The sequence below is a fragment of the Oryza sativa genome, chromosome 5, assembly GCF_034140825.1.
Source record: "Oryza sativa Japonica Group chromosome 5, ASM3414082v1".
Lineage (NCBI taxonomy): Eukaryota > Viridiplantae > Streptophyta > Magnoliopsida > Poales > Poaceae > Oryza > Oryza sativa.
In genome coordinates this window covers 28,980,559-29,255,425 of record NC_089039.1, presented here as the reverse complement: position 1 = coordinate 29,255,425, position 274,867 = coordinate 28,980,559, and the positions used below count along the sequence as shown (strand labels likewise).

At 44.9% G+C, this 274,867-nt stretch overlaps 37 protein-coding genes, 6 long non-coding RNA genes, 2 other non-coding genes and 2 pseudogenes across 102 annotated transcripts in view; 16 read left to right on the top strand and 31 right to left on the bottom strand.

Moving 5' to 3' along the window:
* The window catches only part of LOC4339745 (late embryogenesis abundant protein Lea14-A), an 833-nt gene extending 290 nt beyond the window's left edge, over nucleotides 1-543 (top strand). The window contains exon 2 of the mRNA XM_015781988.2: nucleotides 89-543. Coding sequence (XP_015637474.1) covers nucleotides 89-338 — 250 coding nt within the window. The 3' untranslated portion in view covers nucleotides 339-543. The remainder of the gene's footprint in view (nucleotides 1-88) is intronic.
* Nucleotides 544-3,780: 3,237 nt separating this feature from the next.
* Nucleotides 3,781-5,397, bottom strand: LOC9267508 (WRKY transcription factor 22-like). Its single transcript, XM_015783322.3, has 3 exons — nucleotides 4,894-5,397; nucleotides 4,652-4,774; nucleotides 3,781-4,539 (listed from the first exon to the last, which is right to left on the bottom strand). Exons 1-3 carry the CDS (start codon nucleotides 5,349-5,351, stop codon nucleotides 4,131-4,133), a joined length of 990 nt encoding a protein of 329 aa, XP_015638808.1. The 5' UTR covers nucleotides 5,352-5,397; the 3' UTR covers nucleotides 3,781-4,130.
* Nucleotides 5,398-7,668: 2,271 nt separating this feature from the next.
* Nucleotides 7,669-9,984, top strand: LOC9271831 (pentatricopeptide repeat-containing protein At4g11690). The gene has a single exon (XM_015782766.3). It carries the CDS (start codon nucleotides 7,711-7,713, stop codon nucleotides 8,941-8,943), a length of 1,233 nt encoding a protein of 410 aa, XP_015638252.1. The 5' UTR covers nucleotides 7,669-7,710; the 3' UTR covers nucleotides 8,944-9,984.
* Nucleotides 9,985-14,389: 4,405 nt separating this feature from the next.
* Nucleotides 14,390-15,816, top strand: LOC136356734 (uncharacterized). Its single transcript, XR_010741668.1, has 2 exons — nucleotides 14,390-14,717; nucleotides 15,526-15,816. It is a non-coding gene; the product is annotated as an uncharacterized lncRNA (long non-coding RNA).
* A 1,694-nt stretch (nucleotides 15,817-17,510) lies between these two features.
* Nucleotides 17,511-18,989, bottom strand: LOC9269429 (transcription repressor OFP8-like). The gene has a single exon (XM_066310307.1). The coding sequence runs from the start codon at nucleotides 18,579-18,581 to the stop codon at nucleotides 17,646-17,648; it is 936 nt and encodes a 311-aa protein (XP_066166404.1). The 5' UTR covers nucleotides 18,582-18,989; the 3' UTR covers nucleotides 17,511-17,645.
* A 4,644-nt stretch (nucleotides 18,990-23,633) lies between these two features.
* Nucleotides 23,634-31,373, bottom strand: LOC4339743 (probable GPI-anchored adhesin-like protein PGA55). Its single transcript, XM_015784913.3, has 15 exons — nucleotides 31,107-31,373; nucleotides 29,923-30,328; nucleotides 29,647-29,824; nucleotides 29,067-29,206; nucleotides 27,746-28,991; nucleotides 27,568-27,668; nucleotides 27,306-27,450; nucleotides 26,797-26,865; nucleotides 26,665-26,710; nucleotides 26,198-26,571; nucleotides 25,919-25,998; nucleotides 25,672-25,807; nucleotides 25,262-25,421; nucleotides 24,956-25,038; nucleotides 23,634-24,203 (listed from the first exon to the last, which is right to left on the bottom strand). Exons 1-15 carry the CDS (start codon nucleotides 31,222-31,224, stop codon nucleotides 24,075-24,077), a joined length of 3,411 nt encoding a protein of 1,136 aa, XP_015640399.1. The 5' UTR covers nucleotides 31,225-31,373; the 3' UTR covers nucleotides 23,634-24,074.
* Nucleotides 31,374-33,875: 2,502 nt separating this feature from the next.
* Nucleotides 33,876-34,518, bottom strand: LOC4339742 (mitochondrial import receptor subunit TOM7-1). Its single transcript, XM_015782434.3, has one exon. The coding sequence runs from the start codon at nucleotides 34,424-34,426 to the stop codon at nucleotides 34,169-34,171; it is 258 nt and encodes an 85-aa protein (XP_015637920.1). The 5' UTR covers nucleotides 34,427-34,518; the 3' UTR covers nucleotides 33,876-34,168.
* Nucleotides 34,519-37,170: 2,652 nt separating this feature from the next.
* Nucleotides 37,171-41,080, bottom strand: LOC4339741 (zinc finger BED domain-containing protein RICESLEEPER 3-like). Of its 2 annotated transcripts, none has more exons than XM_015782247.3 (2): nucleotides 40,766-41,080; nucleotides 37,171-39,683 (listed from the first exon to the last, which is right to left on the bottom strand). In XM_015782247.3, exon 2 carries the CDS (start codon nucleotides 39,666-39,668, stop codon nucleotides 37,410-37,412), a length of 2,259 nt encoding a protein of 752 aa, XP_015637733.1. In that variant the 5' UTR covers nucleotides 39,669-39,683; nucleotides 40,766-41,080; the 3' UTR covers nucleotides 37,171-37,409. The 2 variants fall into 2 exon arrangements, with proteins under 2 accessions (XP_015637733.1, NP_001407846.1); NM_001420917.1 differs by having other exon boundaries at nucleotides 37,174-39,701; nucleotides 40,766-41,079.
* A 2,127-nt stretch (nucleotides 41,081-43,207) lies between these two features.
* Nucleotides 43,208-44,046, bottom strand: LOC107278707 (uncharacterized). Its single transcript, XR_003242266.2, has 2 exons — nucleotides 43,879-44,046; nucleotides 43,208-43,795 (listed from the first exon to the last, which is right to left on the bottom strand). It is a non-coding gene; the product is annotated as an uncharacterized protein (transcript).
* A 2,243-nt stretch (nucleotides 44,047-46,289) lies between these two features.
* Nucleotides 46,290-50,383, bottom strand: LOC4339740 (zinc finger BED domain-containing protein RICESLEEPER 2-like). Of its 2 annotated transcripts, none has more exons than XM_015784380.2 (2): nucleotides 50,224-50,383; nucleotides 46,290-48,812 (listed from the first exon to the last, which is right to left on the bottom strand). In XM_015784380.2, exon 2 carries the CDS (start codon nucleotides 48,778-48,780, stop codon nucleotides 46,612-46,614), a length of 2,169 nt encoding a protein of 722 aa, XP_015639866.1. In that variant the 5' UTR covers nucleotides 48,781-48,812; nucleotides 50,224-50,383; the 3' UTR covers nucleotides 46,290-46,611. The 2 variants fall into 2 exon arrangements, with proteins under 2 accessions (XP_015639866.1, XP_015639867.1); XM_015784381.3 differs by lacking the exon at nucleotides 50,224-50,383 and adding an exon at nucleotides 49,503-49,885.
* A 6,309-nt stretch (nucleotides 50,384-56,692) lies between these two features.
* Nucleotides 56,693-58,955, top strand: LOC136351041 (WRKY transcription factor 23-like). Its single transcript, XM_015782223.2, has 3 exons — nucleotides 56,693-57,419; nucleotides 57,906-58,055; nucleotides 58,313-58,955. Exons 1-3 carry the CDS (start codon nucleotides 56,947-56,949, stop codon nucleotides 58,701-58,703), a joined length of 1,014 nt encoding a protein of 337 aa, XP_015637709.1. The 5' UTR covers nucleotides 56,693-56,946; the 3' UTR covers nucleotides 58,704-58,955.
* A 90-nt stretch (nucleotides 58,956-59,045) lies between these two features.
* Nucleotides 59,046-60,644, top strand: LOC4339739 (uncharacterized; the record flags this gene model as incomplete). Its single annotated transcript, XM_015782222.2, has 4 exons — nucleotides 59,046-59,360; nucleotides 59,792-59,950; nucleotides 60,126-60,167; nucleotides 60,507-60,644. Coding segments are annotated over 4 exons (654 nt in total), but the record flags the coding sequence as incomplete, so codon positions are not given.
* A 3,454-nt stretch (nucleotides 60,645-64,098) lies between these two features.
* Nucleotides 64,099-65,786, bottom strand: LOC4339738 (serine carboxypeptidase-like 50). Its single transcript, XM_015781938.3, has one exon. It carries the CDS (start codon nucleotides 65,750-65,752, stop codon nucleotides 64,424-64,426), a length of 1,329 nt encoding a protein of 442 aa, XP_015637424.1. The 5' UTR covers nucleotides 65,753-65,786; the 3' UTR covers nucleotides 64,099-64,423.
* A 2,472-nt stretch (nucleotides 65,787-68,258) lies between these two features.
* On the bottom strand, nucleotides 68,259-69,731 carry LOC4339737 (serine carboxypeptidase-like 50). Its single transcript, XM_015782698.3, has one exon. The coding sequence runs from the start codon at nucleotides 69,684-69,686 to the stop codon at nucleotides 68,331-68,333; it is 1,356 nt and encodes a 451-aa protein (XP_015638184.1). The 5' UTR covers nucleotides 69,687-69,731; the 3' UTR covers nucleotides 68,259-68,330.
* A 2,482-nt stretch (nucleotides 69,732-72,213) lies between these two features.
* On the bottom strand, nucleotides 72,214-73,973 carry LOC4339736 (serine carboxypeptidase-like 50). Its single transcript, XM_015784092.3, has one exon. The coding sequence runs from the start codon at nucleotides 73,849-73,851 to the stop codon at nucleotides 72,511-72,513; it is 1,341 nt and encodes a 446-aa protein (XP_015639578.1). The 5' UTR covers nucleotides 73,852-73,973; the 3' UTR covers nucleotides 72,214-72,510.
* Nucleotides 73,974-74,285: 312 nt separating this feature from the next.
* On the bottom strand, nucleotides 74,286-80,158 carry LOC125078106 (mitogen-activated protein kinase 9). Of its 3 annotated transcripts, NM_001404785.1 has the most exons (11): nucleotides 79,765-80,158; nucleotides 79,354-79,406; nucleotides 78,542-78,947; nucleotides 77,436-77,563; nucleotides 77,288-77,347; nucleotides 76,657-76,806; nucleotides 76,403-76,558; nucleotides 76,048-76,259; nucleotides 75,824-75,922; nucleotides 75,108-75,277; nucleotides 74,291-75,028 (listed from the first exon to the last, which is right to left on the bottom strand). In NM_001404785.1, the coding sequence occupies exons 3-11, from the start codon at nucleotides 78,702-78,704 to the stop codon at nucleotides 74,580-74,582; spliced, it is 1,587 nt and encodes a 528-aa protein (NP_001391714.1). In that variant the 5' UTR covers nucleotides 78,705-78,947; nucleotides 79,354-79,406; nucleotides 79,765-80,158; the 3' UTR covers nucleotides 74,291-74,579. The 3 variants fall into 3 exon arrangements, with proteins under 3 accessions (XP_066166309.1, NP_001391714.1, NP_001391712.1); XM_066310212.1 differs by having other exon boundaries at nucleotides 74,286-75,028; nucleotides 79,044-80,158; NM_001404783.1 differs by lacking the exon at nucleotides 79,354-79,406.
* Nucleotides 80,159-81,934: 1,776 nt separating this feature from the next.
* LOC9267741 (solanesyl-diphosphate synthase 2, chloroplastic) lies at nucleotides 81,935-85,340 on the bottom strand. Its single transcript, NM_001404774.1, has 6 exons — nucleotides 84,889-85,340; nucleotides 84,658-84,797; nucleotides 83,469-83,596; nucleotides 83,278-83,381; nucleotides 82,924-83,051; nucleotides 81,935-82,842 (listed from the first exon to the last, which is right to left on the bottom strand). The coding sequence occupies exons 1-6, from the start codon at nucleotides 85,049-85,051 to the stop codon at nucleotides 82,294-82,296; spliced, it is 1,212 nt and encodes a 403-aa protein (NP_001391703.1). The 5' UTR covers nucleotides 85,052-85,340; the 3' UTR covers nucleotides 81,935-82,293.
* Nucleotides 85,341-90,262: 4,922 nt separating this feature from the next.
* Nucleotides 90,263-90,924, bottom strand: LOC107281010 (uncharacterized; annotated as a pseudogene).
* Nucleotides 90,925-104,000: 13,076 nt separating this feature from the next.
* Nucleotides 104,001-109,719, top strand: LOC4339732 (protein REDUCED WALL ACETYLATION 3). The gene is made up of 16 exons (XM_015785264.3): nucleotides 104,001-104,402; nucleotides 105,062-105,153; nucleotides 105,379-105,507; nucleotides 105,598-105,654; nucleotides 105,730-105,802; nucleotides 106,344-106,502; nucleotides 106,878-107,027; nucleotides 107,122-107,377; nucleotides 107,460-107,581; nucleotides 107,757-107,843; nucleotides 108,001-108,089; nucleotides 108,207-108,269; nucleotides 108,350-108,406; nucleotides 108,873-108,969; nucleotides 109,050-109,208; nucleotides 109,305-109,719. Exons 1-15 carry the CDS (start codon nucleotides 104,370-104,372, stop codon nucleotides 109,206-109,208), a joined length of 1,623 nt encoding a protein of 540 aa, XP_015640750.1. The 5' UTR covers nucleotides 104,001-104,369; the 3' UTR covers nucleotides 109,305-109,719.
* A 1,420-nt stretch (nucleotides 109,720-111,139) lies between these two features.
* Nucleotides 111,140-112,452, top strand: LOC4339731 (uncharacterized). Its single transcript, XM_015782878.3, has one exon. It carries the CDS (start codon nucleotides 111,296-111,298, stop codon nucleotides 112,187-112,189), a length of 894 nt encoding a protein of 297 aa, XP_015638364.1. The 5' UTR covers nucleotides 111,140-111,295; the 3' UTR covers nucleotides 112,190-112,452.
* A 4,581-nt stretch (nucleotides 112,453-117,033) lies between these two features.
* Nucleotides 117,034-119,111, top strand: LOC4339730 (carbohydrate-binding X8 domain-containing protein). 8 transcript variants are annotated; one of them, XM_015782633.3, is made up of 4 exons: nucleotides 117,034-117,364; nucleotides 117,704-118,198; nucleotides 118,444-118,474; nucleotides 118,590-119,111. In XM_015782633.3, exons 1-4 carry the CDS (start codon nucleotides 117,304-117,306, stop codon nucleotides 118,816-118,818), a joined length of 816 nt encoding a protein of 271 aa, XP_015638119.1. In that variant the 5' UTR covers nucleotides 117,034-117,303; the 3' UTR covers nucleotides 118,819-119,111. The 8 variants fall into 8 exon arrangements, with proteins under 8 accessions (XP_015638119.1, XP_066166538.1, XP_015638117.1 ...); XM_066310441.1 differs by having other exon boundaries at nucleotides 117,095-117,364; nucleotides 117,713-118,198; XM_015782631.3 differs by having other exon boundaries at nucleotides 117,129-117,364; nucleotides 117,713-118,198; nucleotides 118,414-118,474.
* Nucleotides 119,112-121,563: 2,452 nt separating this feature from the next.
* Nucleotides 121,564-129,815, bottom strand: LOC4339729 (uncharacterized). 2 transcript variants are annotated; one of them, XM_015784318.3, is made up of 10 exons: nucleotides 129,402-129,815; nucleotides 128,167-128,210; nucleotides 127,032-127,101; nucleotides 126,806-126,929; nucleotides 125,562-126,202; nucleotides 124,258-124,528; nucleotides 123,909-124,188; nucleotides 123,413-123,580; nucleotides 122,264-122,755; nucleotides 121,564-122,190 (listed from the first exon to the last, which is right to left on the bottom strand). In XM_015784318.3, exons 1-10 carry the CDS (start codon nucleotides 129,640-129,642, stop codon nucleotides 121,933-121,935), a joined length of 2,589 nt encoding a protein of 862 aa, XP_015639804.1. In that variant the 5' UTR covers nucleotides 129,643-129,815; the 3' UTR covers nucleotides 121,564-121,932. The 2 variants fall into 2 exon arrangements, with proteins under 2 accessions (XP_015639804.1, XP_015639805.1); XM_015784319.3 differs by having other exon boundaries at nucleotides 124,258-124,522.
* Nucleotides 129,816-135,571: 5,756 nt separating this feature from the next.
* Nucleotides 135,572-136,718, bottom strand: LOC4339728 (uncharacterized). The gene has a single exon (XM_015782716.3). The coding sequence runs from the start codon at nucleotides 136,486-136,488 to the stop codon at nucleotides 135,658-135,660; it is 831 nt and encodes a 276-aa protein (XP_015638202.1). The 5' UTR covers nucleotides 136,489-136,718; the 3' UTR covers nucleotides 135,572-135,657.
* A 4,874-nt stretch (nucleotides 136,719-141,592) lies between these two features.
* Nucleotides 141,593-141,665, bottom strand: TRNAR-CCU (transfer RNA arginine (anticodon CCU)). Its single transcript has one exon. It is a non-coding gene; the product is annotated as a tRNA-Arg (tRNA).
* A 1,357-nt stretch (nucleotides 141,666-143,022) lies between these two features.
* LOC4339725 (putative pentatricopeptide repeat-containing protein At3g47840) lies at nucleotides 143,023-146,023 on the bottom strand. Its single transcript, XM_015782637.3, has one exon. The coding sequence runs from the start codon at nucleotides 145,974-145,976 to the stop codon at nucleotides 143,919-143,921; it is 2,058 nt and encodes a 685-aa protein (XP_015638123.2). The 5' UTR covers nucleotides 145,977-146,023; the 3' UTR covers nucleotides 143,023-143,918.
* Nucleotides 146,024-148,546: 2,523 nt separating this feature from the next.
* On the top strand, nucleotides 148,547-150,131 carry LOC107277474 (uncharacterized). The gene is made up of 4 exons (XR_001545898.3): nucleotides 148,547-148,807; nucleotides 149,548-149,669; nucleotides 149,757-149,863; nucleotides 149,945-150,131. It is a non-coding gene; the product is annotated as an uncharacterized lncRNA (long non-coding RNA).
* Nucleotides 150,132-150,952: 821 nt separating this feature from the next.
* Nucleotides 150,953-152,375, bottom strand: LOC136356701 (uncharacterized; annotated as a pseudogene).
* On the bottom strand, nucleotides 152,256-157,498 carry LOC9271594 (uncharacterized). 40 transcript variants are annotated; one of them, XM_066310426.1, is made up of 6 exons: nucleotides 156,935-157,489; nucleotides 156,013-156,173; nucleotides 155,740-155,915; nucleotides 153,200-153,485; nucleotides 152,898-152,983; nucleotides 152,256-152,608 (listed from the first exon to the last, which is right to left on the bottom strand). In XM_066310426.1, the coding sequence occupies exons 1-2, from the start codon at nucleotides 157,313-157,315 to the stop codon at nucleotides 156,156-156,158; spliced, it is 399 nt and encodes a 132-aa protein (XP_066166523.1). In that variant the 5' UTR covers nucleotides 157,316-157,489; the 3' UTR covers nucleotides 152,256-152,608; nucleotides 152,898-152,983; nucleotides 153,200-153,485; nucleotides 155,740-155,915; nucleotides 156,013-156,155. The 40 variants fall into 40 exon arrangements, with proteins under 40 accessions (XP_066166523.1, XP_066166524.1, XP_066166521.1 ...); XM_066310427.1 differs by having other exon boundaries at nucleotides 153,230-153,485; XM_066310424.1 differs by having other exon boundaries at nucleotides 153,200-153,474.
* A 592-nt stretch (nucleotides 157,499-158,090) lies between these two features.
* Nucleotides 158,091-172,514, top strand: LOC4339723 (uncharacterized). The gene is given in 6 exon segments (XM_066310400.1): nucleotides 158,091-158,154; nucleotides 158,244-158,327; nucleotides 164,106-164,173; nucleotides 171,404-171,733; nucleotides 171,821-171,841; nucleotides 171,843-172,514. Coding segments are annotated over 4 exon segments (873 nt in total). The 5' UTR covers nucleotides 158,091-158,154; nucleotides 158,244-158,327; nucleotides 164,106-164,140; the 3' UTR covers nucleotides 172,332-172,514.
* LOC107281087 (uncharacterized) lies at nucleotides 166,421-169,295 on the bottom strand. The gene is made up of 4 exons (XR_010741327.1): nucleotides 168,166-169,295; nucleotides 167,947-168,074; nucleotides 167,118-167,211; nucleotides 166,421-166,812 (listed from the first exon to the last, which is right to left on the bottom strand). It is a non-coding gene; the product is annotated as an uncharacterized lncRNA (long non-coding RNA).
* Nucleotides 172,515-173,008: 494 nt separating the features above from the next.
* Nucleotides 173,009-180,410, bottom strand: LOC4339720 (sister chromatid cohesion 1 protein 1). 4 transcript variants are annotated; one of them, XM_015782607.3, is made up of 21 exons: nucleotides 180,223-180,410; nucleotides 179,964-180,032; nucleotides 179,807-179,865; nucleotides 179,667-179,711; nucleotides 179,561-179,580; nucleotides 179,376-179,452; nucleotides 178,082-178,178; nucleotides 177,843-177,924; nucleotides 177,685-177,763; nucleotides 177,412-177,575; nucleotides 176,684-176,727; nucleotides 176,448-176,603; nucleotides 176,183-176,351; nucleotides 176,000-176,067; nucleotides 175,741-175,888; nucleotides 175,590-175,677; nucleotides 174,465-174,592; nucleotides 174,281-174,365; nucleotides 174,085-174,197; nucleotides 173,488-173,621; nucleotides 173,009-173,369 (listed from the first exon to the last, which is right to left on the bottom strand). In XM_015782607.3, exons 1-20 carry the CDS (start codon nucleotides 180,273-180,275, stop codon nucleotides 173,605-173,607), a joined length of 1,761 nt encoding a protein of 586 aa, XP_015638093.1. In that variant the 5' UTR covers nucleotides 180,276-180,410; the 3' UTR covers nucleotides 173,009-173,369; nucleotides 173,488-173,604. The 4 variants fall into 4 exon arrangements, with proteins under 4 accessions (XP_015638093.1, XP_015638092.1, XP_066166495.1 ...); XM_015782606.3 differs by lacking the exon at nucleotides 173,488-173,621; XM_066310398.1 differs by lacking the exon at nucleotides 173,488-173,621 and having other exon boundaries at nucleotides 177,685-177,754.
* Nucleotides 180,411-191,440: 11,030 nt separating this feature from the next.
* On the bottom strand, nucleotides 191,441-192,879 carry LOC136356549 (uncharacterized). The gene is made up of 2 exons (XR_010741415.1): nucleotides 192,642-192,879; nucleotides 191,441-191,923 (listed from the first exon to the last, which is right to left on the bottom strand). It is a non-coding gene; the product is annotated as an uncharacterized lncRNA (long non-coding RNA).
* On the top strand, nucleotides 192,678-198,139 carry LOC4339718 (glucose-1-phosphate adenylyltransferase large subunit 3, chloroplastic/amyloplastic-like). 2 transcript variants are annotated; one of them, XM_015784986.1, is made up of 16 exons: nucleotides 192,678-193,071; nucleotides 194,418-194,643; nucleotides 194,753-194,872; nucleotides 195,276-195,446; nucleotides 195,560-195,649; nucleotides 195,759-195,845; nucleotides 195,936-195,991; nucleotides 196,092-196,185; nucleotides 196,269-196,381; nucleotides 196,469-196,541; nucleotides 196,730-196,810; nucleotides 196,982-197,068; nucleotides 197,151-197,255; nucleotides 197,354-197,460; nucleotides 197,563-197,623; nucleotides 197,716-198,139. In XM_015784986.1, the coding sequence occupies exons 2-16, from the start codon at nucleotides 194,431-194,433 to the stop codon at nucleotides 197,815-197,817; spliced, it is 1,560 nt and encodes a 519-aa protein (XP_015640472.1). In that variant the 5' UTR covers nucleotides 192,678-193,071; nucleotides 194,418-194,430; the 3' UTR covers nucleotides 197,818-198,139. The 2 variants fall into 2 exon arrangements, with proteins under 2 accessions (XP_015640472.1, XP_066166682.1); XM_066310585.1 differs by lacking the exon at nucleotides 192,678-193,071 and adding an exon at nucleotides 193,758-193,911.
* Nucleotides 198,140-198,894: 755 nt separating this feature from the next.
* Nucleotides 198,895-205,913, bottom strand: LOC4339717 (auxilin-like protein 1). Its single transcript, XM_015784526.3, has 8 exons — nucleotides 205,314-205,913; nucleotides 200,674-203,980; nucleotides 200,480-200,555; nucleotides 200,198-200,268; nucleotides 200,035-200,100; nucleotides 199,858-199,947; nucleotides 199,574-199,750; nucleotides 198,895-199,111 (listed from the first exon to the last, which is right to left on the bottom strand). Exons 1-8 carry the CDS (start codon nucleotides 205,760-205,762, stop codon nucleotides 199,076-199,078), a joined length of 4,272 nt encoding a protein of 1,423 aa, XP_015640012.1. The 5' UTR covers nucleotides 205,763-205,913; the 3' UTR covers nucleotides 198,895-199,075.
* Nucleotides 205,914-212,134: 6,221 nt separating this feature from the next.
* Nucleotides 212,135-215,146, bottom strand: LOC4339716 (anaphase-promoting complex subunit 10). Its single transcript, XM_015782713.3, has 6 exons — nucleotides 214,890-215,146; nucleotides 214,724-214,784; nucleotides 214,537-214,629; nucleotides 214,049-214,119; nucleotides 213,296-213,400; nucleotides 212,135-212,560 (listed from the first exon to the last, which is right to left on the bottom strand). The coding sequence occupies exons 1-6, from the start codon at nucleotides 215,093-215,095 to the stop codon at nucleotides 212,491-212,493; spliced, it is 606 nt and encodes a 201-aa protein (XP_015638199.1). The 5' UTR covers nucleotides 215,096-215,146; the 3' UTR covers nucleotides 212,135-212,490.
* A 4,271-nt stretch (nucleotides 215,147-219,417) lies between these two features.
* Nucleotides 219,418-221,903, top strand: LOC107277648 (protein RADIALIS-like 3). The gene is made up of 2 exons (XM_015783542.3): nucleotides 219,418-219,919; nucleotides 221,436-221,903. Exons 1-2 carry the CDS (start codon nucleotides 219,609-219,611, stop codon nucleotides 221,458-221,460), a joined length of 336 nt encoding a protein of 111 aa, XP_015639028.1. The 5' UTR covers nucleotides 219,418-219,608; the 3' UTR covers nucleotides 221,461-221,903.
* Nucleotides 221,904-223,550: 1,647 nt separating this feature from the next.
* Nucleotides 223,551-224,845, top strand: LOC4339715 (protein RADIALIS-like 3). The gene is made up of 2 exons (XM_015783329.3): nucleotides 223,551-224,151; nucleotides 224,485-224,845. Exons 1-2 carry the CDS (start codon nucleotides 223,901-223,903, stop codon nucleotides 224,504-224,506), a joined length of 273 nt encoding a protein of 90 aa, XP_015638815.1. The 5' UTR covers nucleotides 223,551-223,900; the 3' UTR covers nucleotides 224,507-224,845.
* A 258-nt stretch (nucleotides 224,846-225,103) lies between these two features.
* LOC136356548 (uncharacterized) lies at nucleotides 225,104-230,729 on the top strand. Its single transcript, XR_010741414.1, has 4 exons — nucleotides 225,104-225,475; nucleotides 227,354-227,529; nucleotides 227,613-227,723; nucleotides 230,295-230,729. It is a non-coding gene; the product is annotated as an uncharacterized lncRNA (long non-coding RNA).
* LOC4339714 (uncharacterized) lies at nucleotides 229,287-231,616 on the bottom strand. 2 transcript variants are annotated; one of them, XM_015784072.3, is made up of 3 exons: nucleotides 231,452-231,616; nucleotides 230,950-231,241; nucleotides 229,287-229,540 (listed from the first exon to the last, which is right to left on the bottom strand). In XM_015784072.3, exons 1-3 carry the CDS (start codon nucleotides 231,511-231,513, stop codon nucleotides 229,529-229,531), a joined length of 366 nt encoding a protein of 121 aa, XP_015639558.1. In that variant the 5' UTR covers nucleotides 231,514-231,616; the 3' UTR covers nucleotides 229,287-229,528. The 2 variants fall into 2 exon arrangements, with proteins under 2 accessions (XP_015639558.1, XP_025881066.1); XM_026025281.2 differs by lacking the exon at nucleotides 229,287-229,540 and having other exon boundaries at nucleotides 230,827-231,241.
* Nucleotides 231,617-232,977: 1,361 nt separating this feature from the next.
* Nucleotides 232,978-234,232, bottom strand: LOC4339713 (zinc-finger homeodomain protein 6). Its single transcript, NM_001420910.1, has one exon. The coding sequence runs from the start codon at nucleotides 234,141-234,143 to the stop codon at nucleotides 233,376-233,378; it is 768 nt and encodes a 255-aa protein (NP_001407839.1). The 5' UTR covers nucleotides 234,144-234,232; the 3' UTR covers nucleotides 232,978-233,375.
* Nucleotides 234,233-237,878: 3,646 nt separating this feature from the next.
* Nucleotides 237,879-240,231, bottom strand: LOC4339712 (putative fatty-acid--CoA ligase fadD25). Its single transcript, NM_001420911.1, has one exon. The coding sequence runs from the start codon at nucleotides 239,978-239,980 to the stop codon at nucleotides 238,031-238,033; it is 1,950 nt and encodes a 649-aa protein (NP_001407840.1). The 5' UTR covers nucleotides 239,981-240,231; the 3' UTR covers nucleotides 237,879-238,030.
* A 1,787-nt stretch (nucleotides 240,232-242,018) lies between these two features.
* LOC4339711 (alkylbase DNA glycosidase-like protein mag2) lies at nucleotides 242,019-243,431 on the bottom strand. Its single transcript, XM_015784070.2, has one exon. The coding sequence runs from the start codon at nucleotides 243,366-243,368 to the stop codon at nucleotides 242,364-242,366; it is 1,005 nt and encodes a 334-aa protein (XP_015639556.1). The 5' UTR covers nucleotides 243,369-243,431; the 3' UTR covers nucleotides 242,019-242,363.
* Nucleotides 243,432-245,685: 2,254 nt separating this feature from the next.
* On the top strand, nucleotides 245,686-250,565 carry LOC4339710 (sugar transporter ERD6-like 4). Its single transcript, XM_015784069.3, has 17 exons — nucleotides 245,686-246,087; nucleotides 246,192-246,281; nucleotides 246,540-246,599; nucleotides 246,688-246,753; nucleotides 247,506-247,571; nucleotides 247,664-247,739; nucleotides 247,890-247,954; nucleotides 248,035-248,127; nucleotides 248,319-248,399; nucleotides 248,479-248,563; nucleotides 249,064-249,110; nucleotides 249,210-249,272; nucleotides 249,352-249,411; nucleotides 249,565-249,630; nucleotides 249,709-249,768; nucleotides 249,882-249,996; nucleotides 250,117-250,565. Exons 1-17 carry the CDS (start codon nucleotides 245,788-245,790, stop codon nucleotides 250,227-250,229), a joined length of 1,506 nt encoding a protein of 501 aa, XP_015639555.1. The 5' UTR covers nucleotides 245,686-245,787; the 3' UTR covers nucleotides 250,230-250,565.
* Nucleotides 250,566-251,135: 570 nt separating this feature from the next.
* Nucleotides 251,136-252,401, bottom strand: GATA15 (GATA transcription factor 15-like). Its single transcript, NM_001402640.1, has 2 exons — nucleotides 251,836-252,401; nucleotides 251,136-251,715 (listed from the first exon to the last, which is right to left on the bottom strand). Exons 1-2 carry the CDS (start codon nucleotides 252,352-252,354, stop codon nucleotides 251,395-251,397), a joined length of 840 nt encoding a protein of 279 aa, NP_001389569.1. The 5' UTR covers nucleotides 252,355-252,401; the 3' UTR covers nucleotides 251,136-251,394.
* Nucleotides 252,402-259,084: 6,683 nt separating this feature from the next.
* Nucleotides 259,085-263,798, bottom strand: LOC107281149 (uncharacterized). 2 transcript variants are annotated; one of them, XR_003242429.2, is made up of 7 exons: nucleotides 263,650-263,798; nucleotides 262,811-262,881; nucleotides 262,546-262,637; nucleotides 262,148-262,407; nucleotides 261,753-261,839; nucleotides 261,323-261,454; nucleotides 259,085-259,660 (listed from the first exon to the last, which is right to left on the bottom strand). It is a non-coding gene; the product is annotated as an uncharacterized lncRNA (long non-coding RNA). The 2 variants fall into 2 exon arrangements; XR_010741413.1 differs by having other exon boundaries at nucleotides 259,130-259,801.
* On the top strand, nucleotides 263,471-267,736 carry LOC4339708 (polygalacturonase At1g48100). Its single transcript, XM_015785272.3, has 7 exons — nucleotides 263,471-264,076; nucleotides 265,157-265,288; nucleotides 265,717-265,899; nucleotides 265,987-266,028; nucleotides 266,121-266,328; nucleotides 266,852-267,042; nucleotides 267,129-267,736. Exons 1-7 carry the CDS (start codon nucleotides 263,624-263,626, stop codon nucleotides 267,522-267,524), a joined length of 1,605 nt encoding a protein of 534 aa, XP_015640758.1. The 5' UTR covers nucleotides 263,471-263,623; the 3' UTR covers nucleotides 267,525-267,736.
* A 1,035-nt stretch (nucleotides 267,737-268,771) lies between these two features.
* LOC4339707 (cinnamoyl-CoA reductase-like SNL6) lies at nucleotides 268,772-274,541 on the bottom strand. Its single transcript, XM_015785273.3, has 5 exons — nucleotides 274,130-274,541; nucleotides 272,160-272,335; nucleotides 269,640-269,843; nucleotides 269,351-269,504; nucleotides 268,772-269,247 (listed from the first exon to the last, which is right to left on the bottom strand). The coding sequence occupies exons 1-5, from the start codon at nucleotides 274,386-274,388 to the stop codon at nucleotides 268,901-268,903; spliced, it is 1,140 nt and encodes a 379-aa protein (XP_015640759.1). The 5' UTR covers nucleotides 274,389-274,541; the 3' UTR covers nucleotides 268,772-268,900.
* Between the last annotated feature and the right edge of the window lie 326 nt (nucleotides 274,542-274,867).

Below are 274,867 nucleotides of genomic sequence, written 5' to 3'. Positions count from 1 at the left end.
TTGTCCGATCGATGATCCATCCATCTCACGCTCGATCGAATTGTGCTAATTGTGTATTGGTCGATTTGGATTGATTGGTCATCATCAGCGTTGTGGCGTCCGGCACGATGCCCGATCCGGGGTGGATCGCGGCGAGCGACACGACGAAGCTGGAGATACCGGCCAAGATCCCCTACGACTTCCTCATCTCGCTGGTGAAGGACGTGGGCCGGGACTGGGACATCGACTACCAGCTCGACGTCGGCCTCACCATCGACCTCCCCATCGTCGGCAACTTCACCATCCCGCTCTCCACCAGCGGCGAGATGAAGCTCCCCACACTCAAGGACATGTTCTAATTATCTTATCTCTAATCTCATCAACCAACTCCGATCGATCGAACTCTCTGTATGTGTGATGTGTCTCGCGAATAATGGCAGCTGCTCTGCACCTGTGTTCTTCTTGCCCTGCATAGTATAGCATGGCTGTATGAGCGGCTGAAAAATTACCTCTATTCCTAATGGTTGCAATAATAAGCTAGAGAACTGAACTTTTGCTTGTTTATGTGCTATGTGGGATTGCTTGTGATTGGCATGGCCGAATTGTTCAGTGAACGTTGGGGAAAATGGTACCCGTTTTGTGCCAGGTTATGTCGTGTCCCTATCCTACCTTAATCATGTAGGCGATGCATTTTAATTCGTGAGTGCACCCGTCTCGCGATCAAAATGACTCAATTGTAGCGCATTGGCACGATTTATTCAGCGAAAACACACCACTATTAAGAACTGTTTGCGTCTACATGTTAGCGGTTGCATTTGGCTAGCTCAGGAAGTCAGAATGCATCGGCCAATCGATTGCAAGTCGCAACGTTACGCCGCCGTTGGTTGGTGACTTGGTTCCAACACGAAGAACAGGACGCGCTGACGAGATGAGTTGGCTCTTTCCGATAAGCAGCACGGAGCTTGGTACATGGGCCAAGCCCAGGGCCCTAGCTGGTCATATAGCCCAGGGAATAAGTCTGTTATACGTCCCTCAACTCATGTCCCTAGTTGAATGACATCCCTCAACTGAAAAAGGGGATATAACCATTGCAAATAGATTCCCCGAGCGGTTTCATACTTTCGTAGGTGGTTTCGTTTGGCATGGCAGTTGACTCACTGAGTCATAGGTAGGACCCGCTTGCCAGCAGGCCTCCACCTCATCTCTCATCTTCCATTAGCATAGAGGACGCCGCCGGCCATGCCATGTGTAGGGAGGATCTCGCCGGCCAGCCGCGCCATGCGCAGGGTTGGAACTTGCCCTCCGCCGGCCGTGCGTGGGGGAGGACCATGCCGGCCGGCCGCACCACGCACGGGGCAGGACCTCGACCTCGCCGGCCGACGGCCGCACGCGGGGGAGGATCTTGCTGGCTGGGCCGCAAGTGGAGGAACATATTATACCCGGTTTTGCGTTTGAGGGATGCGATTTAACATAAGTTGACGGAGGCAAATAGACTTATTCCTATAGCCCAGCCTCCATACCTTGCTTGGCCCATGCAGATGCCTTGGCAGATTTTTCCTTTTTCTGAGCTTCCAGCCTGCCGTGAAAGGAGGGGCGGAGCTAGTATATGTGCCTGGAACCCGGTCAAGAAAATTTTTTAGCTATACGTTATCTATTTTCACCATATATGTACCCCCCTCAATACAAACTTAGACACCCGTATCAGCTTAAACTTGATTTAAAGTAGAATAAATTAAACAAGTAGCATCACCCTCTGTTTCGCTCTAGCTCCGCCAAAGGAAATTGAACTGTCCCACCGTCCCACAAGCCGCGCCGGTTTTCATTGTTGGGAATTGAACTGTGTATATCAGCCATCCGATCCCCCAAGATGCACCCATAACCATGGATGCCTAGACTAACCATGCGCACCGGACCAGAGGAAGAAAGCATATCTAAACTGGTACGTCATTATTGGAGATTTATGGCATTTTTTTTGCGATCCATTGCATATGTCGATTCACTTCGCTGTATTTGAGTGTTTCACTCCCTGTTTATTGGACGTTGCACGTAACTGCACAACCTTGTCGTATGAGTAATGTTAGATTTTGTGTCGAATCTGTGTACGTAGTTGGTTACAGTTTAGGACTTGGAGTTGTACTATGTGTAGGACTAGAGTAAGAGTCGGACTCTATCCTAGGATCTCTCATAAATAGAGGGATGTGCCTGTTGTAACCGCATGACGACTTAGCATAGCGAGAGGGAGCGGCTGCCGGCGGCCACCGGTCGTGAGCCGTTGTAACTCTGATACGCTGTAATATGCTGGATCGGGGAGGAGCGCCCGTAATCAGTGCCCCGGAGATGTAGGCCTCGGCTGAACTCCGTTATCAAATATCGTGCCTCGCTGTCGTCATCATGTTTGGATCTCCTATGGCGTTTTCTTCCGCGTTTGGTTTCCGATGTGATTTTGGGGCCGGTTTTATAACAAGTGGTATCAGAGCCCAAGATTTGGAACCCGGAACAATTTCCATGGGTCACATGGTGGAGAGGGCCCGGTAACAAGTTTTCGGGGTCACATGGGTTGATGTGACGGGGGAGATTGTTGGGCCTGAGGCCAGGTAACAAATCATCGGGATCACATGGGTTGATGTGACGGGGAAGATTGTCGGGCCCGGGGGAGATTGTTGGGTTTAGTTCTACATCGGTAATTGATGATAGGGGAGCACGACTTAAAAGGTGGGGGCGGTCCTCACCCATCAGACTAGTCTTTTGGGTTGTGTAGGCCCAGGACCTAAAGTTGTGGTTTCGGTTAGGCCTGTGGTGGAGCAGGTCCAATGTGACATGGGTGGCCCACGGTTGTGGGCTGGGCTGCGCACTCTAACAAGTTGTTAGAGTTTGTGTCGAATATGTGTACGTAGTCGGTTACAGTTTAGGACTTGGAGTTGTACTAGGTGTAGGACTAGAGTAAGAGTCGGACTCTGTCCTAGGATCTCTCGTAAATAGAGGGGCGTGCCTGTTGTAACCGCATGACGACTTAGCATATCGAGAGGGAGCGGTTGCTGGCGGCCCGTAATCAGTGCCCCGGAGATGTAGGCCTCGGTTGAACTCCTAGGATCTCTCATAAATAGAGGGGCATGCCTATTGAAACCGCATGACGACTTAGCATAGCAAGAGGGAGCAACTACCGGTGGCCCGTAATCAGTGCCCCGGAGATGTAGGCCTCGGTTGAACTCCTAAGATCTCTCATAAATAGAGGGGCGTGCCTATTGAAACCGCATGACGACTTAGCATAGCGAGAGGGAGCGGCTGCCGGCGGCCCGTAATCAGTGCCCCGAAGATGTAGGCCTCGGTTGAACTCCGTTATCAAATATCGTGCCTCTGTATCGTCATCATGTTTGGATACGTTTTCTTTCGCGTTTGGTTTTCGATGTGATTTTGGGGCCGGTTTTATAACAAGTAACCGTCTAGAAAGTGCCGGGAAAAAAAACTGTTCTGTTCATGTTGCAGTTGGCTTTCTTGGATATTGCACATATTTAATTTGTTTCTTAGTGTTGCATCCATTATTTTTTAAATGTTGTATCTCTTAATTCAGTTTATAAACAAGTAAAGTGAAACATTTAACCAAGAGATCAGACATTCTTTTCAAGTGATAAATATATATATATATATATATATATATATATATATATATATATATATATATATATATATATATATATATATATATATATATATATATATATATATATATATATATATATATATATATATATATATATATATATATATATATATATATATCATTCGATATATATTCTGGCTAGATTCAGATGACCGATCCTTAGTTGCGCCCTTCTTTTATTTTGGGAACACCTCCTACAATTGTTAGCTATCCTGGCATCCGAATTCGGAAGGTATCAAATGTGACAGATCTTGACCGACCACCTAATAATAAGCACAAGCTTATAAAAAATCATCAGTGCAAAGATCGTGCAAAACCGAGCAAAAATGCTGTACAGTACAGAACATAGATTTTGATCATTCTACGGGCAACACGTGTGACCTGACCAGTGTATATCTTACTAGCTATCTTCCATTCTTCCTCAATACTGTATAATGGAAGAGAAGAACATGACAGTTCATGTGTGTAGTCAATTAGCGCTCCAGGCCACCAACTAGAGCGACAGCCGGCGTCCAAGAACGGCGTCGTCATCCAAAAAGTGGTCGAGATCATCGTCGAAGGGGCCAAAGAAATCGTTCATATCCATCTCCACCGGCGCCCAGAGGTCGTTCTCGTCGTCCGCCATGGAGCACGTAGTGTCGGCGCTGTCCTCCGTCTTGGCCGCCGCCGCCGCCGCCTCGTCCGTCGACGCGCCGCCGGGAGACGGCTGCTGCTGCTGCTGCTGGTCAGGGGACGCCGGCTTGTTGTTGCGCGTGGTGCCGGCCAGCGAGTTGAGCTGCGTGGGCACGGCGTGGCAGTGCTCGGCGATGTAGGTGATGACCAGCACCCCGGGCTTCTCCGGCGACCGCTCCACCATCTTCCTCGCCATGCACGCCTTGAGGCTACTGCACTTGTAGTATCCCCTGTTCAAGAGGAACACGCATGCATATACACGATGCAATCAATCAACTGAACTCAAACGCTAATGGCAATTGGCAGTGGCACTGCTGGTAATGCGACTAGCTAGTTAATTACCGAGGATACGGCGAGCCCTTGATAGGTTTCTGGCCATACTTGCGCCATGCCCAAAGGTCGGTGGAGACGCCGCCGTCGGCAACCGGCACCTCGCACACCACTTTCTTCAGCTGGCTCTTCTTGCTGCATCGATCGAGCATGTAAATTAACCACAGCTGTTAGTGCTAATAATCTCATCAAATAAACAATGAAATATATTCATTTTTCTCAGTGCAGCATGGGCTGTGTATATATATTTGTACCTTCTTTTGGGCCTGGCAGTACGAACGCCCGGTTTCCGGCCAGGCTGCTTCCTACCCTGCCCGGACGTCGAGGCAATCGCCGGGAAGGAGATGAGCACCTCATGCTCGCCGCCCTCCCCACGCTCGCGGCTCGTCGACGGCGCCGTCACCAAGAACGGCGCCCGAGGCCGCTCGTGGTACAGGTCCAAGTACTCCAAGTCGTAAAACGATGCCGCCGACGACCTCACCGGTTGCCCAACGAACTCCGGCACCCCACCAGCACGGCCAACGAAGACGGTTTCGGCTTCAGCCCGCCGCGTCGTCGACGGCGCCGCCGGCGGCTCCGGCTCCGAGTCGGCGACGGCCGTGCCACAGCTCCTGACCAGTGCCTGGAGATCCCAATCGTTGGAGTACTCCATGATCAGCTTCTTGAGGAGCGGGTGAAAGCGAGAAAGAGAGCTAGCGTGTGTGATGGTCATGAGAAGAGGAGGAGGGGGTTGACTTTGCGACGAGCAGCGGGATACTTATAGCGGCGAGATGAAGGGAAGTCGTAGCCTAGCCAGCTAGAAAGTCAAACACAACGGCGCTTTTTTGTGCGCAAGTGGTGGGCACGAAAAGCGGCGGCGATTGATCGACGGACGATGGATGGATCGATCAGTAGTGCATGCACTGGCCGTTGAGGATAACCAAGCTAGCGAGAATGCTAGGTAGATCGCGTCAGGATCTGCACGTAACCAGCAGTCTTAAGCTTTCTAAGCCTAATTTTATCCCGTTTTCACGTGTTGTATTTAGTATTAGTAGGCGGGCGCCTGACATGTTTATGAGGCCGGGGTGTGTGCGCTTGCCACTGGCCACCACTTTCTTATTGTTCTTTATCTGACTTTCATCCAAATGTCAAAGGAGAGAGAGAGAGAGAGAAAACCGGATGTGCAAAACCGAGCTGTGGTGAGGAACAGAGAAACCATCTGGCACACCTGGCGCAGCTACATGAAGTACGGAATAAACCTGGAATTATGCCATACGCTGGTGAGTTTTTTAACAAGCGCAAAAATGTCAACATTGACATCAAGCTCGATTATCCCATTTGTTATTGGATTGACTTCCGTTAATGTCAAACGAGAGAGAGAGCGCGCAGAACCGTAATAAGGTGCAAACAAGTAAACAACGTCGATCGATCCTATCGTAAGCTTTTTTTAATAAATAAAGATACTAGCATATACCCTTGTGAGACATGTCCCTGTCTCGATCGGAATCTTTGCGACTTGGTTATTGGCCAATTTTTTTTTAGTATTATGGAGGAGGAGTTCCAAAAGTGGCTGGGAACCCGCAGCGATGGGAGGTAGTAGTGGTGCGCTCTCGGCTTTGGCTCTTCCGTGCGCTGCATGCGTCGGCGCGTGGTTGCTTGCTACAGGCGAACGCGCGTGCGTGTGCGTGTCCGCGTGGTGGTGGGAGTTGGGTTGGGTTGGGGCGCCTCGAGCTGTCGATTCGGGGGGATTTTGGCGATGCATGCACGCACCCATCGTGCGATCGATCCGACGCGTAGACGGAGGATCTCGTCGCCGATACGATCGATCCTCCTCTGCCGTTTTGGCAACTCTTTCCCTTTACCGGCTTACCCACCGTATCTGCATGCCGACACGCGCCTGTAAAAAAAAGTTTTTTTTTGTAGTACTACACGAGAGACACAAGCAACCGGGCTTTGCTAGCTGCAGAGTCAAATTAAAGGAAACAGTTTCCAGTTTGAGTTTTTGACGCACTGTTTGTTTATAGGAAAAGACAGTGAATTGAATTTTGACAGCGAATGGGGATACAGCGAAGTTACTGTGGATGGGATGCCGATGGTTAGTTCGCTCTAAAGGTCAGTTTTGGCACGCCGGCTTTTGTGAACGCAAGATCGGGTCAACCCGCGAGCTAAAAAAAATCGCGGTGATACGTACAGATGCAACACGCGTGACACCAATGAGCGAATCGGAGCGTAGCATATATAGGATGGCGCCGTCGCGTTCCTTCTCATCAGTTTGGCTAAGATTTGGGACCGACCGAGAGAGAGACTTGCGACGGGTCGCTGCTAGCTCGAGTGAGATGTGCGTGCCGTGTCTGTCTGTACGCGCGTGCAACTTGGATTTTGCCCGACTCGCACGGCGGCTATTTTGCGATAAAATTTGGCTTTAATCGATTTTGAAAACGTCTAGCAACGACGCGTCGTCCCAGGCCGCTGCCGATTTATATTCGCGAGAGATTTTTATACATGGTTTGTGTTTTTCTCACTTTGGGTTGGGGACGTCGGTTTCTGATCGGAACAGGGCCGATCGAGAGTGCGAGTACTATCGTCACTTGACATGCGCATGGCTTCAACTGAGTTCGTGACACTGTAGTGTCGTTCTTGTCAAACACTGCTCCGGTCAATGGATCGATACGCTTCCATTATTAAAGGCGTCAGGCTTTGACTTAATATAACCACCACATTTGCCTTTTGACTTTTCAACCGCAAGTCCGCAACCGAAATTTTCAATTTTGAAACATAAGGTTACGGTTAATTTTTAAGGGGTTTTCACTTGTTTAATTCCCGATATTGGCCTTTAAATCATAACAATGCGTATATATAAATTTTAGATAAATTATTTTTATCTTCATTTTTTTTTACTGTTTATCAGCTGTAAAGGCAAATGATGACTCGTTTCAGATTCTTCACAAATAAATCAGCCAGTAGGCGTGATGTCCGAGATAAATGGGCCTAAATGAGGCCGTGCCATACAATGGTCCATTTATTACGGCCTACTAGCTTCGGCCCTCCCCATCCCGCGTAACCGCCGCCGCCGCCGACCTCCCTCAACTCCGATGTGGGGAACCACGGCCGCAGCCGTGCGCCGGCTCTGCGCGGCCGGCGATGTCCGCTCGGCGCTCGCGATGCTCGCCCGCGGGACCAAGTCGGGCGATGCGGCGCTGGACGTCACCGCGTGCACGGCGCTCGTCAACGGCTGCTGCAAGGGCGGCGATGTGGCGGAGGCCCGGAGGGTGTTCGATGAAATGCCGCTCCTGGGGCTTGCACCTAACGAGGTCACTTACACTGCTCTGATGCATGGCTACTTCACTCATGGCCAAAGGGAGAAGGGTTTCGCCTTGTTTGAGGAGATGAGGAGGGGTGGAGTCGAGCCAAATCTCTACACCTACAACTGCTTGATTGGGGAGTGGTGCAGGACAGGGGAGTTCGAGCGCGCTCGTAGCTTGTTCGACGAAATGCCTGTGAGGGGCATTGTGCGCAATGTTGTCAGCTATAACACCCTCATTGCCGGCCTATGTAGGCATGGCAAGTTGTGGGATGCTGCCAAGCTGTTGGATATGATGCGCACGGAGGGTACCCGTCCGAGCATCATTACATTTAATCTTCTTGTTGATGGATACGGCAAAGCTGGCAAGATGTCCAATGCTTTGCCTTTCTTCAACCAGATGAAAGCGGCTGGTTTCCAGCCAAGTGCAGTGACATACAACATGCTTATTGCTGGCTTCTGTCGTGCTAGAGATATGACCCGGGCAAACAGGGCTTTATCTGACATGAAGGAACGAGGCTTGGAACCGACCAAAGTGACATACACGATACTAATTGATTCATTTGCTAGAGAAAATCACATGGGTAAGGCTTTTGAGATTCTCGCAGGGATGGAAAAGGCAGGTCTAGAGGTGGATGCACACACTTATGGTGTTCTGGTCCGTGCACTCTGCATGGAAGGGAATATGAAGGATGCTAGAAAGCTGTTTCAGTCAATGGGAGAGAAAGGTGTTGAGCCAAGCAATGTGATCTATGACATGATGATTTATGGCTATGGGAGAGAAGGGAGCTCATACAAGGCTCTGAAGTTAATCATGGAGATGAGGCAGAAGGGTTTGATTCCAAATTCTGCAAGTTACGGCTTGACAATCCGTGTTCTTTGCAAGGATGATAAATGTCAGGAAGCTGAGGCTCTGCTTGATGACATGGTGCGTGCTGGTTTGCAAACAAGTGAGTCGATCTGCCAGGCATTATTGGATGCCAAGGCAAGATTGAGAGGTTCTGCTAATGTTTCTTTTGTGTAGGTAGCAAGGCATGCCTTAGTGAAATTATATCTATCTTGACTCTTGAGAATTTCGAAAGATGGTGCACAAGGAAACACATCTTCAAATGGATGTATGCTGATATCTATGTATTGAATTGCAACATAGGAAACTATACGGTCATTTGCTGGGCACCATCAGAACTTCATTGCAAGCAAAAGTGATAGTCAGCAAAAAGACGAAGATAAATGCACAGAGCACTTTCTGCAAAATAAAGGTCGGTGCTTATTGGCATCCTGTGCCTTTATGCTACTGAACATTTCAGAAATGTTCAGCTATTTTTACAAAGTTATTTGTCGACATGAAAGCAGCTGGCCAGGGAAATCTCTTACTATCGAAATCCGTGCAAATTATCGAGCAATTAGCGATGCCACGTGGCACAGCGTGGTTCGTGCGTGCGCTCCCACACTTGAGAAGGACTAAAATATAAAAAACAATCTTACGTTGGAGTAAAATCAAAAAGTGCAAAGCCACCTGATGTTTCCGGAAGGGTCACGACTCTTGGTCTTCTATAATCTTGATTCACTCTTCATCTTCTATAATCGTTCCTCTTTTCTCTTGTCATTGTTTCACATTCATTCTCCATCTTGTCTGATCCACCGGGAGAAAGAGGTAGCGACCTCCGGCCGGTACCTCTGCGGCAAGCATGTCCTGCACAGAGACAACACCACGAGGAGGAGGCGGTGGCCTTCGGCCGGTATCTCTGCGGCGAGCACGTCCTGCACCGCGAGGACGACGTTCGCGAGTTCAGTGAATGGCAATCACATGTATTAGTGATATAAATATTGCAGATTTTTCATTCTTAAAAAAAACCAGCTAGATCTGTTACTTCACTGATATATATTAGACTATTTGTTATAGTATAAGTTATTGGGAATGGAAGCATTCGGAAAGAAGTTTTACTGTCCCTTTGTTATTGTAAACGCATAATGAGGACCATCTTCATTAAGAAGATAGAACCCTTGTAGAATATATTTTGTTTAGTGATGCTGGTACTACTCCTACTCTACCAAGTTCCAATATCATGAGGTTTTCTGTTTTTGTTTGACAATTTCGCCAATGATTAATTATAACATTTGAATTTTATTTGTTAAGTCTTTGCTTAGCTCCAGCTTTGGGGCTTGTATTGACTAGGAGACTACCCATGCATAAGAAGTTTCAGACTTTCAGTTGGTTAACTTAATTTAATTCCTCGAATATTTATTCCTGTGATTATCTGGTGGTTAAATTTCTCTGTTCTGCCACTATAGTGAAAAATTGACACACTTAATTTAGTGAGAACCACCCCAAGATATTCAGAGCATGGAAGCTGAGCCATGTAATTTAGAGACAAGCAGTTTGTCAGGCAAAAGAGCTTATGAAGATCCGAACAGTAATGATCAGGTAAACAATTGCTCATATTTAAAATCATTTGTTTTTCAATCATATAATTAACCTACTACTGTACTGTGCATAAGCTTGGCACCATTTCAAGCAAGTGTATTACCTTATATGGCTGCTTCAATTTCACGGTTACCTACCAGATACCCTGTTTACATGTAGTATTCACATATATACCTGACACTACATAGAAACCTCATACTTGCCCAACCTAGCTACTGCATTGTGTTAAGTACTGCATGAGAAAGAATTGCTGGTTCCTCAGTAACATACTTTGACAAGGATTCTAATTATTGTTTTTTTTTGGGAAAATAATGAAGAAGAAAACACTGACTTTTGCTATTTATAGCCCAAGCTGGATACTTTTGTTATCCTCTCATCTACCAGCCAATTTATTTTTGATGTATTTAGCACTCACCAAGAACCTACACTCATCTACTTTCCAGTTACTCTAATACAAAATTGATAGGGAGCTTTATTAAAATCTTCCATTATTTAAGTTCCAGATCAAATGTCTATAATATGTCACATACTCATACCCCGCGGCGTTGCTGCGGAAAATTAAGTTGCATAATATGTACAAAACTAAAAACAATTTGATACAATTTTGAGCCTAAAAGTAATTGAGATTGCATGTTTTTAAGAGAGAAGAAAGAAGAAACAATTTAGACCATAGATCTATCATCCAAAGGCTAGAAATAATTAGGGTGATGTGGGTTAATGAGAAGAGAGAAATAGCATTAACTACACTTAGTGGAGATGAACTATATAAGTATATAGGATAACTATTGTGTTTTGTTCAGATTATACAGTCTATATCACATTATATGCCATAGATTAATTTTTAAAATTTAATACTCTGCTGTAGTAATCATGATTGTGCAATATAGTATTTTGCTACAACTTGCATTGTTGTTAAACTGATCATTCTGTCTCAATACGGCCAAATAGTGTGGCCCATCGAGTGTTGCACGCGGCAACGTCGCGTGTTTTTTTCTAGTAGAATCTAATCTGGCAAGGAAAAGATAGTCTGAGCGCCCTCTGGTCGAGCAGACTCGTCCTGCACAGCCAGAGGCTCTGCTATGTGAAACTTGGTTTGAGCAAAACCCTTGCTCAGGTTTACTATCTCTCTCCATACTACCAATTTCCAAGCCACTAACTTCACATGAAACATCTGTAGTTGATGGTTCTGCTGTTACTTTAGTGGGGCAAGCTCTGGAAAGTGATTCTATCCGTGACAAGGGCTTGGAAATTGTTTCTGTTCATGACAAAGGTCTTGAGGTTAACTCGGCACCTGAACCTACGGACCAAGTAGAAGCTGCAGTGCTGCACAAGCCAAAGGTGAACAAGAATTATCTTTGAAGAATGAGGCACGCTCTACCCTTGTTCAAAAATGAAAGAAAAAAAACTTGGTGGACATTTGTGTTCAATTGGAAAATTTAACCAAGAATTTTGCGTGTACGACCAATTTGGATGCAACCAAATCTTGAAGGTGCAGGTATGCTGTTTTGAAAATTAAAACCCCAGCCTTGCGATTGAAAAGGCATTTCATAGTGCAAAGTTTACTTGGTTTACATGGTCCATATTGGTAGTGTTGGGTCCTTTTAACTGAGTTAACATGAAACACATGTGCATAATTGTTTTACTCATTCCCTTGTAGGAACTGGCAGCAATCTTATGTAGTAGGACAGATGAGCTGGAGTGTCTTTCTGAGCCGACGAGTTCTTTCTCAAAGGCCTGGTTTAGTTCCCAATTTTTTCTTCGAACTTTCAACTTTTCCATCACATCAAAACTTTCCTACATACACAAACTTTCAACTTTTCCGTCACATCGTTCCAATTTCAACCAAACTTCCAATTTTGGCTTGAACTAAACACACCCTTTAGTATCACATTGAACCACAACAAAATCAAACACAACCAGTGGAGAAGAATCCAAGATTTGAAATGTTGGCCGTTTCCAAGGAGGAATAAGTCCACTTTGACTCCCTGAAAAGTGACCCAAATCTAATTCATGACCCTAAACCGCAAAACCGGATATCTCGACCCCCGAACTATTGAAACCGGTGCAATTTGACTCCCTTGATGGTTTTATAGAGCAGTTTTGCTGACGTGGCGCTGACGTAGCAGTATTGACCAGTCTATGGGGTTGACGTGGCGCTTAGGTGGCATTTGAATTAAAAACATATATGCGGGACCCGTTAGTCATTCTCACACATTAAAAAAAATTGTGGGGCCCATTGACATATGGGCCCCACATGTCATCTCTCTCTTTCTTCTTCCTCCCCTCTTCCTCCCTTCTCTCTTTCTTTCTCTCTCTCCCCTTCGGGCATGGGCCGGAGTGGTGGCGGCGGGCGGTGGCGGGAGCTGACACAGGAGCTAGCTGGAGCGGCGGTCCCCGGAGTGGAGGAGTCGACGATGGCGAGGCAACACTCGGCGAGATAGGGTCGGCGTCGTGGAGGAAGTCGACCGACGGGGGTTGTCTTTGGTGAACGACGGCCGGCGCGCGCCGGCGGACCGCGGCTTCGGCCTCCACCTCAATGGTGGCCACCTCACGGCGCCGGGGACGGCGGCCACCTGGGAGAGATGGAGCTCGCCGGAGCTCCTCCGCTACCGCCTAAATCTGACTGAGGCCTGCCGTTGCCGCTGAATTCTCTGATCTCAATCTCTACTCCCCTCAATTCTCTGATCCTCAAACAAAAAAAAAAGTCTGAATCTCTACTACTCACTATGCAGCACGAATGAGGAATACGTACAAGAATCAAGAACGGACGCATCGGCTAGTCAGAAAAGTGGAAAAAATTCGTTGAAAAATTTGGTTAGGTCATGTGTACGGAGGACCCATTAGAGATAAACGAGAATACGGCTAAGCCATGCGAGAATGCGGTGGTGGAGTCCGAGTCTTGTAGAGAGTCCTCATGGTGTTCGAGTGTTCGTGAGGAGGGGATTGAATTCACAGCAAATGAAAGGGAAGGAGAAAACATTGATGTTCACACTCCACAGCCGGACGATTTTCTTTTTTTTTTTATAAAAAAAAGTCAAGTTTTCCCAAAAGGAATAATTGCTGCACACCAAGAAGTGTGAACGGCGGAATCAAGTTTCCCCAAAAGGAATCAAGTTTTCCCTTTCATTTGCTGCACACCCAGAAGGGACCTTGGCGGTCGGAGTGGTCGGGAATGGTGGTGCGGTGGTGGGCGGTGCCCTGAGGGTTGAGGTAGCGAAACCACGCGAGGTCGGCCGCACAACGGCGGTGACGGTTGTGGTTGCATTGCTGGGAATGGAGAAGGACGAGACGGAATCGCGGTAAGGCACGGTCATGGCAGTGCTCATCCAGTGGCACAAATGGCTGTGGTTGCCGCTTGCCGAATGGGGAGGGAGAGAGAGAGATAAGGGAGAGAGGGGGGGAGGATGAGGAAGGGATAGACTGACATGTGGCTCCACAAATTTTTCTTCCGTGCGAATGACAAATGGGTCCCACATGTATATCTTTAATTCTAATGCCACCTAAGCGCCACGTCAACAGCAGACCAGGTCAACACTGCCACGTAGACGCCACGTCAGCAAAACCGCTTTTCAAAACCGCTGAGGGAGTCAATTTGCACCGGTTTTAGCAGTTTAGGGGGTTAAAATATCTGGTTTTGTGGTTTAGGGTCATGGATTAGATTCGAGTCATTTTTAAGGGAGTCAAAGTGGACTTACTCCTTCCGATGATAGAGAGAAGGGGAGAGATCGTTTGCAAGGTCCCATGGCCCATGCGGCCTATCTAAATTGGACTTGAAGCCCAACTTCCAAGCAAGACCCTTGCTTTTACTTTGGCCCCGTTTGGCACAGCTCCAGCTCCCAACTCCAATTTACCTAGAGCTAGAGTTGTGCCAAACGGTCTAGATTCACCCAAAAATGGAGCGGAGCGGGATGAATCGCTCCTAAAAATTGTACTACCGAGATGGAGTGGCAAAAACGTCGCTCCGCAGCTCCACTCCAAAATTAATTACAGAGCTACCCATCCCCTTTCGTCAAAATTACAAGAAAATGCCACTGGCCTACCCCCGACCCACCCGAACCGCACCGCCCATTCCCTCCACCCCCAGAGTCGCAGCCCCTTCTCTCGAGAGAGCGATAGGGGAGGCGATACCGTGAGAGGAGACGGCGGAAGCGCACAACGGCGGCGGCGGTGGTGCACGGCGGTGGCGTAGGCGCACGGTGACGGAGGCCTCCCTCGTCCTCTCGACGCGGCGGTTGGAGTGGTGCACGGCGGCGGCGTGCTGCGGCTTTCGGCATTGTTACAGCTCACAGCAGCGGGGTGATGCAGCACGGCGATGGGCGGAATCAGAGCACGGGGACGGCGGTGGCTTAAAAGGTTCCAGATTTGTGTGCAAGGTATTTTCCAAACCCTAGTGAGTTGGTTCATTACTATGTGGATTGATTGTTCATATTTGCAAGGTTTTCACATCGGTGTGCATGTTTCCAAATCTGTGTGCAAGGTGTCCAGATCTGTATGGTAGAAAATGAAACAAGAAAATTAACTATGGATGCATATATGGATGTTTGGATGTACTTAATCTTACGATAACTATGGATGTATATATGGATGCATACAGTTGTCTAAAGTTCATTGTGATGCATATATGGATGTAACCATGCGTGCTGCATATATATAAGCACAAGTGTGATGTGAGTGTCTGAATGTATCATATGAGAACTAGTAACCTCTATTCAGAATGTATTTGCGTTTCAGTTTCAAAACATATTTCAATTTCAGTTCTGATTGAAAATGACAAATGTGTTGCCTTTCAGTTTTGGATCTGTGATATGCCATATGTTATGCTTGCAATGAACCTCTATTATAGATCTCTAGCATGAGATTGACCAATAAAAGGTTGTCAAATGTCAGATAGATCTCTAGGATGAATTGATTGAAGTCTGAATTTGGTTGGACTGTTTATATGTTCACAAGTAAAACATATGCAGTCAGGTCAGAAAAAACGCAAGTTATGAGTTGTTTGCCACTAGAATGTCTTCAAAAGTTTAGAGAATATTTGAGCTCCACTTGATGGCTAGTCATTCTACTCCCCTGCTTTCATCCCAGACCAATACATGTATTTGTATTTTAGTTTGACACCGCAGGTTCTTTTTTCTATTGGATTCATTCACCACTGATTCAGAGTGTTGCTTGTTTTTCATGCAGCAAAGTCATGCCAATTGCCAGGACAACAGAAAAGAATTTATGTCAATCCTCTATCTGGAAGAACCTTTTGTTGCCTAAAGATACCCAGCTGGTAGCTAATTGTATGTTGTGAACTGATTGTATGTTGTGAACAAAAGACCTCTCAATGCTTTGCTGCTAAAATATTAAGGGATCATGACAGAGCATATTATTAATGTTAGATCTATACCATCGAGCGAGTTATGTACTGGACCTTTGTTTTATGTTTTGATGACAACCCTACTATTATTAATGTACTGAACATTTGTATTATTTGCTAATTATGCCAACTATTTTATCAATTATCATTTAACTTGAAATTTTGTTGAAATTCTAAAGAAAATAAACAATTATCAGTTATATACCACAAAAACAGCAAAAATCACAAGGGTACTATTGTCAACCTCCCTCCTATACTCTCTTTCAGGAGTTCTAGAGTTGACAAAGCTAGCCAAACACTTTTCAGCTCGCTCCAGCTCCCACTAGAGCTAGCTCCCACTGGAGTTAGAGTTTGGAGCCCTACCAAATGGGGCCTGCCTCTGAGCAAACTCCATTTCTGGTACCCCTCCATTCCCCTTTTCTTGACTATACTATTCATCCACAAACTTTGACCACTTGCCTTTTTTTAAAAAAAAAAAGAGTACAAATATGTTATACTACTCAAGTACTTTACATCTTAAATATAACTATACTACTTGTGTTCACCAAGGTGTTGTAATTTTTTAAAAAACATTAGTGGTTAATGATAAGATCACACTGATCAACAGTGTCAATTGAAAAGGAACGGAGGGAGTAGCTTTTTTCTTGATGAAAACTTAGGGTGCGGTTAACACTTGACACCAAGGAGTAGAATTTCACGACAAGAAAAAAAAAAGAATAGCTACTAGTACAATTTAGTTAGCCAAACAATCTAGCATTAGCATCCTCCACTTAGAAGACGACGAACCATTCGCCGTAACACCTACGAAATCCAGTTTATTTAACAAAGAAAGTAAACGTAGGGGCAGTAGGTTAGCTAGCTGCTCAGCTCGCACATGAGTGTGAGATCGAGAGAAGAGAGAGGGTAGCGTTCAATGCAGGGGAGAATCTGCTCTGCAATGTGCTCTCTCCACGTACGGACAAGCCCAGCGTCGTTTTGTGCTTGTTCTACTAGTGCAACTAATCACTGACTAAACTCCGTATTAAAATGTCGTGCTCGTCGGAGATTGCTGGGAGAAACTTCCATCAGCTCGCCGCCAACTTGGCCCTTAAAACCTCTTCATCTCCAGCTGCCCATGTCTACCTAGTTGCCTACACTGAATCTATGTTCTTTTTTAAAAAACAGCTCCGGTGATCGTTTGTACTTCGAATCGTCGCTAAATTGGTTTAAAACTTATCCCAAGTTCTGTTTTTTTTTTAAAAAAAAAAGTCTGTTTCTTCATTTGATTTTTTCTGATTTTTTTTCATGGCTCTCAAATGGGAAGTGAAGAAATTCCTGAAGTGAAGTTTAGTGAGTGTTGTCTATGTGCAACTGCAAAGGACTAGGAAGGCAGGGTGTGCGCACGAATTTGGTCATGACAACAATGATGGTGTCCGAGAGGAGGACAAGAGATGATAGGTGTATCCAGTTATCCACTAGGCATCCTGCCCGTCTTGATGCTAATTAAGTGTAGAGGCCCTACGTACAAATGGTCCAATGCAATCACCAGGTGTACGGCTTAACTTGATTCTAACCACACTATACTGCATATAACATAGTAGAACAGAGTTCCCAAGTTTGGTTAAGTGTCCTTCTCATCAGAACAGAGATATTTCATGCGTGCACAAGATTACTGTACATGGAAAGATCAACGATTTCTCTGTACTGGAGTGCATACTATGTATCTTGCAACAACTCTATCAGGATTCAAGTGATGGATTGATGGATGGATACTTGTTAGTGTTCATCACTTGAGAGAACTGATCTGGATGAAAGTGAAACAATGATATAAGGATAAATAAATTCTTAAGCGGCTACTAATAATAAATTAAGTTACATGTTCCGGAGAACAATCGATGCTTGGAAGAACAAGCTGTACATTGCATTTGTTACAAGGATGGAGATCGATCGATCGATCGATCGATCAGGGCGTGGCGAAGACGGCTTCCCAGACGTCCTCGAAGGCGGCGAGGATGGCCGGGTGGTGGCGCCTTGAGTTGAGCGACAGGTACGACATCAGGAGGTCGCCCATGGCGTCGGCGCCACAGATGCGCCGCTCCACCACCATCTCCACCATCGAGCTCCGGAAGTCGGCGTACGGGTTGTGCGACCGCTTCACCACCGCCATGCTGCCCGCCGCGGCCACGCCGACGACGCCGCCGCCGTGCTTGTCGTCGGCTTTCTTCGCGCCGCCCTTGTTGTCTTCGTGCGGCTTCGCGTCGCCGGCATTGGCGCCTCTCGGCGGCGCGCGGCGAGGCACGCGGCGAGGTGGGTTCTTGTGGTGGCGCTTTGACCCGCCGCCGGTGCTGTTGTAGAAATCGGAGGTGGAGTCGGAGGAGATGCTGAGGGAGGAGAAGAGCGTCGACGACCTCGTCTCCGCCCCCTCGCCGCCCTCCCCGTCGCTGCTGCTGAACGGCGGGAGCTCGTCGTCGGTGACGGTGGAGGACGAGCAGCTGTACGACGGCGACCGCGGCCTCCCACCGCGAGCCTTGCTCCTGATGACAGCCTTCACGTCCTTGGCCGGCGCCACCGGAGATGGCATGACCGCGGCGCCGACAGAGCGGGCGCTGGTGGGGCCGGAGCAGTCGATGGAGATGTGAACAAGAGCCCGCGCGCTGCGCCGGCGCCGACGCCGGACACTGCCATCGATCTTGGGCCTCGGCTGATGGGCGTCGTTGGCGGCGGCGGGAGGCGGTGCTTGGCGCGCCGCGGCGGCGTTCCCGGCCGCCACGGCGACATTGGTGACGAATGCCGTGGCCGATGTGGTGGTGCAGGAAGAGTGGAGTAGGATCTGCGACAGCCGCTGCCTCAGCCGGACGCCGACGCCGACGCCATGGCGCCTGGCCTTGCTCATGTCCATGACGGACACAATGCACAAGTGTGCCTACTAGCTCTGGATTCCTCTCGTTGTGCTTGCAGATGGTTGTAGTAGCAGCTGGTGTCGCTCAAGTTGCATGTAGTGGCTGGGCTTAAAATACTACTCCAGTTGGGCGACGAGAGATGGCGAGCGATCGTCTGATGATGTGGCAGCCAGATAGGTACAGATATGTTGGTGTCGTGGAGCAACAGTTGGCTTTTGCAACGGGACGTACGCCACCTCATACATGCATGATGGGAGCAAATCCTCCGGATAAATAATAATGGCACGGCATACTATTCTTACCGTAACGGGGAATGCCAGCGGACGGAATCCTGTCCTCGCATTGATACGGTATGCTTCGGTGTTAGTACTCAACATCCGGGTGACCTCGCACTCGCTTTTAGAAATCTTCAGATCGGATCAGAAAGCCCCCAAAACAAAACCAAACACTACCTATACATCTTCTTTCTTCTCCCATTTATCTCGTGTTTCTTTTCATCTCTAAAAAGGCGACCCATAGCGAGAGAGAAAAAGAGAGATCGAGCGTACAGGAGGACGAAGAATCAAAGGAAGATGTCGGTGGTTAGCGACGATGAGACGACACCTTTCTGTCTTTCTCGGTGATGCCTTGACCCTCGTCTTCGTATGTAACATCCTCATCCTGCATTTTCTTCCTCTTTCTCCACCCGATCGATCAATTAGGTGGAAAAAGCTTCAGTTTTTTTAATCAAAATTGAGGCACCTCGAAGACACAATTGAAGGCTATGACGACTTCGCCACCACCTTCACCGCGTGTCACTACGCCTCTATGACCTTAAGTTCATCACCAACAAGAACTTAAAAAAAAAAGAGATATATCTTATTCTCTTAGTACCTACTCTCCCCGTCCCAAAATATAATAACTTTTAGCCCTCAGGATTTGTCCCAAAATATAACTTCTTCACCAGCATTTTCTTTCCAACTAATCACAAGTTCACAACCATCCACCATTCACTTCTACCTATTTTCTTAATAACCAACCTCCACCATTCACTTCTACATACTTTCTTAATATTCATCCTCCACCATTCACTTCTACCTACTTTTTTAATAATCGTGTCCAACTCTAAAACTTCTTATATTCTAAGACGGGGTGGCATCTATTTATTAGACCTGGTATTATGTATGAGACATGTTATTCTATAGAGATCGGGCATAATATCTTATAGATTACATGCAATACCAAATCTAATATCATACTGGAGAGGTGGTGACGATGGCAAGAAAATGGTAGTGTCTTTTTTTTTTTTGGAGGGGGGGGGGGGGAGGTAATGGTTTTAATCGAACTAAGTGATCGAACTATTTAGAGAAGTAAAAGTAGTGTACGTACACTGATGGAGCATTGATTATTCGGTGGCAGATTAGAGACTCGATAACAGTGTGGTGACTTAAATGAGTTCCTCTTGTTTATTCGTAGTTAGAACATCTATTCTGCGCTAACAAAATCAGTCCCCAGCATTCTTACATCCATGATGACGATGAGCAATGATCAGGTCCTACTCGACCATGTACCCATAATAAACTCAATATGATTGGTGAGGTGACCGAGGTTGATCATCTAACTAATGATCATAAATTATTGATCGCAACCTATCTCTGCATTTCAAGGGTTACAGTACCAATACTACTAGCCTGAATGTATGAGCTCGTCAGTGACAGGAAGCTCAGCTGAATCCACACTGTGATATGATCGTGCAACTGCAAACCATATATCCACACTGCTCTTCGCTGCACCGTGACACATACACTGATACACGTCGAAGTGCAGCTGCTGCTAAGCTCTGCTCATGCCTCATGGCACTCGCTTCGCTTGTGACGCGGAAACCGATGATTTCTCCGTGCTCTTGGCTGCCTTCCTTTTGCTGCCGCCCGCTGCATGCATGCACGCATGCGCGCGATGCCGGAATGTGCGATCTGGTTGAGTGGTTCGCTGATCGCCACCTCCAATTGTTGCAGGCAGCAAGCGGCGGCCCATGGAGCAGGTGACACCGGCCACCACCATTACACGCGCGTTTCAGGTTTCATCGGTACCACCCTGAGAAATTCCGAAACCTCGAGAAAACATCCTCTCGATCGTTTTATGCAATGGTTATAGAAAATATATTAAAAAAGGACAAGATAATGAGTTGCTTGTATAACAGTGTTTATGGTGTGTATCTTTTGTCTATCAATGAAATGAGGCAGCAGGGACTTGGAGCACAAGGAAACGGCGGCCCCCCAACCTTATGGCAAAAATAAAGGAAGAGGCAAGAACCTGGATAATGGCAGGCGCAATGTGACTTGGAGAATTCTTACCAACTTAATCATAGCGCTTATATAATTTTGTACAGCTCTTTTTTTTTTTGCCCCTAGGGGTTGTATTTTTTTACGCCTATATCTAATGAAATAGCACAGTCTCGTGCTGATTCCTTTCAAAAAAAAATGAGGCAGCAGGTTTGTTTGTTTTTTCTTTTGGAAAGTTTACAATTCTTGAAAAGGTATCAAGATATTACAATTTTTTAGTGTAAAACTTGATACCTCTAGATACTAGGTATTTCGAGGTAACAAAATTTTTAGTGTAAAATATTGGTCCTCCAGATATTTTTTAAAGGACCGTAGAATTAGTATCTTTTTTTTTATCGGTGTGTATCTTTTCTTTATCAATGAAATGACGTAGGAGTAGAACTTTTATATTTTATTTTAAGTTCAATATATCACTCAAATGTAAGTTATACCTTATCAATTTGTTTTCTAAATTTTTTTATAACTATTCAGATAACAAACAAAAAGGCATCGAGACTTAGAATCCATTCCCAGTATCACCATCCTGATTGGATGACGCCGTCATCAACGCCCCCATCATTCTGCTGTTTACCGCTGCAGCTAACGCAAGTAGCAGCCGGTAGTACCAGGAATCCAAGATGCTAGGTGGATGGTCCAATCTCCATCCAGGCTCCAGCACATGGAAAGAAGAGATCGAATTGGACAAAGAAAAGTTCAAGAGCAGCATCGAGTGAGAACAGAGTGCAAGACAAGCGTATCTCTTCAACTTCAATGGCTGAAATCAAAGGTGCCGGCCGGCCGGCCGGCCGTCTGGGAGGATGCTTGCACATGATGGTACAAAGCTGGTTGTTACACCATAAAAACATGTTTAAGCTTCTGCAAGCAGAGCACTAAATAAACTTCACTGACCATACACCCAACCGGTTGGTGAGCTTTGACATATGTGCAAAGAGAGACCCCTTTCTGTCTCCAGATTCTCAGGTTTTTAACTAGCAACTGTTCTGTCACGGGAGGCACAGGCGTGTATACCTGAATAATCTGAATAATCCTCGTCGCCGCATTAGTCCCAGATGATCTCCCTCTGATTGAGTAACACCCTCTGACCTAAAATTGTTTCATATTTAGCAGTTAGCAGGGAAGATCACATCAAACACAAGCAGACATTCACATACCTACATCTATCACCTATCTGATTGTTCCCCGTATCATCTCCCTCGCTTTGATTTCAAACATAACCTTTTTTTAAAGATCGACATCGAACAAAAGTGAGCAATTAATTCAGGAAGAGTGAACAAACAAACAAACCCAACGGCCCCAATTTTCACTCAGCTGTCAAGGCAACTTTTGTAACCTTCACACAGCAGCTTGTAACCACATGATATATCAGGGGTAGGATACATGATACATCACAGTTCAATGTTGAAAGCCTCCAAATTCCAATGCAGTAGGAGGAGGGCATGATTGATTTTACTGCATTATTAGCGCATCGTTTCAGTGAGTGTCTTCTGCACTGATGTCCCGCGATTACAGGCCAAAAAACCATGCATGATCAGAGCTAAGTCCAAGGACACGAATAGTTACAGTCTTACATAAAGAAAGAAACGGCCAACAAGTAAGCCTACATCTCACCGGAAGAAAAGATTAATCTAATGTCGAATTCAAATGTAGTACCAGCAGTATACGTACTTGGAGCCAATGTACATGCCAATCAGTGTCCAAGAACCGAGGACAATGTGACGCAGGCAAGCGTCAGCAGAGTCCATCACGAGGATTGTTGCCTTGGATCAGCCGCGTGCGACTAGCAACGGCGAATCATGAGCAGCAGCTACTACTCCTACCAGTGTTATAGCTGGACGAAGAATGGCACAATGGCAGCTGCTGGCTGTTGTCGTCGCTGCAATGGCTTCGCTTCACAGCCTCACAAGCTCACAGGACCAGTTCGATCAGGAGCCTAGCTTCTTCCATGAACCTGTCAATACCACGACAAGAGTTGCCAAAGGGAGATGGCTACTGTGAGGTCCGTGCCTCTGCACGAATGTACCTGGGCGAGAGGCAACAATATGCTTCGGCTGGTTCAGACAGGCAGGGTGTCCGTGATGTCATCAGCTTTGCAAGCACAGCCAAAGCGTCCTCTCCAAACAGGGGAGGTTCAGAGAACAATCCCGGTGATCGTCCTGGCGTTTAGCCATGAACAGTACCTATTTACGACGGAGTACGACTAGACGCCGGCGGGCGGGGCCGGCCACGAGCCGCGGCGTTTTGGACACGCGCGGGGTGGCCGTGCTGTGATACGGTTGGTTGCCGGCTAGCTGGAGATCTCCGGCCTCATTCGGTGCACTTGCGCATACCGCTCTCGCCCGTCCACGGTTTTCTTCTACAGAATGCAGTGAAGTGCAGGTGATGCAGCGTGTCGGCCGCCCGGTGTTGCGTTCCCTTCCCTGTGCCGGATCACGGCCATCCCAATTCCCGAGGCGCAGCCTGGTTGTGAATGTTTGAATGGAAACATATTTGTGTACTGTTGCCAGAGTTCTATACAGATACACTCTTCAGGGGGGGAAAAAACAAGAGACTGACAAACAAGCTGCTGCAGCGAGCTGAACTGTAAGCTCAAAGTGTTCATAGAGAAGATGATGATAGCATGACTCTTATAACGAGAGCACATGGAAAGGATCCAGCAAAGGGCAAGAGGTTTAACGAGCCAACGACAATCAAGGACGACTCAGATAGAGCCCTTAGAACTAACAACCAGCGAAGGAGGAATTCCTGGATCACTTCTTTATTTCATTCAACGTAATGCGGAGTTACAAAATTTGGTAACACCCACAGGGGACAAAAAACAGACGCTAACAAAAAGTACATCAACCCTACACCTACAGTAAAAAAATACTGTGTGACCTCTTTCTTTCAAGCTGCATTATGTATACCAAACTCTATGATTCTATGAGAAAAAAAAAGAGAGACCAGTCTGTCGAACAAAAAAACGGCCTACTGGTCCATGGGGGAGAAGGGACCGTTCTCACAAACTGCTAACTAATCATATTCACACTGCACGAAGTCGCCTCCATTTAAACAGAAATGTCAAAACAGCACTGATTTCGGGATTCCCTTATTTACACTGGAATGGATCTGCACTCTGCATCAAGCATACGTGTTTGATCTGACCCTGCGGAATAATTCGTTCACCATGAAAAATTATTCCAGGGCGTACAACTGCTGTTTGTCTTCATGCCACTTCTTCACAATGTCATCCAACTCTGGAAATGCAGCTAGTACAAGGAGCTCTAGGACTTCAAATGCTAGCTGCTTCAAACAAACTGGAGACTGTACAGAAAATAAACTCCAAACATCAGTCAAGGATCATATAGTTACTGATGCTACTGTATTTGACCTTAAGGTTGTTTCCTAAGAATTTTCTTTTCACAAATACATGTTTTTTAGTTTAAGAGAGACACAGAGAGAGACATCAATATTTATAGCCGTGTCCCATGCGTATGTTACAAAAACTTTATGATTTATAATAATATCACGAAATCATCTTTTACAATCAACCTGTCCATATACTCTGGCCAAATCTACATACCTTTAGGCAGTTTAGGTCAAAGTGAGTACGTGCATGCCACAAGGACATACATTTGTGGAAAAGGTATCCCAGTTTCGTATAAATATTATTGCTTCAACAAACTCCCAAATTGGTTCAGAGAAGTTTAATCAAGTCACATTATTAGATATACATTTACTTTTCAAAAACATTACTACTCTACACAGGTAGATGCTGATTGAGCTTGTTATTGAAGGTCTCTATGAATTTCTGTGAGATACACTAGTACCCTAACTTCTACAAAAACATGGTTAAACTCACAACACCCCCAACATGAGGCATGTGATGTTAAGACTGCCTACCTTAGCTGCTTAAAAAAAAATAATGATTTCAGTGTTTCTTTTGAAGAAAGTTGTGAGTTCTAATGGTAATATCATGCAGAATGCTCAGAAAATGGTAAATTTGCATCCAGTATGATCTACTTTTTTTCCTCGCAAAAAAAAAGGTATGACCTGAATCCTCTGGGCATATTTACCTGAAGAAAGAAGTAGACGTCCTGAGCACATCTTTCGTACTCCTTTCGACCAACCAGACTCACTAACGCAGATGGTGCTTTCTCTGTGCAGATAAAACAGTAAGATGGTAGTGTTAAAACAACATGCGGACTTTAAAGACTAAAAGCAGTTATGAAGCATTCAAATTCAGGCAACAAGTCTGTTATTAGAAGGGAATCATTACATCTCTACAACTACGGAAGCAAACTAAGAGGGAAAACAATATATTTTAACAAAATAAAGTGGTGTAGCATCACCCATAGAATAATATTACGTATGAAGTTCACCTATCATTAGTTCATGGACAAAATTTGCACGATGAGCATCCTCTAGTCGTTGTTCATCAGTCAGATAGTTGGCCATGCCGTTACTCTGGGAACCAGGTGGAGGTGTTGCTGCTTTTCTCTTAGGATGTTTTGTCAGGAAAATTCCATCTGGCCAGAGTATCTGCACAGAGTGAAATTAGAAAATTATGCAATTCAGACCAAAGACTTATAAGACTTTCTAGCATTACCCACATTCATATATATGTTAATGAATCTAGACATATGTGTGTCTAGATTCATTAACATCTATATGAATTTGGGTAATGCTAGAAAGTCTTATAATATGATTTATTTAGCTGCATCAAAGAAAACAGTTCCCTTTCACTCTGCTGGCACCTTGGCACCTGCATTGCTAAGGATTTGACACTTACTTGTTCAACCCGCTTAACTGCAAAAGCAACAATCCTCCCCTTCCTAAGTAACTGGATTTTCTCAACAAGCCAGTCATCAAATGTGTCTCCCATTCCCAGTTGCAGTATTTGCTTCACTACCCAAAATGCTTGCCTCCTAAAAATAAAAAGAAGAACGACAGTAGGAACTATTTTACTTGGGGGTTTATTCTACAAGTGCAAATACTAAAGTTAGATACGCTAAAAGTTAGAAATTATAATGATGTACCTGATCCAGCCACCATCTTGGAGCTGAAAAACCACATCAACCAAATGAAATAAGGGCACACTAAGATTTGGAGCCATCCACTGCATTATAGTAGTTTTGAAGTTATTAGTCAGGCAGGTTAGCTGGTGCACCATGTGCAATTAATTTTGAAGTTATAAGGCAGGCAGCTGGTGCACCACGTACAATTAAAGTAAAAGAACAAAAATGGAGGAACAAAAGACTGCTCAAATGCAAGAACGATAACAAAATGTGGCAGTAGAACTAATTACTATAACTTACATCATTAGGAGCTACTGAGTATCCATCAGACTCCAAACTTTGAGGCGGGTAGTCAGTTTCACTTGACAGTGTCTTTTTAGAATTTCCCGAATTTATTATAAATGAATGCTCGTTCTGTTCAGGGTCACTTCCAGAGAGGTCTTCATGAAGATTGGCATTTGTGTTGCCAACACCAATTCCTAAATTCTGTTCCGTGTTCCTCTTCCTTGATCTCAAACCATCAACAGCATCAAAGTCTTTATCCTTCTCCTTCGGCATGGTATCATCTTTATGTACATGCAAAGATTGGCTAGCAGAGACCAAATTCCCATTCAAAGCTTGGGAAGAATTGAATGATTTTGTATTCTTCTCTTTTGATCTTTCATCTAAATTGACTGTGTGATATCACAGAATGGGCATTAAATAGCATGAAAACGCAAACGGTTTAAAAAATAGATTAGCTACTCAACTAAAAGGGGATTATTCACCTGACAACGTCTGGATAACTGAGAGAGTGTCAGTGAAGATGTATGTCTGCAGCGAGGACATTTGACAAGTTATTGAATTATAATATACCAGTTTCAACGGGTGAGTGCAACAAGATTAAAGAAAACACTAACCTGTGAATCAACACTTAGAAAATCCCAGACCTCTATACAGCTTGAAACAGTGGGAATCTGAAGAAGCTTCTGTAGAACAAATAATCATGTGATTAGAAGTGTGTTTTGTTTAAATGAGCATTCAAATTTCATAAGCATGCATTATGTTCAGACAACGAAACACTTGAAGCAAAACATGGAAAAAAAATAAAGTTACCATATAGCAACAGGAGAACAGAAAACAAAGCTCACAGATGTTTACTAAATATATAACAAGCCAACAAACTAACATCGATGAAGATGTAATTAGCTGCACATGCATGCTTGCAAGTCTATTCATACGTCTGAAGAATTCTAAGAAGCACACTATCTGGTATACCTCCGAAGAAAATAGCAAGAAAACTCTCTGCTGCTTGCGATATGTTTGCATCGTTTTAGGCCTCATGAAAGTTGGTCTTAAGTTCGAATTATAAGGTATGGAGCGATTGAAAAAATGAACTTGGAATCTTCAAACAGCACAAGAAAAACACCTTTAGATATATGTCAAGCAACTTGCATCTCTCTCGAACAACAGGGACCTCTAGCCCTGACGAAAGGAAGTGCTTTGGAGGCAAGTGAAGATTGTACTGAGAATATTCTTTCAAACGCCGATGTAGCTCTTCGAAATGGCGAAATCTGATAAGGTCAAAAAATAGTGCAAGTCCAGTTAAAAAGAAGTATCACCACGTTTGAATAATCATAGGTGCAATATCTGTTACAGCTCACGTGAATACAAAACTAGAATATAATCACCTCCTCTTGATGGACCAACTATTACCATTGGCATCAGTCACAGAAACAGAATATACAGCAAACATGCCAGATCCACTTTTCACAATGCTAGCTCCTACCACCTGAATAAGAAATTGAATAAATATATGTGCCATCTATAGTTATCAGGACCAGGATAACTAAAAGGAGAATGTAATACCTCACATTTCAACTTCAAATAAGAGTCTTCTAGCACATTAGTGGTGGAATAATTTGATGAATATGAAGAGTCAGTTGATGCCAATGACAAAGATGAAGCATTCGCACCACTAAACATCCTTGACATACTTTCCACCTCAGTATCATCATACAGTCCATCCGTCCTTGAATCATCTGCCGATGTATTCAGTATATTTAAATCATCCCCCACCAATAAAGATGATCTCTCCACCTCTTGCCAGACAGGAGGCTTTTGAGAATTTGACCTTGACCTTTTTCTTCCTGAAGTTTTTGTCATTTTCAACTTGCCAATATGACTTCTGTTCTTCTTTGCTTTATGGAAACCTGGAGATTCAAGTGGATGGTGTATATGTGATGAGGTGGCATTTCCTTTACTTTTGCTGTCCCAAACTCTCGTTACTGGAGAGTCAAGCCCAGTCACATTGTTATTCTCATCCTCCTCAGTGGCATATGAACTCTCACTGTCCACTCCAAAGTCTTCTTGGCTGGCATGATCTGCACTTTCTCTGGATAAAGCCATCCTCAGATGATTGGTGCCATTTAAGTATGCAGCAGTAGTTGAGTGTTTAATCAAATGTTGGTCATCAGAACGAGACATAGTTGTCTGCCTTTGTGGAGCACTAGGATAATGACCAACAGAAGTGCTGTAAGGAGCTGACTGCTGCACTGGAGAAGTGCCTAGAGAAGAAGATTTGGAAGGTACTCTCGCAACATGTTTTACATTTTCTGATTTGTAATTCTTCCCTTTAGTCCACATGTTCTCAAGGTGCTCAGGTGCTAGGGCTTGACTTTTTTGCTGGGAGCTGATATCCATGGTCTGTGCCCATTCTCCCTCATAACATTCTGCAGTTGTCCTGCCACTACTTTGGGAATGCAATGACATACTGGAATTCGAATGACCATGGGTAGTGGAAGATAAAATGCTAGACTCAAGTGGATGTGAACTATTGGTCAAAGAAGTACTAGAGGAATTTGGTTTGAGGTTAGATGGATGTCTAGTATTACTGAGTTGCGTATCTGGTGCAGCTTTGGACTGATCCTGACTAAATCGCACAAGTTCAACCCCTGAACTCGTGGGATCTATTAGTGCAGCAAGTTCATCAACAGTTGGCATAGGAGGTTCCCTTTGCTTAACCATTGTAGCATGCTCCAATGATTCTGCAACTCCTCTTTCTGCCTTGTTGGCATGAGAAAGAGCCAACAATTCAATTCTTTCATTTATAAACCTGCAAATTTACATCTCAAAATGATGACAACAGAAAAAAACAGAATCAAGTAGAGCAGGAGCAGTGGCTCACTACCTTGGGTTTGCTAAATTCACGACAGGTCTCATGACTGCACATGCAAGAAGTTCTCGTGCAGTACATCGGAAGAAGTAACACTGCAGATCCTGAGGTTTTGCTGTTACTGATATCAACCCATCAGCAAGACTTTGTAGGATCTGCAAGGAAAAATAAACATATACTATGTTATCATATGATCTTTGATGCTTAAACAGATAAACAATGGGAATACAATTTAATATGTCATACCTCCCAAACAGTTTACACAAGAGATCACCAGGAATGCATATGATTAATCTACCGGATTTTTAAATATGTATTAACCTAGCAACACTCAGCTTATACCGTGCGCAGATTCAACACCATGGGCAGCTGGGTAATATACAGGTATATATGAAATTCAAGAAATAATCATAATCGATTATCGATGTGAAGAAGCAGGAGTGTTATGGTGCATATTGTTATCATCCGTGGTACTTGTGAAACATAATCAAAATTCCAGCCCTAGCGGTCCATCAAATTTCCGATCACATTGAGATCTGAAAACACAATAACTTACTACAAGAAACTGGAAGCTTCATGATCCATTCGGTCTTACCTTGTGCTCAGCACTGGCTGAAAATAAAGCTGGATGCAACTTGTTTTCGGTTATAAGGGTCAGTTTTAGTTCAGCATCACGACGCTCCGTCGAGAGATTAACAAACTTCTCTTTTCCAATCTTGGCTTGGCATAAATGATAAAGCTCCAAATTTTTGCATATAAGATCAATCAGATCCCTGAAAAAGGTAGAGAAGATTTTACTGTAAGACATCCATTGTTCTTAAATTTTGCACTGTTTCATGTACTTCATGTGACAGATCAGACTTTTCACAACCTGGTTAGCAGAGCGATAAGGTTAACGTTTCTTGCCCGGACTGATATCTCTCCCAGGACATTATTAACTATATTGATGAGTTCCTCTGGACCTTCCTTGTCAGGTGTTACACGGGAGTACCATAGATCTGTTACCCACTCTGTGACAAGGTGCCTTGTGAACTGTTCAATTGCAGCTTCAACTGGAGGGGAATTCACCTTGCTCTTCCAATCTGACTTTCCATCCTTTTGAATAGAGGGGATTTTATTTGGTTCAATACTTTTTGTTTTGGTAAGTGCGCGACTGGCATCGTTATCTGTGGTAGTTGTGCTCTTTCTACGGAAATCATAGTCAAGTGATATGTAGCGAAATAAAACAATCAAAGCTGTGGCAAATGGCAAGTTAATCCAAACTGAGGAGCTTGTCACTGCAATGGACAAAATTAGTCATTACATTAGTTCAGTAGAATACTGGGTTAAACAAACATGGATCTTAGCTTTTCTTCGAAATGTAGCACTTTTTTTCAACTTCCACAGAGGTATGCTTTATGATCCCTGGCATAGGCAAAGCCACAAGGCCAAAATTGAACTGACATACTTAGTGCTTATCTCGCTTGTCTCTACACTCAATCATGCAGTCTAACATATAATTAGTGTTGTATGCAACATTATACATTAAACAAATTTACAACTACCAACATGCCACCACAGGCATGAACCCATAGAATGGACAATCAGCAACAAAATTTCTGATGTCTCTAAGAAGTAACACATCATATAACACGAAAAATGATCCGCTCGGACACCAAGTGTACCCCAAATTTACCAACTGCTCAATGCAGCAATTTACAGCACCTGTGGGACAAACTAATCTCTCTACTCGAAAAACAACAATGAACAGAAAATGAAGAGCTCAACGCAACAACCGCTGGAACAAACGCCCTAACAACAGCGAGTAGAAACGATGGTGAAACAAAAATCAGTAGTACATCACTACCGCCGTTACCGCATCTAGGGAGGATGATTACCCGAGAAACACGGTTCAAATCAGATGCATCGGAACGAGCAACCAACATAAACCCTAATCACGGAACTGGTGACCGAACAAATGCATCGGCAAACAAAAATCACCGTCCCCTCCCTACCTATCGGAGAGCTCGAAGCTACCAGCAGACAAGCGCTATCTTAGGGTTTGGGAGAACTCACGGGACATGAGGAAGGCGAGGCCGAAGGCGAAGACGAGGAGCAGCACGGCCCGCTTCTTCCCCTCCTCCGCGAGGTCGCGGACCGTGTGCGCCCTCCCCGGGCCGCCTGCCGTCGCCATCGCCGGCAGCTCCGCCGCGCGGCTGCCGGCGGCGGGGGTGCGGGAGAGGAGGAGGAAGGGGAGGTGGCGGTGGCGGTGGCGGTGGCCGGCCGGCTGTTGATTTTGGGTTTGTGGGGAGGGAACGGCGGCCGGCGAGGCGATCCTTTTCCGGGGACTTTCTGTTTTGCGGGGACTCGATTTTTATGTTTTTTTTTCTCATTTGTTGTTGTTGCGGTTTTATTTCCATTTCTTTTGCTTCGATTTCTAAGTTGTACTGTATATTCGAATTTCGAAACGAATCCAGGTCACTGCATCATGGGACCCATCAAAAATGGTGAGTTGGTTGTGTATGTTCACTTTACTACTACAGTTCTGTGCCAGGTAACACTTCAACAATGTGCCAGATTTTTTTTCAACTTAGACCAATACAGGCAATACTTCCATTAATCGGTAGAAAGAACGGTCACGTTTAACAATATATTAAAAGAAAATTGAGAATTTGGTTTAATCAGGTACAGTAGTTTACCAAAAAAATTATTAACTGGAGTCGAACGGTTTCATAAAATAGTTGGCGTGAAATAGAGGTGGACCGACAAATGGGTCAAGACTCGCTAGCCATCCTATTTTAGTTTAGACCAAATTTGTGCTAGTATGGTAGAATATTACTGGATTTTTGATATTTTAGCTCTTTTGAAAGATGTATTTTAGAAAAAACCTCTTGTAAAAATCTTATCCTCAAATACAGACTTCTACCTCGGCGTCAGTGAGATTGACACTGAGATGGTATGTCTTAGCGCCAAATACGTTGGCATGAATGGTAAGATTTAGGCGTCACTCACTCAGTTTGGCGACCTCACCATCTAGGCTTTACCTCAAGGACTAAAATACATATAAAAAAAGGAATATTTGGGAGTACTTACTCTATTCCAAAATAAGCCAACCCCGTACTCACATCCTAGTACAAGGTTGGTATATTTTAGGACGGATGGAGTACTGTTTTGTTCAATGTTCTATGTCGTTGCTCAAAGCCTAGGTCTGCCCCTAACGTTGAAGGTAATAATTGTATTTCGCAAGATTTTGTTAATAAAAAATGGCACTTTCATTAATTACCAAGCTGACATTTTAAAATATAGGTGTCTTTGAAACGTACTCCCTCCGTTTCACAATGTAAGTCATTCTAGCATTTTCCATATTCACATAGTTGTTAATGAATCTAGATAAATACGTCTAGATTCATTAACAACTATATGAATGTGGGAAATGCTAGAATGAATTACATTGTGAAACGGAGGAAGTATAAGAAGTTTGGTGCGATTTTACGAAGAACTAGTTCGATCTCAAGAAAAATCCCCTAACTTTTTTATATTTCAAGGGACGCCAGTGAGCCACCAAATTGGCCTCTCAGGATTTACATCAAAGATGCAACAAAAGGTCGAAAACTTGGCCGTCCGTCTCTATAGTCGTACAATTTGCAAGAACCGTATGGTGGGAGTTGAACTGTTTTATCTAAATACTAGTCTGTGAAATCCCAATGCTCCAAATAGCCTGGGAGAGATGAAACTGAGGCATTTGGAAGGCAGCTCATGAACCTAAGGTGGATCAACATACATGAATAATCTACCCGCCCCTGTCGTTGTCGTTTCTCCCATGAAAACAGTCGTGCACCACCCTCCTAGGACATAGTAATTGTTCCAGACAGTTAGGGCCTGTTCAGATTATAGCAAAAACAAACCTTACCAAATTTTAGCATTTTGGTAAGATTTCTTATATATTTACCAAATTTGACAACAAACTAAACGTAAACATTTTTTTTGGCAAATTTTAAAAAAAATGATATAGTTGAAAATGGCATCAAAGTGAACAGGCCCTTAAAATACACGAACACTGGTACAACCCCGCTGGTGCCTCATTCATAATTGTTCCAGATCTATCCCGCCCATGTTACAATCAGTGGAGTGGATATTCTAATTGTACCCCAATTTCCATGGAAAAATCTTAAGGAAGATCACCGTTAGTAGTACTAGTAAAGAAAACTCACCAAATTCCTGTAACCACACAGTAACAGGATATCCTTGCAGAAACACCAGTAAACTCGACATTGGATGAACAGAATTACAGCAATATGCATCAATCACCCAAATTTCGAATAGCATCAGATATAAGCTTCAAGCAGTGTGTAAATATGTGAAACTCTGATCTATGAACCAATCCGGTAGTATCCATTGAGATCGGCATAAGACGAGAGCATCAAACAAACTCAAATTCATGTATAAGACAGCAACAAGTTGTCCTAGAAACTCCAGTAAATTTAAACACCATGTGGATGAACAGCAATGCAGCGATATGCCAGTAATCACTCACATTTCGAAAAACAACAGATATAAGATATAACATTTCAAACGCTGTAAACTCTGAATTATGGAACCAGTGCAGGAGCATCCATTGAGACAGGCGTTGAACAAACAGCAACAAGATCAAATGAAACGACAGTAGAACTGTAGAAGCATGCATCATTGCCAACAAGAACTGGAATTCAAGATACAGTAAAGAAAACAGGTATTCATCTTTGGAATTTCCAGCCTAAACAGGCACCCAGAAGAAGACTGAAACTCCCTTGAATTGCTCAAAGCTATTGGCCAAAAACACTCTCCTGAACAAGGTCCACACAATAATAGATCAAGAGGCATCTCGCAAGGCAAGCACCGAACCATGGTATTCGACATGCCTGGCACGCATCAGAATCAAACGCAGGCATCACCAAATTCATCACAAAGGTTACATGACGATCGATGCAAGTACTAACTTCCCAGTTCCCAGCAAATTAACAGTGCAGAATATTGCTAACACATAGCGAATATACTAGTAGCAAAATAGTACTAATTGCAGATCAACTACGCAGTAAGTACGATCATGTAGCAGAGCCCAAGAAAAGCGGAGGCAGAGTCGAGTGGGGGTCGAAGCGGAATCACAGCGGGGAGAGGAGCTGTCCGATGGAGGGCTTGGGGTCGGAGTTCATGCCGATGACGATGACGAGGGGGATGAAGCCGTAGTACGCCGCCACCTTCGCCGTCTTCATCGTCCACGTGCTCCACTTCCGCACCGAGCGCCTCGCCGCCGCCGCCGCCGCCCGGGACGGATCCTCCGCGGCGGGCGGCGGAGCGCCGCCCCTCCTCCCCGCGGGCTTCGTCCTCGCTCTCAGAGGCCCCTGCGCTGGGTTCGCCATGGCGTGGGGTGGTGGTGGTGGTGGTGGCGCCGCTCCTTCCTCCTCTTCGTCGCCGTGCGGGAAAAGGTAAAGTGAAAACTAAACAAAACCCTACTGGAGCACTCGGCGAGAGCGAGGGAAGAGAGCTGCTCTTGTGGGCCTTCGGACGTAAGCGGGCTGGTCCGGTGGAGAATACCTGGGCGCGTGGAGATAGGCGCTTTGCGGGAAAAAGTGCACCCAAGGTCCCTCAACTTGTCATCGAATTACAAAATTGTCCCCCAACCACAAAACCGGATATCCGGCGTCCCCCAACTAACCACAACTGGTCATAGTCCCTCGGCGGTTTTAACCCCGGTTTCGTCCTATGTGGCGGCTGACTCAGCGTGGGACCCACGTGGGCCCCACATGTCAGGCTGCCACATCAGCCTTCTCTCTTCCCCCTCCTCTCTCCCTTCCTCATCTCTCTCTCTCCCTTCTCTAACTCAGCCAGCGGGAGGAGGAGGGCGGCGGCAGCCGGCGACAGGCGACGTGGGGGGAGGAGCGGCGCGCGGGCTCCTCCGCCGGCCGCCGCCCACGAGGCCCACGAGGCGGAGGGACGGCGGAGGGTGACACGGCGGCGACGGCACGGCATCGGCCTCGTCGGAGGCGAGCGCGGCGGCCCCACCCTCCTCGACCGCGCGGCGCGCGCGGCCGCTGAGGCGCGCAAAGAGGGCCCCCGCCGTGGCGTCGAAGTCGGGCGTGGAGACGGCGAGGTGGGCGGCGGCGGCGGCAACGGCGGGGGTGGGGATGGGAACGGCAGTCGGCGAGGGAAGGGGAGGGGAGCAAATCGAGGGTGGCGTGGGAGACCGGGACGGGAAGCGGAGCGCCGCCGATGGCTGCCGTCACGCGGGGAGGACCGTGGTGGTCATCTGCCTTCCCTCCTCCCCCACGTGCCGTGCGCGGCCATTGCCATGACCGTGCGTCATCGTCGGGGTGAGGCGGCTGGCGGCTGGTGGCTGGCGAGGGAGGAGCGCGGCGAAGAGGAGGGCAGATGCGGTGGCGGCGGCGTCACCGATGCGGCAGGGAAGAGGGACGGTGCGGCCGACGGGGAAGGAGAGACGGAGAGGAGGAGGAGCGGCGAAGAGGGTCGGCGCGGCCGACGGGGAATGAGCGGCGGGGAAGGGGAGGGCAGCGGCAGGGCAAGGCAGCGTCGGCGGGTGTTCGCGGTGGCGGAGAGGCAGCGGCCGCAGCAGCAGCAGGCGAGCACGGCTGCGGATGGGGAGCGGCGGCGCCGACGACTCCGTGCCGCCCGGCCTCATCGTCGTCGGCGGCTTCGGGAGGGGGCGCCACGCCGCCGGCTTCTTGTCGCTTGTCCGCTAGGCCGCGGCCGGACCGGAGTGGCGAGCGTGGACGACGACGAGGCATGCGAACTGGTGAGCGGCGTGGACCTCTTCATCGGTGGCGACATCGACGACGAGGGCAAGGGCGTCCGTGCATACCTCCTCCGCCTCCCCTGCCGGCCGCAGCTGCGCGCCGCCATCGCCGACGCCCGACGGCAGCGACTTGATGGCGGCGTTGTCGAGTCGATCTCCGCATGATGGCCGCAGCCGCACGCTGCCATCGCCGACCGCACTAGGGGGACGGGGAGGCCGGCGAGCCCGCGCGCCGCCAATCGGGAGCCACCGTCGCCGGCCGCGCGCGTTGCCGCTTGTGCGAGAGCAGAGAGCGAGGGGGAGGAAGGAAGGAGAGAACACAGAGAGAGAAGAGGGGGAAATAGAGTATGTGCTGATGTGGCAGCCTGACATGTGGGGCCCATGTGGGTCCCACGCTGAGTCAACCGCCACATAGGACAAAACCGGGATTAAAACCGCCGAGGGACCTATTATAACTGGTTTTGGTTTGTTGGGGGACGCCGGATATCCGGTTTTGTGGTTGGGGGACGATTTTGTAATTCGATGACAAGTTGAGGGACCTTGGGTGCACTTTTTCTGCGCTTTGCGGCTTGGGAGAGTAAGTCCATCTTTACTCCCTCAACTATAGCCCCAATCTAATTGATATGATCATATCCCTAAACTACAATACTGGATATCTTGACCCTCCCAACTATTAAAACCAGTGTAATTTGATTCCTTTAACAGTTTTGGAGGCGGTTTCGATGACATGGCACTTTGACCTAGTCTATCCCGCTGAGTCATCTTGTGAGACACACGTCATTCTTCCTCTTCCCCTTCGGCCCCTCCTCCCCTGGCTCCCCTCCGCCGCCTGACGCGGCCTTCCTTTGCCGGTGCCACTATTGTCACTTTATTTTTTTAATTTATTTGATGACTTGGATGTCACAGAATGCCACTACTGTCACTTTATTTTTTAATTTATTTGATGAATTGGATGTCACATTTTTAATTTATTTGATGAATCGGATGTGCCTGACGCGGCCTTCCTTTGCCGGTGCCACTACTGTCACTTTATTTTTAAATTTATTTGATGAATTGGATGTCATATTTTTAATTTATTTGATGAATTGGATGTCACAGAATGCCACATCAGCGAAACCACCTTGCACCAATTTAAATAGTTAGAGGTCGAGATATCCAGTATCGTGGTTTAGGGATACGAATCAAATTTAGCCACTAGTTAAGAGAGACAAAGTGGACTTAAATTTGGCTCATCATGAAGTAAAAACATCATGAATAACAACAAGCACAACTAACCCAAACACTATAACAAGAATACTGTGAAAGAACAATAAGAAAGCACCAGCGAAATCAAGTGAATCCATCCTGTTCACATGCCTCTAATTGCCTAACTTTATTGAAGATGGCTCCTAATATCCTTTATAACTTCGAACTCTCAGTCACATGGCTTAAGATTATCTAGTAATATAACATATGGTGCAAAGTAATCTGAGGGGTAGCTAGAACGGAATCTGAGTCACATTCTATGTTCTAAACCACTCACACAGCCAAAAAACCACATGCAAATTAAACACCACCTAAATGCAAATATTTAACTAATACTAAGTTATAACTTAGTTCTCCATCTTCACCAACGCTGTGCTTGGAGCTTCAGTGGTAGCCGGTGGGTACTGCAGCCAGTCCTTCGCACAGAAAAGAGCCTCCACAGTTTCAGGACGCAGGGAGCTTCTGTAGTCATCAAGCATCTGGCTTCCCGTTGCCGTCGCCGAAAATATAGAGCTACCACTGCTCACCATGGACATGGGGATGGCCAATACATCACGAGCCATCTTGGAGAGTGTTGGGAACTTAATGGTGTTAAGCTTCCACCACTCCAAAATTTCAAAGTCTTGGATGCGGGGCATGAGGGCTTCTTCCAGGTATTGCTCCAGCTCAGATATTGAGGGCTGGCTCGTCGCAATTTCTGAAAGATAGATATCGAAGTCTAAGAGTTCATCGCCATTGGGTGGAGTCACTGCAGCACTATTGTCCGTTACATGGGCATCTCTGTTAGCTTCCCCCTGCGTGGCATACTCGCTGTAAAGCTCATGGATAGCATCATCCACCACCTTGACATACTTCGCGGCCTCGACACTATGAATTTTTGAGTAGCTGAACTCAACAAGCTTCATCTTGAAGCGTGGATCCATGACAACAGCAATGGCTAGCACGAGGTTGCAGTCCTTCCAGTACTTGTCGAACCTTTCATGCATGATTTTGGCAGTGCTCCTGAAAATTGGGTCTTCATGGGCAATGGCATTTGAAAGCTCTGACTGAAGCTTCCATGCCTCATGGAAGAAGATATTTGAAGTTGGATTTGGTGCAGCCATGATGTTGTGTGCAGAATCATAGAGCAGACTAAGATAACTGCATGCCGCCTCGACCTTCTTCCAGTCCTCTGTGGATGGTGCTTCATTGTAGTCACCATCACACGTCTCTAATGATGCAAATACCTGCTGATAATCCAATGCAGCCAGAAGCATAAGATAAGTTGTATTCCACTGGGTTGTAACATCGAGACAAAGGGTCTTTGCACTGGGGATCTCCAACTGCAGAGCAATTTCCGCAAACTTATCCTCGTGGACAGAAGAAGCTTTTATGAACTTTATACTTTCACGGATATGATAGATCACACTATGAACAGAAGCAATGACATCTTGTGCGACTGTGTTCAGTATATGTGCATAACATCTCACAACAAACAACTGGCCCTTGATCATGATGTTGTCCTTCTTGTTGGAGAGATAGTTTATCATGTTTGCACTGTAGATATCATGTGACGAGGGATCATTATCCAATGTGATGGTGAATAGCTTGTCCTTCATGTTCCAGTCTGAGAGGCTTGTACTGATAGCTTCACTAAGTGAATTCTCTGAATGAGGCGAAGAGACCATCATGAAGTTAACCATTCTTCGATGCACTCTCCATTCAGTGTCAATAAATTGTGCTGCAAGTGAAATATATCCAAGAGTCTGACTAGTTGCCCACAATCTTACAGTGAGGCTGATTCTTCCAGGCACAGTGCTGAACACATGCATCAGGTTTTCCCTTTCTTTCTGATAAACAGAATGCACCTGTCCTTCAATTGTATCAACATCTATCACCCTGAAACGAGGCTGCAAACTCCCAATAAATGCAGTGAAGCCTCGCTGTTCGACAATGTGAAGTGGGTAGTCATGCAAAATTATCATCTTAGCCAGATTCGAGCAGGTGCGGTCTTGATCAAACATAGCATTTGCATAGCCAGTAGATCTGTAATGCCTTTTAGCAACACGTTCTGCACAACCCTCACCATCATTGTTAGTTACTGTCGCTAAAGGCAATGAAAGTTTCATATCCTCATTTTTCAACATGGGACATGAAGCCAGGGTGATATGCCTCTTGAGATGGCTAGTACCTGAAATTTTTGAGCCGCAACTGTATGCGAAGGTTTGCTTGCATAGATTGCAGGATGCTCGTGAAACTCCCCCAGGCATTTCTTCAATCGTGAAGTGCTCCCAGACAACTGACTTTTTTCTCCGGCGTCTTGATGCGGTTGGCGTGGTCAACTCAACACCGACCAACTCATGACCATGGGCCATCTTATCACCATTGACCATCTCGTTGACTTGTATCATGTCATTAACTTGAATGATTTCATTATTATGGACCATCTCACTTCCTTGAACCATCTCACCACTCCCATGGACCATGACGTTCTCTTGAACCATCTCGTTACCATCGATCATCACACTGTCATGAACTACCATCTCATTGCCGTGGATCATCTCATCACCATCAACCATCTCACTGGCATGCACCATTGCATCATCACTGCCACTTGGTTCACACATCCTAAGAAAGACCAGCTGGTGGAACCCAAAAACCTGTTGGTGTTAGTACAAATAAAATCAAGCCATGTCCAATGTAATCAACATCTTAAATTAATCAGACCCAGAAATAAAATTAAGAACAGAACAGAAGTAGTTGGTAAAAAAAAATATCGACAGAGTTGGTGGGGTGGCAAATTAACTGCCTCCACCACCACTATTTTGTTCTTTAAAAAGAGTATAGATAACCAATTTGCCAATATAATTATCAAAGCATAATAAAGAGTATAGATAACTAATTTGTCAATATAATTACTAAAGCATAATAAGATCTCAAACAGGTCACAGCATAAGTAGAAGTAGACACCATAAATCTTCGCATGATCTTAGCAGTTAGCATAACGAAGAGTATAGATAATCAATTTCTCGATTTAATTATCAAAGTGTAATAAGATAGAATGTCAAGATAAGACCTCAAACAGGTCACAGCATAAGTACAAGTAGACATCATAAATCTTTACTGACACGATCTTAGCAGTTAGCACAATGAAATGACACAGTTGCTTCGCCAAACAGCTCAACGAAACAAATGACTGATTTCCCCGACGAGATTCAGAAATCACTACTTCAAACTGAACTTTGACAGACTAACAGTAGATCTTTTGGAGAGAGAACAAAAAACTTTTCAGCACAACAAATCGCACAGTGAACACGTAGCAAGAGGTAAACAAAATCATCAATGGAGGCTGGGCAGATCCAAGAAAAAATAATAGTGGGGGCTGAACAAATTAGGCCAGCATAAATCGAAACATGTCTCACGTATAAATTGGCTACATGTCATAGTTCAAAGTAGACATACACCTAACTAATGATATGTAGGATCGCTGGTATTTGTGTTGCTGGGACACTAGAATAATGCGTAATACGTGAGCAGTGTTCTTTTTTGACATGTTGACAATCTAAAAATGTATAGAAACCAATTATAAATTTGAATCACTACCTCACTGAACATGAACCATTGAGACACTATTTTAGACTGTCTATGCGTATTAGTATTTTAGACTGTCTATGCGTATTAGTATTAGAGGTTTGCGTATTACTATTAGAGGTTAGCAGGTTACCGATTTCAATTTCAATTCCAATCACCGGGTTGCTGATACACGCTGCGTCGTTGCCGGCCACTGAAGTGCTGCGCCGCTGCCTGCCCACCTTGCGTCCTCGCTGGCTCACGGCTCGCGACCTCCCCACCCGTGCGGCGGCGCTGGACCGCCGCCTGGCCCGCCCGCTCACGTCTCTCCGGACGCCGCCGCCTGCTTGCGGCACGCACACGGGCCACGCGCTGCCGGCCGTCTCGCCGCCGGTCCACGGCCGTCGCCCGCGCCTGTAGGTTAGGGGTTAGGGGTTAGGGAGAGGGGAGGTGGCGAATTGGGGAACGCAGTCAGCCGACTGGGCCGGGGCCGGCTGATGTGAGCTGACACCGTGGGCCCTTTGCTCGGAGTGGACCGGACCAAATTTTGAAGACTGAGCGGTCGTGGGCTGCTCTTCGTAGCCGGCCCAAATCGCGAAATCCTTCTTCATCTTCAACCTTCAGCCTCCCCTCCATCCGATCTGTAGAACCTCCAGCCCTCACATCCCATGGATCCATGGAAGAAACTTTTAGTGGATCATCAGCCCTCTACCAATGGCGGCGGCGGCACAACGGACGGATGGAGGAGCAGGACGATGCCGGTGCCAGCCTAATCTCGAGGATAAGCTTCCATAGGGAGTTTAGGTCGGTGTTCCAGCTCAGCCATAGCAATGACCTTGTGCTGGTGCCCACGAGTAAATATAAAAAAAAAAACTCAAAAAACATCGACGGATATGATACTGATACCACCTCAATCACAACATTCACAGATCGGCAAAGATCAAACGCAGATACAGTTACAATGCAGACACCAAGCATAATAATTAAGAGCGACGCTCCGGTGCTTTCTACTTGTAGTATTATACTACAAGTAGAATTGATCTGAATCGTCGGTTCACAAGGGCATATTAGTACATTACTACTTAGTGCTTAGGGGTAATGGTGGTATTTGGGATTTTATCTATTCATCTCGCTAGGCACTCGGCGACTGGACGACGCTTCCATTCGCTGCGGCAAATCCTCCCACCACCGTCGATCTCCTCCTGACGGTAGCCATCTCCACTGCTCGGCAAATCCTCGCGCCGCCGGCAGTCTACTCCGGCGGCCATTCTTTCCCCACTCATTCTCCATTTGTCTCCCCATTTTGCCGCGTGCAAGGGCACCATCCGATACATTCCGGCGGCGGCGGCGCCGACGGCCGTCTCGCCAGTACTTCTTTGTTCACCGGTGCTTGCCTGTTTAGATGTTTTTGCAGCTTCTAGTCAGAGTCTTGCCTGTAATCCTTTTCTATCTGTATTCATTAAGTGCATCCTGGACTGTATAACTTATATATACTAGTTCTAATGCTGCAAAAATAACTTATATGTACTAGTTCTAATGCTGCAAAAATATTGTTCGAGGCAACAGGTGTGCCCATGTCCAATTTTTTTTTCTGGTTGTTAAATCAACATGCTGGTCCAAATCAGATTTTCGCCGTGTTTAGTTCCTAACTTTTACTTGAAACTTCCAACTTTTCTATTACATTAAAACTTTTCTATACACACAAACTTTCAACTTTTCCGTCACATAGTTCCAATTTCAACCAAACTTCTAATTTTGGTGTGAACTAAACAGAGCCTCTATGAGCTCATGAATTGGTGGGGCCTTTTTGAAGTCTGAAGTCTGAACTTGAGCAGTAGCAGTAGCAGTAGCAATAGTATGCTTAGGGTGTGTTTAGTTCACGCTAAAATTGGAAGTTTGATTAAAATTGAAACGATGTGACGGAAAAGTTGGAAGTTTGTGTGTGGGGGAAAGTTTTGATGTGATGAAAAAGTTGGAAGTATGAAGAAAAAGTTAGGAACTAAAACAAGCCTTAATGTGACTTGAAGCAATAAGAAAATAATTCTGTTTGACATTTTTATCTGCAACTTTGCTGAACGAACAAGGAGAAAGGTTTTCTGTTAGTGTTCACCATATAAGGAACAAATTCGATCCTACTTAGCACGTATACTTCATGTACATTGGTCACTTCGCCGCGCTGCCACCGGCGCACGTACATGGAGATGCAATCGAAAGCTGTAGCGAGGGCGACATTAGGCAGGCATGCAGGCGATCTAAGATGGCGAGCACGCATCTAACCACATGTAGCGCCAGCACGAGGAGCTCCACGAAGCCCGAGGCTGGGCATCGTACTGGACCAGCTAGCCCCATGCGGCAGTCCACGCCGGCGAGGTGTGCTGCGAAGTCATGCGAGTTGACGGCGTTGACAAGAGCCAACGCCACAGCTGCCGTGAACACCACGGTCAGGAGCATCGTCACGAACACGTGCGCCCCGGCGTTGGTGTACTTCTATCGAGTGGCGGAGGCGGCGGCAGGGAGGAGATACTCGGCGTCGTCTCCGGATGCAATTTGGGGGAGTTATGCGATTCTCTTTGGCCGACGTGAGGAAAGATTGAGTTGAGTACGGCTAGGGCCAGTGATTGTAAATGATGATTATACCCCTCCACTAATATTTGTTCTTGGACAATAATAGCCATCCACGATTCTACTACCATTAAATAAGGTGGTAGTAGAAATTGATCTAAACCCTTTGATCAAATGAGATTAGTGGTTCAGATTATTTTCTACTATAAGTAGAAAGCACCGGAGTAGAACTCATGTACCACTACTTTCTTCCTGTTTCCTAAACTCATCTGTACACTCGCCTCTAAAACAAACCTGAATACAAACACACCATCAATCATCTGGTGAGGGAATGAGAAATGCTGACAGTAGAGCTTTTCGCTACACACTAGGGCAGCTTTGTTAATCTTTGTACCGGTTCCATGCAGCTTCTCCAGACAGCCAGAGATTAATTTTAGTCATCACTCTTTTTCCTTGGTTTGATGTAAGAAAAGAAGTTATTATCTCAGGTTTTTGGGATGGTACGGGACGAAACTCCATGCAATAGTTTCATGAATCCGAGGAAACTGAGTTTTCCATCAGGATGTCTGATCCAATCTTGGAGAACAACATGTAGGGGAACTGAAGGGCCGAGTCCGAGTTCCTGAAAATAGCATGTCATCACTTGTGAGAAACATTTCATCGTGCACAACCCAAGCTAATTTAGTGTTAAGGATCAATATATACCGATGCGAGCTCGTCGATCACAATTGGTCGGTTACCCTCCTTATCAAAGAACTCGTACGCTTGCCGGGCATGTTGTTCCCAGGTTTCCAAACCTTCCATCTGGTAAACGCTGATGGCAGCAGCAGAAATCTCCTCAAAATCCAACTTTCTGTACTGAATATTGGATATCTGGCATCATCGATAGGGTAAGGGATTACATAACTGCAAGTGCTACTTTGAAAAGTAGAAAAGGAAAAGGAGAGTTTGGACTTCATGGCAGAGTTCTCATCCTTTGACGAGAAAAGGGAACTCTACAAGACACAAGTAGAAACGCAAGCCTCCCCAAATTACCAAACAAGAAACACCCGAAATGGGCACTAATGTGCTTTTTTCTCGTCTATCTGTCCTTTGTAAGCGCGCTGGGTGAAGCAACTAACTTGTTCGTCAAAGTATTAATGACCAAAACAAATTCTCATGGAAGCATATAGTAAACCTACTTCATCATTTATAGTATCTCTTTCTCCCACCTAATATGATATATTTAGCAATCTATCTATCTATTATATTATTAAAGGAATAGATAAAGGAGCCTCCACGTTCGCTCTCATGGCCTAGAAATTCTCACATTAATCGAAGAAAAAGAAAAGGCAGAGTCCATATAGAAATACAATTTAGAAATAGCTGAAATTCGTAATTAAAAAAATAAGGAATATTAGAAGAGGAGACTAGAGTCCATATAGAAATACAATTAGGATATAACTGAAATTCGGAATTACAAATAAGGAATATTAGAAGTAGAGTATAGAGTCCATATAGAAACACAATTAGGAAATAATATAAATTCGGAATTAAAAATAAGGAATATTAGAAGTAGAGTATAGAGTCCATATAGAAATACAATTAAGAAAAAAATAGAAATTCGGAATTAAAAATTAAAGAATATTAGAAGTAGAGTATAGAGTCCATATAGGAATTTAAAACTAACTAAAATTCAAAATAAAAAGGAACTTCCACGTTGGCTCTTATGACCTAGAAATTCTCACATTAATCGGAGAAAAAAAAGTAGAGTCCATATAGAAATACAATTTAAAAATATCTGAAATTCGAAATTAAAAATAAGGAATATTAGAAGAGGAGACTAGAGTCCATATAGAAATACAATTTAGAAATAGTTGAAATTCGAAAATAAGGAATATTAGAAGAGAAGACTAGAGTCCATATAGAAATACAATTAGGAAATAACTGAAATTCGGAATTAAAAATAAGAAATATTAGAAGTAGAGTATAGAGTCCATATAGAAATACAATTAAGAAAAAAAATAGAAATTCAAATATTAGAAGTAGAATATAGAGTCCATATAGGAATTTAAAACTAACTAAAACTCGGAATAAAAAGGAGTCTCCATATTCACTCTCATGACCGAGAAATTCCCACATTAATCGGAGAAAAAATAACTATAATTCGAAATTAAGAAAAACATGGAAAGAAGAGTTTAAAGTTAATATAAGAATATAATTTAGAAGTAACTGAAATTTGAAATTAAAAATTAAAGAATATTGAAAGATGAGTTTAGAGTCCACATAGAAATACAATTAGAAATAATAAAAATTCAGAATTTTAAAAAAGAAATATTAAAAGACAAGTCTAGAGTCCATATAGAAATATATATAATTTACAAATAACTAAAATTTGATATTAAAAATAATTAATAACTAACACATATATAAAATACAATATGAATATTATACATTAGTAGTTTCGTAAAGTTATTGTAAAATTTAAAATTATGTTGTCATTGTAATATATTTTAATAATATAATGAGAAAACATATATGTTATTATACGATAGAAAATATAATGATGCTAGCCGCGTAATCTGCACGGGCCACCATGCTAGTTAAGTTAAAAAACAAAAGCATGGCAACCGAACCAAATGAGCTCAAGAGGTAAACCGTTGAATCCACACAATGATGCTTTGAACATAAAATTGAAAACATCAGTCTAGCATTAAACAATACAATCAAGCAGAAATATAATATGAATTCAATCAGGTGTAAACACTAAACAATGCAGGAGAAGATTTAAGTGTTAATTAATTAAACCCAAGCGAGGAAAATAAACATGAAAATTGACTCAAAACCTCAGCGAAGGAGAACAAGTCGTGAACTGGACAGAAAGAAGGGATTGGATTGACCTTGAAGGCGACGTCACCGTCGTCGCCCTTGAACTCGCCCTTCTGCAGGTGGCAGCGCAGGTGTAACCAAACTTGTACTTGGCGGCGAAGTGCTTGGAGAAGCCGAAGCTCTTGTCCATTGTCCAGCGCCATGCCGGGCTCGCCGGACTCAGGGATGGACGCCTCGTTCGGCTACGGCCGCTTGAACCAGCCGCACGCAGGTGTCGACGCTGCCTTAGCTATGTGACATATCACAAAGGCACAGAACAATCACATGCTACAATGGATTATAATGAGGGGAAGTACAAACATAAGGCACCAGCTGATAAATATTATGCAGCCAGCGCGCACACTACATGCAATATCAGGTACAACTCTGATGGCATACTACAGACAAAGCGTACATAACAACATGAACGAGTTAACAGAGTTCGATACAACAAATTACACCCTAGGAGGATAAGCTCAGATCACAATCAGTTCATAGTCCCTGCCTAAAATACGCCTAGCAGTTAACTTCACAAATAGGTACCATTGGTACATGCTGTTGCTTCACAAAAGGGGGGGAATCACGGCGATCCTATGGTGCATCCACCTTGACCAGCGCGGTACTCGGCGCCTCCGGGGTAGCTGGTGAATACTGAAGCCAGTCTTTGGCGCAGAAGAGCGCCTCCACAATTTCTGGACGCAATGAGCTTCTGTAGTCATCAAGCATGCGAGTTCCTGTTCCAGCAGAGAAAATAGAGTTGCCGCTGCTCACCATCGACATCGGAATGGCCAAGATATCCCGGGCCATCTTTGAGAGAGTAGGGAACTTGAGAGTGTTGAGCTTCCACCAGTTCAGAATGTCGAATTCCTGGATGCGCGGAGTGAGGGACTCATCAAGGTACTGTTCCAGTTCAGATTTTGTTGGCTGGCTTGTAGCTATCTCAGAAAGGTACATATCAAAGTCCACAAGTCCATCGCCGGTCGAAGGAGCAGTTGTTTGAGTACTATTCTCGCTAGCAGGTGCATTATTACCTTCCCCTTGCTCAACATAGGCCGGCGTCAAGGGGAGGGGCTGTGCAACATACTCCTTGTAAAGCTCATGAACAGCGTCATCCACCACCTTAACATACTTCGCAGCTTCAACACCATAAATTTTCGAGTAGCTGAACTCAACAAGCTTCATCTTGAAGCGTGGATCCATCACAACAGCAATAGCTAACACAAGGTTGCAATCTTTCCAGTACTTGTCAAACCTCTCGTGCATATCCTTGGCAATGCTGCTGAAAACAGGGTCTTCATGCCCTGTAGCATTTGACAGCTCTAGTTGAAGTTTCCATGCCTCATGGAAAAAGAGATTTGAAGTTGGATTTGCTGCAGCCATGATGCTATGTGCTGAGTCATACAATAGCTTCAAGTAATTGCAGGCAGCCTCAACTTTTTTCCAGTCCTCAGCGGACGGTGCCTCGTTGTAGTTGTCATCACTTGTCTCTAGAGTAGAAAAGGCCTGCTTATAATCCAAGGCAGCCAGCAGCATGAGATAGGTAGTGTTCCACTGAGTCGTAACATCCAGACAAAGGGTCTTGGTACTTGGGATCTCTAGCTGCAGAGCAATCTCTGCAAACTTCTCCTCACGGGTAGGAGAAGCTTTTATGAACTTGATGCTTTCACGGATATTGTAGATGACACCATGGATTGAAGCAATGACATCCTGAGCAACTGCATTCAGGATATGGGCATAACACCTTACAACAAACAGTTGGCCCTTGAGCATGAGGTTGTTCTTGTTGGAGAGATAATCCCTCAGATTTGCACTGTATATATCATGTGATGAGCAATCATTGTCCAATGTGATGGTGAACAGTTTGTCCTTCATATTCCAGTCCGAAAGGCTTGCACTAATAGCTTCACTAAGTGCATTCTCTGAATGAGGAGAAGACACCATCATGAAGTTTAGCATTCTTCGATGTATCTTCCACTCAGAGTCAATAAACTGCCCAGAAAGTGAAACATAGCCAAGAGTTTGGCTAGTTGTCCACAATCCAATGGTGAGGCTGATCCTTCCAGGCATAGTGCTGAATGCTTGCGTGAGGTTTTCCTTTTCTTTCTGGTAAACAGCATACACCTCCCCCTCCATTGTCTCAACATCTACAACCCTGAAACGTGGCTGCAGACTGTCAATAAAGGTAGTGAACGCTGGCTGTTGAACAATGTGAAGTGGGTAGTCATGCAAAATTATCATCTTTGCCAGATATGAGCAACTGCGGTCTTGATCAAAAGCAGCATTTGCATAACCAGTATATCTGTAACGCCTCTTAGATGGGCGCTCCACAGTACCCTCACCATCATTGTCAGTCCCTCCAGCTGGAGTCAGTGCTAGCTTGTGCTCTTGGTTCTTAATTTTAGGGCATGAACCCAATGTAATGTGCCTCTTGAGATGGCTAGTACCCGCAATTTTTGAACCAGAGCTGTAAGCAAAAGTTTGCTTGCACAGTTTGCAGCACGCCCGTGTAGCCCCTCCAGAGACAGCTTCAATAGTGAAGTGCTCCCACACTAGAGACTTCTTCCTACGGCGCCTTAATGTTGGAGGGGTACTGATCTCAGCACTGACCAATTCATTTCCTTGGACCTCGTCACCTTGAGTTAAGTCCTCAGCAGGGACCAATTCATCACCCTGAACTTCCTCAGCTTGAGCTTCCTCATTGCTTGGGACAATCTCATTACCTTGAACCACCTGGTTGTCGTTGCCAGTTTCCTCAGCCATGCTTCTTGGCTAGTAGCTAGAACTCACAAAGTCTGTCAAATAGTAACATGGTGACAGCAGAAGTCAGAATAACAATCATTTGGCCAAAAAAATAATCAAATTTGACTTATACACGGTTGTTTCAATAACAAACCAGTATCACTACAGTGGCCTATTTAACAAAACAGGAAGATAAAAGAAAGACAACACGATTTCTTGATAACAAATTAGCAAACCAGGTTATATATAGTAACTGGAGCACAGGTGAAACAACAAAATTATAGATGTCATCCAGGAATATATGGAAACTTAGAATGGGTAACCATCTCTTCTCACTCCTCAGTAAAAATGCTTAAAGTACACAATTTAAATTAAATTTTATTTGCCACCGAAAATGCAAACTTCATTAGCAGAACCATGTGCTACGTTTGTTTCGCTGACAAATTTCAAGAAAAGAAGGGATCACATGCAAAGCTAATTGGACCAGAATGACTCGTGCAAACTTAGTTGCTAACTTTACTCCCTATAACTAAGATCTTGCTTATTATCCTCATGCAATGCAAGTCAACCTAGGAGTGCATAATTCAGATCTTGCTAATTATTCTCATGCAATGCAAGTCAACTCATTCTTGTTCCTCGTGGGCACCAACTCAAAATAATCAAAATAATCGGTGAGAAGGGAGAAAACTATGTATTGCTTGAGTTGGCGGGACACTTATACAGGACTTGAAAATCAAGCTCACCTAGTTAGCTAAACAGCGGCAGGAACCTAACTTAAGATGCTAAGAAGCTAGTACAAAGTAGCAAGAACCTAGCTGAAGAGGCTAAGAAGGTAGCTAGTGGTACAGCTTTCTTTGGACAAAGAAAGATAAATTTCTCTGCACGACCACACAAGCACACATTCAGATTCAATTATCTAAGCGCAGCAAGTCCAACATCACATATCTCCTCCAAAACGAACGAATCAAGTCGCCCTCTCCGGATCTCCCAGCGGATCCAGCCCCACGGCGAAATTCATGCCAAACAACTCGAGATCTCAGCGAGCTCCAACGATTTCCAGGCAGGCCGCGCTTCCCCCCGAAAAGAATCCCTAACCCAACAACGTAGCCAGCACACCACCACCCACGGGGAAAGAGGGATTCTGAAATCGGTAACAAATTGGGCCTGGGTAATACTACCACACCACCCACGGGGGAAGAGAGAAAAATCTCCTCGAAAATTACGAAACAAATTTCGCACGGACCTTTTGGCCCAATCCAAACCCCGCGCAAACCCCCCCCCCCCCCCCTTCCCTCCCAAATCCCGATTAAAAAAAACCGCACGAAAAGCCCAGAAATTCAAATCCGCCCGAACTGAACTCCAAGCACGCGCAGATCTGGAAACGAAATTCAAACCCCCGACACGGGACCTCGCGAGGCAGGAACAGAAGAGAGAGAGAGCAGGAGCAGGCTGGGAGGAGCTTACACGAGGAGGAGGAGGGGGAGAGATGGTGGTGGTGGTGGCAGATCCGGACTTGGTAGGGCTCGGCCCAAGAAGCTCCAAGGCCGGGAGAGCGGCGAAGCAGATCTGGTAGTATTCTGCGGGGAGGAGGAGGAGAGGGGAAAGAAAGGAAAGGAAATGAGATGGGGCCTGGCCGCCTGGGAGGGTGGGGGATTAGCCGCGCGAATGGAATGGCGGATTAGGAGTAGTAGGTAGGAAGGGAGACCCGTGACCCGTCTCGGTTTTTGCCGCTCTTGGGACTGGGTGCGGGGGTGCCGGGTGACGCGAGAGAGAGAATAAAGTTTATTGGGCTCACGGGTCGCGCGGCCCAGCCTCCAGTCATCGGCTAATTGACCTGTTGGGCTGATATTGGTTAGGGGTGGGCTCTACTATATGGGCTTCTCTCCTCAATGCACCACTATTTGGACTTTTCCGTTTATGTGGAGCGTAGTGCGCCAACCTCTTCAGACTTCAACCATCGTGCCTGTGGAATTATCCACGTGTATGTTTTGGATACACATTATTCACTGAATGAACCGGTTGGATGGCCGGCGTAATTACGCAGCTAGCACTATACAAAATTATCTATTTTTAATATATTTTTACTTAAATTTATTAAATAGCTATCACGTTGTCTTGAAACTTTTAAAGACCAAACCTTATAATCCCTGTAATTCTTTTTTAATAATAGAATGTAACATTTCGGCCTTTACTCAAAGAGCTACAACCAATTATTACAGAACTCGCACATAAGAAAACTCACACAGAAAGTTCACGATAGCAGAAACAAAGCTAAGCAAACACAAACTAATAGACACCAAAAGAAGAAAAAGATCCCCTAACTACTGAATTCTATTAGAGAACCTCCACCCGAAGTTGGCAAATAGATGCATAATTTTCGTCTCAAGTTTATAACATTCATCCCTATGTTTCTGATTTTGTACTCTATCTATCCCATAATGTAAGAGATTTTAGGTGGATGAAGCTTGACAAACGTCTTTCCAAATTCACTGGGATGTGCCACATCCACCCAAAACCTCTTATATTATGGGATGGAGGGTCCATCACTACCCCCTACTTCTTTGCCATCTCTTCTTTATTTGTTTACTTAATCTATCATTGTTTTTTATTCATTATCTTTGGAACCTTTAAAAATTGGACCTTAAAGTTTTTAGAGTTTTATTATCTCGTTGGGTTTCGTTTTTATAATCTTAGAAGTCTTGTCAAACGCGGCCACTAATTTCAGAATTTAATTTTTTTTTATTTTAACTTTTAATTAATCTTTGTATTGTGTTTTATATGGACTATTGTTTTAATATTCCTTTTTTATTTTTATTTTTAGTTGTTTCGAATTTGTATTCCTACTTGAGCTATCCTTTTTAGAGGTGTTGAGCTAATAGTCCGTCAAAATATTCAGTGCAGTAGCTGAAAGAAAAAAGCCCGTGACAATCAACTTGCGAAGTAAGGTCAGTTTAGTTACCAACTTTTTCTTCAAACTTTCAACTTTTCTATCGCATTAAAACTTTCTTACACACACAAACTTTCAATTTTTCCGTCACATCGTTTCAATTTCAACCAAACTTCTAAATTTGATGTGAACTAAACACACCCTAAAGTAAAAACAAGCCCTAAATCTTTGAGCAGAATGAAAGGAGATTCTCTTTTTGCTTTATTCACTTTCAATCACATATATAATCGTCCAAATTAACTTATTAAGTAACACGAGAGATGACAGTCGAATCAAATGCTGAGGAATAAAGTGTTGTTTCAACAGGAATCCAACCCCTTATCCGTTTGTCCCATGTATGCGTCCCAATCCGGCTACAGCAAAATTAAAACATGTGGGAGTACCAATTAAGAAGGGAGAAACTGTTAATGACTTGACACACGCACAATTCAAGGATCTCATGCAGATAGCGGATTCGGCATATATCGCCGGCCGGCCGGCCGGCCGTGCACTACCAAGCGCATATACTAAGAGCAAGTTTAATAGTATAGCAGACTACTAACTCTAATTTATCTATAGCCAATTTAATAGTCAATTTATATAATATGTGCTTACTATACTTATTAATGTATGGTCCCACCTGTTATACACACATTGCATCTTGAAGTCTGTGCTGCAACTAGCTATAGATTTGTAGCCCGCTGCTCTTCTCTCTGATCGTTTATCTCATTAAAAATATGTTTATAGCTAGCTAATAGTCTACTATTGTACCTACTCTAAGGGGGTGTTTAGATATAGGGGCGTAAAGTTTTGGCGTATCACATTGGATATTATATAGGGTGCCGTATTAAGTGTTCTAATTATAGAATCCGTCAGTAAACCGCAAGATGAATTTATTAAGCCTAATTAATCCATTATTACCAAATGTTTACTGTAGCACCAAATTATTAAATTATGGAACAATTAGGCTTAAAAGATTTGTCTGGCAAATTAATCGTAATCTGTGCAATTAGTTATTATATAACCATTTTCATATATATATATATATAAATATATATATATATATATAATAATGTTTTATGTAGGTGTTTAAAAGTTTGATGTGATATGATGAAAAATTTTAGGATATGATTCAAACAGAACCTAAAACGTACTATATATATATATATATAATATTTTATGTAGGTGTTTAAAAGTTTGATGTGATATAGTGAAAAATTTTAGGATATGATTCAAACAGCACCTAAAACGTACTCTCTCCCTCTCCCCTCGCCACAAACGACGACGACGACGCTGGTGCGCACGCGCATCACGTACATCCATCTGTCCACCGCCAACGCACACAAAAATCCCCAAAAATTCCCAGGCTAGCCAAGGAGAGGATACGATGCATCGGAACGCTGCATCTGCCTCGTTCCCGTTGCGATCGAACGTCCACTCGCCGCCGTCTCGCGCGGTCGCGGCGCCCAAAAGCGGCCGGGGGCGTTCACACCGCCACCGCGCGCGTGCGAAAATCCTAGGATCGATCCCATCATCCCACGGGCCCACACGCCGCCCGGCCACCGTGTGTCGCGGCACGTGTCGCTGATACCACCCGGACCCACCTACCAGAGTCGCCGACAGGTGGGCCGACAGTCGTAGCCTGCCGACAGGTGGGCCATCAGACGTCAGGCTAGCTAAAGACATTGACCTGTGGGCGCACGAGGTAGACTGTTGGCTGCGCGTGTAGTCGTGTAGATATTGCGGCTGGATTCCCATACCGATAGAGAAATCTACCCCAGAAAGGTTATGAGTGTGTATTGGAATGTTGGGTGTACATGTACAAAGTGTACAATACTCCATAAAGGTTTGACCACCGCTGACGATAGCTTGATGGATGTATCAACGGTGCCAACGACAACGAACAATGGATGGTATATGTTTGTGTTTCAAAAGAAAATAAATACCAGTGACATGTTGTACGTTGTACCATGTCATAGTATTAATATGCTACGATAATACTCCCTCCATCTATTTTTGATAGGCATATTTTCAAATATAAAAAAAAAATTATTTTTGATAGGTATATATCAACCCAACAATCTATCCTCTTAATGAACTTCTCGGATTTAATGCGTAATTCTTCATTCTTCCACACAAGATTGGCTACATGGGCATCGAGAAATGTAAATATTAATAAATCGCTTGTTTACAAGGAATAACTGGTAGCATGTTTAAATAGATGATAAGTACATTTACTTATCCTTGGTCTATGTGCCAAGATAAAATATGACTATCAAAAATAGATGGAGGGAGTAGTTAAGTATAAAATATTAGATCCGGTGGTTACGGATGTGGAGCATATATACATGGGCATGTTACGCACACTAAGATTGATGAGGGAATGGAAGAAGAACTACTCCATTTTTAAAATATAGGCCCTTATCGGTTGACCACAACTTATTATAAGCCATAATAACTTATTAGCGATCAAAAATTAATATGTGTATAAAACTTTTATACACATGTTCTCAGTGACTTAAACAACCAGTGTAAAAAGAAACTGCTTTGAAAAATATCTTAAAATCAATTTCAAAATTAGGTTTAAAATTTAAATTTTGGCATTGTTTATTCTTTTTATGGCAATTGATGGGACTCGTAGAGAGTATATGTCACTGTTACTTCATTTAGTTCTTCGTGTGCATGGTCAGTAATATCTCCATCATCCCAAAATATCAGGGATAATTTGGTCTCAAAATACATGAGCAAAATTCATATTTTTTAACAAGGGTAGTATTTTTCTACTAATACATACGTAACTTTTAGATATACGTGTGGCAATTCGTTTTATTCAAAATTTCTGTGCAAATGCGTAAGATATAAATAATGATGTGCTTTTGGTGAAAAAATAACTCACAACAAAATAATGATAATTATTTTTTAATAAGATGAATGGTTAAATATTTATCTAAAAGTTAACGGCATCACCTATTAAAAAACGAAGATAATATTATGAAAGTGCTTACAAATGACAATAGTTTCTATGTTTTAAAAATAAATATTCTAAAGACTATTAAAAGTCGGACCAAATAAAGTCAATAGTGTCTTATTATATTTAAAATAAATTTTACTTTTGGTCACCTTAGTTAAACAAAGCTTCTTACTTCTTATTGGACTAGGACTAGGTCGGCCATCTTTCCACGTAATAACAGCCCCCAATATAGAATCCTCTGTAATTTGGATCGGTGTTCATAACTTATTCCCTGATACTTCAATTGTCGAGTAGTGAATTCTGATCTTGCAATGATCCTATATAGCAATGAAATTATATTTAATTTATAGAAAATATGGAGAAAACATTTCATATTAATTTTTGTCAATAATGCGTGCATGGTTGAAAAAGAGATGGGACAATTTGCCTAACACCATTGAAAAATTCACGGAGCTGAAAAAACCATCGTACGTGTCATTGACATGAGGGTCCTGGTCTCATATGTCATTCTCACATGAATGATGATATTTTACAACTCACGTGCACGTATCACATATTGCATACAATGGTATTTTGATTTTAGATTTTCCCAAAGGGATTAAGAAAGATACCACCTCCTCCGTCCCAAAATATATGATGCTGTTGACTTTTAGCATAATGTTTAAACATACATTTTATTAAAAATATATATAAATAATGTTTATTTTGTTGTGACTTGTTTTGTCGTCAAAGAAATTACAATATTAGTTTATACTTTTACATATTTATACTAATATTTTTGAATAAGACGAATTGTCGAACATCGTGTTAAAAAAATCAATAGTGTTATATTTTATGATAGAGGGAGAACATAAATTTATTCAAGCTAGTAGCAAGCTTGCATACAACCGGGCATATGCTAGTAACGACAATATATACTACATGTCAATATTGTACGTACCTTTGACTCGTTGTGCTATGTACAGGCTCTTGACTACTCCCAACTGAGCTTAGCAGTGGTCAACATTAGGTTAACATTACATTTTTACAATTTGCACGTTGTCACTTGTCAGGTTAGTTCACATTATTTAATCATTGAAAGCTCAATCTGTTACATTTGCAGGTACACTTGATTAGTTGATTACCTGTCCTAATTCACAAAAGGACCGAGTTTGGCAGCAGACAAGAGATGTACCACCAGCTCAATCCACGACTCCACGTGTAACTGAACCTGGGCCCGTTTAGTTCCTCAAAAAATTTTCCCAAAAATATCATATCGAATCTTTGGACACATGCATAAAGCATTAAATATAGATAAAAAGAAAAACTAATTGCATAGTTATGAGGGAAATCGCGAGACGAATCTTTTAAGCCTAATTAGTTCGTGATTAGCCATAAGTGCCACAGTAACCCATATGTGCTAATGACGGCTTAATTAGTCTCAAAAGATTCGTCTCGCGGTTTCCACGCGAGTTCTAAAATTAGTTTTTTCATTCGTGTCCGAAAACCCCTCCCGACATCCGGTCAAACGTTCGATGTAACACCCAAAAATTTACTCTTCCTCAACTAAACACACCCCTAGTGTACTAGTGTCCTGCCCAAAAGTATTAACATTTCACATGATAAAAATAACAAAAGGCTATAAATAGAGCATAGCTGCAGACGTACGTGCGTGGTGCACAAGTATACACGTTAGCTAAGATAGTACTCATATTATGTTTCAGAATATAAAACGTTTCTACTTTGGTCAAAGTCAAACTGCTTTATATTTGACTAAGTTTATAGAAAAAAATAGTAACATTTTCAACCAAGACAAATTTATTATGAAAATATATTTAATTATCGATTTGATGAAACTAATTTAGTATTATAAATATTACTATATTTATCTATAAACTTAGTCAAACTGAAAATAGTTTAACTTTGCCAAAGTCAAAATATCTTGTAACTTGAAACGGAGGGAGTACATATATAAAAAAAATAATGTGAAAATTTCTTGAGCAGCCTAGCTCTCCTGGAAAGAAAACAAAACAAAATCTTAAGCAAAAAATGATTAAATCGATCGATCAGGTTAATTAAGAAATAAGCACGGAATAAGACAAGCATATAAACATCAACTGTATAGTGGTGGCAGAAGTATTTTAACACACAACGCACGCGCACCAATCTCATTTCTAGTTTACTCCAAATTAAAGACCAGTCAGAATTTTCGCCTTTGCAAAACTCCTCTCATTTCATTTCCTCCCAAGAGTCAAGCTAGCCCTTCTTGCTTGCTCCGTTCAACGCCTCTTCCCCAGCTTCACAGTACTCCATGTCTGGACCTGGAGGAGGAGGTCATGGCCTCTACGAGGATCATCCTGCAGCCGCCGGCTTCCTCCCCTTCGACCACGACGACGACGTGGTGGCCAGCTTCTTCTTTGGCAGATCGGCGGCGTCCGGAGGAGGAGCCGGCGCCGGCGCCGGCGCTGGAGACGATGATGGTGTTGGGCTCATCACGCCCTACTCCAGCATCACGGATTATCTGCAAGGCTTCCTGCAGGACCCCGTGTACGCGTCGTCCCCGTTGGGCGGCGATGCTGCCGTGAAGCACGAAACGGTGGTGGATCATCCCAGTCAGGCCGGCGGCGTGGCGGCGGCGCCGGCCACGCCGAACTCGTCGGTGCTGTCGTCGTCCAGCGAGGCGGCTGGAGGGGACGATCTGCGCCGGTGCAAGAAAGGTCGTCGGCCGGAGGACGAGGAGGAGGAGGAGATTGACGATGAGGGATCGGCCGTTCAGAGTTGCAAGTAAGTTCAGTATTAATTTGATCTTGTTTTGTAGCTAGATCCATGCTGAATTTATGTCTGATCGATTTATCACACGTGCATGGCTAGATAGATCTTGGATGAATTAATTAATTTGGCTTCGGTGTGTACATGCATCTACCTACCTAGTTTTTAATTCATCGATCGGTACAAATTAATTAACTTTACGGGTCTGAATACGAAGATTCCGTGTGTGTATATACCGCGTGTGAAGTGTTAACGTCGGAATTTAGGGTTTGTTCCCTCCCTTCTTTTCACAATAATTTGTTGAAACCGATCTTTTCACAATAATTAACAATATATATATATATGAATTAATGATTAACTGACGAGACTAGCGATCGATGATTAACAAATGATTCACGAGACAGTAGCAATCATGCACCGGCTGATATATATGCGCAAGAGGCCAATATCTCAACTGAGACAGCATATGTCGATCTCGATCGATCGATCTGGTGCGTGCAGGACGAACAAAATGAAGAATAAAAAAGGGGCGAAGAAGGAGCGTGAGCCACGTGTGGCGTTCATGACCAAGAGCGAGGTCGACCACCTCGAGGACGGCTACCGGTGGCGCAAGTACGGCCAGAAAGCCGTCAAGAACAGCTCCTACCCAAGGTCAGCTAGCCAAATTTTCACTTGCATATGCATTATTCTCCATCATAATTGGCATGCATATATTTGACAGAAGCAGCTACCACAGCATTAGCAACAAGCTAAGCACACATTGGCATTGGTCTGAGTTTTTTTTTTCTCAGAATATCTCGATGGATCCATATGTTAGAAGTATATATCTACGATGGACAGTTCTTCACCTAATACCTGCGTCTTCTTCTGTGTCGTCACTTGACTCTTCTCTATTCCAACGAATGCAGGAGCTACTACCGGTGCACGGCGCCGCGGTGCGGGGTGAAGAAGCGGGTGGAGAGGTCGGAGCAGGACCCGTCCATGGTGATCACCACATACGAAGGGCAGCACACGCACCCGAGCCCCGTGAGCTACCACATGCACAGGCAGCAGGGGCTCATGCATGTGAGCGCGCGCGGTGTCATGCCCGGCGCCGCCGGCGCCTACCAGTTCGGCGCGCCGCCGCCGCCGCTCCTTGGCTTCGACGAAGCCCTCGCCGCTCGGGTGCGAATGACGATGAACCAGCAGCAGCAGCAGCAGCAGTTAGGCTTCGTGCCGAGCATACACGCCGCCGCCGCCCGGCCGACGATGCCTCCTCTTCATCTCTACACCGCGCAGCAAGACCTCTTCCTTCCGTGACAGGCAGTCACCACGGCTATTGATATTAGATCTTTCTTATTTACGGTTTACAGAATGCATGCTGCTCGAGATAAATTTGTGCGCGGCTATATATATATGGTTACGTTACCGATGACCAAGTGAAGTGTGGGATGCATGTTTTGTGTCCTCGTTTTTTTGGTTGGTCTACAAAACATGTTTGTTTGAGTTGCATTGCTAAGTGCCTAGCTAGCTATATAAACACTGTCTTTAATTCCAAACTGTAGATCATGAGGAATTTGGGTCTTGTTATTGATTTGAATTCTGATGTGTCACGCCCCGAACTAGTACCGACCGGAACTAGTCTGTGACGCTCCAATTTAACCTGTTAATCAATACCAGTCCCAGGACACAGTGCTGGTATCACAGGAAGACAGATTATCACAGCAACAGAGGTCTCTTTATTATAGAGTAGATGTACAGTCATGTTGGGCTGCGGACAGATCCCGAGCTCACAACTGCATTACAAAAGGGAAACGGAAGCCGGGACTTGGACCAAACAACACAGGCGCGACTTGGGAACTAGGCCGAAACCCTAAAACTCATCGTAGCCGGCTTGCTCCTGGAAGAACTCCTCATCAGCAGGATCCGCTTCGTCTTCTTCAGCGACTGGGGGGGGATTATTTATATAGAGCAAGGGTGAGTACGGGGAGTACTCAGCAAGCCAAGGGAAATAAGTGTTTAATGCAGGCTTCAAGGAAAGGCCGTTGTTTTTGCAATTGATTTTAGTTGAACTCCTTTCTGAAAACAACTAAGTGAGTGCTTCTCAAACGACACGGTTGAGACAGTGCGTCTCGTCCGGTCGGAGTATGTGTAATGTATCGGTCTTTAGACTTGATTCAAGGTTGGCATCCGGCCAACAGCTTTTCAAACGGCCACCCGGGCCTACAACTTTCAAACGGCCACCCGGGCCTAGCTGATCCCATCAGCTGCAGATTTTTCAAACATCGAACCCCTTTCCACAATAGCAATTTCACAAGCAGTAGTCAAACAAAACTACGCTAGGAATCACCTCACATCCGCCCATGACCGTGGGCACGGCTGTTCGAACAGTTTGTTAACCTCTGCAGAGGGGGGTACACTTTACCCACACGACATTACTAACCCGGATCACCCAGCCCGTGGGGATCAGCCACGTCGGGAGACCTCCAAGCTTTCATGACAAGGCATTTCCAAAGCCGATACAGGTTTACCATATGCCGACGAGAGGGGTCCCAGACCAACAACAGGTTAGGTCCCAGACCATACTGTGCCAGGAAGCCCAGGGGTCCTCCCCGACACCACCCCAGCGAATCCACATGTCTCTCGACATCAAGGCTCCCCTGATAAGCTAGTTACTCAGCCAGGGGTGTCCCATTCCACCCATGTGGTCGTACTTGTCTTATGTTTAGATGAAATTCCAAGGAATCGGTTCTTAAGTGCGAGAGCGGGAAAACCGTACACCCGGTACGTTCCCCGGTCCGCGGTTTTGGAAATTCATTTAGTTCACAAGCACCGACCTAGGTGTCGGGTTTTCCAAGTCTTTTGTAAAACTCAAGTTTTACCCAAGAAGTTGCTCAGATTTTAAATTTGAAGGCGCCCTTCGGTACTCGCACAGATTGCATGATTTCCGAGGCGCAACTGGGTGGTTACAAGGGCACATGGTATAACAATTAACAAAGGAAGGATCAAATGCAACAAACTAGGTAGATCCGCCAATCTGCCTTGCAGACGGGACAACAGATTAAGTGCGATCCTATCAATGCATAATATTTTGCAAGCAACATAATTAAATTTCAAATATAGGCTCAAGATGTTCAAAGGTGGCTTGCCTTGCTCGAGATCTGGAGCTTGATCCTCGAAATCCTCGCACTGCGGGTCTTCGGGCTCCGGAACTACACGCGAAACGGGACAACTCAACAAACGGCGAAAATGAAGCCCTAATAATGACCTCTAAGCGTGCCATTAGATAGATCTCGAGATTTGAGGAATTTTGGAAGTTGAACGGAGTCAAACGGATCTACGGTTGGGAAGATATTGAATTTCTAAGATTATTGGATTTTTGGTCTAAAGGAAAAGGATTTAATTAAATCCTTTTTGGAAAAGAAAAAGAAAAGAAAAGGGAAAGAGGGAGGGATTATAGACTTCTCCTCGAGCGGCTAGGGCGCGGCCCAAGGGAAAAGGAGCGGACTGGCCGAGCTAAATGGGCCGGCCGGCCCAAGGCGGCCCAAGTGCGCGCGGGGGAGGGGAGGAGAGAGAGGGCCGGTGGACCGGGCTCACCGTGCGCGGTCCCGGGTGGGACCCGCTTGTCAGCGGCTCGGCTCACCGTGCGGAGGGAGCACGCGGCGCACGCGCGCGGGCGGGGGAGGGACGCGGTGCACGCGCGCGGTCTGCGGAGGAACGGATGCGGCGGGCCCACGCGCAGCCTCACGGCTCGCGGTGGAACGCGTGCACGGGAGGGGCTGACCGGGGTCGGCCCGTCCCGACCTCGGCTGAGCTGGCGCCGACGTGGCGCCGACGTGGCTGCCACGCGGGCCGGCGGGAGGTAGACGACGACGCCGGTCGGAACGGATGGCGGACAACAGCGGCGAGCGGCGGAGCGAACCACGGCGATACCGGCGAAAGCGAGCACACCGGGTGGTTGCACGAGACGAGGGGAGACGAGCCAACGGCTCGGATTCGCCGGAGGAAGCTTGACGGCGGCGAATCGCGGCGGCGGCAACCGGTGGGGAGGGAAGAGGGAAACGGCGACGAGGTCACGAGGGGCCGATTCCCGGCGGTGAGAGCATCTACGCGGCCACGGGAATCCGATGCTAGCGTCGGATTGGGCGGAGCTACGCCGAGCGAGGCTGGCAACGAGCGGGTGCTACGGAGCTCGAGCGGCGATGGCAGCGAGCACACGGCGGGCGACGGCAACGGTCGGGGCGGCGCTGGCTAGCTACGGGGAGGCTACTCGTGCTACCACCGAAAACTAAGGGGGGGAGATGGAGCGAGGAGGAAGAACGGAGGGAGGCATCACCGAGGTGAGGAGGGGCGCTGTGACGAGAGGCCGACGGCGCGGGAGGGATCTCTCCGGCCTCGGGCCGGGGAAGAGGAGGAAGACGAGCGCCCGGAGTCCCCTTCCGCGTCCTAGTGCGCACCGGCTCCTCCGGCACACACGCGACGGCTGCGGTCGGCGAGAGGGACGGCAATGGCGCGGGCGAGAAACAGGGAAGAATGGGAGAAAAGGGAAGGGAGGGCGCTTGGGTTTATAGGGGGCGGCAATGTCGGTTTGGAAACCGACTTTGGCGGTCAAGGCGCGAGCTGTCGCTCCGGCTAGCGGCCAAAACGGCGACAGGAGGGAGGGAGGATGACGCCGGCGGGAGGAAAAGGGGAAAAAGGAGGGAGAGAAAGGGGGGCTCGCCCCTTTCTTCTTTGGGAAAATTGGGAGGGGAGCGGGGGCGTCGCGGCAGAGGGAGGAGGGCTCGGCCTCCGTCCCTTGGCGGCTTGCGCGCGGAGTGGCGGGGCCGAGGCGATGACGACGGCGATGACGGCGGGGCGGTTTGGAGCGGCGCGACGACACGGGCGACAGGCGTGGGCTGGCGCGGCAGAGGGTGACGGCGGCGGCGACCAGATGGTCGGCCACTCGGCACGCGCGCGCGGCTTGCAATGGGAGGGCGCGGCGGATGGAGAGGCGCGGCTCGAGCACGCGCGCTGGCTGCGGGGCCGAGCGGCTGCATGCGCGGCAGGGCAGCGGGGCCGGGCGGCGCAAACGCGAATGACGCGTGGGGAGCGGCAGCGAAGGGGCGGAAAGGAGGGCTTGGCTCGGCGCGGGCGGCTCTCGCGCTCGCGCGCGGGGCGCGCGGGCGGAGCAGAGGGAGAGGGAGGCGCGCGGCGCGGCGGCTCACGCACGCGCGGACAGAGCGGGGGGAGCGGAGTAGGGGCGCTCGGCGCGGCTTGCGCGCTCGCGCACGCAGCGCGCGCGGCGCGCGGGCGGGGCGGAGCGGAGCGGAGGGAGAGGGGGAGAGGGAGCGCGCCGGGGGAGGGGAGGGGGAGATGGGCCGAGAGGGAATTGGCCCATCGACCCCGGGGGAGGCAAAATAGACTTTTGCGGAGGAAAAAGATTTGGAAGAATTTGGATTCGGAATTGAACTCAACGATAGATCGGGGATTGAGATCTTGAGATGGCACGGACACTAGACGACAAGCGAAGAAACAAATTTCGCAATTAGGGTTTTTAAGAGATAATTTTCCCGCTAGGCGCCACGACGGAACGGGCGCTACATGATGCTATTACCTTATTGATCTATTATCCAGTGGATCTATTACCTTATCTTTTTGGCTGTGTATCCACGGACAAAGGCCGGAGATATAATTTATTTCCATTATCTTAAAAAAAATTGTCCAGTGGATGGGCCGGGCATTGGTCGATGGAGCTAAAAACGGGGATAAAGACGAACAGGCGTTTTTGGCAACAGCTCCTCGATCCCCAACAGCCGGTGCAGTGAGACTAGTCGCGGGAGTACGTGCGCGGCCGTCTAAACACACGATCGAGACGTACGCGCATGCAGTACGTCGGCGCCTGGCTGCTCGGCTCGCCAATGTGTCTGCTGCGCCGGTGGGTCGGTGGGATCGACACAGTACGTCTCGATCAATCGTGCAACGCGCGTCCATGCTCCATATATCGGCACGAGGTGCCCGCGCGCGCGTAGACCACGACGTCCGATGCGAGAGCGCTGCAAGTGGCCGGCGAGCTCCTTCCTTGCCGATGGGCAGCCACAGCCCACACGGCGCGATCCGCGTGGAGGGAGTTCCCACTCAACCTCCCTTCTGCGTAGGGAATGAGATCCTCTGCAGTCACTGCACTTTACCTTTGTTACTGACATATGGGCCCAGACTCATATGGGCCCACATGTCAGTGACAAAAGGTAGAAAGCAGCCAATGCGTGTCCATGATCCATACATTGGGTGATGAGAAAAGGCTGGAAGGCTGGCCTTGTTTGGATGGGCCCAATTCAGGCCTATCCACGTGTGGGACAGCACTAATTCTCTTTACTTTTGTTTGCTATAAAATGAGGGGGAAAAGAAAAATATGAGATTACTTGGACTGTAAAATATAGCGTTCCGGAGTCCGAAGCAGAGGTTCACCAACATTCCCGAGCGAAAAAACGAGGTTCTTTGTTTTCGTGAAAATTGTTTGAAAATCATTGATTCCCGATAATATCCGATCAAATTTTATCAATTTTTTCCCTTAACTAGAACAGAAAACCAATCGGTTTGTGTTCTCGAGCAGACCGAACATCCGGTTTTCGAAAGAAAAGAATTTGGCTTTTTTTGGTTTTTGTAAACCCTGCTCCGGAGTACAGGAGAGCAAAATAGGCCTTTTTCTGATCGAAAATTCGAAATAAGGAGCTCCGTCTTTATAAGATTTGTCTTTTGCTTCTAAGTCCTTGTTATTGAATATACTGCATTGGTAGTTTGGTACAAAGTGATCCTTCGGTATTGCCCTCTGATCTTGGACTGAACAAAAAACAAACCTGAATAAGCTGCCTTCTAGAGGAGATAATCCCAATGAAATCAGGATAGTTTATCACGATGAATTCAACCACACCAGAAGAAAAAATTATAGACTCAAATGCTTGTATTCCTCGATGTACTCTGCTCGATTCTAAAATCAGATTAGAGTTTGACACCGCAAGAGATGAGGCCACAGGTTGGCCTCCGCCGGCGCCCGGAGTGCGGAGTCAGGCCGCGCGCTTCATCCCGCCGTGGCGCCCGAATAGCCCCGCCTGCAACACCCAATCCTCGATCATCTCCTGCGCCGCGCGGCCGTTGTCCGCCGGCATGAGGTGCCCGGCGCCGTAGACGACGACGTGGGAGAGCGGGCCGGAGCGCTGCACGTACCCGGCGAGCTCCTCGCCGATGCGCCACACGGCGCGGTCGGCGTCGAGGAAGGCGGGCAGGCCGTCCCACTCCAGCTCCCGCATCCACGCCTCCGTCGATACCACGCCGTCCCTGAGGTCGCGGATGCCCTGGTACAGCAGCACGCGCGTTCCCCGCAGCAGCGCCTCCACCTCCGGCTTCACGCTCTTCATCACGTCCCCGTGCATCGCCGCGCCCACCGCGTCGCTGCACTCCTCCCACTCCACGTCGCCGCGCGCGCCCAGCGCCGCCTTCACCTCCGCCCGGTTCACGAACTTCCCCACGGGGCCCGTCTCGTAGGGGCGCTTCTTCGCCGCGTCGAACAGCGTCGCCAGGCCCGTCGCGTTCTCCAGCCACGACAGCACGAGCCCCCTCGCGTCGGCCGCCTCGCTCCACCTCGCCGCGTTCGTCAGCTCCACCGCCCTCGCCTGCAGCGCCTCCAGCTCCCGCTTCTGCTTGGCGTTGATCAGGCCCATGAAGTAGGCGGTGTCCGCGTGCGTCGCCACCTGCGCGACGGGGTGCGTCAGCCCGTTGCCGATGGCCACGCCGTGGAGGTTAACCCGCAGCCGCGTCGGCAGCGTGGGGTTCACGGCCAGGATGTACGACCCAGCCGCCGGGATATACTTGCCGGCGTAGCTCTCGCCGGTGAGGAAGAAGGGGCGGGAGCGGGAGCCCGGCTGGAGCGCGAAGAACGACTGCAGCGCGGCGAAGAGGTGCGCGGCGACGACGGACTGGTTGGTGGGGATGGCGGCGGGGGACGGCGCGGCGCTGAAGCCCGTGCCGAGCGGGTTGTCGATGAAGAGGAGACCAAACCGGCGATTCCACGAGAAGGGGTTGGGCGAGAGGGAGAGCGCGTCGCGGTTGACGAAGTAGGGGCCGAGCTCGAAGAAATTGCCGGCGAGGCCGGAGCAGCCGGGGCCGCCCTGGAGCCAGAGGAGGAGCGGCGTGGAGGCCGGCGGCGTGAGCGGGTGCGTGGCCTCGTAGTAGGCGAAGAAGAGCGAGGCGTTGGTTGTCGTGATGGGGAGGTAGCCGGAGTTGGTCGGCAGGGCTTCCTTCGGGAACACCGCCGCCGCTTCAGCTGAGGGTGTGATGGCTCTGGCGCTGACGAAGCCGATGAGCAGGAGCGAGACGAGGAGAAGCGGCGGAGCCATTGGTGAGTGACCGCAGTTGAGATGGGAACAGGATGAGCTTGTCAGTCTGTGGTTTGTGGCGTTGAAATGGCAGTGAATGCACCGATCAATCAGCTCAGCTCATGCCGGTAATAATCAGATATTCCTCTCTGTCCTAGTAAAATATAAAAAATATAAGCACTTTACTTCTAAGCGGTTTCCGAAATGCTATTTTGTTCAACAATATCTAGTTTTAAATAAAAAGAGTTACATATTAGTTTGTTTAATAATAAATCTAGTAATAACAATTTTATATGATTATTTCTTTTCAATTTTTTTTATTAATAGTCAAAGTTACAAATATTTAATTTGGTACTATGGCCGAGTTTAGTTTTAAAATTTTTCTTTAAACTTTCAACTTTTCTATCACATCAAAACTTTTATACACACATAAATTTACAAATTTTTCATAACATCGTTTCAATTTCAACCAAACGTTTAATTTTAGCGTGAGCTAAATATATCTTATATTAAAAATGTTTATATTTTGGGACGAGGAATAGAGATAGTACGACAAGATGTTTGTGTCTCACTGTGTTTTGTACTGTGCGGTGTGTCTGTGACTCTGTGCCTGCCTGTTTGTCATTGACGAGAGATGACTTTGGAAAGTGACACGTCATGGCCGGGGTGTGGTTGTGGTGTAAGCGGTGATTACAACAAGAAAATGACATCTGAATTATGATCTGCTCGTCCGTCTCCGCGATAAACTGAAGCGGGGATGATATATTCTTTGCCAACTGCTGCAATTTTTAGTTTTAAAAAGAACTGCTGCATTTTTTTGGTCGCTGGTTTGGTCCGTTCAAGGGCATAAATCAAACCAAATAAAGCCCCTCACCAACCCTCTGCCACTGGGCCTTGCGTCACTTGATGAATCCATCACTCGTTGCCATTGATTGCTCTCGTCAATTCTTTACCTTCCAAAGCTGCCGCCTGCCGGATTGCCGGATGTGTGCTGGCGTGCAGGATCAGTACCGCGCGACGTCGCCACGGGTGCCCAGCACGGCCGTCACCTCGTCGCCTCGTCGGTCCTCTGCTGAAGTGATCCATCGTCAGCGTACGGTCCCGTGGATTTTGGGCGGCAGCCGATGGTAACAACCCATTTCGGCCCATCAGATTTTGGATCGCTGCGAGATATCCGATGGTGCATTCTCACTCTCTCTACTGCTCACACTGAGGGCCCGAGAAGCCTTCGCGGCCGGAACGGAAGAGCGAGACCGACATTGAAACAGCGATACGCCGATACCTGACGAATAAAAATTGAAAATATCCTTTTTTTTTTATTAATAATTTACGTTTATATACATACATGAGATGAATTTGCGAAAATATACCTAACCCGCGATGCCGGCATGTGGGAGCGACGGGCAAGCGCAGGTTGGTCAGAGCGGGACGAAGGCCCGAGCGGTCACGCAGGGCAGGGCGGCGGCACCGGCTCGGTCCCGCAGGGCTGTTGCGCGGTACCGGCCCAATCCCGTGGAGCAGCGGTGCCGCATCTCCGCCGCGCGGGACCGCTGGCGACGCCGCATGGTCGAGGCGCGGGAACGGCTCGTCAGAGCACTGATCAATAAAAAAAAAAAGCAAATCCTCCCGGCACTAACCACGTACTGAGCATGCTTCAAGCCCTAATCAATCAACTCCCGGCACTAACCACGTACTGAATCTATTGCATGCTTCAAGCACTAATCAATCAAAAGAATAGCAAATCCTCCGGCACTAACCACATATAAAAGAATCTCTTGCATGCTTCAGCTGTATCCAATGGCCAATGGTGGACAGGGTGCTGGGGGAGGGCGTCGCCAGCGGTCCCGCGTCACGGAGATGCGGCACCGCTGCTCCAAGGGATTGGGCCGGCCGGTGCCGCGCAACCATCCAGCGGGACCGAGCCGGTGCCGCGCTTCGGCTCTAAGGAACCGAGCCGGTACCGCGTGGCCCTCTCCTGTTCCGCGGGAGCGCGCCGGTTCCGTTTGTCTAAGCCGCGGGACCGACGCTGTCTACCCCACCCTGCGCGACCGCTCGAGCCTCCGGTCCCGCACATCCAACCTGCGCTTGCCCGTCGCTCCCGCATCCGGCGTCGCGTGTTAGTTATATTTTCGCAAATTCACCGCATGCATGTATATAAACGCAAATTATTAATAAAAAACGGATATTTTCAAAATTTTTTCGATACCTGACTGCCACCGAATCAATTAGTGATTAACTATCCTAATTAGCGATTAATTAATTATTAATTAATCACTAATTATTATTAGTTAATAGTAATTATGTACTTAATCACCAAATAAATGGAGCCGGTTGACACTGTCGCTGATTGTTTCAACGACTTTCGCCCGCGCGGTCTCGCACTTTCCTGGCGTGATACCGTCTGCGACATCTCGCTTACGTAATTTTCGTATAATGGTTGTACGAGATCGACGATATATTTTCGTCAAAAATTTTGCATCCGGAATATTCGTGAAAAAATAAATAAAAAGTATATTTTCAAATCTAATTCCACAAATATAGCTAGCCCCTTTATTATTTATTTATTTACTTATATATGCCTTGAAATGATGTTCAGGTTCTAGACGGTGCCCGCGCTGAATAATCCCTTTCTGAACACCCAATCCTCGATCATCTCCTGCGCCACGCGCCCCTGAGAATACGGCACGAAGTGCCCGGCACCATACACGGCCACATGCACGAGCGCGTCATGGCGCTGCACGTACCCGGCGAGCCCGCCTCCGCTTCGCCACACGGCGCGGCCGGCGTCCTGGAACGCGGCGAGGCCGTCCCACTCCAGCTCCCGCAGCCACGCCTCCGCGCACACCGGCCCGTTCCCCACGTCGCGGATCCCCTCGTACAGCAGCACGCGGGTCGGCGTCGGCGTCGCCGTCGGCGACGCCCCGCGGTGCAGCAGCGCCTCCACGTCACGCTTCGCGCTCTTCATCACGTCCTCCTCCTGCGCCGCGCCCACCGCCGCGGAGCACGCCTCCCACGCGACGTCGGGGCGGGCGCCCACCGCCGCCTTCACCTCGGCGGTGCTGAGGAAGTCCGCGAGCCCCGCGGCCATCACCGCCACCGACTGCTGAACTTCCACGTCGAGCAGCGTCACGACGCCCGTGGCGTTCTCCAGCCACGACATCAGCCGCGCACGCGCGGCGGACGCCTCGCGCCACCTCTCCTCCCTCGTCAGCGCCACTGCCTCCGCCTGCATCGCCTCGGCCGCGCGCTTCTGCTTCGCGTTGATCAGGCCCATGAAGTAGGCGATGTCCGCGTGCGTCGTCACCTCCGCGACGGGGTGCGTCATGCCGTTGCCGATGGCCACGCCGCGCAGGTTAATCCTCTTCTGCTCCGGCAACGTCGGGTTTGTTGCTACTATGAGCGCGCCGGCCGCGGGGATGGTCTTGCCGGCGTAGCTCTCGCCGGTGAGGTACAGAGGGCGGGCACGGAAGCTCGGTTCGAGAGAGAGAAACGACTGGAGCGCGGCGAGGACGTGGTCGGCGACGACGGACTGGTTGGTGGGGATGTTGGCGGGGGAAGGCGCGACGCTGAAGCCGGTGCCAAGCGGGCTGTCGATGAAGAGGAGACCAAAGCGGCGGTTCCACGCGAAGGGGTTGGGAGACAGTGAGCCGCCGGCGAAAAGGTAAGGGCCGATCTGGAGGAAGTTGCTGAGGAAGCCGGAGCAGCCGGGGCCGCCCTCTAGCCAGACGAGAAGCGGCGTCGTGGCCAGCGGTGTCACCGGCTCGGTTGCCTCGTAGAAGGCGAAGTAGAGCGAAGCGTTCGCCGCCGGTGGGATGGGGAGGTAGCCCGACTTGGTCGGCAGGGCTCCTCTGGGCAATACCGCCGCCGCGGTGGCAGTGGCAGCCGTGGCCGAGAGTGAGACGGCCACAAATATTACGACGTACACGAGGTAAAACGGCCGGGAAGGAGGTGCCATGGCTGGATGGAATGATTTGTACCTATGGGCAGTTCAGTTGTGCTTGAGAATGGCACTGTCACACACACAAAGCCTTAAGTAGGAGTATGTGTATTGTCGGAAATTCTCCGAAGCGTGTATTGTCGTGTAATAGCTGAGAATTTTCTCAGGTGCAAGTTCTTGGAAGTGTACCTGATGTGATATATGTAAGGAAATACAAATGTTTGAAGCTAAAGTACATTATCATCAAGTAGTCAATTGAGTATTTGTTCCAAGCTGACATCGTTACCCACAGCAAGTCAAACAAGTGACTAGTGAGCCAAAACGCGGCTGTTTTGCGCGTGACAGATCAAAGAAGGCCATACATATATGGACAGAACATATGTTCTCCGTTTCCTGGTCAGAGGAGAGCAGCATTTCTTAATTTCTTATTTGGTCAGGTCAAACAACAGATGTCAAGCCCCGCAAAAAAAAAAAATGTCAAGAGCCTAAACTGAATCACTACTAGTCATTAGCAACACATACTCTTTGTGACCCATACATATTGTTTACTGATATAAAAAACTTTGCATAATTTTTATAGGATTAGTATATTCAATCTCCGCTAGATTCCTGCAATAACTATACATTTAAAATGACCTTTAATTTGACATATATATTTTATATCTTTGAAAATTTTCAATTTTCTCTCTTGTTTTATAACATACTTATTAGAACTTAATTTTGTACATGTACTTCTGTAACCCTAAGATAAAATCTATGTATTATACTTATGTAAGTCTAGGGGGAAACTATTTTGATCCCTCGAGGAGATATCCCCTCGTTGTTTATATGTCACTTAAATGGTTATGAAAAAAATTGAGAAGATGTATTAACATGTGATATATCACTCGACTGTGGAACGAAGGCTGATTTTATATTAAAATTTGAATAGAGTGTTTGCATTACAAATCGGAGATAAATTCGATGCGGGGTTCAAAGAAGATCTTTCTTCTTTGCAAACGTTATTTTAAAAGTCAGCAACATCATTTATTAAAAGCCAGAGATAACAACAAGGTCCATCAAATGTACCTTGTAAAAAAATAGAGTAAATTTTAAAAAACAGCAACTTTTACTCATGCTATTATAAAAGTTATAGTTTTGTGGTAATTTCTCATGCTATTGTTGCAGCAAACTGAAATATGTCGCTAATGTTGTAGCAAACTAATAGTTTTATCACTAAAGTTGTAGTTTTCTGAAATTTACTCTAAAAAATATAGTGTCATATCACATAGAAGGATTTCTATTTGACCAATCAGGAGCTCATCAAGGAAAGTGGAATCCATTTGTAGCAATCGGGAGACTTCTAGAACTATAGATGGTCATATGGCCCGAGGCCCGTGGCCCGACCCAAGGCACGCCATTTTGGCTCGGCCCGACGGCACGGTGGGCTGGCCCGACACGGCCACGATTGAAGAAAAATAGTACAGGGATGCAAAATAGACTTAAATAACCATATAAGGCAAGGCCCAAAGAGTAGATTAATACAAAATAGACTTATTTCCAGCTATACGACACAACCGCTGAGTTGAGGGATGAAAAAATAGATTTATTATGTGGAGAAGTACGATGGGCTGTCGTGCCTTCGGGCTGGCCCGGCATGGCTTGAGTCGTATTGGGCCGTGTATGTAGCTCGTGGGCTAGCACAGCACAGCCCGGCGTGTCGGTCAGGCCGTGCCGGCCCAACTAACCTTGGCCCAAGCACGATCGGGCATGGGTCGTGCCGTGCCGGGCGGCCCATTTGGCCAACTATATCTAGAACTCACGTGCCTAGTCTTTTTAAAAGTATATTTGGTTGATGAATCGGCTAATCAAATAAAGAAAAAAAATAAATGAATGTGTCAATCTTGAATTTATAAGGATTATTAACCTCTATGATTAAGGAGAGAAATGGGAGGGAGGGAGGAGTCCATGCGGACCGGGAGGAAGAAAGGAGGATAGGGTAGCCCGTTTGGACAGTAACAGTTGGGAATTTTCATGGGAGAGTTTGTGAAAGAAATTTAATTATTTTGGAATTGGTTTAAATTCAAACTGGATTATTTGATAGGAGTATCAGGCAATCTTTGGTAAATTTTGGAAGGAAAAATCTGATGGACTTGGCATTGGATCCAAGGAGATATATATTTAGTGAATAATTTCGGTGGAAAAATTCGAATTGTGAAATTCAACCTTCGAGGTTAGAATTTGGATAGAAATTTTGGGATTAGATTTTTGGGCCTCAATGAGGGATTTTGAGATTCGTTGGCACTTAGGTCCTTTTCAAAACCATTCTGACAAGGAAAAACTGTAATTCTACTAGCTCCCACTGTAGGTTGACTCTAATTTATCCTCAAGTGAGTATATCGATTCATCCAACTACTAAAACCAGTTTTGTTACGCCGAGAAGACATTGCTGCCGAGATCCTACATGGCATCCAGTTCCAAGCGCGGACTTGGGGATGAACTTTGTGAGCTGAAATGATCTAGCATGTATACTACACCAAGGAACGATGGAAAGAGGCAAGGCGCATTGATCCAAAATTTTATTTATTTATTTATTTATCATAGGTGCTGAAATGATCTACGTATAAACTACAGAGCACAATACGGTGTGTACGGCCGTGGCAGCGGACTAACTACATATTCTCTCCGTTTCATAATGTAACACTTTCTAGACTTACTTCATATAGATATTAATAAATATAGATATATATATATATATGTATCTAGATTCATTAATATCTATATAGATATTAGCAATGCTAGAAAGTCTTACATTATGAAACGGAGAAAATACTCCCTACTATAAATGAAGAAACATTTTGCCTTACGCCTTCCCGCCGCTGGCGCCGAACAATCCCTTGCCGAACACCCAATCCTCGATCATCTCCTGCGCCGCGCGCCCTTGAGAAAACGGCACGAAGTGCCCCGCGCCATACACCGCAACGTTCACGAGCGCGCCGTGGCGCTGCACGCTCCCGGCGAGCTCGCCGCCTCGGTGTCGCCACACGGCGCGGTCGGCGTCCTGGAACGCGGCGAGGCCGTCCCACTCCAGCTCCCGAACCCACGCCTCCGTGGACACCGGCCCGTCCTTCACGTCGCGGATCCCGCCGTACAGCAGCACGCGCGTCGGCGTCGTCCCACGCCGCAGCAGCGCCTCCACCTCCGGCTTCACGCTCTTCATCACGTCCTTGTGCTGCGCCGCGCCCACCGCCGCGCTGCACATCTTCCACTCCGCGTCGCCCCGCGCGCCCAGCGCCGCCTTCGCCTCGGCGCCGTTCAGCAGCGGCGCGAGCGCCGCGGCCTCCGCCTCCAGCGACGTCGTCACCTCCACGTCGAACAGCGACGGCACACCGGAGGCGTTCTCCATCCACTTCAGAAGGCCCTCCCGCGCGACGTACGCCTCGCTCCACCTCTCCGCCTTGATCAGCTCCACCGCCCTCGCCTGCATCGCCTCCACCTCCCGCTTCTGCTTCCCGTTGATCAGGCCCATGAAGTAGGCGATGTCCGCGTGCGTGGTCACCTGCGTGACCGGGTGCGTCATCCCGTTGCCGATGGCCACGCCGCGCAGGTTAATCCTCTTCTTCTCCGGCAACGTCGGGTTTGTTGCTACTATGAGCGCGCCGGCCGCGGGGATGGTCTTGCCGGCGTAGCTCTCGCCGGTGAGGTACAGAGGGCGGGCACGGAAGCTCGGCTCGAGGGAGTACAAGGACTGGAGCGCGGCGAGGACGTGGTCGGCGACGACGGACTGGTTGGTGGGGATGGCGGCGGGGGAAGGCGCGACGCTGAAGCCGGTGCCGAGCGGGCTGTCGATGAAGAGGAGACCAAAGCGGCGGTTCCACGCGAAGGGGTTGGGAGACAGTGAGCCGCCGGCGAGAAGGTAAGGGCCGATCTGGAGGAAGTTGCTGAGGAAGCCGGAGCAGCCGGGGCCGCCCTCCAGCCAGACGAGAAGCGGCGTGGTGGCGGGCGGTGTCACCGGCTCGGTGGCCTCGTAGAAGGCGAAGTAGAGCGAAGCGTTTGCCGGCGGGATGGGGAGGTAGCCCGACTTGGTCGGGATGGCTCCTCTGGGCAATACCGACGCCGGTGCGGCGGCCGCCGAGGCCGAGAGCGAGACGGCCGCGAGGACGACGAAGACGAGGGACAGCGGCGAAGGAGGTGCCACTGCCATGGCGCGCCCGCGTCGGCTGTCGCGGGCTCAACGTGGCTTATCGGCTGAGTGATGTATTGCAAATTTGCAATTTTGCAAGGAGGTTTCGATTAGTGTTGACAGCTGATCGAGCCGGTGTGCTTGGGAAATGGAGGCATTCGGAGAGCCTTAAATAGGTTGGCATTTGGTGGTCTTAATTAAAAAATTGTGTACGTAAGTATGCTCCGGTAGAAATTCTCGGAAGCATACCTTGAACAGACGTTTCAAACGCATAGACTTCAATTATCATCGACTTGTCAAAAAGTAGTCGTCCCAAATCACGGCGTCACGTGCTGTAAACATTGAAGCCAGATGTCTTCAGCTGTGAGGAGAACGTACTTGCTTTGCGCGTAAACATCTCTGTTGTTCTAGTCTCTACTAGTAATAACTACAAGTAGCAAGGTGGAAGAGTGAAATTTCTGCTGACCTGTGTGATGTAGTATTTGTAATTTAGCAAGAAAGAGTATGTCGCTGGGTACATCTCTGTTGTTTGTCTGGTGCACAGAGAAGAAAGACAATTGTACCTAGCTGATCAGGTGAAACAACAAGTGGAAGAGGTCAAACTGAATCACCTCTAATAGTCGTCCTCATCCATCTGACCATCTTCCAGGCAAACTTCTCCGTTTATTACTGGTGGCTGGTAAATAATTAGGAGCCAATCCAGCAACGAAATCCAATATATGCCAATCAATTTAGGCTGTTAGCCACTACTAATACATCCTTGAGGTGCTGATGGGTACAGCACCAACCTTTCTGTTAGTACCAACGCCTGCCGAAGTCGCGGCAGCAACAATACCGTTAAGAGATCTTGTGTATATGTCAGTCTGTGTTACCATTCTATCTAACGAGCCGTTCTTTGATCCTGCTGAATGATGGAACGTGGATCCTCTCATGTCCAGAGCAACATCAGCCGTGACTTTGCTGTTCGGATAAGCATAGGCCTGCGTCTGTGACTGTGAATGCATTTTATAAGCATCCATGGCTTGTGATTGTTCAACACAGTTCATCCTTGCAGGCACTTGATGATAACCATATGCTTGTGAGATTTGTTGCTGGGGAGGATACCCTGAACTCATCACTGGTCCCCTTGGACCATAAGGATCATTGGTGCTTCCAGTCTCATAAGGAAATACTGACCCAACAGGTCTCCCTGGTGCCACTGTTAAGAAGGAAATATATTAGAAATATAAACAGAACATGTAGATATACTAGTATTAATAAATGAAACACAAGTGCACCTGGTTTTGCCACTTGTGAAACCTGAGAAGAAGTGGGAATATTTCCAGAAAATCCTCCCATGACCCAGGGGTTTTTACAAGGTTCATCAGAGACAGGCCTGCTGCTCTTCAATGAGGCCGCAAGAGGTTGTTCCTTGGGAGGAATTGGAGTAGAGTGAACAGTAGTAGACCTTACAAAATGTAGTTGTAGATTAGCAAAAAAACTCAAGGTTTAACTAAATCAAAGGGTATAACATTATGAATGCATGCTAATCAATTCTCGTCTAATGTCAAAATATCTAGACTGCAAAATTCTTTTGTAACATGACTCTAACTAACGTGCGAGTTCCTTTCTTCATCATATCATATACCAAGTCAAACGGAGAATTTGGCCATCTAGATAGCAGTTATATGCGCCAACTCTACAACATTGACAGAACCACAAATTCCTAGAGAAATCTCCATCCCTGTGCTTGGTGCAAGACCATGCACAAGATTTTGACACACTTCAGGAATAAAGCAGCTGTTTTCTTTGAACTCATGTGAGCCCCAGTTACTTCAGTCCAAAGTTTTATATAACCCAGTTTGCCATCTGGACAAGGAACCCCTGGCCTGATCTAGATGTTTCTTTCATCATTTGGCACCAAGGTTGCCTTGATATTGAGAAATCTTAAGATGACCTTCAAAGCACGCCTCAAAAAAAAAAAACACGAGATCAGAATTTGATGCCATATTACCTAGGAAGCGATGCATGTTTTCTTTCCATTGGAATTGCTGAGCCACTTCCATTGCTTTCTTCAAGATTAGAGAACTGCTTCTTAAACTGATCAACCGCACTGTATAATCATGACGACAAGTTATCACCGTCAATGAGACTTGATACAGTAAAAGAAACGTATAAATACATGGTACATGCATGTGCAAAAGCACCATACGTGTGCAAATACAGAAAAGCTAAAACCTTGGGTAGAGAAAGGTTGCTCTCTCTCTTCCATTTCTGTAGTTCTTCTGCAATTGTGGATGATATTCCAATATCTCCTGGAATATCAGCTCCCTTATATCTTCCTTAGACAATTTTTTCTGCTCAAATTCAAACTCCAGTTTTCTGATTGGCTGGCATGATGGTTCTCTATCAATCTTGGAAAGGCCTTTAAAGTATGGATCAGTCAATGCCTGACAAGTTTTAAGTATCAGGAGAATGCCACAACAATACAAAATACTTCACATACCAAACTAAAGTTGCAAGCAAAATCTTAACATATAAAAGAAATTGACATATCAGTTTATCACAGTGACAAAAGACACCAAACAGTTACCTCTTCAGCAGTTGGACGGTCCTTTGGATCAAAGGCTAATAACCGTTGCAAGAGTTTTAGTGCCAAAGGATCTGCATTAGGAAACTTTTGAGAGAAGGGGACTGGATCTTTCTTTCTCATGCTGCTCAAGTACCGTCTTGCTTTCTCATTCCGAACCTGGAAAGGAAGAGAACAATAAGACAAATGTTGGGGGTCACTGAAGTCTCCTCCCAGGAGGACCTACAAAAAACTTTTACCTAACAGTATTATCATACCCGGGAAATTGTATCCATGGAAGGTGTTCCTAGAAGATCAGTCATCAAGTCTAACTGATGGACAACATTTTTACCAGGAAACAAAGGCTTCCCTGTCAACACCTCAGCAAAGATGCACCCAATGCTCCAAATGTCAATAGCTGGTGTATACTGCAGTGAAATGATAATGCAAAACACATTAAGATGCTGCATATAACCACACCCTTGAAAAATTATGATAAGCATAAAAGCAGCACATTAGTTCACCAGGCATGTGAATTTTTTTTAAAAAAGCTTGTACTGTTCTAAGTTGCTTTTTTTTTACAGTAATCTGAATTGTTGTAAACGTTGCTATTCAGCAGGATATTGGTCCATATTTGCGTAAAACATGGAATTGATGGGAAATAATAATAAGTCCTTGAATTAAAATACAAAACAGAACAAAAAAATGATATCAGAACAAGATTGAACGGATATAAATCTAGCAAAAATGGATAAACAGTATCAAAGAAACACAAAGATGAATTGTATATGCTTTATAAAAACATATAAAAGAGAAAATACCAAATAAAACATAATATGACATCGTCAAGTCTAACAAGCACATTGTATTTCTGTCAGGATAAACATATGCATGAACTGCAAAGCTCACCTTTGAGAAGAAGGATCCACAGAGCTCTGGAGCCCTGTACCATCTTGTTGCTACATAATCCTGCAGAGCATACGTGTTATGTCCATAAATCATGGTGGTACTTCAACCAAATCAGTTGGTGTTGGGTTTGTGCTTCGTACTAACATACCGTCCAGAAGACAGTTGTTGGGGTATCATTGAATGCAACTCGTGCTAGTCCGAAATCACATATTTTCAGTTTGCAGTTAGAATTTGCTAAAATGTTCTTGGGCTTCAGATCACGGTGATAAACACTAGCTACAGTTATATAAACTCAGTGTTAGCACACATTATGGCAATAGAAAAATAAAAGAATAATATGCAATTGAGTCATAAGATTTTACACAGGGTGTCAATAAGGTAGAAAAACAACAGGGCATGGTTGATGTGTTTTTAGCAGTGGCCAGTGGCAAGTCAATACCTATGACAATTATTGGACAAGAATCCCCTCAAGCAATCAGACTGTGTCCTTATCAGAGTAGATACTACATAAATGTAATGAGGAAAATGACAAGAGTGCTAAATAAGTCACAAAGCTTCCATGAACTTACAGTCAGGTCTTATACCTTGACTGTTACAATTAAGTATAATTTACTTTCATGGTAATTTTAGAAGGCGTGTGGGCTAAAAGAAAGCTACTAGTTTGAACAAACTAAAAGGACGCAGACTGATATGTAAATGGATATGTTAAGTGGACATATTAAAATATAGAGGGATAGTAACAGGTATCATGGTTGGACCAGCTAGCACAAAGCAAGGAACCAGATTAATAATAGGTAAAATTATAATCTACAGAAATCATACACAAACCCATTGGTTAACTTGGTTTTACATCATAAAGGGGAAAGCCCCTGCTGCTAAATTGGTTTGCAAAAATATGGTGATTTATTATCTGCATTTGATTGACTGCACTCCAAGCAACCTTTGGTAAATAAAAATATTCTCACATTCACTGTAGATTATCTAGACATGGTCACCGAGGAAGCCATAACTACCCCATTACTTCACTTTCTTTTATAATTATACTGAAGCACAAACACATGGGGAGAGTGGTTGAAGGGCATGATGAGTAGGTGACTTCCCTCTATGCAATGAATATGCAATACATATAAGACTAACCACAGAATGCTGCATTGTGAAATGAGATCAAAGGGGGTAACTAATATACAGACTACAGATGCACACTATCTAAAAGGGGGAAATGGAACTAGAGCTGAAGGAGTTAATGTTTCCTACCAGTATGAATGTATTTGAGGGCCCGGAGTAATTGATAAAGGAAAAATTGGTAGTGCTCTTTTGTTAAGTCATCATTAGCCTTTATAACTTGGTGGAGATCAGATTCCATAAGCTCAAAAACAACATAAATATCTTTGAAGTCCCTTCTTGACGGAGGTAGCATAATGTGCTTGATCTCAACAATGTCCGGATGCCTTAGGAGTCTCAGAAGCTTGATCTCACGGAGAATACGCGCAGCATCCGAGACATGCTCAAAAATATTGTGCACCTTCTTGATCGCCACCTTCTGTCTAGTGTGCAAATCAATGGCAGAGCACACAACCCCATAGCTTCCCTTACCAATGACTTCTTGGATCCTGTACCGGTTCGCATCACCATACTCTGTAAAAAACTCCTCCGCAGAGCTCTGAAAAAAAAAAGAAATTTCACACACCGAATCAACAGCCCATCACTGAAGATTGCAATGAACTTCATATAATCAATCTCATAAAAAAAACGGCACCATATTGTTGAGGTCACAAAATTATTGCAATTCGAAACCGAACATTGAGAAGCTTCCATCTTCCACCAGCATTAAATCATGGACACAGCAACGAACTGTTGTTTTCGTTTTACCACCGAGATGGGTTTGCTTGTGGGCATTACCGAAGCCGGGAGCCCCACACGAGTACACGAGGTAAGGGAAAAGCTTTTTCCCACCGACAGGGCAAAGCAGCAGCATGCGGCGTTGTTTAGTTCGGCGCAGAAGCATCTCGCAGCGACACGGTAATGGTCAACTTTGGCATGTGAAGGATGAGCTGTTCGTAACTCACCGTTCGGTGCACATCGCATTTGGCCTTTTCAACCACATACTCCAGATTGCTAGCTGGATCGCACATTTCGTCCATGATGAACAACGCAATAACTAAATCCATTAGAACATGTAAAAAAAAGTAAAAAAAAAATCTCAAAAAAGTTTATGTAAAAATGGCGATGGGGAGTTAAAAAACTAGCCTATTTGCAAATCGCGCGCTAGAACTGAAATGAACAGCAACACCAGAACGCCATTAGACAATCCACAACTTATAAAGAACAAAATAACAAGACAAAAACATCGAAGGACACCGAGGCGATTCGCGCATCGCACCAACATCAACGGGCACCCATATACGTTCCAGAGAGCTACACAGAGAAACACGAGGGGGGAAGAGGGGCGAGAGATCGCCGGAACCCGGGAAACCCACCTTCTTCCGCTGCTCCTGCTGCATTCCGCTCCCTTACAGATCTCTCCCCCCAGACCAACTCCCACAGCGCCCCCCTCGAATCCGCCTCGCGACAACCCCAAACGCGCCGCCACTCGAATCCCCCCTGCCCCCCACAAATCCACACCGCGCGAGTCGCGAGCACCGCCGCTGCCGGCGCGCGGTCGGTGATGGTGAAGGCGATGGCGATGGCCGATGGCCTCTCCCGCCGCGTCCGCCTCCTCCCGATCTCGCGGCGTCCGCCTGAGAGGAGCACGAGAGAGAGGAAGGGGAAAGAGGAAGAGGAGGAGAGGAGTAACGGGGGGAAAGGCTCGAAATCAAAAGGAGGGGAGCGGATTAATTTCGCGAGAGATGGTGTGTGTGGATTCGTGGTGCCGTAAATCAAATACTGCAAGGATGGTTTTGTATGTGCGCTCCGGGCCACATGCGGCGGGTGGGATGCGGACCTCAGCAATACCCTGCTGGATTGCTCTTCGCCGTCCGATCCGCATCTTGACGGCCATCCTTCTTTGGAACGTATCAACCTCCCACACCCTCCTTTTATTACAGTTTTTTTTACTTTTTTTTTAAGTGTGAAATTGGGTGGAGTACAGTAAAAACATATTATTCATGTATCATATTTCGTATTTTTCTTCCAAGTCAGACCCGGGTGCGGGTGCAGCTAGTGCCGACAATATATCACTCATCATGTACCAAAATTTTTCTTTCTCAGAATTAGATTCAAAACGGATATCTAGTTGTGTCCCTAATCCATAAATAAATATCAAAGTAAGGGATACAATTCAATTAAAGTGTTAAAAAAAGTTCAATAATATATATATATATATATATATATATATATATATATATAAGGAAAAAATGTGTAATATTATTTGTGAGCCCATAAAATAATCATTAATTAATCTTTTCATTAACATGTTTGATAATCAGAGACATACAGATGGATACAACTCTTTCTATATTCTAACTCATATTTTTAGTGGGTTTGAATCCGAACACGAATAGTAACCGATATTTATTTTCTCTCCTATATATTTTTCATGAGCCTCAGATTGGCGGACGGGTGAAAAATATCCGTCTCGTTTCCACCCATATTTTTTGAGAGAGAAAACCATAACTTAAATAGTATGGGAATAGTACGGGATGCTCATGAGCATGTAGAGATGGAGCTTCACGTGCTCGGATCTTGAGCCGTATATATTTAGAATTGAAGAATCTTATACTATAATATCATTTAAAAAAGAAATTTATGTATAATTCGAGAGATCTCTAAGAATGACTCTTATTTGATAATTAATCGGTGTGACTTTGTCACCTTTTCGTATCAAATATTTCTCAACATCATTAAGGGTGAGTAGTCATCTGGGAACTCAAAGGTAACTTTCTATGAACTTAATGGACCAACCATCTAGATTTCATTTTTTTCCTCATTTTCCTTTTGTTATGGTAGTAACCAGCAGTCCAGCAGTATTGGTTTTTGTTAATCTGGTGATGGATGTAGGTCAGGTTGGTAATGTGTGCCTTTTAGCACGGGGACTGTGTGGTTTAGGTGGCAGGCATTTTCTGACGGAATTGAGATGTGAACTAACCAGTTTGCCTTGAAGTCACAGCTTGCCTTTTGCAATCAGACTGTAGCCTTTTGTAATGTAAAAGAAAATTGTTCTTCATTGCCTACCTGCCAAAAAAACATCACCTTCCTTCCTGCATCAAGCAGCCTAATCTTTTAATAAGATGTACTACAAAGCGACAGCTCCACATCACATGTTAGGATTACAGGAGACGCGTCCATCGATCTTACGGCACGCACCGACACACACGGTGCCTCCTCTGCCACAATTAATTAACAAGTAAAACATGCTTTGACACTAGTAGTGAACTCCTGCATGATGGGAGAGTTTCTGTGCGTTACAATGTCCATCTCGCTATTCATATCGCATTAGATGTGTCCATTGACTAGCGTCATCACAAGTTGTTCCAGGACACTGTCCATGCTCTGAAAATTAGTGATAGCGATCACTGATTACAGGCTTACAGTACCATTCAAGTGCACAGACGGAGACATGATGGAATCTCGTAGCAGTATCACGTTATTCCAGAATCTAAATGCTGTTTTCCAATAATCGATAGGTGCCCATGTGACTCGCAGTGTGCTGGCTATAAAGTATAATCATGTTAATTAATTCATAGTCGTTCTCCAATGACAAATGAAATGGCAGAAAGGGGAGGGGAAAAAAATACTATTTCGTGTATCAAGAAGCTGAAACTACTATGAAATATACACTATGCTTCCTTAGTTCCTTTATCTGCCTTGTAGTTACATAAACTGCAAAATAGGATGCTATGATACATGTTGGTGGTGGATCCACAACAAAAAGTTGCTGCTTGTAATCATCTTCCCAAGATCGACATTATTCTAGCAAGATGAACTTCTTTGGGAGCTACTAACCCACATGGGTGCGAGCATCTTATATTCAGAGAAATCAAGTGATTCAGAGGAATCAAGTGAATCCATCAGTCAATCCTCTGAAGATTATATTTCACCACGTTCTCAAGGGTACTTCTGAACTGGCTCTTGGGAAGGCACTGCAAATTTTGGAGAGCCAAGTCACCTTTCTCCTTTGCAAGCTCCTGCGCCCTTCTTATTCCACCACTTCTGTGAACCAAGTCGATTGCAGTAGCCAATGAATCACTTTCACTGAACTCAGAATCGATTATCTCCCTTAGTTTGGGTTCATCTTGCAAAGCGAATATGACTGGAGCTGTCAGGTTTCCCTTTGCTAAGTCACTCCCTGCTGGTTTCCCAAGTTGCTCAGCTGATTGGGTAAAGTCAAGAATATCATCTACTACCTGGAACGAGAGCCCGAGATTCCTGCCGTATTCATACATTTGTTCGCATATAGTGGTGCTTACACCACTGAATATTGCAGCAGATCTTGTGCTTGAGGCGAGCAACGAAGCGGTTTTATAATAGCTCTTGAGCAAGTAATCATCAAGGGTGACGTCGCAGTCAAAAAGAGTAGATGCTTGTTTTATCTCACCACTGGCAAAGTCCTTGATCACCTGTGAACACATCATCTATAAGCAAACAATGCAGGAGCACAGTCTTAATGAAGAGATGGAAGTTTGCTCTTCATTCATTACCTGGCTGATGAGCTTAATAACTTCGATGTTTTCTAAGTTCGCTAGGAACCAAGAAGATTGTGCAAACATAAAATCACCAGCAAGTACGGCCACCCGTGTTCCATATAGCTGATGAATAGTTTCTTTCCCTGAATATAATCAGATGCGTTTCAGAATAAATTGGTCAATTGGTTCTTACCAATGTCCAAAGTACATGAACCACCCAAAAAGGCAAAAAGCAAAAGAAACCCACACATTCTGCCAGGCATAAAGAATATGTATAAATTGTTTCTAAGAGGCTATGAACCAAAATGAAAAGGAAAGAAACAGCGATATTTATTGACAGCGACTTGTTTGTAATAGAATGATATGTACCTCTCCTCATGCCACTATCATCTATGACATCATCATGTATTAAACTTGCTGTGTGAATCATCTCTATGATCTCTGCCAGGCGTTGATGCTCTGTAGTAAGCTCCCTGAATTGCAAAAAAAACAAAAGGATTGAGTGCATAATTGCAAAACACCTAATTATAAGTAGTAGAGCTGCAACACGAGTAACTTACAACAAACCAGCTAATTCAGCAGTTGCTCTGGACACCAGAAAAACTAATGCTGGTCTTAACCTTTTTCCACCAGCACCGAAAATTTGTTCTGCCGCAGAAACTAAAACTGGATTTTCTGCACCAACAAGCTATTAAAATTATGTCAGCTAGTTGCTGCGGTAGCCTGGTAGGTAGGAAAAACACAAAGAACTAGCCTAGCAAATTTTTCTCTACTCAAGTGCTCACACACTATATGAAGCAAATTAGTGAAGATATATGTATTCAATATGTAATGCTCTGAAGTATGCTCTCTTAATTATACAAAAAAATGATGATCTGTGGATGGAGTACAAACAAGAAACTGTTGTAGTTTTTGAGGGAGAATCGTGTGTTGTGCAGAACCACAAAAAATATGTATATTTTGGTCGGAGTAGGAAGACTAGTAGCAAACTAGCAATTCAACAACACGCGAGCCATTCAAAAGTATTATGGAGCCTACAGATATAGGAAATAAGAGCCAGAAAAATCTGTCCGCGTACTCCTGGTGATGCTAAGTCCAAGTCATCAAAACATGGGGCCAGCAAATAAAGACTGTAGGATGGTTTCTAGGGGATGCACGGGAGGCAACTGTACGGTACTTCTCTATATTCTCGTGCATTCAGCAGTCAACTTCATAAGTACATGTGCTAATCGAAAATGATGCTACTTCTTTCCTTTCAGAGTTTTGACATATTTTCCTTACAACTAAATGAACCAAGCATAGTAGCTTAAGTTGTTACTCATGATACTGAACTGATCGAACTATAGTCTGTGAGCGGCTTTGGTATATAAGGCGCAAGTGCCAAGTATTTACTAGCTATCAAGATGCTGGTTCTGCCAGTTTAAGAATCGAAATGAGTTAACTCTGATCATAGCTTCTTCCTGATTAGATTCTTAAATCTTAAGTAGACTTGACTCTCCCCATGACCGCTCAGCGGGTCACAGTTGTAAAAGTTTTTTCTTCTGCTAATATATCGGCATGCAAGGCTCTTGCGCATTCGAAGAAAAAAAAAAACTAGACTTAACTCATTTCAACCATGATAATGTATCAGACGAATTCACAGAAAGAGAAACTATTGAGTAAGAAATGTATAGCCTACATGAATGCATCTCTATTTAACGCAATTCTGAGTAAATCAAACAAAAGATGTGGCCTTCAGAAGAAGCTCACCGATTTCAGATTATTGTTGAGTTTCAGCAGGTCGTCGGAGACAACCTCCAAAAGTGAAGAAACAGAAATTCGCTCAGGGATCATTGTTGTTGTTCTCGCACTAGAAATCGCCTCTGCTGGCACATCAACTGCAGCAAGGCCTGCGCAAATACGCTAAGTCGTTAGCTCAGCTCACTCCAAAACACAGCGGCTCAACAGACCAATAGGAACAAGAGCTGCAGGATGAAGAACCTGGCTGGCTCGGTGAGGCCACGAAACAAACACATGGCATGCGCCGCCTCGGCGCCACCCGCATGCCGGACCGGCCAGCCCAACGGCACCGGCAGGAGGCCAGCTGACCGAAATCCAGCGCCTTCCTGCTCATGTACACTCTCGGGCAGCTCACAGACAACATCTCCCACAATCAGTACCGCCAATCCAAGAACCCAAAGAACCAAGAAATGAAGCTACAGCAACTTGGAGCTCCCTAGAACCGACAAATTCTTTGGACACCAAGAACCTCTTCCCCGGACAATAGCAGCCAAGAAATTAAACGAATGCTAGCTTGTGATTGGTTTCGTGTGAGAATCTTGCTCAATTTGGTGGCTATAGATTTTTTTTCCCCTCTTCCTTTTTGGAAGGAAGGAAGTGGCGGCTCCGGATGGAGGGACGGAGGGTGTGGGGGATTTAAATATGGAGCATGCGGAGGAGGAGAAAGGGGGATTTGTGGATCCATGAGGGCCATAGAACGAAGGCGATTGTGTGAGCTCAGGAGCAAAGCAGCGTGTGAGCTAGTCAGTCTATCACTTTGGAGTTTGGACTGGCTCTAGAAGTTCATGTACCTTTTGCTCTTTGGTCCCGCACATTTGGCTCTAATTGCAGTTTAGGACTATTAGGACTTGTGAACTTTTTTGTAATACGCCTTGGATTTCTTTATCTTTGTTGTATTATAAGAAGAGAGTTTGTATATTGCATTCACATATATTGAAAGGAGAAAAAAAAGACAAAATAGCAAATAATAAATTCCGTTAACGTCAGAATTTGGTACTGTTCTTTCCTGGATTCGGTTAAAGGAAAAAACGGATTAGATGGAAATGTATTTAGATTAGGGTGAGTTCAAAGAGAATCATAATACCAGGGCAAGGAAATTTCATATTTTCTTAGTATATCTTCTAAATAGGTAGGATTATTTATTTTTATTTTTAGGAAATCTTATTCATGTTAGAGTATAAATATGTACACCCGAGATCTTTGTAAGACATCTCCTCGTATTGATACAATTGTATTTCGGCACATCACCACCCTAGTTGTAGTTTATGTGGTTCATATTCTCGAGCGGGGCTGTATCGGTTAAATTCGATATTTGGCGAATGGGGTAAGTCATGTCACCCCGTCAATTGTACTGGTATAGTTAGGACTTTTTCGGGTTCCGCTCAATATTTTGACTAGGCTTTATGGTCATCAATTTATCTTGTTGTACCGGCTTCGACTAAGGCTGCATCGTTTTGATTTCTTAGTTAGATCTGGTATATCCATCACGTTTATATAGATCTATTGGCTAAATAGATTTTTCTTATTATCTTCAATCTTATATTGTTTTGGTTAGGTTCCAATCTATTAGATTATTGCTAATAAGTTTAATTCTACTAAGTGTATAGGTTTTTATGCAGCGTATGTTAGAGTTCTAGCTGATGAGTTATCATTACTCTAAACTTCAGTTATATGATGTATTGGTTAGTTAGCCCGTAGATATATCTACATTGGACCTCCAGCCAATGGCGGAAATAGGGAAAGGGCAGCTAGGACGGCTGCTCTACTCCTAAGCATAAATATTCATGCATTTCAAAAACTCATAACATGAAAGATAAAGGTAAATTATAATAGTTACTCCACTTCCTTTAGCCGATGTATATTTTAACCATCGGATCTGTATCTACTACACTATATATTAGTCGATTGGTTCATGGTTTGATTATTTTTATCATCATTGTTAGTTGCAGGAACAAACTAACCGGCACATTCTGAACCTGATTTTTGGCATGTCGTGAACCCGATTTCTAGGACCTGCACTAGAGCTAATTAGTAAACTCTCAAACCTTCGTGTATTGGATAAATTTGGTGATAACATACATAGGGCTATCTCTTGCGACATACTACCTCCGTTTTTTTAATAGATGACGCCGTTGACTTTTAAACATATGTTTGACCATTCGTCTTATTCAAAAAAAATTTATGTAAATGTATAGATATAAATCATGCTTAAAATACTTTGGGTGATAAAACAACTCACAACAAAATAAATTATAATTACGTAAATTTTTTGAATAAGACGAATGGTTAATCGTGTGATAAAAAGTCAACGGCGTCATCTATTAAAAAACGGAGGTAGTAGTTTATAATGTATCGACGCGGTGGATTGTTATCCTAACTTGACGGTTAACACTCCAGCTAAATGCATGAACGCGGCCTTCTCTGCAGCATGGCAAGTGATATTGTTGTAGCTTCTGCTTTGGTTGTTGAAAAGACGATGGTTCCCATTCTTCTCTTTCCAAAATGGAATCACGCTGCGAGAATTATTACGGTGTCGAAGCCTCGTCAATATGGCCTGTTGATTAATTTGTTTCCGGACACGGTTTCACCGCCAAAAGAAGTGTAAAATCAAAGGTGTTGACGGAGCGTGGGGCTCCTCACCGGGAGACCGCGCAGGCCCCCCTTTGCCGGTTCGGCCGGGGGCGCTAAGTGAGGTTCTTCGCCCTCGATCTGAGGAACGTCAGCGAGAGAGGAAATGCACAAGACACGGGCGACGTAGACAGGTTCGGGCCGCTGAGAAGCGTAACACCCTACTCCTGTGTTTTGGTGGATCTGTGTGTGAAGGAATACAGAGAGCCGGAGAGCGAGAGAGAGTTCAGGCTCTAGAACCCATTCGCCAGAGTCCCAACCCCTCTGCTTCCTCTTCCTCTTTTCTCTTTTTCTCTTTTTCTAGGCCTGGGCCTCCTTTTTATCTGTTCCGGGGTCACCACATGAGCCTCCTGCTGCCTAAGAAAGGAAACATGCTTTTTACAATGAGGGCTAGTCTACAGCCGGAAGTGACCTCTGACAAGCAGAGCACACGCCTCCTGCCCTGCTCGCCCGCTTTTCCGGTGGACGCCCATTTCAACCTTCATTTAATGGCCAGCGACTTCCTTGCCATACTTGCGCTGAAGCCTGGAATGGATCTGACCGGGACTGACATACCAACTCCAGGAGTTAGCACGCCAGCTCCGGCTAGGGACGAGAGCCAGGAAGCTCTCATCATTCCGACGGGACGGGGCGAGGCGTGTGACAGGCCGCCTGTTGCCACCTAACCCGCGATCTGACCGGTCACACACCGCGACCGGTCACGGACCGGATAAGCGTGCGCTGCGCCGCATTAAATGCGGCGTGGCGCGCTCGTCCAACCTGCTATAAATGCGGTTAGGTGAGCCCGCTGTGCTCACCTAACCCACACACGTGGCGCCAAAACCACAGGGGGTCGGGGCGCCCCAGCCCTCGGGGCCGAAACGGGAGCGGCCCGACCCTTCGGGGAGACAGAGGGAGGGGTGGCCACGTCACCCTCGGGCCCGACCCCCCTGAGGGGGTCAGGCCACGTGGGTGACCGCGGCTACCCAAGCCTCTAGTCACGATACCCTCGGCCCCATGTCACCGACAGTAGCCCCTGGCGTTACGCCAGGGCGATCGCCCCCCTTGAGGGAAGCGCTCGGGCGTGACGCCACTCCTTAGGCCCGGTGACAGGTGGGGCCGGTCCCTACAGGCGGGCAGAAACCCAGCGGTCGCAAATCGCGCGCATCGGCAAGGGAAAACCGGCCGACAATAATGAGCGGCCTCTTCAAGACCGCTACATTACTCGAGCAGCGCGCGAATCGGGACGAGCCGGTTCGTTTCGCCAGGGAGGTGGAGGAGGAGCGGGAGACTGCCCTCATCGCCACCGCCGTGCTCGACGAGGCGCGGGACGACCTCCGCCTCCAATACGGGAGCCGGGCGGCGGAGCTAGAGGAGAAGCTCGACGCCGCCCGGGAAGTCCTTGACGCCGCCGCTGCCCGGGAACGGCGGGCGGCGGAGAACGAGGCGGCGTCCCGGCAGCGCGAAGAGGCCCTTGAGGCTCGCGCCACGGCGCTGGAGGAGCGCCCCCACGCCCTGGACGCGAAGGAGAGAGACCTGGCGGACCGCGAGGCCGCCGTCGCCACCCGGGAGGCAACACTGGCGACGCACGAGGCCGCCTGCGCCGAAGAGGAGTCCGCACTCCGCCTCCGCGAGGACGCGCTCACCGAGCGGGGGCGAGCTCTCGAGGAGGCCGAGGCCGCGACGCAGCGGCTGGCGGACAGCCTGTTCCTCCGCGAGGCAGCGCGGGAGGAGCAGGCACGCCGCAATCTGGAAGGCGCCCGCGCCGAGAGGGCCGCACTGGATCAGCGGGCCACTGAGCTCGAGGCGCGGGCGAAGGAGCTGGACGCGAGAGCGCACAGTGGCGGGGCGGCCGCGGGCCACGGCGACCTAGCCGCCCGCCTCGCAGCCGCCGAACACACCATCGCCGAGCTGCAGGGCGCGCTGGACTCGTCCGCCGGGGAGGTCGAGGCCCTCCGCTTGGCGAGCGAGGTAGGGCCTGGCATGCTTCGGGACGCCGTCTCCCGTCTAGACCGCGCCGGGCGGCAGGCGGGCCTCTGGGGCGGGCGGTACGCGAAGTACGCCGCCAACCAGGGGGGCCTCGCCCAGCGCCTCTCAGAGATGGCCGGGGCCCTCGAGCGGCTCCCCGAGGAGCTCGAGGAGACGATCAAGTCATCCTCGAGGGACCTCGCCCGGGGTGCAGTGGAGCTCGTACTGGCAAGCTACCAGGCCAGGGACCCTGACTTCTCCCCGTGGGCAGCGCTGGAAGAGTTCCCTCTCGGAACCGAGGACGGCGCGCGCGCGCAGGTCCGGGACGCCGCCGACCACATCGTCCACAGCTTCGAGGGTACGGCCCCTCGGCTCGCGTTCGCGCTCGACTCCGACGAGGAGGGCGGTGACGACGGTGCGGACGACAGCGACGACGAGGCCGACGACCCGGGCGCGTCGGAGTGAGCCCCCAGGCCCCCGCCAATCTTAATAACTTTTCCTTCTTCTTCCGAGGCCTTCGGGCCCCCTTCTTGTATAGACTGATTTAATCTGCAATCAAGTAAAGAGGAAATTTCTGCGTCAGTTCTGTTTGTTGTGTGTATGAGACGAGGATGGTCTGTGCCGCGGTCCTTCTGTGTCTTGGCTTGAACAAGGGCTCGTGCCCAGGTCCCAGCCTCAAACGGCGCGGGTCGGGGCCTGCGTTACCCCGATACGCTGATACGGATACGGATACGCGATACGGTGTTACCGGGATACACCGTCTTCCTAAAAACATGGATACGGGGATACGCGAATATATACATATATACAATTTAAAAATACAAAAAAACTAAGTGTGAAATATGGACTTAAAAAATAGGAATCACAACACATGTGTTCTTCAAATAGATGGTAGATAAAATTGTTCACATAGTAGATAAATCAACAGTAGAGCATCACCACAGCGCTAAACTAATTAGAATTAATTAACTTGTCCTTGACTTCAAATTCAACTCAATAACTAGATTGCAAGACTAGATAAATTGATTGTTGATTTCATCCATTGGAACCGAAGTGGATGAAGGCCCGTTATCGCCTTGTATGTCCAATGCACCAAGATCTTCCAGTAGTCTCTCAAGGTCAGGCTCATCAAGTGTCAGTTCAGCTTGTTGAAGAAAATCAGCACCACCATCAAACAACTCATATCTATCTCCTGCAACATCCCACATTATTGATGGGCCACTGTAGTATTCTTCAGATCTCCTAGAAAGAAGACGCATATTTTGGTGCACAAACACCAAATCCTCAGCACGTGCAGGCCTAAGACTAAAAAAAATGCAATTGTGTTAATTTCATGCATTACTAACATACAGGAAACTAAATAAGTAAGAGAAGGAACTAAACTTGTTTCTCATTGAACTATGGATGAAACCATAAGTGCTCCAGTTTCTTTCGGCACAAGAAGATGATGTTGGCTGTCCGTAATTTTAGTGCCAACTTTTTAAGCTCAGGTGCAGAGTTACCATAGATTCCCCACCATTGCTTTGCATTCATATGGGCTCTATCCTCAATTGAGTCAAAGGAATTAAACCCACTGCCAAACAATGAGAAATATGCAAATTGTTGTTTGATCTTTCTCAAGTCATCCCCAGAGAAATATCTTCTAAAACACTTATTTCTCATATCTGAAATCTCCTCATCCATATGAGGGGCTTGGCGGTTTGGAGCCTCCTCCAACCAAGTCTCATAGTAGTACCTACATGTTGTAAAAAAGATTATTGAGCTGCTAGCAACAATTATAAATTATGCACATAAAAATTGAAAAGAGGTAGAACATCATTACTTTGGGTTTAGTGAATGTGCTAAGCAATGCAAGGGGGTAGTACTTTTTGCCCATCGGAAGTGTAAGATCTCATTCACATGAAAGAAAAAAGAACATTGCTCATCTAGTTCTTTCCCTTCATGACGATAGATGATTTTTTTTCACCTTATCTATCATGGAATCCCACATCTCATAGATCAAATGGAGGCATGGTTTGTCAGTGTCAGCAGCACGAATCATAGAGTAGATAGGCTCACAGAAATCAATGATATATTTCACTTTATCCCACCATAAATCATTTAAAATCTTCTCCTTGACATGTTGTGCTTGAACTTGATTGTCCTCCCTATAGGCATTCCATTTTTCACTAGCCACCATCAAGATTAAGTTCTCTTTGATAGCACGAAACCTCTTAAGCATCACAATAGTAGATGCAAATCTAGTATCAGCAATGGCAAGAAATTTCAGCTTACTAAAATCATTGAACATGGAGAGCCTCATTGAGTGATTCATAATGAAATTCTTTATGGCAGATGCATCTGCAGCCACTTCACTAATCCATTGGAATTCTAGAAAAGCATCCCCACTAGAGTTTTTGGCAGCACATATACTCTTCAAGGCTAAGTTCAAAGTATGGACAACACATGGTGTCCAGAAAATGTGGCTGTACTTTTGTTCAACCATCAATCCAGCAGCCCTACAATTAGATGCATTATCAGTAATAACTTGCACGACATTATTTGGGCCAACCTCTTCAATGATGGCAAACATTTTCTCAGCAATATATTCCTTCCTCTTGATTTCTCCTTCAGTATAGATTGCTTTTAAAAACATTGGTCCATCTTCTGTCACTGCAAGAAAATTCAAGATTGGTCGCCTTTGAGCATCAGACCATCCATCAGATACAATACTCACACCTTTCGTAGACCATGTTGACTTGACAGCATTCAGCAAGCGCTCAACATTTGTCCTCTCTTGAACAAGAAGTGTTGTTCTTAATTTGTTGAAATTTGGAGGGGTATAACCACCAAGTTGGTTGTTGCAAGCAAACTGGAAAGCCTTCCTGAAATATGGATTTCTTGCAACATTGAAAGGAATACCTGCAAACCAAATGCACACATATAATTAGTTGCACGTCATAAACAAAACAAAATTGATAATGTTAGAACTGAAAAAAAAACATGCTATATTCTGACCTGATGTATAGAACATCCTCGCAATCAAAGCATCAAGCTTGGCACGAGCATCTAAATTGAAGCTTGACTCAATAGCTGAAACAGCCCTTCTCTTCCCCCTACTCACACTCTCTGTTGGTAGTGGGATGTCCTTAGGCAAATTCCTTGCAGAGATTGCTTCAGCTCTAGTCATTTCATCTTGAAGTTGCCCAAGTATATCTACTGTCACCTTTTTGCATGTAGCCACACCAATTGTTCCAATTTTCAAGAGATGTGCTTTAACTCTTGAGTAACTCCCATGGATAACTTGGTTACAAAACTGCATCTGAACCTTGCATTCCCTCCTTGACCTTTCCCTGTCTTTTCCAGCAGCTCAACATACCTCCACAAGGGCTTCTTTTCATCATCATTGGGTGGAATCACACGAGCAGCATTCAAAATGCTCCTTGCATGCCCTCCCATTGTTGAACCACTCCCACTAGATGGTCTCGATGCATCAAAACCAGTATTACCACTAGGATTGCTAGCACTACCACTATCATTTGAGCTTCCACTTCTAAAATCCATTGAATCTACCAAAGATGACAGCAATTATACTAAGAAAAATTGAACCGGAACACTACGCACAGTGCAGATCAAACTTGGAGGGGATATTCACTTACCTAAGGATCCTCAGCGTCGTCGGAGGCCGGGATCGAAGGAAGCCAACACGGTGCTGGGCGCCGGTTGGAGGCTTGGAGCGGGCGGCGCGGCACCTTGTGGAGGAGGAGTCGCGGAGGAGAGCGCAGAGGAGGGGGCGCTGTGCCGGCCGTAGGCGGCAGCGCGGCGCCTGCCGCTGGCGGCGGCGAGGCGGCGCAGCGACGGCGTAGGCGGCGGCGCTGAGATGGGGATCGGGGAAGCGAGGAGAGAGGGGCAGCGTGAGTTGTGACTTGTGAGAGCGAGGGGCGGCGCGGGTGGAGGAGGAGAGCATGTTTTGTTCCTGTGCGATGCGATTTAGGGTTACCCCGTATCAGGTCCGTATCCCACCGTATCGGGAGAATATCCATATTTATTTTAATTATCTAAAAATAAGAAAAATGAGGGATACGTATGGGATACGTATCCGGACGTATCCCGCACGTATCCGTATCCGGAGGCGTATCAGATACTGATACGACGGTAATCTACCGTATCAGGGTAACGTAGGTCGGGGCTAGTGCCTGGGGAGATCCTCGTGTCGAGACTGGCCAGGCCGGGAGCGCGGTGACCGAGGGTTATGGATGACCCGATTGTGGGCCTTTGCCGATTCCCCCCCGGAGTTCACCACGCCCCGGGGCACGGCTCGGTTCTGGGCCCCGTTTGGCGATTTTAGCCGGCCCAGGCCACTGAGGGCAGGGTCGAGCACGAGCGTGCTAATTCAAGCCAAGATTCTTCAAAAGGAAACGATGGCACAGACACAGTCCTCAGGAAATCGAAAATGCTTTTATTGAAATACGGAAGAGAAAAAAAGGTAAGTATATGCATGTGGTAGCCCCCGGCCAACCCTGCACGCCCGGGGGGGGTGCGGGGTTGGCCCGAGCCCGAGACATGACACCCGACCCCCACTAGGGGTAGAAGCGGCAAAGGTGTTCGATGTTCCACGGGTTAGGCAGCTCTGTGCCGTCGCCCGTGGCCAGCCGAACGGAGCCCGGTCGGGGGACGCCGATCACTCGATACGGACCCTCCCACATTGGTGAGAGCTTGCTCAGTCCAGCACGCGTTTGGACGCGGCGTAGGACGAGGTCGTCGACGCAGAGTGATCGGGCCCGGACGTGGCGCTGATGGTAGCGCCGCAGGCTCTGCTGGTAGCGCGCGGCTCGGAGGGCCGCGCGCCGCCTTCGCTCTTCCAAATAGTCGAGGTCGTCTCGGCGAAGCTGATCTTGATCAGCCTCGCAATACATGGTGACCCGAGGGGACCTCAGGGTGAGCTCAGATGGGAGGACCGCCTCCGCGCCGTAGACGAGGAAGAAAGGCGTTTCCCCGGTTGCTCGGCTTGGCGTGGTTCGGTTCGCCCAGAGCACCGCTGGCAGCTCCTCGATCCACGAGTCGCCGTGCTTCTTGAGGATGTTGAAGGTCTTGGTTTTGAGGCCCTTGAGGATTTCCGCGTTGGCGCGCTCCACTTGGCCATTGCTTCTGGGGTGGGTGGGGGAGGCGAAGCAGAGCTTGATGCCCATGTCTTCGCAGTAGTCACCGAAGAGCTCACTAGTGAACTGGGTGCCGTTATCCGTAATGATACGGTTAGGCACCCCAAACCGAGCAGTGATGCCCCTGATGAATTTAAGCGCGGAGTGCTTATCGATCTTGATGACCGGATAAGCCTCGGGCCACTTAGTGAACTTGTCGACAGCGACATACAGATACTCGAACCCACCCGGGGCCCGCCTGAACGGACCCAAGGATATCGAGCCCCCAGACAGCAAACGGCCACGAAAGAGGTATGGTCTGCAGGGCCTGGGCCGGCTGATGGGTTTGCCTGGCGTGGAACTGGCACGCCCTGCACCGCCGGACCAGATCGACCGCATCGTTGAGAGCCGTCGGCCAATAGAAACCCTGGCGAAAGGCCTTGCCAACCAAGGTGCGTGAGACGGAGTGGGCTCCGCACTCACCTTCATGGACATCGGCGAGAAGCTCGACGCCTTGTTCCCGAGGAATGCACTTCAGGAGGACTCCGTTAGCCGCGCGCCGATAGAGGGTCCCTTCCACCAGCACGTAGCGCTTGGAGATGCGCCGGACGCGTTCACTCCCTTCGCGGTCCTCGGGTAGAGTCTTATCTGCGAGGTACGCCTGGATCTCAGTGATCCAAGCAATCAATCTAGGGGAGCTGGAAGCGCTCCCCTCGGGTCCCGAGGCCTAGACTCCGACGGGCCTCGGGGGCCGTTCAGGCGCGTCCGTCTCTCCTAGGGGGTCGGGTCGCGCCGACGGCTGGGCAAGCCTTTCTTCAAAGGCGCCCGGTGGGGTCTGGGCTCGCGAGGAAGCAAGCCTTGAGAGTTCGTCGGCGACCGCGTTATCCCGTCTGGGCACGTGCCGAAGCTCTATCCTGTCGAAATGGCGCTCCATACGCCGCACCTGGCGCACGTAAGCGTCCATCTGCGGGTCAGAGCACTGGTACTCCTTACAGACCTGGTTAACGACCAACTGGGAGTCGCCTAACACCAGGAGGCGGCGGATCCCCAGTCCAGCTGCCACTCTGAGTCCCGCAAGGAGTCCCTCGTACTCCGCCATATTGTTGGTCGCCCGAAAGTCGAGGCGGACCAGGTATCTGAGGACGTCTCCGCTCGGCGAGGTCAACGTGACCCCCGCACCGGCGCCCTGAAGAGACAGGGAGCCATCGAACTGCATCACCCAGTAGGCGGTGTGAGGCAGCTGCGTGGGGCCCGAGCTGGCCTCGGGGGCGGAGACGGGCTCGGGAGCTGGGGTCCACTCCGCCACAAAGTCGGCGAGGGCCTGGCTCTTGATCGCGTGGCGTGGTTCAAAGCGCAAATCGAATTCAGAGAGTTCGATTGCCCATCTCACCACCCGTCCAGTACCCTCTCGGTTATGCAAGATTTGGCCGAGGGGGTAAGACGTAACTACCGTGACCCGATGCGCCTGGAAATAATGGCGTAACTTCCTCGAAGCCATCAGAATAGCGTAAAGCATCTTCTGGGCCTGAGGGTATCGGGTCTTGGCGTCCCGGAGGGCCTCGCTAACGAAGTAGACAGGCCGCTGCACCTTTCGGCGGGGCCGATCCTCTTCGCCAGGGGCCGCATTTCCAGGGCGCTCTTCGCCCGAGAGGCCACACGGGGCGCACTCGGCTTCTGTGCCGACGACCTCGGGGTCAGAGAGCGACAGGCGCGGCCTTCCCGCAGTGGCCCTGGGGCCGTCCTGGGGGTCGGGGACGCCTGGCACCGTCGGACAAGCAGGCGGAGGGCCAGCTCCGGCCGTCGGGGGCCTTGGGCCGCCGTTCGGCTCGGGGGCCTCTCCTCCCTGCTCTCTCCCGGGTCGAGTCGACACAGGGTGGGGATGCGCGGAGTGAGGGTTGTCCTCGTCGCGCTCCACGACCAACGCCGCTTTGAGGTCGCCATGGACGGTGATGGGGCCACCGGGGCCCGGCATCTTCATCTGGAGATAGGCGTAGTGGACCGCCGCCATGAACTTCACCAACGCGGGCCTCCCCAGGACCGCGTTGTAGGGCAGACTGAGGTCCGCCACATCGAAGTCCACCCGCTCTGTGCGGAAGTTGGCGGAACCACCGAAGGTGACCGGGAGGTCGATATGACCCAGCGGCCAGGTGTGCCCCGGCGTCACACCGATGATCGGCTGGGACGGCCGGAGCACCATCCCCGGGGCCTTGATGGCGTCAAAGGCTGCGGGGGAAAGGATGTTGAGGGCTGCTCCCCCGTCTATGAGGACACGCCCCAACTTCACATTGCAAACGGTGGGGGAAACCACCATCGCGATCTGTCCTCCCCGGGCAACGCACGACGGGTGGTCGGTCTGGTCGAAGGTGAGGGCAACCTCCGACCACCGCGCCCGCCGCGTCGCCTCATGGGTAGGGGCCGCGGCCAGAAGCTCTCGCTTCATGGCCTTGAGGCTCCGGCGAGAAGCGTGAGCGCACGCTCCCCCATCGACGGTGGCGACGGTGGCCTCAGGCTCCTGGAACCCCAGGTCATCGTCGCCATCGTCGATGTCCTCGGCGGTGGCCTTCTGCTTGGCCTCACCTCGCCGGTTGCCGGCGGGAGCCGCCGGGGTCTTGCCCTCACGGCGCTCCTGCCTCTTCTCCTCCTCCCACTTCCTCGTCCGCTCAGCCAAACTTTTGACCGCGCGGCAGTCCACGAGATCGTGGAGGGAGGTGTTGTGCACGGTACACCACTTGCCGGTCGGGCGCTCCCTGCTGGGAGCGCCGGCCTCCTTCTTTTTGTCGCTCGCAGGCCTCCCCTTTCGGGGAGCCCGCGAAGCGCCCTCGACGGCGAGGACATGACCCTCGTCGTCGGAACGGGCCGATCCCTTCTTCCTCCTCCTGTCCCGCCGCCCTGACCGAGCGGCGGACCCGGGGGCAGCCGGAGCTGCCACACCAGAACCGGAGGAGTTCCAGGTCCAGGCCTCCTCTTTGTGAGCCACACGGTCCGCGAGCTCAAAAAGCTGCGCGGTGGTCTGGGACTCCTTGGAGGCGATCTTCTCGAGCATGCGGTTGTGCCGCACGCCCCCCCTGAACGCGTAGATCACCGCGTGTGCGGGGATGCACGGTATGGTGTTGCGGACTTGACAGAACCGCTGAATGTACGAGCGAAGAGACTCATCGTCCCTTCGCTATACCACATGCAAGTCCGCTTCTTCGCCTGGGTGCGGATATATGCCCTGGAAGTTCGTGGTGAACTGCTGGCACAAATCCTCCCAAGAGTGGACCGACGCGGGTGGCAAGTTCATTAGCCAACCCCGCGCCTGACCCTTCAGGGCCATGGGGAAGAAATTCGCCATGACCCTGTCGTCACCCCCGGCGGCCTCGATCCCGGTCGTGTAGATCTGGAGAAACTCGGCGGGGTTGACGCTTCCGTCGTATTTTTTGGTGATGGTGGGCCGGAACCTTGGGGGCCAACGGACGTTCCGAAGGCTCGCCACAAAGGCTCGACAGCCGGCACCGCCAACCGGGGACACGGGGGGCCGGCCCCCGTGCCCGGACCGAAGTGGCGCTCCGGACGAGGAAGCGCCCTCCGTTGCGTAGGCGGCGCGACGAGTGTCGTGCCGGCGCTCGATATCGAGGCGGGCATCCGGCCCCCCACGCACATCTTCTTGGGTTGGAGGCGTTGACGAGGGAATGGCAGACGAACGGCGGGTAACGGCCGCCGCTCGCCGCGCCCTCCGCCTCGACGACATGGAGCCGGTGGCGGCAGCGCCAGAGGCCTCGGTGGCGGAGGACCGCCCGCCGGCGCCTAGGCGCTGCTGCGCCGTCATGACCAAGTCGGCCACGTCATCCAGCCAACGTCGGGCTGGAGTCTCTGGATCGGGGACGACGGGCGGGTGACGCAGGAGCGCGCCCGCAGCCTGGAGCGCGCCCTGGGGCGTGCCGCCATCGCCGTAGACGAGGCGGCGACGCGCCCCGTCCCGCCGTCCTCCCCCGTCGCCCGCGGGCGGCGAAGTCGCGGATCCTTCGACCTCCCCGAGCGCCTCCCCCCGCCCAAGATTTCGGTGAGAGGGGGACGGTGGGGTGCGAGCCCGACGGCGCGGGTTCTGCTCCCCGTCGTCACCACTAGCGTTCGGAGGGAGGCTGTGCGCCACTGCCCGTTCGGCCATTGGGCTGAGCGGGAGAAGCTTGGCGCACACGAAAGAGGACGAGGGCTTCGAAAGACACGCGCGCCCTCTACCTGGCGCGCCAGATGACGGAGCGTGGGGCTCCTCACCGGGAGACCGCGCAGGCCCCCCTTTGCCGGTTCGGCCGGGGGCGCTAAGTGAGGTTCTTCGCCCTCGATCTGAGGAACGTCAGCGAGAGAGGAAATGCACAAGATACGGGCGACGTATACAGGTTCGGGCCGCTGAGAAGCGTAACACCCTACTCCTGTGTTCTGGTGGATCTGTGTGTGAAGGAATACAGAGAGCCGGAGAGCGAGAGAGAGTTCAGGCTCTAGAACCCATTCGCCAGAGTCCCAACCCCTCTGCTTCCTCTTCCTCTTTTCTCTTTTTCTCTTTTTCTAGGCCTGGGCCTCCTTTTTATCTGTTCCGGGGTCACCACATGGGCCTCCTGCTGCCTAAGAAAGGAAACATGCTTTTTACAATGAGGGCTAGTCTACAGCCGGAAGTGACCTCTGACAAGCAGAGCACACGCCTCCTGCCCCGCTCGCCCGCTTTTCCGGTGGACGCCCATTTCAACCTTCATTTAATGGCCAAAGACTTCCTTGCCATACTTGCGCTGAAGCCTGGAATGGATCTGACCGGGACTGACATACCAACTCCAGGAGTTAGCACGCCGGCTCCGGCTAGGGACGAGAGCCAGGAAGCTCTCATCATTCCGACGGGACGGGGCGAGGCATGTGACAGGCCGCCTGTTGCCACCTAACCCGCAATCTGACCGGTCTGTGACCGGTCACACACCGCGACCGGTCACGGACCGGATAAGCATGCGCTGCGCCGCATTAAATGCGGCGTGGCGCGCTCGTCCAACCTGCTATAAATGCGGTTAGGTGAGCCCGCTGTGCTCACCTAACCCACACACGTGGCGCCAAAACCACAGGGGGTCGGGGCGCCCCAGCCCTCGGGGCCGAAACGGGAGCGGCCCGACCCTTCGGGGAGACAGAGGGAGGGGTGGCCACGTCACCCTCGGGCCCGACCCCCCCGAGGGGGTCAGGCCACGTGGGTGACCGCGGCTACCCAAGCCTCTAGTCACGATACCCCCAGCCCCATGTCACCGACAGGTGTTTTTGATTATTATTCTATGATAAATAATTGGGCATTGGAGATTATTGGTTTTGTTATTTAGATTTTATTCACGAAGTGGTTTTGGAGATGATCGGATTTACAGGTGATCGCAGGATCTATCATTTTATGTGGACTGGTCAGACCGGGCTCTGGTAGCCGGTCAGACCGGTGTGTATCGCGCGGTCAGACCGGCGCAGCCCGCGGTCTGACCGGCCGACACTGTGTCGGTTTCGGTTTCGGGTTGTTTATTTGGATATCCGAGTTTATTTCATGATTATGACTTCTAGATGGATACTATACGTATGTAATACTATTGTTTGCTACTAATGAGTCAAATTGGAGATAGCTTGGTCTCGGAATATGGTTTCTTTGTTTGTTCCATGTGTAGGTGACTCGATGTCTCGGGAGAGTATTTGCGGTGATGGACCGGGAGTCGGCTTGGGGATAAGACGACGTCTGTGGTGGTCAGAGATCATGCGGGATACTTAGGCTAGAGTTGATGCACGTGATTGATGGAGATTCCATATGGCATACGATGGAGTTATTGTGTGCGTATGGGATGCGGAGTCGAATTTGGAAGGAGTCCAAATTTGGTACGATTGATTATGTAAAGTTTCTTTCTTGTACTAGTGGATTTCCTAGGGTGTTTAGGACTCCTAGTATGAGTTTGGTTCGTGGCTTTAGGCTGCCTACCTCATGTATAAATAGAGGGGGAGCGTGAGGCTTCCCGGTATCGCTTTAGAGAGCAATTGAGTTGAGTTTTGAGTTAGGGTTTCGAGTTTAGTCGAAATTTTCGTAAGGAGTGCTGTTGGTGCACTTTGTAAACACATAGAGAATCAATAAAGTCGTCATCTACTTTAAGAGTTCTTCGATTTGTGTTTCACCGGGTTTCGGCGGTCTAACCGGCAACTCACCGGTGGTCAGACCGGCGGCATTGCGGCGGTCAGACCGGCGGGAGCACGGCGGTCAGACCGGCGGCGGCGACAGCGAGCGGCAGCTGATCTCGGCGGTCAGACCGGAGATCTAATCTCGGTCAGACCGACGGCAACCAGGCGGTCAGACCGGCAGCGAGGGTAACTTTTAGTTCCGCTAAAAGTTTTCGGTTTTTGGGTATACCAACCATTCACCCCCCTCTGGTTGGCTTAGTTCTTGTGATTCAATCCTACAATTGGTATCAGAGCCTGGCTAGGTTAACATCTCTGGCCCGATGGACACTTGTGAAGGCCTGATGGACCGTGGGTGCCTGCGGGACCCGTATACCTGATGGACCGTAGGCCAGTGGGGGCCCGGATACGGTGAAGGGGCGGTGAAGGGCTGAGGAACACCAATGTGTGAAGGGGGAGATTGTTGAATAGTCCCACATTGGTTATGGAAGTGCAAAGGATCTAAGATATAAGTGGGGGAGCCCCTCACTTCAATGGCTAGCTTTTGGGGTGGGAAATGTCCTTTACGATTCTATAAGAAGGACTGCGCTGGAAGGGAACCACTATATGTTTGGCCGATGACACCAAGGACGAGCCACCAAAATTAGAGTGATTCCGGGGAGCCAACCAGAAAGTGGTCTAGCGTCTCTTCGTGTTTATCATAGAAGGGCACACTTCGCCGAGGTGAGGGCAAAGCCCTGCTCGCTGAGAAGGGGACCACCTATACATTTGTCGACAAATTTTCTACTAAAAATTTGACAGATGTAATTATAGTACAATCGTAGTGTAATTACAATGTAACTTGTATGTAATTACACTGTAACTTGCATGTAACTACAGTGTAACTTGTATGTAAGTTTCACGTAATTTTGAATCGTTAGATCTATTACAAGATTTGTTCTATGGAGGAAGAAAAAAATCACATCACACACATATATGAAAGAATTTGTTCCCACGACCTCTATTTTACTGAAATAACATGTTACCGAGAGATTCTTGAAAGTTACATACAAGTTACATTATAGTTACAGTGTAATTACATGCAAGTTACAGTGTAATTACACTACGATTGTACTGTAATTACATCTGACAAATATTAGGGGGAGAAATTTAATGACAAATATCTAGCAAAATCGTGCTGGAAATGCGTATATTAATTGTCTACTGGCCATGAGCAGGCCAGCTGCGCGTGCTGTGAGCAGAGTCTGCAACAGAAATGGATCCAAATGGCCAACGGAACGGCGACGACAGTAGTGAAGGAAGGAACGTGTGCTGGGAGAAGGACCGACGTGGACAAACGCGGATGGCTAGCGAGGAAGTGACTTGGGGGCCGATATTCATCCCCGCCTAGCCTATCACGTCGCTGCCGTGGCCCGTCGCCTTCGGCTTCGGCCGGCAGCAGGCAGGCTACTGTAGTTTGGCCTTGGAAACTTGGAAATTGGCCGCACCCGCACGTACGCCGGGCGCGCGGTAGTGGACGTTCTCCTATGTAATAATCGCTCTCATGCGATGCGACACTAGAGTGGCGTTGGTGCCAAAACTCTCTTCCGAGTCGTTCGTTCCGGCCAAGTCGTCGTATGCCGATCTACCGCAATGCTATGCTAGCGAGGCTGCATGCGCCGTGGTTGCAAGCCCGCACGCCGCACGCCGTGGCTGCCGGAGCATTACTGGAGTGATGACCAACTGAGCCAATGGCAAATTGACGTGGTGCATGCACCGACAACGACGGACATTAGCAATGACGCAACGCGAGCATCGCGATTTTTCAATTTGTTAATCTTCTCAGCATCAAATCCGGCAGTGACATAAATAAGCTGCTCTGGCCCTCTAGATGATGCATGAACGCTGTCGCAAAGAAACGAGCTTAATTTCAGTTGACTCCATCGATATTTTTTTTTCTGGGCGTGCGTACGTGGTTGGGTGCACGTATCATGCATACGGACGGCATGTGTCGGAGGCTCGGAGCATGTACTGACGTACGGACGGGCGCTGTAGTTTATGGGCCTAGCGCATGATGGGCTATTATGGGCCTGATCGAAAAGCCCAGTTTAGGACAAAACGAGGTTAACTGCAAAGCTCACACGAATTTAATCCAAAATTAATCATGTTAAAATAAATCTAACTAAAAATAATGAGAAAGTCCGAGAAGTATTATTGACAATCTCACAAATTCCAAAAAATACCATCGATAAGTACGAGTTCCATGAAATACCATTATGCCAGAAATGTTATTGCTGTTGGGGTTCCGTTAGCAGCACTTCGTTAAGTGTTGTAAGATAACTTTAACGACGTTGGATGAATGGAATCCTATCAATAATAATATTTCTGGGAACCGGCAAATCACACCAATCAAGATGTAACGCCCAAAAGAGAGGCAAGCGGTAACACACGGTTGAGACAAATAGACAAATGGTCCACAGAGGCTCTACCGCTCTAGAGGTGTGATTTTAATTTTGAGGCAGCACAAATGGAAGAAACCGTTTAGTGAAAATTTACACTATCATAAAATATATCCTAACAGCAGCATGTCACATTCTCCACCTTCCCTAAATCCTTGAGAGCAAACTTTCGGTTACAGAATGCTTTTTTCCTTTTCCACCAAGCCACAAAATTAAAATCACACCTTCCCAATCATACCTCTTCCTCCCGTACTAACCCACCAACACCACAAAGGCAGAAACAGTCCCCCAATAATCGACCAACAAAACCGAGTCCAAAAGAAATCAAATCCAGAATCATTTATTCATTCACCTTTTGTGCACCAGCAGTTCATGAATCCCCCTGACTCGGTATATGTGACACTGTGATTGTACCAAGGGAAAAAAAGACCGAGCACGACACGACACGACGGGGTCCCGGTCCAAACCAAACCAAGCCAAACTATATAAAGGGTCTGTTCAGATCCCACCTTAAAATTTTACACCCTATCACATATTAAAGACCTACTCTCCTCGTTCTTAAAAAAAAAAAAGTGAATCTAGGACTGAATGTGATATATTATAGTACAACGAATCTGGACAGATGTATGTCTAGATTCGTTCTGTCCAGATTTATTATACTAGGATGTATCACATCAAGCACTAGATTGGTTTTTTATGGGACGGATGGAGTATATGAAATATTAAATATAGAAAAAAAATAACTTATGACTAATTTGCAAGACGGATCTTTTAAGTATAATTGCAAATGATTTAACAATGTGTTTGCTACAGTAACCATTTTCTAATAACGGATTAATTAGGCTTAATAAATTCATTTCACAGCTTACTGACGGATTATATAATTAACTTTTTTATTAGTACCAAACATCTTATACGACACTCTCTATAGTAATATTCGATGTGACACGTGAGTACGTGACGCCTGATCTAAACACCCCAAAGAAAAAGAGGCGAAACGAAGGGAAAAAGGAGCCCCATCCCCACCAAACGCAACAACCACCACATCCCGTCAACCGATGCAACCAACCGCTTCGCGTCTCCTCCCCGTCATTCTCCTGCTGCGCCTGCCTCTGCCGCCGACTCCCCGCTCCGCTCCGGCCTCCCTCCCGTCCCGACCGCGACCAGCCACCGCCCCCGTCCCTCCCGCGCGCGCGGTTGCTTCAGATCTCCTCTTCCCCCCTCCCTCACCCGCCGCCAACCCCTCCCGCCATTACGTAGCAGTATATAAAGTCCTATCCCCATCACCCTCCCATTTCGCTGCTTCTCCCTCCCTACCCGCGCCATGGCCTGCTGATTGCTGCTGCTGCTGCTGCTGTTGACTCGTCTCCCGTGGATCTGGATCTTGATCCCCGCGAGAGGAATGGAGGTCTTCGGCCCCGTCACGCCCGGCCAAGTAAGCGCGTGCATCCCATCCCCCGCCGCGAGAATTTTGATTTTCGCTTTGCTGTTTCTTCTACCCCGTTTCGGTTTCCTCCGAGCGAATTCCGGCGAGGGTGCGTGCAGTGTTCGTTCGGTGCACTACAGTAGTATATTCCTGTGGCGGCAAGCCGGCGGCAACGGAGTGCGGCATGTGTATCACGAGCAATTTGGTGAAGGTTCTTATGGAATTTTTCTTTTTTAAGGTTTCTCCTTCCTGGATTCGTGAGAGAATTGCGTGCCTAATACGGCGCGCTTGTCACATGAGCGCTCACCTAACCGCTGTCCTGGCCTTCCGTCCCCTCGGAGGTGTCTTAGCTTCCAAGCTAGTACTAATTTAGTTTTAACTTCGCATGTTTAGCCAAATTGAATCAGATTTTTGATGCCCAATAAAAAAGTTATGACTTAGTGAATGTTGTGAAGGGGAATAGAATTCTTGTGTCTGTATGAGTGATCTGTAAGTCGCCGTGGTTGCCATTTCTACTTCCATTCTTATATGACACTTCGACTGACGTTTACAATCTGAATTTTTAGGCTTAGTGATGATACTTAAATTAAACAAACATCGCTGCAAGTTAAGCTCACTGTCTGGCTCTACCATGGATGAACATAACTCCATGTTTTCATTTCTTGCAGGTTTCGTTTTTGCTGGGTCTTTTCCCTGTCCTCATTGGATGGATCTACGCCGAAATCTTAGAATACAGGAAATCTTTGTTGTATGGGAAAGTGTAAGATTTCTTTCTGAATACTATAATTTTATTTAGCTTTAGGAACTTAGAGTTGGTTGTTGATATGCATATATTCGAAGTCAACTGCCCACCATTGCTCCTAATAATTGAATCATGTAACCAGAGTTTTCGTGATGAAACTGGCATGACATATCTTACTTCATGCAAATGTTGAAAAATCCATGGTCTAATCTCCTCCTATCCGGGCATTCTTTTCATCTGCAGTCACTCGGATGCTAATTTGGAGAATGAGACTATGAAGGAAGATGATAAGGCTGTATTACTTGAAGGAGGGCAGTCAAAATCGCCATCTACAAAGCTCCGAAACATGTCTACAAAAGCAAATTTAATACGGTACTGTTTGAATGCATAATGCACAGTTTTTAGGATTTTAGCAAATTCTATTGCAGTTAAGTGATGTCTCGATGTGGCTGTGAGTTGCAGGTTTATAACAATGGACGAGTCTTTTCTGCTTGAAAACCGTGCTGTGCTAAGAGCAATGTAAGACTATTCAGAGCTAATTTTTTCCACTCTAGAATTTCGTGCTAAGACGCACACCCTTTAACTTTCTTGCAGGGCCGAAGTGGGCATTATTCTGGTCTACTTTTACATTTGTGACCGGACAAATATATTTCCAGAAACTAAGAAGGTAACCATATTGCTCCTTTTCTTACTCTTGACACTCTCAATGATGTACTATATGGAGTAGATGTAAACTGCAACATGTAGCTTTTGGCTAAATTGTAACTGTAGCTTGTTCCACATCCCTGGGGATAGTTCTTACTGTTTTTTATAATCTACCATATCTTGTTTCTTAATTGTTCTTCCTGCAATTAATTCTTGCAAGTTATAGGGACTTTTCTGCCTTAGTTTCAGTGTAGGCTTATCTCTAAAACAAGATAGAGACCGTGAGTTAGGGCTAAGTAGGTGACATATCTGTTCCTTATCTAGTTATCTGACTGGCTTAAGCTTTCTGCCATCTCATACAGACAGAACTCATAGCCAATGGATGTGAGCATGTGGCTTGTAGAAAGGGGATAGGTTATAAGTCGGGGATCGGGGTCTTGTTGGCCAACTTTTCTCGTTGATCTAATAAGCTAGAATTTAGGGATTTACCTCAATTAGGCCAAAAAAGCATTATATGATGTTCATTTCTGCAGTATATAGTAATCTTTGTGTTGTTTTGACAGAGCTACAACCGCGACCTGTTTCTGTTTCTGTACATTCTTCTTATCATAGCATCGGCACTTACTTCACTTAAGAAGCACAATGAAAAATCAGCTTTCACTGGAAAGTCAATACTCTATCTTAATCGTCACCAAACTGAGGAATGGAAAGGGTGGATGCAGGTTAGTGACTTTACTTCACTGCTTCTGTTCTTTTAGTAAATGTGATTTCAGTTATTTCTGTACTGAGTTTTTATAGCGCATGGTTATCATCCTTCCTGTTTTGTACACGCAAGCAATGTACTTTGATGTTTGTTCACCAGGCATTGAGTTAGAAAAAAAAACTCTGGGTATTCTTATCCAAATCGTGCTCTCAGTTTTATGTCATGCACTGTTTTTATTTGGACAAGCCCTATGTTACAGCCATTTCATGCCTCAGAAATTTCCAACTACTGTCGTAGCACTTTTATATTCTTTCTCGCTGTTGTATTATGCAATCCTTTTAGTACTTGTATGTTGGCTTTAAGTGTGCTATAATTATTTTATCTGCCTTTCCAGGTCTTGTTTCTGATGTACCACTATTTCGCTGCCACAGAAATATACAATGCAATTCGGGTGTTCATTGCTGCCTATGTCTGGATGACTGGATTCGGGAATTTCTCATATTATTATATCAAGAAAGATTTTAGCATTGCAAGATTTGCACAGGTTTCCATCCTAGCCCAATTATCCAATGTTGTTTCTTACCCCTTGATTTGTTGTAACCATCTTAGAAATACTAAAGACCATCTTTTAAATGCAGATGATGTGGAGGCTAAATTTCTTTGTGGCCTTCTGTTGCATTGTCCTTGACAATGATTACATGCTGTATTATATATGTCCAATGCACACACTTTTTACTCTGATGGTATACGGATCACTTGGTCTGTTCAACAAGTACAATGAGAAACCATCTGTCATGGCTATTAAGATTGCTTGCTGCTTCTTGACTGTCATTTTGATATGGGAAATTCCTGGGGTATTTGAATTTTTATGGGCCCCCTTTACATTTCTTCTAGGTGAGTTATGCATGTTTTCTGTCTTAGCATTATTCTCATTAACCATGGATAGGATTTTACACCATTTTCCTTTCATGTACAGGATATAAGGATCCAGAGCCTTCCAAGGCAAACTTACCCCTGCTACATGAGTGGCATTTCCGATCTGGCCTTGATCGATACATATGGATTATTGGAATGATCTATGCTTACTTCCACCCTAATGTAAGTAATTCGGTTATGGATCCACATTTCCTCCCTTTGGAACTGCATGAGTGAGCAGTACATATACCGTGTTCCTTTCATACATTTCTTCCTAGGGAGTTCTCTCTTATTTTAAGAATATGTTCCTTGTTTATACTATATATTAATGTAGCATGGAATCCGCTATCTGAAATAGGTTGAACGTTGGATGGAGAAGTTGGAGGAATCTGAGACTAAGGTTAGACTGTTTATCAAGGGAGCCATTGTCACTCTTTCTTTGACGGTAAGTTGCATCCATCTTTTACCAATGCACAGACTTTCTATATTGTCAAGATGACATACTTGTTTGCTTTACCAACTAGATTTGCTTTTGTTTTAAACCATGATGCTGTATTGATTTCAAATGCTGTACTAACTAGGACTTCTGTTCCTCATTTTAGGCTGGTTACCTATGGTATGAATATATCTACAGGCTAGACAAAATTACATACAACAAGTACCATCCCTACACGTCATGGATTCCTATCACGTACGTATAAAAAACACTACCATGATTATATGGCATGTGGTAAATTGTTTCTTTAATTGAATAGACACTTTCAGCAAAAAGAAAACATTGAATTGACACAACACCGTTGTTTTACAGTGTTTATATCTGCCTACGCAACTGCACCCAGCAGTTGAGGAGTGCCTCCTTGGCTCTTTTCGCGTAAGCACCTAATATAATGATGTTTCTTTTTCTTTATTGGCTTTATTTTTTACTAAGATTTTAACCTGTTTTTTCAATAGCTGGCTTGGCAAGATCACACTAGAGACATACATTTCCCAGATTCACATTTGGCTCAGGTATGGTATCAATTTTTTTCAGCATGTGTTACTGTTGTTTTAATTACTTAATGCATGACCGTTCAAAAAAAAAATTTACGCATGACCAGTCCAGTAATCAGCTCTGCATCTGATGTCAAATGTATGAACAGAACTACGAATGAAAATAAACAAGCAATTTGACGGGTTGTGTATTCAGCTGCGTTGACTTAACCTACTTGGTGTAACACCTACAGCTATCATAAGAACTATGATAGATTTAGATTTATTGATGCTAACATTGAAAATATATTTTCTACTTTCAAAGAGAATTCGGAATTCAAATTCAAGAAAAACACAAGAAATGAAGATTTCTGGATTAGAATACATGTCAAAATTTCTTTCTAATATGAAATACGTCTAGGATTTGTTGGCATTGTCCACTCTATTGTGTCCAGTGTTTTTAATTTTAAGAACTGGAACCACGGTGCTGATTCTTATTTTACAGGTCTAGCACGCCAAATGGGCAGCCAAAATGGCTCCTATCTTTTGTACCAGATTATCCATTGCTTAACTTCATGCTTACTACAGCAATCTATCTTCTTGTAAGTGAACCTGCCCAGGGTGCATTTTCATTCAAAAATTATAATCATCGAAGTTATTAATTCCATGATGTATACTGCAGCTATCATACCGGGTGTTTGAGATCACAGGTGTACTGAAGGGAGCTTTTATTCCCAGTAGAGACAACAATCGGCTATATCAAAATTTTATTGCAGGGATTGCCATATCTGCATGCCTGTATTTCTGCTCACTTATTCTTGTGAAAATTACTATTGTATAGGTAAACAGCTGGAACCTACTATAGATACTTACGGCTTTCACATAGTCTGTCTCTATATATCCCAGTTTCCTCAGTATTGGTTCCACGTGATTACAGGTAGAATTGCCAAGTAAATGACCTTGATAGAAGGTCGTTCCTGAAAATTGTGTGCTTGGTATCTGGTGGTAAGATATTCAGCTCAGGCCTCAATTCCATTTTGCATTTGGAGGTAAAGATACAGTTCCCATGAAGGACCTGCCGATCTTCTAGTTGGGAATTGAATTGCCAGAGGATGTAGGTATAGAAGTCAAATTTTGATTTATCATTTCCCCCATTTAAAACACTGTACACAGTTAGCGAAGTTGTGCATTCTTTGGGAGTTGTAGATGCTTTCCTAAGTTGATACAACAGTGTAAGAATTTCCTCCCCTCAAAGCACTGTAACATGTGGTGTACTATACAGAATGATACTACAAGGAAGGGTTTCCCTTTTGTAAAACGAAATATAAAGGGCAAGCCCCAATCTTTCTTTCTTTCTTTCTCCTTCTCCATATGCATGCAGCATGGTACTTTTGGTTTATCCATTGGACCACCCTCGTACTCGTTCACCGGAGCTTCAGCTACTTGAGGCGCTAATTGATTGATGACCTGTGCTTTTGGACCTGATCCTGCGCTTTTTGGACCAGCTAAAACGATCATGCTGGGAAGTGGGAGCTGCTTGGGAGTACAGATCCAGCTCTGCAAGTCTCTGAAATTTTTGGAGCTTTCTTTCAGTTGACAAGGAAATAACCGTTAACCGACAGGAGCCGTACGTGGAGACTCGCTGGATGCATGTGCAGAACTCTCGTGGATTATTGGCAGAATGCCATCATCCGCCAAGGCCAAAAGGCCACCGTGCACAGGCAGCCGCACAGTCTCAGCCGCTAGTTTTGAGGGACCGATCGAGACGAGAGACCACCACCGCGCCGTGCGCCGCCGCGCCGCGCCGCGCGACGCCGTGGCGTGGCGTGGCGGGGACTACAGGCTTGGCGCACCAGAAGGCAGGGCCGCAAGCGCAAAGGGTGGTGGTGTGCATGGCGTTGGCGCCCACGCCGCCCACCGGTTGTTGCCCAACTTCCAGGTAGGAGGTGCGCGGCGGCGCGGTTTTTCTCCAGCACAGGCTGGCTGCGCGCCAAACAATTAGGATATGGGTATTAGCTGCTGCAATCTGACACTGAGGTAAACGTTTGTTTGTGCATAAACAAAACTTGTGTGGTCTATCAATATTAGGCACATACAAATAACATTTCAATATGATTTAATAAGATAAAAAAATATGTTATTGATTTCGATTCTTTGAACATGTGTTAGAGGACGTATCCATGGGAGTATGATGTGGCATATATAGTGGTGTATGCGTAAATCGTTTATTCTAAAAAAACAATTTGTGTATCCATCAAACTGGTTAAAATACTCTCCAATAAAAATTGGATAAAATTTTAGATACTTGTGACACGTTTTTTAAGATGCTAAACGGTGTATTTCACTCTAAAATATTAAATTAATATGTTTTTCAAGTTTATAATAATTAAAACTCAATTAATCATATGTTAATACCATCTTGTTTTGTGTAAAATACTTAATCTTCGTCATTTTTAGGAGAAAAGAGCATCACCTAGTCTAGTCTAACATATTTGAGCCAATGTGTTTGCGAGGAAAATATCATGGAAGATGTGAGTTTTTTAGAGGTGGAAGCCGAGGATTACAAGGTAGTCACTGGTCAGATTAGCGGCTTGAGTTGTGTGATACTGTGATGAAATGGCCGGTGATTTCTGTGGTGGTAGTAGTGGCTTGTGGGTCCAAATCAATAAATCATCATCATGGGACAAAATAAACTAGAGATCGCCAGAAAACAGGAGAAAAATGACCATACTCCCCCTGCGCTGCGCAGCCCCGCGCGAACATCTGCAAGCTGACGAAATGAAGCATCAAACACCTAACCCAAAAACTAATCGCTTCCGACGTTAAGCTTCTCCATTAAATAACGCGCGAAAAATCTCAAATCTCCCTCACTTACAATCACCAAGCTTGCTTGCCTCGCTGGCCTTCCTTGTCTCCTTCCACCCACCAATGGAGGCTCCTCTCCACCTCCCCCTCGCCACCGCCTCCTCCTCCTCCTCCGGCGCCACCGCCGACGAGTCTTCCTCCTCGCCTTCCACCGCCAGCATCGTCGCCCGCGTCGTGGCCGTCCTCGCCGTCGCTTCTGTCTCACTGTTCGCGCGGCACGAGGCCTCTAAAGGCTTCCACGTCGACATCGTCAACGCCGCGCCGCGCGACACCGTCGCCGGCCGGCGGTTCGACCTCTTCTTCGTGTCCAATGGCAAGGCGGAGCGCATCCTCCACTACGCCAACCGCGGCGTGGAGGCGGCGCTGTTCCCGGACGCGTCGTTCCCGCGCAAGCAGGTCACACGTGTCACCGTCAGGATGGCCGGGCACAACCTCACCGACGACGACGACGCGACGGTGATCGCCGCCGGTGTGGCTCCCGGGGAGTACGTCATTTCTCTGAGCCCCAGGCTCATGCACCCCGCCAGCGACAAGGCCGCCGACGCCGTGGCGAACGCGGTGCGCCGCGCCGTGGCGCGCATGTGGCTGTGGGACGGCCGCGGCGCCGCTCCGGCGCGCGTCACGGAGGCCATGGTGGACTACCTCTCCTCCGGCGCCGACGCCGTCGAGGCCTCGCCGGCTAACGACGACGACGACGACGACGCCCCGCACTGCATGTCGGCGCGGTTCCTGGGGCACCTGGAGCGCCGCCGCGGCGGGTTCGTCGCGCGGCTGAACCGGGCAATGAGGGACCGGTGGAGCGACGCCGCCATGGACGCCGCGCTCGGCGTGCCCGCCCGGCCGGTCTGCGCCGCGTACCGCGCGGCGGCGGCGGCGGCGGCGCTGACTCAGCAGCAACCACCGGCCGCGCTGGCTGGCTCCACGTCAGCCGGCGACGGGTCCAGGGTGGCAATGTGAGGCAGCAAGCAAGGCAAGGGCAGTTTGGGTATCACGCATCCACGCGCGTCGCTTCCCATGTAATTAATCCACTATTAGCGACGATAATTAAGTATGGGGTGGGTCATTACCTCGCCTCTAATCGTGGTTGAAGGCGAATTACCGGTCGCTGTCCAAGCTATTTTGTATGTCATTACTGTGGGTTAATCAGATTAAATTAACCCTGTCCTTTGTGCATCCGAATTAAATTATAGTGTATGAATGTATGATGTTAATTACTAGCAGATTTTTTCTGTTTAGGTGGGAGCATGGTGATCGGTAATGATACGAGAAGCTTCGAGAGGTTAATAATCTAAGACCCCCCTAGCCAAAAAAATATATATAAATGAAAAAAATCTGAGACCAACCCAACACGAGGGCCCACCTGTTGGTGACCTAGTTATCGTTTCATTCAACATCGCTTTCGTCCATTCGCAGTTTCATGGACGAACAGGTGAAGAAGATATCTTGAGATGACATGAAAACAATCAGATCAAAGCTGAGGCTGCAGTGTTTTTTGGCTGTCTTGTTCATTGTGGTAGCCCATGGCCATGACCCATCTGGACAGATGGACGGCATGGAATGGGAGTGGCTACTGTTGCATCTGCTTGTCCAGCAGCAGCAGCAGAAGATTTTGTTTAGGGGTGACAGGCTTGCCTAAAGCGGTGAAACGTGCACATACTTTTGTGAGAAAGAGAATGTTGCGTATTCAAATTTTCAGCATGTGAGTTTGTTTGTAGTTTGCACTCAAAAACCAGTAACATGGGTTGCTCTTTTTTCTGCAACTTGCCTTTGAATTGTTCCATCTCGTGCAGCACGCAGCTGACATTCCAATAATACTCCTCAATATATATAACAAAACAAAGACACCGCAGATTCTGAAGAAGAAAAGGTCAAATCTTGGCAAAAAATGATATAGATGAGCAAAGTGTTTGTCAAGTCATGAACTCATGTGAGGAGTGTATTTCCAGACCAAAACTCAGTGATGGAGATTTCTGAAGCTAACGATGTGAAATCTCTAATATGTTGATGTGCAATACTTTCACGCGTTCGTGAAAAAAAAGGTGAAATATGTGGAAATTACCACGGGTCACTCACTAATGCACTTTGTCTTCCTCTAGCTGCCACAGAAAACTGACGGCTGCCATTGTCTTCCAGAGACGAATCCTGACTACTTCTCACCACAAGTCCACAAGTAGTAAAAGCAATGGATCTCACCACAAGTACGGGTCCAATTTATTTTCATCAATCAGTGAGGCAGTTACCTGTCTGGCTGGAAGATTGTTGGGCCCTTGTACATCTTGGATCACAAAACCCATACTTAACTGTCTGCAGCTTCATCATAGCTACAATGTCTGTCAACAATTGCTTGGTTTCCTTATTTATATTCTGGTGTTGATTTTGATTCGGTCGTCGTCGGGTCTTTCATCTTTGCTTGTGGACATGGCTTTTGTGTCCTTAATATATATTTATTTTTGACGTGGTTTTTGTGTCCATGATTCAGTAATGGAAGCTACAGAAGTAGTACAGAGAATTAAGATATTGGAATTATTGTGTTAGGACGATGGGATTAACGAAATGAATTATTGAGTTGGAAGCTACAGAGAATTATTCCATTGCATAAAAAAACTAGGAAGAATTTAAGATATTGGCATTATTGCAAACTGACAGAAGTCTCGCTGGAAATTCTTGAATTTAGAAGTACTAGCCAGGTAGACCTGATAGCAGTCGAGCTCATTTCGGCGCTTTCTTTGAAATTCTTTTCTGAACGAACCGTTCTTCAGAATTCAGAACCAGATGGCCGATAGAACTGGCCGCTTACCTTTCCAGAATTTCAATTCCCAGATCGATTTTTCACGAACGTGCAAAAAATATATATAGTCAATATATATTAGAAGAAAGCAGAGTTTTGATTACACAACGCAAACGGTTAGAAGGCCATTGCCGGGGCGGGAATTCCCGGATCGATTTGTGAATGACCCTTGGAAGAATTCAAATTCAAATTGGATGGAAGGGACATAAGTGACCGAATCTCTAATCTCTTCTTCCTGCTCATCTCACGTATGTAGATTGAAGAGTTTTGGGCCTTGGGACATACAGCCTTTCTCAATTCTTATCCGAGAAGTTCGTTGTGGATTCAGCCCAAAGCCTCAAATGTGTCGTCGTCGTCGTTGTCATATATTTCTTTCTCATTTTCAAATATCTCAAGCTGTCATGCAAAAAGTGGCATCCACGGTTTAGCAGCGGGCCATCACCATTACCCTCAAGCAATCATCGTCTCCATCCATTGTTTGGCATGGCTTTTTTTTTGAAACCTAATTGTTTGGCATGGTTTCATGTTAGTTAAAAACAAAAATGAGATTTGGAGGGAGAAACACGGGACCTCATAATTGAAACCAAACATTCTTTACCACTGTAACTATCAGATACAGAGACTCTAGGGTTCATCTGCAAATATACCGGACCGCTCGGAATAATAGCGGACCGGAAGAGGGTCTTATGTGCAAAATATGGGCCGGTAGCAATGAAAAGGATCTAAGCAGGGACTCCCATATCACTGTTCAAACAGTGTTCTCTGCATTTACTGCAGAGGACCTGCATCCGATGTTTGTTGTTTGCAAGTAAAATTTCAGGATCTTAGATGGATCGTGCCGTCCATTGTGCCTTGTCCGCTTTCTGCAACCATGCGGCGGAGCTCCGGCGATCCACAGTGCATTGGTCGTCGAATCACCGGGCCGTTGCCAGCGGTCATCCGCCGCGTTCTTGGCTTATTGCCGGGCACTGTCGAGACCGGCGGGTTCGGAAATCGGAATGCCACATTCTCCGGTGATCTCTTCGCAGCCTCCTCTGTCCTGTGCCTAATGTACTATCTCCTTGGACGGCATAGCTGAGTGCCAAGTGCCAAAGCAGGGCCATTTTTCTCCGGCAAAGGTCAGAGCTAGCTCCATCAGTTTCAGGCACAAATCGGGTGGGTTCAGATGGTTCATGAATTATGACATCGTGTCTTCGTCTTGTCTTGCTCATATCCTGTTCCTTCTCCATATCTAGCGTAAAGTATTCTTTTGTCTTATTCAAGATTTTTGTCAAATATGCAATAATATAAGTCATGATTAAGTATCTTTAATGATAAAACAAGTCACAATACTTCCATATTTTTATTAGTAAGACTAATGATCAGACCTCATATCTAAAAGTAAATGGCATCATATATTTAAAAATTGAGGTAGTATATAGCTGTGGCTATGTGGCATATCCAAGAGAGTACTGAATTCCATATTGGAATATCTTAAGCAAGCCACATCAAATGTGTAAAGAATCTGCCTTGTTAGTGCTTTCAGATTTATTATTATTATTATTCTGCACAGCAGATAATTTGAAATACAATGTTTCATGATTGATAGACCGGTTCAAGAGAAACAATAAATCCAGTATTTGTCCAACCACATGGCAGAGCCTTGTGATGACATAAGAGCAGTTAGAGGCCTAGTGAACAAAATTGAATGCACATGACTTTTTTTTTAATCATCTGGTAATCAACTGGCGAGGATGAATTCTAGATCAAAGCAATTGATAGTAGAATAATTAGGAGGCGGCTGCGGTGTCTTGTTAGCATGTAGATTGATCTTTCAAACTTTTCCTTTTTACTGAAGTTCAATTTTTTTTTGTAACAGGATGAAGATAACATTATATGAGGTGCTACTGATTAGTTTGTATGTTTGTTGGACCCATGATTGCTATCGCTAATTGACCATGATTGCCACTGGGTACTGGCAAAGTCCACTATAACAAGAGGAATCATGAGGGTTCAGTTCCATTTCCATTGGTTCTACATCTTCCAATCTTACTTGTTTAGTTGTAAATGAATGTCTAAAAATTGCCAAGCAAAATGAGTCACATCTAAGGACCTTCATTATTCTAATGTTCAGAAGTTTCAGCACCAAACTTTGCACCTGAAAGTCCATGAGAACAATGACCAGTGCCCAGTGGGTTAAGTAGCTAATCAGATGGCACTATACATTCCTTGCCTTTAGACCAGCTTGCTAGTGTGATTCTGCATAGAGCCGAGGCAGAGGCACTATTGGTACTAGGTTTGTTCAGTGCTATACTAATTTGGCTGGGAGTTCAGAAATGCAAGCACGTTCATCGACGGCGCCTAGAGCGCAACACCAATTCGAGGGGACAAAAAGCAAATCTACGAGCTTTTTCTACGATCTGTGCAGCTGCTCGAGGAGCCCAAAAGGAGATGCAAAGTTTGGAAGCTGGACGCGATTCAGACCGAGCTTGCTCCAGGTGACCCAACTTTTCCATTTCCATGCATTCTTTGATCATCAAGTGATCATCTTGCACTGTAAAAAAATATAAAAAGGAGAGGCAGGCAGCATCGGCTAAAAAGTGCATGTTCTGCTATTCAAAACATCGAAACCGGTGAACCTGTCAAAGAATTCCTGTATTCAATTTGAAAGGGAAATATTTTACATTCGTATACCATACCATGACTGAATTTTGAAGGGGTTCTGACTGAATATCTGAATACTTTTGTGTTCTGGCAGTATAAGTACTGCGTAAACCTGATACTAGAATACATAATTAGCGTGCGAATCTGAAAATATTCGCTCTAATCCCGGTGCGCCCGGCTGCGTGCCAAATGGAAAATCCATGGATCATCATAGCAAAGCCATCATGAAAGCACCCCACAGAGAACAAATTTCTCTTCTTTCACCTCCCAACTCACCCAACCTTTCTTTTTTACTTTCCTGCCACTTTTGCTTAATCTATTGCATGCTGCTCACAATTATCTCGAAATTGCGTGATCCTGCAAAGCTCTTAGCCTCCCGGCCCAAGTTTCCTCTTATTCCCCTGACCCCTCCACTCGGGGAAGAAAAGAAAAAACCTCGAGATTATTCTCTCAAGACATGCTTATGCTGATGCTTATCAGCATCAGGAGATGCACTTGCTACAAGAGTGAGGCAGCAGCTAGCTCGCTTTAACGCTTTCCTGAATCAGCACACTCCTACTTGCAGCTAGAGCTGAGCAAGCCAAAGCTTTTTATCACTCTTGGTGGTGTTCTTAGTAGAGCTTTTCGCAAAGATTGTGCCATGGATCTTTGGCGAGTTCATTGCTTGGGTTGGCTCCTTGTTCTACTCCTCTTCAGCCATGGTGAGTTTAGTTACTGACCAAGTTTGCGTCTTTGTGTAGCTTTCTGTCTTGTTGTTTTAGGATTTGAGGTGATGGTGTTACTACTGCTGATTCTGCTTGGAAGAAATTTTTTGCTAGGTTAGAATGAATAAATTGTTTGTTTGTTTAATTCCGTTTAGTTAAATCAGTTACTAGTTGAAGCTGACGAACAGAGTGTCATGTCACAGCAACAGACAAACACATGCTTTTATCACAGATTAGTAAACACAAGTGTCAAGTGTGCTTTTGCTTAATTTAACAAAAATAAATATGGAAATATGAAGTGAAAACTACTCACAATGAGCTATGCTTTGGTTGAAGAAGCTGCAGGGGGAGGAGGAGCAGAGCAGGTAGCAACACAAGCGCATCACGACGCGTCGCGGCGGCTCTCCGCGCAGGTGGCGCACGGCACGCCGGAGCGGGACGTGACCTCGCCGCTCGCCACTGTCCCGGTGGATAACCCGGCGGCGAACCCCACCGTGACGTCGACGACGAACCCGGCGGCAATGCCGGGGACGCAGACGACGCCGTCGCTGGCGAACCCGGTGGCCGCGGGCGGCGGCGGCGGCGGCGGAGGCGGGAGCTGGTGCGTGGCGAGCCCGAGCGCGAGCACGGCGGCGCTGCAGGTGGCGCTGGACTACGCGTGCGGGCAGGGCGGCGTGGACTGCTCCGCCATCCAGTCCGGCGGCGGCTGCTTCAACCCCAACACCGTTCGCGACCACGCGTCGTTCGCCTTCAACAGCTACTACCAGAAGAACCCCGTCCAGACCAGCTGCGACTTCGCCGGCACCGCCATCCTCACCAGCACCGATCCCAGTAAGCAACCAAATTTCCCTTCTCTAGCAGAGCAAGAGCATGATCAGTGACAACTCGTACAAGTTGAATTTGAACATGCATGTTGGTGGAGTGATATATTATATATTGATCTATCTTGTCGATTTTTTTAAAAAAATTTCGTAGCCATTTAGTTGATATGCAATAAACGGATGGATGCCTACTCGAGCTATTAGAATCCATCTCCTGACTGACAGATCCATTCACCTCTCGTTGCAATTCTGCAGGCTCCTCATCGTGCAAGTACCCATCGACGAGGTAAAATCCTAGCAACTCAAAGTCTGAAACAAATAAACAAGAAAGAAGCAGCATGTGAATTTCGCTGAAAATTCTTTTTGCTTCTCTTGTTTTCTTTGTGCGATCGAATCGGCAGCACCGGTGCTTCGGTTCTGAACACGTCGACGCCGACGAACCCAGCTTTCGGTGGCTACGACAACTCTCCTCCTGGATTCGGCAACAACTCCCCTCCGCTGTACGGGTCCATGTCGCCTCCGGGTTACAACGACAACATCGGCGCCGCCGCGGCCATGGCCGGCAGCAAGGAAACACTCCTGTCGCTGGCGTGCGTCGTCGCAACGGTTTCTCTGAACCTGTACAAGTGAGAATCCAAGCTGCTGTTTCACGATTCAAATCTGTAGAAACTGCACGGCTTTGGTGGATGTTTTGGTACTCGCACAGTTGCCCTGATGCAAGCAGAAAGCAGAGAAATGAATGTGCAGAATATGTTTTGGTCAGATGAGCTAGGAGAAGCAGGCCGGCAAGATTGATAGATAGATCGACTTCTCCTAGCTGTAGAAATAGTAGCATGTGGTGCTGTATGTAGTTACTAGTAGTAATCAGTAAGAACATTGAGCTGAACTTTTGCGTTCACCTACATATAGAAACAATTCCTCTACTCAGACGAACACAGACACAGGAAGGAAACTACTCCCTCCGTCCCTAAATATAAGGGATTTTGGTTAGATGTGACGTATAATGATACAATTAATCTGGACATAAAACATGTCCAGATTCGTTGTACTAAGATATATCACATCCAACCAAAAACACTTATATTTAAAAACAGGGGGAGTATTTCAGTGCAAAGAGATGATTCTGGAAGAGCAACCAACCGAGATGCTGGTGTGAGTGGCGCCGCCGAGGCCGAGGCCGCCACAGCGCCACTGGTCGCCACTGCCGGTCATGGGAACGCGACGGCGACCACGCCGTGCAGGTTACCACTTACCGGCGAAGAATTCCTGCAGAACGATGGCATCCACCGCCTCTGCCTCCCCCATTTTCCTCGTCTGCATGCGCCGGCGCCGACCAGATCTCACCGGCTACGAGGCCGGAGAGACCGTCGGAGATTAAATCTCGGACCCCTTGGTTGCTCGTGACCGTTCGATCAGATATGGGCGGCGGGGAGCGAGGAGTGGCCGAGTCGTTCAAATTCTTGTTTTACTTTAAAAGTGGGTTCAAATTCTTGTTCCACGACAACCGTTAAGATTGAACATGAGGGCCAGAGTCGTTCGGAGTCCAAAAATCCGAACCACCTGGGTTGCTTGTAATCGTTAGATTTAACATATGCGGTTCAGATTAAACCCTTAAACCTTAAACATTAGGGGTGGTTCAAAACAATTACAGTCACAATGGAGCAGCGCTGGTAGCCACATCACGATTTCACGACCCGTCGCGGCAGCTCGCCGGCGTGGAGTCGGTGAACGACATGCTGGAACGAGACGTGACCTCGCCGCTCGCCTCCGTCCTGGTGGATAACCCGGCCACGAACCCCACTATACGTCGATGAACCCGTCGCTGGCGAACCCGGTGGCCGCGGGAGCTGGTGCATGGCGAGCACGGCGGCGCTGCTCTGCCATCCAGTCCGGCGAGACCGTCCAGACAAGCTGCGACTTCGTCGTCACCGGCAGCAGCAGAACACTGCACCGGATCCAAATCCCAAGCTCTGGCATCAGTGGCGGAGCCACCATGATTCCCGGGTATTCCCGGGAATACCCAACATTTTTTATCAAAAAATAAGTATACTTCTAGTATATATACATGTACACATATTTGTACACCTAAATCCTCAACTCTTTTATCCAAACACAGCCTAATTGGTCTCTTGCGATGCCTCCAACCAACCCGACCCACTCCGTCATGACCCATCAGACATCAGTTGACCCACTTAGCCACCACTCTTCCAGACAGCCCCCTCTCGCTCTCCCTCCATGACCCATCCCACCCTGGCTCGGCTCCCTCGCGCCACTCCCCATTTGCAAACCCTAGGTGGCGGCGCAGCGAGACGGCAATCGGCGGCGGGAGCTGGACCGTGCTACCGTGCAGGGGGAGGCCATTGCCACGGCGGGCGGCGCCCGACACTCCGCCAAGCTAAGGCGGTCAGGTCGGTTGGGTGGCCGGCGGCCGCGAGGGGCAGGGGCGGGCAACAGCTTAACGCTTAGACGGGAATACCCAACTTTAAAATCCTGGCTCCGCCACTGTCTGGCATGCCTCCTCGTGGCAACGGTGTCTTTGAGGATCCAAGCTTCTGTTTCAAGATCAAATCAGTACAAGCTTGGTGTAGTAGTATTTTGGTACTTGTACTGATGCAACAACCAGAAAGCAGAGACGGCTCTGCAAAATTAATGCGCATAATATGTTTTGGGCTGTGTTTAGTTCAGTGCAAAGTTTGGATTTTGGTTGAAATTGGAGATGATGTGACTGAAAAGTTATGTGTGTATGACAGGTTGATGTGATGAAAAAGGACTGAAGTTTGGATCCAAACTTTGGATCTAAACACAGCCTTGGTCAGAAGAGCTAGGAGAAGCAGGCTGACACCAATCCCATGACCATGGGCACTGGGTATAGGGCCTGCTTGGGGAGCTTCTGGCAGCTAGAGAGATTTTTCTTAAAACTACCACTGTCAAAAGCCCTCCAAACAATCCAGATATTTACTCAAATTTTAAGAAGCTGCAATTGTAAAATTTAGAAAATAAACTAGAAACCAGAAGCCGTGTTCCCCTGCTTCTCTAAATTCTCACCAGTTACTTTTCATAATTTTAAGCTTCCCAAACAGCGCCATAAGCATTTTGCCAAAAAAAAAAAGAAAAAAAAAGCAAAGGAGGCTGGTGGAGTTCGGAGTATGAGAATGTGTTGTTTCTGACCGATTGGACATATGCCATGCAGGTTAAACACTTATTAACGGATGTTAAACATTTCATTATGGTTAAAGCAATTACAGGCAAAGGATATTATTGCATTCATTCTACTTCCCTTATCGAATCACCACCAATTAGTTACAGCTTATGACACGCCATTGCCGATAATAAACGAAACAAGGGGAAAAAAGAAGCAAAAGCACGCAACACAGGTGATACAAAGCTAGCTCATCCTTTGCTTCCTTGAAATTCATTCATGGTGCTGCTTTGTTAGATATCTCAGTTTTATTGTTTACATGATATGTAAACGGAAGAACAAAACAAACTGAGAAAGAACGGTCCTTTCTATCAGAATATAAATAAATAGAGCTACAGTTTTAGGCCATCCTAGAAAATGCTAAGGGTAGTAGAACATGATGATCAAACATACATCTCCTCTGCCTCTCCAAAATGTCGACATAGCAACTCATATACACAGTTGCTATTCAGGCGCCTGAATCAGGCCAAAAGCATTGCATGGCATCTCTGACGTAGCACGCACCACAACAGGACCACACACTCAAAAGGGTTTCAAAGGCTGGGTCAGTAACTATTTGGCCACATTTGGTTAGCCTGAGCGGCAGCGGCAGCAGAGCTTAAGTTGCCGTCACTAGGGTTCCGGTGCTCATGGCCCAGGCCGGGCTGTGTCGGTGCAAGTGGAGCACCAAACTGTGAAGGCAGCTGCCCCTGCCGAAGGCCGCCCTGGTGACCCTGCTGCCCTTGATAATACAAGGCATTTGCTGCAAGAGGTGGCATTGTTCGCGAACTGGCACCATGCATCCACATCGCAGCGTTCTCGCTCTGCAAGAAATTTACGGAAGTTAGATTGCTATTGAATTCATGCTTGTACAAATTTAAGTGCCATGGTAGTTACCTGCTGAAGAGATACAAATTGATTCCCTTCTTTGTATTGCGCGGGCACTGTTCCATCAAACCCAGGAGCAGCGGTTGCTGATGGTGTGCTTTGGTTCAGGGCAAAATTTCCTGGCATGCTGCTTGCAGCTCCAAAGCCCCCAACATAGCTTGAGAGCAGTGAGGCTTGCTGGGGTAAGCTCGCAAGGGAAACATTGCCTTTGTACTGTGGCAAAGGATATTTTACACTGGAATTGGGAACTGCAGCTGCTGCTTGGTGGAATAGGCCACTGTTCATGTATGGTTGCTGAAAGGCAGGAGGCGGGAGATATGTATAACTTGGGGCTAGAGATGGGTAGCCAATCATGCTTGCATACCCAAGAGGAAGAGTTGCTTGAGCATAAGGGTGAAGCGTGAGATGCTGAGGGAGTGGAGGACCAGAAGCAATGCTGGTGCTGGTGCTTGGCTGAGATTGATTCAATTGAGGGTTGGATGAAGCACCTGGATTCACAATCTGCAAGAGCCGACACCACAAGAACAATGATACACAGGTAAACAATCCAAAAGAAAATTAAGGCAGAAAATATATTCACAAATCACAAGATAAACCTCAATAAAATGAGGATAAAAAAGTACAGCTTGATGAGGTATGCGTTTACTATTGCGAGAAAATGATGAGCCAAAGGTTGAAGCGTGACTTTTGTAGTAAGTATGTACAGTTTTGACAGCAAAGCAGGCTTAAAAAAAAAACATAACAAAACAAATGCTATGCAAATGGAACTTCGCCAAATGATGTGACCAAACTTAACCAAATTTCGATTAGTTACTGCCTGGTCTCTGGCTTATTAATAGTGCCTTCACGACAAAGTTAACAAAAGAAACAGTTGCATAGCATGAAGCTATACAGGTTAGTTGCATCATGAAGCCATCAAGCGAAATCATCAGCAAAACCATGCAACGAGGAGAAATACCCGTGTACTTGATTAAACTCATCAAACCACAGGTTTAAGTTCATCAATAACCATAAATGCCGTTTATCAGAACAAATATGTATGCTACTATGTCTATTCAAAGAGTAAAGCTAGTTTATGAATTGATTCTATGACCCAAAAGATAGCATGGAAGTATGAAGTAGATAAAAAGTCCAATTATTCAATGAGCTGTTCCACACCTCTTGTGGTTGTGTAGAAACAGTAGTTGCATTGCCCATGGACGATGATGTTGTGCCATGAACCATCGTAGCCAATGGTGGGTTAGTAAGTAATAATGAGAAAGCAGGATCAAAGTCACGCAAAGGTGGAAGTGCTGGTGGCAATAGTCCATTCGGGATATTTCCTTGCTGCAAAGATAAGTAAAATAAGCTTCTCAGTGAAGAAAAGATAGGTGTTAATGGTTATAATATATCATCAACAGTGAAACAGAAATGCGCCCACAGATTTCTTCATCAGTGAAGTAATGTATCTCTATCTAGATGGAGTTAATTCCATTATTTTAGAGAACATGCACTGGGGGATGCACTGACAGATATGCTTGCAGAAACTAAATTAAATGGGGCTTATACAAAATAAAAACACAATTCCGAATTTTTTATGTAGATAATTCCATATGGAAACTACTAATAAGGTATCAATGTAAAATTATTTAATAAAACAAAAAGAAGCCAATACCATAAAGCTAGAGAGAGGGGAAATGTTTTGCAATTGTCGATGTTCTTGCAGATAAATGTGTGCGGAAGAATCTGGTTGCACTGCACTTGGAGTTGCATAATCGGAGGTTGATAAATTATTGTACATGGTGTTGTTTGGAACATCTATTAAATCGGCTGTTCTCAATTCAGGCTGTTGTACAGGTGCAACATCAACATTCTCCGTGTCACTTTTTGTTGAAGAGGCAACATGTTCGTCAGCTGCAGGTGCTACTGTATCCTTATTTTCGTACTCATGGATTCTGAAAAATGGAAATAGATGTTACATGATGTTTGAAAAGAAGTGAAGAATGCGACAGACAAATACATACCTGACATCTGACTGATCAATCGAATGGTTATCAGAAACTGCTGCAACCTCCTCATCACCATTGGCAGTTTTCAAGGAGACTGGCGCATCAAGTGTTCCAGACACAAAACTACCAAATGTCAAGTGTGCACAATCAGCATTTGAAACCTGAAGATGATCAGGAATTATTACAGCCGGGTTATCTTCAGATGATTTTGATTTTTTTTCCTCATGTAGAATCAACTGTTCAAACTGTTTGTCAGTAGCAGACATATTTCCCTCTGAATCTGCAACTAAGGAAATAGATTATCATAAACAATTAGAAAGGAGGCTCGTAACTTCCAACAGAAAAGCCAATTAGAAAATATATAGTGTAAAAATGTAATATAAAAAGGCACATGCAGAACCTTCACAGGCCGTGGTGCTGCACTAAGATATAATAAAAAGGTCCTGGTAAGAACGTAAAATATGAAAAGTTGTAGTTTCAGTAGAGATTGGATAAAAAGGTAATAATAGTGAATAGCTGGAGCCATACGAACAAATAAAATATATCAAACTTTCTACTGGTCCATTCTCGGGTAAATGAGCAACAACCTTAAAAGGTACTCCCTCCGTCCCAAAATATAACAACTTTTAGCCCTTAGGATTTGTCCCAAAATATAACAACTTCTCTACCAACATTCTCTTCCCAACCAATCACAACCCTCCACCATTCACTTTTCTCACCTACCTCCACTATTCATCCAATTACAACCCTCCACCACTCACTTCTACCTACTTTCTTAATAATCGTGTCCAACCCTAAAACTTGTTATATTCTGGAACGGAGGGAGAATTTGATTCAAAATAAATAATTTGTATTGAACTCATTACTCATCATGAGGATTTGATTTATAGTCTCATGCTAAAGTCAAGATGTTGATGGAGACAGTGGTTCCAGTCCTAAGTAGTACTAGTAGTTATATAAGCAAACGCAAAAATTTAAGACAGTATTGTATCGGATTTAGACTTGCAGTAGCTAGTAGAAAGAAACGGGCTTAGTGCTGGATATGGGAACTTGCTTAAGATCCATGTCAGACAGTAACACCAACACATAAGCCAAATGACAAATAGGCAGAGATCAAGCCGCCAGCAAAAATAAAATCAGATTGCTTCCGATTCAATGTAATAACAATGGCTTGATGGGTATTCTGGTTACTATAGACAAAACTATACCATGCCGAAACACGAAATCTATGTTCTAGATTTCTAGAATATATATTCGCATTTGGTGTAGGCATACATATGAAGTCATAAAAAAGGTGGGGGCAATTTTAGATGACCTACCACGGTTATTCTCAAATGCATTGCCATCAGACTGAGAGTCCTCTGTTTCCACTATCAAGTCATTGTGATGGGTGGCAATTTGAGTATGTTCTGAGTGTACTTCTTTGCTAGATGCAGGATATGGTCCTGAAGATGTTCGATCGTCTGCATTGCTTGCACTCATATCCTTATTTTTATCAGAATCCATGTCTTCTTCAACTTCATCTTTGTAAACATCTGCAGTTGACGATCCAGGTTTAACTGTGGCGACAGATTCTGGCACCTCCAACCCCTCTCTGGGAGGTAATACATCAATAGAGGAGTCATTAGATGCAGGGGAGACCTCATTGGTACCATTTGGTATTCTATCAGTTGCAACAGAGTTCACTTGTGAAGGCAAAACTAGGTCTTGTGAATCTTTTGAAGTATGATTTGTTGCATTGGAAATGACTGAACCACCAATGGTTGGCATCCCGGTATTACATGCAACAGATCTCACAGGTTTAGCTTGGGGTTTGCCCATCTTGACAATATCAGCCATGGAAGGGCGCCCTGGCATCCCACCCCAACCATGCTTCACTTGAGAAGGGGGCTGGAGAGGAGTGGACTTTGCATCAGCTTGGCCACTTGATAAAATAAGACTGTCATTGATAGTAGCATGGCTGAAAAATGAGTATAAAAGGTTAGGAGGTCTACAAAAATGAAAAGTGCATGATAAAGAGAGAAGAAAATTTCTGGAACACTACACATGATGTCTCCCAGACAACAAACTACTCTGCCAAGACATTAGTAGTTGTATAATTTTAGGTCATAAACTCATTAACATATATGGAGAAATCCTGACTCCATTATGTACAAACTAGATATTCCGATAAATCCACCTTCTAGAAAGTATTACAAAACAGACACCGTTAAGACACTGCAGTTGGTAAGTCTCATGTTTACCTACGGGAGCTGAATAAATCATCCAAACTATTACACATAGATAAACAAAAATAGAATTGTAGACTGTTGGATGGTCATGCATCATACTACTGGGAAGACAGCTAACAAAGATCTAATTAAAATATAATGTTACATCAGACAAAACATGCACTGTAATTTCTGTAGTGCTTCCATTAGCAAAAGGAAGAGTGAACAAAATGTCGAGCATCAATCAACAATACCGAAGGATAACATATACAAAAATAGAAACCAGGCACATTAACTGAAAACAAGAAATATATGGCTAAAACACTATGCAAAAATCAAGAACTCTCACTTACTCGGCTGCTGAAATCTTCTCAGTTGGATTGCTTTCCTTCACAGAATCAGAGACTGATGATTTAGGAAGAGAATGTAACTCCGTTTCTTTCTTGGTAGGGCCTTTACCACTGCCAGTTGAATCTCCTAAAATGTTAACAGGTAACAGAATGTGCCCCCATTATATTTTTTTTTTTAAAAAAAAACAAATTTCATTATCATGTCATAATGCATAATGTTGCACACTACCTCCAGTCTTAGATCCTCGAAATGCAGGTTTATAAAATGGCCGAGGCCTGGTTTCCTGAGGTGCTTTGATCTACATGTAATAATAAGAGTTTGTTAGGAGAACAAAAAATGGCATAGAAATGTCACTTGGACAAACTTCAGAGATCAATAATATTCAGTAATTTTTGCAAGCTCTCAAAGACTCACACATAACACTACTACCTTGGTGCACTTCTCATATACACCATTGTGGGGCATATGCCATCCAGGCCAACTATTAGGCAAGTGAAAAAAAAAAGGTGGCTTTGACTCTGGGTGATGTGTTGATGGGACAGCGATTAAAGGGGGCCATCTCTAAGGCTAGAGAATGCTTAAAACTTAAAAGGACTAAAATTTGAATTCTATGATGCTCAAAAACTCCAATTGCATACTTCCAACAAATTTCAATTTCAGTTCAACTACATTATCAAACATCAAGCTAATTTCAACTTTGAATGTCTGAATTTGGAGTTCAAATAAATGAAATTTAGCGTAATATCTCAAATTATTATTTTGATTACACAAAATCAGAATTTCAACATTACGATTTCAAAATCTGGAACTCATAACAGAATTCTCAGACCTCAGATTGCCCCCTTTATGTGATGTCCCACCAACACAGCATCTAGGGGTCAAATCAATTTTTTTCATGTGCTAACGGTTGGCTTGGACACAGTCACATGATGGCGTATGTGAGAAGTGTACTGATGGAGTAGTTGCATATGTCTCAGTATAAAAATGTTGGCGGCGCATGTGCAAAGCATGTCCAATTTAATGACATAAAAATTTCCCTTGAAGAGAACTTAACTGCCATCAAATACACTTATACAGTATCGCGAGAACAAAGCATTTGATACAAAACGACCTAGTCCCTAAAAATGGCATACAGTTGTAAACAAATCATGAGAATGAGAAATAAATTCAGTACTACTCATCAGGTATTGCGGCAAACAACAACGGTAAATTAGCATGTAGCATAGTTCTAACTCGTATGTGATCAATGACACTATATTCGCATTGAGATGGAAAACTCACACAAAATAAACAGGGAGGAAAACCAAACAGTGAATTTCCTTAAGAACTGGCAGCATATAGAATTCAGAGTTCATATGCTTACCTCCTTTTTCTTGTCACGCTTTCTTCTCACTTCATGAAAAGGATCTGAACAGACATGAAAATAAGTTAGAGGAACTACCAACATGGAATTATGTTTTTGATCTATAGTTCCATACTATGCTGCATTTATTAGAAATAGATCAGCTAGATGACATAGCACAGGTAAGCATTGTATAGAGCATGACTGCATGAGTATAGGACAAATAAGACACTCAGGAATAAAAGGAAAGGACAAGTTTTGATTAGCTCCTTCAGCCAACAAAAGCGACCAACACCTAAGGTATCACTTTTATGCTTGCAGTCTAGCACTTTCTTCCCAACAAAGAAAGGAATTATTCTCGTTACACTAGCTTCTAACAGAGGTAAACAATTGTCTTTTAATGCACTAGTTCCAACAGAAAAAAAAATATCCCAACACAAATAGATAAATGCCACTGGATGCAATTCCAGATACAATTCAAAGTTACCAGCTTCCTAAAAAGCAATGTACCTAGACCAAGCATTAAACAGATAGAAAGTAACACTAAATAATAATGAATGCAAATAGATCTCTACAGAAAGGTAAATAAAATGCATGAAGAAAGCTTCCAAAACCAAATCATTGTATAGCTTAAGTTGAATAACATGTTGCAATTCCATCCAACACACAATCTATACACACCAACCACACAACTCAAACATGGAAAACAATCAGCAGATATTAATATATAGATAAACCATCATGTTCCTGAATAAGCACACAAACCAAGCCCATCGTACTAAGATATTAAACTGAATCTGCTTACTACATCATAGGTAGCCAATTCCATCTCAAGCCAAGAAAAAAAATTCTTCTGCACAGGAAAATATATAAGCTTCATTGATTGTAAAAACAATATGAATTACTAGCTTCCCACATAGGCAGCTCCATGTAATCAAACTCACAGCAAGTGAATACAGATAAGTACAGCGTTAAAAAAAGAACACCAGATTGACAGGCAGTTCAATAGCAAAGGTCCAAGTTTGGAGTTACAAGAGCACCGAAACATGACAAAAATACTAAAAACAATAAAGGAACAGATTAGCTCAAAGCGCAACTCCTCCAGGTCCGAGGCAATCGTCACGCGAAATCAAACCCTAGTACTCCAACCTCTCACAAGCACACCGCGCCGCAAAACAAAATAAACCTGTACAATTCAAAATCGTCCGGGGGGAGCCTAGGCGACGACGGGCGCCAGAAACCGGGGGCTATAATACCTTGCGAGATGAGGCGCTCGACGGCGACGTCGGGGTCCATGCCGCAATCCAGGAGCGTGGCGTAGATCTCGGCCTCGGAGCGGTCGGTCAGGATCCCCTTAAGCCCCTGCACCAGCTTCCTCGACGCCGGCGGGATCGCGGCCGCATCCCCCGCCCGAGGCTCCGCCGCCGCCGCCGCGGCGTAGAAGGGCACCCTCCCACCGCCGCCCCCGCCCCCGCCCCGGCCGCCCCCGCCTCTCATGTCGCCTCCCCACCACCCGCTCCGCCGCCCCTCCTCCCTCTCGATCCGAAGGCGGCGAGCTCCCCCTGTGGCGTCGCCGCCGCGCACACGGTTTGCGGAGGGGAGGAGCAGCAAAACCCTCGTCGCCGCCTCCTGTTCCCGTTTGGTGTACTGCCCACACCCACCAACACCACACCACGCCCAAGCCTAACCTTCTCTTTGTCTCTGCAAGGAGTAATAAAATATTAAATATTTTTGCCCTACTCGTGTGTTTCCTGTATTGCAAAAACTATGGTGCCTGCCTAGGGTTTGTCCCATGCCTAACAAATCTACCCAGGCAGGGAAGAAAAGATAATTGGTAGTACCTCCGATTTCATTTTAATTGATGTTTTAGATAATAACACGGTCTATAAAATATATTTTTAATCTTATTTTTTTATTATAATATATATATATAATAATAAATAAAATATATATCTACTTTTATTATATTGTTTTAAAAGACAAATCTATATGTGTTGTTCTAGTTCCTTTAAACTAAATATTTTTAAAGTTATTGTTGGTCAAAATTATAAAAAAATTGACCTCAACCTTATCTAAAACGTCAATTAATATGGAACCGGAGGGAGTAGATAACAGTTTTGCTAGCATATGGCTCTAGAATAGCTAAAATGATTTTTATAATTGTGCGAAAGTTTTAAATAGATTGGGATAATGAAGTATATTTAGAAACCACAGCTACGTTACGCGTCACCACCAGTCATCTATTGCTATTAGAAAAAAAAAGTTTTCACAATCGTGTAAAGTTTTTTTAAGTTTGAGAGCTTATTTATAAACCATAGCTATAAGACGTGCAATCATCTGTCGCCAATTAGTATCAATTAAACATATTTCTAAATAGTTACTACTAATTTGCTATACACTTTTTATAAGAGAATTTGTTTCGCAGTGAACATGTGCAATTTATCTAGTAACTAGTGAAAACCTTTCTTTTCCCATCTTAAATTATGTTTTGAGTTCAAAATATTTTGTGTACATTGTTGATGCATGCATAGCAATGCCACACATGTTTTTCCTTCAGGAAAAAAAATCAATGCCACACCTTGCATTAGCCAAAAGGATTTTCAAAATTGCGCAAAAGTTTCAAATTCGGAGTAAAATAGACCGAGATTTCAGAGCATATTGTCCCACATTTCCAATTGGTGCTTCAATTAAATTCCTTGCTTCCTTCTCTGAATGTATGCACTTTGTTGCCCTACACAACTTCAGGTAGAGGCACAGTGTCGTTACGATCCCTTGCTTACGTGCTAAGTTTTCTTCTACAGCTCCCATTCTTCACCAGTAAACAAACCACCATGTGCAGCAAAACGGCAAAGTGGTTCAGGCACTCGCTACGCTTTACCGCGTTGGTTTTCTTTTTGCTGGGCTACATATAGCGATGGCCACTTCTGGCCCATACAGATTGCAGGCTAGGCCTTTTTCCTGATGGGCTAATCCTGGCCATTCCCAGGAGATGGGCCATTAGTAATTTATAACAAGGCCTTACACACTGTGGCCCAAATTACTAATGGACCGTTCAGAACGAGTTGCTGATCCGGCCCAGTGTACTAAGCTGCTCCCCAAAGCTGTTTTTTCTCTTCTTCTTTTCCCCTCTTGACACATGTTTTTCTTCAAGTTCAGCACTATTTTCAAGGTTCGAAATCTTAATATCTCAGTAGAATTCATCAGTTGAGACGTCCAAACTGGTCCTGCAAACAGTTTCCAGGAGAACTGCACATCTCGACAAGTTTGTACGTGGCACGACCCAAGTGACAGAGACTGATTTAGAACAAAAGGAACATAACGCAGCAGCACATAAGGCTTTGGTTTTGGTTGTTCTGGGAGGAGACCCGTTCCCTGAGTGGCTTTTGGTTCATTCCAATCATTCCCAATGGCTTAATCTAACTAAACACCAACATTTTCGTACAAAGAATATATGCCAAATGTAATGTGGTTCCTTCTGGTGAGAAATCAAAAGAGCACACACTGCACATAAACCTACTTGAAACACATTTCAGTTAGTGCAAAAGAGAGGACAAGTAGGGCCAGGTTGGTGCATACTTAAGAGCCAAGCAGCACTATGACCATACAAAGTGACAGATTCCAAAAGCCATCTTCTGTTGGTAGTATCCACTACTTCTACTATTATCATCCACTGAAAACAAGGACATGGATGCATAAACTGCTTCTGAATTTTATTTTAATTTTTTGGCTCTCGACCAAGGGGGTCCATATGCATTGGAGCATTATTAACAAAGCATGCAACAAAGTTGTGAATTATTTTTGTGCTGGAATATGGACATGGAAGGATGTTGACTCCGCCTTTGTCTCTGCCACGCAAGAGGAATCATTTCGTGGATAATGGATTTGGAGAGAACCAGCAGTGTAATCTATATCAGTGGATAATATTCTCAGTAGTGGAGATAACAAAAGAACAATTAGTGTGAGGAACAAAGCAACTAAAGGGAAGGGCGATGTGAAAAGAAACCTGATGAGAGGTATTTTAATTTTCTTATTTAGACGGTAATGTCTCTTTTTTGTTTCTTCCTCATGAAAGTTCAGTGGCCAAGTACATTTGAGTCGCTGAAATTGCTTCAGTAAAGCGCCACTGCCGCCATGATTACCATTCAACTAGGTGAGTGTCTGAGTGATGGTGGCATTTGTTTTTGCTCCAGCGACGAGCATTTGTTTTCTACTGCTAACGTGACAATATGTTCTGCTGAAGGATCAATCGGTGAAGCGGTTTCCTGCCCAATTACCACGTCGATTTGCATAGGAGTACGGTGCGTTGTTGCATGGAACAGTGATAAGCAATCTGCTTCTGTTCTTTTCAGCTGCTTCACTAAATTATTACTTCATCTATATCAAAATATAAGCGATTTTAGTTTGATGAAACTTATATTTGTACTATAAATCTAGGATACGATCCATCTATCTAAAATCCTTTATATTTTATATTTTAGAACCCAATACCTGTTGTCTCATATCGTTTCACTAAAAATAACAAGTGCAATGCGAGCTTGGAAAATTTGAGAAAAATAAAATAAAACGCGAGGATGAGAGAGAGGAATCATGGACGAATGGATGTGTTGAGAATATAGGCATATAATGATTTAATATATTCTATAAATAAATCATGACATTACATATGTATACTAGCATTAACGCATCATTAGATCTACACATGTAAACTAAGCAGTAAAACATGAACAGATCAAATATGCACAATATGTCGAACACGTACCGAGGTGGCGGAAAGACCGGTTGCTCGGCAAGAACTACTCGCGGTTGCGAGCGTCGACGAAGGCGCGCAGCACGCAAGCGGAGAGGAAGGCGAGCCGTCGCGGACGAACAGGGAGCAGTCGCGCGAAGCGCTTCCTAAAAACCTTATTGTCGCCTTCTCCCGGTGCAGGACGTCGAAGGCAGAGGTTCCGGAGACCTGCTCTCCCGATCGCAGGTGCACGCCGGCGAGCGGGATGGAGTAGTCTACGAGCGACGGCGCAGCACAGAGGAGGAGGCAAACCTTAGATTGATTTCGTGTGTTTTGCGTGAAGGCGGCGGCTCGGTTTATATAGAGATAGGTCGCTTGATCAGGGCGCCCGCACGATCTCCACTCCGCGTAACCGAACCGGATAAGTCGCGCGTAACTTATCCGGACTCCACGCCGTTTTCACGCACTGGATTTTTTGGATTTTTCGGAATGTTTCGAAAACAAAACAAATTCGAATTTTCCTGCAGCAAAACAAAACTGCAAACCACTCCGCGTAACCGAACCGAATAAGTCACGCGTAACTTATCCGGACTCCACGCCGTTTTCACGCACCGGATTTTTCGGAATGTTTCCAAAACAAAACAAATCCGAATTTTCCTGCAGCAAAACAAAACTGCAAAAGGAGGCTGCATCTGCGCAAGGGTGAGGAGCCAATTTAAACTGCAAAAGGAGGCTGCATCTGCGCAAGGGTGAGGAGCCAATTTTGCGGACCATTCGACGCGTACGTCGTGCACGCGCGCCTATCAGGCGAGGCGGGCGAGCGCACGTGTGTTCCTCCTTTTCTCTCCACCACAAATGCTTCAAGTGGCTAGGAGGGCATCCTCCCTTTTAAGGAGGTCCCCTCTCCTAGAATAAGCAAGGTGGTACTAAACTCCACATGCATGCCATCCCATGAGGTAGGCTTTTATAATTTTTTAAAGAATTAATTTTCGAATGGGTCTTAGTCTATCTATTAATTTCAACAGGTTAGTGGTGGATTAGCGAGAGAGAGAGAGCAGTAATGGAGACGAGAATAATCGCCGAGACGGAGCATCGAATTTGTTCCCTCCGTTTCTTTTCCGTCTCTTCTTCTGACTGACCAAACCAAACCAAACCAAACCAACAGTGCCGGTGCAATGCATTCAGCAGCCAGCAGCACGGCGAGGTTTGCAGTATTTTCCAATGCAACTCGCACACTCCACGCAAGCATCAAGCCCTCGGCTCGGCCATGGGACCAACCCATGGACGGATGGATGGATGGACGCATCAAGCCATGAGCCAACCCGGTCGATCCGTCTTTTCATAGGAAACCAGAGGCGCCGGCTGGAAGGGGGCATATCGAGCAATGGAATACCTCACCAATTTGTACCCTTCCCACGGTTCCCCCTCCTCCCGTCACGTCTGATTCACCCTTCAATTCTCCACTCGTGCCGATAAAAACGATTTTCGTTTCGATTATTCGCGGAATAAGCCAAACAACATACTACTATTTACAAACAAAAAACAAGTTACAAATAAAACTTTTATATACATGTTTTAACGATCTAAAAACAAAAGCTGAAAAATAAATTCAATAAAAAATATCTTAAAATCAACTCTAAATTTAAAGTTATAAATTTATTTTTTGGCTGATAAGTATAAGCAAGCGAAAAGATGAGTCCCTTACGCTTTTACGAAAATAATTTGCGAACCTTTAAAACTTTTATATTTAACTATTTAGTGACGATTGTAATACGATATTTATATAGGTAGAAACAGATGCAGTCAAAAACAGTATTTTTACCCGGGATGATCGAAGAAAGACTGTTATTAAGATAAGTCTAAAACGGTGTCAGTTTTTTTGCCACCATTTTTTCATGTAAGTATACTAGTACCAGTAGAGTGCATGTTTGCCAGCCAAACCAAACTACGCCCGTTGGCTGTCGTACTCTTTCGTAATGTCGTTGCTTACGGAGTACTCCCCTGTCCAGTACTGTACTTCGGCCTGTTTAATTCAGCTCTAACTCTTAAATATTACTCCAGAAGTTAAGTCTGAAGTGAAGTTGTTGAGCTGCCTAAACCCAGCTCCACTACTCTAGTATATTTTATGAGAGAGCTCTATCTAACTCCACTCCCAATTTTAATGGAGCTGAAACTGTTTGGCTGAGCTCTAACTCTAATAGGAGTGGAGCTGAAGCTGTGTCAAACATGCCCTTCGTATAATGCTACTGTTAATTACTGTAGTGTAGTAGTCGTGAGTTTTGTTGACAGCTAGCGTCAGGTTTATCTACTCGTCGTCCTCTTGGGGGCACTTGGCATCTGATTCTGAATTCCTGATCCATCATGTCACGTGTCAATGTGTCAAGCGTCCGTCTGCTACACTACACGGCCCAGCCTCCCTCTCCGTCGTTTGCCGCTCATCCTCCTGTCCCGACACACGACGAGTCAGGTCAGAATTCTGAAATAGTAGAACCATCTCGCAACCAACAGCTTCAGGGGGTGTTTGGGAGAGTTTAGCCCCTCTCTCCCGAAAGTACCCCCTCAGATTTTCATCCAACGCTGTTACCACCGTCGGATCCACCATCCAACGGCTGTAAAACCTCGATGATCGTGCAAACGAAAAAAAAAGAGTAGGGAGGCCAGGAACAAGAACAAGGCAAGGCAAAACGTGCACACAAGATGTAGCCAAGGAGAGCTTCAATTCTCCATTTTATGTACTTTTTCACAGGGATTTTTTTTCTTTTTCTCCACTGACATGTGAGGCCAACTTATTCCACGACTGCGAGTGCTCCGGCGATGGCCGGCGCCACCTCGCCGTGGCCGACGCCGGCGACGATGGACATGGTCATGGTCATCGACTCCTCGCGGTGGAACCTCGTTTGCTTGGCGATGAACGCCTCCACCGTCCGCCGGAACTCCTCCGCGTCGTCCGCGCCCCAGCACACCTCCGCGTCGCGCGCCGTCACCGACGACCGCCGCCTGCGCCCGTTGTCCGACTCCGACCGCCGCAGCTCCGGCGACACCGCCCGCCGGAACGCGCCGCGCGAGCCCATCTTCTCCGACCTGCTCCGCCTCGGCGCGCGTGCCTTGTTGACGCGCACCGCCTGCTTGTCCTCGAACGCCGCCGCCGCCGCCGGCGCTGCCGGCGCCACCGACGGGGCGCAGGGGACCACGGGCGCCGGAGGCGCTGCCACCACCGGGGCCTCGGTGGCGTGAGGCGGCGGCGGTGATGGCTGCGGGACGATGAACAGAGGGAAGCTGGCGGCGGGTGGCGCTGTCGTCGACGCTGGCGTGGACCCGGCGCCAGCGCTGTCGCTGGAGACGGCGGCGGCGGCGGCGGTGGTGGTGGTGCCGTGGTTGGAAGAGATGGAGAGGTCGTGCCTGGAGAGCGCGAGGAGCAGGAGCACGATGGCGTTGCCGAGGACGAACACGAACCGGGCGTTGAGCAGGAGCGACCCGGCGAGCCGCACCACGGCGGCGGCGGCGGCCGGCACGCGGGAAGAAGACCACGACAAGAACACCACGAGCGCGAGGAGCTCGCCCACCCGCAGCATCCGGTAGAGGAGGCGCAGCCGCAACGCTGCTCCGGCGGCCGCCATGGTCGCAGCACACTGTATCGTGCACAGCTCTAGCTAGCTAGCACACGGCGTGGCCGGCGGCGACGGCGACGGCGACTCTTGCCTTCTTGGAGACTTGGGTTAGTGTGGGTTTTGGAAGAGAGTGAAGCTGAGTGTGAGGAGAGGAGAGCTGTCTGAACTGAACTGATGAAATCTTCTCTTTGGTTGGGGTGAGGTGGATGTGAGCTTATATAGCCTCAATTTCGGTGGCTTTCTCTGTGGCCTTTTGTGTTTAATACATGCATTTGTCTTCTAGTCTACTGTAGTGGTGGGTCTTAATAAAATTTTTTTGATGAGTATATTGGTTTTTAAAATTCCAGGAGAATATTTTTGAAAGATCAATTTATAGGAGAATATATTTGTGCTACTGATGGTAGCATATAAAGTTCTTGAAATGGAGCGATTATAGGACAAAATATGATAGGTGATGTGGATAGAACATTAGAACCACCAACTTTTGTATACTGTGGACCTGTGGGAGTTGTAGTTATTGAAGTCAATACAAATTTTAGAATACATAATCTTTTTTTCCTTCTACAAGGTGTGGTTCATACCTAAATCAAAGTGGCTTTAGAGCGAAAGATGTTTCCTACAAAAATTCACATGTTGATATGTTGTTAGCATCATGTTCTATTGATTTTTTTATAGATATATAGCGTATTAAAATGGACCGAAAAAAGTTTACTCCGATCAAGCTTTAAGCTGGCAACTCAACAGTAGTAAACCACAAGTTGTCTTATTATTTTTCAGCCTATTCACTGAGTTATTAAAATACTTCACGACTCAAAAAGAATACGTTTTTTCAACATAATTCTTTTTCACTATAGTATTGGGATCACTTGTTTTAAACTACAGTATTTGTTTAACTTTTTTTTTTCAAATATTTGGTTTTAGATAATCCACACTAATAGTTCCTTTAATAATCTAAAACAAACAAACAACCTTATATTACCCAACCGCTTCCATTTACACTTGTTTGGCAACATATTATATGTACACCAGCTCTCACGTGTACACACGTACACACCAACTACCAAATGTCACAAAAAAATCTAGAAAAATTCATATATGTATTTTCAACAGTATTATACCTAGGGATAAAATATTAACCCTAAATTCATTATATTTTAGCCGTAATAAAAAAATTAAAAAATATAACAGTTTTAAGGTTATAATTCTATTAGAATTTTGTCTCTTTTTTTACTTTCTATGTAGAATGAATTTGAACGTACGACATTGCATGCTTGTATGAATTTTTCTAGAATTTTTTGTGATAATTTTTAGTTGGTGTACATGGTGTGTACGCGTGAGGACCTTGTATATAGGATAGGCTCCCCACTTGTTTGCTTGCATAGTTGCATATACTCGTCACGATGTGTGTTTTCATATGCCCTTGATACTAGTATACTTGAACCTTAACTGAGTCTTCCAATGGATAACAAACAGCAACAGCATCAGCTCGTAGCAGGAGCAGGGAGGCAGGGGCCCCAAGAGGGATATGTGTACGTATCACGAGGTGGTTGCCCCTGCACGAGCCAGGTTACTATTGGTTTGGGTCGGCTTGGAGATTCGTGTGCGGGGGGCCATCGATGTGGAGTCCTCGATCAGTTCAAAACTTCGAACCAGCTAATACTGGCAGCATATACGTTCGGTTTGGAGTTTGGATGCCTCTGTTTGTACCAGTGTGTCTCTCTCTTTTCTTCAGATTACAGCACTGCAGAGCAGAGTAGATCATGGTTCAGTCTGAACTCCCAAGCCTGAATTTCCAATGTCACCACCGGCCTCTGAGCAAAGCAAAGGGGAAAAATGATGGCATCAAAGCACAACGGAATCAAAGTGAAAATCTCTGCGGATCGAAGCAAAGCGAGAGGATAAAATCTGAGACCAACAACAAACCGAGCTGAAACTCCTACCCGGACTTGCTGTAAAACTGGAACGTGTACGGATATTGCAGTGGGGGCAGTGGCAGTGCTGCCGCATGCACGAGGGCCGGCTGAAACACTGACCCGATGGAGTATCGCAGTGCAGTGCAGTGCAATGGAGATGCATGCATGCCGCTGTGTACATCCTGTGCCATTACACATTTACGCTACGCTGGCCGTGTGTCGCAGTTGGTGCTGAATGCTCCTCGGGCGTGCGTGCATGCATGGTCGTGTATTAGTGTTGTTGTGTACTCCATAGTTACTGCGAGGCGTCCTTTTGTCCCTGGTCGCGCAGGTGCAGGATGCATTGCAGAGGGCGTTTGCAATGGAAGAAATTAAGCGAGATTTAGGGTGGTGGCCCTCGCGCCACGGCCGGCTGCTTGGCACAAATGTCCCTCACGTGTATGGCCGTGCTAACCCTGCCACAACAACACGAGCCCCTCTTGGAACATGGAAATGGCATAGCTTAGCTAGCACATCTGCAGGAGCTAGGATCAGACGAGAGAAAGGCAGTTTTTCGTCGTGCGGCCATGGACTCCGCATGCATGGGGCGTTCGTTCGGTGTAACGCCACGGATTTCCAGCGCGGCCCGGACGACCAGGCACGCACACCGGCACACGCACGCGACGCAAACGCGACTCGCCGCTTGTGACTCGACTCTGTTTACGGAAGGGAAACGCAAAAACGAGCCCAAAATCAGCGGCCGCGCGCAACAGCGGAAGAGAAGGAAGAAGGGGATCACGGCGCGGCGCCGCTCGCGTGCGTGCAAATGCATGGACGCGCGGGCGCGGCCGTCCCCTTGTTTTCCGCGGCGTTTTTTGCTGGGGCGTTTGCACGCACGCGCGCTTTTGCCGGTGCGCGCGCGGCGGGGAGGGGGAGGAGGAGGAGATGCCGAGACGGGACGGGACAGGACAAGCGCGGGACGCTGGGTTGTGCACGTGTGGTGGTGGATTGGTGGTTCCTTTTCTTTGCCCCGGGCAAGCGGCCATCGGCAGCGGCAGCGGCCCAGCCGACGCGACGCGACACGTCGAAACAACACAGGGAGGGAGGGAGAGTAGTACTAGCAGCCGTTGCCGTGGACCGGCCGGCCTCGCATCAGCGCCCTGGTCTGGTCCACTGTTCTCCCTTGGTAACGTGTAAGCAAACCCCGCGAGTAATAATAAAGGGCTCCTTCAGTTTCTTTTTCCCTTTCCACACCAACTAGCACACTAATTAGCAAATATCACATAATTTTTTTAAAAAAAATGACACAGTATTACATCTGCCTGTAAAATCTTATCTTTAAATTTATTATATTTTTATCATAAAAAAAAGTACACGACCAACCAAAATTTAGTATCATCACGTAGTTTTGGCACATATTTACTGTTACAAAAATTTAATTGCGTTGATGGGTTTAGTCTGGTACTGTTTTTATGAAGATGAAACTTTAAGAAATACCGAATTTGGTAAAATAACATTTGACATAAATATGTTTAATTTGTTAGGATACCAACCTGTAATAATATATTAAAAATAGTAGGGTTGAAAGTGATTACCAAAATGCTTTCTCTACTTCTCCTTTGGACACCACTCAACTAAGGTGAAAATGGAAAATGTTTATATAATCTATATTCCACATCCACATCGAGCAGATATAACGTCACATGCAGCTCATTAGAGAGCATTTAGGAGGACTAGTATTAGAAAAACTCGCATGATTTCGCAGGAAAAAGGGGCTTCCATTCCTTTCGGTACAACAACAACAACAAAAAGCACACACGGATCGAACAATTTGATTTTGCCCAAAGGCTAAAAGCAAAGCTGGCGCCTATGGCTAGTTCACATAGGGAGACTGTTAATTATGCGTCAGGTCGTGTTCGTGTGCACGCATGTGAGGTGCCGGTTTCTGAGGGCGGATCAGAAATTTTTATTTTTGTTGCAAAGTAAACTTTTCGCGCCTCACACACACACTAACTACGGCTAAGCTATAGCCAGGTGAGGTGATTAATTAGCGGCATATATTAACAAAAAGAGGAGATTTGGTGGGGAGACATGGTGGCATGATGCGCCGTTCGTCGCAGTCAGGCAAGTTTGGTATCACTAACTAAACGGCCGTAGCGATTGGCTCGTGTCGCCACAATATTGCTCTTCTTCTCTCTCTCTTTTTTCTTTCTTGTTGCTGTTGCTGTTGTTGTGTTGTTGTTATGCTGGTCATGAATGACACCTCTTTCGTCAAAGCACAGTTTCCGTGGCCTTGACTCTAGGCTGCAAAAGCTCCCGGATAGTTTGCTGCTCTAGCATAGTGCACGTAGGAGTACTACTTTAGAATAGTGAGGGCAATGATTAACTATTACGATTGTGTTGGATTACACTAATCATGTCGGGCAACCAGGTGATATGGCTAGTACTATGCAAGGTTTAATTAAACAATCAACACAACCTTAATTAGCTTGCTGATTGATGTTTAAGGTTTTGTATAGGAATAGGATTGTGGTGAAATATTATAGTCTCTGCCTCTCTTTCGAAGTATGAATCGTTTTATCGTTTTTTATATCCTTTTGGATTTTTGGCTATTATTGTTTTTACTAACCAAGGACGTATATAGTATTATACTTACATTCAGAAACATATATGGACTATGGTGGAGTTTTCATATGACAAGTGAAGTGTTGGGAAAAATAAGTGGAGTAGTTCTTCTAACCATGGCAAGTTTTCATAGGGGTAGCATGTAAAAAAACAAAGTTTTCATAGGACAAGTCTACTATTATTAACAAAGTTTTCATGAATTCATGTCCAGATTGTCAGGAAAACGAAAACATGGCATGGTTAAAAGCGAGGGATGAGAAGTTGAGGACAACATTTTACTCCCTCCGTTTTATATTATAAGAATTTTCAGCATTGACCACATTCATATAGATGTTAATGAATCTAGGAACATGCTAGAAAGTTTTATAATCTGAAACGGAGGTACTAGTTATGAATTCATGTTTAGGTTGTAAGCAAAACCAAAATCTGAATAAAAAAAACTTTTAGTTCTGAATTCATGTTCAGGTTCTAAGCAAAACCAGATTGTGAGGAAAACGAAAACATGGCATGGTTAAAAGCGAGGGACGAGAAGTTGAGGGCAACCTGAATTCATGTTCAGGTTCTAAGCAAAATCAAAATCTCAAAATCAAAAAACACGCGCCAGGTAGGGGTCGAACCTACGGCCTTCTGCTTAGGAAACAGACGCTCTATCCACTGAGCTACAGGCGCCTTATACAACCAAATGAACATATAAATAATCAAGTAGGACATGTGTCCACAAAGAAACACACAAATAGCAACTGACTCATTGACAGACATACTGATCCATCTAGATTATTCTGCTTTTTCCATATAAGCACATTGAATTATTCGCCCTGCAAGCTACGTGGTGTCCAGCAGTTTGCTGCTCACATGAAATCAGCTCAACAAATTCAACCCAGAACCGTGTTAAGAAATGGATATGTACCTTCCAAAACAGCGAATAGAATCAGATACCGCAACTAAAAGCATCACTTCTTCTCTTATTTGCGCCGCTTTACTGAACCACTTGCCCCAAAGCACCTTTCCAATTCCAAATGCTCCCATGGAGGCGATCTTATCCTCCTAATTCTCCTTGTCATTGCCTCGACGCAAAACATATGCTTAATTGGTTCCAGATTCGCGATTCCCAGCTGCATCCATGTTCTTTCGCATCGCCACGCAATTATCGACCAGCTAAATGTTCCAGGATTCGATGATAATACCCGGTTCTCAACTTCTGACCACTTGAAATTCAGATGAGGGAGAGAGAGAGAGAGAGAAAGAAATGCAGCTTTATACTTGGTTTATTCGAGCTGTCTTGCCTTTGGAGGCGTTTATTCTGGGCTCAACACGTCAGTAATAGGCCCCTTTCACTAGCATTGGAGCTTAGGAATTGAAAGGTGCCTTCTCTAGAAGGTTAGGAGGAGAGCTACTATAGCTTTGCTTTAGTCTTGATCATTGATTTGTGATTTTCTTACTGGTACCAGTAGTGCATTTTGGAGAAGTTGATCAATCATCCCTAAACCCATCATTGCGGAGATTAGAGTAATAATACTCGTGGTTCTTTTTAGACATATTAATGACTTGTGGTTCTAAGTAGGACCCTATTTGGTTTGGTACCTCGAAGTCACAACCGGATAAAGCTAAGCAAGAGCAAATGGCTATTGAGCATTGAGTAGGCTAAGTTAGTTAAAGCGTTCCAAAGCCTAAGCTCCATCACCAAAGCAGCATCATTACTACAACTCCCTCACTGTCATGGTGATTTTTGTGTTTCTTTCTACTGGTGTAGTGGTGCTCTATCTTGATTGTTTATGATCAGTTTGAGTCATGGAAGGGACTCACCTGCTTTGTCCAAGGACAGATCCACTGAAATTAGAATTCTTGTTCTGCCGATTCCATGAAAGCTACGAATATCTATGATCCGTTCAATTCGGTTCGATTTATAACCACCATTCAGCACAAGTATGCACTCCATCTAAAAGCATCTGTATGACTGAAAACAAGCATATAACTTTGTCATCATGCAATTGCAAATTATTCCAAAATCAGATCAGGCAAGTGCAAATTGTCAGAAAAGATAGTAAATAATGAGCATATGTACAAAGAAGGTCAAAAGTCTACATACTGATAGACATGATTCACCGTTACATAATCAAAATGTCAAAAGGAAGAATATCCTAGGAGCAGTTGTCAGAAAGAATATGGTACTAACAACTCTACTATAGTACAAGGATTGACATTAACATTGTATATAAAAGAAGAATCATCACCAAGACACCAAGCAATAATATCTTGGTCAAGAATCAAGTTATTAGCAAGCAGCATGTCAGACATATTGATGCAACTTGGGTGCCACCAAAGCGTCAATGCTGCTATGAATATCTCTACTGCCGTCCGGCTCCCTTCTAAAGAACTGATGAATAAGATCAACATCACGCGGTCTGCCACATTCCTGTCTGCTCCAAATCAGTGTGCATAAAATGCTTCCAACTTGTATTGGTTAAGAGCAAGAAATGAACTTCTTCAGTTCTTCACTGTACATCTGATGCAGGAATCAAGTTGACATATTTACGATTTAGGATATGAAACCTGCAGTGGGTATCTCATTGAATTGAAATCCATTCTTGTAAGACATGTCTGCTACTGGCTGTGTATATCCACTTGTGGATATAGAGGCTGGATTTCTATCCATTATCTTAAAAGAAAAAAAAAAGGCATGTCTGCTACTACAAGCTGCAATGCTGAAGCCTGGATCAGAGCATGCAGCATGGTTGCCTCATAGTTGTGCCCATCTTATCGAGAGTTGTCTCTCAAACGAGCTTAGCATTGGTATATGAACTATTCAATCAGTGCTTTAGTGCAGTAGCAGAAATGATTGGATGACCAGACCATCCTAAGCTGCACTGACTGGCAACAAATGCTCATCATAGCACTCATTCGTAGCCAATGCTTCTTATTCAGTTAACTGCTAATCATCATATCCACTTCAGATCCTAAATCCAACTGATCAGGTACATAGCGAGCCATTCCAGTTCCGAAATATATCAACTCAAGCATCCTGTAGATTGCACTGTCCTGGGGATGTGTGCGATCACTGGCCACAAACACCCCTACTCTCCTGCCCTCCCCTCCAACCGTGATTGATGACCAGCCTGCCCCTTTCACAACCCCTTTCTGCTTCATCATATGCCGTTCTTGTGCAGCCTCGTGCCATTGTCCCTTGCTGGCATAAAGATTCGCCATTGCCACATGTGCTCCTGCGCCCCATGGTTCTGCCTCCATTGCCCTCTCTGCAGCTTTCTTTCCAGTTTCCTCTTCTCCTCGGGCTGCACACGCCCTAAGCAAAGATGTCCAAACAACACCATCTCTTTCGTTGGCAGCTATCTTTCCAATCAGTTCCTCAGCTTCGTTTATTCTACCAGCTCTGCCCAACAAATCCACCACACAGCCATAGTGCTCCTTGGCAGGATACAGGCCATAAATTTGGTTCATTTCATTGAGGTATCTCAATCCAAGCTCGACTTCCCCAGCATGACAGCAAGCATTGAGCACACCTATGAATGTGACATGGTCTGGCTTTAGTCCAACATGACACATTTCCTGGAACAATTCAAGTGCCTTCTTGCTGTGCCCATGCTCAGCATATCCAACGATCATTGCAGTCCACGAAACAACATCATCTTTCACACGATGGGAGAATACTATATCAGCATCTAACATGCTACCACTCTTTCCATACATGTCAATGAGCGCACTCCTGATCATTGCATGATGTTCAAGTCCAGCAGCAACAGCAAGTGTGTGGAGTTGCCGTCCAGCATCCAGTGACGCAGCAGTTGCACAAACACTTAGGAGACTGGCAAGAGTGAATTCGTTCGGACGAGGACAGCCGCTGTGATGCCTCATTTCTCTGAACAGAGCGAATGCATCCTCAGCTAGGCCTTCCTGTGCATAGCCTGATATGATGGCACTCCAAGAGACAACATCCTTGACTACACTCTCCCGGAAAACAGCATCAGCAGCCGACAGACAGCCCGCGGCGCGTGTGTAGAGTGTGACAAGAGAATTGGCCACCGAGCGGGCACAGGCGAAGCCTTTCCTTGCAGCTTGAGCATGCAACTGCTCCCCAAGACAGACCCAAGCAATATCTGCACACGCAGCAATAACTGCAGCATATGTGTATTCATTCGGCGATGCAGCCACTGATGATTCCTCACGAAGCATTCGGACAAACGCCTCGATGGCCTCCTTTGCACGGCCGGTCTGCACATAGGCAGAGATCACCGTCGTCCAAGCGGCGACGTCGCGCGTGCCCATGCGGCTGACAGCAGCCAGCGCACGGTCGACGTCGCTGCAGCGCGCGTACAGAGTGGCGAGCGTGTTGGCGACGTAGGGCGTCGAGTCAAGGCCGAGCTTGGCGCAGAAGGCGTGCACCTCGCGCCCGCGAGACAGCAATCCGGCGTCGGCGCACGCTGTGAGCGCGGCCGCGTAGGCGTACGAATCGCAGTGCACGCCAGAGGCGCGCATCTCGGAGAAGCGGCGGAGCGCTTCGTGGCGCCGGCCGGCCCTCGTCAGCGAGGCAACCAGCGTGGTCCAAGAGACCACGTTCTTGTGCGGCATTTCGTCGAACACCTTAAGCGCGAGGCCGAGGCATCCAGCCTTGGCGTAGACGTCGGCCAGGGCCGTGGCGACGAAGACGGAGGAGACGGCCGAGGAGCGGACCGCGAACGCGTGCAGCGACGCCGCGTGCGGGAGGAACCTCGCGTCGGCCGCCGCGGCGCAGGACTTGAAGACGAGGCTGAGGACGAAAGGGTCCGCGGGCGCGAGCGGCGGAGAAGAGGCGCGGAGGCGGGAGAAGAGCGCCATCGCGCCGGGGAAGTCCCCCGCGGCGGCATGGCCGGCGAGGAGGGTGGCGTAGGCAACCTCGTCGCGGCGTGGCATTCCATCGAACAGGCGGTGCGCGTCCGCGAGCCTGCTCGATCGGGCTAGCTGCTTCAGGCGAGCCAGGTGGTCGAGCATCGAGAGCGGTGGTGGGTCGGGGCGAACGGCACGAGTCCAGACGGACCGGCCGAGCCGGAAAGGCGCTGCCATGAATTTGTTGGATAGAAGAACCTGCTTGCTGTTGGTTCTATTGTCCTGGACACGGCAAGATAATTAGTAGGAGTAAACAACAACCAGGCCTTGTTTTGATGGGCCTTAATCCCGGCACAAATCACGATTATGGGCCGTGTTTTCAGCCTATTGAATTGTACTCCCTCCGTCCTAAATATTTTTAGACACGCCGTTAACTTTTTTTTAAACATGTTTGATCGTTTATTTTATTTAAATTTTTTTATTAATTATTATTTTTGATCGCTGAAACTGAAAAGCATGTTCGTTTGCTCAATGTGGTTACACAAACTAGTGCTACTATGTCATAATACGTTCTATATGCTCCGCTAGTATTAGCAATTTCACTATACAAACCGAAGCAACAAACTTCCAATTCCTGGGGATCCAGGTAGGAGTACATCCAAATGAACATATGTGCATACAATAATTATACAAAAAGCGATGTAAAGCTGCAAACCAACGAGACAAGGTAGCGGTGGATAGGATATGTAAAAAGTAATAGGTGATTTCCCGTGCTTTGCTGCGGAAATTACTAAGCAATTCTCAATATTTTTTTTTGACAATCAAGTTAGAAGTCAAAAGAAAAAAAAAGAAACATCAGGTTTATCAGTCAAATGATACCCGTGCTTTAGTATTGATAAGTATATGTTAAATATTGTAAAAGTGACAGATAGATTTGTTAAAATATTGTACAAATGATATGAGAGGTGATGATTGGATATGCTTGCATTTTGATTTGTAGTATTAAATAAATTGTATATCATGTTGTATACTTGCATGAGATTAAATATGTAACTATTGCTAGTGGTTGATGATGTGGCATGGTTACATGTTAAGCTTTAGACTTAGTGTGCTTTAACTTTATAGAAAACATAGATTGGCAAGACGGTTGATGCAATGTCTTCAAAGCGTGCAAGTGCATAAGATAAAGAAATAAGCGAATAGGGTAGCTCATAACCTTGCTCAACTAGGCATGAGTTCAAGATCAAGCACTGAGTGGAGATTGTGTGCACATGTGTGTATCCTGGACCTGTTAAACCAGGAATGTATCCCCTATCTTAATCATTAATAAAGTTCTATCTTTATGTTAAAAAAATTAATTAACAAAACCACAAATAGAATCCCAAATACTATTAAAAGGAGGGACGATAAACACATCGTTAAGCAATATGGTCATGGCAATTGGTGGGATTGCTACAAAGTAAAAAAAATAATAATCATGTTTGATTTTAAAATCTCGATGACATTAAAGAGGGGAGGCAGCGTGTGAGCCGTAAATGACTATAGTGACAAAGCAGTTAATTGTTTGGCGGGACTTATAGAGAGTGAAAAAAATGAACCCAAACGATAATTAAGTTCGATTTTTAAAATCTCGATAACAATAAAAAGAGGAGGCAGTGGACTTGTCGTAGATGAGTATAGTAGCAGCGTTTGACGGGATTTACAGAATTATAAAAATGAAACCCAAGAAGACAATAAACTCTAAAAACTATAATATCCAATTTTTAAAGGTTTGAAACTTCTAGAAAGTAAAAAAAAAGAAACTCCAATGATAATCATGTTTGATTTAAAAAATCTCAATGACAATAAAGATGAGAAACAGCGGGCGAGCCGTAGAATAGTACGGTGGCAAGGCCTCTGATGGTTTGGCAGGACTTCTAAAAAGTAAAAAATAAACCCAAACGATAATTATGTTCGCTTTTTAAAAATTCTAATGATAATAAAGAGAGGAGGCAGTAGACAGGCCGTAGATGAGTATAATAACAGCGTTGGACGGGACTTCTAAAATTTGTTAAAATGAAACCAACGAGACAAAAAAAACTCTAAAAATTATAAGGTTTAATTTTTAAAGGTTTCGAGAAGAATTAATAAAAACAGTGGTAGATCAAGTATGTAAATAAAGAAGGGATGATAAAAGTAAGGCGTAGCAACTGGTGTGATTTTTTTAAAAAAATAAAATTAGAAATACTGTTATGATAATATTTGGTCTTTCAAAAAGACATATTAAAATGGGCTTGATCGGTTCAGCTTTGCTGCGGCTACACTGCAACAGCTCCAATTCAAAAATATGCTATTGATACTGTAGATGCAGCACAGCTACAGACGCAGCAAGCTATACCGATCAAGCCCAATATATATATAAATAATTTTATATGGGGGCTAGGTGCGTAATTGCGCGGGCTACCAAATAGTTGGAATTTATAGTAGCATTGGATTCCGTTAAGCCTTAAACGTTTGAGAAGAAAGAGAGACGGGAGACACGCGTACGCGAGCACGTGCCGTCTCGACCATCCGATCCAATCGGACGGTGGGAGGCAAGGGAGACGGGAGATACGCGTACGCTAGCACGTGCCGTCTCGACCATCCGATCCAATCGGACGGTGGGAGGCGGGAGCCTCTTCTTTCTTCCAACGCAAGAACAGGAGAGAGGGAGAGAAACGCAAGAAGAACAGCACAGAGAGAGAGAGAGAGAGAGAGAGAGAGAGAGAGAGAGAGAGAGAGAGAGAGATCGAGCGCTCGCTAGGGTTCCTCGCGTCTGCACTACTCGATCGCGATGGCGGCGGCGGCGGCTGCAGCTTCCGGGGCACAGGCGAGGGCGAGGCTGGCAGCGGCGGCAGCTTCCGGGGCGAAGGCGAGGCTGGCGGCTGGCGGCGAGGCTCGCGCCGCGGCGGCTCCTCTCCTCCGGCGGCGACGCGGTCGGCCGGGAGGGCAGGGTTTCTGAGACGTTGAACGAAGAGGTATAATCCCCGACTCGTTTCCCTACTCTTTCTTCTCTTGATGTTTTTATTTGGGGTGGGGTGGGGTGGGGTGGGGGTGGGGGTGGGAAGGGGATTTTGATGAATCTCAGACTGATCCTGAAGGATCATCTGCTCGATGAGGTTACGGTCATGAAGAAAAGAGTCCACGAACTATCCACAAACGGTCATCAACAACTAGAGCATTATCTGTAAAAGTACTGCATGGTGGCCTTTCTAATCTCATGATGACCTGCATTGCTGACCAAAGTACTGCTAGATGCTCATGCTATCTCATTAAAACAGTGATGTTGATTGGTGGAATGGTACTTTTAATTTGGTATTTTTGGGTTCCTAATACTTTAGTATGATTCTGAATCTTTCCTTACTGCACTAGAATATTAGGAATTGACTGATCTATAGTTTATTTTGAGCTGCACAATACTAGTACTGAATATTAATGATTATGCATTGACAGTATATATATGTAGTTGGGCACATTTTAACTATCTGTTGTTTTGACTGTGTGTGCTGACCTGAATAGAGGACTAATTTAGAACTGCTCCAAATCTTAGGTTGCCGTTCATTTTAATTACTGAGAAAATTGTAAGGATTGAGTTAATTTAGAACATAGTTGTACCATTGTAGTAGTTGTTCATGTAATGAGAATTGTATTCAATTTCAGTAGTGTATTAAATATGTAACTAATTTGGGACCCTATTTTCTGTCGAATCATATTGTAGCTCCAAGCGCTGAAGGACGAACAGCGTTTCATAAGGCATGAATTCGAGGCGCTGCAGAAGTTTACGAAATCAGAGCTGGACTTGAAAGTGGCAAAGATGGAAACCGTCGTGGCCACAATGAGGTACTACTTCCTTTGTTCATAACTATAAGCATTCCAAGCAATTGAAATTCTAAGGCTTTTCTCTGACAAATTGATTGAATTCTTTAGGGGTCTTCACGAAAATTCTCAGAAGGAGTGCTTGAAAAATAGTGTCTTGCTGTTGGGAGTCACCGCCGCAGTCTTCGGGGTTTTGCAGCAGCAGGCTGAGCGTCCAGGTTCGCTGCGCTGTTGAGGGTCTTGTTCTTTTGTGGATAGTTTGCCCAGCAATGCTGATAAAATGTGTCTCATGCTTGCAGGTGTGGAGATTCCAACCACCGGCAAAAGCGAGGCTTAGGAGCGCAACTACGCGAGGAAGGAGGGTGGTTGTCAGTAGTACTCGTGATTATAAGAGAGTCGAAACATTTTATCAGCACTGGTAATGATACGCATAGGGCGATATGGATTACTACTGATGAGCTATGATGATACGTTTGCAACCTAAAATGGTTGGGCTGCCCTATGGATTGATTACTGTGTTTGGTTGCATTGCATCTCTCTTGGTGCGGTTTACGTGTAACAATTGCTACAGTAGTAGTTGTGTGTGGAACCGTGGATAGGCAGTGAGCCTGCCCAGCACTCGGGAGTCTCATCTGAGAAGAAGGGCGCGGCGTTTCTCTGCCCGCGCAGGAAGCGTTGTATTTGTCAATTTGCACCAGTACTACCAAAGAGCCACAACTTGGACTAGTGGCCCACCGGCCAGTGAGAGGCAACGGATAACAGATAATGCGGAGGAAAAATTGGTTGTGTCCAGCGTAAAGACACTTTTTTCCGAGTGATGTCGCCGATTCAACAATGTGACATGTTAGCTCAACCAAACTCTTTGCAGAAAAGAAATTGAGTTTGTCATGACGGCGGTGCTCTGGCATCACCCTCAGACCTGAAGGGTCCTAAAAAAACCATTTAGTTGCCACGCAAAAACTTTTCATCCTGTCACGTCAGATATTTAGACACATGTATTGAGTATTAAATATAGATAAAAAAACTAATTACGCAGATTACATGTAAATTACAAGACGAATCTTTTAAACCTAATTGCTCTATGATTTGATAATATGGTGTTATAGTAAACATTTGCTAATGACGGATTAATTAGGCTACATTTAATACTTCAAATGTGTGTCCGTATATCCGATGTGACACGTTAAAACTTTTCACCCATAGAACTAAACACAGCCTGAGACACATTCCTTTCGTTCTCGGACTCAGAGTGCCTAACAGTGAACAAAAAACCCAAATTAATTAGCAGCAATTCCACCACATTTACTTTATACCTTTATTACATTCAAGTTGAAAGTCTCCAAGAAAGGAGAAGTATCAAAGAAGGAAACCTGAGAGAGATAATCATAGGTTCCTCCACCAAGAGCAATATTTAAGTACTTGAGGTGATAGAATTTGCTAGGCAGCATCTGTGTATTGACCATCTGCAGATTCAAATACTACTAGGTTTCACTGTAAGACAATTATTGGTTATAAGCGTATGCATCACGAGTTGGTCGTTTTAAAATCTTATTAAGAGCGTATACCTCAGTGTCAGAATGTATAAGAAGCCTTTCAAGATTTGGCATGCTGGATGGCAGCTCAGTACGAGCATAAAAGGCTGCATCGTTACATAACCTGTAGATTTGCTTAATTTGCACTGTTTCACCAAGTGATACTTGTACACGAAGGTCACCCGCAAAGCGAAAACTGGAGAGATTTGGAGCTTTGCTCTCTATAACTCGCAGCCCGTCGCAAGTCATAACCTCTAGGTAGCTGAGACGCTGCAGGCATGGTATTTTCAGGGATTTTATCGTGCTGCAGTGTCTGAGTTCCAACCGCTCCAAACCCAGTGAAATAGAGAGAAGAGAACTTAGCCCGTTTTCCGTGATATTCACCATACACAGCTGTATTCTTGTCAAGCATTTCAAGTGACCAATTCTGACTTTTGGATGAAAGTTGCAACAGGCAAGATAAATATACCACAGTGAATCTCCAGATCCACCAGATAAAAGCTCTTGTAATCTGCATTAACTGATGACAAATTAATGATCAGCTCTTCAATCCCTGGTTTGACAGCAAGCTGAAGCCAATCGTTGAGATGAGCACGCCAGTTGGCGCGCTTAGCTTTATAGTCCGTCTATGTTGTTTGTGCTATAAATAGGAGTAGCTGAATTTCTTTGAAACTCATGCAAAAAAAATTTGTATAGGAATTAGTTGAATTTCTTTAGAGTTCATTAAAAAAAATTGTACATTCTAATAAATCGTTCCAATTTAACATAACAATTTGAGAAAATCGTCAATTTACTCTTTGTTTCCATCTATGCTATTCAAAGTTCCTTTGTCTGTCTAAAATTGTAATTAAATTGTCAACTAATGAAAAATAGATGTTCATAATTTTTTAAAAAATTAAAAGTGTTCAAGTTTTTTTTTTCAAGAAGCTACAAAATTTCTTCCTATGTCATAACAATTTCTTTTGTACGATGATTCATTAAATAGAGTAGGAAAAAAGTACAAAGCTAACACCCTGCAAGACAATAGCCAGGAAAGTAAAAAACCCACCATCACGCACCGACACAGAACCCAGGAGAATTGACAACCTATGCCACATTATCAAAATCAATAGAGTTACAAATTTATTCCTATGACATAACAAATTGCAAATATATTGTAGAATTGATAGTATATAAACAACATCATACCGACCAGCATCACTATTACAAAGATTGGACCCATGTAAAAATCGATAGGAAGATCTACTTCTCAATTTGTACAAATATTAATCAGTACAATATTACAAGGATTGGTATAAGGTGATCACCCAACATCTTGAACTCTGCCAAATGTTGGATGCATTTTCTGTCTGCGCAAAGGCCTCTCGAGACCATCATATTGCCTTTGGATTGATAAGCACTGCACCCGGCATGGCTAGGACAGTAAAGAACCTACAGGTTCATGGAGGTTGTCATAATGGTATTAAACTTCTAGGCAAGATTTACGAGAGGTGCATAATTGCAAAGCTGGCAAATGAACTATATATAACTATTTCTAAAATGAAAACACATTCTTATTGTCGATGTGTCATTTGCATTTCTAAAAAAAATGTCATCGACTTATTGCACTTAAAGCTCATTTTTTTGCATGATCAAGTAGTCAAGCCTCTTGAAATCTTACTAAACCATGGTTTGCATTAATCAGTATAGAGAACTTATTTCTCCCTCATCTACCGCCTACCCCAAACACACGTTCCCACCACCGATCATTCCGTGCTGATAATTCCTTCAGCCTCAATAGCATGGTTCACCTGAGCAACTAATAGCCTGTAGAGAACAGAAGGTGCAAAGGTTTTAAGTCATACACCATATTGCTGAAAATTGCAGCTGCACTCAGTACCTAGCATCTAGCGACTATCTAAATATTTGTATAGTTATTGACTTATTGGGCAATATCTACCTTGACCAATCAACTACATTATCACAGAATGGAAACTTTGAGCTCAGTAACCATGAACAAACAAATATAGAGGTGATCTGGACCTTTAATTCGAAGATATTAATAATACATACTATAGGACCAGCAAGCAAGGAAGTTCCAGAGTCCACAATAGCAGCGCAGCCTTTTGCATAGAAGCCAGTTGAGTGGCCATCAATAAGGAGATCCCCCGTGTTTAACTGCTAGTAGCCTTAACGAGAAACTGGGACATAGGCGTGATCCCTCTTATAGTGCTTTGGATCCATGCCACCAAAATACAGGCTCACCTCACCACCAGAGGATGCACCAGGTCTCGGTTCAGCCAAAATGATAAAATCACCTGTTGACATACTGCAGCTGTGAGTGCCTACTGATGCAAGAAATTTCTAGCCTTCACAAATCCGTGCTAACTCTGCACTTTGTTTGTTTATTGCTATAACATTTGATTTTAACTGGGCAAGTGTAAATCGTCTGTACTAATGGAAAATAGCAGTAGCTGGTACCTAACTTCATGTTTCAGTACAGGTTACAGTAACCCAATGCAATTCAGCTTAGACTAGAAAATCTGTTACCAAGCAATTAGGCTCATATCAAAGCCTTTGCAGGTTAGTCAGGTTATGGTGCAACATTGCAGCCTGCGAACTACTATATTTTCATTTGCAACAAAGCAAACCACATTTGGCTCATAATCTTGTAAATAGGCCATGCAAGCCATTTTACCCAAATGAATGGCAAGAGCAATGTAAGTCTTCCTCACAACTAATGATGGCCATGCAAGTCATTTTACCCAAATGAATGTGCCATCTTCATCCGCATGGCAACCCATCCAGTCATGTACATACTGATGTAGCATACATAGTACTTCCTCCGTTTCACAATGTAAGTCATTCTAGCATTTCCCACATTCATATTGATGTTCATGAATCTAGATAGATATATATGTCTATATTCATTAACATCAATATGAATGTGGGAAATGCTAGAATGACTTACATTACGAAACGGAGGGAGTATTTTTTTTAAAGGACAGCAAAAGCTTTGCCATGTATATATTAATAGAGAAGATAGTAGTAATTTTTTTTCCTAAATGTTAAAACTTTGAAGGAGAAAAAAAATGTGCAGCAACTATCCACATAGTATAAAGGAATAAGAATCCGTCAATATAATTTCGTTAAAAAAAGAATTTGTCAATATAAGGGCTACAAAACACCATCTCAAGCCAGTGTCTACTCAAGAAAGAAAAAAGGAGCTCATATGGTCTGGCCCAAAGCTGAGAGGCTAACACAACACAAGCTTGCAGCCCAGCACAAACTAAGCCTGATCTAAAGCAGGCCCAGTCCAAACTTCAATACAGCTAAAGAAATGTTTGGCATAAATCTATCGATTGGATGGATGATTAATGGAACAGTTGTTACTAATTTGACAACCCAGAGATCGGTTTGCCCCAAAAATTGGATTCATGAGATAAAAATAAGATGAAAAAGTGACCAACCTTGACCATACACCCATGACCTTGCCTTTCTTGACCTTTATACACTTGATGTGCACTAATTAGAAAATTTGTATCTACGCATGATACTAATGGCCTTGAAATAATATTGCAAAGGAATGAACTTACAGAGTCCTAGTTTTCATATACATAGTACTACATAAAGAGCCACGTTGATCATCTACAAGACTCGCGGGAACAATACCTGACATATAGAAGTATGTTCACAAATACAAGAATAATAAAGTAGGTAGTCAGTATATAAATAGATAGCAACACTTGTATGACAGATTATAGATGAACTTGTGCTTTGTTGCCTGCAGGGTGGTCACATATTAGTAAGCACATTTTTAGGATATTAGCAATGAAATTTCAAATTTTAGAAATAACTTACATAAATTTCGAAAATAGTCTGGGAGTTAGAATTTCACAAATAAACTTACATAAGTTAGTGACAACCTAAAATTAGCAATCAATTTCACTGCTCTTTCTTTTGCTTTCATATGTAAAAAGGGAAATATAAGTCTCGGAATTCTATTGCTAAGATGATGGCCTGCAAGATTTCCATTTCTGTAAAAACTGCCAGTTGCAAGAGTTGTTGGTCATACTCATTATCTCTATGGTTGAGAATTATGATCGCTAGGATGCCGAGTCTTTCCTTTGGGGAAATGGTGCATTCTATTCTGTATATATATAGATAGATAGCTCTTTCTGGGTACTCTCAAACCTTTCCTATAATAGACGGCTTTGGCAAAATAAGCATTAAGTTTCTCTATAAACACCTTTGAAAAGGGAAAAAAATCAGTGAAAGAGGTATACCGAAGGAGAAAAGAACTATAGTCACAATATGTTCATTATGCTCCAGGTTGTGTACACATTGTGATTATAGTTGTGCAAGGCCACATCGTCATTCCCTATAAATCAGACGGTGACATGAAACAAAATCACAATATCATACCACCTACTTTGCCGGTAGAATGCAAGCCTCAAATCCATCGGGTCACTAGAATATGAATGAGCTAATGTATTGACAATCTACTTCAATTAGTTATATCTTATTAGCTAATATACAAAGCCTTGCATATCCAAAAGGATAAAAAATAATAGATAAATTACCAAAATGTGTAACTCTTGGAGGCTGCAGCACCATACCATCCTCCAATCCAAGCACGAATCTAGTTGGCAGAATAGCACCAAACTCTATGATGGCTTAAAAGCTTGACCTGCCGTGCCTTGCAGGTGATGTTTATGTCTGGCAGGTTATGCAACACGCTCATGAGCTCGTCATCGGGCTGTTACGAAATACAACAAACGTGCATAGTTTGCATAAAAAAATGTGCATTTGGAGGAAACTCATGTTCTGAGGTGGTAAGAAGGGTTCTTTGGGACCTGGTCGGGGTAATTGTGCTTTTGGTCTTTTGGTCATTATACCTTGCTGAAGAAAATAACAAATTCCAGGAGCCACTGTATCCTTTTTCAATCAAGAAATTAGCCGCATCAACTCCAATATGGATTTGCGTAAGATTTTTCCTTCAGCCTATAACATTTCCCTAAGAACATCGAAACAAATAAATTAGCCATGAAAAGAAGAGTAGCAGTTAGGTTTTGTCATGGAAGTAAAAAAGATAGTACATGATGAGCAGGAAAATAAGTAAAAACCATGCATCTACTTTGTTTGTGCATTTATTAAAATCTGAAGAAACAAAAGTGTGTGTGGATATATAAACTCATAAAAACACAATGATATATACCTGTAATTGAAATGCCACTTTCTCAGTGATACCTTCCTAAACAAATAACTTATGTACAAATGCAAGCATATCTTTACCATCAACATAACAAAAAAATAGAACAAAGACATTTTTTTTTATTTTGACAGTGAATTTGAAAAATAGGGCACATCAGTGCCCCTAGGATACATTCATTAGTGGGCCTAAATGCATTAGGGTCAGGTTATTTTTCAGTATATCTCAAAGCTAACAGGAAACTAAACCTGAATTAATTGGTTACATGGCTGCAGCTTTTGTCAATGAAAAAAATTAGGCAAAACAAGTTAAAATGGATGTGGCAAACAATGCTAGGAATGCCCAATGTGGCAGATCTACAAGTTCATTGGTATGTTCATCTGTTCATGGATTCATGCCCTTTGGATTGACTTTCTCATGTGCAAACAAACGATATTTGGAACTGACTTTATCTGGTTACCTTTTTGATAATTCCGGTGTTCATTAAGCAGGCCTCTTATAAACATTATATTGTATGATTCTATGACAAAACATCCAGAGAGAAGAGATCGATCACACATAGCAACCTGCTTGTGCAGCAGATCGCCGGCGAGAGAGTATAACAGAAGCCACCTGGCGTCCGTGCCCACGGCGACGGCCACTCTCTCACCAGCCTCCCCGGCGTCCTCCCCAGCGAGCGGGATCCACTCCACGGCGGAGATCCGGCCGTCGTCGGGCCCCAGCGCGGGCCTCACCGTGACCCTGCCACCTCCTCCGGCGACCGGGGCAACCGCGAGCACGGACCGCGCCGCAACGGCGACGGCGAGGGCGCGCGCGCGCGGCGCGAGGGGAGGGAGCACGGCGGGGTCGTCCAGCCACCCCTCCCTCTCGCCGGGGCCCACGGCGGCGAGGTCCTCGGAGGCCGACGTGAGGAGAGCCACCTCCGCCAGGTAGCCTCGCGGCGCCATGGGGAGGGGAAGCTTCGAGGCGGCGGCGGCGGCGTGAGAGGGAGAGGGAGAGCACGGGTGGGACGAGAGGGAGGAGGGGACTGGGGCGGCGGCTAGGGTTGGGGAGGCGCCGGCGCCGGCGGCGTGAGAGGAGAGGGAGGAGGAGAGGCGGGCGGAGGCGGCTAGGGTTGGGGCCTTGGGGGCGGGTTAGTGCGCGGAGCTTTGCGAAAAAGCCCCTAGTCTTTCTAGTTTCACACAGCAGTCCCAACGCGCGATTTTCCCCTCCTTCTCATGTAATATCCGTCTTTTCGAAGAGCCTTTACGTAAAAGTACACCTCACAGGTGCTATTCGCGGGGGACTGCGGCCGAATTACGGCGAACCGGAGGGCTATTTCGAAAAATCGCCACCTCGCTCGCCCCATGCGCGACGCTTAATAATTCCCCGAAGAGTGAGAGAAGGCAAAAAGGTTGGGTTCGATCCCCAATCGCGATGTGCTAGGGTTTGGAGGCCCGTGCTCAGTCCTCGCCGCCGCCGGGCGCCATCCTCCCCCCCTGCACCTGCTAAGGTCAGCTTTCTTTCTTTCCGTGTCTTTAAGTTCCCTGTTGAGATTCGATTTGGATTCCTTGCTGCTCAATCTCATGGGGGCCTGCACCTCACCTGACCTGCTTCGATCACATCTCGGACTGATTTCGTTTTGTTTTTGGTTTTAGCCCCTTTTTTTTTCTTATAAGCAGCAAGCGCTCGCCGGAAATTCCAAGCAGAGAGACGCACGGATCAGATCGCCGACATGTCTAGGCGTTTCTTGTTTCAGAAATTTTCAGTGCTGTCCGGATCGATGCCTAATCGTCCTACCTCCGCTGTATGTATACACGCTCCTCCAAATCTTTCAAATTTTTTATTTTTCTTTCACAACAGGGAAGAACATAATTGCTCTTTTCCTCCTTTCAGCAAGGAGGAGACGTTTCTGCTATCCACGATGCTCTCCGTCGTTTTAGCACGGTGCTTCCCAATTACCATGGCCTTCCTGTCTCTGTAAGTAGCTATTACTCAATTTCTTTGCCTAGCACTAGTTTTACACTTTCAAACCGGCCAATTTATAATTCCTTTCCTTTCCTTTTTTTCTTTTTTTTAAAAAAAAACATGAACAAGGCGGTGCCTTTTCTTTTGTTTCCTTTCTCACATCTATGCAATTTCTGATAATTTTGATTTTTCCACAATATAAGAGTGAACTTGTATGCCTTTGGTGAAAAAAATATTAATTTCCTTATACTGCCTTCCAATGCAGCAAGCAAAGTGCCTGAATTCTATTCAAAGCCCTCACGCAGCCACCAAATTAAACCACCCAACAATTGGTGTGGTTCCTTTTGCCAGCCGGACTTTCTTCTCTTATACAAAACCCTACCACCTGCCTTCTCTGGGTGAAACCAATTACCCTGATTATGTAGCAGCAGACATTAAAGCGTAAGTCTGAGTACTAGCCTGTATCATTTTACTTCCTGTTACTTTAATTGATGTGTTTATTGTTGGCTTAGCCCGAGTCTTGTTCTACTCCCTCCGTTTCAGGTTATAAGACGTTTTGACTTTGGTCAAAGTCAAAGTGCTTTAAGTTTGTTCAAGTTTGTAGAAAAAAATAGTATCATTTTCAACCTAAGACAAATTTATTATGAAAGTATATTCAATTATTGATTTGATGAAACTATTATTAGTATTATAAATATTACTATATTTGTCTGTCAAACTTGAAACAGTTTGACTTTGACCAAAGTCAAAACGTCTTATAACCTGAAACGGAGGGAGTACTATAGATAAACTAAATTTCAGCTTATTTGGTCTTTTCTTTATTTATGGGGTCATTTGAGAGCATATTGTCATTGTACCGTTAGATCTGGTTACAGGGACGGCTGTTAAGGAGTTACAGGCCAGATGATGATTTTATTGTTTGTTTGTTAATATGTGAGCAACGCTAAGAAAATTTTAGTTCATCAGTTGGCTCCTTCCCATAGTACGTGATTGTTGGAAAGCAAATACTAGTAATCTAGGTCGATCAAATTAAACATAATCGAATCAAAGAACCTGTTTACAGGAAAAAGGTAAGCTTTGCTCCCCTGAACTTTAGCTATGGGAATTTTTGTAACATAGGTTCTGATCCCATCTATCATCCCATAAATTTTCAACTTAGAACACAGCTTGTACGACAGGAAGCAAAAATGGCAGTTGTTTTTAGGGATTAAAACAAGCTATCACTTCTTTTGGTGAAATAGTTCCGCTGTAGAAAAATGGACTGATTAACTTAGTTATGCGACATGAGCATCTGCATGTATAGTTTCTCGTTTTCTGGAGAAATCTCCAGTTCAATTGAACCTATGAAAACTCGATTTCTCTATGTTCACGAAGAAATTATTAAAGGTAGGGATAGGCATGATCTCTTTCTCACCAAATTTCTAAGACCAAACTCAACTTCGTTTGGAAAGTTAAAATAAGACAAATTTTGCATGAAACTTCCCTATCACTATCCGTGCAAAGTTTGTATTTCTTGTATCTTGCAAGCAAATTTGAATTTGGTCTTGAAATTTTGTGGAGATATAGACCATGCCTATACCTACCACTAATATTTATGGATGAGAGTCATCTCGCTGGGATGTACTAGAAAGTAGGGGTGGTCTATTTTGTTTATTTTGAATGAATGGGTTTATTGTTGGCTTATTGTAAATTGCATTTCAACTTATTCCATTTTTATTCTCCCGTGTTGCATTTTGAGCATATTATGTCGTTATGGTTGCTCTATTGTTTTTTCTAAATTGGGTCATTTCCCTTCTATTTTCTCCGTCCCATAATATCACAAAATTTGTTGGACATGAGACTTGTTCAGATTCGCCAATCCTAGGTTGCTATGGGACAGGGAGAGTATAAAATATTGAACTTTACATCATCACAATCAGAAGCATAAAATCGCATCAGGGAGAGAGGTGAAGGGGAGTAAGAGGCTGACGAGTGGGTCCCACACCTTTTCCACCCGAGTTTGCCATGAGGGCAAAAGTGGCAAATAGTTAAGACCATCTCTTAAGAAAGGGCAAAAAAAAAAACATAAGAAGGGTATTTTCGTATTTTGATAATTGTCAAACCTAAAAGTGACAAATAGTTAAATTCCCCGTATCAGCTTACAGTTACTGATGGTGTCTCTGCCTCTCTGCACGTTATTAACACCGTTCGCGAACATACTTTTTTTTTTCAAGATATAAATAGATAAAAATTTAGCCTTTGGTTCAACAGAAGCTAGCTACATTAGAGTTGGATAACTTAAGGTGCTTAATTATAAACAACAGCCGCCCACACATTACCAAGGATAACTTAAGGTACCCAATACATAATCATAAAGGTTGGTTGCATGTTTCTCATATCGATCGCCGGTGCTTCTAAACCTCATCTTCGTCAATTCGACGCAATCATTTCGGCAACGAAGTAGCCTGAAACAACGGCTGGAATAATCACAGCCAAGTTCAAACGTCTCTTTGCTGTCTTGAGCCTTAAGTAGTTACTAGAGGCTGGGGCGCGCCATTGCGCGCCGCCTGCACGGATTAAAATCTACGATGAGGGAAATCTACGATAATTTGATAAGTGACATCATAGATTACAGTTCAACAGTTGTGGATATCAATAGCATCGTAATTAGTATTGCTTCGTCCGTGGTAAATATCTTACTACAGATGGACACTTTATTATCAACGTAGAGCATCTCTGTTGAAATTTCGGTTCATTAGAGACTCATGGTTCACATGAATATACAATATTTTCATTACATAATAACCCAAAATTAATAGAAAAATAATCCCTGGTACACATTGCTATACACTTTGGGTTTTTGCAAATAGGACAACTGAAGAATAATGGGCCCAACTTTTCAAGATTACATTCAGCATCCCATCATATTCTGAAGAATCCAAACATGTTGGAATGTAAATAAGTACATGAAAGCATACGTTAGCCAATGAAATCATATATTGAGAAGCACATGCAGATAAATACCATACCCTAATAAAACCTTACCGCACTAAGTGCCCGAGCACGGAAAAACTGTTAATAGGTCAACCAGTGATAATGGAACACCAAAATTCCATTGATGTTTATTTATGAGCTAGCAGCTAATTAGAAGTGGGCAAAATTTACTCAGCTAGTAATATATATCATGCAAAATCACATTCAACACATCAACCAGAAAATATGATTTTTACCATTTAAGTAATGTCATTCAATCCTGCTACCCATCTATCCTCACAGCTGAAGTTGTAGCCATACAAGATAACAGTAAATTATAAGTGGAAGCAAAGCTATAGAGGAGCTATTGTGCCATTCATGCAATAATTAATATTAGGATATCTCAAACTGAAAGTGAGAAAAGCATGAATATCTCAACGACTAATCAATCTACAGAGGGCCCCCATCTTACTGATATATAGAAAGTAGTGGTGGTGATGGTAGTAGTCTATGATGAATAATATTGTAAATGATTAAATCATTTTGTTAGCTACTTATCTGTATATGCATGTGTCTATTTAGGTTTAGGGATACCTTTTCTTTCTAGTTTACAACTTCAACTATATTTAGTTTAGATCCATTGCAACGAGCAGGCACCATTGAATCCCTTTTCTAATGTAACAGAATGTTATGCCCAATTTTACTTTCCCTTGTTTCATCTGGTCCAATCGTACTATTATATGGTTTCATTGAACCTGAGAAAAGTGGTACACAGTCAATTAACATATAGAGTAAAACATCTAACTATAAATATTTGCAGAGGAAATGCATAGAGCAAACCACAAACATTGATAACCACCATCTTATCAAAGAATCGAGGTTGCAAAACACTGATGCATTATATATCATAAACAGGTTCCAAGATTGTATTAATATGAGAGCTGCATAATCCAATATGAGTTATTTAAATATCACTTAAATACGATTAAAAAGAAATTAAGCATTGTAGAAAAACATGGATCTTTAAATGCCACATTTCTATAACTCAGAATGAAGTTTAGAATAAAGGTGAGACCATTGTCAGATTTATTGGGACTACAGACAACTTCAACTGATAGAGAACCTAACTATTTTACTTTGCTTCATGAAGGGTGGCCACTACTAATGCCTTACTCATAAATTCTGGAAATACTTGAACATTACAGACATAAGACTGTAAGGTGCAACCAGATCCCTTTTTTTCCTCTTCTATAATTCGGAGTTTTTCAAAGGAGACATATGATTGCGAAATGCATTAAACTTGTATACAGTAAACTTATTTAGCAGTACATGAGTACATGACCAGGCAAAATATGGAAAGAAAAAAAAATAGAAGTTATGGAGAAATCATCAGATAGGATATATCTACTGAACTTAACTATTGCACTAAGGGCAATACATATATGTTTCTGCTGTTATTAGAAGCATGCGATTCTCGAGTTTGGGGATTGTTTTCGCATAGAGGAGGTCGATGACATACAGTAGTAGGTGATCACTAATATATCAGTTGATGCCTTCCCAGAAGTAACATCAACATATATTGAACAAACGCACGAAAAATAATTCCAGCATATGTGTCAACCTGATGAAGGAGGAGGAGCATAGCAAAGACCAAGCCAGTGCCTTTGGATGATGGCAGCTGCTGGACTTGGAAACCTGGGCAACACCAGCAGCTAAACCAACCAGGCATCGCAATTAACCAGCAAAACTTGTGACCGCTGATGGGCACTCTGCTTAACAGGGAGATGTGGAGCAGAACAATATATGACCTAGATAAATGGAAATAAAAAATGATCACTTAAACAACACACATAACATTAATATGCTTTTTAGTGAGTAGACAAATCATATGATGAACAAATAGATGTAGAATTACAGTAAGAAAAACATGCTTCTTTTCAATCTGTAAATTATGTGCGCTAAGTGTATTAAGTAGAACATTGAAAGGTGCCAAGAACAAACCCGGGTGGTGTGCCTCCTAGATTGGCCGCCCACTTCCTCTACCTCTTGTCGTTCTGCCGGGGTCCGCCGCCGCGATGCCCTGGCCATCCCCATCGACCTTGGCTCCAGATCTGCCACCATCCTTGGATCCTCTTCTTTCCATCATACCATTCGCTACCTGCATCTAATGCCGCTGCTCATGAATTTTCCATGTGAAAGACTAACCATGACTTATACCTTAGTAACATCTTACTTAAATCAAGCATAGTAGCAGCTTACTAAAATTGTAAGAAAAATGAAAGTAAGAAAAAATCTCGAGTGAAACAAGACAATCCCATGGATGTAATTTTTCAACTGGCAAGCAAAATTTACCCAGGTAACAATACGCTAATATGTATGAACTATCAATTCCTGACCTAAAAATTTACCAGTACTACAGGATTAAATGTGAAAATTGGGACTGGCAAACATGATAGCTTAAAAAACTTCAAAGCAATGCCCTATAGAAATGTCAGTTATCAGAAAAATGAACCAATAGATAATGTCACACCATTGGGAAAAAAAATTATCATTGGCAACTCCGTTGTGATTTAAATAGCAGAAAAATGCAATCTTGGAACTATCTACAAAATAACTTTTCCTCTTCAGCACAAAAGCACAACATGTAAACTAATGCTCTACTATTGCTAGTTTTAACTGCAGCGAAATTCATCAGTACATTGATCAGTGTATTTTTTATGTTAATAGCACCATGTTTCTGGGAGCACACAGTTCAGGAAGCAAAGTTACAAAGCATAGTAAGCATGATATAAGCATGATATAAGGATAGACCTCACTGCTTTCCCTTTCACACTGCAGGTTTGCCTTGCTAAGCAAAGCCTAAAACTCTACCAATGTTAAGTGAAGGGAAGGAGCTAAATATGAAGGTAAACAATAAGGAAGTAGCATTATTTACTGGGACACAGTATAGTTTACAGATGATTCTTCTTTTTGTCTGTAATACATCCATTATGTTCATCCTACCATGAAAACCAAAGTGATAGGACAGGCAAAATAGAAGTAACTATTGACGAGCTATAGGAAAAGAGAACTGAAAAGCAGGAACAGTGCATCTCCTGAAATGCAAGTAGGAGTTAATTACATTGGATAGCTGTTAATTGATGACCCTTAGATATATTAGTGGAATGAGTAAGCATGTTAAAGGTGAAAGCTGTAGTTTTGAAATATTTAGTATTACAGGTAAGCACTTAGTCATCAGTTAACAATTGGAGAAAAGCAGGCAATGCCTGAAAAATAATCTCTGAAGGAGAATACATGAATACGATTTCTCGAGCAATTTTGCTACTACATCGCGTGATAGGTGAGCATTGATCATTAACCAGGGAGAAGCCGCAACTCATTTGCTATAGGTATTAGATATTGCTTGAATGTGAAATGTACTATCCCAGAAACCATAATAAGTACCTCAAGGTCAGGACAGCGGTAGAATAAGGGATCTCGAGCATTGACTACCACCACCAGTTTCATGGAAGAAAAGAGAATAAAAGTAAGTATATTAGGAACTAAAAATAATCCAAAGAGGTTCTACTCTTTAATCCAGTAAAAGCAAATATGATTGAGCACAACAGAGTAGCACTTCCAGGGGAAAAAATGCAATAATACTACGGAACATTGAAAGCAAAGTCATTATGTGAGCCAAAATTTGCAAAGCATTGCCTTTAAAAATGCATGTCCTACTTATTTTTTTTTTGGAGAAATGCTTGGTTTTAGTATCATAAGTACTGGCAAGCAATCAACCACAAGAGCGATGGATGAAACTGATAGTGAAGGTTAAGCGTTACTCACCAGATCACTACGTTCAAGGACTCTCCAGAGCTGTCTCCAGATGTCAACGTTCTTCTCAAAGGGTGTAAGCACAAGCTTGTCATTTTCTTCCAGTTTGCAGAAATGGATCACTCTCACAAGGTGTCTATATTCAAACATTTAAATTGACAAGCAATGGCATTAAGTACTACATTTTTTGAATTGTTACAGCCAACATATGCTATTTACAACTTATGCATAAATAGTAATTGGTTTAATTTGCCCAAGAAACAAATATGCAACACCAATGCTCATGATCAGATTATACATAAGGTGGTTCAAACAGAAATGTTCAAGAGAAAGCTCATCCTCGCATTAGTCTTATCTTGTACCATAACCAGATTATACAAGATAATAAGAAATGCTGATAGTTGGATATCAGTCCCAAGGTCCCAAACACGCTTTTGCAAGTGAATCTCCATTTCACTATGAATTTCCAAGCATAATGAATAAGCTACAACTCGGTCATATAGCACTAACTCAGATGAAATTTCATATATGAGGTTGTTCAACTAACAAAATAGAGCTAGAAATACTGTCTCCGCAAAACTATTATGTCACTTAATCATGTCGAAAGAATGGCAAGCAAAAAATAGATATGAAACATAGACTTGAATTGAACCCACTTCAATTGAAGCACCTCCACATGGCACAAGACAGAAATTAGCCATCACGTGTAGATAGGCTAAATATAGAATGAGCATTGTATTATATATATCCTATAACGACAATGCCAATATTTATCTACGATCATATGGAAAATAAATCAATCTTTCGCATAAATTGAGGAAGAGTAAGAATGCATGTGATGTCAATACTTATAATAGAAAAATATAAATGGGGTGCTTTTAGAGCAATTTATGTATTACAAATGGAATAGTATATAGTTCTGCCCTCTACCTGAACTAACCAAATTAAATACATAATTTTGCAAAGAGAATATGTTTTTTCTAAAGAATCATAAGAAATTCTAGCGGACTATATACACTTTCTAAATATGCAAATCAACTGAAGACTTCACCCAAAATAAAAAAGTGGAAATACAACCATTAACCAGCATCAACCATGACACATGGATTGTGGTGTGGAGAAAACAAAGTGGGAGGAAGCGAAAAATATTTCACGGATAAGGGTCACTGAAATGAAACAAATTAATGGTGAGCCCAAACATTCATAGATGAATGGAAAATCTAATCAATGGCTAAATATCGTAAGTTCAGAACAAAAGATGGTTGTTAGAATCAAACTAAAGATATATGGTCTCTTCAGAATTGTCTGCCATGCTGTCATTATTTTTTTTAACCAAGCAATGACTGATTTAGGCAAATTAGAAGCAGTTGCCTTATCAATTTCACTATAAAACAATAATTTACTATTGCACATAAAGAAAATACCCGTTTTCTGTTCCTACAGATTTGCCCAAGAAAGGAGTAATATAAATACATATTGAGTGAATTACACCTATATAAACACTCTAAAACTAAAGAATGGCATGTAAGTTAACAATTGGAGAAAATCAGGCAATGCCTGAAAAATAATGAGGTAGCTCATAGCCTCATACCCTCACTGCCCTCACTTGCCCCCAACTCCACTTTATCTCATCCTCCGCCAGCCATAGAAGCAGAGAACAGGAGGGATAATATCAGCCTCCCAGCTCCAAGCTCCTGAATCCTAGCTTGCCCAGCAGCCTGCCAACGGTGGTCTGCCCCATGCAGCAAGCAAAAAGTCTTTTAGTTACTTTTTTATGCACTGTGGAAACATATTCAGCCAAGCTTCAAGAGTTTCAAACAAACCAAACGAAGCATTGTACAAAATAGTTATTACAGTTGAAGGAACCAACAAACATAAAAATAATTGTTCCTACATAGAAACCAGTACCAAACAAAATGTGTCGAATCACAAATTTTGGTCTCTGCTCTTGCAATGAACAGTGCAATATAAAATAAACTGGAACATACACAGCGATTCCGTCGTACTATAGGATATGCATTTTGAGTAGATTCTTACTTTGAACGAAGTCAGCCGCACGGCAAAGGTCCTCAAATTATGGTATACAAAGATAATCTCTAGTTGGTAACACCAGGCTTTCAATTCCAGGAACCTGTGATCAAACACAAATTTCAGTTATGTGACCAAGAACTGGTAGTTGTTTGAACATCCTCTCATGAGCAGCAGTTACAAACATAGATATGTAAAGTTAGGGAAATTTGCACATAACTTGTAAATTACATAAAAACAGCACCAGCCTGAGTAGGCAACATGCAAAGATAGATCAAATGTACAGTTACATGTAAAACAAGCAGATTGTATTGCACGAACATTTCAATACCTAATTAGCATTTTTTTTTTGAACTGGAACATTGGTTCATTTAACCTTGTCATTTAGGTTAACCACGAGGAGTTTACATATCAATAACCTTTGGCTCTTTAATCTACCTTAATTATCACAGCCAGGTAATAACAATGCACTAACAAACAACGATTTGCTGAACCGTCAGCGAAATAAAAAGATATTGAGTATTTTTCTCAAACCATTGATCATATCAGTGGACATCTATATGGCAAACAGTGACACCTTCAGTAATTGCTCTATTCACATTGCAATATTGCACCACTGAGACCATTGGAACTTGATTGCACTATATGCACAACGTATTTTACAACAAGGCCATGTCCACCTCAATGATATCAGAGCAACCAACAAATAATAAACAGGAGCAATACATGCAGAAAGGAATTAATAAACAAATGCTGCAATACTTGCTTGACAGAACTTCTTCATATTATTCAGCCCACGTATTGGTCAAATAGTGGAACGATTTGGTTGTGTGACTACCTCTTACAGGCACATGGGAACCAGCCACTCGTAGGATTTGTTCAGTTCACGACACTGCAAACTCCAAGCTCCTTCAACAGAAGGTCTTGTGGAATGGAATGGCACCGAGCAGAAGATGCTGATCAAACCTAAAGAAAAATACACAATCAGAGCACAGCAAACTAAAACTCCAAATGAATCAAAACATCAAGACTGTAGGAAAAGTAGTAGCTCCCCAACATCAAGACTGGATCCACACTCTGAAGAAGTTGGTGGAAGCGCGACCATCGGCCACCACGTGCTGCCTGGTGGTGTTTTCAACAACAAATCCACAGGCGAACTGATCACCTGGACAGCACTTTGGTGCCACCATTGCCGCTCAGTGTAGGAGCCAGCTAAGCATTGGTTTAAAAGCTTGAGGATGATGCAAGCAGGGAGAATGAGAATAAGAACTGAGCAGGGAAGACGAGATCGTGGCTGCCTCATCGTCAAGGTCGTCATTTGATCTACAGCCACCGGCGCACACCGCCTCCATCTGCCCTTGCTGGTGGGGGAGGAGAAGTGGGGCTCCATTGATGTGTGCTTGATCCGCCACAAATGTCGGAGCGCAATCCATGTCATCGCTGAGGTCGACACCATCGCCAGATATGCCGAGGCAGGCGCAGCACCAGGCCAGATGTTATCGAAGGCGGTAGCCAGAGCCCTCAATCTCGACTTCTTGGAGTTGCCCACTGCCGCCAATCTCATCTCGCTGGCATCCGATCTCATCTCGCCGGCATGAGTGGCGCACAGGAGGATTGAGGAGACCAGGGGACACGACGATGGTGGTTCCTGGAGCCCATGCGGTGGCGGCGGCTTGCGAATCGCCCGGGTCGGAGAGGGAGGGGCGAGAGGAGGGGATGCGGGCTGCGGCGGCGCTTCTCCACCATACAGCCGCCGGCAGGCCTCTCCCCTCTTTATTGCTGTTGCCGCCTCTCCCTCCTCAAATCGACGGACAACCGTCCTGTAGCCCACGAGGTTGCGGCAATGACGGCCGGCTCCACCAGAGGTCGACCGCTCACAGCGGTCTTTGGCGGTGAATGACGGAGGTGCGGCGAAGGATGCAGCGGCGACGCTCGGCGATGGCGACGATAGCGGAGGACGACGCTGCGGCGGTCAGATCCGCGTCCCCCAAACACATGGGAGGTCGGATCCGGACGTCGGCGGCCAGAGGCGATGGCCGGCAGCGGCGGCGTGAGCCGGAGGCGGCGCGCCCGGCGACGGCCACGCGAGGCAGAGGAGGCAGAGGCGAAGGTGGCAGCGCGAGGGGGTGGTAGAGGCGGAGGCGGAGGCGGCGGCGCTCGGTGACGGGGACGACGATGGTGACAGGGTGAGAGCAGGTACAATAGCATGCTATTAGCCAGCTATAAATATATTTTAATGAGATAAAAGATAAGAAAGAAGAGCAGCGGGCTACAGATCTGTAACCAGCTACAACACGGACTTCAAGATGCAGTGTGTATGACAAGTGGGACTATATATTAATAGTATAGTGAACAACTATTGTATGAATTGACTATTAGATCGGCTATAGATGAATTGGAGCCGGTAGTGGGCTATACTATTAAATTGCTCTGATGCGGAGGTGGCTGCGCGATGGGGAGGCGGAGGAGACGCGAGGCGGCGGCGGCTAGGGTTTGAGGGGGTGTCACCGGGGGTTAGTGCGCGGAGTTTTTTTGAAAAAGCCCCTTGTCTTCCGCATTTTAGAGAACAATCCTTATTCTCGATTTATCTCTCCTTTGCGTGCAATATACGGATTTCCGAAGGGCCTATGCGTAGTGTACCACCTCACAGGAACTGTTCGTAAGGGGCTTATACCGAATTACTCACAAACCGGAAGGGTTTTTTGCAAAATTCCACCGCCCCGCGCGCCCCAGTGCTCGCCCCTTCCGCCACGCTCAGGTGGCCTGTTTAGTTCCCTAATTTTTTTTCCCAAAAACATCACATTTGGAGATATGTACGAGGCATTAAATATAAATAAATGAAAAAACTAATTGCACAGTTAGGGAAGAAATTGCAAGAATCTTTTGAGTCTAATTAGTCCATGATTAGCCATAAGTGCTACAGTAGCCCGCATGTGCTAATGACGAGTTAATTAGGCTCAAAAGATTCGTCTCACGGTTTCCATGTGAGTTATGAAATTAGTTTTTTCATTCGTGTCCGAAGAACTCTTCCGACATCCGATCAAATATATATCCGATGTAACACCAAAAAATTTTCTTTTCGCGAACTAAACCGGCCCTTAATGATACCCGATATGTCACGTAAAGGCCGGGGCAACAAAATGAATATAGTCAGCATATATTCCCTCCGTCCTTAAATATTTGACGCTGTTGATTTTTTTAAACATATTTGATCGTTCGTCTTATTTAAAAAACTTTTAAGAAATATGTAAAACTATATGTATACATAAGAGTATATTTAACAATTAACCAAATCATAGGAAAAGAATTAATGATTACTTAAATTTTTTGAATAAGACGAACGGTCAAACATGTTTAAAAAAGTTAGCAAGTCAACGGCGTCAAATATTTAGGGACAGAGGCGTTAAATATTTAGGGACGGAGGGAATATATCATAGAGGAGACGTTATCAATGTACTCCCTCCGTCCCATAATATAAGGGATTTTGAGTTTTTACTTGCACTGTTTGACCACTCGTCTTATTAAAAAAAAATGGAATTATTTTTTTGGCTTACTTTATTATCCAAAGTACTTTAAGCACAATTTTTCGTTTTTTATATTTGTACAAATTTTTTAAATAAGACGAGTGGTCAAACAATGAAAAAAAAACTCAAAATCCCTTATATTATGAGACGGAGGGAGTATATAGATTGTTGTAATATCAGAATATGCATATACTAACTGACAGACTTACCCTGAGTTGCTCTTTATTCACCATAATCACACCAGTACAATATGTGGGGTAGCCTATCTAACTATTGTCGACATGGCGGTCTAAAGATCTGACTCGTAGTCGATAACAGGGTAGCCTTCCTTCTCGAATCCGTGCCCGGCGAGATCGGAGATAGCGCTTTCGTCTCTCCTGACAGTATCCGGAGACACCGTAGGGGACTAGTCATGCCTATCTTTAAAGTCGATATCCGGCATCTTGTCTTGGTGTATGTTGGCTTCTGTTGTTCCGTATATTGTGGTGGGTGTTGATTGAGGTGGTCGTCTATTGAGGTGGTCGTCCATTGTCTTGTCCCCTCTCCTCCTAGGGGGTCTTGTATTTATACCCATAGGTGTCCCATGGATACAATCCGAGTAGTCCTTATCGTTTCCATGTAGAACTCTGGTTGTCTTTCCTTATCCGGAACTCCCTCCATATCTGAAATCAGTTTCCGTATAAGACATGGTATGTGGTGGGTCCTGCTGAGATGTAGTTGACTACTATTAGGTATGTGGTATCCATAACACTGACATATTATGGCTTGTAGGAAATGGATAGCAAAGGAAAGGGAGGAAGCAACCATGCTTCATGGACATCTGCAATGTCCTCTTTTATGTTGTCTCATCTAGCCAATCTTGTGGCTAGTGGGACGAGGACTTCCTCTGGCTTCAAACAGGCCCATCTCAATCCATGTGCGAGGGCTCTCAATGAGATGTTTTGTACTAATTTTACCGGTGATCAGATTAAGAATCACTTGAAAACATGGCAAAAGAAGTTCACAAAGATGAACAGGCTTAGGAAAGTGAGTGCTGCTGGTTGGGATGAAGTTAATTTTGTTATTACTCTTGATGCTAAGCACTACAATGAATATATCAAGGTATAAACTCTCCTGTTCCATGAAAATTTCTATAGAATTTTCATTTTTGTTGCAAGCACTTATTTTGTTAAATATGTTACATGATAGGATCACAAGACCGATGCTGAGTTTTTTTAACAAACCTCTTTTGCACTATGGTGAGATGCTTACAATCTTTGGGAGCACAATGGCTACAGGAAAGTTTGCAAAGGACTCAAGTTCAGTTCTTGGTACTGAAGATGTAGAAACTGAAAACGAAAAGGTGAATCGTGCTCCAACCACTATTGATCTTGATCCTGAAACTTCATCTGCAAGCAAGCCAAAGAAGGCCAAAACAATTGAAAGTGAAGATGATGGGCTGATTAGGGCAATCACCAATGTGGGTGACAAGCTTGCTGCTGCTATAGTGAAGGCTGGTGAGCCAGATAATACGCTGCCGGTAGGTTTATTTGACACCCTGAAAAGCCTTCCTGGTTTTCAGGACATCCACTTATCATTTTACTATGCTTATTTGGTGGCTAACCCTCACATTGCTAGAGCTTTTAATGGACTTCCATTCGAAAACAAGTTACATTGGGTTGCTATGTTCATTAGTGACAAGTTTACTGGATCAATGTAGGGTGGTTGGATGAGTTATCTAGTTCTTTTGCTATTATGAATGTGCTGCCAGTGGGTGGACATTACTTGTAAGGCTTGAACTTGTAGGGAACTTATGTGTGGCTTCTATGCTTGCAATGCCACTATGGTTGGACTGCTATGTGTAAGACTTCAATGGGCTATTATGTGATCAGACTTTAACTCATTATTTGTGTCTTGAACCTTCTATGTGTGGATTGATGTATGCTTTTTATGTGTGATTGTTTCTGTTCTTGGTTCTACAATGTGAGTTATGAGTGAGATTATTTTTCTTCAACTTAAATTATGATTTAATGGATGCATGTGTTGTATGGTATGAAAAGATAACATGGTTTGGAGAGCCCTATATTTTGCTGTAATCGAAAGTTCGGAATTGTAAACAAAATAAATTTCGAAAATAGAAAAATAACTATAGGAGTTCAAGTAGGAGCATAATTTATAAATAAAAAATATTAGAATGAAAATTATGGAAATTTCAAACAAAAAGATATTCTGAAACACAAATGACAAATGACAATAAAGATGGGAGAAGTAATAGGCATGCTTTACCCATGTTGCCTACCAAGTAAATTTGCATGTAAATTTCAAGGGAAAAAGATATGTAAATTTGAATGTTCAAAAATTACACGTAATTGTCAAGAAAGTGCATCAAACACCAGGTAAGAGGTAAAACCAGTTATTTCATCATCTTAAATATACAGAAAGAAAGGTATCGTATAACTTTAACCTTGCACCAGCTATCAAGCCATTCAGCATACTTACAAAATTTCTTTCCTACACAAAACTAGTGTTAAATACATGCCCCAATACAACGTACCTACAAGCCTTCCTTCGAAGTTTTTCTAAACTTCATGTGCAAACTTAAACACCATACATAACACGAGATGTGCAAGAACCACAACAGCAGAAAATTGTCCAACTATTAAACATTTAGGATGTCACATCTTTGGTCCCCTCGAGATCAAGATGTCTCCGTATGGTTCCAGCTGGTTAACCTTGATAAAATCATGAGTTGCTAAAACTGCAGAACAAAGGGTCCTCAGTAAATACAAGTACTGAACCAATAATAACACATACAAGCACCTAAAAACATCAAACTGCCACGCTAAACAGTAAAGCTAAGAATATAAAACACTAACCAAACTTTTGTGAACACCGATCTTGCCCACACATGGTGTTAGGCCCTCATCCTCTCTCATCGAGGGAGAAAAGAAACATAACCATTATTGACATAGTTAAAATCACTAACTCGTCCATCAAACATGGCTACAATCTGAAAAAGAAACAAAAAATACATAGCCACAATGATGTACGATTGAATTTCCAAGGTACTTCTTCAAGATTTTCCAACATCTGTCTATGGCTAAGCAAACTAGGTGTTGCCCACTTATCCAACTCAGGAAATAGTGCTATTGCACATTTGTTTTCCTCCCTTAACACTACATGAACTAATAAAGTGAACTTATTATATTTACTTGGTCAATGTAATGAGAGAAGCCTGGGAAAAACGTAATGAGCCTAAAAGGTTTCGGTGATATCATAACTTGAAACAATGGTTGGAATATTTCATTGCAAAGTTGCAATATGGAAAGGAAGTACACATGGCTTATCAAGTGTTGAAATGAACTTACGGAAATTATAAATAACCATCAAACCAGCAAATGAAATGTTAACATTATGTTTACTCTAGCGATTGCATCATCTGTTGACTCGCATTGGGATTATAGAACTCATACCGCATGCTTGATAGAAGAGTCGGGCAGCCTTTGCTGTAGTCATCCCATGTGCTAGCTGACTTAATGATTCAGACTGTGAGGCCCCTGGGGTGTCAAAGTGTAGCTTGAGGTACCTGGATGGATTTAGTTTGATGATCACAGAGTATACATCTACTGTAATCTGTGGAACAAACATAATGTATAGTTGAATACTTACGAGTGGATTGATTGTGTGACCTGGTCGATAGGATTGGATTTCTTTTCATATGGGGTTTGAGTAGGTTCGATTTCTTCCAGCAGGTCTGTGACCAAATTAAAAGTTAATCGGTATGATGACGGGGAAATAAATTTCCACACTTTTGTATAGAATCATTTGAAATAAGGACTGAAAAGAAGTCAACCTGGAGTTGGCCCAACATCTGAAAGCCTTCTCATCTTGAAATCTCTAAGTTCTTGCTCGAATGGGAATTCTTCTTCAACTGGATCGAGGTTCCCAAAGCTTTTTCCAGATGAATGCTGCCTCTTGGACCTGTTCAATGACCTCACGCAGTTGTACTAAGACCTCTATGAAAATAGAAGGACCATAGATAGGAAGCTGCCACTTGATAGTTGATAGTCAAGTAGCCTAGACCAGGGTTTCCCTTACCACCGGTAACCGCGCTTACCGCGGGGGTACAGTAAGGGTTACCGGTGGTAGGGTTTGATAAATTTTGCCCAAATTCAAAATTCCAAACAAATAAAAAAACTTCTTGATTTGTAGTGGTAGACAGTGAAGAAATTTTTTGAAAAAGAGTAAGATAAATTCAAATTTGAGGGTAAAACCGAATGTTCATTAGAAAATGGAAAAAAGAAAAATGTAATGGACCTTAGGTTGCACAGTTGCACTGTTTATCTGGCCCATTAAGTCCCATAAGTGGGAAAAATATCTCCTAGGTCCTCTCATCTATCTCTATCGCTCTCTCTCGGCACATGCTTTCAAATGTGAGGTTGTTGAATTGTTGTTGTTGAATTATTATGCTACGAAATGTTGAATTGCTTCGAAGTCCATAACATAGAAAATGTCATGCAGAATTTTTGTATTTTACACCCAAAAGTTAGGTTTGCAAGTATCCTATATATTCTTCTAATTATCCCCAATTTCTACACACATTTAAGTGCTTTTTTAAACTTTTTTAAGAGTGTTTCTATTCTGCTACACAATTGGCAGTAACCGCGCGAATATCGCGGTTACTGTGCCGAAAACGCAAAACCGCCGATTTTTAATTCAAATATTTGAGGACGAATTTCACGTGGTTTTCAGCGGTTACCGCTGGAGGGGGGGGGTAACAATCTCCGTTTCCTTTTCTTCTTGCCTAACACTTCATCAATAAGACAACTAACCACTTCGATGCTTTGGAACATAAACCAAAGAGGCTCCAGTATAAAGACATGCATCTTCAAAAGTTTGCACGGATAACTTTTTATTTATTCCAGGAACAAGTCATATTTCAGAAAACTAGTGAAGGTTGCTATTAATCAACACTCACCTTCCGGATGGCAACTGTACTTCTGGATCCAACTGCGTAAATCCCCGTCCAGAGCCACCAGAGCTTGAAGCAGACCTGCGACTTAGCCCTGCAGCAGGACTGATGTCATTCAGTGTCTAAATAAATAAAATATATTGTTTTTTGTACTTACCAGGACTTCCAGGAGTAACACTATGATCACTGTGAAAAGCATCATAATCTCTTCCATATTCCCCACTAGTGTTTCCTCGGAGTTTTTCGATGTCATCTGCAAAGTCCACTGGGTGAAATCCCATTTCCCTGTCATTATCAACCTGAGGCTGCAAATTGAACCACTTATCAGACAAGTTCAAGAATGAATGTAAATGTTACAGCTCAATAGGAAAAGCTAGCATAAATCATTTCCATAAACATATAAATTTAGAAATAACCTGGGTTGGAAATGCCTGAGGAGGCAAGTTTCTTTGCTGTTGTTCTGGTGATGATGACTGCTGCCCTCCTTTAAAAAAGATTGCAACCTTTTCAGTTCGAACTTAGCAGATTAAATTATAAAAAACTTACAGTTCCCTTGGTGATCCAGAAAGGTGAAAGAAAACTACAAATTGTGTAGTAACCTGAAGATGGAGCTTTTGGGGACTTGACTTCAGTACATTCCTTCCAAAGCTGCATAAGTTCCTTAGGATAATAAAATTCTAAGGGTGACTTCTCCAAGGAAGATATTAGAGAAACGAGGGGCAAGTCCATGAGGTCTCTTATCTTGATTGACCGAATAAGATTAACTTTCTGCAATATTACACGGCAAAACATCAGATATGTTCACAAAATTCTGCATAGTTACAAAACTCTACACAGAATTAGGTAATCAAAGCAATTACATACACTGTTGATTCTGTGCCTTTTGGTAATGAGGCTTGATGGATCCTTCAGCCATGTTTGATATACATTTCCTGGGATCATTATCTGGTCGTTATCCATCATCACCTCATCATCTTTCCTACGTTTTTTTCTCTTTGATGATTTAGCAGGTTGCTGACCCTGGTTAAACAATATCAAACAAAACAATTATCTTCTTCATCTAGATGTTCCTGAAGCTAACGGCTCGCTTGATCACAAACCTTCATCTTCTGCTGCTCTTGCTCATTTTTTACAGATGCCCCCCCTGCAGAAAAGTTGTCAGTAATTGCAACAAGGCACTTGCACTATGGCACATATTAATGTACCCAAACCATGTCCAGCACTTATATCAGATATAGCAAACTGAAGTACAGATAGTCACGAGGAAGAGGCTATATGCAAGTCTTGTTTAGCAAGTAGAAAAGATTCAAATATAATATAAATTGAATTTCAGTCAGTAAACTAGTGTGAATGGTGACAAGTTACACAATGTGTTTTATTATCCCGTTGACAAAAGCCAAATTCAATGACATAACATGTAGCAAATTCAATGGCAATCGCTCAGCATCTCTACCTAGCCTCGCGAAAATCCAACCGTTGGAAATGTAGAAAGGCAACAGGAGATGATGAGTGAACTTTTAGCTTCTTAACCAACATAATATAGCAGAGTATATGATAAGATAGAATATCTAGCTGTTAAGAGATATTGACATAACCATCAAGTTCATATCCCTGAAGAAACTACATCAAATCATAAATTCACTGAGATATATTTGGATGGAAGTTTTACTTGTTTGAAATATCATTTGCATCTGTGGCATGCTAAAAAACAGAGATGAGAATTGTTGTCTTTTGGCATGGAAACTGGAAAAAAAATCCCGATTTACAGGATGATAGTACCCTTTCCAAATTTAGGATCAAATAGACCAAACCATGTGCTTGAATTGACCTTGTTGAGCTTCTTCGTGAAGAGGGGATGAGGCAGCATGATGGTTTTCTTGTTGCTGAGGAGAGTCTTCCTGCCTAGGTGGAGAAGGAACCAGATTACTTGGAACCTGTGGGTGTCCATCAGGAGTGACATTGAAAGTTGCATCATCATCTGTTATGTCGAATCTGGTGACATTGTAACATTGCTCAATGAATAATTGTACTGGCCAAAATAAGGAACAAGAAGTGCAAAAAATGAATGGTAGAATAAGAGAAGAATAAAATTTTGCTTCACCTCTCAAAACGATTGAACACATCAGTCTCTCCAAGCCCAGACCCGAAATTATCAGCCAGGGTGATATTTTCTGCATCAGCTGAGATAACATATTTCAGTCAGAAAGTACACCTCTTAAGCAACCACAAAGAGTAATTCATAAGAAAAGAAATGAAAACCTTGGTGATGATTCTCAGCGCGCGAGAAGTCATCATCGTCTAGGTTGACATTAATGTATTGGTCATCCAAATCCTCCAAACGCTGCACATGCATGACGGATTTCAGAGGAATAGAGACAATCTGGCAAAAGTCAGGAGACTGAAAGCAAGACTATCTCGTGGTTATTGCTCATAACTTAATGCCATCTTTCAATGCATACAATCAGACACCACCGAAATATACATATTACAGGGATTACCATTCCCCGGAACCTTGTAGTATCAGCCTCTGAGAAAAGCATGGGCTGCTCCACATCCATATCCATGATATTCTCTGGCAGTGTTACTGCTTCATACCTGCATGAAGCCCCAAGTTTAGATGAGCAAACCATTACTGTTTTACTCTTGGTACAAAATATCATTCTCCATCCACCAACTTATACCCACTCTATGCTATTTACAAAAGTAAGTTGAAAAGACCCTTGGGATACAATCATTCAGAGGAACTATCCAGGACTCCAAGAGGGTTAAACTCATTGCAACAGTACAGGTATCAACATCACGTGAACATTGCAGTAACTATCGAACATAGTTCCGAAGGGATCAAGGGGATGATGGCACAGCCACATGGTTACATATCAGATGCAGGCCACAATGGAAGGAAATGGTACACCCACAAGAGTCAGTCCTTCGAGCATGATACAAGATTAAGAAATGTTTGCCTCCGGTTCCCAAAGGTGATGGAATTCCCTAGACTCTAAGATAGCAACATTTCTCAAGTACCAGACGGCCCTCAGACCTGCTCCCTTGGCACCAGTAACTGACACCCAAGAAAAAGTCAAATGTTCATCCCCATAAAGCATGTATCGCTCACTGACAATGCCTGCCTAACTGCCTAATGCCCTTCCAGTTTTTTTTTCTTGAATATGCAAGAGAGTTGTATATCATTTCATTAAGAGAGGAGGAAACACTGTGGGGAAGCAAAAGCCCTTCATCACCCTACAAATGTAGAGGACCTACATATACTGGAACAACATACAGACAAATTTATGCTGCCAGGAAACACAGATCATTTGTAGAATAGTACTCCTGCATAATACAGACATCGGCTGCTACCAAAGTCAGCAAGACAACAAGAGGCAAGTAACAGCAGGGTCCCATGAACCGCCAATAGACAACAGGTAGAACAGAACAATCAGTCATATGACAACATCAGGTACATCTGAAAACATAACAATGTACTATGCTGCAAGGAGATAGTATCATCATAAAATCAACATTACACAGATGCAGCATGTTCTAATCAGAACCAAGTAAGCTGATGACATATCAAAACTTGCAACTGTGTCAAATGACGAGTCCATCAGATTAGCATCGGATGGTGAAAATCACACACAAACTCACAATCCCTGGCAGCAGGGAAACAAAAGCAAACTCCCCTCGGTCACCAACATAATAGCATGTTCTTCAATCTTCCCTCGAACCCAAAACCGTGCACAGAACATCTAGAAACTTCTAGTCCTAGAAGGTCATGGAAACAAAGAGGGCACTTACTTGGCTTGGGTTTTGCCCTTGGGAAGTACGGTGGGGTCTGCGACTGGCTTGACCCGCCATGCCTCGTTGATCTCAATCTGTGTGAGGAGTTAGTACAAGCGTAATCTGAACCATGTTAGCATAGACAGGCAAATGGATCAAGGAGGAGGCACCAAAATTAGGTGAAAATCGAACTCGAATTTTACCAGAAACCGAGACACATCATCTGCGAAGAAGATCTCACACAGTTTGAGTCTATAACGAATCCAAAAAAAATGGAAACAAAAGAGAAGCAATCAGGGAGCAACTCACCATACAGAGCCTTCACCTTCCTCTCGTACACGATCGCCACACCACCTACTCACACTCCCACGACGCAAGCACCCACATCAGAAAATATCACCAAACAAATGCGATCGGAACTATGGAGACAACAAGCAAACTGGACTCACCCATGAGAATTCCGGAGAGCCTTAGTGCCATGGGTACCGACGGGTTCAAAATCTCCTCACTAACCCAAAAACCACACGCACAAAATCCCCCCAAAAAAAACCGTCAAGTTCGAAACGAAGAAATCAGAGACAACTGGATTCGGACTAATTCGCTCACCAGATTTTGATGATGTCGAGCTTGTCAAGCCGCTTCCGGTTGATCTTCGAGTGAAGCGTCGCCGCCATCCTGCGAAAAAAAAAAGCGGAGTAATCAGCGGCCTAATCAACTCCAACCAAGTGGCGAACATTCGGATTTCGGAGCGGAACGAGCAGAGAAATCGCAGAAAACAATATAGAACGGAGCACCGCAGAACGGCGCATGAGAAGAGAAGCCGAAAGGACGCGATCGAGAGGAGCGGAGAGCGAAGCAAACCCACCATATCTGGCCGAGCGGAGCCTTCCGCGCGAGGAGCTGGTGCGAGTAGAACATTCTCGATCGTGAGGAGGGAGGGAATGGATGAGCGAGTGAGAGTGGAGGCGCTGCGCCGCTGCGGCGGCGGAGAGAGCAGGTGAGAGGTGGAGTGGGGTTTTTGCGATGGTTGCGTGGGGTGGGAGTTCAGACCTCGGAGAGAGGAAGAAGGGAGGGAGGTTTGTGGGGGAAGAAAGACATCAGGGGGGCAGATCGGTGAAATGTTTTGCGCGTAAAGGGTAGTCTCGGTAATCCACCGCGCCGGAGCCACTCATGGGCCAAGGCCTTCCGGGGCCAAAATAATTTTTCACTATTGTCTCCCCGAATAAGTCCATTAACCGTACCCCGTCTTCACTCGAGTTTAATTGGCATTCCTAAAACACAATACCAAAATCCTTTTACCCTTCATCCTGTCAAAACCGTCCAAATCAAATACCATGATAGTATGAAAGACTTGTTTCGCTCACGTGACATCCTAGTCAGCAAGAAATATTAAAAAAACATGAGGAGTCCACATGTAAGTGAGAAGAAAAATATGTGAGCCCACATATCAGTGCTCACTTCTTTCTCTTCTCTTTTTCCCCAAGGAATAAGTTCACTTTGGGTCCCTCTATTTGTCGCCTAATCCGATTTTTGTCCCTTGACCGCAAAACCGGATATGACCTGTCCCTCAACTTACGAAAACCGGGCAAACGAGGTCGCTCGGCGGTTTTGATAGCGGTTTTGGCTGACGTGGCGCCTACGTGGCTAATTTAACTCGGTCTTCATCTGACATGGCACTGACGTGGCGCTTACGTGGCAATTCGATTCGGAAAAATAATAAAGTCTGTGGGACCCATATGTCATTTTCACACATAAAATAATTATAAAAAATAGTGGAACCCACGTGGACCCCACGTGTCATACTCACCTCCTCATCTTCTTCCTCCCTCTCCATCTCCCCTCTCTCCATCTCTCTCCTCTCCTCTCCAGCCTCTAGGCACCATGGCTCACGGGGTCACGGGGAGGTCCGGCGGTGGCGGCCGGCAACGCCACAGCCGCCGGCAGCGGCGAGCTCCACCTCTCGGCGCAGCCGTGCAGCCGCGCGCGTTTCTGACCCCACGCGCGCGTGGCTGTTTGACGGCGTGGGCGGCACGGATGGATTCATGGATCTAATCCCGCGCCAGCACGTAGCCCCCCTCCCCCCCCCCCCCCCCCGCGACGCGACGGCGACAGCTGGCGATGTTGCTCTCACGCCTCAGCTCGCTGGGGTTTTGAGTTTTGACAACCGGAATGAACTTTGTTCCAATGCAGTTCTTGCTAATAATGCCTTTACCTACTCACCTCTCGTCAGTAACCGGTAATTGCTAATTGCTCACAGATCATCACTTAGCTGCGGATGGCCATCATTAATTCTCAGTGTAGCACTATGTTTTTCGCAAGTCGCAATGCAACAGTGTATGAACTCTCGAAGCCTGTAAATTACTCCCATGCATGCATGGATCGCTTGTCGATCGATTAATTAATTAAAAGGTCTTGTGCTGCATCATCTACATCATGGCTAGGCCGTAGTACATTGTGTAAGCACAGGACTTGTACAGTTTCTTTCATGCAGTCAGTAGCATTTACACGCGTACATTAGTACGAGTACTCAATTGACGGTAGCTCGTATGATTCAGCCGATGAGTCAGATGGAATCGATCGCCTAATCTTGAGTTCTTGACCCCTCTTCGACGCCGATGATCGATCGAGGCATCGAAATGACTCCTCACATGGCTAGCTAGCTTAATTGCGACGAAACTGAAATGATATTATTTGATGCTACTGCTAATTTTCTCTCTCGATGCAAATTAATGCTGGCAGTTGAAGATGTGCTCTCTCTCGCCGGCGTGAGAGCGACGTCGCCGGCCGTCGCAGTCTCACCGTCGAGTCGCGAGGGGGCTACGTGCTGGCGCGGGATTAGATTCATGAATCCATCCGTGCCGCCCTGTCACGCCCAGAAATTCCCGAATAGAATTCCAAGCAGAATGTGCATTAAAATCCCCGTCCAGGACCAGCCAGGGTACACAAACGACAATGTTGACATTCAAATCCACGTCTTACAAACATCATAAAAGTCTTACATAAATGCAGCGGAAAGAAAGAAAGACAACAGGAGCTAAGCCTTGACTTGAACTGCAGCGGGAACACCACTCCACAGGCATCCTCGACGGCACGGACAAAGCCTACTCCTCGGAGAAACCTTCATCTGACCCGAACTCGAACTCTGGGGTTGGGAAAAGTAGAGCAAGACTGAGTACTACCCACTGTACTCAGCAAGTCATACCGGAATAGGGGTATGATGCAGGGAATCATCAAAGAAGAGCTGAAGTGGTTCATTTGCATAAAGCGAGCATTTAAAAACAGAAATTGAAAGATTTAAACAGTTGTAATAATTAATTAACATCAACTATCCACTGTCCAACGCTAACCCATGTTGCGACAGGCCCAACCATCCACCTAAACTATCCAAATTAAAAGATTACACTAAGGTGAGACTAATCACGGTGAATCTGGTTGACCGCCCATAACCGCGGGCACGGCTATTCGAATAGTTTTACTCTGATCAGAGGTGTACAACTGTACCCACAAGACACAGCCCCACGACACGTTTCCGTGCGCCGACATGCCACCACGACATACCGGAAAGAGGCCGTGACAGGACCCTTCGCATAACCCCCTCTAGCCAAGCACACCACACCTTAGGTTTCACCCCCGTCCCCAGCGGGCAACGGGCAGTCCCCTCTCGTGCCTAGGTGAATCCGGAAGTGACAGAGGCCGTCGCAGGGCCCGCCCCGCTCCATCACGCCCACCCTTGCCTGGATGCGTCGACTAGAGGAAAGATACACTACAAGTCCAGCCGTTGCCCACGCTGGCTTGTGGTAAGTACGATAAGTTCTTCCAGGGCATCCCGCGAACCGGTCCTTAACTGCCATGGGTGCGACCAGCAAAACCATGCACCCACAGCCCACCATGTGGTTTATTTTAATTAACCAACACCAAAACGGTGTCACTAATCCAACAACACCATTGGAACCAACAGTCTAAACATTAATATGATTTTCCCCGTTGTAAACTAGTTGAATTAAGCATGGCTAAGCAATTCCTAGTCCAAACTCTAATCATGTTATAACCCCAAGCTAACAAAGGAGCATGGTATCCGAAAAGCATGGCTGTAACAATAGGTAACCATCCCATAGTAATATTATAAAACAATGCAATATTTGAAAGAAAACAATAGAGCATTTGCAATATAGGATCAACATGTTCAAGTGACAAGCATGACTTGCCTTGCTCTGCTGCTGGAGGAACCTCGGCGACTATCTCGAAGTACACCGGAGCGTCGGAGGAAACGGAATCTAGCGACATACAAAGCAAACATTGCAAACAGGCTATAAGACTACTGCAACAGGGAACAAAACCATTTTTAATGGATTCTGCACAGTTTTCTTGATTTACTGAGACTTGAATGGGCTTAAACGGAGCTCGGATGAATTAGTTATGATTTTTAGAAGATTTACTGTGTTTAATACTATACAAGAAAAACCTTAAACTATTTATTGCGCAATATATTCCAGGGCTGACGTCAGCACGGAGGGAGTGCGGCGCCGACATGCGGGGCCCACCGGTCAGCGACCCGGGAGAGGGCGGTCCACGGCGGATCGGGTCCACGGACCGGGGAGGAGCGGCGCCGACATGCGGGGCCCACTGGTCAGCGACCCGGGAGAGGGAAAGAAAGGGCGGCGGCACGCGGCTCGGCTTGGCTCAAGGCCGGCCGACCGACCGCGGCGACGGCGACGACGCGCGCGCGAACGCATTGCCGGCAACGCATGCGACCGACGACGGCAGCGACCGGCGGCACGCGAGGCGGCGGCGGTCGAAGGCGACAGCGCGCGACTTGAAGCGGCGGCGCGGCACTAAGAGGAGAGGAAGGGGAAAAGAGGGGAAGGGATGCCTCACCGAGGGTGGCCGGCGCGGAGGAAGACGATGGCGAACGGCGACGGCAAGCCACGGGAGGACGACGTCGGCGAGCGGACGAGCTTCGGGGTGCCCTAAGGAAGGAGGAGAGAGGGATTAGAGAGAGGGAGATGAGCCACGGCGACCGGAAGCCATGGCCGAAGGCGGCGGTAGAGGTGGTGCTCACCCGAGTGCGAGGGAACGAGGGCTCCGGCGACGAACCTCGACGGAGGAGAGGTGGACGGGGTGGATCCCGGCCACGCGAACCCGACGGCGGCGATGGCGCGGCCTGGCGGCGACCCTAACGGCGGCTAGCGGCGGCCGGAGTAGCGGAAACGGCGGCTGCGGATGGGCGCACGGCGCGAGAGCGATGGGAGGCTCGAGAGAGTACGGCGGAATGGGGAAAAAGTGAGAGGGGACGACGGCGATGCTTAAATAGGGGGAGAGAGGACCGGACGTGGCCGGGAGAGGCGGGAATCGCCGGCCGACGTGGGGGAGTGGGGGAAGAGAGAGAGGCGGGATTCAAAAATCGAATCCCGGCCATCTCGGGCGCGGACGCGAGCGGGAGAGAGAGGAGAGTGGGCGCGGGAGACGCGGCGCACGCGCGGGCGTGGCCGACGTGGCCCGGAGGAGGCGGAGACGTGGACGCGGCGGCGGTTTCGGGTGCGGCGGTTGCGGGCGCGGCGTCGGCCGGAGGAAGGGGAAAGACCCGACAGGTGGGCCCCACCTGTCGGCGACCCCGGGAGAGGAGGGAGGCGGGCGGCCGGCCCAGCAAGGGGGAGGGGGAAGGAAAGGGGAGAATGGGCCGGCGGCCCATTCGAAAAAAAGGAGGAAAAAGGGAGGGAAAAGAAAAAGAAAAAGGAAAAAGGATTTTCCCTAGAATTACAATATTGCTGGCTCAATTTTAACTGGTTAAAATTATTTCTAGAGCTCTGAAAATTCCACTAAAAATCCTGTTAATGAATTTCGACATGTAGAACTCAAGAAAAAAAATTCCACATGTCAAATCCGATTATTATTTGCATTACTTTCTTAGGGTTTTCTCCTGATTTGCACCGGTATTTTCTTAGGGTCATTTATAAATTACAATTTTGGCTTGGGAGGAAAACTTCGGGGTGTGACACGCCCACGCCGTCAGACAGCCACGCGCGCGCGGGGTCAGAAACGCGCACGGCTGCGCCGAGAGGTGGAGCTCGCCGCCGCTGGCGGCTGTCGCGTCGCCGGCCACCACCGCCGGACCTCCCCGTGACCCCATGAGCCGTGGCGCCTGGAGGCTGGACCGCTGGAGAGAGGATGGGAGAGAGATGGAGAGAGGGGAGATGGAAAGGGAGGAGGAAGAAGATGAGGGGGGGTGAGTATGACATGTGGGGCCCACGAGCTTTATTATTTTTCTAGATCGAATTGCCACGTAAGCACCACGTCAATGCCACGTCAGATGACGACCGAGTCAAATTAGCCACGTAGGCGCCACGTTAGCCAAAACCACTAAGGAACCTCGTTTGTCTGGTTTTCGTAAGTTGAGGGACGGGTCGTATCCGGTTTTGCGGTCAAGGAACGAAAATCGGACTGGGCGACAAATAGAGGGACCCAAAGTGAACTTATTCCTTTCCCCAACCACTCACGTTGTGCTCTGCGCCACTCGATGTAGAGCCCATCCGAGCTCAAGCTCAGCCGTCCTCCATGAGAGGGAAGTGGAGATGGTCGGAGAGGACATGGGGCAGTTTTTTGTGACGGTATTGGCTCCCTTGTATGATGTGGAAGCTGGAGCAAGAGGTGGTAGATGTGCTGGCTCTGCGAGACTCCTATCTCTCTCTCTCTCTCTCTCTCTCTCTCTCTCTCTCTCTTCTCACACCTTCTTCAGGCCCATGCCCTCCCCGGTGAGCTCCACCGGCCGTCGGTCCCCAACGGGCACTGCCGCCGTCTTGGGGGCGATCTCCATGGGCGTATTCGCAGATGGGGCGATGTGGATGCTGCACGCTCTCCTCCAGCAGGCAGTGGAAGGCAAGGCCCTCGAGGAAAACATCAGCGTGACACTGCCACCAAACATTTTGCTTTCTGCCAACCTCGACATCATGCGCTTCGGCATGTACCGGGGTGCCTTCACTGGCGTCCGCCGCCCTGTTCCTAGCCGTCCCCATCCCAATCCCGCCTTCTAACCATGTAAGCGTCTAGTCAGCACGAGTGGACCAAGTTAAATTGCCATGTCAGTGAAAACCAACTATCTACTATTGGAGAACTTAATTAATCCGGTTTTACAAGTTGGGTTTCATGATTTTCAGTATTACGGTTTAGAGATGTCATTAAACTTGACGTAAATATGGGGACAACAAGTGGACTTATTCCTAGTCTCCCCGAACATATACTGCTTGGCTTTTGCCTCGGCCCAACTACATTTCGGCAATCTCCTCCCGGCCCAAATACTTTTCGGCTGTTGATTAGTTTGAGGGCCGAGCTGGCTTCTCTCTGGTGATCCGCCTCGGCACAGCCTCTCTGCGCGTCGGCCCACATGATATCAATGGCCATATGCAAGCTGCAAGCCTGCAACTGCAAGGCCGGATGAACGGGCAAGAACATGATAAGTTCGCTATTAAATACTATTAATAATTCAAGTTAAAACAGTAACGGTCAACAGTACAAGTAATAAATGAAGAATTAGCTGTAGGATTTGGTCTCAGATATGGGAGCACATCGATTGCTCTAATAAATCGAAGCTAAAAGCTAAAATTTAAATTTTAAAATTTAATTTTGCAGTTAATTTTAAGATATTTTCAACATTTTTTTAATTACTGGTTTTAAGTTGTCAAAGAAAGTTTTACATATAAATTAATTTTTATTTTCTAATAAGTTAAAAATGGCTTATGAGTAATGGACAACCGATTATGGTGTGGAGCCCTTGAGGAAGTTCACCAGTTTCACTAGTCCATCCAAATTGGACACGTCGGCTTCCACAAGTAGTACTGTTCTTTTTTTTCCAAAAATAGATAAAAGACTTAGGCGGCTTGTTTGGTAACTCGAGGGAAAGAGATTGAGAGTTTACATGAGGGAATTAATGATGAGATTAATCCCAATATCTTGTTTGGTAGAGGTGATGGAAATTGATAGGGAATTTAGTTGGAGATTGGGTCATTAATAAAAACGGATGGCTGAGATTTGCTTAGACAAAGTAAATGAGGAATTTCCTCCCAATTACCTGCCCTACCCAGGTATTGAAACGGAGGGAATTCCTTCCTCAATTCCTCATCCACATCCCACCAAAATTCACATGTCTCCCAATCAAACAAAACACTTAATAGCCTCACCCCTCTAAACTTTCAATCCCTCCTAAAAACTCCCTCCAACCAAACAGGCCAAGGGGGTATTTGGGAGAGAGGGATAAGAAGTTTTGGAGTCCCTCTCTCCAAAACACCCTCTAATGTATCTTTGTATTAAGAGAAGGGTGAATAACCAGTTCAGTCCTTCAACTTTTACTCAGAAGTCGAATTAGTTCTTAATGTTTTATAATATCCAAACAAGTCCCTAAAGATTATTATGCGGTTTAATATAATCCTTGGACCCACCTAAAAATGCCACGTTGACATGCCACATCATTCATACATGTAAAGTTAACATTTAAATGACCATTTTAACCTTACATTTTCTATAAAAAAACAAAGGGAAAAACAAGAAGAAGCAATCATAAAATAAAGGAAAATGGCAAAAAAAAAATTTACCAATGCTACATATTTTTGCTAATGGCCAAAACCTTTTTTTTTGTTTTTTCTCAATAGTTTTTCTTTATTTCATATGAAAACATAAAGGTGTAATGGACATTTAAATATTCAATTTGCATGCATAGAAGATATGGCATGTACAAATGGTATTTTTAGAGGGTCTAAGGACTATATTAAATCATATAATGAATTTTAGGGATTTGTTTGGACAATATAAAATGTTAAGGACTAAATTGATCATTAAATAAAAGTTACGAAAGTTCAATGATCATGTTAGTTATTCACCTTTAAGAGAAGTAAAGATTGCCAGTTACTGTGACTGAATGGAAAAACACAAAACAGCAAAAAGGTGAAGGGAAGGAATTTGTTGCGCTAGTTTGATTCTCGTGACACATAGGGCGACCTAAGCTTATCACCGGCTACAGAAGTAGTACTGTTCATTCACATGGAGACGCACACGTGCTGTGACTTGGGTACGGTTCAATGAGGGCATTAGCAATGTGTCAGGCCATAGTACCGGACTTGGTGTGCCACATAGGCTCAAAAATATCTATAAATAATGTTAGCTACAAATCCCACAATGCTATAAAGCCTCAAGTGGGGTCCACAGCAATAAAAAAAACTCCTTTTTCTCAACTTTTTCCCCTCCCTCTCTCCTCAACCACCGATGCCTTTCCCCTTCCTCTATCGCGCGACGGGCGGAGCTCGCCATGGGCGACAACGGCGGGGCCAAGCGGAGCTGCCGCACCGACGCTAGGGCCCGGGCGGCGGGGCGGCCAGATCTGACGCCTGGCGGCGGCGGCGGTAGCGGGGCCAGGCGGAGTTACGGCTGCGGCGCCGGGCCCCGGGCTGCGGGGTGGCCAGATCTGACGCCTGGCGGCGGGGCCAAGCGGAGCTGCGGCGCCGACGCGGGGGCTCGGGCGACGATGGAGACGGGCGGAGTGTCGGCGCTGACGCCGGGGCGGCCGAGAATCACCCCTCGTCTCCTCCCTCGGTCGGCGCCTCTCCTCCTCTCCCAGTCCATGGAGTGACCTCGCCAGCGACGACCTCAAGTTGGCTGTGGCGCTTTGACCTGCCGGGACGGCGACGACGGTGGCGCCAACCTCCTCTTCTCCTCCCCCGCTATCGCCTCCTCCTCCAGCCCGTCGGCTGCCTCGCCCCTCTCCCCTCTCTCCTCTAGCACGAGTGTGGGTCCCACCGAGACCTGAGGAACTCGTAGCCAAACTTGGCTACTCGGACCTGAGCAAGCTGCACGGTTTGACGATGTGGCAGGGAATATTCGGTTTTTGGTGTGGAGGCTGAATGCCACGTAAGCCCACGGCGAATGGCCTAACGGCGTGGCTGCCATGGCTGATGGCTCATTAGTTCTAGTAGTACTTGCTACTTGGACGGAGCATTTATCTAGCTCTCGTTTCTGACAGCTTGTATGGCAACACACTCCTCATGCCGGAAAAAGAGAAGAGAAGAGAGGCGCATTGCCTGACAGATTCTGTTCGATGCATCATCGCTCCACGATTATTCTTCTAGCCGTGGTCGCGGACAGCAATGGATGATGCCTTACGACTCGAGTAGTTGTTGGTTTCTGCTCGTACGTGTTGCAGCGTGCTGCGTGTTCAATTCGTATATCCAGACACAGCCGGCCAACATTTTACCGTGTCCAGATACAACACAGCAGACAAAAAATCGCCACGTCTGGCACGCTGCAGCTAGCTAGCCAGCGATCCCCATGTGTGATGCTTGAAGTTACAATAGTACGCAGCAAACAAGCTGAGCAGTGAGTACAGTGTAGCTGCGTCCGACCCAGGGGCCACTGTGTGCAGTGTGCATCGTGCACCTGCAGCAATCATGTGCAGGGCTCGGGCACAGCCACCATGGGAGATGGGACTCGCTCGCAGTCGCAGCTTCCATCTCTTGCATACGCCTAGCTGAACGCCTGAGCATAGTATCCGTGTGCTTGAGTCGTCGGCCCAACCAACTTGCAGGATGGTAATTGGAGGAGAGAATTCTCAATTCTATCTCTGCGGTGCGCGAGCTGAAGATATGGCGATCGATGTTTAGTGCGCACTGCACAGGCGACACTGACGGGGCTTTTAACTATTTGCCACGTTTAGATTTAATAAATAACTATTTGTCACCGCTATCTCAATGAAATGTGGGTCCACATATGTCTATGACATGTGAGCCCAGTGGCAAAAAATTAATTACCACATCTAAATATGGCAAATGGTTAAATATCTCGACACTTAGGTGAAAGCCGTGAAAGGGAAAACCGGCCGATCGGCAGTTCGGCACCCGACAGCGATGCTTTGCCTCTGCTAGCATATCGTCCGCACATTTGCCCGATCCGCGTGCATGATTTCGCTCTTTTTTCCTGCAAATTTTACCATCATTTTCAGAGCAGTGAGGTGTATTGCTGAGTCGCGGCAATGCACACCTAACTTGTGATATGTGTTCAGAATTTATAGCTTGTTTGTACATATCGATACGAGCTGTGGTTGTCTTGCATTCTCGTACAGGGATAGCACCGCTCAACAAGGTTTTAGCTGACTGGGACTGAAAACGCAGCCTCCAATTAGTGGACGAGAAACTGAACGCGAATGCCAAGTTGCCAACACGGCGTCACCTATTAGCTACTCCTAGGTGAATGCATGTTCGGTAAAGAATATTGCGTGAAATGAGAAGAACGAACCGTACGTATGGATCGATCTCTGTCCAGGCACTCGACGACACCATGTGATTTGGTTACACGTCCTCTCTAATCTCGTCGCTTACGTGTGATCTCCTGATTAAAGTCTTGCTGTTTCTTTCAATTTTTTCGTACCCCACTTATTAATTGCTTCCACTTTTTATTACGTTCGTCTTGCGTCCGAAAGAACACAATTAAAGTTCATGATTTTTATTCAGTATTCATTACACGTAAAGTACAAAAGGGGTGGGGGGAAAGAAGGGGGAAATCAGCACGCCTTTTTCTATTAGAGAAGGTACAATAACAAGCTATAAGCCAGCTGCAAACATATTTTAAGCAGATAAATGAGGAGAGAGAAGGGCAGCGGACTACAAATTTATAGCTAGCTGTAGCACGGACTCCAAGACGAAGTGTGTGTATGACAGGTGGGACCAGATATTAATAGTGTAGTATGTAACTATTGTATGAATGAGCTATTAGATTGGCTATAGATGAATTAGAGCTAGTAGTTAGCTATACTATTAAACTTGCTCTTATAGCCAATTGGTAGCCTTGTGTTGAAACACATCACAAATTAAGCAATCAAGCACCGCATATCAATTAATCCGTGCTCATATAAGTCAGAAGCCTCAGAATTCAAAGTCCGTTCATGCACGCACTGACTGAGCAGTGCAAATCCCTCCATGGATCCAGGAGAGGGAGTGAGACATCCATCCGGAGCAAAGAGAGCAAGCAGTAACAGTAGCACAAATTGTTTAGGGTGAAATTATTGTCACTTATGATTTAACTGTTATCGTGAGATATATCATAGTTTAAAAAACTAAAATAGTTGATATATATGATAACCACAATAACAGTATGGTTTTATAAAACTGGTAAGCAGCAGGCTACAGGGCACGTGTGTAGGCAGCCGCTGGCGCTGGCCGCTGGGGACGCAACACGAGCACCAGTACGATCCGAGGTGGGGTGGTGGGTCGCGCGTGAGGACAAGCGGGTGGATCGCCCGCTAGTCGCCGTGCGCCACGAGGGCCCGCGCGTGGCGAGACCAGAGGCGCTCTCGGCTCCTCCTCCTCCGTCCGTTCGTCCTCCTCGATCGCCGTAGGACAGCCACCCCAGGCCCACCGCGCGGCAGTAGGCGCGCCGTGCTGTACTACCGCTGCTGCTGCCGCGCGATTTCCACCGTTGGTTCCGGGCCCTTCCTGCCGCGGAGAAGACGACGACGACGAGGGAGGCTGGATGGCTCTACTAGTCTTGTACTGATTGGTCTTGGCGTGAAAAAAACGACGCTCCAATAGTAACTGAAAGAGAGAAAGAACAGTACTATATTAGTGCCGAAATAATAAAGGAACACCGAGATGCAAAAGGACAGGTTTTAAAAGACAAGCAAGAGCTATTTGGATTCGTTTTATCGTACTGTTGGGTGTCATAGGTCCTGCAAGGCTCCGGTGCACGATTGTCACCATTCTCCCACTTGTACAAGGCGCTGGTCATTTGCATGTAGTAAAACGGTACTTCCTCCGTCTTAAAATATTGCTACCTAGATTTATTCAAATTCATTGTTCTAGGATAGATCAGATAGCAATATTTTAGGACGAGAGTAGTAATAGTCAAACTATTGGAAGAGCGATGACCCTATTTTTTTCCGACGAAGATTTAGATTTTACATTGGTTTTCATTAACACGTTTTTAAAGCTACTGGATATGCGTTCTGTACGAAATTTTTTTATATAAAAGGTGCTTTAAACATCAAATATTAAATTTAATTTGTAATAAAAATTAAAAATTAAATAATTTTTAATTAATGACTTTCCCGTGAAAGTCATTTACTAGCTCTTTATTTTCGCGTAAATAAGAAGCGCCGTACAAGGACAGGAAACACACATCGCTGAAACAATAACGTGGTAGACCGCCCGGATGGGAGGCAGATGGCATCGGCGGCAAATCAGCATGGCGAGCGGTGGATGGGGAGAGGAGAAAAACGTGAAAGCGAAGGGGACGGTGGGGGGGAGTACGTACGTATACCGTGAATTCTCTCGCTCGCCTCCTTCCCCCACATGGGGCGGGCGAAACGCCAAACGAAACGAGGCGCTGCCCTGCCACCTTCGCCTCACGAACGCCAGCCTCGCTGTTTCCCCTCCCTCTCGCACCGCTCGTTCCCGTTTGCCTTCTTTCTCTCCTCCCCCCCGTTCAGCTTCCCGTTCAGGTTCAGGCAATCACGCCTCCTCTCCTCTCCTCTCCTCTCCTTCTTCACTCCACTCCAACGCCCCACGCCCTCCCCCGCTTTATAAGGGGGAGCTCCACATCACCACCCTTCCCACACCATCGCGGCAGCCACCGCATCTTTCCTCCTCTTTCCCTGGAGCCATTTCCTCCCCTAAAGGGCCTTTCCTTTTCTTGATCTCTCTTCTATCTTCGATCCATCCATCCATCCGGCCATCCTTCCTAGGTAATAACATTTCTTCCTACCTCTCTGGACGCTGTCTTCCCTGCGCATGTGTGTGCGTGTGCATTGTGGATGTTTCTTTGATGATTCTGGTGGAAAGGTTGTGGGCGCGTTCTCGCCTCTCGGAGTTTTGCGTGTGCTGTTTGGTCCTGAAATTGGGTGGCGAAATGCTTTCTCTGTTGATGCGTCCAAGAAATGCACGCGTATCTAGTTTTGTTGCTTTGAAATTTCGCGGCAAGTTTGGGCGGTGTGTTTCTGCAAGTTTTGATATGAATTTCCGGGATGGAGAGCGTGGGTGGTTCTTAATTTCTATATTCTCATGGCATGCAGATAAAATTTCCTGAACTTAATTTGTTGCAACAATTGTTATTGGCGTATAACGGTGCATATTTATTTGGATGCGATTTTGTGCACCTATGGCTGTATCGAGCCTGTTTCTTGATGTTTGCGGTGGATTGGGGGTGATTTCTCCCCCATTTGTTTTCATTTTCCAACAAATATAGGGTCGTTCTTGGATCCTGTGCACCGTGCTCTTCTCTATGCATATTTTTGGCTTCTGACCAGCTTCGTTTCATCATTTCTGTCCTTAGAATAATCGAAAAACTTGCAGCTTTCTCGCGTTGAGAAAAGCTCCCGTTCCCATTTGGATGTAAAGCTACCCAAATCCCATTTGGTTGTGAAATCCTCCTGTGCATATGTTGTGCTTTGCTCTCCTGACGACAAGAAAAAAAATGTTCCGTCAAGCCTAAAAAAAAAGATTAGTTTTCTGAAGATTCAGTTTGGGGCGTCGGTGTTCGACTTTGCGGCTATTTCTACCAACTTGTCATCACTCACTCCGTTCAGGTATAGTAGTTCATTTATAAAGCGTTCTGTTCTACTTTGCGTCGTCGTCGGTTCAGATTTTCGGAAGAAGTGAGATTCTAATCCCGGGTGAGCTTTAGATCTTGTGATTCACATGACTACGTCCTCAAAAGAAGGCATAAAGTCTTTTCTATAGCTTTCTTGGTTGATGCGTAGTACTACTACTTCGTTCCTTCGCTTTCAAAATCTTGGTGGTGTATCCATCAAGGGCCCCTACACTGTCCTGTATTCCGTGATCATTGTTCTGATCCCTTACACTGTCCTAATTACTTATGGACCGTGAAAAAAGATAGCTCTTTTTTTTTGCTTGACTTTGTAGTTCTTTTTTCAGAAGCTTAGAGCCTTAGACCAAAGAAAGGATGGTCACTTTCCTTGCTCTAATCTAGTTTTTGGCCTGTATCTGCCTTGTGATGCTAAAAATATTACATAGTGAAGAGGTATCCGAGAGTAGTTAATTGTTAAAGGCTATTGACTTTGTTACCTTGCAGGTGAATTTCAACGATGCAGTTCAGCAGTGTGTTTCCCTTAGAGGGTAAAGCATGCGTGAGCCCAATAAGGAGAGGTGGTGAGGGCTCAGCTAGTGATAGATTGAAGATCGGGGACAGTAGCAGCATCAAGCATGATAGAGCAGTGAGGAGGATGTGTCTTGGTTATAGGGGCACCAAAAACGGTGCACAATGTGTGCTCACCTCAGATGCTGGCCCAGACACTCTTGTAAGTTTCATACTGTCAGTTATCAAATTGGTGGTTTCTCACTGTCCTTTTGCTATCGAATGCTATTAGCTGTTAGCATATCTAAACCCTGTATGAAAAATTATTACAGCATGTCCGAACATCATTCCGGAGGAACTTTGCGGATCCAAATGAGGTTGCTGCTGTTATATTGGGTGGTGGCACCGGGACTCAACTTTTTCCTCTCACAAGCACAAGGGCCACGCCTGCTGTAAGATGATACATTCAATTTCTGAGGTTTATTAAGTTTCAAGTTGATAGGCTTTTTGCAGTAAAGGGGTACCATTTGCAAGGAATTCTCAGTTTGATTTGCCTGCTTTGAGTTTGACAAGTCGACATGAATCAGAAGCATGGCAATTGATATGCATGACACCAGTTAAAAGTTTAGCTAATTCAGTAGCATGTTTGAGCATTGTGTATAAATTAGTATTTGGCTGTGGCCCAATGATTTTGGTAGCTGGTCCCCATGGTGCCCTCCACGGTTCCACTTTAGCCAACATGATTTCTTTTCAAGCTCAACGCTATCAAAGACTATCATGTGGCTTGTTCAGAGTTCAGTCATCTTGAAATTCCTGGCCTAATCTTTGTTTCTTTCCTTTTGTTGCATAACATAGGTTCCTATTGGAGGATGCTATAGGCTTATCGATATCCCCATGAGCAACTGTTTCAACAGTGGCATAAACAAGATATTCATAATGACTCAATTCAACTCAGCATCTCTTAATCGTCACATTCATCGTACGTACCTTGGTGGTGGAATCAACTTTACTGATGGATCTGTTGAGGTAATTCACCTTGACCTGTGATGCTTATGTTCTTCGATGATTTGCGTGGTTGTTGACTTGGTGAAGAAACAGTCACAGCTCACATTAACTGAAATGATTTTTGCCAATTGAAGGTATTAGCCGCTACACAAATGCCTGGGGAGGCTGCTGGTTGGTTCCAGGGTACAGCAGATGCAGTTAGAAAATTTATCTGGGTTCTTGAGGTAAATACTGTTTAGAAGCACACGGTGGATCTGCAGCTCATACTTGGATCTGTATCACTAAAGTAATACTCACTATGTTGTATGTAATGTTTCTGATGTATCTGTTCAGGACTATTACAAGCATAAAGCTATAGAACACATTTTAATCTTGTCAGGAGATCAGCTTTATCGTATGGACTACATGGAGCTTGTGCAGGTTTGTCCTGGCCTCATTCTTCTGTACTTTTCCACATGCTTTTCTTTTGAACTGGCTGACTCTTCAATATATGCCATTCACCGTTTGCAGAAACATGTTGATGACAATGCTGACATTACTTTATCATGTGCTCCTGTTGGAGAGAGGTATATCGATTGTACAATATTCCAAAAGTTAGATAATATTATCAGCATTTGTCCTCAGAAAATGCAGAGCATCCTGATTTGGTTTTCTTTATTATGGTAGTCGAGCATCTGACTATGGACTAGTGAAGTTCGACAGTTCAGGCCGTGTAATTCAATTTTCTGAAAAACCCAAGGGCACTGACTTGGAAGCAATGGTTAGAATTAACCTTATCCCATACTCAGATATATATTTGAACTTAATTGCAGTATCTGAAGTATAAGTCATTGATCATTGCAGAAAGTGGATACCAGCTTTCTCAATTTTGCCATAGACGACCCGACTAAATTTCCCTACATTGCTTCGATGGGAGTTTATGTCTTCAAAAGAGATGTTCTTTTAAACCTTCTAAAGTAAGAATCTTATTGCAGTAGTATGGTTTCTCCTACAGGGCACATGCTATAGAAATATAGAATTGTAGTCTAACAGTGTCACTTTAGGTCAAGATATGCAGAACTACATGACTTTGGGTCTGAAATCCTCCCAAGAGCTTTACATGAGCACAATGTACAGGTAAAAGTTTTTAAGCTTGAGCACTATTATGTGATTTCCTTTCACCTGTTTGGGAAGTCATGCCTCATGTTCAATTCAGTAATAGTCCACATTCAGTCTGAATTGCCTACTTGCACCAAATGTAGTTTGTGCAATCATGTCCGCCTTGTGGCGTGAACTGAACATCCATCTGCTTTTGTTGTTTATAGGCATATGTCTTCGCTGACTACTGGGAAGACATTGGAACGATCAGATCGTTCTTTGATGCAAACATGGCCCTTTGCGAGCAGGTATTTGGTCTGCTTCAAAATTTTAGCACTCTCAAACTGTAGAGGTAGTTGGATTGTAACACATCTGAATAATGCATTTAATAGATCTGTACAATTGTTAAGTACAGTTCAGACTTTGCAACATATTTAATACTTTCATTCTCTATTTACTCACAAGTTCCTCCATTGCAGCCTCCCAAGTTTGAGTTTTATGATCCAAAAACTCCCTTCTTCACTTCACCTCGATATTTGCCGCCAACAAAGTCAGATAAATGCAGGGTATGAGTCGCATGGAATGAACTTTCTATATCAAACTTTAATATGCGTGTTTCATATCTGATTTCGGAATTTGTGCGTGCAGATTAAAGATGCGATAATTTCCCATGGCTGTTTCTTGCGTGAATGTACCATCGAGCATTCGATAGTTGGAGTCCGCTCACGCCTTAACTCTGCATGTGAGCTCAAGGTACTCTCTTTCACCAATGAAATTAAACTGAATCCATATGCATATGCCTGTATAGCATAATTGAACAACACTGGGATTGTTGCAAACAACACCTGCAGAATACCATGATGATGGGTGCGGATTTGTACGAAACTGAAGATGAAATTTCAAGACTACTGTCAGAAGGCAAGGTCCCCATTGGTGTAGGGGAAAACACAAAGATAAAGTGAGATACTGACCTGAAGGCTTGAACCACAATGCATTATGAACACATCTAGCAATATCCTGTTTCGAGCGCGATCTAAACCCGTCTTTTGATGCATTGTAGCAACTGCATCATCGACATGAACGCGAGGGTTGGAAGGAACGTGGTCATCACAAACAGCGAGGTAAGCGATCAAGCGAAAAGGAATTCCAAAGTTGCAACCTCCCAACCCATGTTTCATACAAAATTCTGAACACTGCAACCTGTTGCTGATAGGGTGTCCAAGAAAGTGATCGGCCTGAGGAAGGGTACTACATAAGGTCGGGAATCGTGGTGATCCTGAAGAACGCGACCATCAAGGACGGGAAGGTCATATAGGAGAGCTCGCTGATGCCACAGATCTCTGAACCCTGAACCTGCAAATGCAGTGCAGTGCGTCTTTTCTTGAGGGGTTAGGACATGCAAGCTCGTTGATTCCACATGGCAGAGAACTCGAGGGAAGATCCCAGGAAGACGGATGATCGAGAAAGATTGTGTAGTACTAGCAGTTCTTCGCTCGTTAAAATGTGTGTACTAAATAACTAATAAGCTGCCCCGAGTGAAGTAGCAGCAGCAACTTTTTGGAGGGTCGTTGGTGCATCTCATGTGTAAATAAACTCAAAACTGGTAAAAAAATGTATCCATCATGCCATTATCTCCATTTTCTGTTTCGCTGCTACAAGATTTGATGGCCATTGATCCCTGCATCGCCGCTCGAGTTGTCCACGCGGCGTGGCGGCAAGAAGACCGGGCCGCCGCCGGCGGCGGCGGCGGCGGACTGATTTCTCCGTCAGCCGTGCCACCGGTACTAGGTGGATTGCAAAGCCAGCAGCTCACATAGGCCTCATTTAGACGGGCCTCAACTCAGCCCACACGTGAATGGGCTGGCATTTCGTCTTCTCCAAACAAGGCCATATCGGGCCCACTTCAGACGAGCACGTCGCGATTTGGTCTTAACCCCAAGCCCATATCGACAGTTATTAAGTTTCTCAGAATGAATAAGCCTATTTTGCCTCCCTCATGTCTTGTTTCTGATTGAATCGCATCCCTCTACCGCAAAACCGCCTCAACCGCAAACCGGCATATAACGTCTCCCCATCTTAAAAAACTGGTGCAAATCAACTACTTCGATGGTCTGAGAACCGGATTATACATATGAAACTTCGGTGTTATACCCAGTTTTACAGTTGAGCGCGATTTAATCACGAGGGAGGCATAATAGACTTATTCCTTCTCAGAATAGGCCCGCTAAAAAGGAAAAAAAAAAAGCACGGTCCAGACTCAGAGCTACTGTGGCACGCGAGATTAAGAGCAAAGGGAATCCGGAATTTGAATTCTGACGCCCTTTCAGTTTCTGCCACCAAGTAAAACAATGGCAGAACTCTCCAGGAATGTATAATAATTTCGACAAGAGACTAGGAGCAATGAAGCTCTTCTATTGAATCGATTCAAGGAGCGACGAGCGTCATCATCATCTAGCAAGATATCTAGAACTGCATATTTACACCAATATTGAATTAACAAACTAACAATATGGCTATATAATTACTAACGAATTTCCTGTCTCGAAAATAAATCGGCTGTTTCAGCATCCATCCTAGCGCTCCTCCGAAGTGAACTTGTTCCAAGCATCCTGCAAAAGAAGCGGATCCGGTGAGCACAATTTGCTTAAAACTGTCAGTGCGATGAAGAAAAGGAGCAACTCAAGCCAAATTCAGTAAGTTTAAACAATCATAGTTCCTTCCAAGCTACTCCGTAGCAAAGGTGAAGAATCAAGGCGTGGTTCATTCTAGAATTTGAGTTGATTTACAGTTGCCTATTGACACTTGCATAGCATGCTTGCTAAATAATCTCCAGGCCCTAAATCGGATTAGCTTGTGCGATAACGGTGAAAAGGAACAGGGGACCCAAAACATCGTATTAACAGCGTAATTAGGAGGTGAAAGGTTCCCAGAGAATTGTTAAACCAGAATGATCCTAGAGTAACACAGTTCTTGCAAACATGCTTGTACTAATGCAATCAGAAATGGAAAAGGACACATGAGAAAATGAACTTCCAAATAATCATAACAAATTTTGTAGACATTGCACAAACCTTAAGAAGATCAAAAACCTTCTCGCATATGTATTTCTGTCTGATTGTAGCACCCCTTTGCTGTAATTTATCTGGATGGACACAAAGGGTTGCCTTCCTGTAGGCTTTCTTCACAGCAGCAGCTGTAATTAGCTCTGTAAGTGGCACTGGCTGCCAACCACTGTCAGCTCCAAGAATCTGCCAGGGAGAAATGGAGAAAAAAAAGATTAAAAAAAGGTTATATGTTTGTCATAGTCTCTCAGAATGGTTTTACAGCTTCCTGGGATTTACAAATAGTCACTTACATATTGCAATGTGGATAACAAGGCTCGCAGATTTCCTTCCTTTCCGTTTGACCATCTCTTGATCTCAGGATCTAGGTACTCAGACAACCTCTGAAACATGAAAATAAGCAGCAGATTCTATGAGGAAATTGTAGGCAAGCGAGAGAAGGGAGATTTTGTTTGTGCTCAATTCCTTACATGTTTCTCTGCTTGCTCTCTTTGCGCCAGCAGGTCACGCATGTTCTTCTCAGCTAGTGCTTTTGTCTAAGAACAGGTAATATTTACATCATGAGAACTACTACGAAACAGACAACTAAAAAGGGTGAAACAAAACAAAACAAAACAAAAAAATGGGGCTTACCACACGCTCAGCTGTGCGTTGATGCCTCTCTAATCTTGCTTTATGCCTTAAAGCTGATTCAACCTCAAGCCCTACAGTTAACAAATACCAAAGAGCAAAGAAATAAGAGAGCAATTATTGTTTACTCACCAATTCATGCAAAACAACACTTTATTTTGAGAAAAAAATGCAACACTACTTGCATTGTTTTGTAAATTAGTGAGGCAATGGAACTTCCACAACTCTCTCATAAAAAAGAACTAAGATTACAATTTACAAAATACTTGTGGAAATAATAAGTACCTTTGCTATATGAATCTGGGTTTCTCATTAAGTTACTGGAAACCGCTCTCTGAAACTGTGTGTCCTGTCGATTATCCTGCATCCAGAACCAATATTTCAAAATTGTCAAGACTGTTAAAGAAAGCATTACATATTACTATGTGAAATCCTTAAACAGAACCACATAGTGTATCATATCAATAAACATCACCTACCAGATTGCTGGACTTAAAACTCTCCTTGAAAGAGGATCTGTACCGTTCTCTCCGTTCTCTTGCCTCTGCGGCAGCCTTTTCAGCCTTAGCCTTTTCAATTGCCCTCTCTCGAGCTTCTGCAGTTGCTCGTTCAACCGCTGCACGTTCTGCTTTTATCCTAGCAGCCCTCTCAGCAGCTGCTTCAGTACTCGCTCTCTCTTCTTTTTCTCGGGCCTCAGCAGAAGCCCGTTGCCGTGCTGCAGTAACCCTTTCCAATGCTATTTTTTCTGCCCTTTCACGAGCCTCAGCAAATGCTCTCTCATGTGCTTCTCTTGTAGCTCTTTCAACAGCAAGTCTATCCTTTTCCCGTTCCCTCTCCCTTTCCTGTTCTTCTAGTTTTTTTCTTTCCCTCTCTTCAGCAATTTCCCTTTCCTTCTCAAATTTTTTATCCCTTTCTTTTGTTTCTTCCAGTCTCCGAGAAGCCTCTTTGTCCTTCTCTCTTTCCCTTTCTGTTCTTAGACTTCCCTGCTCTTTGAGTCTCTGAACCCCAGGTGTTTCTTTTCTTGATATATCAGCAGAAGATGGGATATGACCTTCTGCAGATTTAGGTAAACTGCTACTCTTCTCAGAATGAAATTGTTGCTGCTTTAGCTCTGCCTTTGATTTGCATGCCCTGCTATTCTCATCTTCAAATGCAGCAGATTTATCTGTTGGTAATTCTCTCCCAGCTTCTTTGCAAACTTCTTCGGTCTTTTCAAGACTAGGGAAAGTTCCGTTAGATGTCTGAGAAATAGCAGGTCCAGCATCTTGAGGCAAGTGCTGTCTGCCAGTTAGCATTTCTGAAGAGGAAGACGCCTGGCCTTTTGAATTTGTAGTCAATCTAGTTGTAACATTATTAGCAGCACTTGTAACATCTCCATCTTCATAAAAGTTTACACCACTTAATTTAACTTGTGCATTTGCATCACTTCGTCCTTTGGTTTTATCCATTTCAGGCACCTTCTGGTCCTCCTGGTTACCGTGACTCAAGACTTCTTCACTACCTATCGTGTTACTATTTTCTGAAGGGTTTTCTTTTGTATCTTTGTCATTACTATCCAAGACAGTTCTAGTTTCTACTTCACCAGGCTGTAGTGTATCTTGCTTTTCTTGATCTAGGTCTCTTTTAATCAATTTGCTGGCCACCTCAAATACATTTAGCATAGTTGAATCTTCATGATCTGGCAGATTGTTGTTTTGTGAAGTAATATCACTTCCCTCTTCAGGACACTCGGAATCTTTATCCACGGTTGATTCTTCAGAATGTGCACATGAACCAACTCTATCTTCAATCTCAACATTCTCTACTTGTTCAGGGATTGGAGTTTCTACGGGTGATTCAGTTACATTCCTGTTTGCATTATGCATGAATGATTCTTCAACAAAACTGAACTTTTCCCTCCCATAACTTTCAGTTTCCAACCCAGTTGTACCAAGGTTCCTCCCATAAGTTTCAGCTTCTGACCCAGCAGTACCGGGGTCCCCTGGGAAAGCTTGAGTTTCAGAAGATCCCTCGAGATCTTCTAGAATCAATGATTTAATTTGTCTTGCCAGTGAGTTATCAATGCTGGTGACTTCTGAAGATTCTTGTAATTTTTCACTATCCCCTGTGGTGCATTGCATCTCAGCATCACATGCTGCCTCAAGTTCCTCTTTAGTGGTTTTAGGCTCCAGCGATATTCCTGCTACTGGACTTTCCTCTGTAGTGCCTTTACCAAAATCGGCCACATACTCTCCAGGTGAAGAAGCCTCCATGAATGAACCGTGCATGTCCTTCATCAAGTTTGGTTCTGAAATAGTGATTCCACTCTTACAAGGAATCTCAACAGCCCCATCCTCACCATCATGGCTTTCATTAGAAGTTTCCACAACTTTAGGACCCTCAAAATGAGAGTTATAAATTTTTTCATGGTCTATATTTTCTGTAGAAGCTTCCAGAATCATAGACACCCTATCTTTCCCCATTGGAGATGTATTATCTTCTCTCGGATTGACATGTTTCACTCCTGCATCCCTGCCATCATTAACCTCCCACAGCTTTTCATACCTTTCCAAATCAGAGTCCGCTGCAGTAACTTCGCATTTTTGTTCCTTGCTGAGCTTGGTGACAGGATTTGTTACCTCACACTTATCTTCCTCCCCTACAGCTGCATCTGTTTTCTGTTTCTGATCTTCTCCAGTCAGCTCATAAAATTCATCACCTGATGTCCAGTTGCCTAACTTACCTAGTTTACTGGAAGTTTGATTGGGTGCAGTGCAGCTTTGCATATGCTGAGGTTTCTCCAGCGACAATGCCCTTTTTCCACTGTCATCACAATGATCTGTTCTAACTGCACTAGCCTTCTGGTGCTTGTCCAGCAACGAATCCTCAGAGTTCATTTCCTCCTTTGTTGACTTCTTCACGGAGAGGTTCTCATCGAATGTGTCTGACTCTGTAGGAACCTTTATTTCTGTAGATCTTGTGCTTCTATGATGGCTTGGTTTCTTACGAAGTTTAAAACTGTCCCCTTTTCTCTCCATCAGTTCTTTCGCAGCTCTTAACCTAGCTTCTGCATATTCCATTGCTTCCTTCATAGCAGCTGCAGCAGAACTGGGATTGGCCTCATTATTAAACAAAGCAGTATCGTCTCTTCTTTCAGCCTGAGATGTGCTGGTGTTTGAAGGGGCATGAGCAGAAGAGGCTGGAGGGCAGCTGTGATTTTCAAGATGGACATCTCCTTTTGCTAAAATCTCTCTCCTCTTAAGCAATTTAGATGTCTGCTTCAGAGGAGGTGGTGGTTTTACTGTTTGTGTTTGCACGTTGACATCAGAAACCCTTAGAAAGGCATAATCAGGAGAAGGTGTTCCATTACTGGATGTTGAAATACTATTGGAGTTCTTGTGATTCTCATTTGCAGAAACTTTTTCAGAAATAGGTGGATATGCTGGAATGTGCTGCTTCTGATCAACTGTGAAATCACTCTCAGAGCTCCTTAGACTGACACTTGCAGAGGTTGTGGTGGACTTCTTCCTTTTTTCTCCATTAGCTTCTATACCACTATCCATTGTTGCAACATGATTAGTTGTTGGCACGTGAGGAAATTCGCAAGAATCAACCACATAATCCATTGAAGGATCAGTAGTCATCTCAACTAGATCGTCAGATCTCTGGGTAGTCTTGTTATATGACATGACAAACTGCTGATTGTCTGGAGGGAAGGAAATTACAGAAGACTCATGCTCCTTGAAATGTTGAGGAAGCATAAATGACTGCGCATCTGGTTGGCTAGACTCTTTTATCATCGATGACCTGTTAAACACAAAAAAGGAGAATATATTAAGTGACAAATATAGAGTATGCTCTCCATAAGTGCAAATTAAAGAGGAAAAGGCATGGACAGGTAAAATACAAATGGGTGCCAAAAAAGCAGCCATAACAAAAGAACTCTAGAATCACAGAAAACCGCACCGTTGTCAAGGAACTATAAAGAGCACAAAGAATGTAGGGGGGTAAATGACTTTCTGGTGCGAGACGGCATGATGGGTCACGCCACTAAAATCTCAGCCAACAGAAATGGGCCATATATCAAGAAACATTGGTCTCCATAGCTGCGCACACGTAAGCTAGAATGAAAAATCAAGAAATGCCAATCCTAGTACATTCATTATCATTTGACGAATAACAGAAGCATGTGTAACATCGCAAATCGATTTTTGTGCATCCCACTTTCCTCGTCTGCCAATACCTTGCCAATTTGTACCATCTTTGAGCCAACATGGCCGTGAGGCTGGCTGTCACAAAACTGAACCATACAACTGAAAACTCTTGCATGACAAGCTTGCCACTTGTGTACCATCCAAATTATCCCCGTTATACAGATCTAGTAAGTATCTAATTCTCCTTATAAGTTCAGTTTTCTGATTCACACAAAGGAAGTGAGGAACAGTACTATCCCAACTATCTGGCAATCTCCACTAAAAGATTACAACCTAACATCAACAAGGCATCATTGATCTCTAACTAAGACAGATATATAGTAGTTCCAAAATGTTGTATGCACATGAAAACATCGAAGCTTGTGAGCAACAGATTGTGCACAAAACAGACCCTGAATAGTCAAATAGCCTAGAAACACTAAAAAAGAGCAAATGTACCGATCCCTGTTGCCACCATTTCACGTCAACACAGGAAACACGTAAAAAAAAGGCTCTACTTTCTCCTCAAAGGAACCAACTTTGTGAATCATCAGTGATACCAAGATAATTCGAGAAATGCCTAATGCTCCCTAAGTAGCTTCTCCAACCCCTAAAGCTAGGAATGACGATTGGCGAGCAAAGTTAACAGTATATCCTTAAAAAAATAACCACCTTTACGAGCAAAAGGATGCAAGGCAGAAGCAGTTTGGAAATCCTTCCCAGTATTGGACTAATGTTATTTACAGTGACATTTTCAGAGAGAAAAGAAATCGGAAATCTCACTAATCTTTCGAATCCCATTTCCTAGACGAAAACCTTTGAAACGGCGAAGAAAGCCACGGATTAAAACAGTCTTTGCGCATCAGATGAAAACAGTCTTGCACTCCATGGAAACAAGCGCAGATGAGATGAGGAGGGAAGCAAGTGAAGGGAGAAATGGCACGAACCTGGAGGAGCTCCCAGTCGACGAGGCGATCTCCTCCGCCCCAATCTCCCCCACCGCCTCCGCCTCCGCCTCGGCGAACAGCTCCTCGTACGGCAGCGCGAAGTCCCCGAAGTCGAAGCGGCCGAAGATCTCCCCGTAGTCCCCGGCCCCGGCGCGGCCGAAGAAGCCGTAGTCGGCGCCCACGGCGGGCACGGGGGGCAGGTCGAGGAACGGGATGGAGCAGGTGGCCGCCACGCCCCCGAACACCTCGGCGTAGTCCGCCGGCGCGCCCCCGAACGGCGCGGCGAACCTCGGCGGGCCCCCGAACACGTCCCCGTACGCCGCCCGCGCCGCCGCCCCATTCCCTCCCGCTCCCACCCCCACAGCGGCAATAGCAGGTGCAGCCTGAACCTGAGCCGCCGCCTTCCGGTGGTGGTGTTGGTGCCTCCGCTCCCTCCGCGGCGCATCCATGGCGACCGCCGCCGCCGCCGCCGCCGCCGCCGCGGCAGGCTCCACGGTCTGGACCTCGTCGGCGGCGGGGAGAAGGGGAGGAGGCGGCGAGGTGAGGGGGAGAGTGGGAGGCAGCAGCGGAGGAGTTGTGTTTGTGTGTGTGTGGGTGGGTGTTTTTTCCGGTGGGATTTTTGGGAGTAAAAAAAATACTACTCCCGTGGTGGGGTCACCGGGTGGGGCCGGGGAATGAGTGGGGTGGGGCGTGCGGCGGACAGGGGAAAAAAAGAAAAGGAAATGTGTCGTCTCGTCTCCGTTTGAGAGAGAGAGATGGGCGGAGTGGAGGTATGTCTCCAGCAGCAGCAATGCAATGCCCCGGCGCGCGGCGGGGGGGGGGGGGGGGGGGGGGGGTGGGGGGGAGTCGCGGCCGGCAACGCGTCGGCGTTGGTCGCATCCTGCCTCTCTCCCCTACGTGCGGTGCGGGCGGCTGCCTCTCTGGCTTGGCTTCTCTTCGTCCCACACACGGTTTCACACCGATTCTTTCTTTCACCTCACCGGCGTGGGTTGGCCGTCTCGTGGACGCTCACTGTATATTGATTTTTTTAAATAAAAAATTTGCATTTCACGTGTTACGACGCGTGATTATTCTTCTACATTCTTTTCAATGATATAAGACATTTTGCTTTGGTTGCTAACCATATTTTGCTATAATTTATTAACAAATATTGGCACACGTATCTAAGTTGAGACGATCAAATTGTTGACCATACCTTAACAAATCTAAGGGAATCTTGTCATACTTATATGAGTCAATGACATGTGGGACCCAGATTATTGAAAAACAATCTTTGTCATAATTGTGGCTACAACCAAACAATTGCCAATGTGAACAAATATGTCTAACTTTACACGTGGTAAAGTGTGGGTGACAACCAAACACCCCCTAAATGTACATGCATCTATATAGATGCATGCTTTTATAGTGTATTTTGTTTAAAAAATTTATGGTATTGTATGTACGACTAAATTGTAACATTAAACACGTTGCTGGCTATTGTCTCCTAACAATAATAAGTCTACATGCACCAGTATGTCGTGCGTGGTTGTATTGGATACCATGCACGCATTATGGTTATGTAGATTATCCGATTGTTTGATACATATGTAATAAATATATATATTATTGCATATCAGGGTTGTTGTTTTCTATTGAATATATAGTGAATAAAGTATAGGTGAGAGTAGACTATAACTGTAACAACACATTTATGATCTCCTATACTATATTATGTATTATATTTTTTTAAAAAAATAAATGCATATGTATACTAGTGTGAAGTATATATGTGGTAATGTATAAAGTATATTGCTCGTTATTTTACAAAACATTGTCATGATCCAATTATATGGAGAATTTTGATGATCTAATATTTCTTTTATTGCTAATTTGCTTCAATTAACACTTATGCCAATTTGTTGCCAATTATCATTGGAGTGAATTAGTTGGTCAAGATGTTAAATAATTGAAGCTCGTTACAAAGTTTCAAATTATCAAATCGACCCGACAGAGGGTCTCACATAGGTCATGGTATAGTGACTTGTTTGCGGCCAATTTGATCGATTATGGTTTCGGAAGAGTCGTTGCGCGCAAACGCTGCTAGGATATGCGTCCGTAGGTCAACTATGGTCGTTTTGCACGTATAAACGCATCGTGCATATACTTCCGTTGTTTCACATGATAATAATCACAAACATGACTGATAGTCTTCCCGTTGCCCAACGTTACGCCTACGATCGCTGCGACCAACCAGGCAACCATGCAACCGAATCAAAGGCCCGGCACGGAGTTTTTGTCAGTTGATCAATTGCAAACAAAACCACAACTAAGCTGCCAATTTGCCACGCATTTGCACGCCGCATGATTTTTTTTTTATTTTTAGAATTCACACCACATGTTTCATACAGTTCTTTTTCCTTCCTCAACCACACCAGGCCAGCTCGATCTCCGGGGAAGAGTTGTCATCTAACATAGATCACTGACATGTGGGCTCACGAACTACGGGCTTACATACCGGTTACTTAAAGTTAGAGGATAGTAAATTAGAAAAATCTATTTAATTCCGATCTCCGGCGCCGCCGGCGGCTGTCGTAATTCCGCGGAGAAATTAGCCGGGTGGCCGGCCACCGGCCGCGTGCGTAGAGGACGATCCTGCGCCGCCGCCGCGTGAAAACGATGGGGGTGGAATGGTGTGCAAGGGAGGGAGGGAGCAAGCAAGCAACCGGACACGGTGTCTGGTACTCTTATTTGCAGGGGGGGGGGGGGTGTGTGGTTTGGTGGGGTGTACCGGTCATTGGCGATTCAATGCGATAGCAACAGCTCGTAAGATCGATCTCTCTCCACCGATTCTCTTCTCCTGTGTGTGCCGATCGTCGAATAGTTCGTTTCAGAGTTTCAGGCTACTCACGACGACGATCGCTTTGCCCTGCGTTTCGCATGCTGAAAACGACTTCCATTGATGTACGTTGATCCTTAGCTTTGTCCTTGGATCAATGTGTGCGCGACTGCAAACCGATATGATTCTGTGTGTTCTTGCAGCTTGTAATTGTCTTGTATATATAGGTGCATTTCAGAAGACCAAACAGCTTTATGCATTCAGAAATTCAGAGTTCAGATTTCAGTAGTGTTGTGATTTGCACGCTAGACCTCAGACGCCTTCTGTACGTACAGTATGTGTGTGTGCACTGCACACACGGCAGGCTCTGTGTCTGAAGAAGAATTAAAGCGTACGGAAGAGACAGTTCAGTGATGATCCGGCAAGTCGTCGATGGAAGCAATTGATATGCAGCATGTTGGATCTGGCAGGTGTGTCCATTAATTCAGTCACTAACTAGTGTGTTTACTTACCTTTCTAGTTGCCCGAAAATTAATTCATCCATGGAGCTAAGCTTAGCCGGGACAACAATAATGAGCACTTTTTGCATGGAAAGGATTACGCCTGACAAGAACACAATTACACAAAACAAATGCCAGTGGGCGATCTCATTGGGTGTTCCGATCACTACTCGCCAAGAATCATTGCATGCCATCTTCTTCCAAAAGAGTAGCATTTTTCTGATGTTTTTCTGGTGTCCCTTCTCCATCATTCTTGCTCATCCAAGGATAACAAAAACTATCTTAGTAGTAATAACTAAACTAACTATCCCATGCAAACAACTAAATAAAAGAGATAGCTAAGCTACCAACATGGATGGCTAGTTATATCTAGTATATCATATGCCTATGTGTTAGTTAACAGTGGGTGTGCCAATCAAATCCAGCCCTTTCTAATGGCCCCAAAACAATCACCATCGTCCAATCACCAAAGGACATGTGCTCCAGACAACAATGTCAAGTCCCCATGACGTTAACACCCTGTTTGAATCCTAGCAATGCCAGCATTTTTGAATAGTAATGGCTTGTGTCACTCACCCCTGTGCATGCCATTGTGTGGTTTGGTTAGTTGCCAGTTTGGGTCATCAAAGATCACAATACATATATTAATCTATCAACCTATCTATCTATCCATGATCTCCAAGACTCTCCTATAATTATGTTGTCATGTAGCTGGTTGGTTGGTTGGGTCAGGGTTTTACCAGGTTTTTTTGGCTTGATCATTCAGTTTTGGGGAGTTGGTTGGTTGGCACCTAATTGTTTTTGAGCTCTTCTGTTGGATTATTAGTTTGGACGACGTGCCTGCGTGGGGGCAGCAACCTAATAATTTGCGTGATGGATCCATTGGACCAACCATGCATAATCAGCCATATATCTTCTAGATCTCCAGGTAATATAGCTGGGATCTTCCTGGCTCTCCCTTGGCACGTCAATATCTCTGTGGGGTTACAAACTTACAAAGCTAATTTGTCTCTATCATGTTCGTGATCAGCATTACTGTATGATGGAGATCTAGCCGTCAATTTTTTGTCTCAGCATGTGAATGAAATTATGCATAAATGTGTTCCACCATGCTGTTTTTGTTTACCAATCATTCAGTACAACTGACAAAATTAATTAGTAATCACATAAAAACATACTATATAACACAGTTAAGTAGTAATAACTTATATATGCACATACTATTATATCGCACCGTTTTAATTTCATTCCCATTATGAATTCAAAAAAAAAAGAACAGATTTTTGGGCTTGGACATGACAGTGTTTCCTTTTCTTATGCCTAGCGAAACTTGTAAAGCAGTATATACTCATCAGTAGAGGGCACATGAAAACTTCAGTTCCAGGTTGTCCTGAAAATGTAGTTCCTAAATGTAAAGTTACAGATTAAAAATGCTCAAGCATGTCCTACCTACATTGATTTGACCAAAAGCTTGGAATTCCTGACGGGCATTAAGCCCTTGACAATAAATCTCGTTGCTTTAAAGGAATCTATCTTATGCCTTAGATACAAAGAATGCGGAAAAGAGATCACAGGTAGGCGATAAAGCAGGTTTAAATCTGATCACGAATCTGGATTGAAACATACATGCCGGCTAGCTCCTTTGCTCTTTACAATGCACCCTGCTTTGCTGCGATTCTCAAGTTTAAAATGCCACACTGTTTCATACTTTCAGTCGCTTTTGCTCTACTTTCTTTGCATCTAGCTGTCCAATGCTGCTTATTTGATGCAGGAGAGCTCAATTTGGGGCTTTCACTTTTCATATTACTAGTGCATAGCTTCAATTAAAACAAGATGGTGAACATATTTAACATATGATAAAATTATAGGAATCCAGCTTTATAAGAAAGCTAAATATGATCACACAGGAAACAATAACCAGTAAAATTGATGAACATACAAGTACTACTGAATCCTCTTTTTAAGTAAAGACCACACATTCTAGCGACTAACCCTAAACCCTTGGCATGCAGGATTAGGAAATTAATTAATTAATAGAGAATAGTAGTAGTACTGATGCTATCTTGTTGATCTTTGGAGGTCAGCTAAGCTGGGGCCCAGTAGAGAAAAATGCATGTTTGTAGGGAGCCAGCCCACCAGCCCTTATCATTGGAGGACCTACATGCTTGCAAATACATAGTATTATTGCTAGTCCAGTGGTCTCCTGCTGACCTATGCAATTCTACTACTTGGCAGACTTGTTTATGACTCCCTAAATATAAAATGATGATGCGTAAACAAAGTAAAGACGCCCTAAATTAACCCCATTTGTTTATCTGTGGTAGTCCCCATTACATTGAATCATTTCCGTTAGCTGACAAGATCATGCATGGCTCAAATGGCAGCTTGGCTGCATATGGACGGCCTCTGCCCCTGACAGCCCTTATGTTTTATCAGGCGCCTCAGTTAGATGTTTTTTTTAAGATAGTATAAAAATGATTTACATTTCTGGCTTTCTGCCATATGCAGAAACCCTTTGACAGTTGATCCGATGGAATGCATATGCAGTAGTAGGAGTATATAACAAATTGTACTTGCAATACCCAGGGTGTGTTTAGTTCACGTCAAAAGTGGAAGTTTGATTGAAATTGGAACGATGTGATGGAAAAGTTGGAAGTTTATGTGTGTAAGAAAGTTTTGATGTGATAAAAAAGTTGGAAGTTTGAAGAAAAAGTTATGAACTAAACCAGGCCTCATAGAAGAAATTGGCTACTACTGATTTTTTAGAAAAAATACTGAAAGTTTAATTGAATTCAAATAATTACATTAAGATATATAACTGTCTAACAATATTTCTGACCACTGTATAACTAGTCAGTGAAGTTTCAGGAGGAGAAAACAACATATGAGGTGCAAGAAGAAAACATACGCAACCGTGCACATTTATGCTGAACAGCAGGACAGGTTGGTAAGGAAATGCCTGCCAAGACTCCGTCCGTCGTCAGGACCATCTCATCAATTTCGCGTGCTCCACATACGCCATTTTCATGGTTTCAGCAGCAACCAACCACGCGATGCTTTGAGTTGCGTTGCGCCCGTCATGCGTGAGGGAGACAGGGTTTCGACAGAAACGTGGTCGGTGGCCTTGATTGCGATTTAAATCTAGCACATGCCAATCGGCCCAGAGAAAATGGGGCAACAGCTGCGCCATTTCTTCTTCTTCTTCTTCTTCTTGAGTTTTGAGAGTAGTACCTGCTCTGTTTCACTGGTAGGAATGCAGGAACTAATATTTATTCTGATTCGCCGTACGAAATGCAGGAACTAATATTCATTCTGAAATTCTTACAAATTTTATGTAAAATTCAGTTGTGCCAATAAAAGTAGTTTTTTTTTACAAAGACTTAAAAATAAAATCAAATGTTTTTTCCTTCTAGAATGGCTTCTGTTTCGTCCTTTCACAAGGTACGGCCCAGTACCCATTGAGCTTGGTAAGCAAGAGCACCAAAAAGGGGAAGAATAAGGCAAGACCATAAGCATCAGCCATCCTCAATATCAATGAATAAATAACCTTCTCTTGCACACGAGAGGAGGATAATGTTACACTCCATGGACGAAAATGTAGCTCGTACACACAGATGAATCCAATATCAATTTTCTACATATTAAAAATACAGCAATTCTCCGGAAAGGCAATGAGAGACTTGATGCTTCAGATGCTTCTTCCAGTGTTGATTTCTGGGTGCACATCATGCGAGACTGAATTCTGAAGCACAGAGAATGGGATCGACCACACAATCTGTTCACATGTGTGCTGAGCTATCCAAAATCTTCAACAAAAGCTCCAATGTGGAGGGTTCCACGGAATTAAATTAGTCAGCTGTCACCTAACAGTAGAGTAGGTGACGAATTCCCTTGAAGTGAAGTGAAATGGCTGATGGGGAACATGATTCCTGGAAGCAAAAGAACAGTATAAGAATTAAAGTTGAAAAACTTATATGTTAGGGAAGCAAATCCCCTGATTTAAACTGCACATGCAGTCGAGTCACTGACATGTGGGTCCACTTTATTATGGCCCATATGTCAGTGGTTCAATTGCTCAACAGTTAAGTACCCGTACTGTTGGTAAGATATCAAGAGTGACACTACATGAAAGCCACAGAACAGACTTCAGACCTGACAATGGCAATACTGTAGTGCCAGCACTATTCAACCAGGATCATCAACATGCACTGCTTGTTATCTGGGAGGAAGCAATAGTTCTATATGGACTCTGACCATGTAGTAAGCAATGGATCATGACGTTAATGCCAGATTGTACCAGAGTATGATTTTCTGTTTGTTCTCTTTAGTTGGAAATGCTTGGATTTACTTTTTCCACCAGGAAAATATTAGAGGTTACTGAATCTTGTCCTACTTAATACAACTACATATGAGGGTGGTCGATTGTACTATTATCCAACTGACAGTCTATGTCCATAAATTCTGATCTGTCAGATATGAAATTAATCAACATTATTGCATCTTGTTCTACTTAATACAGCTATTTAGGGGTGGTTGCCTGTAAAATACCCAACTTACAGTCTATGCCAATAAAATCCTGATCTGATGGATGCAAAACTAATTGAGATTATCACATTCTGTACTACTTAAAACACAACTAGAGGCTTTGTATAATATCAACTTACGGTCTTGGCCCATATATCTTGATCTGTCGAATATGAGTATCCCTCCCATTCAAGTGATTGGACAACACCGAAATTTGGAGCATAAATGTATGAATGAATGTTTCTCTGCACAAATATGAAAGAAAAAAAATTACACAACTGTCTTCAACAGAGTAGTACAATTAGAAACAACCAATTTTGACTGTGAGAGATGAAAGATTAAATTTTAAGTGTATTTCATTCGATCAGTATTATAACCATTTTCTAGAGTGCTCATGGCCAAATATTGCAAAGGGAGTACCAAGTACCATTAGACTGAAATGAGTATCGGTGCTTCTCAAGTTGCACGAAGTATTCAAATGATAATAAAGACAGAATTAGAACTAATAAACTATGAAATATAGGCACTATCCTAAGAATATGAGGTATCCTAATTCCTGCATTAAAACATATTTATATGGAGACTAGCCAAGAGCCAATGTGTTGAAGTGTTAAAAATAACTTTGCAAGAGATAAAGTAAGCATCTGACATGGTCCATCACTGCTGATAGATGTAAGGAGTGATATTTCCATAGCTTGGTCACACATGTGACTTCACATTTTTTTTATGAGCTCACATTAAAATTGTATAATCAAAATACTTAAGTTTGTGATATACTTTCAAAATTTAAATGCTATGAGAGACCTAAGAGAAATCCTTGAACAATTGGTGCCCTCCTATATCAAACAGATACAGTACTGAATCGCTGTTATATTTACGTTACAAGTGCATACCGGGGATCAGCTCCAGATAATGATATATGAACCCACCCAACTGGCTTTGAAAGCTCCACAGTTTTAATTTCCTACAGATACGAGAAAAGTATAACACATCATTAGATCAAAGCAATACTATCAGTGAGCAAATTGAAAGTGTTCAAGTATCAGTTCATCCTGCAAGAGCATAGCAGAACAGGTACCATGTTCACCGAAACAAAATCCTGCCACAATTTTCCAGTGCGACCTAGCCTAATGTCAATATATTCCTAGTTCAGTACAATATAAACACCAAGGCAAACTATGCCAAACTGCCCCTAACACTGTAACGAAACTTCTGAAAGCGTCACATGACACTACCACATTTGATCCAAAAGCAACAACCTTTTTCCAATGAGAGCAAAATCAGAACTAAAAGTCCAGATATTCACATCTGCCTAAAAGCTAAGATAAAGGCCAAGCAACATTGCCACAAGTCACAACTATCTATCGTGGGAGGAGAGCACCTTGAGATTGTGGAAGCCATCGCCGGCCCGGACAGAGATCTTGCTAGGCGTATAGCTCTCGTCGAGCTTGAAATCCACATACACCACGACAAGCTGCGACGCAACAGCAAGGGAGGAACAACTAAGCACGATTATCCACTCGAATCAAACAAAATTGAGCCCAAGTGAGGAATCCCTCTCCACTCACCTGCAGCTGCACCTTCTTCTGGAACTGAATGTTCACCAAGTGCGGCTGCGCCCCGTCCGACCTAACCCAAAAAAAAAATGTCAAAACCCAAATCACATTAACAATCTCCTCCCTCGGAAAAAGAAGAAGGAAAAACAAATGGAGATTTGGAGCGGGTTTTACTGACTGCCAGTAGGTGTCGAGGTTGTCGTCGCGGAGGGAGGCGACGCCGTTGCCGGGCTTGCAGGAGCTGACGCTCCAGGCGGCCGTCTTCGCCATCTCCCGCATGTCGTCGTCCACCATGAGCTCCGGGCAGCCCTTCAGCCTCCCCGCCGCCGGCGCGCCGCCGGCCCCCGGGGTCGCCGCGGCCTCCTCCTCGCCGTCGGATTCCATCGCCGCCGTTCGTGGGGAAGAAAGGGTGGAGGAGTTGCAACTTTTGGACACAGAGGACGAGGGAGACTGCAAGGGAAGAAATTCACAAAAGAAGCCCGGCCCATATTACGATGGATGATGATGGGCTGGGCCCAAATTACGATGGATGGACCGGGCCCACGTTTGTGAAATTAGTAGCGGGGGGTTGGGCCTGCTTTGGTTTTGTCAGCTTTGGGCTCGCTTTCTGTTTGCTCTTTCTTTTCGTTTGATTTTTTTTAAAAAAAAGGAAAACAAAAGTGAAGAAAAAAACAACATTTTAGACTGAAAATATAGTTTCTGCTAGTTTTTTTTTCTTGTGTTTGGTTCATTATTTCTCCATGCAAAGGTGATTTAACATGCAGAAGCTGAAGGGAAAGAAACATGCGAGCAGAATTAAGATCAAATTAACATATGTTCGATTACCGACCTGAGTTGACTGCAACTTGCTCTGAAGATTAGATGCTTCAATGTATATATAGTATTTTGCCTGTAACTACAGTTCTATGTGCTGCAAGAATCATGGCATCTCAGCCTGACCTAAAACTAAAAGGCAGACATAGCATGACTAAACATATACAGTAATGCTTAAAGATGCTGTCAGAAATTCAGAATTGTCTCGCTCGCTGCAAAGGTGCCACGAACTCTTGCTACATGGAACTCCACTGTCCCCAGTCCACACTCTTCGAACTCTAGCGGCTAAGCTACCGAGCTACGCTCACCAAAAGTATCAAATCAACTTGCATACATGTATATATAGTTGCATGCAATTTTTTGTCCCTTTGTTACTTCATCAGACCAAGATGCATGGCAAGCTGATACATAAAAAGAACTCCATCCGTTCTAAAGATAGTTCTAAAATATAACTATATTTAGATTCTTTATAACGAGTGCAGCTTATGGTTAGATTCTTTGTGGTGGAATCAGCGCAGCCATGTCAAGTTCTAGCCTTGACACATATGTTCACATTTATATTCTTTGCTGTAATTAACCTGGTAAACGAACAGTGAAGCGCACCCGTGGTGACTTTGTCAAAGTATGTCAGCTCATAGAGTAAGGGTATGCGTGTATGCGTTTATAGAGGCGAATGTGCACATACTATGAGTGCCTTGTTTGTCCTATATTTTTTTAAAAAAATAATATATAAGGTGTAGAGAGAATATCATTTTTTGTCATTTAAACAATGGAATTCTGAATTTCGAATTGCTTAGTTTTTCTTCCTAAGCATCTCTCATTAGCTAAAAATGTATATATTTTTGTGCATTAGATCGAATCAGTGTCTCAAAAGTGCTAGTTTTTTTTCCTTTTTTACTCATCAGACAAGCTAACATAAAAAATAATAAGGCAGCTAATATGTGCAACTGGGAAATAAACTTAAACAGGCATGAAGCAGACAGAGGACATGGAATAGCTTTACAGGAGATAATGTGCCTTGATATGGTGATATCCGCTGTTGTTTTCATCATCTGGTATCTCCAAAAGCGGAGGCGATATGATCTCTTATCTTCTGTGGCCGCCGATACGAAAAATCATCTGACTCGGCAGTGCATGCAGATGCTCGATTGCTCGTCTCTTCTTTCTCGATCCCCCGACCTCGCAGCGGCAGCAGCACCTCCGCAAAAGCCAAGCTGCCTGCGTGGCGTGTGGACAGCAACATCATCTCAAGATTCTCTCTTTCTATCAGTACATGGAATTCTCTTCTCATCTTCAGAAAAGGCATGCGTATATACATGGAGCAGAATGGATATATGCCCCCACTGTGCGTGCATACATATAGCTAGCTTCTTCGTTTTCGTGGAGGTCGAATTCATGATCAGCTGATGCTCTTGCTCAGCTCGCTTGCTTCTTTTCTTTTTTTTTTTCCATTCATGGATTCTTCAGAAAATCGAACGGATGGTTCTGAATATTGCAAGGGCCAAGGTTAACAGTAGCAGCAGCAGAAGAATGCAGAATCCTTGGCAATAATTGTGGAGTCTTTGACCAGCTCTGCTGTTGAAAGTTCCATGAAGCTAGCTATAGCTAAGCTAGTGGAATGGATTCCTGCAACTTTTTCTTCAACGTAGCTCCTGGCCGACAGGGGATCGAAGAACAAGGCAATATGTGCATACGTCGATGGCCATTTCGCCATTGATCCGACCATGTCCTGACCTGCAGGCCGGTCGCTGTTGCCGTTAAAGAAAATGATAACGATTCCATTTGCAGATAGCAAGCTTCAGAATCTGTTTAACCGCGGTTAGAATTAGCATATATCTATCTATCATCAGGGCTGCAATCCTGTGGGCTTGGATACATGGCATATATTCTTTGACTGTGGCTGTCAGAATCTGGCACCCTGGAGAAACAAGTTGCGTGATAATTTGATTTGAAATGGCAGCATATTGGTATCCCTTTCCCGGTGGATCTTAGACTTCCACACCCCTAGGGGAGCCATTGTAATACCGATGTTCTGCTCAAGTGACTTCAGATAGTTCAGTATCTTTCACAGTGTTATCTGCAGTACAACATTACTACTCTGTTTGGGCTTTGGAGTTTGGAGTGCATATTAATTTTCAGTTAATTAGCTTGTAGTGCCATTTGCTTTCCAGAGAACATGAAGTGTGAGAGATTCCGAGATTATCTTTTCAGTCGAATAATGTCGATATATTGCACTGAAGTTAAATAGGCTTTATTTCTCTCATTCTGAAAAGAAGTTTAATCTTCAATACGGAAATACGGGTACTCCCTTCAACCATAAAAAAAACAGACATTTTAAAGATTTGATAAAAATTTTAAAACTTTGACCATCGATTTTGTGTTGAAATAAGTTCATAAAACCTAATAAATTTGTGATATTATATGATAGTGTTTCTAAGGAAAATCTATGTATATCATTTTTATGTTTTTATAAACTATTATTGGAGAAATTATTGATGATTAAAGTTTAAAAATTTGACCAAGTGTTGCCAAACAACAAGTATTTATGGCTGGAGTACAAGATACAAATCTACACTTGTGTTTTGCGTGTGTGCGTGTGTGTAAGAAATATGTGATTTTTTTCCCTAAAAAATATTTACAATACTAGAAATATTTCATCAAATACTACAACATGTTTTTTCATGTTGGGAATGAATATTTTTCATATAGCTTGTTTTTTTAGTATTATGTGGCAGCAAACATCCTACTATATATAGTAATAAATCGATTAACCTTGGATACAAACACCAAGCCTAGGCTCACCTTTTCACCTACTCCAGTGAGTGGGCTGGCCTTACTCAACCTATATCGCCGTCGGTGGCCCTCTATCCATGTCGGGAGAGCTAGCGATCAATCTGTTGGGGCATTTGCAAATTTATTATTGGTTTTTTAAATTTTACAAGAATATCACTTGAATGATAGTTCTAGGGTTTTTTTGTAATTTTTTTGGTGACAGTATTGCAATAGTAATTCAGACCAGCGAAAAATTTGTAATTGCTCAGCTATGCACCGCTACTACTCAGTGAGTATGAATCGTGCATGACAAACAAACGGCAAATTAACAACTAGAGCTGTACCAAGTCAACTCACCAGCTAACAACAATGGGCATGCCACTTTGACTAATCAATGAAGAAGAGTTGTGTTCTGATGAAGTGATTTAGTGTTAGAGTATATAGCCCAGCCCATCAACCGTAGACTAATCTTTTGTATTGTATAGGCTCAGAATCTAAAGTTGTGGTCTATGTGGTTTTGGTGGGCCGAGCTAACATTTAGTTTTCTTTACTAAGTAGGAAAGAAAATTCGCCGAATCAACGGAAGGACGCCGTCTAGAGTTTATTAAGAAGAAAGGGATTACGGTGCAAAACCTCAGCAAGGTTGTAGTAAAGGTCACCACCTGAGGGGCAATGACCACACTAAAACTAGGGAAATAAAGTCTTCAATGCCTACAACACACGTTCACATTGTCATTGTAAAATAAAAGTCTTTTAAGTGGCTATAATTATTGTCGAATCCTCGAGATATACTTGATAGTGTAACAACAAGATGTGCACGTGTAGTTTTAACTCTGAGATCTCATGTTCAATCATGAACATGCTCATAATTTCTTCTGAAAAATGTTTAGAGATCGAGACATCTCTCTCCTCCCAAGCAAGCAGGCATGCATCTCAGACATATCGAACTCCAAAATGTAGCAGGCAGTGTGACACTTGCGAATTGATATACTGCCGACACTAAATCTAGTGGCAACATCGAAATGACGATTCGATGGCTCCATGCATACGGGGAGCTCCATCGGCTGCATATAATGCACGTACGTACGTAGCTATTGTCAGCATAGCACAAATAGCATGGGATCGCATCTCTGTTTGAGGCCGCCGTACGTATGTGCAGCGTGCATGCTAGCTCGTGCACGCACTATATATATACCTCGCTTGTTCCTTGAATCGTTTCAGAGTTAGTTGTTCGCTGATCTGCCACTGAACAAGCCTAATCTACACAATCTACTCCAGTTGCAGTAGGCAGCTAGCTAGCAGCATTATTATAATGGCGTCGGCGGCCGGCTCGAAGCAGCAGCAGGCGATGATGTCGTTGCCGTCGTCCCGCGGCGGCGGCGGCGGCGGGTGGACGCAGCGGCAGAACAAGCAGTTCGAGTGCGCGCTGGCGGTGTACGACAAGGAGACGCCGGACCGGTGGCACAACATCGCCCGCTACATGGGCGGCGCCAAGTCCGCCGACGAGGTCCGCCGCCACTTCGACCACCTCGTCGAGGACGTCTCCCGCATCGAGTCCGGCCGCGTCCCCTTCCCCCGCTACTCCTCCTCCTCCTCCTCCCGCGGAGCCGACGACGGAAACAGGTTATTAACCGTCTTTCATCTCTCATCAGTACCGCGCACTCGTAATGCCAACCATAAATTTAATACTTAATCTATTCTGAAATACTTCCTCCGTTTCACAATATAAGTCGTTCTAGCATTTTCCACATTCATATTGATGTTAATGAATATATATATATATATATCAATATAAATGTGGAAAATGATAGAATGACTTACATTGTGAAACAGAGGGAGTAAATAATACTGTTGACTTTTTAATGTATATATAACATTTAACATTTTATCTTATTAAAAAATTATATAAATATTATTTATTTTATTGTGACTAGTTTTATAATAAAAATTATGATGTTAATTGATACTTTTACATATTTATACTAAATTTTTAAATAAAATATGTGATCGATGTTATGGAAAAGTTAACGACATATATAGTGTGTTTTAAGACAAAGATAGTACAGAGAGAGTTTAGAGTCGGTACTGATTAACCTTTGGAGAGGTAGTGCTAGCTAGTGTACATGTCGATCGCATGCATGAATGCACACACGCGCGCATGTCGACATGTGGTAGTGTTCTTCTACTACGTACGCTTGCTCGATCGATCGATCGATGGGCGTGCGTGCGTGCATGCATGTGTGTCGTCGGTGGGCGGTGGCCGACTAGCGTCGCTGGTGTCACGTACCGACGATGCATATAGCAATATATATCCAACACAACAGCACATGAGATCTAATCCTGAATCATGTATTTCCATGGGGCGGCTCATGCATGTGCTTAAGAGGGATGGGCACTTGTGATAGTGTGACAGTAGTGATAAGCTTTATTATTGATCAGATAGATAGATATAGATAGCCGTTTGGAACAGTGTATAGTGCATGCATGCCTCTCAGGGTTAGGTTAAGCTTGACACATGCCACACTATATTTGCATGATCATGCACGCCGACTTTATCCGTCAACTTGCTCATATTTATACATATCACAAATGCATACACGTTGTATATATGCATGGCTGTACAATGTTCCGTTTTATACATAGATAGTGGGAAAGTGATTTTATCACCCGAGCGGATATCTCTCGTTTCGTGCATGCCACCTAAATAGTTATCAAAAAATATATTTTTTAACATAGATTAAAATGAAATATATCACTCCACAAACATACAAATTTAAATTTAACTTCTACAAGTTGTAACAAAAATAACAAATATAGTTGTGAATGTGCGATAACTATTTCCAGTTTAATTTGTTATTTCTGTTGTAATTGTAGAAGTTGAATTTAGTATTGCATGTTCGTGAAGTGATATATTTTGTATTAATCCATGTTATCAATATATTTTTTGATTTTTTGTAACTATTTAGATTACATGTAATGAAAAACAACATCATAGATAGTAACAAGTACATTGACGCGACCGAGATCTTCAGAATGACCGCTAGTACTACTCGATAAAACACTGTACGAGCAACTAATTTAAGCAGCTACTAACACCGGTGTACTAAAATGCATGCATTGTACTCTCTGTTCCCTGCAGATCTAGGTACCTGAAGTATCAGTGATGATCACGCTACAGATGACTAGACGTGCAATTCTTTTCCGCGTTCATGAAAAAAAAACGCTACAGATGACACAGTGATCACGTACGCCGTGCCTCAGCGCCTTCATGACCAATATAAACGCATATATATGCATGCAAGTAAATATATATGTACTGTAAATCAAGTATATCATGCAAGAAGATATATAAGTCTGGCAAGAAAATGAAGAAGGGCGTCTAACAAGGATCAGAACTCCAGTAAAATCGAATTAATGATCGATAGACTAGCTGGTCTGCAATGTTAGCTAAGCTACTTTGCATGCATTGTATTCCCTTATAGTCTAATTTCATGTCTTTCATGCATTTGTGTATATATAGCTACATTTGTATCCAAGAATCTCCCGGCCGGTGCATTCAGAATGCTTTGTTCGGTGCTCATATATATATTCACATCGTTTTATTGTATAATTTTCTCCTCACGGACGAACTAATGAAGAATTATATATGTACACATCAACTTGCGAGAAAAGAATCTCCTATCGGAGTAGAAAATAGGAGAATCGAATCGCACCGATCACATCATCAGTCACATGGCTCCACCTCCAAGGATCAAGGCTTTCCACAACAAGTGGGGATATATAGCAACAAAAAATGCATTTGATCATGTTCTTTTGCTAAATATATACTTGGTCCATCAGTACATGTATGTGTTGATTGCTGATTATTACAAGTACATATATACCAATGCATTTGTTTTTCAAAGTGCTTCTTATTACCATAAATTTATGGTAGAAACCTACTCCATCCGTCCATAGAAAAATAAATCTCCTTCAGTCTTTAAAAAAACAAATCCTAAACACGGGATTTAGTTTTTTTTATGGAATGGATGAACTATAAACTAAATTAATGGTCAAAGTTCGTTTTCAGAGAAAATCACACCAAGTCAAATCATGCCTTATAATTAAGAAAAGATACAGAATAAAGTATATATAGATTGGAACCTAATTACTAACTAGTACCTCTTGTGCCAGAGACAGCCAAATTATCTGTCTTTTATATTCATTTTTATAAATCATGTTCTGTCTATTAAAGCCATATTCCGATTAACGCATAGGGAAAGCAACAGGGATTGCCTTTAAACGCTCATGAATCGCCAAAAAGAAGGGCAAATTAGAATCAGCCGCGGCACACACACGGAAGAAATGTCTTTCACTGAATCACATAAAGAATCTTTCTTTCCATTGGTTTCAAAAAAATAAAATAAAAATGAAGTAGTGGGATACTAAAACCATGGACAGAGAGTCATGCACTAAAAGGTTGGAGCTAGATTGCTTGATATTATTCTCTCTCAGAAAAGCAAGATATATATGCTCCTCGATCGATCTTACAACCACACACATTCTTTCCAGTGATGGAATCCGATCTTTGCAACTAGCTATTTGGAGACAGTGACTGAATGTTCTGAACCAAATAATTGCACTTATTACAGCTCTTTCTACAAGTAATATTTTGATTGTTTGTTTGTTTGTTCTTCGGATTAGCTAGCTTATGCATACCGCGACCATTTGATCATTAATATTTTCTTCAGATGCAGCAGCGTCCTCGATAACTGTGAGATAAACAATTGAATATGTAAGCGGTAACTGAAAATTATTTTCTTCAGATGCAGCAGCATCCTTGATAACTGTCAGAAAAAGAATCGAACATCCATGCAGTAATTTAAACAGGAAGTCTGAACATCTTTGTAAACTGAACATGATTTATGTATGAGAAGTGCATTTTCATTTCCTCGAGGGAACTTCATATCCCTTCACGCGTCTTTAATTATTTCTCGAATACAATGCTAATAATTCCCGCTAAAAATGAACTAACTGCGAACAGGGTTCACTCTATCGGGACAGCCCTTTGTATCGGGGGTCACCGAAATCCCGAAATTTCGGTTCGAAGTTTCCAACCCTGACTGCGAATACGAACAAATCTTCATTACGCGTTCTAACTAAACATCCATAGGTGGAGTCCAGATATAGCTATAGCTTGGATTGGATCTTTGAATAATAGGACAGAGATGGAGATCGATGGAACATATGCGCGATAAACAAGCTGAATCGCGACGCGACAGGAGCAAATTAAGAGATAGAAAGAGAGCTAATAAGCTAGCTTTAGCTAGCAGAGATCCTCCGCCCACCTCCCGGGGACAGAAATGTTTGTTCCTCCTGCCTAGCTGCATGCTATCTCTCTACCTCATCACTCACCTCCATCGTTTTGACCCTTCTCCGGAAAAGCACAATTCTCCCGGCCACACCCACGACCATGGAATCCTCTCTCTCTTGCTGCTGCCCACACCCAGCTAGCTGCCTATAAGTAGCGCCCATTCTCACACTCCTCCTCATCTCATCTCAGCACACACTAACACAGCCGGCCTGCAAGCTTAGCTTAGCTAGCTCTCAGTTAACTTGTGATCAATGGCGCAGCAGGCAAGGGCGCAGTGGCCGCAGAAGCAGAACAAGCTGTTCGAGCAGGCGCTGGCGGTGTACGACAAGGAGACGCCCGACCGGTGGCACAACATCGCCCGCGCCGTCGGCGGCGGCAAGTCGGCGGAGGACGTCAAGCGCTACTACGAGATGCTGGAGGAGGACATCAAGCACATCGAGTCCGGCAAGGTCCCCTTCCCCGCCTACCGCTGCCCCGCCGCCGCCGGCTACCAGGCCGAAAGGTATAGTAATTACATGATTAATCATCTGCTCCCTCCGTCTCATAATATAAGGGATTTTGACTTTTTTTAACTGTTTGACTATTCGTCTTATTAAAAAAATTAAAATTATTATTTATTTTATTTGTGACTTACTTTATTATTTAAAGTACTTTAAACATAACTTTTCGTTTTTTATATTTGTACAAATTTTTTAAATATAACGAGTGGTCAAACAGTACAAGCAAAAGTCAAATCTCTTATATTATGAAACGGATGGACTACTTGATTAGATTTCAGATGATAGATTAGTTAGTCATGGTGAATTGATATTCTTCGTGCTTGCATATGCTGCAGGTTGAAGCATTTGAAGATCTAGGTGTGTGGATGTATTGATTGAAGAATCGCGCGCGGATAGCATGATGATGTGTACGACTATTGACGATGCGTGGTGTGGTTCACGTAGACGCAAGGATGCATATGGCGATATCTGCAGATGCATATGCATGTTAATAACTAGGAGAAGGAGCAGTTTAATTATCACGCGGTCGATATCGATCGATCGATCTCTCAACCATGTGCATGTCTAGCTATCACTCTTACCTTATTTCTACGTGTATAGCATGAGTACAAAGTATATCTATCTATCTGAACCATGTATAAGTCTGTAACATATATATATATATATCTACCTGAACTGGATATATTAATTAGTACACATATGAATCTCGATTTCTATCCTCTTTTTGCCTGTAAGTACAGTAGTACGTATTCTGGATTGCTGGCAGAAATCAAATAGGACTCTACTCAAATGCAAGTATGCTGCTGAATACGGTGTCCGGCCCAACCGCGCGATGAAGTAGGCCGAACAAATCGAGCCCATGAGGACAAGGTCGTACGGCCCACGGCCTACGAAGCTAACCCAGCCCAAACCGTAGCCGAGGACATAAGGCGGTCGGGTGAGGAGGTCGTGCGCGGCAAAAAATTCCACCGCGTCTCAGTTTCCCTCCTCTCTCTCTCTCTCTCTCTCTCTCTCTCTGTCTCGCCGGCTTCCCCGCCGACTCGATAGCCGGCCAAGCACCGCCGCTGAGCCCTCCCGCCTCCCCCTCTCGGATTCCGGCCTCTCCGGTATCCGACCCACCCAGTACCCACCCGATGGCGAGCTTTCACCGCCCCGCCACCGCCTCCGCCGCCGCGGGAACCAACCGATACCTAGTTACAAGCCCTCGCCGTCGCGCGAAGGCATTTTCTACTGGGAGGTGGTGGTTGCGGCGCTCAAATCAAGGGGAACCGGAGCCACCTCGACTCCGTGGATTCGTCTTCTCCTACCCGGCCTAACTGGTGACTGGTGAGTTTCGCGTCGATTTTGTGAGGTTTAGTTTGATCTGTCAGTCTGTCGGCTACTCGGATCTAGTGGTTGCTTTGATGCCTGGATGCTTAGCACTGCTCGTTTGATGGTGGTGAATACCTATTGGATGAGCTACCTCACACGATCACCAGAATTCCACCTCAATTTCCCTCATATTAACTTAAGGAAATATGAGGTAGATTTACCTGTAGATTGATTGAATTTATGTGCTGATGAACTGTTGTATCTGGTGTCTGAAGGAAACTTGACTTGGAATTCGCTAGTTTGGTGTAGGTAGTGTGTGTTCAGCCTGGATTCATGCAGGAATAACAACACAACTATTGTTGAAGAAGTCTTCAAGTACTAAATAGGTACCGGATAGGTGATAATTAGGCATTGCTCAATGGAGGCCTGCTGCTTAGATATCTTAGGTTACAGTCAATTTAGGAAGACGAAACACTCAGTTCTAACTATGTTTGTTCTACTCAGGGTTCACAAAGCTGATGGAAATCGCTCGGATTCCATGAAAAACCGAGGTTCCAGCGTGGCTTGGAAGTAGTTGCCGTCTGAAAATTCGATGGGTTTCATCCCAATTCAAAATTTAAATTGAAAAAATTCGAAAAAAAATCCTATAAATAGTATAATATTCGTAGAACCTATTACGATATATATATATATTTTAAAAAATGGTGTATTCGTGCGTTTCTTGAACTGTACAGTATGAAAGAAAGGAAAATTGATTTAGAAAAAAAGGAAAAAAGACTTTGCTGGGCCAAATTCCATGAAATAAGCCCACTTAGCACTTAGCCCAGTCACTAGAATGGAGAGGCAATGTGATCCTGATTGAATCCCAAACCCCAGTCGGTTTTCAGTTTTCGTTCAAAATATAGATGGCTTCTTACGGAATTTCAGCAAAGCCGAATGGTTTTTGACAAAAATGGGACATACCAGAGAATTTGAACTCAAATTTTGGTTCGTGAAATTTGTTCAAAATCTGTCGGTTATCGATCGGAATAGCGAAAACCGTTGTACCGCCAGAACCTGGGATGGTAGTCCATCTCGGAATTGTAAATCTTGGTTCTACTAGGTGGCATTCTGTATTGCCCAACATTCTTATGCTGTGGCATCGCATATAAGGTAATGCTCATGCATTATCTTATATGATTTTCATTAGAAATTAAAACAGTGCAGCATCAGTACGCTCAGAAATGCTTATTTCTTGTCTGATATTGAAATAATCTAAAATAGTTTGACCATCTATAAGGAGGCACCTAAAAACTTGATGTAGAAGAAACTGAACTTTGGCAGGCAATCACGCCTGTCCCTCGGCAGAATACTGAACTTGTATTAATGATTATTTAATGTTGTGATTAATAGTTCTCCAAGAACATATTCTCAATTTCTTAAGCATAAACACAGCTAATACTCACATCACTTCAACAAAATGCTAGCATACCATTTTTCAGCTTTTCGAATTGGCATACCATTTTCAGCTTGTTTTTGCATTACATAACTTTGTATGACTTGTCCATTTTATCTGAAGCAACTCTTCATTGCAATACAGTCACTAAATGCCTTGTTTATGTTAGATTTGCAATATAAGCAGACAGCATCTTTGTAATTACAGCCATCCTTAAATTGAACTTTGCTGCTGTCAATACCTTCTTGATGAATAACTTTTGCTGTTTAATTAGTGAAGCTTATGTGTAGCTTGGCCAATGGTCATATGAATATATTTGAAAACTATCATGTTAAAAGGGGGATACTATCATTTGAAATATCCATTCTATTCTTTTTTTTTTGCTGGGGCCATTCTATTCGATTTGCAAGCTTATCTAGCTATCTGCACATAACTATCTGCATTCCAATTTATGCAAGGGACAAGCTTCATGTAGACTGCTATTCTGGGTGCTAGTTGTGCTCATGACTTTATGGTATGATGCTGACTAACGTGCATGTAAGAAGTTTTCTTTGGCAATGGTTGATTATCAAGAAGATAGAAGTATTACAACTTCTTGCCGGGTGTATTACAACTTCTCATCTCTCTTGCACCTGTGAGTGACCTATTTATCTTAGTTCTTTTCGTCTACATAAGATCAATCTTGAATTCCTTTTTTTTTCCACTGAGTATGTGCAGAATCTCTCAAAGACTCTAACGATGTCGGTGCACTATTTTTGAGTAGAATGCTGAGGACATTAATCCTACCACAAAATGCTCAAGATGAGGACCTTTCCCTATATTGTGCAGGTACCTGCTGTCTTTCGATTTTATGCAATGCCCTCAGTTGCTTTGACATTTCATTGAGTTAGAATTTTTTAGATTGATATGCTAAACTTGAAAGATTCGAAATTGCAATGCTTTTTCACGGTCATTTCTCTGTGCCTTTTCCAGTTATTGCCATTCCTTTATCTGATGGCTGTTTTCTTTTGTCACGTCCCTGTCAAACGCCTTTTTTTTCCCTTTTCCATACCTTTTTTTTTGTGTACTGGATTTGGAACCTAAGGTCGCCATGAATTACCAGGTGCATAACTTATGCTGACTTAGCGCGGTAAACAATTACGCATTAACTAATACTAAGCTACTATCAAATGATGCCATGATCTCTACCTGAACGACGTCGTGGTGCAACGCTTATAGCAGTTAGTCAGACAATTACCTGTACAACGTGACAATCTTATGAAAGCCACGAACCTCCTGCAGTGCGCCTTCTCTGCCCCCTGTTCCTTGTACGTTGTAAACCACTGCTTCCAGGACTTGACCTGTCGAAAGCAGCACAAATTTGATCATATCTCCCCCACCTGCCTGGCACGTTCCATTCTGACATTGGTCTCACACAAACTCCTGTGCCAGAAAATTTAGATCATCCTGACTTAAAACACTGACAATCGGCAGCCAAACCGGACCCTAAACACCATGTTTGCTGTACATGACGTGGGACTCGGCTGGTGGGGAGGAATTAACAAAGCGGCTGTCTTGGCTAGGGTTCATCCACATGGTCTGCAACTGTAGTACGATGGCGCCTTCATGCCGGGCACGCCCTTAATGTGGGAGCTTAGGAAGCAAATGGTCCACGGTGGTCCACGATTGGCTGGGAGATTAATTAAGAACTGTAATCAAGATCGTTAGTACCTCAACGTACTACTGGTACTTTGCATTAGTCTATTGTTGATTAGTTGTTTAAACTTGCTTTGTTGAGTGGTTAGTTGCTTGCGCAACTGACTCTGCTTGAGTCGGGTCCACTCTGCTTCTATAAATAGCTGATCCAATTAAGCTTGAACCGTCATGAAGATTAAGATTAACTAGCTAGATATGCTTGGGCTAGTGCTATCAAGTGGAAGCTAGATGGAATTGGTTTAAACTTGGGAAGGATTGAATGAATGGGCAGCTGCTAAAAATATTTGAAGCTTAAAAGTTTGAGCACTAGATTTGATTAGGCTTCACGTTGCTTAGGGACTTGGAGCCACATGATTGGAGGTTAGCATAAGCAGATACTTTTTAGTAATTACCACGATGGAGTAGATCTTATCGGCTTGTTCGCACGACAAATTCTTCCAATATATCATTTGAATATAGTAGGGCAGCTCTCTTTATCTGTCCACACATTTTTCTCGTTGCTTTTCTCCAGAAAACGGAGCAACATAAGGCTCTACTGATCTACTCTACATTCTTTCGTGAAATTTCAATATTGTTTGAATTGGTGGAAGAATGAGTTGAAGTAATTACTGATTCGCTTCTCACAACTAAACACTCGCTTTTCTTAGCACTAAGAGCAAGTACGTGCAGTTTTGTTGTTCATGGGTGGCATTTGCATTTTGCTTTCAATCGATCGTCTATTCTTTTTGAAAATTTACTTAAGATACTTTCGGGTGATGTAGAGTAGGAGTAATTAGGACTGCCTTACATTCGTATAACACTTTTAGGTCTGCCTATCGGACAGCAGGTTTGTCTTGAGCTTATGGAATGGAACCTCGCAGAGAAGGCAGGGAACAACCCTCCAGAAAATCACAGGTCACCACGGTAGTAGTGTTGATTCTCGAATAGTGTTTCTTGAGTCATAATAACGCCTGTCAGAAATGCATATGAAAAGACAAAACAATCAGAACTGATAAGACTGATCAATCAGTAGCAACATGATGGGCTAAAGTTCAACATTTGCTGCAGCACACCACAATCACTCCATACTTGCCATGCACCTAAAATAAGTTAGCGCTGCAATAAGATAATAATACTCCTAACAATTGCTTCTTTCCCGGGACGAAATATCTCAGCACGAGCAATTGTTATCTCCTGTTCTGTTTGTTCCCATGATCCCATCTACCTTAGTTGTGTTTAGCTGTTTCTATTATCGTTGTAAATACGACATAGTAACAGGCCGCAGCTTCTTTGCTCTGCCTCTTTTTTCTCTTCTCATATAAAATTTCGTATGCAGCAGATTCTTCTCTCTGCCTTTTTTTTGTTCTATTATATAAAATTTCATGTAGATTTTCTGAGAGTTGTGTAGAGAAAACCGTCGGCGTGAGGTTTCAAATTCCTCATGTTTCTTCAGTCATAGTAATGCCACCATCTTTTAATTATATGTTGAGTACATTTGTACGATGTATTATAAAATTAATTTATAGATAAAACTTTTTTATATACGTGTGCCTTTAGCGATTAAAATGTCAATGTTGAAAAATAAATTTAGATAAGAAAACTTCAAAAATTAAAATTTAATATTTAAATTTTCACAACGACTGATTCTATATAGTGCAAACGATAAGGTTCTAATGTGCGCGTACCACTATTTCTTCTTCACAATAACATTGGTTTCCTTGACAGATTTTGGCGGAACAGACTTTAACAAGTAAGCTGTCACAAGAGGTAGGCAGGCTCTAAACGTGGCCAAAGTGACAAATCCATCCAGATCAAAGGAAGCAATGGCTACACGGCTCCACGCATAATGGCAATATGAAAACAATTAAGGTCAGTTCCTATCTGATGTGCACATTAGTCACTATATGTTCTAAATCCTGCTTGTTGAGAGGACAACAGGGAATTCTGGATAACAGATGATTTAGCTGCATCAAATTACTTGTCCTAGCCCCTGATACAAGTGTAGAAAAATACCCAAAATGTAGTACTTGCTTGCTGCATGGCAGGTCAACTGAAAATTTACAAGTAGATAACCTCATTGTCGCTTGCTGTAAGTTACCAGTACGATGTTGCAACTAGATCGGTTCCTTGTCACTTGTTCTAATAAGTTCATTAGTAGTACGTCATTGCAACGAACATTGCTAATTGCTTATTGGCAAAATTTGCGGACATCCAAAAATCATGTAATTAGCTAGAAGACACCTAAAAAACACGACACTGCCAATGCACTATAAAATTTGTGTAATTAGCTGTAGGACATCCGAGGCAATATTTTATTATTTTCAGTGAAAAAGAGGAGAGAGAAATTTCAAAAGGACGAAAATGCCCTCAGCCTCAGTACCTGAAATCCCCATCCAACTTCAACTGCGGCGGCGGCTTCGACTGGTTGCGGCGTTGGGAAGTAACGGCGGTGGTGATGGCTCGGCCGGTCATGGTGCACCAGGAGCTCGCCGCGCTGCAGGAGCAGCAACACCATGATTTCCGCGCTGCAGGAGCTCGCCGCGCACGCCGCGAACTCCGGCGAAGGTGCCACGCCGCCGCCGTGGTGCGTCTCGAAGCTGAGCCTCACGGCGCCGCCGCCGCTCTGCAGGTCCTGTTCTCCACCGACCCGTCGCCATGGATCCACCTCAAACCTGCACACACGTCAACAAGAAACCAATCAACGGCAACAAATCGATCAAATGCAATGCACAAATCACAATGGTGATGGAGCCGCTCGCCACCACCACCCGCTGCTGCAGCCGCTCTGCAACGCCGCCGCCGCCGCCACGGCGCAGAGCTCGGCCAAGTCCGCGCCACCGTCGCCGCAGCCGCACCAGCAGCTGCCCACCGCCGCCACGCACCTGTCCGCCACGACGCACCAGTCCGTCGCGTCGTGCGTATGGTGGCCGTCGCGCCTCGCCATCGCCGGCGGTGAGACCCTGGCGGAGCGCCGCCGCTTTTTCCGCTGCGCGCCGAGCCGTCTCGGCTCAGGCCGTCGCGTCGTTCCTCCGCTCCGCCGCGTGCGTGAGGAAGAAGAGGATAGGAGAGAGATGTGGACCCCACTTATGATTAGCAAATAGTAATCAACCTACTAATTACGAATAAATTAGTCTATGACTCGTGGGCCCAGGTGGTTAAAAACCTATTAAAAATTAGATTAAACATATGCTGTCCATGACATGTGGAACCCACCGGTATTTAAAGAAGGAAAGAGAAAGGGCAATCCGGACATTTAGATAAATATCTCACTTTTTTACTCGGAAATAATAAAATAATGCGACCGGTGTCCTATGGCCAATTACATATTTTTTTAGTGTCCATGAGCCATGTCACGTTGTTACGGTCTCTCAGCCAATTACACGTTTTTTGCGTGTCCTGTGGTAAATTTTGCCTGGCTTATTTGTTGCTGTACGAGTTAACTCTACTGTTCATAGCAATGTACTCTTTTCGTAAAAGTAGCTGCTGGTTGGTGACGGCGGTTGGTATTAAGCAGTAACAGTTGTACACGAGAATGCTTCAATAAAATTTGTACACAGATTTAAGACATGCGTCGTGCTCTATTGCTTAGTCAAATAGTACTATCTGGTTGCATCATGTGCCTTGTTTCATCTGGTCCGGCAAAATTCTTTATATTGAGAAACTGATAAACTCCCAAAACAAGGGCACCAAAAGAAACCACAAAATCTTCTCATTATCTCCCATTTCCTGTCTTGCAATTTTCTTGGAGGGCATTCATTACATCCTTATCTGCCTCTTCTCACTTGCACCATGGACCTCACAATTTCATGGAACCAAACTCTTGTGATGTCTCTTTACCTCTGGAAGGTAAAGGAGAGAAGGATAGGTCATGTGGCCACCCATTTCTACCCTCCAGATTTCAAACTCCAGCTCTCTATTAATGGGTTCAGGTTTGAAAAAGGACTCTTTAACTTAATGGCAGTAATGTGTTGAATGTAGAGCAAAGTACAACTCAAGCATAGCAACAGCAACAACCAAGTACACCTTCAATTAAATGGCTAATAAATAAGCAAGAATGATATGCTTGATACAAACTCAAGTTTCTTTTGTGGTAGATCACAAATAAAAAAACCACATCCAAGTGTATTTCGTCTGTATGTTTCAGCCGATCACAAATAAAAAACCACATCCAGGCTCTCGGTGTTATCTCATGTAATATTTTAGCTACTCATAATCTCATATTGATTTGTTCTCTTAGTTAATCAGAAAACTCGCTCAAGAACTTAATCATCATTAGCTTTTGATCATTAGTTTTGTGTTGGTTTTCTATTTTTAAGCTTTAACTCATGAACATGCCGAATTCAAAGGAAGGAGAGGGAAACCAACCATTAGTCACCAACAGGGGAGCTGTTCTCCACAAAAAATTGCTGTCTAACCTGATTGCTTATCTCTGCGCAGAGAGCTAACGAGGTGAAATGCAAGCATCAGAATGAAGAGATGTAAAACTAACCTCATCATTCAGGTAAACCCTCAAACTTTTTTCCTTTTTCGCGAGCAAAGTAAACCCTCAACTAGACGCAAAAGGAATCAAATTGAACAAGGCTAGAATCAAGAACCAAATTATGGAGGAGGATAAGTGACTACAAAGAATGAAGGTTAAGGCCAAATGAAGAGAGAGAGAGAGAGAGAGAGAGGATAAAGATCGCAGAGAGAGTAGTCCTCACTTCCGTTGCGTTGTTTAACCCGTCTCCTCATGTCTTGGGCGTATAAAAATAATGAGGTGGGGATTTACCAAACCATTAACCAAATGCTTGTCTCCTCCCATGGCTACTGCTGCTGCTGCTGCTGTTGTGACTGTTGCTCCTGCGGCTGCCTCCTACTGCCGCCGCCGCTGCTGCTGCCGATGCTGCTCTTGTTGTTGTGCATCCACACCTTGAACACCTGGCGCCGCACGCCGACCTGCGCGCAGAACTGTTCGACGAGTGCCTCGTCCTGCTTCTGCATCCGCCACCCCACCCGCTCCGCGAACGCCAGCATCTGCTCCTTCTGCTCCGGCGTGAACTTGGTCCGGAACCGCTTCCGCCGCCCCTGCGCCGCCGCCGCCGACGAGGAGGGAGGCCCCCGCTCCTCGCTGGACGACTCGGTCGTCGTGCCGCCGCTGCCGCTTGGGGTGTGGTGGTACGGGAACGGCGGGTGCAGGTAGGGGTGTTGCGGGTGCGGGTGCGGCTGCGGCTGCGGCGGCGGCATGAGCAGCGGGACGCGCGGCGTGGGCGGGGACGGGATGAGCAGGCGCAGCTGCTGCTGCTGCTGCCCGTCGTCCTTGCGGTGGAAGCTGCGGTGGCAGCCGCAGGCGGCGCACTTGAGGGCGTCGGCGGCGTCCCCCGGCATCGGCATGAACTCCCTGCATCCGTCCACGACGTGGCCGCCCATCGCCGCGGCGTGGTTGCGCAGGCACTCGTGGTACCTCACCTCCGCCGCGCCGGCGCCGTTCCCCGCGGAGGCGGAGGCGGCGGGGGAGGAGGAGGAGGAGGGTGGCGTCCTGCCGTACGCGACTCCCATCTCGTCGACGGGTTCGTCATGGCCCCTGAATTCCATCAGGACATGCCTCTGTCCGGTCCGGTCCGGGGCCGACGAAGGAGGCGAAACGAAAGCGACCTCGCAAAGTGCTGGATGGCTTTGGGTTAACTAGAGCGTGTAGCTCTCGCTGTAGCAGCAGCTGCTGCCGTTAAGCTCGTATGGGTGGTGGGGGAAGAGGGAGGGGGAGTGTGTAGTGAATGAAGTGATGGTGGCGGTGGTGGTGGGGGATGATGGCCGCTGGAGCTGGATGGATGGAAGGAAGCTCAACCTGGGGAGAGTGATGAGTGAGTGGGGCTTTGGGGGAACACTGTTTCCGGTCGGGGTTTGGCTCGGAAATGGCATCGCTCGCTTGCTGGATCCGGGATCCTCTGACTTCATCACACGGCTAGTCTTTGATGAGTCCTTGACACGCTGCGCGGCCGACACCTCCCACGCCCTGCACCCGGGCCCCCACCGCCCACCGCCGATTCATTGACCCTTCCACCGCCGAGTTTTTTCTTCTGCCACATGAGAAATTTCAGTATGAACCATACAATCCGATAACCTTTAAGAAATTGCCACCCAATACATTGGACTTTCAAAATCTACCACCAGACACGCGAAATTCTTCATTTCGTGCCATTCCGTTTGCTTGTCCGCGTCGTCCGTCTTTGTCTTCGTCTCCGAGCTCGTCGGCCGTCGTCTCAAGGCTTGACCATCATCCCTGAGCTCACTCCCGCCGCGGTTGCCAGCGAGGGACATTGCACCTTCGACAGGGACGGAGGAGCACATGGTTTTGTCGACGTCTAGATGGTAGACGGGGACGGAGTTTGCGGGCATGGCGGTTCAACAGCAGAACACGAACTCAGGGGCGATGGCGACAATGATCGGATGAGAGCTTGGGCATGGCGGCGACAGCGGAAAGCTCGGGGGCGACGGCGGCGACAGCGGAACGTGAGCTCTGGGGCGACGACGGCGGCAGCGGAACGCGAGCTTAGGGGTGACTACGGCGGCGATCGGACGCGAGCTCAGGCATGGCGGCAACGGCGGAACGGAATACGAGCTCGACGACAACGGCAGATGAGCTCAGGGATGGCGGCGATGGGGCGCGAGCATGGCAACAGCGCTGAACGAGCTTGGGGATGGGAATGGTGGCGATGGAGGTTGGGACGGCGGTGGCGATGGTGCCGAACGAGCTTGGGGATGGGGACGGCGGCGGGGGCGGGATGCGAGGTGACGACGACCATGCCTGGGTGACGACGCCACCTAGCTCAGAGACAGTCGCGCGGATGGACGGCGGGGCAGGCGGATGGAGTGGCTCCAAATGAAGAATTTCGCGTGCCTGGTGGTAAATTTTGAAAGGCCAGCGTATTGAGTGGCAGCTCCTTAAATGTCATCGTATTGGATGGTAAATACTGAAATTTATCCTGCCACATAGGCTTGCTTATGAGAGTGTATGGAAAATGGATTAGGAGAGGTTAGATTGGAAAATAAAAATGAGTGGAGAATAAGAAAATAGGGTAAACTTACCTTTTAAGAAGTGAGAAATCATTCGAATCCATTTTTTAAACATAGCCTTACATGACATAGCTCACCTCTTAAAGGTAAATGAAAAGAGAAATCATTCCATACACTATACATGGTGAGGTAAGAAGTCACATAAGCGCTTTACGTTTGCCCACGCCTAAGTACTTGCTTCCTCTTCAATTTTAGCGAAGAGGTATGTTGAGGTAGCTTTTTTTTTCCTCGAAAATATGTTAGGTTCTTCTCCTTCCAAATTTTCCAAACAACGAGGAGAACAAGGGTGCATAGTTCTTTTTTAAAATGTCTGTCGTGTTTGCTAGCTACTAAAGTACTAAGGAGTTGTTTGGTTTGCTCCCAAAGTTTGCCAAAGGTTACCACACCTCATATTAGGCAAGTTTGACCAAGTTACCATATTGTTTGGTTCATAGCCATACTTGTGGCAAGATTCCTTCTCATCTATTTGGGCCCCACATGTCATCAACTCAACAAAGTGTGACACAATCCAATTTTGCTAGCTAAGGTGTGGCTCACTTTTTGTAAGCCACAACTTAGACAAGGATGACACAAAAGGTATGGTGAATGGTGGCAAACTTAGTATAGCATCCAAACAGCCCCTTAACCTCCTAATGGAAACGGTAGTACCTCTACACGAAAACATCCCAGATCGCTTTGGAATTAGCTATATTTATCAATTTAACTAAAACTATGTAGTGAGCGATTGCAATATAGGAATATAACGCTAAAATTAAGAATTAGAAAAAACCAAATTCTATAAGCTCGGCCATGTTCAATGGCCTGATCAATGGTGATTAGTGAAACTGCGTGTTACATCCATTTCATGTGCTGTGTTACATCCATTTCATGTGCGCTGTGAGAATCATGCCGTTGACTAAGTGGCGAGTCAATCACAGAATACAGTCATTTGAGGGGTTAGCTGTATAAAAGTTTAGGCGCTATTAGGGACTTAAGACTGCCACATGCCTTCTTCTATGAAACCACGCGACTTTTCGTCCGAATTATCATAAAGTTCACCTGTTCTTAATATCGCATGAGTTTTTTTTTCTTTTGCGTGCCATTGTTCACCTAACTTCCGGGCTCATAGTCAGTACGGATTATAGATACCCCTCTGTTCTTAAAAAAAAAATCAATCCTAACTACAAACTTGGATTGAATTTTGTCCAGGTTCATAGATAAAATTTGTATTTTTTGGAACGGAGTAGTAGGAAGTAAGAACATCATTTCTATATTAGTTGTATTATTAATTGAGCCATTGACAGTAGGTTAGTACTTTCATTCTAGATGGAGACTTGAAAACGAAAGGAACAGTGGTTAGTTAGGTAACGGTGTAATGCTGTAGAAGTGCGAAAATAGTGTGGCGGCCTTTAGGGGTCGAAGTACTCCCAGGAGGCCAGGACATTGCTCACATAGCGACCAACAAGCCCATCTGCCTAGTTTGGGCCGTGCAACCCTAGAAAGGCCTACTGTTGTAAGGATATTGTTTAAGCTTTTTAACTTAATTTCGTCTTTGGCTTCTTTATTTTAGTTTTAATACATCAGATGGTGTTTCTCAATTTTTAGTTTGTTTTATTTATAATATCAAAACTTTTTGGCTCTGTACATCCTATCTTAGAGGCTATTCCCTCCATCTTATAATAAGTTCATTTTTAGCTCCTTTCATTTATCTCAAAAGTTTGTTTTTAGAGTAATTGTTGCATTAAAGTTTTTTAAATTATGAAATAACTGCATTGGTAATAGATAAAGTGAAAACTAGTTGCATTGTGATTCGACAAAGTAAGTATTCTAGTGTTTTTGGTTTTGTATTTGTATGTGTGGAGATGGATGAAAAATGAACTTGGGGCCTGTTCACTTTGATGAAAAAAAAACTTACCAAATTTTGGCAACTTGCCAAAATTTTGGTAGGATTTCTTATATAGTTACCAAAATTTGACAGCAAACTAAATGTAGCAATTTTTTTAGCAACTTTATTAAAATTTGGTAAGGTTGAAAATGGTATCAAAGTGAACAAGCCCTTATTATTTTAGGATGGAGGGAGTAGAAATGTAATTTCATCTTTCCTTATTTTATGTCTTTTCAAAGGATGTTGCTCAAACTAGCCCATAGGAGCTCTAAAGTAACCTTTGTCTAATTTTATGCATTAGAACTAGATCACAAAAATTAGAAAAAAAATATTTTGTATCTTTTCAATATGCATGTTGGTTTTGAATGATACTATGTAAGAATTTCTTTTTTGGCCTAAGCTCAAGGTAAAGACGAGATCCAAAACACAGTAACATTTGCCATGAATAAAATGATTGCATCCCACTTATGGTCGATATGGGCCTAAATCATTAAGGATGCCCAAGTAGGAAGGCTTGGAGCCAAGAGCCAACACTGATGTTCACTCAAAGAAACGACTGCAGACGCAGACGGCGGCTTGCACTCCCATAAGCCGCATCCATGCCAGGACACTTCTCCATCTCCTCTTCGCCACCGTCCCATGGCACCGAGCTCGAGCTCTCATCTCCGTCATACCGTGCTTCCAAGAGAATTGGAAGCTTCCCGGCGAGCAGCTTCTCTCTCGCCGCCCCGCGGCGGAGCTTCCCCGACGTTGTCTTCGGCACGACGCCGCTGTCGACCAACACGATCCAGCCAACCCTCACACCTTCCTCTTCCCACACTGCTCGCTTTATGCCCTCGCAGATATCCTTGTGGTCGCCGCCGCCGCCGCCGCCGCCGCTTCCCTTCAGTAGCTCCGCCACGACGACCACAAGCGAAGTCGACGGCACCGGCGAGGTGGCGAAGGCAGCAATGCAGCCGCCTCTCAGGCGATCCGGCGCGCCGCCGAACGCCGCCGTCTCAATGTAGTGCGCGCACACGCTGCGCTGGCCGCCGTCGACGTCGAGCGCGAGGACGTCGGCGCTCCGGCCGACGACGTAGAGATACCGCTCTGCTCCCCTGACCACCACCACGCCACGGTCGCCCGTGCGCACGTAGCACGAGCCCTTCCCCGGCAGCGTCGCGCAGAACACCTCGCGGGTCGCCGACGGGTGGCCGAGGTAACCCGACGCGTTGCTCGGCGAGGACACCCAGATCTCCCCCTCCACGCCGTCTTCCACCGGCTCGCCGGTCTCCTCGTCCACCATGATGATCTCGATCTCCGGCTCCTCGTCGGCCATGTGGAACGACAGCCTCGCCGACGGCAGAAGCTTCTTGTACGACGGGAGGTCCACGCACCGGCGGCTCCGCCACGCGGTGGACACGAACGTGCAGTTCTCCGCGAGGCCGTACGACGGCGAGATGGACGCGGGAAGCAGCCCGTCACCGCGGAACTCCGCGACGAACTCGTCGACGCACGACTTGTAAATCGGCTCGTTTATCAGGATGAGATTCTCCAGGCTGCCGAGCTCGAGAGGCCGCCGCCGCCGCCCGTCCGGCGAGCGGCCGCGTCTGAGCACCAGCGGCAGCGCGAACGATGGCACGGGCGTGCACGTCGCCCTGAACTCGGTGACGAGCTCGAGCCAGAGGCGCGGGCGGCGGACGAAGGCGTCGGGGGAGGCCAGCACGCAGGTGGCGCCGGCGACGACGGTGAGGAGGAGGAACATGAGGCCGCAGTCGTGGTACTGCGGCAACCACGACACGACGACGCTGCCGGGGTGCAGTTCGTAGGCCCTCCTCGCCGCCCGCGCGTTGTGCGCCGCCGCGCCCGCCGTGATCACCACGGGCTTCTGCGCGCCCGTCGCGCCGGAGGTGTACTGGATCAGGTACGCGTCTTCCGGCTCGCCGCCCACGAACGGCGTCACCGGCGCCGCTCCATTGGCACCTCCTTGCTCCAGCTCGTCGACGGACAGCCACCGTAGGCTCCTTAACATGGCGGCGAGCCGATCAGGTTCTCCGGCGACGTCGACGACGGCATTCGACTTCTTGATGGCGTCAATGTATCGGGCGTCGGCGACGGCCGCCCTCGGCCGCGTCTGCGACACGGCGCGCAGAAGGTGCGAGTGCGCGGCGCCGCCGGCGCCGGGCCTGGAGGGGTCGGGTGGTATGATGGGCACCGCCGTGAGCACCGCTCGCTGGCACGCGAAGAGGAGCTTGACGAGGCGGAGGCCCGGCGAGGCCAGCACGAGGACGGTGTCAGCTCGCCGGAGGGCACCGAGGAGGCCGGACGACATGCGTTCGACGGCGGCGTCGAGCTGGGAGTATGTCAGTGTTGCGTACGACATGGCCGTGTCGCCGTCGTCCGCCCAGACGAAGGCCGGCTTGGCGGCGAACGCCGGCAGCTTGGCCCACACGGGGAGGTACCGGTGCACCACCGGCTGGTCGGGGTAGCACGGGTCGTAGTTCTCGGTGGACATGGCCGTGTTTGTACGTGGCTAACTTAGCTTGGCGGGAGCGAGTAGCGAGAAACTATCTGAATCTCTCTTGTCACTCTTCAGAAACTTTTGAAGCTCTGTTCTATTTATAGAGCTGGGCCAACGAGTAGCTAGTGTTAATGCAATGTTGGACAAGGTAATTAATGTTTTATGGATGCAATTTTCTCCAAATCATAATCTTTTGTAAGACTCGCCAAGCTGTATATGTTGTCGACGTGGATGAAAGCAAAGTTGTGATTGGCACTGGTAGTGATGCAAGAGCACTTGGTTTTTTCTCCTTGGGAGTCACCTGGTAACGGTGGATATCTGAAGTATATACCTTGCTAGAATGTTACTTTATGAACTGCTAAACTATATGTCAATCTATATATGTTCATGTCCATGCCCAAGAGCGATTCAAAAGACTGCATGTGAATGGGAGATACGCGACATTGCACATTACGTGTGCCGTGCTGTATGAATCCGTTGATGCCGAGGAGGCGAGAACATCTAATATACAAATACTGATATACTGCATGGAAGGATCAAACTGGAAGACAAAGATGGCCATAGAATTTGGTATCTGTTCGAGCATATTCGTGGCCTCGCGTTAACAGAAAAAAATTTACGGAGTGCATGGAGCAGTAGCCGGCGCCCGACGGCGAAACCCGGATTTCTATAGCTCAGGCACGGGGATTCAGCCCCCACCGAGCCCAAAGAGTCGGGGAATTTAGACCTCTTTTGGAGTAGAGGACTTGAATTTTACAATAACTGAATTAATTCTGGTATAAACCTTGTCAAATTCATGCGTTCCAAAGAAGATTTACTGAAACATGAGAACGCAAAAGGCCCTCTTATTATAAAGAAACCTTTTAACGATACCACATCCAATCCAGATCTCCACATTACTGCACTGAATAAAAACATGGTAGTCCACATGACTGTTCAGTAGTATTCAGAATGCACCTCAGCACTTACCAGGGAAACATTCGACAAAGATTAGACAAGCAGAACAGCAAAAGAGCGAAAATTAATCTCATAATTAGTTTTTGTTTGCAATACAGATATTCAATTCTTCTGGTTTGCCTTGCCAAAGTTCTTATTCCATTTTATACCATTTTATATTCACTCTCCTAATCAATCATACCATTTTATATTAGCCCTGTGAACTACAGATCGAGTTTTCTTTTGTTATTATGATATTACTACCACACAAATGACTGCTCTGTCACTGCTTGGTGCCCCTCCATCCACAAAAGTTATACCTATTTCACATTTGAGTTTTTCCAAATAAGTTGTTCCTATTTGTAGTCTTTATGCATTCAAGACTTAAATGAAGAGATAAAATAAATGTTTTATTAGAACCTAAAGAGTCATCTAAATACTCATTGGTTGCATGCTTATATTCACTCCTTGATTTTGTAACATCCAAGGTGATTTAATTTCTTCTTGGTCTTGGTGTCAAAAGTAATATGTGTAACTTTTGTGGATGGAGGGAGTAGCTTTAAGCATCTGGATAAGAATTTAGTTGCACTCCAACTATATGCATGTCATCTTGAATTCTTGATAACTGGATCTTACTCTTACCTACCAAGAATGTCTCAGTAGATATGTGATTGAGGTCGCATGCAAAACCCTCAGATATCCAAAGCAGAGGCATTATGAAAACTAAGCGTGCTCCACTCATTTCTGTCGCAATGGATTTAACTAAATTCTGGTTGACATTCTCTCTTCTCTTATCATTGCTACCCTTAAGACTATATCATACCATTATAGTTTCCAAATGTAAACAGACTTGACCAACTCAAAAGATTTAAGTGTTCAAGTTCAACTATATCAAATCATACATTATTACCTCAACACAAGGTAATCGATATTGTAATCCTAGCAAATGACCTCAAGAGAAGATATCTAAATGAATTTATTATAGATAAACTACAATCCTAGCACAACTACAAAGGAGAGTTTTTTAGTTCTTAATATTAAAAATGATTTTGACATGATCTAAAGAACGTCAAGCTTTGATCTTGACAAGACGAACAACACGAAGCTAATTGATTCATTAAATAGTTCTCCCAACTCCTCTCATTTTCAGGTCTACTCTCTTCCAATCTCCCCCAATACAGAACAATAGATACATAAAACTAAACAAGCATCGGATTTATGGACTAAGGACCCAACATTTCCAAGAAGTTGACGAGATGAACGACACGAAGCTAATTGGTTCATTAAATAGTTCCCCCCAAGTCCTCATTTTCAGCTCTACCCTCTTCCAATCTCCCCCAATACAGAACAATAGGTACATAAAACAAGCATTGGATTCACGGAGTAACGACCCAACTAATACCAAGAAGTAGTGAGCAGAACTGCAGAATAGATACCGAATTCAACCCATCCCTGGGAGCATCTGAAGAGGATCAATCATTTGGATGACACTCTGTTGCTGCTGTTGCTGATGCTGCTGCTGCTGGAGCATGAGCTCATCGCCATGTTCAGTCAGTGCAGGCGGCCCGACAGGGATGGCCGGCGGCGGCGGCGGCGCCTTGGATTCGATGAGCCGCCACATGTACCATGCCCCAACAGAGCGGTAAGGGCGCCATTGCTCGCATAGCTTCTCCATCTGCGACGGCCGGGGCACGGCGTCGAGACCGTAGAGATGCTGCACGCCCTTGCGCACCCCAAGGTCGGCGGCGGGGAGCACGTCGGGGCGATTGAGGGAGAAGATCATGAACATGTGGACGCTCCATGCGCCAATGCCCTTGACCATGGTGAGCATGGCGGCGAGGGAGCGGTCGTCCATGTTGACGACGGCGGCGTCGGAGAGGATCCCGGAGGCATACTTGCGGGCGAGGTCGTGGAGGTAGGAGGCCTTGCGAGGGGAGACCCCGATCTGGCGGAGGTCCTGGGTGGTGAGGGCGAGGACGGCCTCGGGGAGGACGTTGTGCTCGCCGCCGAGGAGGGAGAGGAAGCGGGAGTAGACGGAGGCGGCGGCCTTGAAGGCGAGCTGCTGGTAGAGGATGGATCGGACGAGGGAGTGGAAGGGGCGGTGCGGGCACTGGAAGGCCGGGGGGTCGTGGGCGTCGATGACGGTGGCGAGGGCCGGGTCGGCGGCGCGCAGGTGCTGGATGGCCGCGGCCACCTCGCCGTCGGCGGAGAGGGGGCGGCCGGGGACGGTCAGCGTCAGCCGGGGCTTCTTGGATTGGTTGGGGTCGGAGGAGTGCGGCGGCTTCTTGGAGCGCGACGAGCGGGAGGAGGCGGCGGCGGCTGCGGGGGTAGGAGTGGCGGCGGCGGCGGCGGCGGCGGAGGGCGACGGGGAGAGGGGGTGGAGGTTGGGGGAGAGGGGGGATTGGTCGCCCATGGAATTGACCTGTTGGGGGTTGGGTGATTCCATTGGGGATGGTTGGATCGGGGGGCGTTTGTGGTATTTCGGGGGTTGAAGAAATGAGCCCCCCCCCCCCCCCCCCCCCCCCGCGCTTCTGCTGTTGTGGTGTGGCTTTTCCCTGCAAAGGAGCTCGCAAGCTGCTCGAGCTTGATTCGTTATAGGCTTGAATACTAGACAAGCCAAGCTCAAGTCTAGGCTGAGGCTCGCAAGCCTAGCAAGTTCAAGCTCGAATTATTCGGTAGGGCTCAAGCTCAAACATAAGATGCATTGCGTGTAGGAAGATATTCTTGATGGGTCAATGTATACTTGTCATCGTGCTTGACCTGCTCAAGTCTCAAGACCTCATCAATGCTACTCAATAAAACAATTATCCGGCTGCTAGTAATAGTACTACTATTCCTATTAGATGTAGTAGCTAGCTTTTGTTAATTGCAACGTTTCAAAGCCATGAATTCATGAGAAAAGCTGCAGAGGCTTCTTTCAAGACAAGTAGCACCCATTAATTTTGGCTACCGATAATTTGCATTAATATCTCTTATACAATAGTAAGTTCTTTGGAGTTTCACCAAGTCAAGCTGTCAAGCTCGAGTGGGCTCGAAGCTCGCTCGAGCTCGAACTCGAGCTCACTCCCAAGCTCGATCAATATCCAAGCTCGGCTCGAGTTCATGTCAAGCTCAAGCCTACATAGCCAAACTCGCTCGAGCTCGGCTCGTTGACAGCCCTATGCCGCCCTGCATAGCCCGAAGGATCTCCCCCCCCCCCCCCCCCCAAATACTAAAGCATAATTTACACTTTTTTTTAATCTTGAAGTACTACTACAATTTTCTTTGAATCCTGATTCCTAATGTCTTTGGTCTCTTTCAAAATACAGTTTTTTTTTCATAAAGATAGATTAGGTTTTTCCAAAGTTAAAATCCTAAATAACAAAGTAAACATGGAACATAAATCTTATCTGCCTAGTTAATCTTTACAATCATACTCGATTGGTCAGTATAGATTTTTATATAAAATTTGATAGTTCTACCTAGCTAAATCTAATTTTTGCTATATGTAATTCCACCAATTCTTATCTTTTTTAGAAAACAATAATGTTGAGTCAGGATGCTTTCCAAAGTTGGATAGCACTATTATCACTTGGACAAAAGTCAGGAGTAACTATAGTTAAGTCAGGAGTGACAATACATGTGGATGTTAATGTGGATGTTAATGTCTCTTCTATATGTACCATAACAATATTCTTAAAAATTCTATTTTTTCCATATATAATCAATGTTATACTAGTCAACTACATTACGAGTAATTTTTTTTCTCAAACTCTATTAGAGAATGTCCTAGCGATGCATGATCTTTCTCCACAAATCCCCCATGTCCCACTTGCTTGGCCTTCCTCACTCGTGTAATGAGATCCTCGCGCTTTGCCCTCTTCACTCACAGAATGAGATCTCCTGACGTAACGTCAGATACATTGTTACTGACATGTGAGTCCCATTACCCTCGTGCCTATATGTAAGTAACCACGTTTCCGTGAAGTTTATGTCAGAGGAACTACTTGCCCCCACCTACTCCATCCCCTCCCCTCCAATCCTTTTTTTGGATGGGTTTAGGGTGTCCGATGTCTATTTATATCCAATTTTATTTTACTCTTTTCATAAAAAAATTCCACTCCATCCATTTCACAATGTAAGTCATTTTAGCATTTCCTACATTTATATTGATGTTAATAAATCTAGACACATATATCTATTTAGATTCTTTAGCGGTAGAATGACTTACATTGTGAAACGGAGGATGTAATAGTGAACTTAAAACACCCCTAGGCTCCTAGATCGAGATTTATAGCTTTTTTAAAGAAATGTTTTAACTTATGGTGCATGTGTTACATACTCAGACGTGAGTGGTATTAGAGAAGTGCGAAACAAATCCTATGAAAAATAGGCAGTCGCTCGTATACACTCATCTCTGTAAATGTACACCTTTGCCCTTTTAACCTTACGATCACTTTCGAAGAACGTATTTTCTTCATTAAAAAAAAACGTTTGTGTACATGCATAAGCACAATGCGTGATGTCTACCAGTAGGAGTACGTTAGAATATCCTTTTCCGGCTACGTGTTGATTTTGCTCGTTTGTTCTAACAAGTCACTCATCAATCCGAATGTTTTCCCGATGGGAGCCACGTGTCCTCGTGTGGAGCACGACACGTCCTCATGAGAAATCGGGAGCACCGAAAGCGAAAGCGTCAGCTACTCGCTCTTCCTAACGGAGAAAACGGGAAAAAAAGAAAAAGAAAAAAACGAGAAAAGGAGCAGAAAATCAGCGTACCACTCGCTCTTCCCCTCAATCAATCAAGCTTAAGCTAAGCTGGGCGCGACAGCGAGAGAGAAACGAGGGATCGATCGCGTCCACGCACGCCCGATCCCGGCCGCGAGATGAGCTTCCGCGGCGAGGAGAGCGGCGGCGAGGATGGGGGGCGGACGGCGTCGGCGTCGGACCTGCGGAAGCCGTTCCTCCACACGGGGAGCTGGTACAAGATGTCGTCGGCGGGCGGCGGCGGCGGGATGGGGTCGCGCCTCGGCTCCTCCGCCTACTCCCTCCGCGACTCCTCCGTCTCCGCCGTCCTCTGCACCCTCATCGTCGCCCTCGGCCCCATCCAGTTCGGCTTCACCTGCGGCTTCTCCTCGCCCACCCAGGACGCCATCATCTCCGACCTCGGCCTCACCCTCTCCGAGGTGAGGCAAGCTCTCTCTCTTCTCTTGGAGTATCATGCTTATGCCTAATTAATCTTATCGGATTTGCGTTTAATTGCTCTGTCTCTTCTCTGCTCGCGCTGCAGTTCTCGCTGTTCGGGTCGCTGTCGAACGTCGGGGCAATGGTGGGCGCCATCGCCAGCGGCCAGATCGCCGAGTACATCGGCCGCAAGGGGGTGAGCCTCCGCTGTCCCTTGCTCTTGACACTTGTCTAGATCACGACATTTTTGCGGTTACTGTTTAGCGTTTTCCATATGAACGGAGAAACCGGATCGTGATTTTCAGTCTCGATGGTAGCAGGGGAGTGAAAAGCGGTCGCTTTGTTTGTGAGAATCTGCAAAGAAAAAAAAAAGAGCTGCTTGTGATAATGTTCGGATGAAAAATGGAATTTCACTAGAGTGCTGATTGATGTGCTCTTTGGGTTGATCTTGCAGTCTCTCATGATCGCGGCAATTCCTAACATTATTGGGTGGCTCGCAATATCTTTTGCAAAGGTAAGGTTTTCATGCTCGAGCTGTTACCAGTTAGTTTGATCCGCCCAATGCCAATAGCTTGCGCAACTTCTGAAATTGGTTTATCCAGGACTCATCCTTTTTGTTTATGGGCCGATTGCTGGAAGGATTTGGGGTCGGCGTGATATCCTATGTGGTGAGCAGCTCTTCTTCTCCCTCAAATTACTCTCAACGGATAAGCATTTGTTTTTTCATTCTGGCGTCCTAATGTTTTTCAACTATTCATTCAGGAATTGTAAAACTGTTACCTTCAGATCAAATGATGATATTGTGCTGAGATGCTTTTATTATTAAAAATCTCATATTATTTACTCTTTACATGTTCATGCCAAAGTAACACATCCAAGCCCAACACATGGGAAATGAAACAGTAGAGTCTACTGGAAGTGTAGTAAGCCACATAAGTACCACAGAACTAAACCAAATAATAGGTGTACTTATATGTGAAATTAAGGAAATAAAAGTGTGGAATTAAATATTATTTTGAGGATTTCCCATATCTTAAACATGGTTCCACTCTATTTGTGATTATAGAAGAAAAATATAAATCAACCTAACTCCTTCGTTCTGTGCTATACAGACATGAGTCGAAATTGACCAGAATATAAATCAACATGCCTATAGGAGTGACCAAAATATTGTTGTGTGTGGTGAGGTGTGTTATAGATCATTCTCTCATATTAGATATTGAATCTGGGAATTATATACTAATTATGCAATATATTGAACTTCAGTATTTACCTTGCATGAAAACAACATAGCTAGTAGTACTTCAACTTGTTTTATGTTTTCCAGACTAAGCATCCACTGTTCAACAACACCTTTTTGTTTAAAGAGATATTTTGGCTTTAAAGTATTCTGATTAAAACCTTTGTTTCATGGTCTCAGGTGCCAGTTTATATAGCAGAAATTGCTCCACAAACAATGAGAGGAGCTCTTGGTTCAGTCAATCAGGTCATATTTTGAACAAGAGACAATATCAATCTATTTTCGCTAGTCTGTGCTTTTGTTGCAGGTTTTAACCCTGTTCATAATTTGTTTTTCAGCTTTCTGTTACTATTGGCATATTGCTTGCCTACTTGTTAGGCATGTTTGTTCCCTGGAGAATTCTCTCCGTTCTCGGTAAGCTAGATAAATTATCATGTATTATTGTGTTCAGCTGTCGGCTTATTATGATAGAAAGTGCGTATGCATATCAGTCTGGCTAAGTTGTTAGGTTCGTTGATACAAAATATTGCCTTAAATCTTTACTGTTACTTTTACGTTTCTTAGGTATTTTACCATGTTCAATTCTGATACCTGGATTGTTCTTTATCCCTGAATCACCAAGGTGGCTGGTGAGTGTTGCCCTATATTGCTTTTTTTTTTTTTGTTAACAGTTACAGCAGGATCTAAATAGAACAGATTATAATGTTAGGCAAAAATGGGAAAGATGGAGGATTTTGAATCCTCGCTGCAAGTATTGCGAGGATTTGAAACAGACATCGCTGTAGAAGTAAATGAAATAAAGGTAACCATCTGTACCAGGCTTCATTTTATTGTAGTTAAGTGATATGCACCTGGTGCGGACATTTTTATTCTTTATGTTGCACCTGTCAATTACCTCAACCAATACGGACTGTGGGGAATTTATCCTATTTCTGTGTGGCAATGTAACATAAGGAAATGTGATTTATAAATTTTTACACATTTTCTACATAGAGAACAGTTCAATCATCACGGAGGAGGACGACAATACGATTTGCAGATATCAAGCAGAAGAGATATAGTGTACCTCTAATGGTTTGTTGCTTCCAATTATATATTTTTTTCTCTGATACCTTATTGTTCCTTTTTTTGCTTACTGTTTTTATCTCTTCAGATAGGAATTGGTCTCCTTGTACTGCAGCAGTTAAGTGGTGTGAATGGCATTCTATTTTATGCTGCTAGTATCTTCAAAGCCGCCGGTATGTTCTGGAGGATATAATGAGACTTCGTTTTAAGAAATGACATGCTTGTACGTGCTAGTTTAGGACACATACCTCAGGACTCTGTGACAAGTGAATGTGTGATAAAAACAAATGTCAAAATCGATTATTGCCAAGGCTCTGCTCTGCTCTGTCATTGCTCTGGATTTTCCAAAGCTATTTTTTAGAAAAAAAAATATAATAACTAGTTGAACAATCTTTATTGAGCTTTAATAATAAAATACTCGTGGAGTTAGCAAGACTTGCACTGTGCATCTGAACAGGACATTAATTGAAAACCAGCCATAAGTCTTCCGCTTATATAATACCAGTTTAATTTGGATATTTGGAGCTCCTGAGGCAAATGCAAAGCTACCATTTGTTATGTGATTTATGTTTGCATGATGCTCCTATCACAATATTTTACTTTAATACCACAAAAATGGCAGTAGCTTAGAACTTTGTTAAGCATGATATCTTACAAAATTCTTCCTATACAGGTCTTACGAATAGTAATCTAGCAACATTTGGTCTGGGGGTTGTTCAGGTATGCTTTTCCTATGAGTTAAATCCATGTCTCATTTATCAACTTTGTACAAATGTGGACATTCTATTTCATATACTTAACAAAATCTAACCATGTTAGGTGGTTGCTACTGGAGTGACAACTTGGTTGACTGACAAAGCTGGTCGACGACTCCTCCTCATTGTTAGTTGCATCCCCATTAATTTTCAGGCATGCTACTTTCGAAGAATATATAATTTATTTATTTTTATTTTTTTTCCAGATCTCTACTACAGGGATGACCATTACTCTTGTTGTTGTTTCTGTGTCATTTTTTGTGAAGGTATTGTCATTTTGCCACTTAAAAAATTTATTTGGTACTATATTTAATGTTTTGTATTTCGCTGCTTGTCTAGTTTCGTTCAATTAAATCTTGATTGTGTTACCTGATATTATATTCCCTTTGTAACATATTTTACTATCGATCATGAAACAGGACAACATAACTAATGGTTCTCATTTATACTCTGTAATGAGTATGCTTTCGCTGGTCGGGCTTGTGGTTAGTTGAAGTTCTATGTGCATCTCTCTTTTCTCATTGTTGGCAGAAGCGCTTATTGCCTTCTATGTTATATCACAGGCATTTGTGATTTCATTTTCTCTTGGTTTGGGAGCCATACCATGGATCATAATGTCTGAGGTATTGTATAATCCTTCCTGCTAATATTAGCTGAGATTATTACTGAAGGCCTAGAGCAAATTTATTGTTGAATTTGACTGGGAGATTGATGTATTTGCCTTGCATGCCTTCAGATTCTTCCTGTAAATATCAAGAGCCTTGCTGGAAGCGTTGCAACCCTTGCAAACTGGTTGACGGCTTGGCTCATTACGATGACAGCAAGCTTGATGTTAAGCTGGAGCAATGGAGGTCTCTCTCTCTCTCTCTCTTGCATGACGCATGCACACATGCACACAATCGAATGCATGGAAAATGCAAGCTTTTCCTTCCAGGCTCATGTCACTATGTATGCTCTTTTTTTTTTTTCAGGAACATTTGCTATCTATGCTGCTGTGTGTGCCGGGACCCTCGTTTTCGTATGCCTGTGGGTGCCGGAGACTAAAGGAAGAACACTTGAGGAAATTGCATTTTCTTTCCGGTGAAGCTCAGGCCAACGTTGTCTGGCGATCAGCCTGGTGCACGTCAGTCGGCAACAGATTTGGCTCCGTGAGCTATCGGATTAGGCATCAAGATTTGAATTCTTGAGTTCATGTGTATCTAAGGCAAGCGTGTATTGGTTGCATTTGTAATTTTGTATCATGTGTTCATGTATGTGCAATAGAAATATAGAATGGAGCAGTAGCAAGAGACAATATAATGGACCATTGCAAGTTGTCACGCACGCCATGTGGATGGATGGAACAATGAAGATGCCAATATGTCATGCCGTATGATGAATTTTGAGCAAATATATAGCTGAGGGTTGTTAGTTCTGATTATGTGCATTTGATTTTCCTCTCTACTGGTTGCAAGTTCGAAGGTCTTAAGACTCTTAAATTTAAAATGTGAAGGAAAAAATAAGGTCTTAAATTCGAAGGTCTTAAGGAAAAAAAAGGGTTTAAAATAACACCGCTTCGAAGTTCAGGCTCTCGTCGCTCTTCAGAAGTTCAGGGTAGAATAGTCGGTGCACGATGCTGAAAATTCCTAGCGCTGTCCAAGAGGCAAAAAGGGTTTGTACTCAGCCTCCAACTCGCTAATCCTGAATTCTAATCACTCGGCGTGTCAATCCGCGAAAGAAAATCAAGGCTAGGAGGGTCCGAGTTTTAATCTTCGAACCCCTTCGGTTTACAAGATTTCAGCCGTTCCGTACTTCCGATCTACTGGGACAGCCCATTCTGTGCAGCCCACATAACCATTGGGCTCGATGGAGTTTCCGGCCCAATTGGGCCATTTTCTCCTAATCTATTTAGCCTTGAAAACCAAGTATAGTAGCCAAAAAAGGTTTAAAACATTTTCCTTTTCTCTTCACTTGCTTATTGGCGCGTCAGAATTGAGATGCAGCAGTAGTAGCAGCACAAGAGATTGGAAGATTATGAATTTTCCGAGCAAGATGACCTTGCACAGCTACATGTTCATTCCAAATGAATGAAATGATCACGGTTCGTTTCAAGATCAGAGTCATCTAGCTAGCTAGCGTGCAACACAGCACAGCAGATGCATACAGTTCGATCAATCCGGGAGCGTGCGACCGTACAAAATGTTCCCCAAAAAAACGGTGCAGCTTCCCTTCTCCCCAACGCTAATGCTACACTAGTTAATCGCCTATAGCTAGTTGTAGTGGTAGAGGCTAGCTCGCTCCGGCCACACCGAGAACGCCGTCGCCGTCGCCGCCGGTGGGACGACGTTGAGCCGCCAGGCGAGATACGCCGCGTCCGCGACCTCGCCGCCGCCGCCGCCGCCGCCGACGACGTACGGTGACGTCTCCTCGCCGCACGTCGTCACGGCGGGCGCCGCCTTGGCCGCGGTCGACCCGCGTCCACGCTGCGCGGTGATGAAGCCGCATCCGGCGGCGCCGTCGGCCGTCGTCGTCGTCGCCGCCGCGCGCCGCTCCTCCTTCTTGTACCTGATCCCGCACGCGTTGCACAGCGACTGCAGAGAAACGTACGACGGCGGCAATGTCAGCGACACGACGTACGTCGGCGAAACCGCGAAGTGAACTGCAGAGATAGAGAACAGCGACGGCGAGAGCGAGCGTCGCCGGCGACGAACCTTGGGTCCGCGAGGGCCGTTCCTCCAGAGCGGCGTGGACGCGGTGCCGCAGTTGGCGCAGCGGCGGTCGAGGAGCGCGTCGTGCCCGGCGCCGGCGGCGCACTTGGCGGCGCCGGTGGCCGGCCTCCCCTGCTGGCCACAATAGTACGACTCGGCAGTCGCGTCCCAGGACACGGTCGCCGCTGACAGCGACGGATAATGCGCCGGCACGGGCGCCCCATGGTTTGCCGCTGGCGCCGCCGCCGCGACGGGCTCGGCGCGGCGAGACGACGGCGTGCCGAGCGAGAGCGTGCAGTCGACGGAGCCGGTGGAGGACGACGAAGGCGAGGAAGGAGAGGTGGTGACGGTGCTGTGGTCGTCGTAGGCCGCGGACTCCTCCACCGTCGACGGCGGCCAACACTGCCCATTGGACATCGGGAAGAAGAGCGAGAAGGTGGAGGAAGCCATGTCGCCGGGGCTACCAGCTGCAGCGACGTCCTGATGATGGCCGGCGCCGCCGCTGTAGTAATGGTGAAGCATGGCTCCTATCAACTGATGAACTGAACTGGCTATTCACAACACTCTACCAGTTGGACTAGAAGAGCAGCTAGCATAGGTTATATAGGATATGGCTGAGATAATCTGAGGCGATCCCGCCCGTAATTTTTCACCCTATCATATCAAACGTTTAAACACATATATAAAGTATTAAATATAGGCTAAAAACATCTATTACACATATAACGACTAAATTTACGAGACAAAATTTTTAATCCTAATTACTCCATGATTTAATAATTTATGAGTAACAGATTAATTAGACTTAATAAATTTGTTTCGTGGTTTATTAATCAATTCTGTAATTAATTTTTTATTAGTATCTGAACATAATATCCGATATCCAATGCACTGTAACACGTTAAAATTTCAAGCTCCTGAATCAAAACACCTCCTGAGATTGCAACGAGATGCTGGTTAAGCTAGGCTATGATGATGGAACGAATATAGGGGTGGAAAGGGCGTGTGTGCACGAGAACAGATGCGAAGGCATGCAAAGGGGTGGAGTACAGCGAGTAGCCAATGAGTGAGCGGCTGGTGCGAAGCGCTGTGTGTGACAGGGCGGCAGGTTCAGGCTGAGGCTCGACTAGATGGACTGACTGGTCGAGGCAGACCGCTGCGATATCACCCCGTCTCTGCCATCTGCGACGCCGCACTTATCCCGGAGCTCTACTATAGCTAGCGCACACCATCCACGCCCGAAGACACGGAGAAAGAGAGAGACGTAGGAGTGTACTCGTACTACAACGTACGGAGTACAAGTAGGGAGGGTCCGTTTTTGACTTTCTATCAGTCGAGCTATATGAAAATGATAATCGATAAAAAAATATATGAAAATAAAAACGGAAATAGTTTTACTGTTTTACCGTTCGTTTCCGTATTTACCGTATTCTTGTGAAAATTACAGTTTCTTATAATATGGTAATTATCGTATTTCTAAATATGTTGATATTTATAGGGCATGTCTCTACTTGACCCATAGTAGATTGAGGGTGCATTTAGTTCACGCCAAAATTAAAAGTTTGGTTGAAATTGGAACGATGTGATGGAAAAGTTGAAAATTTATATGTATAGGAAAGTTTTGATGTAATGGAAAAATTGGAAGAGTAGTATTCCATAGAGATAGAGAGAGGATTTACAAAACCGTGCTGATATATCATGGTTATGATGTGCAATAACCTTTTTTAATTTTTGAAACCAGGGTATAACTCGCGGTAACGGTCAAACCGTGGTGTGACGGTAACCCTATCCCAAACGATTTGGTAAGTCCTGGACATATGTACTTCCTCTGTTGTATAAAAATCAACTTAGTATCAAATATGATATATTCTAATACTATATAAACCTGGATATGTTTTTATATTAATAAAATGTTTCACATTCACTAGTAGGTTATTTTTTTTATGAGATGAAAATAGTAGATATTCATATATTTTTTTGTATGAGTAGTAGATACTCAGAGCACCCGTAATGGTAAAATAAGGTGCTCTCTATAAAACATGTACATGTCGGTAATAGACAATATTAATAGTAAACCACCTTAATAGTATATCTATATGGGTATCTATAGCTCTCTAATCTATTGTCTCGTTTTTCTCTATAAACTATCTACAGATTAGTAGCTAGCTTTGCTCTCTCTTTTCATTTAATCTCTTCCAAGTAGAAAAATATGCTGATATATATCTCTTATAAAGAGCCTATAGATAACTATCGTGGGTGCCCTCAGAGAAGCGAATCAAATGACGAATGGATGCAGGCAAGGGGATGAGGAAGATGCCCCGGCCCCGAGTGGGTTGGTGACCGGGGTCCTTCCTTGGAACAGGCGTCGAAATCGAGCGAGCAGGCGCGTCATATATGGCAATGACGACCCCCGACTAGTGACTGTTCCGCGCCTTCTACGTCATGCTAACATGACCGGAGATCCAGCGTCGCAGGGGGAACTAGCCGCAGCGTCGCAGGCTCGCTGCCGCTCTGCCTCGCACTGGCATGCAGCGGCGCAAACCCATCACCCATCAACAACACACCACACCATCGACAACGACGACGACGACGACGACGCGTCCGGTCAAAAGCCGCGGCATGTGACCCGCGGAACAGTCTCCGATATCAGCAGCAGCTATTGCCCCGCCTCCCCTCCTCCACTTGTGATGAGCGAGTATAGGGAAGGAATACTTGTATTGCCTCGCGGATCACGAGGCGCTCGCGGCACCGGATTGTTGCTGCTGCCGCTGCCCCTGCCGCGCCACCGGAAAGACGTACGTATCCGCTGGCGTCGCGTCGAGGCGCGTGCAACGTGATTGATCCATCGCGCGCCACCACCAGCAGCAGCATGCATGAGAATATTACTCGTCCCGTGTACCACCACGCAGTCCGTAGACTCCGTACCACCAGTACGTTCGTGTTCGTGTACCGGCATCGCAACAGATTTACTCCTTGCCGCTGCTGCTAGTCCAGTAACGTCACGGGACCGGGGGGTACACGCTGATTTCGTGCGTGGCGCGCGGGCGCGGGCACGGGGCTGGATGTCCCTGGTCCCCTGCGCCTCCGGCCGCCGGCTTTGGGAAACTTTTGCTTGCGTCGCGCCAGTGGGAAAACGAGCAGCAGTGTCACGTCTCGCCGTGAAAGAAAGAAAAAACACGTAGCGGGGGGTACAGCTCGTGATGCACCCACACGCTGCTGTACCTTGTTAACGCGCACGCCGCTCCATGATACTACTACTGCCCCCTCTCTGTTTCTGCTTAACCGAACCTGTACGTAGCACATTCCACCCGCTGTACGAATGCACAGTTTCGTTTCGAAAGGGAGGAAGAGATCACAGGCTAATCTCGTGACATATGCTGCCTTCAATTTTTTAGTCGTCCACCGTTTGCCTTTCGGGTTATAAGACTACAATTTGAATTTTAAAATATAATTTTAAAGTTGATTTTAAAATTTCATCCTAGTTTATTAAGTTTTTTATTGATCCAAATTGTACAAAACCACAGTGATTTTATCAAGTCACGTAACCGAATATTATGGTTCTAAAATTTTACAAAACTACCCTATTATCCGTTTTACTTGCCACGTGCTAAAATCACTATGATTTTGTGCAACTCGGATTATAATATTCTATCCGTCTTAAAATATAAATGATTTTGGGTGAATGTGATATATCCAAGTACAATGAATCTAGACAGACTACCTATCCAGATTTATTGTATTAGAATGTGTCATATCCAGCTAAAATCCTTTATATTTTGGGATGGAGATAGTAGTCAGGATTTTAAGATACTAAATGTAGTTTATTTATCTAACATTTAATTTTAAATTGCTAAGGAAAGCCATCTTTTATTCCCTTGAAGGCATCAGGAGGACTTTCGTAGCCGTATGATTGTGTTTGCTCGAAGGCTGCCCCAAAACTCAGAGCAGCATCAAAGGAAGAAAAAGATCAAAGGAGCAAAACGAGAGCTACAAGCTCAAGGATTAGCGCGAAGCAGGGGGGTGAAAACCAAAAGGCCATCTGAGACAGAACAGAAGGCTAGCTAGTGCAGCAGAATTGCTCAGCCTTCGCTGCAGCAGCAGAAGAGAACTGTGCATTTCGAATGTCCAGTCCAAAGTGCGCACCGGTCGGTCCAAGACCCCTCTCTCTCTCTCTCACACACACACACACATCCACACACAAAATTTCTCTCTCTTGCTCTCTGCTTTTCATGGACATCGACCGGTTTCCCTTTTGGAATAACACGAATCTCCAGGCATCGAATCGGTGGCCATGAATAATCATGCATTTGTATGGTATGCGTGCACCAATGCAACTATGCAATGAGATAGGAGTAGCGGGCGGCCAGATGATCAACGGATACCCATCGAATCGATTGATCTTTCTCCTTCTTCCGATCTCCTCGAGTCAAAGAACGAGCCGGAAAGGGGCATATAGCTCAGGTTCACGAGGAAAAGCAGGCCCGGGCCACGGATTAGCTAGCTTGGATACGGATGCGGTGGTGCATGGGAGCTCACGCAATCTTTTTCATGGCGTTCAAGGGTTCGTCTAATCGTCTGTCTTGATCAAAGCTCTTTGATTTGTGCACTGGATTCCGACACTTCAAATGGAAAGAATAGCATGTGTCGGAGAAGATCAGTGCTTCCTGCCTTCCTCCCCTCCCTGAGGTCTGTTTTAGATGAACACATGGACTCTAGTCTCTAGTGCTATCCGAGTCTTCAAAAAAAAATTATACTACTTTTGGATTATATCTTTGTATGACAAACTTTAATTTTAGAGTAAACTTCACAAAACCACATATACTTTGATTAAACTATCACAAAACTAAAAATTAAAGATATTATATCACAAAATTATAGATTTAACGCTAACGTTATTACAGAACTACATATTTTAAAACTTTCTTCAAAATTAAACGTTAACATGGACTTTTCATAGAATAAGTAGTACAGGAGTAATAATTGAAACCAATATCATGCAAAACTAATTTGAATACCCCCATCTGTTCCCGAATACATTCAAGACAATGATTTCAATGCACGGGAGGTCAAGCATTTTCAGCCAATCAATTGTGTAAGAGGGGTATACATGCAATTCAAAGCTCAAAATTTAGGGTACGTTCATTTTATTATCACTTTCGATCCTAGTAAATTTTGGTAGGGTAACAAACTAAACATTACCTTACCAATATCATTTTACTAAATTTTAGTAGTTTCAAAACTTGGTTCTCACAAAAACACTACCAAATTTTAGAAAGGCATCAAACTACATCCAACACTATCAAAATTTGACAACGTCAAAACTTATAAAAATTAAAGCATTGCTAAAATTTGGTAATGTTGAAATTGACAACAAAGTAAACAAACACTTAATCAATAAGATGACTGGAAGAGAATCTTTTTTCTCTTATTCCTAATTTATGCATACCAATATTTATGAGTGAGGGAGTATGTACCTATTGGTATAGTTTGTACTGCAAATTAAATGTACTTATATCTTGGTTAACAGTTGATTAAATTCATAAAGTATGAAATTTCCAATTCAAATGCCTTACACAAAAAAAGAAAGTTCAAAGAATAGCGTAGTATAAAGTCAAGACTCTAGGGTGGTGTTTAGTTGGAGGGACTAAAGTGGGGCTAAACTTTAGTCCCTCTCACAAAAACATAAGTCCCTACCATAGGGACTTGTACTTTTGTGAGAGGGACTAAATTTAGTCTCTAGTTCCCAAACACCCCCTAGGAGTCATGAACCGCAAGTTGTAATTAATGATTATGCTATCTATTCCTAAAATGTGATGGTGAAAAAACCGGTGAAAATAAAATTATAAATGTACTATACTCCAGTAGGAGAGAATGCAACATTATCAAGCCCAACCTCTAGTCCGCACTAGACAAACTTGAAACTCACATGGATGTGCACGTGTGATCACAAAACATTCAGCTAAACCATCAATTGATTAAGTACGAGCAGTAGATTAGCGTAGTACAACTGCGAGCACATTGTTTACAATGCATCAGAGGACAATTATCAATTGGTTGTTCCAAGGAGATCGTCGTTCAAAAGGCTGTCGCCTAAAAAGGCCTCGAGATTGCTTTAAGAATGGTTTTATGCGGTAAGCACGAGAGATATACAGGGAGAGCATCTTTTGAGATAGTTAGAGGTACGCAGTTTGCAGTTACCTCTTTGTACCCTACCTCATGTATTGCTGCTATTTGCTAGGGTATACAACGACATTCACCCATGCAAATTCTGTACTCCTCTTGTTTCTGTCTACCTCACCCGCAGGAATTCTCCTGGTTCCTTATATACTCCCTCCGTCCCAAAATACTCATCTCTTCCAAAACATAAGCATTTTGTTTATAAAACTCTTATAAATATAAGCATTTATAGGATTTAAAATCTGCACCACAATATACATTTATAAGACAATACTTGCTCTAAGAGATAGAGAGAGGAGAGAAGAAAATTGTAGCCAACCTTATAACTAATCTATTACTGTATATTTAGATTTAAGATGAGCTAATATTAGTAATTGAGCTCTACCATTATCCTTACTCTTAGAACAAGTTTAATAGTATATCTAACTACTAGCTCCAATTCATTTATAGCCAATCTAATGTGAGCGTATCCTATGCACACAGGCCCTCACGTGTACACACCGTGTACACCAACTAAAAATTATCACAAAAAATTCTAGGAAAATTCATACATATACTTTCAATAGTATTACATCTACGTGCAAAGTCGCATCTTCAAATTCATTTTACATAGAGAATAACAAAAAAGATAAAATTCTGACAAAATTGTAACCTTAAAACTGTCAGATTTTTTGTTTTTTTTTGTTACGGCTAAAATATAATGAATTTGACGTTAAGATTTTAACCCTAGGTGTAATACAATTGAAAGTATGTGTATGATTTTTTCTAGATTTTTTGGTGACATTTTTTAGTTGGTGTGCACGTGTGTACACGTGAGGGCCTGTGTGCATAGGATATGTTGCCCAATCTAATAGCTCATTCATCTATAGTCAATTTAATAGCTCATTCATACAATAGTTACCTATAAGCATATACACATCATTAATATATGTTCCCACCTCTCATACACACACAACGTATTGGAATCCGTGCTACATTTGGCTACAAATCTGTAGCCCGCTTTACTTCTCTTTCTTCTCTTCTCTCCTCCACGTGTACTTACAGCTGACTTGTAGCATGCTATTTATACTCGTTCTACACCATTAATATATGATCCCACATCTCATACACACATAATGTATTGGAGTCTGTGCTGCAGCTGGCTACAAATCTGTAGCCCGCTTTCCTTCTCTCTTCTTTCTTCTCTTCTCCACATATGCTTACAGCTTAACTTATAGCTTGCTATTGTACTCGCTCTTAGAGCAAGTTTAATAATATAGCCCACTACTACCTCCAATTCATCTATAGCCGATCTAATAGACAATTAATACAATAGTTGCTTACTATACTATTTATATATGGTCGCACCTGTCATGCACACATTGCGTCTTTAAGTCCGTGCTGCAGCCTGCAGCTGGTTACAGATCTGTAGCCCGCTGCTCTTCTCTCTCGTCTTTTATCTTATTAAAATATATTTGCAGCTGGCTAATAATCTTCTATTGTACCTGGTCTTAGAGGGATAACCATGATATACTTAGCACTTGCATCTCTTTGACGAAAATCCTGGCAGGCACAGAGGATCCCAGTGAGCTCTGCAAATCATCTTGAGAACTGAGACATGCTGATTCTCCCTTTCCTTGACCCTTGGTGGTGTCCGAGTGACCGATGTTTTCTGCATGCCAGCCAAGCGGCATTAGAACAGGTACAATAACCAGCAATAGTACCGCCATCTCAGCAAAACTGAGAAGAAGAGAGGTGATATGAACGGGCGACTATTTTATCGCCAACTCTACGTGAGCTCAAAGTGAAAAGCCTGCAAGATAGGAATTTTCAACTTTTAAAAATGGTCATGGGTCCACACGCAGTGACATGAATGCTATAAAAGATGCTTGTCAGTTGGGTCCCACAGGAAAAAAAATGTTTCTTGAGAGCTGTGATGTACTGAATAATTTGCTCAATATATTAACTGTTAGCTGATATGGACATGGATATCGACCGGCGATACTATTGAACCTGCTCTTACTGCCCCACACGCAGTAGCGATTTATCCACCAGTCATCCCACACCCAACCTCCTTCGCCACGTCAACATCATCTCCTAGGTGGCCAGAAGGCATTGGCCCACGTAGGCAGTACCCCACCCTAACAGTAATCGACTAGTACGTGCCAAAGGGAAGAGTACACACTACACAAGCCGTAGGTCCAGTACTCTTGTTGTATAGGAGTTCTACGTACTGGAGCAGAACTCTTGCTGTATAGGAGTACTGTACGTACGTAGAGTGTAGGGAAGCTCAACGTCCGAGGTAGCTCAGCTGTCGTGGTTTTTCATGCGAGAGTAGGTATAGAGAACCATAGATACGGTTGAGCTGGAGTAGTAAGGTCAGTAGGCCCTATATATGTTCTACTGGGTGGGGACCACCGTCAGTGTCTGCACATTCCCATTTGTTAAAATGCTGCTGCCCTGCCACCAACTTTGACCAAGAGCAGGTACCCAGGTGAACAAATTTGATCCAAAAATCTGTCCCACAAGGCCACAAGGCCGGAACATATCATGGCCTACCAGATAATACAGCCTGGCCCATGCAGGATTTGAGATGCGCCCGGCACCAACGTGCAAATCCAGCCCAAACAAAATAACGGCCCACCAATTCTTACCAACTTGGGAGGCAGCTGGCTGCTCGGCCAGTCGGCCGCATCTATCACGGGCACCAGCGAACTACTGCGGCGACATGCACCCGTGCGGCAGATTCGATGAATCGCCGGTGCAACTTGGCCGGAGTAAGCCAGAGACGAGCTTTGGCCGTGGCCCGTGCTGTGCCGGCTAATGCCGGCCGGCCGGCCGGCCTTGGACGTTGCTCTAGTGTACTCTTGCAGCGCATCAGCAAATTGTTGGCATATCCCAATCAAGACTCTGCTAGATTGCTACCCGTACTGACAACAAACTCGTGTTATCTCTAACTCGACCAGCAAATTGCAGATTGTAATGTACTCCCTCCGTTTCATTATAAGTGCAACCATAAGTTTCTGCGTCCAACTTTGATCGTTCGTCTTATTTGAAATTTTTTTATAATTAGTATTTTCGTTGTTATGAGATGATAAAACATGAATACTACTTTACTCGTGACTTATGCTTTTAATTTTTTTAAAAAAATTTCAAATAAGACGGATGATCAAAGTTAGACGCGGAAAACCATGGTTACACTTACAATAGGATGGAGGTAGTAATAGACTACTGAAAATTCAGCGAGGGCGTTGCAATAATACGATGGTGGATTGGATGTGCGGCTGGTGTCTCATTCAATAATGTTCAGAAGGGGGAAGAGACAGACACTTACAGCGCAGGCGAATCGGGCCGATTTGGCAGGACGCAGCAGCCCGTGAACGCGAGAGACGAACAGCCACCAATCCTCTGCACGCATGTCTCAGGAGCCAACAAAAGCTAGGACACCTCCTCCTCTGTTGCCTGCCTGATGTGTTAATCCACTCAAGTCCAAACAATTCAGGTACAGAAGAAAACTTATGTAAGTTGAATGCAGATATGTTTATTGGTACGTAACTGCTGCTATTTTATGGGTGCTAGTAGTAGTTACTACTCATAGTTTAAGGGTTTGTTGCAACTGGTACAACTAACGCAGAGGACACAGCAGATTGGCTGTGATCTTACGATGACCATGTCAGCTCGAGTCCAGCTTTGGAAGGACTTGCTATAGATGTTAACGGTTTTGGCCTTGAATGGAAAAATGTGGCAGAAAGAAGTATTCATACCTTCCATCCCAAGCTGCTGACAGTAAGCTTGCTTAACAGCTCCTGTCCGGTGACGACTATCTTGGCCATATACATAATGGCGAAAACCTGAAGCATGACAATGTTACAAATGTTGTTTCCGTGTAAGCTAAATGCCACATTATCACATATGCAAGCTGCTAAGGCATTAAGCCTGTGTAAGTTTAATGGATCCATCCAATGTTAATCCATGGACAGTGGCATGTAGTGGCGCACGCTGCAGGAATTGCATGCTAGCAAACAATGCAACACGATGCAGGAGTGGCAAGCTAGCCAATAACGCAACATGTGTTTTTGGTGTATGCAGGGATATTTTTTTTCTGCAGATGACCTGCCACATTCGGCAGCCACGAACACGCACGTACGCATCCACTTACTTGTGAGAGTTGAAGACGGCAAATGAGTGGTGCTGATGCGTGCCAGCACGCGCGGCCGGGTGGTTGCATGGATGAATGGATGATTGATTGGAGATTGGAGATTTAGCAGGGCGACGTGGATGGTACATACTAGAGAGGAGAGGTTGGTGGCTTTGTTTATGTTTGGGTGTAATGGCGTTGGGCAACTTGGGATGGGGGGGGCCCTTCTCCCTAGTCCGGTAGCGGCAGTTGGTCCGGCCACTCCTTCCCGTGACAAATCCCTGCGAGCATGTGAACGGCAATTGGTTAGCCATACAGTAGGAAACCAGTGATCCTGATGAAAACCCGAACTCTAATAAGCTTATAAATGCACATTACATTGTATGCTGAAAATCAGAAAATGGTCATGCCAAGTGTACCTTCCACTTGCCAAGAGGGATATGTTGGATCTTCTTAGCATGCTTCCCACATCCCATGACTCTTGGGGCCAGCCAGCCATCCATTCAAGTGTCTGCCCGCAATAATAAAAATTGAGGTTGCGCGCAATGACGAACATGTAAAGCCACTCAAGAAGCAAAATTGTTCTATAAATTCTGTTAAAATAATATGGTTAAGAAAATTCCTCACAAAAAATATGGTTAAGAAAATTGTAAAAGAAAGTTACAACATAGTACATAGTATTACCTGCATTTGGGAGTTCCTGCGTGTAAAGGGCATGATTGGATTCAAAGCGAGGTCTATCATGAGGTGGATACCTGAACAGTAGTAGTTGTATTAATGAGACTCACGGGTTATTTCCTAGAGAAGAAGCATGCATGAAAAAAGACCCACATATAGGTAAATTCTCATGACTGGGAGTCTGGGACAAAATTGTGACAAGAATAGCCTGACAATGGTAAACAAACTGGTATATAAAGCATGTTGTCAGTTTAATCACCTGGCTGCCTTATCATGCCCTACCCAAAGAATAAACTAGTGGCAAATGATTCCATGTAGGCACAAAGACATGCCACTTCCCTACCCCGTGAACCGTTAGTACATAAGTACAGATAAGCTGTCTTGTCTAGTTTTTCTGAACTATGGCAAGTGGGCAGGGCCAAGCCTTGAGGAATGAGGGCGTGTGATTACTCCAACCGATTCTCACAAAAAGAACACCATAAAGGAAACCACAAGGGATAAAACTGTGATGGTGATGCACAAAAGCACAAACTACAAGTATACACCTTTAATTCTCCGTGCAGCTGCAAGAATGCAATTCATGCTTCTCAAGCATGCACGTGAGTTGGGGTCCCAAAGAAAAGCCCTCCTTTTATTCCGATTTCTCTGCTCCAGCCTTGAGGAAGCAAAGATGACAATGGAGGTCTCTATTTAAACCCCCTCTTTCCCTCCTCAAAGCCACAAACTCTATCCCTCTCCCTCACCCACCTATCTTCCTTCCAAACACGTACATACACTGTTCTCTCAGAACAAGAGAGATACAAAGTTACAAAAGCAAAGATGGGGCTTGGGATTAAAGGTCTCACCTTCCTGCTTCTCCTTGTCTTGCTTGTTCTGTGTTCCAATGTCAGTTTATCTGACGCAAGAAGTGGCAAGCACTGGAGGCAAAACAGAGCATCCTCCAGCACTCTGCTGCGAAGAAAAGGGAAAGGAAAGACCAACAATTCCCACAAGCAATATGGCAAAGGGAATCAGGATCCATACCAGCCAAGCCCGAGTACAAGCCCGAATGTGCCCGTCAACCCGAGCGAAAGACCTGTCCAGGGCAAAGGACATCCGGCTCCAACAATGCCACCACCAAGCAGTGGAAGTGGTCATACATTGCCATCTCCGCCACCGCCGCTGCCTCCATTGCTGCCGCCACCACAGCCACCAGCAGCCCAATCACAGAACACAGTCTTCAATGTGGTTGATTTTGGGGCCCGTGGAGATGGAGTTACAGATGATACGCAGGTAACTGCCGCACTGCTTCTCAAAGTGTTCTGCTTTCAACTTAAAAAATTGTGCCACCTGCATCATTCATTCTGGGTTAAGAGTTCCTCATTTGTTTTTTAAAACATTAGGATATGCTTCAGTTTCTATTGTCAGTTACAATCAGCTAGCCATTCTTTAGGCTCAAGTGCAGAATGTATAATTCAGACTGCAATACCTGATAGCATGCTGCGTTTCCTGGAACTTCAAAGAAAGTTCTAAGTCCATTGGGATTGCTTCTCAATTGTGAAGAATTCATTCTTATAGCATAAGAATATGTTTATTTTGCCTTGGTAATACATTTCACATTAACATGCTGCAGTGATAAGATGGCCGAAATTCTATTTTAAAAAATTAAAAAGAGCTTAACAGGAACTTTGAAGCGTACCGGCCTTTGAAAATATTACACTATGTGTTACTCAGAGTAGGAATCTTGCATGAAAAACTGTATATGACACAACAAGCTTGATTTGAATTTTATGTTTATATTATTCTTTTCTCACATGATTGGGTGCAACCCTGAAAAGAAACATGTCTTTACAAATCCTACTCGATATTGCATTGATTTGGGGTTAAATTATTAAAAATTGGTATCATATAGATGAATGGTTGACAAGAGTACAAATTTCTGTGGTATCTGTTGGATTTCTTTACTGTACCAGAAATGTCATGGGCTAACAAATGCAATTTTCTGATTATCACAGAATACAACTATCCTTGAATTTAGTATAGAACTATATTGATTCCCATTGTCAGTTCATGCTGTGTCCAATTGTTATTGAAAAGAATCAAGAAAATCAACACTGAATTCAATTACTCCACGTTATCAGTTGAAAAATTATCCTAAAATTCAACCAGTAGCATAAGAATGTATTTTCTAAAATAAGAAAGGCTTCCTTTCTCCTCCTGGGAGTTACGTGCTGCAAAGATGTTCTAGCGATGACTAAAAGAAATAGCAGACTGCTGACTACACTTTATCTGAGCATATACTTGGGTTCATATTCAATCAGTGAAGTGTTCTTTCCAAACAAGGTTGAACTTAATTATCGTCTATGTATTCAGGCTTTTGAAGAAGCATGGGCAGCAGCATGCAAGGTGGAGGCATCTACAGTTCTTGTACCATCTGAACTTGAGTTTGTCGTTGGCCCAATCTCATTTTCTGGGCCTTACTGCAAACCAAACATTCTGTTCCAGGTAACTCTAATCCTTGTCCTAATGTGTATTCCGGCATATCATTGACAGGAATAAGTGTCTTCCGTTGCTTGAAATAAAACATATATACCAGAATACTTTATTCAACAAATGACATGGTTGTAGTATTTCACTCCTTACAATCTTGACCAATTCAATATATATATCAGTTTCAACTCAACTGAGATATTTACTTGGGAGTTTTCTGACTAAAAACTGCTGCTTTTTTTTTTTCATTTTGGCCCAATATTATTATAGTGCCTGCAGTGTTTAATAACCATATTATAACCACCATCAGGAACTGAGTGTATCTTTGTTTGTCGAAAGATGTGAGCTCAAAAGGAATGTTTCTATAGTGTACCCATCCAGATTTTAGAACAAATTGAAGAAGTAGAGATGCTGTTATTAAATATCGTGTTTCCATTTTGCAGCTAGATGGAACTATTTTAGCTCAAACCAGTACAAGAGTGTGGGGTTCTGGTTTGCTTCAATGGCTTGAATTCACAAAACTTAGTGGAATATCAATTCAAGGAAGTGGTGTCATAAATGGTAGGGGGCAAGAATGGTGGACCTATTCAGATCCAAATGACGACGACAATGATGATGTTGATGCTGTAAGGCCTGATCATCTATAACAATCACACTTATAGCAAGTCAAAAGTAGACAAATTTAATTGCTTACCTTGAATGCTTTCCAACAGTACAATGTGGAGCTGGAGAAGATGCCACAGATTAAACCTACAGTAAGCAAAATTTGGTTGCATTTGTATACTTGAACATATTGGTAACTGCCTACTGGAACAAATTAAAACAGTGGTTACATACATTGATGCAGGCATTGAGGTTTTATGGTAGTTCCAATGTCACAGTAACTGGTATCACCATTGTTAACAGCTCACAGTGCCATCTCAAGTTTGATAGCTGTCAAGGAGTAATGGTTCATGACCTGACCATCTCATCGCCTGAGAACAGTCCCAACACTGATGGAATACACCTGCAAAATTCCAAACAAGTCAGCATTCACCACTCTAACCTCGCTTGCGGTAATGCTCTCATTAACTCAATCAAAGCAGTAAGCCAGTATAGTTTCAAATGTGATATGTTAGATAGGAATATAGTGCTGCATTCTCGATTTATTTTTTTTCAAAAAAAAAGGTTTTGCCAAAATAAAGAAAGAAGGTGCTGATTGATTTGATGGCAATAGCTGCAAACTTTCGCCCCCACCAAATTTTGATGGCACTAACCAGAAACGACAAGCATTGGGCTTCATAATATTGACAAAATTCCATTCCAATTTGGCTCCATAAATCATTTCTTGATAATTTGGCATTGTTTGGTCAAGCTGTTACCAAATTTTGGCAAGGCTTGGTGGGGAGAAATCGGCATCAAACAGAAACATACAAAGTCTACCAATTAATTACTTTAGGTAACATATAGAATAAATAAACTACATGCCAATTGATCTGTTCAGTGCTCACTTGTAGAAACCGACAGGATTCAGGACTAAGGGAAAGCTAAAAACACTAGTACAAGTATCTGAAGTAATATTTGCTCTCTGTGATGCAGGCGATGATTGTGTTTCCATCCAGACAGGCTGCAGTGACATAAACATACATAATGTGAACTGTGGACCAGGGCATGGGATCAGCATTGGTGGTCTAGGAAGGTACAACACAAAAGCATGTGTATCCAATGTCACCGTAAGAGATGTCAACATGTTCAAAACAATGACTGGTGTCAGAATCAAAACTTGGCAGGTAAGCATAATCTGGTAGATGATGTGACTAGTCCAACAATGACCACCATATACACAGAGCTAAAAAACACTGACATTCCTATGCAGGGAGGTTCAGGGTTGGTTCAAGGCATAAGGTTCTCAAACATACAAGTGTCAGAAGTTCAAACACCTATCATAATAGACCAATTTTACTGTGACAGAACAACTTGCAGAAACCAAACATCAGCAGTGGCGGTTTTAGGTGTTCAGTACGAGAATATCAGGGGGACCTTCACAATCAAGCCTGCCCATTTTGCATGCAGTGATAGCTCGCCTTGTTCAGAGATCACTCTTACTGGAATACAGCTCAAACCCCTGATAGTGCCACAGTATCACCTGTACAACCCATTCTGCTGGCAAGCCTTTGGAGAGTTGTCCACCCCCACCATCCCTCCCATATCCTGCTTGCAGATCGGCAAACCATCTGGGAACAACGTGATGTCAGATTATGATCTATGTTGAAACTCTCTGAATGAGTGGAAATGCTGTGATCCAGGAAATACTATACTCCTGGTCCTCATTGGTTAGGGTGGTCGTCGTGATTCTTCCGACCCCCTTTCTGCACAATCATCGTGTGGTGTATATATATACAGTTTATGCAAGGATAGTATATGGTTATCAGGACATGTACCAGCTTCCCTCTTGAAGTGAAATGTAGGAATTTGATAATGTAAGGGATAGTGTTCATGCATTGTTCTAGATGCATCATGCATACATACGAGGTAGTACTAGTCACTCTGCTATCAATTTCGGTAATGAAATGGGACCATTCCTCTCTTTCTCAAAAAAAAAGTACTATTAAGATGGATGAAACAGAATCATTATCATGTTCATCGCAGTAGGTAGATAAAATAACAGAAACGAAATAATAAAATATACTACTTCACTAATCAGAATTTCAGACATTGCTATAGGTGGGGGATCAATCGAATCCCTAACCCCTTTGATTTGACTACGGGGAAATCGGGGATCCCCTCCATTCTAGCAACACAGTAGTAGAAACAGCCACAAGGCGAATATAGGGTAGAATCATTGGAGCGGGGGAGGAGGCAAACCGGCTGCGAAGTCATTGTCGCCGGAGTAGCAGAAGCCCGTGCGGAACAGGGACGGAGCATTGGAGCCGCCGCGGGAGGCGGAGTCCTCAAGTAGATGGCAATGGCGGAGGCGCGATCGACCCCAGGCTCCCAGCCACTGCCCCGCTCCGCTCCACGCCTTGCGCTACGGCCGCTGTCCGGCCAAAATCTCCGCCGTCGTCGCCACGACCGCCGCCGAAGGAGTGGCGCCCGTGAGCCGCTCGACCAAATGCGCCAACGCGCGCGGAGGAAGGAGACGGTCTCGGTTTTGCAGCGACCTAACTCGGCCCATGAGGCCACGATTTCTCGAATTCTACTGGGCCGTCACGAAAGGGCGTTTTCGGCCCAAATCGGACGTATCTCCACTCTGCCAATTCTTCAAGGCCCAAGACGAACTGAACCACTAGACCATTGATTTTGAGAGTATTCCATCCAAATACACTTGGTCAAAATCATTTGACAAAATTTTGGCCTTATCTCCGATCTTCGGATTCTTTCTTGGCTTTTTCTACGAGACGTGACGAACAAAATTTTGGTTTGGCTCGTTGGAGTCATCGACTTTGGATGGTCTGCAGATCGCTGTCTTTCTCCGCAATCTTCCGGCCGCACTGTGGCGTTTGCTCATCGCTCTTCTACTACTTCTAATTTCTATCCATATTCATGTTTTGTACTGTACAAGTTCTATCTAGCTAGGTTTATTAACGCACCAAAATTCTGTACAAGATGAATCGCAACACCCACGAACTCGACGCTTTCATTTAATTTTTAGTCGTACGAGGCGGGGTAGTAGACGTCATAGGTGCACCTCCTCCGCGAGGACACCAGCCTCGCCAGCTTCCCGTTGCAGAGCGCGAACCGCCCGTCGCCGCCGACGTCGCCGTCGTCGGAGTAGCCGGGCCGCGAGGCAGCTGCCACGCCGGTGATCGGGAGGCCGAGCTGCCGCTGCAGCTCGGCGAACTCCTCGCCGCGCCGGACGACGTGGTCGTAGCAGATGTACCGGCCGCCGGCCGCGCCGCCGCCGCTCATCGCCTCGTAGACGCGGACGTGCGCCTCGGCCACCCTCTCCACGTCCGCCGTCGCAAGCAGGCCCTCCGCCAGCATCGCGTGCGCTCCTGCACCGAACAGTTCGCCGCCGCGCGCCGCCGTCCGTCAGAGCTTAGCTCCGGTCGATCGGATTGATTCAGAGAGTAGTATAGTTCGCCGAGATCGACTGACCTTTGAGGTAGGCGATGGACGGAGTGGAGTTTCGCCGGCGGAATCCTGGGCCGGTGACCAGCGCCGGGCAAATCGTCACGAGCTTCAGGTCTCTGCCCCGTGCTGCCCTCCACGCCGCCTTCTCCGCCATCGTCTTCCCGAGCGCAAACCACAGCTGAAAATGTTCGTCATGACCCAGCCATTAGAAATTCAGAATGCTTGCTTCGATTCCTAGCTGTTCTTATGTTCTTTTAATTTTAAACGCAGCAATATTGATTTGAGAATTCGAGATTGGTTTGTCCTCTCTCACCTTGTTATCGCGGCAGAAGCTCTCGTCGCTCCAACAGCTCTCGTCGATGATGGCGGGGAAGCGACGACGGTGATGAGGGTAGCTTTGCCTCCACACGCATGCCAGTAGCGATGAGGTGAACACACACTTCCTCACTGACTCTGTCCTGACACAGGCTTCAACAACCTGCTCGGCCGCTCTGGCTTCCAGAATCGCCATGTGTTTCTGTTGAAATTGGTGTGGACAAGTTAGGAAAGCAAAGGCATTTCAATTCGGTGCTCATTTTCTTTTATCACACAAACTTGAAATTGCAAGAGTTCTTTCTGTGAAGCTGGCCAAGACCATACGGTTTTCAGCGTTCCAGGCTTTGAATATAGATTACAACAAACTTAAAGAACCCATTACAACTTGCCCAAAAAAATATATATTTGAAGAAACTTAACTACTACTACTACAACATGTATGTTGACATGAGTGGACCATAGAGGAATCAGTGGATCACGTCAATAAGCAAGTGCACTGAAACCATTAGATGCCCAATCAGTTTCGGATTCTTTGGTTGGCTCATCTGGTGGTAAGGCTATGGCAATGCCCCATGCTCACTAAAACGGGATTTTGACTGCCCAACTAACAATGAATCATGGCATGCAACATACTCACTCCGTCTCAAAATAAACCAACCTCTATGGATATGTCATATCCCATGCGAAGTTGGTTTATCTTGGGATGGAGGGAGTATAATTTTTAAATTACTTCTGTGATAGATAATAAAACTGGAAAGTCTAGCAAGCCTATTCTAATAAAAATCTAGCAAAGCAATTGTTCTAGAACCACAGCTGCCTCTTAAGTCCTCATAATGAGCTATCGTAAAATAAAGGCAAAAGTATATCTGATATATGAAAAGGTTAGTTTTTTTTTTTATCTAGTATGATTAGCTTTGCAAACAGGAGGAATAGTGAAACATGCGGTTGCAAAAATAGTATGGATTTTGCAGGGAATGTCAAAAGGAACAAGGCAATAGACCACCCAACCATTTGATTTGTTCAGGTCATTCTTGAGTCTTGACCAAAAAGTCTGACAAGTGCGCTGTTAGTTACTACAACTGAGAAAAGAGAGAAGCGATGAACAAACATTCGTACTGTTCGTCAAGTGGCTGAGCTTTCAACTGCAACCGAGATAGTAATGGGCTGCCTTTCATATCTTCGAAACATATGCATCACAGGATGAATGTTATAGGCTGCAGGTGCAAATCACACTGTATATACGGTATGATAGACCTAAAAGATGTCAGGCGTAAGGATGGACTCAGGACTCCTATAACACTTCGATTGCCTATGTAGTGGGTACAACTGTACAAGTGTTGTTGAGTTTAATCTCTTTGCTGTTCCTGACTGACGTCTGAATTTCCTTGCAATATCCGTAGGGATTGTGTCAATGTCATTGTGCTGTTTCTCCCTATTGTGTTGATTGTGCAGACAATACTCTGATGCCCTAAGGGAGTCACTCTTTTTTTTTCTTGTATGTTATTTATATGTAAGCTGGATTTTCCCCCTTTATTAGAAAAAAACTAAAAGATGTTTCCCTGTATATGCTGAGTAGAACCAATAAACCAAACACCATATCTATGATTAGAATCTAGATGAACCTAAAGTACATGGCAACATCATATATGATATAATAAAGATTACGTGGTACCACTCTCAGTCAATTTGTTTGTTGAAGTTTCAAACACTGGTCCACGCTTAAAAGCATTATGCTACTTATTTATGGGTTTATATTTGGTGCTATACCTACCACCTAGTCCGAGGCACTGTTTATTCGTGTAGCCCTAAAGAGCAACACCTAGTTGGATCATCGCATCTAATTACAAATTTTAAGTTCTATAAAACTCTCTGTATACTTTTGTATTGTGTTAGTGGGACATATAGACCAGTAATGAGTAATGACTTTTCTCTGGTTTTCGATATTTCAGCATGGTAAGTTGATAATGTTTTCGCCCCACAAAAAAGTTGATATTTTTTCCAAAAGATCAGTCAGTTGCCTTGGCTAACAGATACTTTTGTTTCTGACTTGGTTCTTATCATCCTTAAGTTAAAGATATTCAAGTCTTGCCCATTAACGGAGAAGAAATGATTGGTCAATTCATAATGTCAATAGCCAACAATAATTTCAGCAGTTATATAGCACTACTGCTCTAGAACACATGGCCTACCTTTGATTTGTGTATTTACCAGCATAAAGTGTACTCTAACTATAAATGCATTTAATTAAAAACTATATCCTACTAGTCTAATAGGATTGTGATTTGTGATGCTGTGTGTTAGCCTGATTCATGAGGTATGACATCTACCTATCCCATATTGTGCACTCTTGTATTCATAGAGAATAGAGACAAGATGCTTGTGGATGTGGCTCATACATTTTAATATGTAGGAGAGATGACACTATCAAGATTGCATACTTGTTCCACAGATGAACCAAATAAGCAGGGGAACTTATCTGACATATTGTATGAACGCTAACACAGGTCAAGCAACTCACCGTGTAGCCAGAGATGCCCCCTGGATCAATGAGGGATGATGTGTGGAAGACACCAACACAACCATTGAATGCTTGGTTCAAGCTCTCTGGGTCCATTACATTTGCCATCACGGTCCAGACACCGTCCCTGCCGTTCTCACCAAACATCTCCATCTCTCGCAGCTTGTCCAGATCCTCTGCCATAGAAAAGAAAAGTTTCAGAAGATAGCTTCAAAGAAAAAAAAATTCAGAAGAATTCACTTCAGTTTACCATTAATTACAATCTAACTTAGTGCCCACGGTTTCTCATCCTCATTCATTGGCATGGTACACGTTTTGAACTGACAACAGCTATGGGACAAGAAGGGGTGCATCAGCAGTCCTTTTGGTGTCGGATTAATCATCCAAACAATCCATTTGAGAAGGTTGTAAGATGAGGTGAACCTATCAGCATACTGATAAAGAAGAGAGGACCTTATCCTTGTGCTAATGCAATCCCCAGGTTCCCACTGTCCAAAACAAAAAGGTTCATAGTTGTCAAAGGAGATTGTAACCTGTGTGCCTTGTAAGTTATTACAAGGTAAAGTAGGCTGTAAACACCACTAGAAACAAATACATTTGTGTGCTGCTGTGGAAATTGCAGTTTATTTGTGCTGTTTTGTTTTGACAAGTTTGCTTCTGCTCTATTCGCCGACCAAATTACCCTATGTCACACAAGTGGAGTGAGCGAGCAGGGGAGAAAAATGTCACATCTCCTTTAATACGCATGACTTAGTAGGTCCTTGTTTTCCAAAGGGAGTGACTTGGCTGGTTAGATTGTGAAAGATACATTACTGAAGGTGATATATGGCGATACGTTGCGGACCATTTTTGATGCAACATGCTACCAATCCTAATATTTTTTACATCATAAAGAGGACTGGAGATACCAAACATCATGCGTGGAACCTCCAAATACCAGAAGTGGCTAGACAAACAAAATGAATTGAGATCAACTACTGTCATATGCTCTCCATACTGCAAAGAACGAAGTTGATTATCTTAATGGGCAAAAGTTCCCATTCCAAATTAAGTAGCAAAACGGTTCAGTCACTCAAATAAAAATAACAACAACAAAAATTGGAGACCAAAGCAATTTCATTCACTCCCTTGGACTTTTTGCCAAAATAGCAAAATGGTTCAGTCACTCAAAAAAATTTCCAGGAATTGGAACAAAAATTGGACTTTTTGCCAAAATAGCAAAAATTGCTTCAGTCACTAAAAAATTCACTGAAAATGGTTCCAACAAAAAAGTGCCAAAATGGCAAAATGGTTCAGTCACTCAAAAAATTTTCTCTCCCTCGACTCGTAAAAAAAGGAATAGCAAAAAGGGAACGGAACTTTGGTGCGTGCATTCAAAGTGCAACACGCTCATCGCGTGAGGTTCACCACAGCACAACGCACCAAGCATGAACCGAAGCATGCGGAAACAAAATACGATTTGAGCAAAAAAAGACAAAGGTTTACCAACTAAAACAAGGGGTGCAAAGGGGTTAGAGACAATGACTTAATGCATAAATGATCCAAAATGAATATACTAACTAATCTAAGTTTCGTTTATTACTGCAATTTGGTAGTGGTACTTTGCATACTATAAAATTTGAAAATCGGATTGGTACAAGTTTGGACTAAATTACTGGATATCTTCTGCCCGACAAGGGATTAGTAATAAAATTGAACTTGTTTTCTCTGACTAAAATTGAAGACGTACGTGAATCGAACTGCATTGCATTTTGCAGGCATTAAAAATAAGCAGTCGATTTTGCCGGTGTACCAAAACAGATTTCACAAACAGAGACTGGTACCAACTCCCGGGTGGCATGATCCGATGTCAAATCAAATGCGAAGCAAACACCATCCAACTCATCGGCAATAATTCCCCATTCGACGAACACGCAACTGCTGCTGCTGCTAAGGGCGGGGTGGGGCGGGCCAGACAAGCGATGACTAACCTTGCGTCTCGAGGGCGAGCCTGACGGCGTAGCCGTGCCGGAGGAGGCGGTCGACGACGGCGAGCCCCACGAACGATATCCCGCCGGTGACGCACACGGTGCGGGCCTCGGGCGCCGCGCCCTCCTCCGCCCCGGCCTCCCGCTTCGCCGCGGCCCCCGACCTCCACGCGCCGTGGCGGCCGAGCGGCGCGAGCGCTAGCGCGGCGCGCATCTCCTCCACCTCCGCCTCCATGCTCTGCGTGCTCCGCAGCACCCCCATGCCCGCCTCCCCCTCGCGCTAATGCCACTCCAATCTCTCTCTCTCTCTCCTCTTCCTCTTCCTTGTTTAATCGAATCGTCGACTCTGGCTTGGCGTCTCCGCTTTGATACAGCAATAGATACGACGGTGGTTTTGCGTGTGTGATGGGTGGGTGAGGGGTTGCGTTTAAGGGAGACGTGGATATATACCACGGAGGGTGGCTACTATGGATTTCAGCTCGGCTCGGCTCGGCTGGACTCGCAAGTCTTTTTTCTTTTAAAAAAAGAAAGTCAATTTTTCACAAAACTTTATATCTTATGATCTAAGTTAAAATTAAATATACACACTTTGAAACTTAGCATTTAATTAATTACAGTTTTAGGAAATTTTATAAAACTATATTATCAACGAACGGGTCCACCGCAAAATGATATGGATATTTCACCTAGAATGTAGACACAGGAGCTTTATCCTAAGTGAAACATTCACCATTTCATGCC

Bases quoted from the DNA above. Each gene is read 5' to 3' on its own strand.
- LOC9267508 (XM_015783322.3), bottom strand. From the start codon at position 5,351: ATGACCATCACACACGCTAGCTCTCTTTCTCGCTTTCACCCGCTCCTC. The intron at 4,775-4,893 runs GTACAAATATAT...CGATCGATGCAG, and splicing joins ACTGCCAGGCCCAAAAGAAG to CAAGAAGAGCCAGCTGAAGA. The intron at 4,540-4,651 runs GTAATTAACTAG...CCTCTTGAACAG, and splicing joins AAGGGCTCGCCGTATCCTCG to GGGATACTACAAGTGCAGTA.
- LOC9271831 (XM_015782766.3), top strand. From the start codon at position 7,711: ATGTGGGGAACCACGGCCGCAGCCGTGCGCCGGCTCTGCGCGGCCGGC.
- LOC9269429 (XM_066310307.1), bottom strand. From the start codon at position 18,581: ATGGACATGAGCAAGGCCAGGCGCCATGGCGTCGGCGTCGGCGTCCGG.
- LOC4339743 (XM_015784913.3), bottom strand. From the start codon at position 31,224: ATGGCGACGGCAGGCGGCCCGGGGAGGGCGCACACGGTCCGCGACCTC. The intron at 27,669-27,745 runs GTATTACATTCT...TTTCTTATTCAG, and splicing joins ATTTGAAGTTGAAATGTGAG to GTGGTAGGAGCTAGCATTGT. The intron at 26,711-26,796 runs GTTAGTGTTTTC...TCCTCGCTGCAG, and splicing joins TTCTAAGTGTTGATTCACAG to ACATACATCTTCACTGACAC.
- LOC4339742 (XM_015782434.3), bottom strand. From the start codon at position 34,426: ATGGCGAACCCAGCGCAGGGGCCTCTGAGAGCGAGGACGAAGCCCGCG.
- LOC4339741 (XM_015782247.3), bottom strand. From the start codon at position 39,668: ATGTGTGAACCAAGTGGCAGTGATGATGCAATGGTGCATGCCAGTGAG.
- LOC4339740 (XM_015784380.2), bottom strand. From the start codon at position 48,780: ATGGCTGAGGAAACTGGCAACGACAACCAGGTGGTTCAAGGTAATGAG.
- LOC136351041 (XM_015782223.2), top strand. From the start codon at position 56,947: ATGTCTGGACCTGGAGGAGGAGGTCATGGCCTCTACGAGGATCATCCT. The intron at 57,420-57,905 runs GTAAGTTCAGTA...TGGTGCGTGCAG, and splicing joins TCGGCCGTTCAGAGTTGCAA to GACGAACAAAATGAAGAATA. The intron at 58,056-58,312 runs GTCAGCTAGCCA...CAACGAATGCAG, and splicing joins AAGAACAGCTCCTACCCAAG to GAGCTACTACCGGTGCACGG.
- LOC4339738 (XM_015781938.3), bottom strand. From the start codon at position 65,752: ATGGCTCCGCCGCTTCTCCTCGTCTCGCTCCTGCTCATCGGCTTCGTC.
- LOC4339737 (XM_015782698.3), bottom strand. From the start codon at position 69,686: ATGGCACCTCCTTCCCGGCCGTTTTACCTCGTGTACGTCGTAATATTT.
- LOC4339736 (XM_015784092.3), bottom strand. From the start codon at position 73,851: ATGGCAGTGGCACCTCCTTCGCCGCTGTCCCTCGTCTTCGTCGTCCTC.
- LOC125078106 (NM_001404783.1), bottom strand. From the start codon at position 79,788: ATGCAGCAGGAGCAGCGGAAGAAG. The intron at 75,278-75,823 runs GTAATATGGCAT...ACATTTTGTAAG, and splicing joins AAACATGCATCGCTTCCTAG to GTCTACTACTGTTCACTCTA. The intron at 75,029-75,107 runs GTGCACTTGTGT...CCTTCTTAACAG, and splicing joins TTCACAAGTGGCAAAACCAG to TGGCACCAGGGAGACCTGTT.
- LOC9267741 (NM_001404774.1), bottom strand. From the start codon at position 85,051: ATGTTGTCTGTGAGCTGCCCGAGAGTGTACATGAGCAGGAAGGCGCTG. The intron at 84,798-84,888 runs GTTCTTCATCCT...GTATTTGCGCAG, and splicing joins GGCCTCACCGAGCCAGCCAG to GCCTTGCTGCAGTTGATGTG. The intron at 82,843-82,923 runs GTAATGAATGAA...ATGTGTTCACAG, and splicing joins TTATTAAGCTCATCAGCCAG to GTGATCAAGGACTTTGCCAG.
- LOC4339732 (XM_015785264.3), top strand. From the start codon at position 104,370: ATGGAGGTCTTCGGCCCCGTCACGCCCGGCCAA. The intron at 106,503-106,877 runs GTTAGTGACTTT...CTGCCTTTCCAG, and splicing joins AATGGAAAGGGTGGATGCAG to GTCTTGTTTCTGATGTACCA. The intron at 107,028-107,121 runs GTTTCCATCCTA...TTTTAAATGCAG, and splicing joins GCATTGCAAGATTTGCACAG to ATGATGTGGAGGCTAAATTT.
- LOC4339731 (XM_015782878.3), top strand. From the start codon at position 111,296: ATGGAGGCTCCTCTCCACCTCCCCCTCGCCACCGCCTCCTCCTCCTCC.
- LOC4339730 (XM_015782629.3), top strand. From the start codon at position 117,304: ATGGATCTTTGGCGAGTTCATTGCTTGGGTTGGCTCCTTGTTCTACTC. The intron at 118,199-118,413 runs GTAAGCAACCAA...CCTGACTGACAG, and splicing joins CCTCACCAGCACCGATCCCA to ATCCATTCACCTCTCGTTGC. The intron at 118,475-118,589 runs GTAAAATCCTAG...TCGAATCGGCAG, and splicing joins TGCAAGTACCCATCGACGAG to CACCGGTGCTTCGGTTCTGA.
- LOC4339729 (XM_015784318.3), bottom strand. From the start codon at position 129,642: ATGAGAGGCGGGGGCGGCCGGGGCGGGGGCGGGGGCGGCGGTGGGAGG. The intron at 124,529-125,561 runs GTAGGTCATCTA...CTATTTCCTTAG, and splicing joins TGCATTTGAGAATAACCGTG to TTGCAGATTCAGAGGGAAAT. The intron at 124,189-124,257 runs GTATGTATTTGT...TCCATTTTTCAG, and splicing joins ATTGATCAGTCAGATGTCAG to AATCCATGAGTACGAAAATA.
- LOC4339728 (XM_015782716.3), bottom strand. From the start codon at position 136,488: ATGGCGGCCGCCGGAGCAGCGTTGCGGCTGCGCCTCCTCTACCGGATG.
- LOC4339725 (XM_015782637.3), bottom strand. From the start codon at position 145,976: ATGCTCGACCACCTGGCTCGCCTGAAGCAGCTAGCCCGATCGAGCAGG.
- LOC9271594 (XM_066310440.1), bottom strand. From the start codon at position 157,315: ATGGCGCCGCGAGGCTACCTGGCGGAGGTGGCTCTCCTCACGTCGGCC. The intron at 156,174-156,828 runs GTAACCAGATAA...CGATGTTCTTAG, and splicing joins ACACCGGAATTATCAAAAAG to GGAAATGTTATAGGCTGAAG.
- LOC4339720 (XM_015782606.3), bottom strand. From the start codon at position 180,275: ATGTTCTACTCGCACCAGCTCCTCGCGCGGAAGGCTCCGCTCGGCCAG. The intron at 177,576-177,684 runs GTGAAGCAAAAT...CAATGTCACCAG, and splicing joins GTGTTCAATCGTTTTGAGAG to ATTCGACATAACAGATGATG. The intron at 174,593-175,589 runs GTGAGTGTTGAT...GTCATTGAACAG, and splicing joins GTACAGTTGCCATCCGGAAG to GTCCAAGAGGCAGCATTCAT.
- LOC4339718 (XM_015784986.1), top strand. From the start codon at position 194,431: ATGCAGTTCAGCAGTGTGTTTCCCTTAGAGGGTAAAGCATGCGTGAGC. The intron at 195,992-196,091 runs GTATATCGATTG...TTATTATGGTAG, and splicing joins TGTGCTCCTGTTGGAGAGAG to TCGAGCATCTGACTATGGAC. The intron at 196,382-196,468 runs GTAAGAATCTTA...GTGTCACTTTAG, and splicing joins GTTCTTTTAAACCTTCTAAA to GTCAAGATATGCAGAACTAC.
- LOC4339717 (XM_015784526.3), bottom strand. From the start codon at position 205,762: ATGGATGCGCCGCGGAGGGAGCGGAGGCACCAACACCACCACCGGAAG. The intron at 203,981-205,313 runs GTTCGTGCCATT...TGTGTTTAACAG, and splicing joins TCGACTGGGAGCTCCTCCAG to GTCATCGATGATAAAAGAGT. The intron at 200,269-200,479 runs GTACTTATTATT...TGTTAACTGTAG, and splicing joins CCCAGATTCATATAGCAAAG to GGCTTGAGGTTGAATCAGCT.
- LOC4339716 (XM_015782713.3), bottom strand. From the start codon at position 215,095: ATGGAATCCGACGGCGAGGAGGAGGCCGCGGCGACCCCGGGGGCCGGC. The intron at 214,785-214,889 runs GTCAGTAAAACC...TTTTTGGGTTAG, and splicing joins AACCTCGACACCTACTGGCA to GTCGGACGGGGCGCAGCCGC. The intron at 214,120-214,536 runs GTGCTCTCCTCC...TCGTATCTGTAG, and splicing joins ATGGCTTCCACAATCTCAAG to GAAATTAAAACTGTGGAGCT.
- LOC107277648 (XM_015783542.3), top strand. From the start codon at position 219,609: ATGGCGTCGGCGGCCGGCTCGAAGCAGCAGCAGGCGATGATGTCGTTG. The intron at 219,920-221,435 runs GTTATTAACCGT...TGTTCCCTGCAG, and splicing joins GGAGCCGACGACGGAAACAG to ATCTAGGTACCTGAAGTATC.
- LOC4339715 (XM_015783329.3), top strand. From the start codon at position 223,901: ATGGCGCAGCAGGCAAGGGCGCAGTGGCCGCAGAAGCAGAACAAGCTG. The intron at 224,152-224,484 runs GTATAGTAATTA...CATATGCTGCAG, and splicing joins GCCGGCTACCAGGCCGAAAG to GTTGAAGCATTTGAAGATCT.
- LOC4339714 (XM_026025281.2), bottom strand. From the start codon at position 231,513: ATGGCGAGGCGCGACGGCCACCATACGCACGACGCGACGGACTGGTGC. The intron at 231,242-231,451 runs GTGCGTGGCGGC...ACGTGTGTGCAG, and splicing joins TGGTGCGTCGTGGCGGACAG to GTTTGAGGTGGATCCATGGC.
- LOC4339713 (NM_001420910.1), bottom strand. From the start codon at position 234,143: ATGGAATTCAGGGGCCATGACGAACCCGTCGACGAGATGGGAGTCGCG.
- LOC4339712 (NM_001420911.1), bottom strand. From the start codon at position 239,980: ATGTCCACCGAGAACTACGACCCGTGCTACCCCGACCAGCCGGTGGTG.
- LOC4339711 (XM_015784070.2), bottom strand. From the start codon at position 243,368: ATGGAATCACCCAACCCCCAACAGGTCAATTCCATGGGCGACCAATCC.
- LOC4339710 (XM_015784069.3), top strand. From the start codon at position 245,788: ATGAGCTTCCGCGGCGAGGAGAGCGGCGGCGAGGATGGGGGGCGGACG. The intron at 246,600-246,687 runs GTAAGGTTTTCA...TGGTTTATCCAG, and splicing joins TCGCAATATCTTTTGCAAAG to GACTCATCCTTTTTGTTTAT. The intron at 246,754-247,505 runs GTGAGCAGCTCT...TCATGGTCTCAG, and splicing joins TCGGCGTGATATCCTATGTG to GTGCCAGTTTATATAGCAGA.
- GATA15 (NM_001402640.1), bottom strand. From the start codon at position 252,354: ATGCTTCACCATTACTACAGCGGCGGCGCCGGCCATCATCAGGACGTC. The intron at 251,716-251,835 runs GTTCGTCGCCGG...GTTTCTCTGCAG, and splicing joins ACGGCCCTCGCGGACCCAAG to TCGCTGTGCAACGCGTGCGG.
- LOC4339708 (XM_015785272.3), top strand. From the start codon at position 263,624: ATGGGGCTTGGGATTAAAGGTCTCACCTTCCTGCTTCTCCTTGTCTTG. The intron at 264,077-265,156 runs GTAACTGCCGCA...CTATGTATTCAG, and splicing joins GAGTTACAGATGATACGCAG to GCTTTTGAAGAAGCATGGGC. The intron at 265,900-265,986 runs GTAAGGCCTGAT...GCTTTCCAACAG, and splicing joins ACAATGATGATGTTGATGCT to TACAATGTGGAGCTGGAGAA.
- LOC4339707 (XM_015785273.3), bottom strand. From the start codon at position 274,388: ATGGGGGTGCTGCGGAGCACGCAGAGCATGGAGGCGGAGGTGGAGGAG. The intron at 272,336-274,129 runs GTTAGTCATCGC...TTTCTATGGCAG, and splicing joins GCTCGCCCTCGAGACGCAAG to AGGATCTGGACAAGCTGCGA. The intron at 269,505-269,639 runs GTGAGAGAGGAC...GAACATTTTCAG, and splicing joins GCTTCTGCCGCGATAACAAG to CTGTGGTTTGCGCTCGGGAA.